Below are 288,358 nucleotides of genomic sequence, written 5' to 3' on the forward strand. Positions count from 1 at the left end.
CTCAAGTGACCTTGATACCTATCTATGTATTGTGACTGAAGGGTAGGCCAGGGAATGGGTCAGTGTTGTGGAGTACAGTCACACAGTACTCCTCGGATGATGTCCTTGTTCCGTTGACCAATCATTAATTCGTCCTCCTTGGGGTAAACTGTAGAATAGCAGGGAAGGTATTTATTTGCTGTGCCAAACCATAAATCATAGGTTCCACCCGTCCTTGGAATACCTCGGGGGGGGGGGTGCGGGGGAGGGATGTCCTTTCACTCTGCTCTAGATGGTCTTCAGAGTGCTACACACGCACACGCACGTGCACGCACGCAGGCACGCACGCACGCACGCACGTCTTAGTCACAGGGCAGCCAATCAGAGGCTCCGGAACTTCCGCCTTCCAGGATAGATTAATCTCTTAGATCCAAGTAGGGTGGATTGAGGATTGAGAAGGTGAAGTAAACACAGAAGTGACTCCACAGAAGAGCTCCACAGGGCTCTCCTCTAGTTCCACCCAGATGTGAAAAGCTAAGGGAGGGAGAGACTGGAGGGACACAGATTTGGCTTTTAAAAAAGTGAGGGTTTGCTGTGAGAGAAGAGGAGACATGCATGGATCAGGGTTACTTAGAATGGACCCTCCCTCCCTCCCTCCCTCCCTCCTTCCCTCTCTCTCTGCCTTCCTTTCTCTCTCTCTCTCTCTCTCTCTCTCTCTCTCAGACAGAATCTTTTAAAGACCAGGCTGGCCTCAATTTGCATATATGAAGGTGACCTTAAACTCCAATCTCCTTGCCTCTATTTCCCAAACACTGGGATTAGGGCCATGGGCCACAGTTCCTGGTTACGGGTCCCTGGGTATCAAACACACTAGGCAAGCCCTCCTGGACTGACTGTATCCTGAGCCCTAAGGTGGAGGCTCTCTGAGGGTAGAGCCAGTCATTAGGATGGTAGGTTTTATTTTTGAATTTTATTCCATGGGCTGGGAATGTATCTCAGTGGTAAGTGTTTGCCCGATGCATACAGTCATGGGTTCAATCCCTAGCACTAAGGGGTGAGGGTGGGTGGGTGGGGGGATCAAATTTTATTTCAACTTCTCTTTCCTATAGTTTCTTTGTTTCTTCTTTCCTTCCTTCCTTCCTTTCCTCCCCCCTCCTCTTTCTCTCTCTCTCTCTCTCTTTCTTTCTTTCTTTCTTTCTTTCTTTCTCTCTCTCTCTCCTTTTCTTTTTCCTCCATCTCTTCTCTCTCTCTCTCTCTCTCTCTCTCTCTCTCTCTCTCTCTCTCTCTCTCTCTCTCTCTTTAATCTTGAATGGATGTTAACTTTCTTGTTCAAAGGACTTACATTTTATGAATGAACAAACTGCCTCCTTGGAATTTTAAACCACCCTTTCAGGTTGCGTGGTAGCTCTGAGCAGATCCCTCTTTGTCTAACTCTTTATGTGCCCAGAGTGGGGGGCTTCAGGGCCGCCTGTGCTGCCGTGTCCAGCAAGTCCATTTTAATTTTAGACGTCAGTACTTTTTAAGCAGTAGAGAGCCACTCTGAGACTGCAGACTAGGTTATGGGAGCAGTTCACGGTGATCCACTTCCTCCTCATTCGTCATAAACCCTCCTAATGAGATTAAATCTGAGCATTGCAGTTGCCGTTTGCTGTGCTTCCTCGGTCTGTCCAGATAGATGGTGATGACGAACCTGAGCGGATTATTTTATCAGAATGAGGTCAGCTCATTGAGGGAGCGTGTGGCTGAGACCCAGAAAATGTCATAATTCACTCAAGATAAGGTCAGGGTCATGGACTGAATCACAAGCTCTATAGTTAGAACGATCCTCCCATATCCAGCGATGCCTATTCCCGGTGTGTTCTCAATCAGTTCTTCTGAACAATGCACTCTCTATGTGAAGGGCTTGCTGCTTTAATCTCAGACAATAATGGCCATTCACCTACCCAACCCAGCAGCTGCTCTCTCCTTGCTACTAAAACTCCTTAATTGGAATCACCTTGTCTTTGACCTGAACCATTCATTACAAGGACTCACAGACATGCCTCCCGAGAACCCTGGAATAGAGTGGCACCCGTTTTTCTCTCCTTTAAGATCCTTCTCCATTTCAGAGCGATGTCATGTCTCCTCTCTGTTACAATGAACAGATTCACATTTGGGATTAAAGCCCAGGACCCCTGGACCCCATGCCAAGCAAAACTCTTTATCCTTTATTGTTGGGAGTATGGTGGGAGAATCTAGCCATACTTTGTATCAGGAGCTCTGACCAAAATTACTAATGAATATTACAGAATTACCACCTGGTGTTAACTAGTAACATTAAGTAATCAGTATTTGAGATTATTTGTTCAAATGAGTCTATTCCTAAAAATTTATCTTAAAGAGTCATGGCTATGTCAAGTGATTTTATGACAAAGATGCTTCCTGGTTTTTAATGAAAAGCTGAAGCAATTTGTATGCATAATTGTAAAAATGTGGTTAAGTTACTTTGTACATTATGAATAAATTTTGGTGGCACACTCACAACCGGTTTAACGTGATAGAGGAAAAGAGTGATTTAAGTTTTCAGTCAGGGTTGGAAGCATAAAGACAAAGCAACAGCTTAGGCCAAACAGCAGCTGAGCTGTGATAAGGCCCTGGACCAAAGGGAGATGAAGTGGAGTGGAAGCACCAAATGTATAATAAGAGAATAGTCAAGCTGGATGGTGGCAGAGCACGATTTTAATCCTGACACTCAGGAGGCAGAAGAGGCAGAGGCAGAGGCAGAGGCAGAGGCAGAGGCAGAGGCAGAGGCAGAGGCAGAGGCAGAGGCAGAGGCAGAGGCAGAGGCAGAGGCAGAGAGGCAGAGAGGCAGAGAGGCAGAGAGAGAGGCAGAGAGGCAGAGAGGCAGAGGAGAGGCAGAGGAGAGGCAGAGGAGAGGCAGAGGCAGGGGGCAGGGGCAGAGGCAGAGGCAAATGGATCTCTGTGAGCATGAGGCCAGCCTGGTCTACAGAGCTAATTCTAGGACAGCAGAAGCTACACAGAGAAACCCTGTCTTCAGGAGAGACAAAGAGAGAGAGACAGAGACACAGAGAGAGACAGAGGTAGAAACAGACAGAGACAGATAGAAACAGAGACAGATAGAGACAGGGAGTCATGCAAAGACTTGGGACATGTGACCAACTGTCAATAAACAGTCAGTTGAGGGACTCAAGTACTTCACAGATCACAGTCCAGGGGAAATAAATGCTCATCCCTTCCCTTCATCTCTCAGTGCTGGTCTCTGAACTACCAACACCCCAAAAGGGGCACAGGCCCTATGAATGATATTCACCAGGTCAGAGGGCAGATAAGGAGAGAGCAGGTAAGTGGGTGGGAGCTTGGGCATAGGGCATGAGTATTCTGTGACTTCCACAACAACTTCCTACAAATACAGAGACTCAGAGCACAAGAATTTACTCTTCTCTAATTCCAAGGCCCAAAGTTATGGTATTGGCAGGTCTTACTCTATTTTATAACCCTCTCTTTGTTCCTGGTGTCTCCCAGCAAGCTGTTGCACTTCTTGGACTTGTATATATGTACATATGAACATATATGAACATATGTTCAACTATGTCTTCCTTGAAACATGTGTTGAAAGCAGTTCTTAACACAACAGCATTACAAGGTAATTAAAACAAAAAAGATATTGTACTGTATTATATTATTTATTTAATTACACGTATGTGGGTGGGTGAGGACAGGGGCCCTTGGAGGCCAGAGGCAACAGGTCAGCCAGAGCTGAAGTTGCAGGTATTGTGAGCTGCCTAATGTTGGAGGTAGGAATTGAACTTGGGTCATCTGCAAGAGCAATGAGCACTCTTAGCTGCTCAGGCATCCCTGCAGCCCCAGGAGTTGAAGCTTTGGGAAAGGAGATGGGACATGGCACTCTGTCCTCACAAACAGATTACTGAAGACTGTAAAAGAGCTTAGGGCTGGGCTTTGCATCTTAGAAGCTCTCTTGCCCTTACCTTTCCTTCCCACCACGGGATGACACAGCAAGAAGGCCCTCCTCACCCGACGTGCCCTCCGTCCTGACCTCTCACCTCTAAACCTTCAGCCAGGCAGGTGTCTGGCCATTGTAAGTTACGAAGTCTGTGGAGTTCTCAACATCAAGTGGACTAAAAAAAAAAAAAAAAAAAAGAAAAAGAAAAAAAAATCTGGTCTTCTTATCTGTCTGCAGTTGATCCTCTCTTTAGAAAACAAAATATTTATTTTATATGTTTGAGTGTTTTGCTTGTACATAGCTCTGTACACCACATGGGTGCCTGGTGCCTATGGAAGGCAGGCGTGGCGTTGGATCCTCTGGAACTGAAGTTATGGATGATTGTGAGCTGCTACACAGGGAATCGAACCCAGGTCCTCTGGAAGAACAAGCGCTCTTAACCACTGAGCCATCTCTCCAGCTGCTCCTCGTTTTCTCTTAATGCCACTGGGTTTGGGACCATGTCGGTAATCTAAGAGCGTTTCACTTTCCTTACATCTTCAAAGACCCTTCTTCCACGACAGCTTGCTTTCCCAGGGGCTGGATGGACAGCTTCATTTGGTGAGCATCATTAAATACGGGCAAGCAGCTGATGTCTGGCACAGTCATAAGATGTTCATGTAAACACAGATATATAAGGAGAACTGACCATAAACAGTGAGTGGGCCTCTTAGTGTTTCTCTTTCTTTAGGAAAACTATACATCCAGATATGTCCATAATGGTGCTCTCTGTGATAAGACAGTTTTGTGTGTGTGTTTGTTTTAATTTATGTGCACTTTTTACATTTAAAAGGGGTTGGATGTTTAAAACTATTGTGATGTAGCTGGGAGTGGAGGAGGCAAAGACAGGCACATCTCTGTGAGTTCAAGGCCAGCCTGGACTACAAAGAGAGTTCCAGGACAGCCAGGGCTGTTGCACAGAGAAACTCTGCTCTGAAAAACGAAACAAAACAAAAAATTGATAAAAAAAAAATTGGAAAGTAAAAAGCAAATAGGGTGTGACGACCTGAACCTTGTAACCTTGGAGGGAAGGCTGGATTAGGAGGATATAGAGTTCCTAAGCTTCATAGCAAGGTGCTAGGGAGATGGCTTAGTTAGTAAAATACTAGCCATGCAAGTGCAAGGTCCAGAGTTCACATCCCGAGCCCCCACATAAAAACCCCAGTGCACTGGCATTTGCCTATAATCCCAGCTCTGGGGAAGGTTGACAGGAAGATCCTGGGGCGTTGCTGGCCAACTAGTGGACCCCAGGTTCACTGAGAGACCCTGTCTCAAAAAATAAAGTGGCACAGAACCGAGGAGACTCTGGCTTCTATGTACTTGCAAGTGCATGGGCACCCACGCACACACGTGCACACACACAAACGTAGGCACATATACACCCCACAGGAATAAAAGAAAGAGAAGGGCAAATAACCAAAGAGAGAGAATGAAAATAAAAGTAAAAATAAGAACACATTTAAAAGCCTGATAATACCTAGGGCTATGATCTGTGTGAATGACTAAGAATTTGCCCACAGGCTTGAGAGATGTCTCAGCGGTTGAGAGCACTGACTGCTCTTCCAGAGGTCATGAGTTCAATTCCCAGCAACCACATGGTGGCTCACAACCATCTGTAGCGGGATCTGACACCCTCTTCTGGTGTGTCTGAAGACAGAGACTGTGTACTCAGATACATAAAAAATAAATAAATATTTTTTAAAAAAGAATTTGCCCATATATGTATACATTAAAAAGTGAACACATAATATAGTCGTCTCTGTGTGTGGTCAAATCATAAAATTATGTGCATTATAATTGGTGCCAGGCTTCCTTCCCCATGATGTGAAGAGAAGCAGACATTTATGCTTCGTTTGAAAACCCCGAGCAATTTGACTGTGTTCTGTGCAGCCACCAACCGCCTGCTATTGCTCCTTCCCAATAAAGAAGAAAGGCTTCATCCTCGCTTTGACAGAGCTGATTTAATTGTGTTTGTTGAGAGCTTGAGAATCCCACGCCTACAGGGGTCATGATGCTCTGGCAAACACTTGGACCTCAGCCACATGGGCAGGGCTGGCTTTCTCCACGCTACTGTGCGCACCCTGCAGAGTTGACTCTGATGCTGGGCAGACCCTGGGCTTGAGTGGAAGTCCTCAGGTGCTCCTGGCAGAGTTCAACCTCAGTAGATAGCCTGATCTTTAGACAGCTTCTGCATCCGATGAGATCTGCTTCGTGTGGTGTCATTTCAAAACCTGTCAGAATCTCATCAGGTGACCAGCTACTGTGCAGGGGCCCTAGACTTATTAAAAGTTTGTGTCTTTCCTTCCTCTCACCTTCCAGACTGGTGAGGGAATTATCCTTACTACAATCTGCGTGGAGATCAAGAGGCAGAGCTGGAACTGGAGAAACGGCTTAGTGTTTAAGAGCAGTGACTGTTCTTTCATGGGACCTGGGTTTGATTCCTAGCACCAACATGGTGGTTTCCCTGGTCTATAACCCCAGTCTCCAGAGATCCACTATCATCTTGTGACCTCCACGGGTGCGTGGATTGCACAAAGATACATGCAGACACAACTCCCATATACAGTAAGTAAATAAGGCAGAGCGCAGACCTGCATAGTTTTAGGACTAGAGAAGCCAGGCACTTTGCACAAAAAGAACACAGACATGAGGGGTTCTAAACTCTGGGCCTTCTTTGCACACAGGATAGGAAAGAGTTGAAGAGAGCAGAAGGCAGGAACTTGCAATCCCAGCTTTGATTCTTCCACATATCAGCCTGCAACGGTTCACATCCCATCAGAAGGGACTCTCTCCTTCCTAGGATTTTGTTTTTACACACAGTGTGGTCATGTCCAGCTTCATCCTAATGGGTGAAATGATTCTGTGTCCCATTAGAAGAAGGTATTTAAATTTTCTCAAGGTTAGGTCATTGTGGCAGAGAACGTCCCCGGCGTGTGCGCGGCCCTGGATTTGATACTTGACACTACACATACACAAAAGAGAAGTTATTCTTGTTTTTTAAATTCTTGCTTCCCCCTCCCCCACCAATGGCAGTGTATAAAACATTTGGAGTAGCTTTCTAAGCAGAAATGTCACCTGCTTCATCACAGTCACATACTGTATATTTACAGGGGACAGTAGGCTGAGGTATGTATTCAAGGATGGGTGCAGACCTGGGAGCCTCATGGATCTATTCACTCGACACAGTAGGAAGCACAGTCCTGGGGCTCTTTTTCTGTCCCTTTGGTGGGTGAGGCAGGTGACAGGTCCAGAGGAGGGACTTCCTGAAGTCACATCCTTAGTGAAGAGGTAAATTAATTAGAATTTGGGTTTTCTAATCCTTAGACTGTGGCTTTCCACCTGCTGTGTCCGCACCAGAGTTCCCCATCACACATACTGAGGTTTACTGACACTCCTGTCTACCTGATGTGGCAGTCACCTAGGGACTACCCTGTGGCTACCTTGCTCTGGCCAGTTAAGTTGTGCATCCGTCCAGGGTTATGTTGCTTGCTTCTGCATCTGCATATCCCACCCATCCTGGGCAGAGTGTAATATCACATCCACTGACCAAATAGGGGTATCATTAAAGAGCTATTTTGAAAGAAATTCATTTGATGGCTTAAGAGGAATTGCTTGTAATGACTTTCATATTAGGTGTTGATGAACCAATTAAAAAAAATCACAAATGTGGCTGGAGAAATGGCCCAGTGGTTAAAGCACTTGCTGTTCTTCCGTGGGACCCAAGTTCAGTTCCTGATATCCATGTTAGGGAGCTGACTGTAAAAATCCAATTCCATGGGACTCCATGCATTCTTGTAGCTTCTGTGGGCAGCCATACACATAAGCATGTATACACAAAGAGACTCACACAACACACACACACATAAATAAAAAGTAAAATTAATGTTTATTTTTAGGAGGAAGTGGTGGGAGACCAGGAAGAGAAATATATCTCTATCTCTCTATGGAAGAGAAATTATATATATATATATACATACATGTATTTGTTGTTGTTGTTGTTGTTGTTGTTTGCCACTTCCTATTCCGACCAGCAGAAAAGAGCAACAACACTACATTCTTCTCAAAGCAGTTTATTCAGGAACCTTTCAACATCATGCATGAATCTCTCTCCAGAAAATCAATCTCTCCAGGAAAAAACAACAACCTGCCCCCAATTGCAACCCCTTATATATCCTCTCAACCACGCCCCATCAGCCCAGTCCACATAACAGCAGTCCATTGGCCAGAATCATCACTCATCATATGGTCTGATCTTGCATCATGGTGCACCTGCGCAGTTCTCATGATGGATGTGGCTTATTTTCAGGTGTATGAGGAAGTTAGGTGCATGCCATAAGACTTGGCTGCAGTCCTGGGCACCATCTTGGGACTGCTGCCATACCCGCTCCTCACATCTCCCCCTTCTTTACTTATTGGCCGAGAGAATGCCTGTCTTAGGTTGCCCCCTGCGGCAATGCCCCTTACCCGTCCTTGGGAAACAAACAGCATTGGTTTGATCCCTGTCTTAGGTTGGTGACACGCCCAGGGAGTCTTACCTGTCATTGACTACTTCTCTAGCATGCCAAGCCACACTTGAGGAGATTGTCCTGTTTCCACTGCCGCAAAAGCCTGTATCATCAAGGCTTGGGCTCTGCACTGACAACTCTGCATGCGGCAGGTGCACCAGAAGGCCAGGATGCTGATTAATATCAGACACAGGGCAAGTCCATCAATTCTGGCCCACTCTTTCAAGTGGGAGACAGCTGTCAGCAATCCAAAGCTTCTGAAACACCCACGGATAAATTATTCACAGCCGCGGCAGTTTGAAAACAAAGTATCTTGAACAGGCAAAGGTACAAAGCAAGGCATCCTAGTCACAACAGCCAAATGATATTCAGATGCATTCCAGCACATACTATAATAACAAATATCACGACTACAACTAACAACATTATTCTCATAAACAATAAACACTAAAGGAGGCCACACACAAACAGGCGTAGCCTGAAACGGAACATTCCTTCCTCCAGCAAATTGAAATATAGAAGTTTCAAACACATCAGAACCATTCCAATAAAAATTTGCATTGCCCCAGGCCCCTCCTGCCACCATGCTTAAGGGGGAAAGACCAGTGCAACTACCATTCACCCCACATAACAACCATACATTAAAAGGATTAGTAGCTCCTACTTGAGCTGGATCTTGATATGTCCAATTATACCCTGAAAAGGAACTATTATGGATTGTACCTATATAAGGAGAAAAGGAAAAATAATTCTTCACTGTCCAAGCTACTTTTCTAGATTGACAGCCGGTCCAAGGTGGAAGGGAATCACAAACACCTCTACAAAAGGGGGCCCATCTAGGTTGGGAGGGTATAGTGCCATTGCACTGGCAGGCGAGACCCCTCGAATCCAGGTAGCAATAGCTTTAGTAGAACTCTTAAGTGGCATATCAAACCATGCTGCGGTCTGATTATACAGCTGAACACAATCACTCATCTGTGAAATATTTTGAATCATCTGAAAACACAACAATCCCTTTAGCTGAAGCTGCATAGATTCATGCATTGGAGCTATCTCTCCATCCCATGGTAAAAAAGGCAATTGTAGTGAAGCATTAAATGTAAAGAATTGAGGAAACACTGGCTCCGAATGCGTCAATGGCATGGGTTTTGGGAACACAGACATAATTCCTCAACGTAGCTCTTCAGTTCTCACTAGCGGGAGCATTCCCAGCCACAGGAACATCCACGCCCTCATCGTTCTGCTTGCCCTGAATTGCTCCGGTCAGCTGTTCTGGGACCCACAGCGGTTGTCTGTGATCCTGAGGAAACACACAAACAGACCCTCTCTCCCAAACCAACACTGGGTCAGGGCCCTTCCAACAACCAGTCAAGACATCCTTCCACATGACCATGCCTTTTGGAGAAATATCAGGATTAATGTGTCACTCAGCTGCAACACACCCTTGTTTATCTTCATTCAAAAAATTCAAAGTAAATAAGGCAATGGCTAATCTCTCTCTTGGTGTGGACCCAGCAGGGGCAATTCCCCCCTTTTGTTTAATTAAACATTCTTTTAAAGTACGATGGGCTCGTTCAATTATGCCTTGGCCCTGAGGGTTGTATGGCAACCCATGCGCCAGACAGACACCCATCATCTTGCAAAAGGAAACAAAAGAGGCTGAAGTATAGGCTGGTCCATTATCAGTCTTTAGTTCTTTAGGTTGTCCCCAGGCACCCCAAGCCTCAAAACAATGTGCAATGACCTGGCCTTCTCGCCTGTCTGTAAGGAGGCAAAATAATGCCAGAGGCTGTATCTATGGAAACATGAATATATTTTAACTTTCCAAACTCAAGAAAATGGGTAACATCCATTTGCCACAAATGTAGGGGGTGCAATCCCTGGGGGTTAACCCCCACACTGACTTGAGGTAATAAAGGGGCACAGGTTTTGCATGCCTTCACAATCTCTCTCGCCTCTGCTCAAGAAATTTTAAATCGTGATGGCAAAGTCTTTGAATTAACATGAAATTGTGCATGAAAATCATGTGCCAAATCAATAGATGAGGCCATTAAAAAGGCCATGCATTTTCTGGAAGCTTTATCAACTATATCATTCCCTTCTGCAAGGGGTCCTGGCAATCCAGTATGAGCATGAATATGCTGAATAAAAAAGGGTGAATGCCGATTCAAAATAATTCTTTGCAATTTAATAACTAATTCTCCAACAATAGATCTCAAATTTATTTTACCTACTATCTCCAAACACTGTAGCATATTTACAACATACTGGCTGTCAGAAATCAAATTAAAGGTACCTGGAATTAATTCAAATACTTTAAGCACAATATGCAATTTAATGACTTGTGAAGATGCAGGGGGAAACTGAATGGTAACTGGGGATGATCCTGTTATTAAATAGGCTACTTGTCCTGTTTTAGAACCATCTGTAAAAACAAGAGGAGCATCTGGCAATGGATCTCTAGCAGTAATAAGAGGAAAGATTATTGGATGTACTTTAACCAACTGTAATATTGGATCCTTGGGGTAATGATTATCTATAAGGCCTTGAAAACTACACCTCAAAATAGCCCAATTATCCTCCGTGGCTGTTAACACTTCAATTTGCTTAGCATTATCTGGTACTATTAGACTTTCAGGTGCAACTCCAAAAAACTGCATGCTTTGCTGTATACCAGTCAGAGCCAACTGAGCCACTGAGGCAGGATAATAAACAAGTGTCTTGGCTGGGGAGACTTTTGGGTGTATCCATAACAGGGGAACTCCCTGCCATAAAACCGCAGTGAGTTGCGACTCTGTTTGCAGTGTGCACAAGATAAACTGTTTGGACTCATCTCGGCGTTTCAAGACAGCACTCTGAATACTCTGTTCTACTAACAACAAAGCCTTCCTGGCAGCATCAGTAAGATATCTGGGAGAATTTAAATCTGTATTGCCTGGTAAGATATCATATAATGGCTGTAATTGTTTATTGGTCAAAGAGAGATAGGGTCAGACCCATTGAATATCTCCCAATAACTTTTGAAAATCATTCAGGCTGCATAATCCATCTGTGCGAAACTGAATCTTTTGAGGGGACGCATATTTTGCTGTAATTTTTGTTCCTAAATAATTCACGACAACATCCTTTTGCACCTTTTCTGGGGCCACTACTACTCCAGCAGCTCCATTATCCGCTTCACCTGCTCAAATGAGACTCTCTGGCCTGGAGGTGCTGGCTTTAATGACCTCTCTGCGCATCCTGAAATACAGGAAAGCACTGGGCTCGCAATTCCCTGCAGGTTTCTGAATACAAACTACGTCCGGGCGGCCCTGGCCCCAAAGGTTCTACCTTCATTTTCACTTTCTCTAGCCTGTCTGCTCTGCTCTCCAGATCGTCCTCAGACATATCCCCATTACTAGAACTTCCTCTGTCTCTGACTTTAGTCATCGCTCCTCTCTCACCTGATTCAGTGCCTCATTGCCCTTTTGGAGTTCCGCTCCACATCTTTCCTTATCCTCGATACAATTCCGTATTCGCTTCCACACTGGCAGCACCCCTTTAGCGAGAACTCCCTGTTCTTCTGCAAACTTCAAGTCCTTCCCTAACTTCTCCCAACTGGGCCCTGTAAGATGTCCTGATACGGGGAACCAAGGAGCGATCTGATCCACTGCTTTTAAAAAGTTCCCCAGGGTCTCCTTTTCCAGCCTGATTCCTTTCACTTTCAGCAAGTCCTGAAGGGCTTGGTGCACTGTTTGACCTGAGGTTGAATTCCCTATGGTGCTTGGTGCAACTTGTCCCAAAACCGGGAACCTTATCGTCTCAATCCGAGAACTTAAATTGTCCCACTTACCTGGGAACCTTACCAGCTAGCTGCCTTGACTTTGATGAGTTCTGAACGAATCCCCGTATGGGCCACCATTTGTCGCTTCCTATTCCAGCCAGCAGAAAAGAGTGACAACACTATGTTCTTCTCAAAGCAGTTTATTAAGGAGCCTTCCAACATCATGCATGAATCTCTCTCCAGAAAATCAATCTCTCCAGGAAAAAACAACAACAACCCGCCCCCAATCGCAATCCCTTATATATCCTCTCAACCACGCCCCATCAGCCCAGTCCACGTAACAGCAGTCCATTGGCCAGAATCATCACTCATCATATGGTCCGATCTTGCATCATGGTGCGCCTGCACAGTTCTCACGATAGATGCGGCTTATTTTCAGGTGTATGAGGAAGTCAGGTGCAAGTCATAAGACTTGGCTGCAGTCCCGGGCGCCATCTTGGGACTGCTGCCACACCCGCTCCTCACAGTTGTTTTGTTTGTTTTTCAAGACAGAGTTTCTCTGTATAGTCCTGGCTGTCCCAGAACTCACTCTGTAGACAAGGCTTGCCTTGAACTCAGATCTACCTGCCTCTGCCTCCTGAGTGATGGAATTATAGGCACGTGCCACCATCGCCTAGCATGAAGCAATATATTTTTTTACAGGTTGATATGCTCTGCTCCCTGGACTGTTGGAATGCCTTCCATCTGTCTTCCACCTTGAACTCAGGAGGGGAAGTGGTAGGAGCAAGGCTGATGTAAGGTTTTTGTATATAAGACAGAGCCATGCCTTACCCGGAGAACCCATCCTTCAAGTCAGCAGTTATCAACATGTGGCCTCAGCCCCCTGGGGAAAGGTGAAACCACCTTGTCACAGAGGTCACAGAAGACCATCTGGAAAACACAGATATTTAAAGTGGGATTCACAACAGTAGCAAAATTGCAGTTATAAAGTAGCAACAAAAACAATTTTAAGGTTGGGGGTTGCTAACACAAGAGGAACTGTATTAAAGGGCCGCAGTGTTAGGAAGGATGAGAACCACTGCTCTCAGCACAGGCCCCGCCGGTGTTGCAAGATTAGCGGGTGAGTGTGTATTTATATCTTTGAAGGAGAAACGGCATGATAAAGGTGAACATAGATCATGTTTCATCACTCCCTGAAGTAAGAAACTGTTTCCTCTAAATGACTAACTACCAGCCTGATCTTGTGTGATAAGAGGCAGCTGTTCTACAATGTAACTTATTCATCCCTGGTCTCCATCTTACACAGGGATATGCATAAATCAGCAATGGCTGTAAACTCCCATGTGCTCCCTCTAACTGTTCTAGTCCGCCCCAGGCCTTGGAGTCAAACACACATAGTTCCTGATGTTGACATCACAGACTTATACACTCACAAGGGCCAGGCAGGTAATATGGCTAAGAAAACTGAGACAGAGACATCCATCCATCCATCCATCCATCCATGCATGCATCCATCCATCCGTATCTTACCTCCATTTGTAGAATGGCTCTTAGAGCTTATAATTATAAATACACATTTTCCTGTTTTGTTTTGTTTCATTGGTAGAAAAATGTGTTCCCTTCTAGTTTATCTTTTTACCCCCTGCTTTGGCTGAAGACCCACGTACCAAGCAGAGACAGATTCAGTTTTATGGGCCCTGAAACAGGCATAATTCTAGAATTTAAGACAAGAAATGCAAGACTGAGACATCCTCGTGAGCAGTTCACCCACTCTGCTGTCTTTAGATTGCTCTGTTGTCCCTATCTGCACAGGCATGAAGTCAAAATGAATAGTCTTCCAATGAAACACAGTCCCCTGGTTTTCGGATAAATGTGTGCAGTCTTGCCTCTGAAAACCCTTGTGTCCTTGAGTTCTCTCTCTATGTCCCTACGATTTGGCAGGAGGTGCCATACTTCACCAGGGCAAGGGATGTGTTGCACACCCAAGACTTAGCATTCATAAAGCACCCATCTCCTTTCTGTTTGAAGCCTCACTGGTGCTTTGCAACTGATAAATTCCACTTCACATAAACGCCATGAAAAAAAGAGAGATGCTGTGTTCACAGCAGCATGTGTTGATTACAAGCGGTATTTCCAATAGGAGCGACCTGTGGTTTAGACAAGGTGGCCATGGGAACCGGATCCAGTGTTTACAGTCCTGTAGCTGTTCTGCTTTGGCTCTTTTCACGCCTGTTTTGCTTCAAGCTCTATTCCTGGCGCTGGTCCTCGGAGGTCGTTCATCTTGCAGTTGGCCCCTCATCTTCAAGGCCCTATTGCAGGGGAGGTGGTGGGTAATGGATCCCTAGGGTCTCAGATACCCACTGAGATTAGTCGCGTTTGATACAGGAAATAATTCAGAGTGTGATGGGGGAGTGGGGACAGAAAGAGCTACGTGAAGGTTAGCATGTAAACGAAGCCTGTCTGCAGAGGAAGACTGGACGCTCTTCCCGATCCTAGCGTCTAAGAGACAGAGCACATGCAGAACAAAGTCCGTGCAAAATAAACAGCGGGGAGGGTGAGCTAGAAAAAGACCATACACCGTATGGCCGGAACTTACCTGCCCATTGTCAGTCTTGAGAATGCTTTTCCTTGTATTCAAAAATCTATTTTATTCTAGGTGTATGGCCGTTTGGCTCTATGTATGTCCATGGACTCAAGCGGATACCTGCTACCCATGAAGGCCAGAAAAGGGTACCCCTGGGATTGGAGTTACAGATAGCTGTGAGCTGCCCTGTGGGCGCTAGGAATCGAACCAGTGTCCTCTGTTAGATCAGCAAAGTGGTCTTAACCACTGAGCCATCTCTCTAGCCCATCTCCCCCCCCCCCCCCGCCTTTTCTTAATAATCTAAAGGATATCCCTCAGCTTTGATTTGAATCCACTTCTAACCCCACAGACCATCAAAATAGGGTTTCTCTGTGTAACCCTGGTGTACTGGCTAGTTTTGTGTCAACTTGACACAGGCTGGAGTTATCACAGAGAAAGGAGCTTCAGTTTGGGAAATGCCTCCACGAGATCCAACTGTAAGGCATTTTCTCAATTAGTGATCAAGGGGGAAAGGCCCCTTGTGGGTGGTGCCATCTCTGGGCTGGTGGTCCTGGGTTCTATAAGAAAGCAAGCTGAGCAAGCCAGGGGAAGTGTCTTAGTCAGGGTTTCTATTCCTGCACAAACATCATAACCAAGAAGCAAGTTGGGGAGGAAAGGGTTTATTCAGCTTACACTTCCACATTGCTGTTCATCACCAAGGAAGTCAGGACTGGAATTCAAGCAGGTCAGGAGGCAGGAGCTGATGTAGAAACCATGGAGGGATGTTCATTACTGGTTTGTCTCCCCTGGCTTGCTCAGCCTGCTCTCTTATAGAACCCAAGACTACCAGCCCAGAGATGGTCCCACCCACAAGAGGCCTTTCCCCCTTGATCACTAATTGAGAAAATGCCTTACAGTTAGAACTCATGGAGGCATTTCCTCAACTGAAGCTCCTTTCTCTGTGATAACTCCAGCTGTGTCAAGTTGACACAAAACTAGCCAATACAGGAAGCAAGCCAGTAAGTAACACCCCTCCATCGCCCCTGCATCAGTGCCTGCTTCCTGACCTGCTTGACTTCCAGTCCTGACTTCCTTGATAATGAACAGCAATGTGGAAGTGTAAGCGGAATAAACCCTTTCCTCCCCAACTTGCTTCTTGGTCATGATGTTTGTGCAGGAATAGAAACCCTGACTAAGACACCTGGCTACCCTAGAACTCACTCTGGAGATCAGGCTGACTTCGAGCTCAGATCTGCCTGTTTCTGCCTCCCCAGTGCTGGGATTAAAGGTGCCTGCACCCCCAATTCCACATCTAAAGTTCTTATATCAATGGAACTAAGAACCTCAAAATGCAATCTCTGTTTTTTCCAGTAACTAAAACACACACACGCCTGTCAGCCTTAAACACAGGTGTACCCACTCAAGTTTTCTTCAGTCAAAACTACAAAGGGAGTTTATTGGTGACTTCTCTTCACCACTGTGGCAGAATCAACTCAAGAAGAAACTTGATTTCAGCCCCATTTCAAAGGCCATCAGTCCAGTACAGAAGGAAAATGCACAACAGCTGGTGTGTGGGAGCATGAGGCAGAGAATCCTCAAAGGAGGAGAAAGCTTCCACCAGCGACAGAGAGACAGAGACACACAGAGACACAAGAGATACAGAGAGAGAGAGACACAGGGAGAGAGAGAAGGAAGATGGGATAGATAGAAGGAGGGGATGGGGAGAGAGAAAGAAGGGGGAGAGATAAAGAAACAAACAAAGACACACACACACACACAGAGGGAGAGAGAGAGAGAATCTGTCACTGATTTATTCTGTCTGGTCCTTGGACAGATTGGATACCCCACCTACACTGTGAGGGTGAACTTTCTTAGTGTGCTTATTCAAATGTCAGCCTCTGGTGGAAATGCCTTCACACAATCCCTAGAAACAATGCTTCCCCTGCCACCAGTCACCCCTCCACCTAATGTGGTCAACATTTAATCATGACCATCACAAGGCTGGCGAAATATCTCAGTAAGCCAAGGTGTTTGCCGTCAAGACTGTCTGCCTAACTTCCATCCCGTGCCACATGGTGGAGGAGGGTTAGTTGTCCTCTGACCCCCCCCCACACACACACTGTGACAGATGCATACCCATACACATATGCACACACTCTACAACGCTGAATATAGATAGATAGATAGATAGATAGATAGATAGATAGATAGATGATAGATAATTATCAAGCATGTGAGTGGGCCAGTCTCCATCAGTGGGACCTGGTTTGCAAACTGCTGTGCCTACCATTCTACGACATGAAGTTATTTCCTGTTTACATGTGTGTGTGTGCACGCGTGCATGTGTGTGTGCGCGTATGTGTGTGGTATGTCTGTGTATGTGTGTATGCTTGTGTGTGTGGCATGTTTGTGTGTGTGGGTGTGTAGTATGTGTGTGTGTGTGCATGTATGTGTGTGTATGTATGCTTGTGTGTGTGGCATGTTTGTGTGTGTGCACATATGTTTATTTGTGTAGAATCTCAGCTCTCGGGTGGTACTCCTTGACTCGATTCTGGGGAGACAAGAATGCTATCTGAGCATCATGACCTTTCTCCAAAAAGGACAATGAGGAAAGTTTTAGTGTAAAGGGCATCCCTGAGATTAGCCAAGGATGGGCACATGTGTGGACAGAGGGGCACCTGAACTCTGCTCGATGATTTGAAATGAAAACTTTCTAAAATAAATAAATAAATAAATACAAAGCACATGCCTAATAAATGTAAGTTATGTAAGCAATTCTGTTTGGTTGGTTGTTTTTTTTGTTTTTTGTTTTTCACAGTGTACCATTAGCTGTCCTGGACCTACCTCACTCTGTAGATCTGGCTGGCCTGGAACTCACAGAGATCCACCTGCATCTGCCTCCTGAGTGCTGGGATTAAAGATGTGTGCTACCACCACCTGGCTGTAAGCAATTCTTAACAAATGTACGGTTTTTGTTTTGTTTTGTTTTGTTTTTTAGGATTTATTTGTATATGAATACACTGTTGCTGTCTTCAGACACACCAGAAGAGAGTATCAGATCCTATTACAATTCCCATGTGGTTGCTGGGAATTGAACTCAGGACCTCTGGAAGAGCAATCAATGCTCTCAACCTCTGAGCCATCTCTCCAGCCCCAACAAATATAAGTTATGTAAGCAATGACACTTTGAGGTGATGAACAAGTAGCCCCCTACCCTACCAGTTTCTCAAAATATCTAGGATCTGGAAATTGGTCTCCTTGTCTCTGCTTCTCAGCTTCTCTCTTAGTCCCTCCCAGAGGCCAGCCCTCATCAGGACCATCCTACTGATGTCCAGAGAGATTCAGAGGCACCTGGGTTAGAGAGCTGATGGCGGAGAATGGGAGGTAGCTGGCCTTATTCCTCATATATAAAACCAGTTGTGTAACCCTATAAGGTTGCAACATGAGCATGTATGTCAACCAGAGTGGAAAGGTGCTATTTGAGTGTAGTCAGATGTGGCTGGAGGCCTGGCCCATATCAGGATGTGGGAAGGAGAATTCAGTGAAGTAATGCTGCAGTGTTTGGTTTGTCTAAGGAGGGACACTTCTGTATTACCAGCCTCCCCCCAACCCCCCACTATACTCACAAATACTTACTTAGCTTGTGTTGGGTTCTAATAGCTTGGTAAGGTTCTATGGCAAGGTCCCCCTGGGCTGCAGCATTTCATGCTGAGACCAACACTAGAACAAGGAACAAGCAATAGTTACACTGTGGCCTGAAGCCCCCTGTGACCTACAGATCTCTCGCTAGGACCCATCTTCCAACAGCACCAATCTGGAGACCCAGTTCCCAATCTATGAAGCTTTAGGAAAACAAACCACATTAGTACCATTGCACAGGCCTAGTAGAGCTGTCCTTCCTCTCTCAAGACTGTAGAGGCAGATGGGATGGGGAAGGGCATAGAACAGAAGATGGCAGCTACGGAGGGAGGGGGAGGGGGAGGGGGAGGGGGAGGGGGAGAGGGAGAGGGAGAGAGAGAGGGAGAGAGAGAGGGAGAGAGAGAGAATATGAGAGTTGGGAGAAGAGGCGAAAGAAAGAAAGAAATTCTGAGACCCCTGAGTTGGGGTTTAGTCAGCTTTGTCTCCCCATAGCAGAAGACTTATGTGTGGATAGTATGGTCTCGGGCAGCAAGGAACGAATCTACACAGTGGTGCTAAGATCAGAAGAACAAGGAAAGACGGGCATGGTGGCTTGCCTTTAATCCCAGTATGAGACAGAGGCAGAAGCAAAGACAGGGGCAGGGGCAGAGGCAGAGGCTGGCAAACCTTTGAGTTTGAGGCCAGCCTGGTCTATATTACAGAGCTTCAGGGTCAGACCTTGTCACAGAACAAAACAAAACAAAACAAAACAAAACAAAACAAAACAAAACAAAAAACAAACAAACAAAAACCCTCCCCACCAAAACAACAACAACAAAAGTGAGTCCAGACAAGTTTTACAAGGCAGTTAAAGAGCAGATCCCTGTGCCTGGGAGAGGTCGAAGCTGGGGCAAGAAAGAACAAAAACCAGTGAGATAGGCAACACATAGAACTGACCAGAACATCTGTTGAGCCATGAATGGATGGATACCTATATAATATGATAGTTGCTGACAGGTGTACCTGCCCCAACAGGGACCAGTGTGAAAGCATAAACACACATTGTATGACCCTGTTATATGACTCCAGCGCAGGTAAATTCATGGAGACAGAGGGGTGCTCACAGAGACTGGGGGATTATGGGTGAATCTGGGAACATTGGCTAAAGGCTAGGGAGTTATTTTTCAGAGAGCTGCAGATTCTCTGAAGTTGACTAGACTTGGTGACTGATCAAATGAAATATGTAAATGCTTCTGTGTTTTACCCTTAAGTGGATGGACTATATTTGACACACACATAGCTCGGCAAACCTGGAATTGCGCTGAACAGCACTCTTTAGGTTGGTCTATTTTTTTAAACTATTTATTTTTTATATAAACAATGTTCTACCTGCATATATGGTTACAAGCCAGAAAAGGGCACCAAATCTCATTATAGATGGTTATAAACCACCATGTGGTTGGTGGGAATTGAACTCAGGGCCCTTTGAAAGAGTGGCCATCTTAACCTCTAAGCCATCTCTCCAGCCCCAAGTTTGTCTATTCTTGCCGGGTACTGCATACGACAGAGGGAGGCAAATTACCCCTTCTGTGTCACAGTGGCCTGCAGCTCAGAGAAAAGGGCCAAGCGTTTTCTGTCTGAGTGATGTATGTAAGGCAGGCATGTTATGTAAGGCAGACATCGTGAGACAATGTTCAGAAAATATCACTGTTAGCCGGGCATCGTCACACACTTTTGATCCCAGTACTCAAGAAGAGGAGGAAAGCAGATCTCTATGAGTTTGAGGCCAGCCTGGTCTACATAGTAGTTCTGGGAAAGCCAGAGCTACACAGTGAGACCCTTTCTCAAAACACACACACACATCCTCCTAAACAGAGAAATTGTTAATGCCTGGCTGCCAGCTCTAGCTATATATAGGTCTCCTCTGCTGTAAATCATTGTCTTGTAGGAGGCAGTTCTATGAGGGTCCTGGGGACGAAACTCAAGCCATTAAGCTTGGTGGCAAGTGACTTTACGTACTAGGTCATCTTGTCAGCCTTTGTGTGGCTTTTCTCCAGGAAGTAAAAGCGTTCTAGCAAGCTAATAACAGCAGGGTCCGACCGTGCTTGCTTCCTTAACAGTTCACCAGTAGCGAGCTTTATTTATTTAGCCTTTTAACGTTTGTTTTAGTTGACATTTCTATCAGTGCTGTGGTTTGAGATCTATCACAGGCTAGATCTTAGCCCAGGACCAGATGCTCACAGCAGGTCTCTATAGGGATCCCAGCAGGAAAGACTGTAGCAGGCCAGATTCAGAAAAGAATAAAAGGCTGCCTAAGAAGATTCGTCACCTACCTTCAGGCGGCGGCCTCTTTTTCACATAAGTCATGCGTGAGACATGCAGTTGGTACTCAATGAATGCAGGCTCCCTGAGTCCTGTCTCTGAGGGTAGACTTCAAGAGCTGTCTGTGTTCACCTGATCACACACCTTTCTGGAAGGAGGCTGGGAATAGCCTGCCATGCTCACTGCTTAGGGAAACCGGGCTTAGCACACACTTAGTTCCCTTGGCTTTGGCGGGGTTCTCTGAGAAACCGTGCAGGGGTGCGTGCTGTGCCTGCTTTGCTTCTCCACACCTGCAAAGTGAACCCCTTCACCTGGCATGCCTGGCTAGGCAAAGCACCTCCACAGTGGCGTCTTTGGCAAGTTCTTCCCATGAGAGAAGTCTATGAGCCACTTGGCAGTGAGGACCCCCCTCCCCCAGGTCTCCAATCCTTCATAAATCAGGTACCTGCCACGAAGACGTCAGGCTCAGTGCTCTTTACTCCAAATAGGTAAGCGCAGAAGCACCTGGCTTGGAATTTTCGAATTCTGGGATATTTGCTTATATGTATTGAGATATCATGAAAATGAGACCCAGATCTAAATCCCTGAGTCCTGTGGAATTAATTTGTTTTATTTATCCCTTATATGCCTAGCCTAAAGGTAGATTAGTATAATATCCTCATTGCACTCATGTCCAGGGTAAGACATATCGTATGAGGTCAAGTATGGAATTTTTCCACTGGTGGAGCCTCTTCGTTACTGTTCTAATGCTGTGAAGAGACACCACGACCAAGGCAACTTCTGAGGGAAAGCATTTGATTGTTTATTTACAGTTTCAGGGGAGTCGTTCATGGTCATCATGGCAGGAAGCATGGTGGTGGGCAAGTAGGCTGAAGGTTGCAGGCAGGAAGAGAGGGAGAGGAGAGGGGAGGGAGCTAGAGATGGAGGGGGAGGGGAGGGGGTGGATGAGGAGGGGGAGGGGATGAAGATGGAGAAAGGAAAAGAGATGGGGAAGGAGAGAGGGGGGAGAGAGGGAGGGGGAGAGAAAGAGAGAGAGAAACTGGGCTTGCCACGGCCTTGGTGATATACCTCCTCCAACAAGGTCATATCTACCCCAAAAAGGCCACAGATGGACAGACAGATGGATGGATACATAGATAGCTGAATGGAAGGATGGATAGATGAATGGAGAGATGAATGGATGGATAAATGGGTGGTGGACATATTGATGGATGGATGGATGGATGGATGGATGGATGGATGGATGGAGGAATAGATAGATGGGTAGATGGGCAGGTAGATGCGCAAGTGAACAAAAACATTCTGGAATAGGTATAAAGTATTTCATGTTGGTAATTGTTTTCATAAATCTGTCTCCCCTTAAGAATGAATATTTCCTTATATATATTGGATATTAGTCCCCTGTCCGATTTGGGATAGGTAAAGATCCTTTCCCAATCTGTTGGTGGTCTTTTTGTCTTATTGACGGTATCTTTTGCCTTGCAGAAGCTTTGCAATTTTATGAGGTCCCATTTATTGATTCTCGATCTTACAGCACAAGCCATTGCTGTTCTATTCAGGAATTTTTCCCCTGTACCCATATCTTCGAGGCTTTTCCCTACTTTCTCCTCTATAAGTTTCAGTGTCTCTGGTTTTATGTGGAGTTCCTTAATCCACTTAGATTTGACCAATATATATAAAGAACTCAAGAAGGTAGACTCCATAAAATCAAATAACCCCATTAAAAAATGGGGCTCAGAACTGAACAAAGATTTCTCACCCAAGGAATACCGAATGGCAGAGAAGCACCTGAAAAAATGTTCAACATCCTTAATCATCAGGGAAATGCAAATCAAAACAACCCTGAGATTCCACTTCACACCAGTCAGAATGGCTAAGATGAAAAATTCAGGTGACAGCAGATGCTGGCGAGGATGTGGAGAAAGAGGAACGCTCCTCCATTGTTGGTGGGATTGCAAGCTTGTACAACCACTCTGGAAATCAGTCTGGCGGTTCCTCAGAAAATTGGACATAGTACTACCGGAAGATCCAGCAATACCTCTTCTGGGCATATATCCAGAAGATGCCCCAACCGGTAAGAAGGACACATGCTCCACTATGTCCATAGCAGCCTTATTTATAATAGCCAGAAGCTGGAAAGAACCCAGATGCCCCTCAACAGAGGAATGGATACAGAAAATGTGGTACATTTACACAATGGAGTACTACTCAGCTATTAAAAAGAATGAATTTATGAAATTCCTAGCCAAATGGATGGACCTGGAGGGCATCATCCTGAGTGAGGTAACCCAATCACAAATGAACTCTCACAATATGTACTCACTGATAAATGGATATTAGCCCAGAAACTTAGGATACCCAAGATATAATATACAATTTGCTAAACACATTAAACTCAAGAGAACGAAGACCAAAGTGTGAACACTTTGCCCCTTCTTAGAATAGGAAACAAAACACCCATGGAAGGAGTTACAGAGACAAAATTTGGAAGTGTGACAAAAGGATGGACCATCTAGTGATTGCCATATCCAGAGATCCATCCCATGATCAGCTTCCAAACGCTGACACCATTGCATACACTAGCAAGATTTTGCTGAAAGGACCCAGATATAGCTGTCTCTTGTGAGACTATGTCAGGGCCTAGCAAACACAGAAGTGGATGCTCACAGTCAGCTATTGAATGGACCACAGGGCCCCCAATGGAGGAACTAGAGAAAGCACCCAAGGAACTAAAGGGAACTGCAACCCTATAGGTGGAACAACAATATGAACTAAGCAGTACCCCGGAGCTCTTGTCTCTAGCTGCATATGTATCAAAAGATGGCCTAGTCGGCCATCACTGCAAAGAAAGGCCCATTGGACTTGCAAACTTTATATGCCCCAGTACAGGGGAACGCCAGGGCCAAAAAGGGGGAGTGGGTGGGTAGGGGAGTGGGGGGGTGGGTATGGGGGACTTTTGGTATAGCATTGGAAATGTAAATGAGCTAAATACCTAATAAAAAATGGAAAAAAAAAAGAATGAATATTTCCTTCCAGAGTATGCTGACAGAAGCCTTCATGCTGACAATAGCCACAGCTCTTCTTCCACAAGAGCTGGGTAAAAGTGGCCCAAAGCCCCGCTTCTGCACGTTGCCTCTCTGCTTCAGCTGTGGCAGAGCAGATGGGCCAGTGACTGCAGGAACCATGCTCAGTGACCAGAGCCTGTTATCCTCTTACCTCAAGGCCAGTGGGTCAGCAATGCGTGGTAGGACATTGTGAGAGGGGAGCGTGGGAGACAGAGTTATTCAGTCATGTCTCTCTCGGGAGCAACAATGGGTTTCACAGGCCTGCTACGGAGCCGAGCTTGCCTGCCAAGCCCTTTCCATGACACTAACCCCCAAATTTTAGAAGAATCGAGTTGGGTACAGCATTGGACAAGGGAGCCTGGTTCAGGCCATGTACAGTAATAAAGAACCCAACCACGGAGGCATTGTTTCACATTCCCTGAAGGTGGGTTGGGAAAACAATCTCCAAGGTAAAAATAGCAACTCATTTATCAAGAGACCATTGTGTGTCATGGGATTCCACACATTGTCGCGAGTGTTCTCAGTCACCTTGTGGACACTTAGGTTTTATTATCTATTATAGACCAGGAAGCAGGACGTCAAGTTACCCAAGGTTGCTTAGTTGCAAGTTGCCAAGTTACACTTTGAAGCCAGGGTTTTCTGATTCTAGAGCCCAACTTCCTACGCTTCCCTTACATTAGTTCGTGTTATAGGAAGGGGCTTGGAGGGGCTACGTGGAAATCTTTGCAATGCTTTTGAATCATACCACTTTAAAGCCAAGTAATGTTTTGAATGTGAAATGTCTCGCCCAGCACATTCATGGATTTTAAACACTTGGTCTCCAGCTGGTGGCGCTGTTTTCTGAGCCCGGGATACTCTTTGCTTGTGGGGTCTGGCAGACAGGGCCATAGATGCAGGGCTTGTGAGTCACCTTGGTCAGGTTCCTGCTTAAACTCTCCACTTCCTGATCTACTGAGATGTCACTAAGCCCCTTCACTTACTGCCCCGCTGCCTCAACATCACCGTGCCTTCCCCAGCATGACCGGCTGTGTCCCTTCAAAATGCAAGCCAGAGTAATTAAATCTTCCTTCTTCTAACCTGCTTCATGTTAGGCATTTGATCACCATAGTGGGAAAGGAACATAGTCTAGATGGACCAGTGTCTCTTTTTGGCTCTGTGCCTGCTGGGTTTGAGCCCTAATGACTCCCTCCGGCCCCCATAGCTGGGGGAAGTCTTGTTCTGGAGTTTTCGAAGGAGAAGGCCATCAAAGAAAAAACCTCAGTGCCCGGTGTCTTTTGCAGTGAAATGGAAAAGGGAAATTCTCAGCCCTCGGCCCTCCGGAGTCCAGTTTTCCGGAGAAGATGTGGAGCGATCAGCGGGGAGAACAAAGAGCTCTGTGTCTGCAGACGCAGGTGTTCCTGCCGCCGCAAGTGAACCGCGATGGGGATGGGAGACCCATGTTCCCCTCCCACCCCTGACCCAGGTGGCCCTGCATTGCTTTGTGTGGAACTGCATAGCTGCCAGAGTCCTGCGCCAGCACTGGGGTGTGCTATTTCCAGGGACACCTCCCCTCCCCCAGAAAGGTCAGTAGGCATGCAATCTGAAGTCCTCTAGTATGATCCAGAATCTTTGAGGCTTGGTGAGTCAGGAAGCAACTGAAAGAGTACTTCCCTTCCTTGGCCTCCAAGCATGCCTGTCAGGATAGGGTGGCAGAGCTGAGGAGCCCAATTGGGTGCTGTTGTGATAAAATATTTTGACCAAAAGCAACTCAGAGGAGGAATGGATTTTATTTGGCCTATGGTTCTAGGCTATAGCCCATCACTGAGGAAAATCAGGACAGGGAATCAGGCTGAAATTTGAAGCAGCATCATGGAGGATGAGGATGGAAACTTGTCTCAGTAGTTAAGCGCACTAGTTGCTCTTCTAGAGGACCCAAGTTCAAGTCCTGGCGCTGCATGGTGGCTTCCATCCACCTGTAACTCTAATTCTAGAGACTCTGATGTTCTCTTCTGTCCCTCTGGATCCTGTATGCATGCAGAATACTTAAACTCACACAAGTGCACAAACATAAGTAAACAAACAAAAACTATGGAGGGATATTACGTGCTGTCTCCCTTGTAGGCTCCTGCTTGGGTAGTTTTCCTGTACATTCTAGGACCACCAGCCCAGGGGAGGGTGCCACCTGCAGTGGGCTGGACCCTGTTAACATCAGTTAGCAATCAAGACAATCCCCCAGTAGACATGCCCATAGGCCAATCGGATCTGGGGGATCCTTCAGTTGAATTCTCTTCTGAGGTGACTCTAGGCTGACTCATGCTGAGGGTTACAGTCAACTAGGACAGCTCATAGACACTCATTTAAATCCTTTTCTATAGATGGTTTCTTTCAGTGATTTTTTTTTTCTACCAAAACTGACCCTATTTTCATATGACACAAAACGGGTATGTGACAGATCTGTTTATCCCTCGTGGACCTAGAGCCTGCCCTGTGTCAGCTCAAGAAATGCTTGTGGAGGGGACTGGGGAGATGGCCCAGTCAGTAAAGTGTGTGCCAACCAAGCATGAGGACGTGAGTTCAGAGCCCTAGCACCAGTGTAAAAGCCTGCAATGGTGGTGGTGAGGATGAAGAGGCAGGGGCATCGCTGGCACTCCCTGGCCAGCCAGCCTGACCGAAAGGATAGAGGAGGTTCGGCAAAGGACCCCATCTCACGAAGTGAATGGAGAATGACTGGGCTTGGGCCTTCATGTGCATACGTGTTTACATGTATGTTCACACACATATGCACTCCCCCCCCCCAGCACATACATGCACAGAAACACTTGTTGGATGACTGACTGACTGACAGGTTTCCTACAGCAGGTCTTTTGGGTTAAAGTGGAAGAAATCAGAATGGATTTCTGTGGGGCCATCTTGCCCACCATCTATGGAGTAGGCCTTCCTGGGAGGCACATGATTCAGGACCCAATGCACCGGAAATGATGCAAATTCAGAATCCACCTTTAGCCTCCTGAAGCCCTTAGTGTTCAATTCTGGCTGGAGAGTCTCTGCTTCTCTAACGTCCCAAGGCTGACGCTGAAGCAGGCTAGAGCTGAAAGACATGTAGGTTCTCTGCAGTGGCTCCAGGAGGGGCCCATCATGGCCTCGACTTTTTGTGTCGTGCAGGACCAGGTGTCCCCTTTCCTCCGTCCCTCCACCCCCATTCCCTGGCATACTTTCCAACATGTGACAAGTGCTTGGCTGATGTTTGCATGGGATTTGGTCTCGGGGTAGGGTGGGGGGTGGGGTGGGGGGGGAGACAAATACTGTGATGGCCAGGGCTTAACTGGGGCTGTGAATTCCTGCTGAGCCCACACCTTGTGAGAGAGCCCAGGAATCTAAGTTCTGAGGCCACAACTCAGTCCTGACCCTGAACTTCAACCAGTTTTCCAGGCCTCGGCTTCTCAGAAGGGGAAACTGCTGTAATGTCTGGGGCCTCTGCTGCCTCTGGGATTCCCCGTGAGTCTCAAGACAACCCACCCCGATGAGAGATGTTGCTCCGGCCTGGTTTGTGACCATTTCCTCATCAGTTAACTGGAAATTAGCTTAGCCAGAGAACTCGATTAATATTTAGAAAGGATTTACGAGGTAAAGAACCCAGTTAATCCTGAGCGAGAGGTCTTTTCACTTCTGTTTGTGGAATGGGTGGAGACTGTCTCAGGTAGGGACAATTCTCATAATCCCCGATAAAGCCCTTTCTCCATTGTGGTTTCTAGCTTTACATCTACAAAGCCAGCAGATGGTTCTCGAAATGTCAGTGCCTGCTGCTGGAGGACACACTTGGAACTCTGATTCTGGTCCAAGGACTCGTCTTAGCCAATGAATGCCAGCAGGCAGCATTTAAAGACAATGCTTTAAGACAAATTGGAGAAGCTATTCTGACAAAGACCAATGGTGTAAAAGATTAAGGCAGGACACAAGCAGACCTGAACTTGTCTCTTTGTTATAATGTTCTCAAGCCAGGTAGTTGCCCTATTTAAATCTCCAATTCCTCATCTGGAGATGGTGACGGTGTTTCTATCATGGAATACATACAATAGCCTCCAATGTGCACTTACAGGCTCAAGCAGCCATGTCTGGTCTTTTATTTGGATGCTGGAGGTTTAAACTCAGGTCTTCATACTTTAACAGCAAGCCCTCTGACTCACTGAACCATCTTGTCGGCCCTGGGATTTTATTCTTTAAAGCCAAAAATATTTTATCATATATGCCCTATCTATCTATCTATCTATCTATCTATCTATCTATCTATCTATCTATCTATCTATCCATCTCACAGACTGGCTATAAAACTGAACTAATCAAAGCAAGTAGGAGGTAAATGACTTTAAATGTAGTATATGTGTGGTTTTCCTTTCTCCTAATCACTAACATTCTCAGTCTCCAAGTCAAGCTGGCCCATTTTGGAGGCCCAGAACAGGGAGGCCATGAGGAACCTCATCTGTTTCAGATAACCCTAGAGAGAACCAACACAAATCAGGTAGGATGTGTCACAGGCTGGGAGCTTCCAGAATTCTGCCAGTCAACCCTGCCTTTGCCCTGGCATTGACTGAGACCCACAAGCCAGGTCTGCCCTTGGCTTGACACTGAATCTAGCTTCAGTGCTGGCTGAGCTGGCTGATACATCCCAAGGATTCTGAGACCCCAGCTCCAGGCAGTGAGCCTAAGGGCCATGGTGCTCCAAGGCCAAGAATCATGCCCTGGTTTCCTGGTGGTACCGATCTGAGCACATGGGCCTGTTACAGGGATGTTTTGAGTCTGTCTTGGGATACTGGGAGAGATGGTTGTTGAACACCAGGCATCATTAAATACCAAGTTATATATAAACTTGTAGAAGTTACATTAAAAACAAAGATATTTATTAATTTTCAAAACTTATCACATCTTGGGCTTAGATGGGTTTAGCCAATAAAGTTCTTGCTGCATAAGCGTAAGACCTGAGTTTCAGCCCCAGAACCCATGTAAAAATGGTTATCCCAGTGCTGGGGATGTGCAGACAGGAGGATGCCGCGAACTCAACTGGCGAGCTGTGGCTAGCCCAACTAGTGGGCTCCAGGCTGAGCATGATGGCTGAGGATACCCTTCAGTTTAGGTTTACACACAGACAGACAGACAGACAGACAGACACACAGACAGACACACACACACACAGCCACCCCCTTATCACTTCTTAATTATTTTGCTTCATTTTATCATGCTGTATGATGCCTGGAAGTTATTTATACCCATGGTGTCTGGGTGACAAGATATTCTCAGGGTGCCTGCTGTGTTCCTAGCTCTCATCCCGAGATGGACCACAATGGGGATGCTCACACTATAGATGCTTGCAGAAACCATCTCCCAAGGTTCTCGCTGTCCTCCTCGCTATCTCCCATCACCCAGAGTTCTTATCCCACCAACTCTCAGAAGGTAGAACCCAAACCATACTAGAAATACGCTCCTTGGGTGGATTCCTTTGGAGGGACGATATTCAAACACAGATAAGGGACATCCCAGGTCACCTTTGGGATTCTGAGAATTCATTCTTATGCCCCAGAGGTCTGCAGATGCCTCTGAAGACATGTGGAAGAGACTCGGCCCTTCTATGCTTTAGCCTTATCTCCTATAAATTGAGGGACATAGCATGCCTGGGTTCAATTTCTAGCATCACAGACTTGGCTGCTTCTGTAATTCTCCCATTGCTTGACTGAAACAGTTACTGAGACAGCTGGGACTAGAGGCCTCTGTGCAGTATCTGGCACACAAAAGGGGCATTCCCAATTGCTACTTGTAAGGATGATTGGCAGAAGGGAGTTCAGCCCAAAAGATTTTCGGGATGGTTTTTATATGCTGGGCCCAAGGAGTGGCGCTATTAGAAGGTGTGGCCCTGTTGAAATAGCTGTGTCACCGAGGGTGTGGGCTATAAGACCCTCATTCTAGCTGCCTGGAAGCCAGGATTCTGCTAGCAGTCTACAGTTGAAGATGTAGAACTCTCAGCTCCTCCTATACTATGCCTACCTGGATGTTGCCATGTTCCTGCCTTGATGATACTAGACTGAACCTCTGAACCTGTAAGCCAGCCCCAATTAAATGTTGTCCTTTATAAGAGTTGCCTTGGTCATGGTGTCTGTTCACAGCAGTAAAACCCTAAGACAATTTTCTTCTCTTCTTTTCTTCTTCTTCTTCTTCTTCTTCTTCTTCTTCTTCTTCTTCTTCTTCTTCTTCTTCTTCTTCTTCTTCTTCTTCTTCTTCTTCTTCTTCTTCTTCTTCTTCTTCTTCTTCTTTCCTTCCTTTCCTTCCTTCCTTCCTTCCTTCCTTCCTTCCTCTTCCTCCTCCTCCTCCTCCTCCCCTTCCTCCTTCTCATTCTCTTTCTCCTTCTCTCCTCCTCCTCCTCTATTCCTCTTCTTCTTTCTTTTCCACTTTAAGAGACTCCTGTGTGTTCTTTGCAGAAAAGTCACCAGGCCCCTATGAACACTGTGGTGGTCCCACACTTTCTAGTCTTTTTCCTAGATCTCACGAATGCCCATGCCCAATATTGGAACAGGATGTTTTTGTTTGTAGCCCACCAGGCCTCAGCAGTTTTTCCCACCTCACTGCAGCTGATGTCACCAGATATGCAGGGACAGCTGGTATCATCATCAATATAAAAGGACACTGGCATTGGGCACAGCATCCACACTGTTGACATTTTGTTCTTTTTTTTTTAAGATTTATTTTTTAAAAGACTTATTTATTTATTTATTTATTTATTTTATGCATGTGAGGACACTGTAGCTGTACAGATGGTTGTGAGCCTTCATGTGGTTGCTGGGAATTGGGACCTCTGCTCACTCCAGTCAACCTCGCTCGCTCAGTCCCTGCTCACTCCAGCCCAAGACTTATTTATTATTACAAATAAGTACACTGTAGCTGTCTTCAGACACAACAGAAGAGGGTGTGAGATCTTATTAAGGGTGTTTGTGAGCCACCATGTGGGTTGCTGGGATTTGAACTCAGGACCTTCGAAAGAGCAGTCAGTGCTCATTTTGTTCTTATTCTAGAAGGATCCATTAAATCCATTCACAGTGCAGACATTTTGATAAGCACATATAAAACACAGGCATAGAGTTCCAGGAGCCTTGCCCTTAAGAGGGAGCTGAGAGTTAGTAGTTACTAGGATTAGAATGTATATTTAAAAACAAAATATAGGTTCTTTTTGTTTTTCTTTTCCTTTTTGGAGACAGGATGTTCCTGTCCGGCCCAGGCTGACCTGGAATGTCTGGGCTCAGGTGTTTCTCCTGCTTTAGTGTCTGGAACTTATGGAGTTGTGTTTGGCAGGAAGAGTCTCTTTGTCTTTTCTGACATGTCAAAGTGACAGGGAGAGAGGGCAGACCCTGCAGAGTGGCACCCAAGGTGATGGCAAAAAAGGCATAAAATGTCCTTTCCTGAATCTGGCTCCTCTGTGGGCATCCTTCCTGCCAGGTCTCCAACCATGACAGACCTTTATCTCGTGCCTAACAGTTGGCCTGTAACCTGGCCCAGAGCTGGAGCACACAGTGTGGAATGATCCGCCTGGATCTCTAGAGCTGAAGGAATTGTTTTTATTTAATTACTTTTTATTTTTATACCTGTCCATCTGCTTGCCTATCGTCTATCTATCTATCTATCTATCTATCTATCTATCTATCTATCTATCTACCTACCTACCTATCTATCATCTATTATCTATCACCTATCATTCATCTATCTATCATTCATCTGTATATCATCTATCAATCATCTATCACATATCTATCTGTATCAATTATATCTGTCTATCGTCTGTTATCCATCAATCATCTATCACATATCTATCTATATCAATCATATCTATCATCTATCTATTAATTATCTATTATCTATCTATCATCTATCTATCTATCTATCTATCATCTATCATGTGGGCATATGTGTGTGAGCATAACCACAGCATATGTGGAGACCAGAGGACAACTTGTAGGAGTCAATTTTCTCCTTCAACCACGTGGGTTCTGGGGACTGACCTAAGGTTGGCAAGGGCTCTTACCTGCTGAGACATCTCACAAACCATGGAGGGATTTTAAAAAAGGATTCTTCGACAACTGGAGGCTGCACCTTTCTTCTGACCTCAGGATCTATATAGCTCTCCAATGCCATCTTGTGCCCTTGTCTTGTGGTTCTGTGCTTTCTCTCTCCCTGAACCCTGTCCCTGCAGTGGAACCTCTGCTGTCAGCTGTGGCAATAGGAGTACAGAGTGGGCCCTGCCCAAGGCCTTCAGTCACTGTGACATCAGAGCCCCAGTCACTGTGACATCAGAGCCCCAGTCACTGTGAGCACCAGAGCCCCAGTCACTGTGACATCAGAGCCTCAGTCACTGTGAACATCAGAGGTAGGTGTGTTCAAGTTATTTTACTCTAAGGAAATATTGGCCACAAGTTTAGAGGGAAGGAACCACATTTGGGTGCAACATCCCATAATCCCAGTACCACTAAGGTGGAAGCAGGATTCTGAGTTTGAGGCCAGTCTGGGTCCACATAGTAAGTGCCTGTCAATAGAATAAAGAGGCAGGGGAGAGGATGGGGTTTTTTTTTTTTCTTTTTTTTTCTTTACTTACTTCTGATCTTTATTTATTTTTCCTTATAGTAAAATAACTTGAACACACCTACCTCTATCAGCCACAAGCAACACAGTCTTCCAACTTCTGAGATACTATGCAACCTTGGCTGACCTTGAACTCACCGAGATTAGCCCACATCTGCTCCACAAGCCTTGGGATTAAGGATGTGTATCACCACCCACAGCCTCTTTCAGCACCTTTGCCTCCCTTGCCTGTGACTACCACTGTTTCCCTTTGAATGTTTAAATATTTGGGGCTGTTCTCATCTGAAATGCAGCAAGCACTCCCGAATCTCTAGCAAGCTCACAGGTAGGAACCTGAGGCTCTTGGGTTGAAGAGTGAACCAGGAGGGGCAGGCCAGGTAGGTGTCTACAGGGAGCTGGCACAGGCTGTCACAGGCTGGAGTGCGTGGTAAACCTGCCAAGGTCTGCACAGCCAGTCAGTTTGATTACCACAAACCCAGTCGTGAGCTTTAAAGACAGAAAACCAAAGAGAGGCCATCTTCCCTACGCATGTGTCTCCAGAATGCAGATCTGGCCAACAGCTTGCAAACAGTTTCCTGGGATTCACTTTTGGTGATAGATTTATTTTCTAACAATGGCTGCAGGAGAGTACGCTGCTCTGGGAATGGGTCCTTAGCCCTCCCTCAGCCGAGCTGACACAGCTCTGAGCAGAATGGAATTGTGTCTTCAAGTGTCACTCAAATAGCAAATCACAGAGTACTCAGAGATGATTGGTTGTCTTAAGCAGCGATGTGCCGGGATGGTTTGTAACAGAGTGTTTATCTATTCTTACCCTGGACCAAGTGTTTTCTCCTGGCAGGTGACAGGTCCCGCTCAATTGGAACGGTTGTTCATGGTTCTTCTCCAGGGCATGCTGACCTTGTGAGTTCTGTTTCTCCGTCTGTGTGCCTATGTCTTTGTCTCTCCTATTGAGAAAGAATGAACACGTATAGAATAGTCATTGGGTGGAAATGTTCGCCCTCTGGCTGACTTTGCCCTTCCTCCATGCTCTAGAGGTGGGAGCCCTCCTGGTTCTGTATCTGGGATTCCCTTCCACTTGCTGACTCCTTCATGGGGTACAACTTTCTGCTTTGTGGTCTTTAAGGGTCTTTTTCCCAAGGCCCTTAAGCCCCAGCTCTCTCCCTCTCCCCCCCTCCCTTTCCCCCTCCCCCTCTCCCTCCCCCTCCTCCCTTTCCCCCTCCCCCTCCCTTTCCTCCCTCTCCCTCTCCCCCTCCCATCTCTCTCTCTCTCTCTCTCTCTCTCTCTCTCTCTCTGCCTGGAGAAATGGTTCAGTAGTTGCTCTTCTAGAGGACCCAGGTTCGATTCCCAGCACCCTCATGGTGGCCCACAACTACCAATAGCTCCAGTTCCAAGGGATCCAACATCCTCTTCTGTCCTCATACACATAGTACACAGACATACATGCAGGCAAAACACTCATATGTATAAAAATAAGAGAAAAATAAATATAAAGAAATTAAAAACTTTCTGTTTACATGGGTGTGGTATGGCTGCATATTTGTGGAGGTCAGGGCATAACTTCTACAGTTGTTTCTCTCCTTCTACTGTGTGGGACCTGGGGATTGAACTCAGGTCATCAGACTTGGCAGCGGGTGCCTTTACCCACTGGGCCATCCGGCCTGCCTCTCAGCTCAATTATCTCCAGCCCTCTGATTTAGTTGTTTGCCCACGCTCTTTCACACTCCAACAAGGACCCCGCAGGGCAGAGGCTGAGTCTACACCACTGCTCTTGGTCACATGTCTGAGACTAGCCCTATAGATCAGGCTGGTTCAAACTCAGCCATCTGCCCGTCTCTGCCTCCCGAGTGCTGGGAATAAAGGCTTGCACCCCCAGCTTAAAGAAGACTGTTTCAATGTGATGTCAGTGTTTTCCTCGTTAATGGTTGCTGCTGTTTGGCCCTTCATTGCCCTGCCAGCCTCTGTAAAGAAAGCTTGAGCCCCATCTTCTCTGTCTCATGGTGACAGGCCCCAGGCCCAGTGCCAACCCTTTCTGGACCATGTGTGTCTGTGTTGGTTCACTCCGCTGAAGACACCAGTCTAGCCTATGGGATTCTGATGGAAGGAAACTAGTTTCAGAAGAGCAGAAGAGTGGAGTGCTCGCCTAGTGTAGGCTTGGGTAGGGACGAGCCTAGCACTGAGGAAGGAAAAAGCATCCATGTGTTGGCAAACCTTATTTTGAAGTGCTGGGGATAGAACCCAGGGCCTTTTGCCCATTAGTCAAAGGCTCTACCATTGAGTTACAGCTATGGCTTTAGTCTGACAACCTTGAAAATATAAGCTGAAGGCAAAAACAAAACAAAACAAAACAAAACCGAACACCGCCCCTAAAACGACTCTAAGGCTCTCCGTGGACACACTGGGCTTTAGAGCTTGTACCAGTGTCTTGAATGATCTTCTCTGGTCCTGAACTGTCCCTGTCTTGTGTACCATGAAGCATGGTGGGTCTCCAGTGGGCTGCACTCATCCAGGGAAGGCGCTCCCCTGTAGGATCCCGCATGCTCTGTAGGTGTGGATGTTCAGAGACGGGGGCTGGGCCCCACCAGAGATGGAACGTGCTCTGGGAATCCAGAGCATGTGGCCTTTTGTCCTGGCCTGGGAGGGAGGCCCAGTGTTCTTTGAGGGGTCATGCTCGCCTGAGGTATGTTCTCAAGGTGTGGCCTGAGCCAAAACAACAAGATGAAGCCTCAAAGGTCAGCCCCAGCGTGGCTGTTACTCTCATACCAGACTTTCGTCTTGAACCTGAAAGGCGCCTTCATGCCCGCAGCTCCTCTGCCTTTTCAGATGAAGTGGTGTAGAAAGCTCTGCTCTGGGCAGTGAGCAGCTCCCAGAGACACATCAGCCTTTACCCGGTGTCTGTAATGAGGGGGGACTAAATACTGTTGGATTTTCCCACAATGCCCCTTTCCTCACGCAGTTTCTCTGAGTACCAACCGGGGTCCTTACATTTTAATTAGTGCAGTGAACTGCCAAGTCCCGAGGGAGTCCCCATGACACTCAGGAACACAGGGTGAGCTCGTGTGTAGGTTAAGGATGTCTGAGGAGAACAGAGATTATAGGGAAACAGTCTACCTTTCTTTACAAGGCCTTGTTTCGCATCCCTGAAATCTCAGATGCGGCTATTACAATGAGGTCCTGTTGTAGAAAGAGCTGGCCTTTTATCACCACTTAAAATCTAATTAATCCATATTGAAGCACAAAGATTTCTGTTGTACGTTAGGGTGAGGGGTCATAGAGACCTCTTTGTTCATCTTCAGACTTATACTCGTCAAGCACTGGGGATATAATTTTACCAAGCAAATTGGAAGGTAACAGATCAAATCCTTATCAGAGAGCCTAACTCATAGTTTTTTAACAGAGTCCTTCACCCTTTACATGAAACACTATATTCAAGAGGAACAAAAACGTATTTTAGAGTGCCAGAGAGTTAATGACCAAAGCTTATACCCTGGGCAGCACAGGCTCAAGATCATTACGCCACTGTCAACCACAAGGGACGGCAGATCCTATAGAGTGGCTAAGTTGTAGTCTCTATCCCGATGGCTTTCATCTTCAGAACGGCCATGCAATCAGTAGGGCTTTCTCTGTCATTGCTGGGATGGGTTCTAGCCATTATTACCACATATCTACCACACTGGAAGAACCTTAACTTGGAGCTGAACGAGATGGAGAACTGGACCATGGGGCTCTGGAAATCCTGCGTCATCCAGGAGGAAGTCGGGAGGCAATGCAAGGACTTTGACTCCTTCCTGGCCTTGCCAGCTGAACTGCAGGTCTCCAGGGTCTTGATGTCCCTGTGCAACGGGCTGGGGCTGCTGGGCTTGCTGGCCTCTGGCTGTGGCCTGGACTGCTTGAGGCTTGGAGAGACACAGGAGGGTCTGAAGAAGCGGCTGCTCACCCTGGGAGGGACCCTGCTCTGGACCTCGGGAGTCATGGTGCTAGTTCCTGTCTCCTGGGTGGCCCACAAGACGGTGCGGGAGTTCTGGGATGAGACCATGCCTGAGATTGTGCCCAGGTGGGAGTTTGGGGAGGCCCTGTTCCTGGGCTGGTTTGCTGGCTTCTGCCTGGTGCTAGGAGGGTGTGTGCTTCACTGTGCAGCCTGCTCGAGCCCAGCTCCTGCAGCCTCGAGTCACTATGCAGGGGCGGGACCTCGAGATCATGGTTCATACCTAGAAAATGGAACTGTACAGCCTAAAGTGTAAGCCACCAGCAGGGCCGAGTCGTGTCCTTAATCAGCTGATTACAAAAAAGGTCTCTGTTGTGTCCTTATGTAACTAAATCGTACTGCTCACATTTTCTTCATTCAATAGCTGTTTTTAACATTTTCTTTTTTCTGTACTAGAGGTTCACTTTTTCAAATCTGAACGAAAGGAAGTCTATAATGAATTTATTATGACACACATTGCATAGCTATGTGTGGAAAAAAAAGACTTGCCATTGATTTGATTATTTAAGCCTGTGTATGCTGGGGATTGTCCAATTTGTCTAGTGCTGTGATACGTTCACTTTGTGGGAAAGCTGTGTTGCTGTCTATGGCTGGAAAGGGTAATTACTTTCCACTTCCTAAAGAAAATAATGACAACCTGCACTCTTTTTCTTTTTCTCTCCAAGGCAGGGCTTCTCTGTGTAGCCCTGGCTGTCCTGGAACTCACTCTGTAGACCAGGCTAGTCTTGAACTCAGAAATCTGCCTGTCTCTGCCTCCCAAGTGCTGGGATTAAAGAGGCACGTGCCACTACTGCCGGGCGATAATCTGCACTCTTAAGTATTGTTAGAGTCCCAGGCTAAGCCAGTCCCCAAATGTCATCTCCATTGTGGGCCTGCTCTTTAAACAAAAGCATTCGTGTTGAGCTATTTCCAGGAACCTGGTGAACTGGAGGAGGCTTTTGGAGGCTGGATGATCCTGGATGATTCTTGGTGTTCTGGGTGATTCCAGATGGACCACCAGAACACCAGGGTCCTCTACTAAGTAGCTAATCTCTGTTCTCATTTCTTTCCTCAAAAGCTTCAAATTTAAAAAGAAAAAAAAAACCACAAAAAGCATTTAAAAATTTTTTTTTGCTATCTAGATTCTGTCTGTGTGTGTGTCAGAATGAAAGCGTCTGTGTCCAGTTAAAAAGGACAGATGTGAGGCTGTCTCTTGGAGTGGTGAGCAGTCTAGAAAGCATATTTCAGTAAAGATGCAAAAGGCAAAAACTGCCCCCCCCCCATACACAAATCAGGACAAGCGCTTCTGGCTTAAGCACGTGAGTGAGCTTAACACAGGCGTGGGGAGAGGGGAGCGTGTTTCACGTGCTCCATAGAAAATGCAGCCAGAGACTTTCCAAACAGGCCTGATTTCAAGTCTAGAGGGATTTCTGTTAAGATTGATTTATTTGGTTAAGAAATACTTCTCTCTGAACCTTTTCCCCAACCGCGGTAACGCCCAGTATTATCATAACACACACATACTGAAATGTGAGAGCTATTTAGCTGATGAATATCTGACAGGTGTAATTAGCACAGCACAACGCGGGAGGAGTTGAACCCAGACCTTCAATTAAACATTTTTTTTTTTTTTACATTCAGACTTAATTCTCTGACTTGTTAGGAACGCTGGGAACGTGAAAGGCAGGTAACCTTCACAAAGAAAGGATTAGCGCTGCCTGACCCAAGAGGCTCACTGATAAAGTGCTCTGCACAAAACTGAGCCCACAGGGCACAAACAAGGCCCCGGGGCCACTCCTTAGCATGGCTGGCTCTTAGCAGTGTTTCCCTGTCCGCTTCTGAAACCTTTCAATATGGACTCAAACAATAGATCTGGCAAACGTCCTCCTATACACACAATGCAAAACTATGTCTGAGCTCCTCAAGAGAGAAGTGTCACACTTTCTTACAGCTAAGCGTGGGGCAGGAGTCGGGCTGGCTCAGCCTCCCAGAACGTTCTAATGGGCTTAGTCTTCCGAACGGCAACGCAGGCGGCTGCACTTCTGCTCTCCCTGCTGGGATGGGTTTTATCCTGCCTTACAAACTACTTGCCGCACTGGAAGAACCTTAACTTGGAGCTGAACGAGATGGAGAACTGGACCATGGGGCTCTGGAAATCCTGCGTCATCCAGGAGGAAGTCGGGAGGCAATGCAAGGACTTTGACTCCTTCCTGGCCTTGCCAGCTGAACTGCAGGTCTCCAGGGTCTTGATGTCCCTGTGCAACGGGCTGGGGCTGCTGGGCTTGCTGGCCTCTGGCTGTGGCCTGGACTGCTTGAGGCTTGGAGAGACACAGGAGGGTCTGAAGAAGCGGCTGCTCACCCTGGGAGGGACCCTGCTCTGGACCTCGGGAGTCATGGTGCTAGTTCCTGTCTCCTGGGTGGCCCACAAGACGGTGCGGGAGTTCTGGGATGAGACCATGCCTGAGATTGTGCCCAGGTGGGAGTTTGGGGAGGCCCTGTTCCTGGGCTGGTTTGCTGGCTTCTGCCTGGTGCTAGGAGGGTGTGTGCTTCACTGTGCAGCCTGCTGGAGCCCGGCTCCTGCAGCCTCGAGTCACTATGCAGTGGCGGGACCTCGAGACCACCAGCAGCATCTGGAGCTGAAGCAAGCCAATCCAGAAATCTAAGCCCGGGCTCATTGGCGTCTCTAATCTCACTCAGTCGGACTTGGTAGGCTCCCACTTTAATCACCCCTACTGCCTGCTTCTGACTTTCTGAAATGCATACTTCCCTCCTGTGGCTGTTATCCGCCTCAGACACAAGTTCTTTCTACCACTGAGTAAAGCACTTTTGCTTTCTATATGGAGGCCAAGTGGGTGAGGACCTATTGATGGAATCTGTCTTTACTGTGCATAAACTAGGCTGCGACTGTGCACACACAGGGCACCTGTAAATAAAACGTCATCTGAGCACTTCTGTATTGAGAGCAATCATTTGGGAAACAGATCACATGCTTTTCGGTGTCTAAGATGACTTAGGAAGCTAAGGTCTCAGTGGATAGTGAGACAACTGTAACAACTGATGAGAGTTAAAAAGAAAATTCCTTACAGACTCATCAGTGAGAGAGGGGCACCTCTCTTTCAAAAAGAATCCTTTCTACATCAGACACACTCATCCATGCCTGGGGCTGAGCAGGGCAATCTCAGGGGAAGAATTCTGTCACATAAAAGCCCTTCTGTGTCTGTACCGTGTCACACAGTGGAATGTCCAGCCTGCCTTGGCTCGGTGGCAGGGGCAGGACTGGTGTCTGTGGGCAGTGCCTCCTGGGCTGGCTGTCTCCTCTTGAAGGAGACACTGTCAGCTCCGGTGGTTTAGCAGGGGACCACGTACCGCCAGTCCTTGTTTTCCTTGAGCAATGAAAACATCCTATCTCATTTAGGGATACAGTCTTAACAAGAATTATTCACAACAAATTTCTGGCTTGAGGAATTCTTTGTGGAATTGCTCGATACATGGTTCAAGTAGATTCTTGTATTTGTGCCAATCAGGGAAATTAACTGAATAAGCAACATTAAAATGCAGTATTAGGAAATATGTATTGTTTAAAAAAAAATCACTGAATTTTTTCATCCACAGACACGGGGCAAGTGCAGCAACAGGAGTTAATATGGGCGATGTATTTACACACCATTACAAACAGGACAAATGAAAACAGAAACATTTCCAGAATGTAACCTGATTAAATGTTTGAGTCCTGAGCTTCTCATATTTAATACAATATAAATACATAGCAAAAAGATTTTAAATGTATGTAATTTGTATGCTACAGAGACTCAGCTAAACTTTGTTATTTGGCAAGTTAATATCCTCCTTGTACCTGTAACACTTGAGTCTGATAGACAAAAATGTAATATACTGATAATCCAAACTTGAGAGCTAAAGATTAAACTCTTTTTACCCTATGCAGAATAAATTCTAAGTTTAAAAATATTTTTAATAATATTAAATTTTTTATTCATCCATATGGTTTTGTGATCAAGTTAGTAAAAAAAAAACTTTTTTTAAAAATCATTTGGGTCAATACAAATGTGACAGACAGACCTACAGAAAGCGGCCTGTATAAGCACAACATGACTGCTGACTTTCAGAGTGGAGAAAGGATTCTACCAGAATAGTTTCTCTCATGTTAGAAATGAGCATGTTTTATAAAATAAAACCGAAGTCCCTCAGTCACAGCTCTGAGCTACCAGCCTGAGACACACTTTATTCTTTAATACTCGTAGTCTGACACTTTTTGTATTACAAAAAGTTAGCGATAAATCTGATGAAGATCATATAGCTGTAAATACTTCAATATAGCCTCTTGTAAGCCCAACATTTAAGATGGCCAGAACCAAACTATATATTAAACAGAACATAAATAAGACCGTAAATAAATAAATGAAGAAGATAAAATCGTACGGTACAACTACACAAAATTCTATGAACATTTTCACTGGTCAAACTATGATGCTGAAGACGGCACCTTCATTTAGTCAACCTCTGCTGCTCAACTGGATCCTGGCCAGGAAGGGTGGACAGCATGGCCTTCCTCCAGTTACCTACAGGGCGCTGGGCAGCGTGGGAGGTCTGTGCTCAGCCCACCACCAGGCTTCTTGTAGTTCCAAGTAGTGTCCTATCCAGTTACACCTTGTGAGAAGCGGGGTACACGTTGTGGAATGTTTAGGGGGAAATGATTACATTTTAGGTGCAGTCACTTGATAATTAAAATTCTGGCTGAGTACGAACTTTGATTCTGATAAAAATGAACTTTCTAAAATATACATAGATTCAAGAAAATAAAAATCCTTACTAATGGGGATTCCAGCAGAATGTAACTTTTTTAAAACAGATTTTCCCCTTCGCCTTTCTTCTATTAATTCCTATAAAATTATTTTGCATTAAAAAAATAAAAATAATTTAGCTTGCTATATAAGATGGCTCACCAAAACACGGCTTCTTCCAGTATGACAGAGTACGTGAGTGTGGTTTAAATTACCTGAAAAAGTATTTATTTTAACATGTTTATGCTGGCTAGGCTAAACCGAGTCTTTTTTTTTTTTTTTTTAAGGAAGTGCCCGGGGTCTGGTAAGTTAAAACCCAGCTTGAAGAACACGGCTCTTTGACCAATTTCTAGGTCAAGCTTGCTTGTTCATCCAGAAGATAGATATAAAATGATCCAGTCCACACCCTTTGCTTCTGCATTCAACTACCTTTTATGCATCCCTGACAGAATCTCCCGGACAGAATCTCTAGGAAGATGACAGCTACAAAATACTTCCTAGTGAGTGTAGAAACCTGGTAACAAACTCTCTTCTGTTTGGCAAGTTTGATCTCATTATGATGCGCCCCGACCTCAGCTCTCCTCTAATGGATAGAGGCGTGCCCCCTCTGCACTGCCTGCAGCGTCATCAGAGGCCGGGGCCACCTTGCCCTGCAGATGCAGACTGTGATAGAAGCAGTGGCCAGGCAAGCATCTGCAGTCTTCTCAGGGGTTTTGAAAGCTGCCTCCCCTCCCCACAGTTTTCTTTCTGCCCCCGACCGCAGCTTTCTACAGCAGGAGTACACCTCTGCTTCTCTATTTCTGCCCTCGGCTTTCACACTCTTGTTTTCTCCAGACAAGTTTAAGAGGGCAGAAAGAAAGGGTTTTGCAGAGAAAAGGTGGTCAGACGTGGGTGATGGAAGGAACCGGGCAGGTGTTCCAGGTGGGCTCAGAGATGCTCACTTGGATGGAGAGTGTGGCTCTCTAGTTCAAAGGTATGCTGTGGCACCAGTCTCCCGGGCAGCTAGACAGCTGCCTGCTGCAGTCGGCTCAGCGGGCAGACACCGGGCACATGTTACCTGAGTCCAGCCTGCAGCGAAGCCCAGCGGTAACACATGCATACTGTACAACACTTGTGGACCAGATTTGGACCAGATTACCCCAGTTTTGTTATGTGATTTTTTTTTTCTTCTCAAAGCATGTAAGAGTTACATTCAAAGTACTTTACAAATAAACCTGATGAAACTGGTATGAAACGGAAGCTCTTCAAGAGTTGAGTTATATTACAGGAAACACAAGCCCCGCCCCCAAAATGAAACAAAAATGAAAACAACAAAAAAAGTAAATATTCAGTCTTTGCCCCTCCCTTGGCAAGTGAGCAGCTGAGAGGCGGTGCTAAGCCACAGGCAGGGTCACACGTCGTCAGCGGGCAGTGATGGGATGCTAATCTTCGCTCTTGTGAAGTAGGCAATCTTCTCCCTGAAGGGAGAGAGGGAGAAGACGGCTTATATATGATTCTGCGAATTCCGAGAGGCCTAAAGGCTGTCTTCACAACCCCAAACACTACACTTGAAATCACAAGAGCCTTTGGTTTTAATATTTTTTCTTTTTATAGCTGTTTTTTCTTTAACATATGTGTAGGAGGTGTTGGAGTGGACTCGGATCACCAGGTGTGGTAGCAAAGGTTCTTTCTCTCTGGACCGAGATCTCCCCAGGCTGAGGCTTCCTTGGTTTAAAGCACATTACAGCTCCTCTGGCTGTAAATCCTCTCCAGAAAAAGTCTAAGTTTCACTCAGAGGTTCCAACGGAAAAGTGTTTGTCATCTACTGGGGGTAGATCTTAGGCTATGGTTGGAATTTCTAAGTCAGGGTAGGAGAAGATTTAGAAGGGCCCAGATCCTGACCTGAAATTCCCAGAGACCCTGTGGAATCCATGTGAACAGGAGGCGTGTAACTCACATGAAGGCAAAGGCAGGCACCAAGGGCAGACGTGATGATGTCCATGTGTGATGGATGGGAAAGGTCATGTTCGTGTGATGGATGGGGAAAGGCACTGCCCCGCTTTCCTCAGTTGCTGATTTCTTTTCTAATTTGTTCATTAATTTGCATATGGTGTGTGTGCATGTGCGTGCACACCCCCTCAACACACAAGAATCAGTGCAGAGGGAGAAAACCAACAACTCGGGTGACTATTCTGAAGTGCAAGGAGAGAGAGGCCAAGTAGAAGCAGGACACCGCACAGAATCACTTTGTGACACTGCATCCTTTACGATTGGCGGTTGGCTCCGTTCCCTTAAGGATGAGCTAGGGTGTTAGAAACACCAGTGGCCAGTGTGGTCATGATGTCAGGGCGCCCACAAGCCCCGCTGACGCCTGCTAGGATTTAACCTCATGGCCAGCGGCAGCACCTGCCTTAGAGTCGCAGGGAATCCTTGTTGGTTGGCCTCACCTTAGCAACATGACACCCAGAGACACCAGAGGCTGTGTGGAGCTGTGCCTGGGCTCCACCTGGCTGTCATGGGTGTCATACTGCCCCCACGTGGTGTGCCTTATCTCACTCCACCAAGCTTGCTCATCACCTGCCTTGTGATACCAATGGCTTGGTTTCTTTCTCTGTCTTTTTCCTTTTTTATCCTGCTGGGGTAAGAGGCACTTGCCACCACGTCAGGATAGGTGGGTTTCTTACGGGGAACGGGAGTGCTTCTACATTCTTTCCATTTTAACAGGAAATTGTAAGGTTTTCCACAGCTGACAACACTGTCTCCTGTAGAAGCATCCTGAGCAGGAAGGGGCCCGCCCACCACTCCATGGATATATATATGGCCTTATAAAGGCTGTGTAGCTCAGTGGGCAGGGAAACCCAAGCCTTCACAACAGGCCTTTCCCGTGCCCGTACTGAAGCTTCGGTACTCATCCCATCTTCAGCACTGCCCCTGTGTCGTCCCCGCCCCCCCCCCCACATGAGTCCCCTCTTTCCTGCTTCCACATAGCCTTTCTTCTCATTTCTCTCCACAACCTAAAAGCTTTTTCTACATTTCCCTTTACATTTATTTGTATTTAGTTGTATGTGCACACACATGTGCATGTGGGGGAAGAGTGTGTGTGTTTATGTGTACAAGTGAACAGTGCGTGTGTGGAGATCAGAGCAGACACAGCCTATGGGAAGGACTTTTCTTTTCCCCTGTGTGGGTTCCAGGTTTTGCTTTCAGGTCATCAAGCTTGGTTGTGAGGACCTTTGTCACAGAACCATCTGCTGGGCTAAGCTTAGAAGCTCTCTAAGGACTTCTCTATAAAAACCTAAGCCAGAGGAAGGTGACCCTTTTCCTGAGATCACCCCTCCTACTCTTTGGCCATCATCTGACATGATCTCTGAGGCCTCTGTGTCACAATCTGGGAACATGTTAATTCTCTTTTCTGTTATGTTCCAGTGTCCAACAGTCTGTCCCTGCCGATCCTCAGCTCCAGGACCAACCACACCGCTGACTCTCTTGAGCAACCCTTGTTCCACGTGGGAACCGCCACACTGCATCTGCAGGCTCCTCTTTTTATCTCCATGATAACGTCCCACTTTAACCCTGCTTTATGGTTTGATTTCTGACTGTCCACTGGCGAGTTGCCGGTGCTGTCTCCCGGCATGGTTAACCCAGGTAGGATGTGTCTCCCCTCACACTGTGCCCTGAACGCCTGCTCCCACAGGCTCTCTACTTGGAGGCAGGGCTCCTTCAGGACCAGAGCCACCCCTGAAATCCTTCAGTGTGGGCTCTAAGTCCTGCTTTACCTGACAAGCTTGCCTGGGGCAGCTTCGGCTACACACAGCCCGGCTGGGTGGCTCACACCCACCTCAGCCTGGAGACCTCCAATGATGCCTTCCTTTGAGCTGACCTGGAGCCTGCACAGAGGCCCACACAGACTAGATTCTTCCTATATTATATGCTCTTGGAATTCCTGCCTTGCCCATAAAGGCTCCATATGGAGCTCCAGTGGCTGTGGAACTCTCAGATTGGAGGCCCTCTGTGGGAGCAGGAAGTGTGCGTTCTCTTGCTGTACTGTAGGGATCAGCACAGTGCAAGGTGGGAGACGAGAGAGAGAGAGAGAAGGATATTCAAGGAATGTCTAGGAAATGAGTGAATAAAGTCCCCAAAGATCTGTGATGCTTGTGTACATTTCTAAATCCAGGGACAAGGTTTCTCAATGAGATGTGCTCCTGGTGGACGGTAAGGGTGGAGGGTGGTGGTGGCTCTGAATCCTGAGGAGACAGACTGACTGACAGACGCTGTAATGCCTGGAGCCTCCCAGTGGGTGTTTACCTGAAGGACTGCACCTGCCGAGGCTCCTTCTGGCTCTGCTCCCGCAGTCGGCACACATCCTTGGAGACCTGCCTCATCAACCTCTCTGCGTTCAAGTCTTGCTTCTGCTCCTCTTTCGTCTGTTCAGCCTGGTAAAGGAAAAACAGATTGAAACCTGAAGGCACACCACAGGGCCAAGCTGGGCAGTCAAGGGTGTCCTCTGCTGGGCAGTAGGGGACAGAGCCCACGCACTCAGCTCATGCCAAAGGGAGGAGGCACGCCTGATCCAGGGTGAGTTCATTTTAATCACGTTTAAGATTTTTACATCTGGAAAGCCTAAGAACTCTCAAAACCAAAAAAACCAAACCAAAATAGCAATAACAAAACCTAAACAATGAACGAAACATAAACCTGAAAACTAGCGTTCTTTCCAAGAAAGTGAATGGGTAACGTTTTGGCAAATACACTGTCAACTCTTTCTACCTTCCTGGCCCCGAGTTCCTATGTAACATAGCCAATTAAAGACCTTCATTGGTGTACAACCAACCTACTAAGCAATAACACGCATGTAGACCTCAAGACCCTCACACAGGAACTTTCTCTGTATCCACCCTCCCCTTAGGGCCCTTAAAGAACCAAGTTCTCACTGCTGACTAAGACTTTACTAAAATTCATTCTCTAGGTTACTGCTGCTAACATGTAGATATTGTGTGTGTGTGTGTGTGTGTAATATATATATAATGGCCACTTCCACATCTCATTCATTTGGTTACCTAATCAGCAAATCCGTACCGATGGCCTTCAGTAAGAAGAGTCTGTCAGTGGTAAAGATGGCAGACTCTGGGGCAGAGCTGTCTGACTTCGAATTCCCTTTTGCTCACTTACTGGCTGGCAGCCTGGGCAAGGGGCCTGGCTAGCCCTGGGCCATAGTTTCTTTCTAAGTACTTCAGAGGTCTGTTTGGAGTTGAAATGAGCCAATCCACCTAAACCATTTGGCACCTGAGCCAACGCATCATTCAATCTCCTATCTCCTGTTTACTCTGTCCTGTTAACATTTCCTGCAGGCTACAGTCTAACAGAAGGCAGGGCAGAGCTGGGAACAAGACAGATGAAGTATAACAAACGAGAAAAAGAGGAGAAAAGGGTAGAGAATGAAATGTGTATAAAAATTTAAAATGCTCTTTTCACTCTAACGGACATTCTGGCTGTAGTGCGACTGCTTAGTCGGTTTCTGGACTCCCTGTCACACCCCCCTCCCCCCGGGAGTCTCCTCAAGGTCTTGGTCTGTTGTGTCCTTCCTCAACAGCCATTATGAAACCTGCATAGCTTCTGCTCCCCCCACAACGAGAGCACTGAGGACTTTAGAGAACAAGACAACAGTATTAATTAGAGAACAAGACAACAGCATTAATTATTCATATCTCTGGCATTTTTTCAGGGTAGTCCAACTCTCAAATATGTTAACATATGTATCACTTGAAGGTTTTTTCCTTTTCTTTTTAAACAAAACACCACCATCCTCTAGTACCCAGGCACTTTGGCATGTTGACAGAGACAACCTAGGAAGAAACAGAAATGTCTGCTTCTTAGGAAGAACGGGGTCCTCCCTCAGCCCACCTCTGCCTCTCCTCTGGCTCAGGACAACTGGCCACTCGCTCTGCTTCCTACTCCAGAAAGGACTATCAGCCCTCAGCCTCCATGATGGGAGCCTGGCCTACAGAAGGCCCAGCGACTCACAGGAGTGTTAAGGGGCCTGATAAAACTTGGAACACTACAGTCTCAACTTACAGTCCTTGGCATCTCCCTTCTTCCTAAGCGGGACGTGCAATGTGAGAACACCAACGCTTCGTTTACTATAAGCTATAGAGGCTCTCCGCGCCATCAGGAGGGGCATGGAGGACGGCCTGAGTGCTGATGGGGAGGGAGGCAGATCCGGGTCTGCCGCTGACTAAGCACTGCTTCTCTATGATGCACAGTTTTTATGGCCATCGGCAGGGTCATCGGTAGCACTTAATGAGGACCTGAGGAGAACGTCAAAGGTCCCCAGCACCACAGGGGAAAGGGCCGTGCGTGCAGGTTAAGCACGATGTCCAGGGGGTGTGAAGGAGAAGAGGGAGCAGAAGATACATCTGTGGCGAGGGCCCATTTCTGCAGCCATAATGAAAGGCCCACAGCTGAACAGTCTGGATCGTTAGAGCTGTTCATCTCAAATTTCAGATGTAGAGGAAAGAAGTATGGGATACATAGGGTTTATACAACCACAGAATTGGTAACAATAAACACAAAACCTCTCTGTGCTCAGGGACTCGAGCCATTTTTAAAGCAGCATAAATGGGCCCTGTTGAGTGAGCCCTGCATGGCTGCTTGCTGTAAAGCTGACTCAGGCAGAGGGTCCAGCGACAGAGTGTGTGGAGGGGTTGGCACCAGCTGTGACAGGCAGCCCTTCCTCCAAAACTCAGGTTGCAATTTAACTGTCCTTGTGACACCATTGTGGGTGGGACCACAGGACCTGCTCAGTTGGTACACATGCCTTAGGGCTTTGGTATCCATTTCCACTTCTATCAAAGAGGATGTCTTTATCTTGGGCTCCACCCCAGTCCCCAGAGCTTCCCCCTTCTTATCTCATTATCTTGGTGGCAAAGTGATTTTGAAACTGAACTTATAGGAGAGCAAGGGTCAGTATTCTGTTAGGATAATGGCCTTTCATCTATGTGCCAATGACTGTAGCCACCATCATGACTATAGAAACCAGGGGGCTAGCCATCTGCTAGCCATCATTAGTATGGGGACAACCACAGACTCGTGCTGAGACAAAGTATCATTTTCCTGGGGAGCATTCTCGGGTGTCAGTCTTTAAGGCAAGCTTACAAAGCTGGGATGGGAAGTCTGGTTAAGGGAGAAAGGGGATGTGGCCACTGGAGCTCTGACTTTCTCACCCCTACAGAATGGAATGGGGCCAGGGCCTTTCATGTGTCAGGCAAGTGCTCTACCCCCCCTCTCCACCCCCTACCCCAGCTACGATTCTTGTATGGACTCTTGGGAATTCCTGTTTTATTGAGACCAGGTTTCCTGTAGCCCAGGCTGGCCTTGAACTTGCTATGTAGCAGAGGGTAACCTTGGAACTTCTGGCCCTTCCACCTCCATCTCCTCAGTGCAGGGATTACAGCGTGCATCTTCATGGCCCATGTCGTGCAGTACTGGGGGTGGACACCCACAGCCTCTCCTTGAGCTTTTCAGTTTAAACTGGAACGGAATGATCTCCAGGGTTTCCAGGCAGTTCTGAGCTCTAGGGATCAGATTCTGCCTTATGTATGAGAAGACCACCTTGTGTGTTGCATGGGACCTGTTCTGTGAGTAACACACATGCAGCGCAGCGGTAACTAACTGCTGGCAAGGGAGCTGCCGCACTCGGCGATGCCCTGCTATGGGCTGTGTTGTGACTGTACCAAATCACAAGGCCCGTGATACTTGAGGAGAGCTATACAGTGACCAGTGCTGAGCACGCACTGGGGTGCATCTGTGAGGGTATGCCTAGTACCAGTGTTATAACGACACCTGTGACGCCAATAACAAAGTGCTAATAATTAGGAGGTATAAGTTGAATTGCCTCCTACATCATACAAACTGTTATGGCAGTGACAGTCTTCAAAGCGATCACTTACATAGAGTTATGTCAATTTCATATTGTGTTTGCAGGTCTGCCTGCAACCCTATTTCTAGGCCTTGCAAAATAGGCTAAGGTGCGATGCAGGAAAACCGAAACAAACAAAGGGTCTCGGGCGCTGGTACCCAGGAAGCTAAGCGGCCACTATGTCCTTCCTCTGCCATTTCTTTCCCCAGTATAACATCTTGAGAGATTGGCAACACAGCACCTGAAGGTCCCCATTTCAGAACAGTTCATGAGAACGGAGGGACAAGGACAGCACAGGCTTTACACGAGGATGTTAGGAACATTCACCGCTGATATTCCTGGAGCAGTTGCAGTCCCCGCGGGGCAGTTCCTCACCCGTCTGCTGCTCTCACCCTCTCTGCAGTAAATGGAGTTCACTCAACTCACTCCCTGAGTCTCAAGTGGGCGGGGCAACAGGACAGAAAATAGATTGCAAAGGGTACGTTCTGCAGATGACCACCAAGGAGAGGGGACTCATAGGGCCCTGTGACATGGAAAAAGCAAAGGAGCGAGGTCTGCATGAGGGAGGGCCCTGGAGTCTACACCTAGGCTGAGGGCACCAAGAGCGACCATTTGCATTACAAGACTCATATTTTACAGGAGCAGGTTCCAGGTTCTGAATGCAATGGCTGCTGGGTTTTGTATTTCCTCTGTTTTCCAAGCACTGGCCGGACTATGGACTATGGACTATGGACTATGGACTATGCACTATGCACTATGGACTATGGACTATGGACTATGCACTATGGACTATGGACTATGCACTATGGACTATGCACTATGCACTATGGACTATGGACTATGGACTATGGACTATGCACTATGGACTATGGACTATGCACTATGCACTATGCACTATGGACTATGGACTATGCACTATGCACTATGCACTATGGACTATGGACTATGGACTATGGACTATGGACTATGCACTATGCACTATGGACTATGCACTATGCACTATGGACTATGCACTATGGACTATGCACTATGGACTATGCACTATGCACTATGGACTATGCACTATGCACTATGGACTATGGACTATGCACTATGGACTATGGACTATGCACTATGCACTATGGACTATGCACTATGCACTATGCACTATGCACTATGCACTATGGACTATGGACTATGCACTATGGACTATGGACTATGGACTATGCACTATGCACTATGCACTATGGACTATGCACTATGCACTATGGACTATGGACTATGGACTATGCACTATGGACTATGGACTATGGACTATGCACTATGCACTATGGACTATGCACTATGGACTATGGACTATGCACTATGCACTATGGACTATGCACTATGCACTATGGACTATGGACTATGGACTATGGACTATGCACTATGGACTATGGACTATGCACTATGCACTATGGACTATGGACTATGGACTATGCACTATGGACTATGCACTATGGACTATGCACTATGGACTATGCACTATGGACTATGCACTATGCACTATGGACTATGCACTATGCACTATGGACTATGGACTATGGACTATGGACTATGCACTATGGACTATGCACTATGGACTATGCACTATGGACTATGCACTATGGACTATGCACTATGCACTATGGACTATGCACTATGCACTATGGACTATGGACTATGCACTATGGACTATGCACATGTCCAAGGGCATCACGAGAGTGGAAGGAGAAGACAAGCTGCCTTAATGCTCGCTACATTTCCAACAATCCAACAACAGGAGAGCCGCAGAGTAAAATACAACGTTTAAGCATCGGAAAACAGTACACTGTGACTCTTAAACATTCAAAAGGAGCCTTTATCCCATTCTGTAAGTGGCCAGAGATGCCAAAGCCCCTCTAACTGTCCTGTGGGTGGGATGGTGGCTGACCTTGGGCTTGGCAGGAGCCTCACCCACCAGGCAGGAGGTATGCACCATCAGGCCACACCGTCCTTTCACGTAGCACCTCTTTGAGAAGCCCACAGGGCTCCACTTCACTTGGGCCTTCAAGACTCTCAACAGTCACCCTACCCTGCCTTAGCTCCAGCGAGGTCGGGAGTAGAGCAGCCATGGGAGAGCCACAATCAACACATGAGGGGAAGCGGTCCTATTTCTTCTGGTAGTGTAGGTTCCAACTTTCCTTTTCTATGTTTAAGTCCATGCTCTATCTGGGGTTTATTTTTACACACTATCAAGAGATGCCATGACCAACACAACTACTATTAGATAAAGCGTGTAACGGGCTGGCTTACAGTTTCAGAGGCTTAGTCCATTACCATCATGACAAGAGGCATTGTGGCAGGCAGCACTGTGCTGGAGAAGCAGCTAAGAGCTACAGCTTAATCCACAGGCCAGGAGAGAGCCAGTGATAAGAACAAAAACACCTACAGAACTATCCACAAATGCATCTCACACCAAACCTCAAAGCCCATGCCCAGTGACACACCTCCTCCAGGAAGGCCACGCCTCCTAACCCCTCACAATAGTGCCCTGATGACAGTGTCACTCCAGTACTCGAGCCCATGGGAGACATTTTTATTCAAAGCAGCAAATGTAGAGCACAGGCATACTGCCTTTGAGCTCTGTGTGGCAAATCCATTTCCTAGCATGGGAATCGAACCCAGGTCCTCATGGACATCACAAAATGCTCTACCATTTAGCCACATCCCCAGTGCATCACACACGTGTGCCTGTTCTTGGGCTCTATTTAATCGAGCGATTCTCAACCTGTGGGTCGCGACCATTGGAAAACACAGTTATTTATGTTATGATTCCAAACAGTTATAACTTACAGTTATAAAGTAGCAACAAAACAGTTTTATGGCTGGGAGTCACAACATGAGGGAGACTGTCAAAGGGTCACAGCATTTGGAAGGTTGGGAATTACTGACTTAATATCCGTCTCTTGCTCCTTCCGAATTCCACACTGTCGAACTACTCATGACTATTTTAATAAATCCCAACTACTGAAGGGTGAATCCCCTCCCTTCTTTTTCTTCAACATCCATTAAAAAAGCACATAGGCATTTTGCCTGGAATAGACTGGATGGTCCATTTTAGAAAGACAACTGCTGTGTACTAGTAATTCTTCCATGTTAATGATCGGTAAACTATGGTCTGCCAGATATTTTTTAAGTGAAGTTTTGCTGGAATACGGCCATAGTCATGTATCTACAAATTTTTTATTATTTTAATTTTAAATTATGTATATGTATGTGTCTGTTGGTGGCTATGTAAGTGAAAGGATCTGCCCCACCCCCGGCTTAGTTAACAGGCAGTTGTAAGCAGCCTATGTGGGTGCTCGGACCTGAACTCTCCTCTTGAAGAGCAGGAAGCACTCCTAACCCCTGAGCCATCTCTTTAGGCCTCCCTTATGATTCTTTGTGGTTGCTTTTGGGGTAAAATGGCCTTGTAATGGTGACTTAGATGACATGATGGCCCCAAAGTTGAACATATTCACTTACTGGCCCTTTAGAGACCATCTTGAACCCTCTTTTAGTTGAGTGTGGTATAGTTCTGTAGGCACTGTAAAGTTTGTAATTTTTCCTACAATACATACCAAATTTACTACTTGATACTATTCATTGATAATGTTATAAATGTCAATACTTAAGCTCTGTAGTTGTTTCTGGCTGGTACATAAAACATTTTATTTTATTTTATTTCATTTTATTTTATTTTTTGAGACAGGGTTTCTCTGTATAGCCCTGGCTGTCCTGGAACTCACTCTGTAGAACAGGCTGGCTTCGAACCCAGAAATCCGCCCTCCTCTGCCTCCCAAGTGCTGGAATTAAAGGCGTGCACCACCACTGCCCATATAAAACATTAAAGGTTAAATACAAAGTTTCCACTGGGCTCATATGTTGAAATTTAGGGCTGTGCAGCCACATGGAGCAGTGAGCCCAAGCAGGGTACCTGAAAGGCCAGGCCTTGGCCCTGACCCCTATCTCTCTGCCATGAGCACAGCCTCCCCCAACCAACCCCTGCCTGCTCCTATAACCAGGATCCTCTGTTTATGTGCAAGGACCATGCGACCACTGCCTGAACCCTCTGAGGCTATGAGGTAAAAACCATGGCCTTCCTCCTTTAGGGTGTCCTCTGTTATGTCAGCCATGGCTACGCACCATAGCTCACGTGGAGAGAGGGACAACAGGTTCCACTCTGTGTTGCCCATCTTGCAAACTACCTGTAAGAACATGGCGACTTTTCTGACTCAGACTCTTTTTATTTTAATGTAGGCATCTGTGCTACCTGCCAATGATAACAGCTTTTTTTCTTTTCAGTCATTTTGCTCTTCTGAGGGTGCGGACTACAGCTGTTAATACAGTGTTGAAGGGTGCCGAGTGCCTGTGTGGTGGTGTGAGTGAGAATGGCTCCCACAGGCTCATATATTTGAATGCTTAGTCACCAGGGAGTGGATCTGTTTGAAAGGATTAGAAGGACTAGGAGGAGTGGCCTTGTTGGAGGAAGTTGTTGCTGGGGGTGGGCTTTGAGGTTTCAGAAGTCCATGTCAGGCAGGCCCAGCATCAGGATGTAGCTCTCAGCTTCTCTCCAGCGACCGCCTGTGTGCTGCCATGTTCCTTGTCATGATGTTAATGGACTGAGCCCCTGAAACGTCCCTTCACTGCAACTGAACAGCAACTAACACAATTTACTTTGGTTGTTATTCTGTTGATTTGTTTGATTTCTGAGACAGGGCCTCACCCTATAGCCCTGGCTGGCCTAGAGCTAATACATAGACCACGCTGGCCTCCACGTCACAGATCCATCTCCCTCTGCCTCTGCAGTGCTGGGATTCAAGGCATGGGCCACCACACTCAGCTGATTTTAAAGAAATGATTTTGTGTTTGTTTTGTTTAGGAGTACATCTTGTTTCTGTTATTTTTCATCAGGTTAAGGAGTGTCATGAGAATTGTAAATATTAATGACTACTGTCTTTTATAGTATTTGCGTATACCTATCAAGTTGCCTGATAGCTTCCCTTTGAAGTCGGTTAAGTGCGTATACAAATAAAAATTTTAATATTAAAAAAATCTTTCCACAGTTCAATATAGAAACAGAATGTAGAAATATATTGTTCCAATATAGAAAACAGAAACGTGTTTTAAAAGCATATGGCATTGGATTCTGTTTGCTGGGATTTTAGTTAGAGGAGCTCTGCATTTGCTATCACAGTCACACCAGCCTGTGCTGCTCCCTCTTGATTACAGCTCCTGTTGTTAAAATCAGGGATTGGCTGCACAGATGTGGCATGTTCTTTGAGTATAAGGAATTGAGACATTTTGTTCTTGAAAATTTTGCTGGAACTTATATATAGACTTGATGTTTCTTTATGGGTAATTTTAAGTTTCTGCTGTCATTTTGTTAAGAGATAGAGGACTTTTCTCCTTCTTTTGTTTTGTTTTGTTTTTGTTTTTCAAGACAGGGTTTCTCTGTGTAGCCCTGGCTTTCCTGGAACTCACTCTGTAGACCAGGCTGGCCTCAAACTCAGAAATCTGCCTGCCTCTGCCTTCCAAGTGCTGAGATTAAAGGCGTGCACCACCACTGCCCGGCGATAGAGGACCTTTCAACCTCCTTTCTTTAGTTCTATTTCCCTAGATGTTTGTTGAAATTGTGAGCATGTAGTGCTTACAATTCAATGAATCTTTAAATCTTAGATTTGTCAGGACTGTTCTGTCTTCATCAATATTGCAGCTGCCTTCTGTTGTTATAGCAAAACACCTGAGAGAACACCTTACAGAGGGAAAGGTTGGCTTTCTCCAGACCCGGAGCTCAGCTGCCTCTGAACCTACTCATGGAGGCAGGAGATAACTGTGGAGAGAGAGTGTGGTGGAGCTCAGAGGGTCATCTGGAAGGAAGGCCTCTCAAAGGCTCCCCCATGACTCCTCTCCTGTTAACCCCCCACCTTCCAACAGCTCCATCAGCTAGGAAATCTTTGCAGAAGACCTTAAAGTTATTTTTTTTTAAGATTTATTTATTTATTATGTGTAAGTACACTGTAGCTGTCTTCAGACACACAGAAGAGGGCATCAGATCTCATTACGGATGGTTGTGAGCCACCATGTGGTTGCTGGGATTTGAACTCAGGACCTCTGGAAGAGCAGTCAGTGCTCTTAACCGCTAAGCCATCTCTCTAGCCCCTGATCTTAAAGTTCTTGTGGCCCTGTCGCTTCTCAACACTGCACAGGTGGGACCAAGCGTTTCAGTTCAAAAGACAAATTTGTTATGGGGAAGATCCTTTCTATCAGAAACTTCAAGGAAGTATTGTCTGTACTCAGATTCCTATCCTAAGAATTATATTAAAGAAAATAGTGCTTAAGCACTTGTAACATACCAACTGCATGAAAAGCTCTACTTGAAGATTACATGCAGAAATGAATATAGATTGCTAAGCAAAAATGTAAATCCTAACCCTGGGAACGAATCAATATTATACTTAGGCAGATTCGGTAATATTTAGGTCACACATTAGAAACAATCCCTTTAAAATATTTGATTTTTGGAGGCTGGAGAGATGGCTCAGTGATTAAGAGCACTGACTGTTCTTCCAGAGGTCATGAGTTCAATTCCCAACAACCACATGGGGGCTCACAACCATCTGCAATGGGTCTGATGCCCTCTTCTGGTGTGTCTGAAGACAGCAATGGTGTACTCATACATAAAATAAATGAATAATCATTTTAAAAAATATTTGACTTTTGCTAGGCAGGATGGTACATAACTGTAATCCCAGCACTTGGGAGGCTGAGGCAGGGGGATTATATGATCTCTTTTCTGTTTTGAGACAGGGCCTCATTATATAGCGCTGGATGTCCTGGAAGTCATGTATACTAGGCTGGTGTTGAACTTACATATATTCTTCTGGCTCTGTATCCCAGGGGCTGAGATTGAAGGCATTCTTAAATAGCCCAAGCTATTCAGTGAGAAGCTTTCTCAGAAAAACAGAAACAACCCCCTGCCCCCAAGACAACAACATAAAGCTCCTAACAATCTAATCTGCGCACGATAGCACTTGCCTTTAATCCCAGCACTCTGGACACAGAGGCAGGTGAATTTCTTTGAGGACAGCTTGGTCTACATAGCAAGTTCTAGGCCAGCCAGGGCTACATACTGAGGTACCACAAACCAACCAACCAACCAACCAAAAAACTCCCCAAACCCAAACAGAACAACCCCCCAATTATTTGTTTATTCAGTGACTCAATCTTATTTTCTATACATGTTTTAGGGTGGAAGGCAAACATATACCATTAAGTGAAATATAATCTTTGAGGCAGGAAAGTGAAAATTAGAAACATTAAAATTAGCAATGTCTCTATAACTCCTGTGGCAAAGTGCTGAAATGTAAGCACAAGGCACTACTGGCCGAAACACAAGAAGTGCGGAGGGCTCCCTTCCTGCCAGAGACTGCAGCGCTGCCTGGGGATAGGGTGCTACTGTTTGTAGCTGGGGCACAGCCACTACCACAGCAGACACTACAGTGGTAGGGTGTAAAAGGACGGGAAGATGCCCAAGTTGGGAACCTCATCCAAGGTGCTACCCAGCCCCAAGGGCGCAGCTGCACTAGCCCCACCCAGTGGGTGGGGGACCTGCAGCCCTGTACCTGCTTCTCTGCTTGCTTCAGAAGCTTCTGGAATCTCTCGTCCTCCAGCACGCCTGGGGGAAGGTCAGTCTCTCCCTGAGCCTTCAGCTCCTCTAGCTTCTGCCGTAAGCCTCTCAGGGCCTGCAGCTCGTCATTGAGGCGACTCTGGCGGGTCAGCGAGGCCTGCAGGTCCAGCTCCAGGTCCAGAGAAGTGCGCACGGGGCATTCCTGAGCAGTCCTCCTGAGGGTGGGCTGGCAAACCGCCTGCAGAGGGAGACGACAGAGACCCCTGTTACTATCTCTGCCCTTCCTGCACATGATAGGAGGCAAAACTGGACACATGGCTTGCTTTGGCTAAAGCCAGGACCGTGGGAAAAGAATCACCTCTAAGCAGACACTTGTCAAAGAAGCCCTGAGATCTGTACATTTCTGCCTCCTGCTGGGGACACAGCAGAAAGCCAGAGGAGGAAGATCCCCCAGCCTGGGACTCTGTGAGAACAGCAGAGCTGCTCCGAGCCAGCCTGCCACAAACTAGTTGCTGCATAGAAAAAAAAGCTGCATCATTTCAAACTACAGAGATTGTAAAAAGTGGGTCGGTGAGATGGCTCGGCCTGACGGCCCGAGCTCAGAGGGCCCACACTGTGGGCAGAGAGAGTCAGCTCCTCAAAGTTGTTCACTGACCCCCATGCATGAAGTGCCCCCAAATAAATAAATAAATAAATAAATAAATAAATAAATAAATAAATAAAACAATTTTAAGTGGATACCATAGCCCACGGTGAATGAAAAACATCACAAAATGTATTACCCCCCGCCCCCCACTTCTCAGGACACAAAGTGTGGAAGTTCAGTCCTCCGCCCACTTATCAAGAAATAAGGTAGGCGGGAGTAAATAAATGTATGCGGCGGGCTTATTGCAGACGGAAGACTAGGAAGGATTCAGAACGAGGCTGTGTGCAGCAGTGAGCTGTGAACTTGTGGCGTACCCACCCTAAGAAGCTGGCGACAAACAGAGGACCCAGGAGGAGGCAGTCCCACTTGAGGAAGGACTTAAACAAAGACAACATGAGAAGGACTAGAACTGGGAGGAGAGGGTTTCTTACCTGGCTTCACAACAGGGGAATGGAAGCTATGGGATGCCTAAGCCTGGATACAGGTGCTCCACTTTGGAGATCTGAGGAACCATGGTGGTCGTAACAGGTGCAAATGAGGGTGCCTTTCTCTGACTCAGTTAGACTGAGACCTCGCCCAAACGGAAATACTTATTTTCCCTTTAATGGTTCTTTTAATGGTTTAATGGGAATCGAACTTGGGACCTTGTAAGTCTGAGCACCCTATCAGTGAGCTATCCCCCAGCCTTCTTTCTTTCTTTTTTTTTTTTTTTCTTTTTCTTTTGAGACAGGGTTTCTCTGTATAGCCCTGGCTGTCCTGGAACTCACTTTGTAGACCAGGCTGGCCTCGAACTTAGAAATCTGCCTGCCTCTGCCTCCCGAGTGCTGGGATTAAAGGTGTGCGCCACCACTGACCGGCCCCAGCCTTCTTTTTATTTCTAGGCAGATTTACCAAGTTCCCAGGCTGGCGTCAGACTCCCTTTGTATTCTGTCTTTGAACTTATGGCCTTCCTAGCCAGCTTCCCATGTACCTAAGAATCTTTATGGGCCCTGTTCTGAAGCAGATCTCTCCAAGATTAAAGAGTTGGACTGCGCAGATATTCACACTTGGTCTGTCGGTTCCCTGTCAGGGATGAGTAGACATGTCCTCACGTCTCCCCAGGAAGAATGCCACATCATGGGTGGGTACAATGGGCCCAGCCTGGAATAGCCTTGTCTTCTGTGCCCTCTTCTCTTTGTGCAAGGTAAATCTCACCAGTATCTGTTTACTTCTGTAACATTGTTATTAGGGTCCCTGATTCAATCCCAGGCAAGATCCCACAGCAAGACAAGAAGTATCTAGGCATGCAAATGCTTTGCATACATGACTCCCTTTCAGGGTCAGAAATCCAGGCTGGGGTGATGGCTCCCGAGTAAACATGCTAACCACACATGACAGATGAACCAAGTCTGAATGTGGTAGCATGTGTCTCATTCCTACCCTAAGTTGGGAGACACACACAGGAGAACTGGTTAGAAGCTTACAGGCCACCTAGGCTAGGATAAGCAGTGCAGCTGCAGAAACATGAGACCTTCCTCAGAAGGTGGAAGAGAGGAACCAACTCCCAAAAGTTGTCCTCTGACCTTCATATAGGCTGTGGTGTGCACATGCACGTTAGACACACAGACACACGCACACTTCAGCAAAAGTGCACGGAGCCTCTTAAGGACCTGTGCGCGGGGCTGTGTCAGCAACCGGCGCTCAACAGCGAGCTCTCAGTGGAAAGGGCAGCACTGACTACAGGCTCCTTGCTTTCTACCGCACGACTATTCCCTGTATCATTTTCAATGTAGCTGCATTGTCACTAGGTTGGGAAGAGCTGGGCACGGCTGGCTGGAGAGCTGGAGAGGAGGGCTCGGCACAGCACTGTCAAGCAGTCCTCTCTGACACCGTGACTCATTGTGACGCTGTGCAGGTAAACCTTTGCTGTGCCTTGCACTGAGACCTCTATAGAGCGTTCATGACAGGATTCCTAAATCAAAACACCACCCTCTCAGTTTACTGGAACTGTATCTGCCTTCCCTAAAACCAGCTAAAGCCCCCAGCTTAAGCAACATGTCAGGATTCACCTTTGTCTAGCTAAAGGAGTTCTGCTAAGTAAGCTTGCGAGTAACCTAGCCCCGCTCTGTCCCTCCTGTGTTAAAATGGCACAAAGCTGCCATCCCCTAAAAGTGAGAGCTGTTTCTGAAGACAGGGGAAGTAGAAAGAAGAAAAACCTGTCTTATCCACATTAACTTTTAATCCTAAAAATAATTGTTTATCCAAGTTATAAAATTTGTCATAAAAAGACACCCCCTTCTTCCCCAGAAACCCTACAAAGCACCCCGGGGCTACTCCTTTGTAGAGTGTCTGTTCCCTCAGGGAGGTGCCGGTTTTAAATTCTCCCACAATCACTCAAGAACTGGCCATGGTGGAGACGTGGAAGCCCCCACTAGAAATGTGTGTTTGGCTCACTGACGCTGGGGACAAACCTGCTTCCTTCCACCCTTAATCACCAGACTCCAAACCAGGGCTAAACACATGGCCCTGGCTCGGTAAGTGGCTCGGAGCGGCAGCTGCAGGGCCTTCAGTGACCAGCCCGAGAGCTGGCAATGCCCACCCACAACTATTCTGGAATTTATGGCCTTCAAGGCTGGCTTGGGGAACACTTACCCTTTTGACCCGCAAACTGCGCCGCTCAGTGGAGTTCCGCACAAACAAGGATTTTTTGGCCAAGGTTGAGCTGTCACTGTCACTGCGATTTAACTGGTGCCCAAAGACAAAAGGGAAAGACAATAATTACCAAATAACCAACAGAGCTGGTGGCAGTCACAACAGAGGCGCTCACGGGATAAGGCAGGGAGCGAGGCGCCATGTGAGCTACCTGCTTCTTTCCCCTTCTCTTTCGTGCCGCTCAAACCAGGGCCTCACACAGGCTAGGGGACTGATCAACCACTGAGCTACATCCTTTAGCCCATGAGCTGAATTTTAAAGAAATGGTTTCCAAAAATAATTTCTTCCCTACTCTTTGGCTTTCTGAACTTAATTTTCTTAAATAATTTGAAGAGCTGCCTTTGGACGCAGATAAGACTGCTATGTGAAGGTAACTGGTTTTGTTTTGTTTTGTTTTAGTGAAACGAGTTCTGTCCTTGTAGCTCACAGGTGGCTTGTTTCTCTAGGGGACAGCGCTAAGCCTGTGCTGCCCAGATGCGCACGGCCACTCCTCTCCTTCCATTTCCCACAGTGCACAGGAAACAGCATGGGTGCCACCACCCACAGCACCACCCGGCTTCTTCAGCGCTGTGGGCTGGCGCATTCACAAGAACAAAAGTTCTGCAAAACGGAAGGGGACAGAGTCTTTGTTTCTAGGAAAGTGTTCAATAAAAGTATTTTATTGCCTGAATAAGTTCAGAAATTTAAAAGTTTCTCTCTCTCTTATTGTATGTAATATTACATCCATTTACTGTGATTCATAAATAATTCATGAAATAGAACTTGGGAAACTGACGTAAATCTCATAATTTTCTTCACAGGACTGAGTCTGATTTGGGGACTGGAGGTCTTAGAACATGATTTTTGTTGTAAAATCCAATTCATATTTTCTCTTCAGCAAGATTAACATGGCTAGAAATCATACGAAATATGCAAAATACATTTCTTAAGATACTTTATGTTTCTAAACATAGGAGTTCAACAATTCTTAGCATCTAAATCCTTAAACAACTTCTTTGCCAAGTCAATTCCATTAGGGCCAGCAAGACCCTGAGTGTTTGGGGAAACAAGCCAACTTTAGGAACCCCCAGGGTATGACACTCTACTCAGTGAGCTCTGCAGGCCCTGGGCACAGTCTCTGCTCTCAGCGGGCCACTCACTGGCTAGGCCGCCATTGCTGGCGCCGCATCATCAGTGCTGTCCCTTACCCTGCAGATGTACTGACTTCGCTCGCCTGGGGAGAAGGTTTGTGAGCGCACTATCACGCTGTTTCTCACGAATGGATGCTGTCGAGAGCTGAGGCTGCTTCGGTCTTTAGGGCGAACTGCCATATTGCTGTCAACCACTTCATCTGTATTCGTCTCCTTATCGACCTGCAATGGAAGTAGCGATTCATCGGAAGGAGCCAGGGGCGTGTTCATATGGGTGCCATTCTTCTAGGGAGTGAGCATATATCTAAAGTTACGCAGAGACTCCTCTAGTGCTGTGGGCAAGGCTTGTCCTACAGAGAACCATGCTGTAGAAAGTAGAGAGGGGAAGTGGCTTTCTACTTTGAAGAATCCTACTTGGACATGCATTATCATTAAACTGATCTTTGTCAGAACAAGGTAAAATGATCAAAGGATTAAAAATTCAATATACCTTCTGGAGAGATGGCTCAGTAGTTAAGCGCACTGGCTGCTCTTGTAGGGCCCCAGGTTCAATTTCCAGTACCCACATGGCAGCTCACCTCTGTCTGCAACTCTAGTTTTGGGGGATCTGACTCCCTCTTTCTTGCCACTTTGGGCATTGCATGCACAGGGTGCACAGCCATGGGCGCAGGTGGTATGAGCAAGCACGCAGTATCCAATCAGGTAATGTGTGGTCAATAGGCTTCCATTATACAAGTGGTGTGTTCACATGCAATAAACCTGACACTGTTCCCTAAGCCCGACTCTCCGAGTGGTTTATCTCCCTGCCCTGTATGGATCCATGGGCACTGCAGTCTTGGCAGGGAAAACGCCCTGGCAATGATGGCACTGGATTTATTGCTCACCGCAGGGGTCAGGTTGCCTGTTTCACACTCATGGTCCCTAGGTGTGCTGGTCTGGATATGCTTGCCCATGGGAAGTGCTACTATTAGGAGGTGTGGCCTTATTACAGGAAGTGCATCACTGTGGGGGTGGGCTTTGAGGTCCTAGGCTCAAGTTTCTCCTGCGGAAGGCAGTCTCCTTCTGGCTACCTGTGGATCAAGCTGTAGAACTTCCAGCTCCTCTGCCTGCCTGCACAGTACTGGACTGAACCTCTGAACCTGTAAGCCAGCCCCAATTCAATGTTGTCCTTTATAAGAGTTGCCTTGGTCATGGTGTCTCTTCACAGCCATGGGAACCCCAAATAAGACACTGGACCTAACATCTTTCAAAACAGGTTTCTGCTAGAACTTTAGCCAGCCAAGGTGAACTCTGAATTCTTACTTCATGTTTAATACTGAAACAGGCTTTGCACTTTGATACCATTAAGTAGCCCCTGTCTGCCCCTGATTTCTCTATAATAGAAACAAGATTTAGTTGAGATAGAGTCTTGCCATGGAGCCCAGGCTGGCCTGACACTCATCATCCTCCTGAGGGTTGGGATTACAGGATTCACCACACATGGGTCAGAAAATATTTGTTTTAATTAAAAAAAAATTTTTTTTGGTTATTGGTTGATTGGTTGTTTTGGAGATAGGGCCTTGTATGTCAGACAGCCTATAAACTGAGGTCCTCTCACTGTATCTTCTAAGTGCCAGAAATACATCGGCGTGCCCACTGTGGCTATCTGTATGGTGCTGGGGACTGAACCTAGTGCTGTGAGTATTGCACCAGTTCAGCTACATCTCTAGTCCCAGACAATACTTTTAACAAGCATTCACAGAACATTTAGAGATATCAAGGAGCGAGTGCTGTTTTTGCCAAGTATAAAGGAAAGATTAATTTCCTGGCATTTGAAACTGTAAAGTACTTTTGACGCTGAGTAGTGATATTTCCACGAAAGCCTTCAGTCAGCTTTGGAGCCCCAATCCTGATGTAGGAGAGGAAACAAGTAACCCCTTGGGTGGCGTCTACAGGGGCTTTGTTTTAGCAGGCTGAAGCGAACGTTTACCAGGGTGGGAAGTCCAGATGGCAGCTGACCAGGGTCTTCAGCAGGCTCCTTCCTACACTGGCTTGTCTCAGGCCCCCTAGGGCATGGCTTCGGGTCCTCTGTGCAGCGGCTGCCCTCTGCCAAGGGAACCCCAGACTCTCTCAAAGCCGCAGGTTCGTCAGAGGCCTCTCTTAGCATCGTTAGGCTATGGTGAAACAGAAGAAAACAGTCACTGTCAGTGTGGCAGGCCTGCTCCATGCTGTGTGAGTAAGCTGGTGACCCATTTACCTGAGGGGAAACTGAGTCACACATGTGACTAAAGACACGCTGTGACAGCAGGAAGCTCTTTAACTAAGTAGATCAAGAAAAAAGATTGTTTCAGGAATCCAGAGCAAAATCACCACTACAAAAATATTAAGTTTATGAAACTTAGCCAAGTCTCCTGATATTCAACAGAAATGTCCAAGGACCACAGACAAGTTTTAACTTCAGCATGTAAAAACATGATAGTCACTATAAAGTAACTTGATATTATTCAGTTCACTGTAGAATTAGTCATAAAACAGTTGACTATTCTTAGCTAAGACATGAGGATTGCCTGTTACTAACTGTTCACTGTCAGGCAGGCACAGAGCTGTGTGAACTATCAGGTGACTGACGGCCTCACATGCTCGTGGCTTGAATGTGACACGTGATGAGGACGTGACCACATGGCCAGAGAGCCGGCTCACTCGGTGGTTAAGAGCACTGGCTGCTCTTCCAGAGGACCCAGGTTTAGCTCCCAGCTCCTGCAGCAGTTCACAGACCTCTGTAACTCCAGGTCTGGAGGATCAGACGCCCTCTTCTGGCCTCTTAGGGAACTGCATGCACGTGGTGCACATGTAGACAAAACACCCATACACATAAAATAAAAATAAATAAAAATATCAAAAAAATTTTTTTAAAGTATGTGATCAGGGGCTGGAGAGATGGTTCAGTGTTTAAGGGCACCAACTGCTCTTCCGAAGGTCCTGAGTTCAAATACCAGCAACCACACGGTGGCTCACAACCATCTGTAATGAGATCTAACATCCTCTTCTGGTGTGTCTGAAGAAAGCTACAGTGTACTTAGATATAATAATAAATAAATCTTTAAAAAAGTAAAAAATAAAATAAAATAAAACAAAAATCTGTGATCAGGTTATACAGAGTGACACTGCAGGACCACTGTGAAGGGTGGAACATGGCACACTTGGCTGACAGAGTGACACTGCAGGACCACTGTGAAGGTTGGAACATGGCACACTTGGCTGAGTTTCCTGTTCTAAAACTAGAAAGAATCCTTTTCACTGACTTAAGTGTCAAGCCTTAACCACAATGGGTGACATATTGGCAGACTGACAGACTGGTTATTAAGTGTCCAGCCATGAAGGGAACACAAGGGAGAACCAATAGTGACCACAGAGAACTGAAAGTCCCCCCTTTTAAACCCACGAAGTGCATTCCTTGAACTGGCAGAAAAGCTTGATGCTTAGGGACACTAGGACAAACCTTATGAACGTCTCTCCCATGCTGGCCTTATCTACGGTGTCCCTGTGCCTTTGGACATCATGCTGTAGCCCTTCCTTACAAATGTCCACGTCTAACATTTGTGACATTCCTCATCACTCTGAATTTCTAACATGTTTTATCTTTGCATGTGTACATACATACACACGAGTGCAGACCTTACATGCTAAGTCGTCCAACCGTTGCATAATAGTATAATGACTGTTCATAAAAATTAATCTGAATTCGTTTATACATGAAAGCTACTCAAAATGGAGGCACTGGCTAAAATGTCTTTTAAGAGAACATAGCAGACACCTAGGAGATGGCCTTTGCATGCAGACAGACACACAGACACATGACCTGACATCCTTAAAGGACGGGTTGCTGACACAGAGGAGGAAACCCAAGACCAATATTGCAGTGATGATAGCGACTTTGCCTAAGAACATCCTGAATGATACTTCTGGGAGACAGACAGAGACAGAGACAGACAGAGAGAGAGAGAGGGAGATAGAGACAGACAGACAGAGACAGAGAGAGACAGACAGAGACAGAGATGGGGCGAGAGAGAGAGAGAGAGAGAGAGAGAAGAAAGTTGCAACCCTTTAATACATCATGTTGTCATGATCCCTAATCATAAAAATTATTTTGCTGTTACTTCATAATTGTAATTTTGATACTGTTATGAATCAACATAAATATCTGTGCTTTCTGATGGTCTTAGGCAACCCCTGTGAAAGGGTTGTTCAGACCTCAGGGGTCCCTACCTGCAAGCTGAGAACCACTGCTCTGTAACATAAGACTTCATAGCTTTCTAAATGAAAGTGTAGACAAAAATCAAATGCACAGCACACAGCAGGCACTGCCGCAGGAGCAAGAGAAAGAGCCCAGCTAATGGGCTGACCCTGCCAGTTTCTCCCTTCCTTCCTCTAACTCTCCAATGACAGGGAGAGGCTCTAGCCAGCACACCCTGATGCTGCACTGTTTGCCACAGTTCCAAACTAAGATAGGAACCTATAAACCACCCCAAAGGTCCTGAGAGAAACTAAGTCTGGCCCAAGTTCCCCAGAGAAAGGCAGAGGCTGCTCACCAGTCTCTCCCTGGACCCCGCCGCTCTGGCCTTAGCTCCTCCTCCTCCTCCTCCTGGGCCAGTTCTTGTTCCACAGCCAAGAGCTCAGCTGAAGTTCTCGCAAGTAAGGCTGACACGGCGTCCTGCAGAACGGAAACCATACGGCACTTAACACCAGACACTCCAAATCTGATGCAGACTTACATTTCCAGCTGTGAAGAAACAGCTTGTACCAGACCTGCTGAGAACAGATATGAGAGCTGAGCAAAATGAAACCAAAAACAAACACAAACTCCCAGATGTTGCAAGGCAAGAGGACTGTCAGGGGGCTGTCAGGCTGGAGGGCTGAGGTCTCAGAGAAAGCGAAGACAGAAGAGAGGTGGCCATCACTGCCAGTGCTTCCTCTAACGGCATTTGTCAACCTAGCCATGAGGCCCGCAGGCTCAACAGATGGGCGCCTGGAATGGTGGCCCCGCAGCCCACAGCATGCAAACACCAGCATGGAGTGCAGAGCTACCAAGGCAGTCCACATAAAAGGGGTAGAGGAAATGAATGGTGAGGTGGGCCCCAAATTACACATTTTGCCTTCCAAAGCTACATCTGTACAAAGCCAGACACAGCGAAAGCCAAAACCAGTCACTAGCAACCTAAACAGCCAGCAGATATCTCATGCCTCACAGGGCTCTAAGAGAGAAAACTTGGAATTCAATCCCCCTAGGTGACACAGGCAACTTTCCCATGGTGTCATCTGCCTTCCAGAAGAGCACCAGCTCCTCTCCGCAGTATTTCAGCTGGCGCTTTTATAATACGGCCAGCATTCCACCAATAGCTAAGGGTAGAAAGCCACCCCCCCTCCCCCAAATAGACAACAGAGGCAGACTCACAAGTGATTCACACACTGCAGTTTATCAGAGATAGCAATTAAACTTTGGCAACTCGCATATTAAAGAAAAACTGATGAAATTACAGATTCTTCTACTAACATGAAGACAAAGAAAACCACAGCAATGCATAGGAAAACAGCTGCTGCATGGCAGGGAGGAGAGAACCTGGCGAGCAGTGGGAGGAGACAGGGCGGGGTCCACTCTACCAGTTTAGGTTGGGTCGGTGGCAAGATGACAGCTCACAAGGCCATGTCCATGGGAATGGATGTGAGAGAAGTCAGGACAAATAGCCACCAACAGAGAAGACAAACAGCTAAGACAGGTTAGTTGGTGCCCCAGTCACGGCAAGGGATGTATGTTCAAGGACTCTGGCCACTGATCATCCTAAGAACTGGGGGTAAGAGAAAACCAGGGGACAGGTTTGTACCGCTGAACACTGAAGCCACAGGCTGAGCCGAGGACACTGGGAGGAAGAGTGGAGCACGGTGCCTTACTGGTGTCTGAGAGAGACAGACAGTTTGGTAAAGGAGCCTGAAGCCGAGAGTCCTGACACCCCCCATGCTCTAATACCATGGCCACTGCCAGGACAAGCCATTAGAGGACCCTCTCTGATCAGGGACACAGGAAGTTGGTGGCAGAACTTGATGCAGCATGCCAGTAGAGGGGCTGGAGCAAAGGTGGACAGGCTCTGCACACCCTTGGAGCCCAAGGCACAGAGCCTTACACATCAACTGGGCTCCACAGCAACAGAGGCAGGACTGTAAGCTCAGCCCGGGAAGTCAGACTGGGGGAGCCTGGCAGAAAACAGCCCGACCACAAGACTTCTCTGGAGGCACAGTGGCCGGACTTGGCTGAGCTACTTGGACTAACAGCCCTTCTTACCACAACCTGTGGATGGAGTCTGACTAGAAAAACAAAGGGAAAACCCACAATACGAGGAGCAGGAGAGACCACGACTTCTCCAACCAGGACACACACTGGCAAAGAACAAAGTACTTTCTAGCTCATCTTATGGATGTTTATTTTTATATTTTTAAATATTAATCCTTTAGATCTCAAGGAATAGAAATGCTTAGAGCTGCAAACAGACATGGCCGGAGAGGGAACCTTCTTAAGCCAAGGGACCAATACAGGAAGGGGCTGGAGCGATGGCTCAGTCAGTGCAGTGGCTGCCTTGCTAGCAGGAGGCCTGGATTTGAGTCTCTGGACCCGTGTGAAAGGACCTGGGCACTGCGGCACACGTCTGTAAGCACACGTCCACCATACTGGTGCTGGGGAGGCCATATGGAGAGCAGGGCAAAGGCCAGGCCAGTGAGGTCCTGACTCAAAAACCAAAGTGACCCGGGTGTGGTGGCACACACATTTAATCCCAGTACTCGGGAGGCAGAGGCAGGCGGATTTCTGAGTTCGAGGCCAGCCTGGTCTACAGAGTGAGTGCCAGGACAGCCATGGCTACACAGAGAAACCCTGTCTCAAAAAACAAAAAACAAAACAAAAAAAAGAACCAAAGTGAGAAGCACCTGACGAGTGGGGGCTGGCGCTGTCCCCTGGCCTGCACATGGATGCTCACGTGGAGGGCCACTAGAAGCCATAAGGGAAAAGGCCAACCTGAATGCAAGGGTGGGAGCATCAGCCTTTTGGTGAGCAATGCACCACCAGGAAACCCCAGAATGATATAAACCCTGAAAGGAGGAACTGTCCACCGAGGCTACTATACCGTGCACAGTCCTCACTAAAAACTGGTGGAAACACACGCACGCATGCACGCATTCCTGACAACCTCACCACCATGGTGGGAACTCTGAGAGTTCCTTCCCAGCTCTCCTGTCTTCTTCCTCTGGGAAGGAATAAATCACATGATCAGAGCAAACAAACCCTTAACACGTGGACAAAATCCAATCAGACAGCTGCTGCCAACAGGACCTTAGGAAACAGCGCCCCCTCAATACTAACTCTAAGTGCAAATGACCTTAGCTTGCCAATCAATGCCGGCTAAGTGTGCTCCATTGAAAACCAAGCCTGACGTAGTGGTCATCTGCAGGAACCTGACATAAGTAGTAAAGATATCCCAACTTAGAGTCAGAGTCTGGAAAGCAACCCACAAGCCAGATGGACACAATCTCCGCTATCAGGCCACAGTCTTTGTGGGCGTCTTAGTTAGGGTTCTCACTACCATGAGCAGACACCATGACCAAGGCAACTCTTATAAAGACAACATTTAATGGGGCCTAGCTTACATTACATTACAGAGCATTATCATCATGGCGGGAAGCATGGCAGCATCCAGGCAGACACGGTGCTGGAGAAGAAGCCAGGAGCCCAGAGTTGTAGCTTTTAATGGCTGAACATCTCTATAACCTTTCAGATATGAACTCAATTATGAGAAAATACTAGAACAGTTCAATGTGAGCTGAATTAAGATGACCTTGTTGAAATGAGTATGTTCCTAAAAAGACATAGGTACCAAAACAAATTCAAGAACAAAATTCTGAGAGTCAGAACGAATAAAGACATTGAATTTTCACCAGACATTTAAGAAATTATTGTTGATGTTCTCTCAGATTTTTCCTAGATGGAGATGAGGAGGGACCGCTTCGGTGCTCATCATCAGACAGCAGAGGCACTGGCTCAGTCGGCAAGGCGACTGCGGTGCCCCAGAACTGAGTTTGATCCCCAGCACAACTTCTGGGAGTGGCGGTCAAACCCTTGTGATCCCAGCATGGAACGCACAGGAGCCGAGGACTGGCAAGCAAACAGAGGGACCTCTGCAGCGGAGCCCAGCCTTGTGCTGCAGCAGACTTCTTAGTGAGGAGGGAAGAAACCATCTACTAGTTTCTTCTACATATTTCTGGACAGAAAGATATTTAAGGGGCTGGAGAGATGGCTCAGTGGTTAAGAGCACCAGTTGCTCTTCTAGCAACCCCAATTGTGGTTGCAATTCTTGGCAACTACATGGTGGCTCATAACCATCTCTAATGGGATCTGATGCCCTCTTCTGGTGTGTCTGAAGACAGCTACAGTGTACTCACATAAAATAAACAAATAAATCTTTAAAAAAAACCCAGATATTTAAGAATATTGATACCTAAAGATGGAAAACTAACATGCCTCCAGACTGAAAACTGGTAATTTACAAAATGGAAGTGTTTCTATTGTGGCATCAACTACATGATCTCAATGAGCAAAACTATGAATTCAAGTCAAAGGTTCCTATGATCATTAAAACAACAAAGCCTCAAGGAACTATTTTATGGGAGATGAGTTCTACTTGAATCTAAGCTGGACTGGTCTCTCCTAGGCTGCTGGGAGCAAGTGGGGCTTGGGAAAGGAAGAGATACTCATGAAGGCCAGCAGACCCCTGCCCTCCGCAGGCTGTGCTCCATGGCACACCACTGCTATTCCCAGCTCCGACTCACCAGGTCTATAGGGTCGAGCATGGGCTGCTGAGACCGAGCTCCAGGCTCCTCATTTCCGTCTTCATTCTTCTTGCAAGGCATTTGCTTGGAAGGAAGCAAATTATACCACAGCATGAAGATCTCATTGGAAAATGGTAAATCCGCCAGGCTGATCTGCGTCCCAGCCTATGGGAAGTGGAAGAAATGAAGGGAGAGAGAGAGAAAAATGCGAGTATTTAGTATTTTAAATTAGTATTTGTTCTCTCTGGTAAGACAAAGGCGAATGGGTGAGAATTGTCTTAAAGCAGAAGCAACACCCTATTGGTGACATACGGGGCTGCCTGTGTGTGTATGTATATGCACGTGCCTGTGTTTGTGTGCTGGTGTGTTCTTGAGTGTTTGTGCAGTGGTCAGAGGACGACTTTGAGACATTTTCCTCAGTTTCTTCTTCACTGTTTGTTTGTTTAGGAATGACAGATAGGGTCTCTCACTGAACCTCTAGCCCCAGCACTGGGGTTAAGGCACACGTGTGCCGTGGTCTACACCTAGGCGCTCACACATTCCCAGCAGAGCCTAACCCATGGGGCCACTCCCCTCCTCAGCGCTGGCGGTTTTAAAATCTGGACAGATTTATATCTTCAGTAACCTTTAATCCGAGCACTCGGGAGGCAGAGGCAGGCAGATTTCTGAGTTCCAGGCCAGCCTGGTCTACAAAGTGAATTCCAGGACAGCCAGGTCTATACAGAGAAACCATGTCTTAAAAAAAAAAAAAAAAGAAAGAAAGAAAGAAAGAAAGAAAGAAAGAAAGAAAGAAAGAAAGAAAAGAAAAGAAATAATGCCCAATAGAAATTCCCATCTTGGGATTATTTTGTAATGTTAAATATCCCAACTAATTTCTCCAATGACTAAGCACACAGATTTTTCTGAACATGGAATTAAATTTAGAAGAAAAAAAAAGGATAAATGCCTAAGTTGAAACCACAGTACTCCTCTTAATATGTCAGGAGAATAACTTGATTATTATAAAACACCATTATAAAGAAGCTTAAAGACTGAGACGCTGGTTTTGCTCTTGAATGATAATTCAGCAAGTTTTCTTTGAATCTGTGGGTCACTAGAGTGTCAAAAAAAGAAGAAAGGAAAAGAAAATCCACTTGAGATCCCACCAACTCACAGTCAGAGTCTAACCCCAAGTGCACTGCTTCTCCGAGGCTACTGCTTAACATACTTATTAATTTTACTGGAGCCTTTGACACATATTACACATGCTATCTACTGTACTGATAATGTCTAATGGCCAAACAGAATCATCTTGTTTTCTTTCTAATTTTATCATGATAGTATATTTTTTTCAAATAAAGAAAAACAAACAAACAAACAAACCAACCACACACACACACACACACACACACACACACAGAGGAAAACTATTGTCCTTTTTCCTGTGATCACCATTAAATGTGCTCCTCTTGTACTGGACCACACAAACCCAGCTGTTTTGACTGTTTGGATGCCTGCATTTGCGCCAGGCACATAGAGGGAGATGACAAACTAACTGTGCACAGCAGTGTCCTAAATACAGTCTTACTGAATTGAATCGCAGAGCTCCAAGCAGTAACACTTCTGTCTAGATACTCTAATATAACTGAAGGGCACATGGGCTGAATAAAGGAACCACACACTTAGCGTCTTGCTTGCTTTCAATTATTTTGTTTTGTTTTTGGTTTTTTTTTGGGGTTGTTTGTGGTTTGTTTGTTTGTTTGTTTTTGAGACAGAGGGTTTCTCTTTGCAGCCCTGGGTGTCCTGGAACTAGCTCTGTAGACCAGGGTGGCCTCAAACTCACAGAGAACTCCCTGCCTCTGCCTCTCCAGTGCTGGGATTAAAGGTGTATACCGCCACTACCACCTGGCCACTTTATTTCTGTTTGAATCCATGAATCATGGATGGACAGTTTTGATATTCAGCTCCAGCATCTAGGAGCATAATCCACTTTGGACAGTTGTTTATTGGGAAATGGAGGTAACTGAATTTTCCATCATCAAACTTCCATGACATCGCTGCAGGCTTAAAGGAGCTTAACACAGTGAACACTGCACACAAGCCCAGCACTGGAAACTGCACATGCGCTCCACGATGATGGCCTCAGTAGAGGCCAGAGTTCTTCCACACTTAAAAGACAGGAGTGAAAAGGCAAGCTCCACAGAACATTATAGCTTATAAGCAGAACTTAGAAAATCTGGAATAACAGGAAAAACATTTTAGAAAAAGAAGAAAACCAGGGCTGGTGAGATGGCTCAGTGGGCAAAGGTGCTTACCACCAAGCCGGAAGACTTGTGTGCTATCCTCAGACCCTACGTGGTGAAAGAGAGAATGAATTTCTTTCACCATCACATCCGTGCCTTGGCACATGTGCATACCATCGCATGCTCCCAAATAAGAAAGAAATAAAAACAAAACAACAAAAAAAAAGCTGTAGCTGTTTTTGGCGAAGTGGTAAATAGAGATGGCCCTGCAGGACAGGAACCGGTGTGGTTTGAGACTAGGATGATTATGGCGACAGTGCCTACCAGGCATTCCTCCCTGCGGTGTTTACTGGCGGAGCAGAGATCCACTCTCAACGTCTTCTGTTGAAGGGCTGCCTGGGAAACGGCCACCCTGAACACATCGTTGTACAGCACAGATTCGGTGGGGGGATGGACTTTTGTTCGAAACAGACAGCTGACATCCGCAGAGGAGGGAAGCAGAGCGACCCTAAAATACCTGCCGAGAATAAGCACGGAATGAATCTCATGGGTACATCAATTACAGCGGACTTGCAGCTATCGCTTGCAGTTAGCTACAAAGGAGAGAAAATGAGGCGGCACGGAGGGCGTTATCAGATGAAAGAGCCGTGGTGAATTCCAGCTCAGCTGCATGCACTCTGCTCTTAAACCCACCTGAGCCCACCAGGCCCGTGAACACAAAACCCCCAGTCTGCCATCACCATGAGGCTGCAGGAAAGGCACTATGGGAAAGCAAGGAGGACGAGTCCACAGGACGGACCTCCCTACATCCATCAACTCAACAGTAAACTGCTTCCGAGCTGGAGAAGGTGGAGACACACGAAGGTGGATACTCGTGATGTTCTCTCAACCCTCATTCTGAGCACCAAACTGAGACTGTTGATGGCAACCATAGGAATGGCATATATTACCCCACAGAGAAAAAGAAAGGCTAAGGAGCATACTGTTAACAAGACGGAAAACAGATGAAGTGGTGGTTCAAAAATATCATTGTTTAGCATCTCTGAAGTCGCAGATGTGACAGACTCTCAGAGGATCGCATTCTGTGCAGATGCAGAGCAAAGTGTGCGATGGCGGTGATTCCATTGCTCCTCACGGAGCCAATCCGACACTCCACCAACACGCACAGTTCCGGGAAGCAGCCTGAGGGATTCTGCTCCTAATTCTAGTAAGAGAAATGCGCAAAATCTCCCCATTTCAATTCACACTCTTGTCTAACTTACATTCTAAAATATGTCAGTTTTTTCTTTCTAGTTAGGAAAAAAAAATCTGTGAATTCAATCCCATAGTTGAAAATTCCATGTTATTTTTAATTCTGTATCAACATTAATTACCAAGACCCAGCACTAGACATCCTCTGGCAGCTGATGAAAGGCTCAGCACCCCCAGAGGGCTGCAGGCTCTGGGGGTCGGGGGTGGGGGTGGGTCTTCATGGAAAAGCAACCAGTCAGAGTCAAACAGAAGGAAAGGATGCCTGTCCCTTCAGCCTGCAGCAGGTTCCAGCTGCTCTTTACCTGATCCCTCTGGCTCATCTCAAATGTTTCCACATCAGACAGGACTGAGTCAGTGACCTTCAGAAAGTGAAGGCAGGCCTGGGGAGACAGCTGAGTGGTTCGAGCACTGGCTGCTTTTCCAGGACCCTGGTTCAGTTCCTAGCACCTACACGGCAGTTCACTATCAGCTGTCACTCGAGTTCTGGGAGAGCCAATGCCCTCTTTTGGTACACATGTGGTACATAGACATACACGCAGGCAAAGGACCCGGACATTGAAATAAATACATTAATCTTCCTCTTCCTCATCATTATCCTTCACCAGGCTGCAGTGTCGCACACCTTTAATCCTAGCACAGTGCCTGGGAGGCAGAGGCAGGTGGATCTGTGAGTTCGAGGCCAGCCTGATCTACAGAGTGAGTTACAGGACAGCCAGGGCTACACAGAGAAACCCTGTCTCGAAAAAACATCCCCTCGTACATCCCCAAAAAAGTAGGTCATGGGGACTGTAGGCGAGGGCACTGTGCGGTCCATTCTGCTAGACAAGACCTCTCCAGAGCCAGTCCTGAAATAATGCGGCTGTTACCAACCAGCTGAACACTATCATTTGCCATAATCAGTAGTAAATCAAGTTTTAGAGCCAGGCATGGTGGCCCATCGCCTCAATCCCAGCACTTGGGAGGCTCAGGTGTTTGAGGCTAGCTTGGAATACATGAGATCTTGTCTCAAAAACTAAAACCAATTTTCTGTAGAGATGAACAGTTTATTTATATATATATATATATATATATATATACATACACACACACACACACACACACACACATATATATGTGTGTGTGTGTATGTATGCATGTATATGTATATATGTGTATGTATATGTGTGTGTGTGTATAGCCAAAAACTTTTTTTTGAGATTTATTTAATGTATATGAGCATCCTGTCGCTGACACATCAGAAGAGGGCATCAGATCCAATTACAGATGGTTGTGAGCCACCATGTGGTTGCTGGGAATTGAACTCAGAACTTCTCCAAGACAGTGTTCTTAACCACTGAGCCATCTCTCCAGCCCCCCAAATTTTTTTATTATCCATCCATGTGCTCATGAAATTCGGCTCTAGAAAAATAAAGTCACAACATTTTCAGGAAAATGGATGGACTTAGAATACATAATGTTAAGTCACACACTATCAGGAAAAGCCCCGGACATGTTTTCAGTCGCATGCAGAATCTCCCTAACAATATATGTATATATGAAACACATATGCGTATGGGTACAGTCTAGTAGGTCCAAAGGTGAACAAGAAAGGCTAGGTATGAATGGAAGAGGAAGGACCAATGACTATGACTCATGGAAGAGGACACAGAAGTCCTAACTTGGTGTGGTGCTTTCATTTTTGGTGATGGCTAAGTGAATAAGAACATATCTGATACAGAAAATACCAAACCCAGGGTGAAGCCCCCCAACTTCTGCTGCGCTACACAGTCTCCGGGTTGCCTGAATTTTGGCTGATGATGTTTTTTATTTGTAACTTTTAAATAATGAAGTTTAAATTAGAAAAAAAGAAAGGAAGGAAAAGAGGAAGAAAGAAAAAAGGAAGGAAGGAAGGAAGGAAGGAAGGAAGAAAGGAAGGAAGGAAGGAAGGAAGGAAAGAAGGAAAATAAAGTCAAACAAAGACCTCGCCAAGTCTCAGAGGCAGAGAACCTGCAAAGTGCTGTGTATGGTTGGTACTTCAGGCAGCGTCAGCATCCAGGCTTAGGCATGAACTTAAGGAAATGTTCCTGCATCTCAGGCAAGTCCAGAGCAATTAGACAAGCAACTTCGACTACTTGCTGCCATGACAGAAGCCTGTGCTACACACCAGCTGGCTGAGAGCCACCAGTGCTCCCGAGTGACCCTCGGGGCTTCCGGAGGTTGGTGAGGATGACTGTCCCTCCCGGGTGTAGCTGAGGGAGAGCACTTGTCAGAGGGGAGTCTGGAGAGATTGCCCCACAGATAAGAGCACTTACTGCTCTTGCGGAGGACCCCTGCTTGCTTTCCAGCACTCACACAGTGGCTTCTTAGACACCAGGAACACACATGGTGCACAGACATACATACATGCAGGCAAACACTTATGCACATAAAATAACTAAAAAAGAAAGGAAGGGGGCTGAAGAGATGGCTCAGTGGTTAAGAGCACCGACTGCTCTTCCAGAGGTCATGAGTTCAATTCCCAGCAACCACATGGTGGCTCATAACTATCTGTAATGGGATCCAGCGCCCTCTTCTGGTATGTCTGAAGACAACAATGGTGTACTAACATACATAAAATAAATAAATCTTAAAAAAAAAAAGGAAAAGGAAGGGAGAGAGAGAGAGAGAGGGGGGGAGGGAGAGAGGCAGGCAGGCAGGCAATGGGGTGTGACATGCTCAGTGCTCAGTCCCCACAGTCCTGCCACTCTGACCCGGTTCACTAAGGAGCCACTGACAACTCCGGTACCAGACTACGGATGAGAAGTCTCAAATGGTGGATGGCCTGAAGTCTGTCTTCCCCCAATACTGCCCACTGTGTTGATGCTTGCTAAGCTTGTTAATGAAGCGGTCGGTCCCCATGCTTTCTTCAGGCAGTCCCCTGTGCCTACTCTCCTCCTGGATCCTAATGCCAGCTTTGATGGTTGTCAGTGGACACTCAACCACTCAGTCTAGTTCTCTGTAGCTCTGCCTCTGCACACCCCACCCCGCTCCCTAGGATGATGGAGATACGATTGGGAGAACACCCAGGACTCTTACACTCTATTTAAAGTTCTGGCCTTGGGCTGGAGAGATGGCTCAGTGGTTAAGAGCACTGACTGTTCTTCCGAAGGTCCCGAGTTCAAATCCCAGCAACCACATGGCAGCTCACAACCATCCATAATGAGATCTGACACCCTCTTCTGGAGTGTCTGAAGACAGCAACAGTGTACTTATTATAATAAATAAATAAATCTTTTTAAAAAATTGTTAAACAATTGTTAAAGCCCTGGCCTCTGAAAAGACATGGCCATTAAGAAAACAGCCCCCTGGCTAGGCTCCACCCCTGCACTGCCATGTTCTGAGAGGAGGTTTAAATGCGGGGCAGACATGCATAGTCTCTGGGACGCTAGCTCTAGAGGGGACTGGTGGTTAAGAACTCTAGAAATCAGCCGTCCTAGGAAAGAGCCCCGAGCCAAGGGTCAGTGGAGAACTCCCTTAGCACGTGGTTGGGATACAACTGCATGGAGGAACAACTGCTCACTGGAAGCAGGCGTGGAGGCTAAAAGCGCACGCGCTCACATAACATAAAACGTCTCTGTGACGATGCTTAACTTAATCACTGCATAGTCATAGATGACACCAGAAAAAATGTCTCCAAACCAATAGTAGTAACTGCTACACAATAACAAAAATTTAAATCAGATTCCCAGCAATTAGGCCCCCACACGTTGAAGAAGGGACGGCCACGTGTTGGCTGCGAGCCTTAGTAGCAGTGCTCTGAGTGGGACCTGGCCCTGGTTGCTTTCCCCACTTGAGCTGCTTCCTCTCAGCTGCTGTTGGGTCACGTTTCCCCAATCATCTAGTTGCTTCTCCTCATATCTTCACTTTTTAAAAAAGACCTGTTTCATTTTTACTTATGTGAATCTGCGTATCCATGTACAGCTATCTGCAGAGGCAGGTGTTAGAGCCCTGGAGCCTTAGATGCAGGTGTTTACCAGGTACCAGGGAAGAAAATGTGGGACCGACCCCTGGAAGACCGGCCAGAACTCCTACCTTACTATCCATCTCTTCAGCTGCCCCCCCACACTCCCACACCTCCCTGTTCCCGTATCTTCATTTTGATGAGCTTTTGATCACAAGCAGGACCGTTATAGGAAATTTTAAGTCCTCAGTTTGTTTCCTGTACTGGCTTTACTTACACTTTTGAAGAATGAGGTATCGAGAAGGCATGAAGATTTCGGAGTTGTGCTATAATCACCATGAAACTTGAACTCTTTGTATCGTATCTGCCGAAAGAGACAAAGAATCAAACAGAGGAGTCACTGAGGAACCATAGAGGAACCACTGAGGAACCTCGGCCAGGACCCTCCCCTCCCTCCCCTCCCCCTCCTGCGTTACCTGAGTCCTATCTGCACCTGGGCAGTCTCCACAATGGTGACATCCTCTTCACTGTAGGGAACATCTTCCATTTCACCAGGCCTAGGAACCAGGAGCAGGTGGACAGTCGGTTAGCAGGGATACTTATGGCTACTCTGCCTTCCATTCGCGTGGAACTGACTCCTATGGAGCTACTGATGTAGGCAAGAATGTCTGACTCCAACTTCAAGTGTCTGGAATTCCTAAGCGTGAGAGAATATCCTACTACCTCAGGGGCTTGCAGACTCTCAAGGTACTTCAATGTGCCAACAGGCATTGGCCATCACCAGGTCAGCTGCCAACCCGGACACCCGTCTGCTTCCATGGCTGGTGGGGTGTTTCTGGCAGGGGACCGCTTCACCTCACAGTATGCATCAGTCTGCTGACAGGTGTGCAGGGACTCAGTGTGCCCCCCACCCCCCACTGGATCCTTACTGCTTCATGGAGGCTTCGTAGACCCCACTGTCTCCAGCCACCGACTCGTCAGAGGCAGCAGCGGACACCCGAGTGGTCTTGTCTCCTCGAAGATGGAGTCCTCTTCTTTTGGGTAACGACTTTTCCACATCTAAGGTTGAGAAAATGATAACATCATTAGTTTTTTGTTAGGAAAAGTGTAAAATACATACACAAGAAGTACAGTTTGCTTCTTAAAGATGAGAATATTACTTCCCATAGTCACAGATGGGGTGAGAGGAATGCTGGGATTTGGTTACTTGGGGAGAAAAACTGGTTTTGTTTCTGTCTAAAGAATGATTTAAAAAATATTTATTTTACGTGCTTTGCCGGCATTTATAGAAATACACCATGTGCATGCAGTACCCATGGTGGCAGTGGGTGGATAGTCGGGAGTTACTGGCGGTTGTGGCCACCATGTGGATTCTGGGAACTGAATTCCAGTTCTCTGCGAGAGCATCGACTGCTCTTAACCACTGAGGCAGCAGCTCTCCAGGCCCACCACTATTAGATACCAATAGAAGGCATGTTTATGTAAGCAAGTGTGCGCATGCGTGTGTATGATGCACTCGTGGAGGTCAGAGGAGAACTCCTGCCATCATGTGGGCCCTGGGGATGAAATTCAGACTGTCCGTCAGTCTGGGGTGCAGCTGCCTTAACCCCCTGACCATCTCACGGGTCTTTGCCCTACATTACTTTAAGGCAAGGGATATAGAATTCCCACTCTCCCAGCTTCTCTGCTTGGGCTTTCATCAGCCACTCCAACACTGGAAAGTGAGCGTGGCTCCCACCAAGCACTGGTGCTACTCTTTCTTCAACTACTGCAGCTATGAAAGAGTTTGCTCTCTACACTGACTGCTCCATCCGCGTTACTCTTCTATCAGAAACGAAAGAGAAAACATCTTTGACTTAGAGGAATTCTCACCAGCTAGCAATATCACTAAAAAACAAAACAACTTTTCTTTTCTTTTTTTTTTCTTGGTGCTACTGAATCTTTAGCAGCAGCTACCACTTAGAGCTTTTATCTCTAAACTCATATTCATACACCAGCATCCTGCAGGGTGCAAGGAGCACGCATTTAAAGCCCGCTCTATACTGTAATAAGCTGCAAGCCCGAGGAGTGACTTTCATCCTCCAGTGAGTGAGCCTAGGGGCCAGTGGCGTGCGTCCCGGCCCCCCTCTGAGTCGTGACTTTACATCCGTTAAGATGTTTAAGTTTTAAGGTTTCAGATTGCAGGATTGACTGCTGCATTCTCTCTCGTTTCTGCGGTGGGGATGCTTTTTCCTTGATGATGAAGTGCCTTCCCTTTGCCACCCCCTTGTGTGAGGGCTGAGGTGGCGGCATGATTTATTGATTCCCCGCAGGAATAACGGAGGCAGACTGAAAACTGACTCTGACAATGACAGAGACTGACTGTGGGAAGACTTCATGGTTATGCCACCTTGGTTTCTGTCATTCAGCAGGGATTGGTGCAGAGAAGCAAACAGGGACTCAGCTTCATGGCATAGGTCCTCAGAAAAAGGGTCCTTCCAAGCGCACCCTCCCTTTAAGAGGTGGGACGCTGCTCCTCGAATAGGCCATGCACTGGTGCTCTGATGTTAGCCTGGATGCTTGGACAGCATGCCTTCTGCTGTTTTCAGACAGGGAATGGGAAGCAAACCTCAAACAAAGCCCTCATGTGCACTTCTTCAAGTCTTGGGGTACAAGATGGAACCCAGGGCGACAGGTGTTGCAGGCAAGCACTCTGCCACTCAACTGGGGACTCAGGATCACTGTGAGGGACCTTGGGCTGAAGTTCTCGGGACTCTCCCCAAGTCTCAGCATCTCCCCTCAGGTACTGGGTTCTCCATGGTGACAGGATATTGAGAAATGTTGACTAGAGAATATTCCAAATATAAAAAGTGCAAAAATCAGTTGAAGATACTCAGAGAGTGTCAGGGCCTGAAAGGCAAAAAAGGCAAGAAGGACGGCATATCCACAGAGCGCTGGGCTTTTTCTTTTGTGCCCAACCTGCAGCGCTGTATGGGCAGTGCCGTGCACCTGTGTGCATGATTTCCACGCACTGAGTGTGTGTGTGTGCCAGGCAGGCTCCCTTGGCGTTAACCCCTTGAATTCTGTGAGGGTGACTGCAGAGGAGGAACGGGTCTTGAAGACAGGGGAGCATGCTCGCCAAAACAGCCCTGAGTATAGTGAAGAGTGTAGGCACAGGCACAGTGAGGCGTCCACTGCACGTCTTACACAGGCCCCCGGGAGGCCCCACAGTGGTTCTCTGATGTGAGAGCCGCTATGGACACCTCTCCCATGTGTTTACATGCAAGTGTGTGTGTGTGTGTGTGGTCTTTTACTTTATATAGGCATTTAAACTGTAGTGTTGGCACCTCTCTGAAAGAGGGCATGCAAATTATAAAAAGGTTTCCTCCATCCCAGGACACTAATGAGAACACAGAACTCCAGCAGTCAGTGTCAGAAAGCCCTACGCCAAGCTGTATGCATCTTTAAAGATGACAACCGGCCAATCAATTAATACATAGGATTCCAACACTTGTGCATACAAAGGAAAAAAAAATCTTCTTAAACCAGCAAGGACCAGGTTCTACAGAGGCCAAAGCACACTGACTGCACAGGACTGCCTGCAGGAGCAGAGAGTTCGCTTGCCTCAAGACCAACAGAGCGGACCATCAACAGAACACAGCATACAGTGAGGAAGGCCCTGCTCTGCCCATCTCCTCCAGAGCTGCAGTGGTGAGAGCCGCCAGCAGGTGGCAGAGCAACGCTGGACACTGAGTTGCAGCTGCTAAGGAACTTGGGCAGAAGAGGAGGCTGGCACACACCAAAACCTGTGTTTATATAGAATTCCCCGAGCAAGCTACACACTGAACCTTCGTGTTAATTAGCAAATATGCTAAATGACTTTGTTTTCATCTGTTTCGGGTCGATTTGAAAGAGAACGCCCTCGCCTCTTTGCTGTTTCTGAACCAGGATCCAGGTGGAAGGGTGGCCTGCTGACAAAACCCATCGTAGGCATCTCCCTCCCACAGAGCAGCCCTGGACCACAGAGCAGCGGAGTCTAGTAAAGAGGAAGGCAGTATGTTTTGAGTATGTACACGGATGTGTCTGTATGCACAGTCTGTAAACATGTGTGCTTGTATGTCTAGGTTGGCAGTTGACACCGGGTGTCTTCAGTAACTCTCCACCTTACTTTTGGGGAGTCTCATCGAGTGTGTGGGAGCTCTGCAGATCTGTCTGGCTTGGCCAGGAAGGCCTGGGGTGCCCCCACAACACACACACCTCTGCCTCCCTACCTGGGAAGACAGGAGTGAGTTGTTGCAGTTGCTTTTCTGTTGCTGATGAGGATCTGAACTGATCTTCATAGTTCATAGACTGCACCACCTCCTCGTGGTAGACAGGATGCCTAGCATGTGCAAGGCCCTGGGTTTGACACCCCAGTACCACTGAGCTAAATATATCCCCCTATCTGGAAAAGCAATTTATATTTGACAAAGGAAAAAAAGTCCAAGTATAGAATAAATACTCCTTAAAGGACACCGGGGAGAAAGAGGACCGTATACTTTCTTTATATGAAGAAGAGCAGTGCAATCCTTCCTAAAATGGCTTGGGGGTGGTGGCAAAGCGAGGGTCTGCACTTACCTGTTGCGCCCTCACACAGCAGCTCCCCAGGGCAATCGCTCAGGCCTTTATCCTCAAGGAGAGGTTGGGATGCTCCTCCCGAGTCTGAATCCAGCAAGGCCTGGTTTTCACCAAGGCCAACGTCAGCAAAGCGGCGACTCAGCTCGCAGTCCTCAAAGTCGGTAGGGAACTGGTGTGGAGAGGTGTCATGGGAGGACCCTGGAAATACGCTGTCCAGGACAAGAGGAGAGCCGGGAGGCGACAAGGAGGAGAGAGAGGACCTGGAGGACAGGGATGCCACTGACTTGGAGGCCTCCGTCAGTGGGGTTGTGTGGCTGCTGGCTGTCACTCCCACCCCACAGAGCCCACTCTGGCCGGGCTGGCTGGGGGACTTGACCACCTCATTTTCGTGGATGGTGGTGATGGGTCCGGAAGGAATGTAGCCACCCTTCTCTTGAAGAAGGAAGTCCAGTTTATACTGATAGTCTGTGTCCATCTGGTCGCCCTGGCTGCTGTAATAGAGTTCACTGGAACTGAGGGAGTTGAGTGACCCCCTGCTGGAGGTGTTCAGAGAGCCCCGACTGGAGGCCAGGGACCCTAGACTGCTCCCAGATGACATGGACAGTGTGCTGGAGGAGAGGCTGGAAACAGGAGAACAACACACTGTAAACTCTGCGTTCCACAACAAACACAGCTACAGGCCCCGGTGGCTCCCACAGCCCAGGCAGAGGACGTCTCTACTGGAACACAGACTTCCCTACCCACTCACTACTGTCACCAACCTGGCTCTCCACATACACCTCATCAATCACAGCTACCAGGAGTGGTGGCGCACGCCTTTAATCCTAGAACTTCAGAGGCAGACAGATATCTGAGTTCAAGGATAGCCTAGTCCACATAGCCAGCTCTAGGATAGCTACACAGAGAGTCTCTGTCTCAAAAATACATACATACATTAACTAGTCTTTTAAAAATTTAATGATCCAAGCGGGTAAAGCGGTGTACACCTTTAATCCCAACACTCAGGATTCAGAACCAGGTGGACCTCTGAGGTCAAGTTCAGCCTGGTCTACATATCCAGTTCAGGCCGAGCCAAGGCTTCACAGTAAGATTATCGTTCCCACTACCAATGATGCACCTTTTGCAAAATTTAAATTTAAAAAAAAAATCAAATGCCTTGCAGAGTCATCCACAGCCACTTCATACTTCATACAGGGCAGCTTCTGTCGCTAAGGAGAAAGGCTTCCTATGAAGGCCACCGAGCCCCAGCTCACCAGGAATGCCAGGGTGACATGCTAAGCCGTGCCAGAAAGTCACATCAGCGATTTCACAGGGACCTTCCAGCTCGTCGGTAACAGGTGGGATAACGGCTGTGATAAGGTATTTTCTCAAGTCTTGAGTGACAGATAAAGTCAACCCTCTTTCTGTGGGGTATTTCAAAATGCATCCTAAATATAAACAAGGATTTTGGAGGGGAAAATGTACTTCTGCATTTGGTACTTCAGACATTAATTGAGTGAGGGTAACTGACTTGTTCACTTTTAAGCAGCTAAAAACCAACTAAAGAGGACCAGGCCGTGCCTGGACGCTGTGGGAAACAGTTCCCTTGAAGAACATAGCTAGCTTACCTTTGAAGTTGCGAGTACAAGGAAGTAGTTAACTTAGTAGTTTCTTCAAGTTTCTGTAGCAGCTCTTTTCTTTTCTCTTCCAATTTCAATCTAGGGGAAAAAAAGAGAAACAACAGAAGACATTAATTTTCAAATGAAAGTGTAAAAACCCAAATTAACAACAGAAAACCTGATTATCCCAGAATCACGTGTAAGAAGGGAGCACTGGCTGGTTTTGTGTGTCACTTGACACAGCTGGAGTTATCACAGAGAAAGGAGCTTCAGCTGGGGAAATGCCCCATTGAGATCCAGCTGTAAGGCATTTTCTCAATTAGTGATCAAGGGGGAAAGGCCCCTTGTGGGTGGTGCCATCTTTGGGCTGGTAGTCTTGGGTTCTATAAGAGAGCAGGCTGAGCAAGCCAGGGGAGGCAAGCCAGTAAAGAACATCTCCCCATGGCCTCTGCATCAGCTCCTGCTTCCTGACCTGCTTGAGTTCCAGTCCTAACTTCCTTGGTGATGAACAGCAGTATGGAAGTGTAAGCCGAATAAACCCTTTCCTCCCCAACTTGCTTCTTGGTCATGATGCTTTGTCCAGGAATATAAATTCTGACTAAGACAAAGGGGATGTCTGTTTGACCTTGGTAAAGAGAAAACAGAATAACCAAGAGAGAAGGAACCAAACAAGGTTACAGCCATGATAAATAAACTAACTGGGGGTTACGTCCAGTCCCAGAGCTTGGAAAACTCAGTCTTGGAGAAATGGCAAAGGGGTTACAGCAGCGGCACCAAGCCCAGCAAAAGCCCAGCAAAGACTGCAGGATCTTACGGGACTGCAGGCTGACTTGTCACCTAGAAACCATTGGGCAGCAATTTGGAAATGCAAAAGGCCACCTTAGGTACTGAATTCATTGAGTGCTGCTATAAAATAGCGCCTACAGTGCTCAGTTCCTGGGACTTTTAGCTGACAGAGGCCGTTCCACAGGGCGCTCTGGGCCCAATCCTGTCTTATCTCTTGGAGCACATTACCGTACAGGTAGAGCACTGTACAATTTTATCTCGAAACAAACTCATTTCAAAAGAGGTCAGGCATCGAAAGAAAATGCACAAGTTGAATCAGCGGGGACTTGAGACTTCATCCAAGGAAGGCAGTGCCTTGATCCTGCTCTGGGATACCCAGCTTGTGAGCCCAGGACCCTCTGGCAAGCTGCTGGCTAGAGGGGCTCGCCTTCCCTCCTGCGTGTACCTGACAAAAGGTAAAGGGATCAAAGGGACTAAGGCATGGGACAGTGCTCTACAGGCCACAGAACAATCACACTAGCTCACAGCCCTGCAAGGTCGGGCTATACACAATTAGGTTTGGAGAAAAAAAATAAAACCTACCCAATTTCATCTTATTTATAGGTACCTATTCCTTTGATTGTCTACAACACAACTTCTATTATATCTTACAATTAAAAAGTAATTCTTAACCCTGTCTCGAAAAAAACAAAAAAAAAGTAATTTTTGCCATTTTCTGTAACACTGTTGTGATCAATTCTTTCACAATTGCATTTTAAAGAACAGCTACTTTTTGAAATCTCTTAGACAAATCTATTCAATCAGGAAGAAAAATTAATGCAAAGAAGAACTGAGTCAGAAGACATGATGGTCTGGAGGAAGCCCCAAACACTGCCAATATATATATATATATATATATATATCCTACATATCAGATTTCTTAATGCACAGGGCTTTTCTCCCGTTCTCCAGGCCGTGATCTTGCTCAGCAGCTCCTGTGTCAGCTCCTGTAGGCTGCTCTCAGCTACCAGGCTGGGCTTTGGGCTCATGTGAGTGAGTGAGGGGGGGGGGGGGTGAGTGTCTGTGTGTGTGGTATGTAGGCCAGAGGTTGATGTTGATGTCTGGTATCCTTGGAGATCATTTTCTACCGTATTCATTTTCACTGTTTTATGTGGATGGCTGTTTTGTCTCTGTGTAGGTTTGTGTACCACATGCATGCATAGCCTGCAGAGGACAGAAGAGGGTCCTCTTCCTCTACATAAACTTCTTGCTGGAGTCACTAGAGGGACGATAGAGGAACCCTAAAAAGCCACAGAAACTTAGTAGGGCAGCAGTTTCTGCCCTTCATGTCGTCATCAAGCTTCTCCGCCGAGGGCACCTGGGCTGCAGGTCTTCTTCAGACTCTGAAGTGTCCTTCCTCCCAGGGGACTATGACTGCAGTCCTCTTTCTGCACTCGGCTGTCTGAGCTCCTTACCAGCCCTGTCCTTCTGGTGTCTTCATCCAGAAAGGGACTTTTCACTCCTGCCCCTAAAAGAGCCTCCCCTACACACCCTGTTTCTCTTCCTTGCCCTGGGCGGCCTATCAGGCCATCACCTCTTCCTGCCTCTACTTTAGCACCAGAGGGAGATGGGCACTGCCTCCCGTGAACTCACAACTCTGCACCTGGGAAAGCATCCGAGCCAACGACCCAGTAAGACTAGTCTCTTTTCCATTCAAAAATTAAATTAAATAAATGGCACTCACACACATCCCTGCCCACTTGTTTTAAATAATCTTCAGATGCCTTAGCAACATTTAAGTAATCCAGGCACATCGGACGATTCTAGGTAAGCACCTGGAATTTGTGGGAAGCAGCAAAAATCTGTCAGCAGCAGGAAACCACAGCTTAAGGAATGCTGTGGGCGAGCTTACATACAGGAAACTGAAAGGGAGAACAGTTCTCCCTTGCCCCATGCGCTCCCACAATGAATCTGGCTTGTGCAGATGCTCTTAATCGCCACTAGAGGGCGATCTCAGCCACAGCCGCCGGGTGTACACTGCAGGTGTTACACTGGCCACAGAAATCAGGATCAGGATACACAGGATGGCTGAGAACTGAGTTTAGTGTCTTGAGAGCTCAGTTTGAACCACCCCTACTCCTGAAATAATGAAGAAGCCACAACAGAATGGAAAACAGGAAAGCTTAAGGCAAGGCAGCAAGGAGCGTTCTTTGGTGGCCACATGGGCAGCAGGAAGAAACGGAGGGTCTGGTGTTGCCGATGTACTTGATGATGACGCTATGTGAACTCTCCTTTCAGGGTGTTCCTGGACACCACCTGCCCGCTCCGACACTGAGGAGGTGTAGCTCAGAGACGAGGTCTCTGAATCAGGTTCAAGGACAGGTTGGGGACAAGCAGCAATAGAGTAAGTGTGTAGAGTGGTACAGAGCAATGACACCAGGGCACAGAGTGTGAGCTCAGCCAGAGTAGCAACAGCAGCATTAGCAGCTAGAGCCAAGCCCTGTGGTGCTGCATCTGCCTGGGAGTGAAGGGCCTGCCTGCTCCAGTGCTTGCTGTAGCAGGAGGCTCTGATCTTTAGGATACGAGGGGAGGAGCCATGAGAAAAACCAAACAAGCAAAATCAGAGATCCACTCTGTGGCACAGAGATGGGGATCTGTCCTTGACCACAGGTACTGAAAGGACATTTGTATGTACTTATTTACTTAGTGTGGAAGTGGCTTGCCATCCAAAGGACCCAAAGTCTGCACAGTACACAAATGATAAACACATCTCTTTCGGGCACTGTTCAGTCTACAGCAGACACACTGTGCAGCTAACTACGCTGCCTATTGCCCACATGGCACAAACCCCATGGCTGCTTCTCACTAAATATTATCATTATTTTATGTAAGGGCTATGTAGCGTCTGCTTCTGAGGAGTCCCAACCTGACACTAGAGATGTGACAGTCACTATGTAGAAGCCACTGAGGAGCAAACCATCCCCAGTACAAGCGTCAAGCATGCTGCCACGCCTGTAAAGGCTGCTAAGATGAGCTCTCCCCGCACACAGCCAAGGAGGAGCAGAGGGCTTTCCGGGCTCACCTGCTACAGAGGACAGCAGAGAGACAGCCTTGCATGGAAGATGTGCACGGCTACTCTAGAGTCTCCACGGCCTTAGCTCTATAACCAAAGACTCAACAAGCCCGGATCAAGGTGCTCAGGGAAGACCCTGGGTTTGTGCTGATCACGTGACCTTTAGCATCACAGAACGGCAGCGTTTCTTGAGCACGTGCACTGTGTTGGGAATCCTATGCAATCTAGAAAGTAGTCATGCTTCTGAGAGGACACATGCACCTTTTGTTAACACTACACAGTCTATTCGGAGCAGTTATGACTGTGTATCAGGGAGGGTCCTGGAACCAGCCCTTGGGACATCAAGGGGACAAGGCATGGCATTGAGTAAGTGTTGAGCAGTGTAAATGCACCAGCCTCTTACACAGCGAGCTCACCAACGCTGCCCGCTTCCTTCCACCCACTGATGAATCTCCAAACGAAAACCAGAGTGTTCTTCCTTTTGTGCCTGTTGGTGCTTGCTACCCCGACCATCCTCACACCTTAAGCTAAAACTCTGATCAGCACTAGGCAGAGAAAGCAGAGGAGGGGGGCGGGGACAACAGTGAGAACTCAGCTGAACAGGTGCAGTTGTCAGAGGATTTGCTCTGGGGACCTGCTTGTGCTCCCTAAAACCAGGATGCTGCAGCCAAACCGTGTCTCCATCAACATGACTCCCCAAATGGCGAAACTCAAATTGTTCACCCAATCAGTTATGGCAGCTTTTTGCTCCCCACCCCACTGTCAAAATGTTTTGACGTTTAAATCTAGGTATTTATTGAGAAATGGAAATTAAAAGTAAAGAGGCCAAGAATTCAGAAAGGTTCTGGGTGGATGTTTGAACGTATCTCCAGGTCTCTTGAGACACATGTGGGTTTGCTCTGGGGCAGACACTGCTCCTCCCGAGCCATCTGTGACGAGCACTGATCTGAAGGGCCAGTTTGTCACCAAACAGGCACCCTGGCATAGCGGCAGCAGTGTGGGCTCAGGGCTCTGCCACAGGTATAAGGGACTCCAGAGTCCTGCCCATCTGCCGGCGGGACTGGATAGTTTAGAATAAGTAACTCTTACACCTTCCCTCAGAAAGATAAAAAAAACTGCTCATAATGATTACCTCTGCCTCAGAAGCAGGCTTCAACTGACAAGCCACGTGCAAGAGACATCTTGTGACTGATTAAGATATCAAAGAGAGCACGCAGTCTTTTCCTTTCCTTGTGAAATTAAAAGCAATAAACATTTGACTTCTTGTGAGTGTAGAAAGAGATCAGGAAGGCTCACTTCTGCAACAGTCTAGGTCGACATCATCAGAAAGCAGCAGTTTATGGCTATTGTTATCAGACTCGCTCAATGGTGCACCGCATTCCTGATTTTATGTCAACATTCCTTAGGTATTCGACATCTGTCACGAGCTTTTCACATTCCAAACAGACACAGAGGAACCAATACTTGGGGCATAGGAGGGTGTGCTTCACTGCTCTAAAGACATTTCTCTTGCGTGAGTCTACTAACAACAAAAGCTATTTAGAGTCCCAAACCTGGGGGTCTGTCACCAGTAAGGCACAACCACAGGTCTAAGTCACCCTGTTCCCAGAAGAAAACAAACCTCTCGGTTAGAGCCCTGCTGGGTGAGCCCCGGGCGGCCATCAGCTCTTCCTCCAGGTGCTGGCGCTCGGCTTCCAGGCGCTCCAGCTCCTCCTGCGAGCGCTTCTGCGGGGTGATAAACTGCAACTCCTTCAGAAGTTCTTCTTTCTCATTAATCAGCATCAACTTCTCCTTCTCGATGTCCAGGGCCCCAGGCCAGGCCTCACCATCCAACTTTGACAGTTCAATTTTCAAGTTAGCCATGCTAAAGGACAGAGAAGACACAAGCATTCAGGAATCCCACGAAGGGAGACGCCAAGCCTAGGCTTGTCTGGATGCAACGGCAATCTATGGATTCCCCCGAGATGCGGTGTGTGTAACAGGCACACACTCCACATCAGATGAACAGACACATCTAAAGCAGAGGGCACCAGGTGGGCATTCCTGGTGTGTGGAGTGATGGGAGGGTACCCACAAGCTCCCACAGAGAAGTACACTGAATGCTAGGGTGCCCCAAAAATGCTACTGAAAATCAGTTTTCTTCCCGAGAAACCGCACTTCCCAGAGAAGTGGGTGGACACTGGAGTATTAGGAGATCACAGAAGGAAGACATGATAGGGTGGAGCCTCGGTCAACTCATATTAAAGCAAAATCAGTTCATTAAGGATCCACATCCCCAAGGCTAATGGTGTCTCCCAGCCTCCCTTTCCTCAGGCCTCACCCTGGGAAATCTCCCTCCACGGGGCCCGGTAATCACTAACTACAGAATAATCTCTCCCGTCTCGGGGTCTATGGCTTCTGACCTATGCTCCCCTGTACTGGTTGTTTGGCTTCATGGACCTTAACCAGTGACTCAAAGGTGGCTGGTGTGGCAGCCACAGAGTGGAGAGGAATGGACGGAGGAAGACGAGGGAAAGTGCCACAGCAGAGCGTCCGGTGCCACAGTTCTGCCGGCTCCCAGCTTCCCTGTGTCTAGAATACAGTCGTGGACGGCCAAGGTTATGGAACTCCCAGCTCAGCACAAGCTCTGGAATGGACGGCTCACCCTGCAGCAATGTGAAGCCATCAGGACTTCCCACAAGATGGAAGCTGGAGGCTCCTTGGCCAGAAGGGGCAAGATCCAGATGGCCTATGGCCACGGCTGGTACCGACACTGACATCAGAGTCCTACATAAACCACAGATGGTTGCTTGGGCTACTGGGCAGCATATATCACATATGAAAAAGAGAAAGGGGATTTGTTCTTCCTATTTTGAAGAAACTATACAGAAAAGGAAGAACTATTATGGAAAACACCTGGAGACAAGGCTGTGTGGTAGGGCCGCACCGTGTGCCATCGGTCAGTCTCTTCCTGTGGGTTTTAAAGACAACAAAGCTGTCCTAGATGGTACATGGCAAGTGTGTGCGTCTCTCCCCCTACTGTCTGCTTACGACAGATATAGTAGCATCAGCTATTCTTCAGCCTTAACCACGAAACCATAAACAACTGTCTCAACGCACTGGAAAATTAATCATCAAATTGCTAAATGAGCATGATATTATTAGCTTCATTGAGCATCTAAAACAAAAGCTGCAGGAGAACTCGGGCTCAGGGAAGAGCAGCTCAGAGCCTCCCTTGTTAACAACCTAGGAGGGAATGCGTTCTCAACACAGCAAAAATCCCTTGTGGGTTCCCTTCTGCTCAGCATCACCAGTAACCCTTAAACCAATTCCAAATAACACCAGTGCAGCCAAGTGGCAGAGAAGTAATGACCTAAGGTTAGATGTAATCAAAGCAGCCATTTGAGCTGGGAGTGACAGCACAGCAGAGGGAGAAAGGTGTCACTTACTCAAGGGCATACGAGTAGGCAGACATTGGACTATAATTTGAAAAGAGTGCACAGATCTGATGGGGAGAGTGTGCAGGGACTTCCAGGACCTAGGAAGGGAAATGTTACCTAAGTTCTGGAGGTAAGGGACTGTGACAGCCAGTTACTCTAGAGATCACTCAAGGTGTCCCAAAGACTTGACCTTGTTGTCTTTGGGACACCTTCAGTTATGGCCATTAGCCTTCAGAAAACCAGGCATAAAGCTTGGGCTTTGTCCATGGCACAACCAAAGATTTCTGGCCACTAGAGGGTTGGACTGCTCACAGCGTGAGCACCTTTGAACATGCCACCCAGGAACAGGAAGAGCAGTCAGGTCACTGGGCCTCCACACCAAACTTCAGCCCTCATAACCTACTGAAGACAGACCCCCCCCCTCCCACACCCCCAACACCAGTTCCATTCCTGGAAAGGAGATAGCCTAATATAAAAACCTTTCCTACCCTCAAGACATTTAAAATCTGTCAGGGGAAGTTTAAAGAGACATTAAAGTTCGCTGAGCTAAATGCTACTCAGAATGACCAAGGGACTTGTTCAAGGCCATGCGGTTAATCATGTGTGGAATGAAGCCTGGGTTTCTGTTCAGTACATTGAAGACCCAAGTACTGTCTGAAACTCTGGCTGACACAGAGGCAAATACCGTAGTAATATTCATCTCACTTTTCGAGAGCCAGATAACCTCTAAGACCTATGGTCAATTGCTTTAAAAGTCCATCGTCTCTAGTGACAAGGGACACGTCTGAACAGGTGATGGTACTTATGGCAGAAGACACAGCACTCCGAGAGGAGAAATGGATTGAGGCCTCACTCTCCTGTGTGTGTGATGATGTAGTAGTTCCTAACGCCTCCCAAGATGAATCCATGTTTAGGCTCTTAGAAGAAGAATAAAATCAATTATATCAGAATGGCCTCCACCTCAGAAACAAGTGGGGTGTGCTATAGTCTGTAATACTCTGAGTATCCACCTGCTTATATTAGGGTCCTGTGGTACCCTAGCAGAGTCAAGGAATTAACCAGACAGGAGCACGAGGGTTAGTAAGAGCTGATGAGGGTCAGTAGAGATTCCCTCCTCTTTCCCTGGCCTGTCAGAGGGGACAGACACACAATGCAGTGCCCTCCAGGAGGCAGCAGGAAGCCTTCAGAGCAAAGCTTCTGAGAGCTAAGTCCCCAGGAGAGGCACGGGGCAGGCCACTGCACAGGGTTTCAGTCTGACGAACCAACCATCCCCCTTCCAATTGGAAATATTGTACAATCTAAAAACTTTTCTCCCAGAAGGAAGAGGAAACATTTATCCCCACATTTCTCCTTAAATTCTCCTGATTTGGGCATAGTGGTGCACACCTTTAATCCCAGTGCTTGGCAGAGGCAGAGGCAGAGGCGGCTCTGAGTTCGAAGCCAGCCTGGTCTAAAGAGCAAGTTCCAGGGTGATCGGGGTACACAGAGAAACCCTGTCTTAAAAACACAATAAATAGATATTAAAAATTAAAAATAAAATAAAATTCTCCTTATTCTTCAACTCTGCAGGAAGGGAAGAGGAAGCTGGAAGCAACCTTTACAGGTTAAAGCACCAAGGGCACGAGAGTTGGTGAGCATGGAAGGCAGTGACCACACATCTGTCACATGTCACCACAGTGGCCACACATCTGTCACATGTCACCACAGTGGCCACACATCTGTCACATGTCACCACAGTGGCAGAACTTAATCCTGGAAAAGCCTCAGAGTTCTCAACCGCAGGAGACAGCTGATCCCTCACCTTCTTTTGGCTTCTTCATACTGGAGACTCAGTCTGACCTTTTCAGCTAAATTTGATCTGCTTCGAACCCCAATCTAGTAAAAACAGAAGGAGAGAAAGTCAATTAACTCCGCTAAGGAATGAAGTAAACTGCTTTTGTTTCTAAGAGGCACAAGTAATTGAAAAGTTTGAGAAAATGGCTGTGGAGTGGGGCCACCCCAGTTAGAAAGCAGTTCCTCAGGGGGCGAGAGGCTCGTCTGCTCCGTGAAGACTTCAGCACCACCTTCCTTCCCCACAGTGTAAATGCAAGACAGAAATATCAGGGAAATGTGTCTGGTATCTGAGAGTTTATGAAGGGTATACAGGTCAATGAAACTGACGAAACAGAACAGATTTCTTTACCAAAATTTCCATTATTTAACTCATAACTACACAAAATGTAAACTAAAGAACTCGAGGGGCTAATGTTCACACGAAGAGTCCTGCAGCCACCTGCTTCATGTCTCACACACACGCATCTAAAAGGCAGAAGTACTTGGAAATAAATTTTCACGAAGGCGGGGGAGGGGGGATGATACCCAGATCACAGTAAATATTTCTCAAACATCAGAGATAATTCTCGAATACTTAATCAACACCAAATTTATAAAAACAACTTCTTAAGGCAAACCCACCATGCATAGGGTTGTGTGTGCCCTGTGTGTGCCGTGTGTGTGTGTGCCGTGTGTGTGTGTGTGTGTGTGTGTGTGTGTGTATTAGATTCCTGGGGCTGGAGTCGGAGGTGGTGGTGGTGAGCTGTCTGACATGGGTGCTGGGACCTGCAGGCAGAACAAACACCTCTTACAGGCTGCACCGCTCTCCAGCCCCTCCTGGCTAGCTTTAACCTTTTCTGCTTCTTATTTCCCTAGTGTTCATGTGAAGTGACTCCAGTTAAATGTGGTTTTAGTTCTAGCTTTTCAGTAGCATCTACCTGTAAATGCAGCCAGAGAAAGCTCCAACTACATGCCCTTGGAACTTTCACAGGAAAAGACGAAGCTGTGACTTTTAACATGCATCTGCAGAGTGGAGCATGCTCTAGCTCCTGCTCCAGCCATGAGCCCCACCCCCGTCACTATCAACCCCCACCACCTACCCTACACCACCTCACCCCCCACCCCATCACTACCAACGCCCGACCCACCTGCCCACACCGCCTAACCCATCCCCCACTCCCACCCTTCCACCCCCTCCACCCCGTCCTCCCTTGGGGCATCAGGGACAGCACTGGGGCAGCCGATGCCCTCTGACTACTTACATCTCCAGAAATGCTTGTCTGTGACCCAGCGTCAAGGGTCTGTCTGGACAGAGAGAGATGAGAATTCACAGGACTAGATCTCAGATCTGGCTCGGAACTGCCCATGTTTTGATCCAAATGAAATCGCTCCTGCAGCTTAGCAAGACTCTGTCAAAAAGCACACAGCACCTTCTAAGTATAAAGGCAGCGGGCAGCCCGTTTCCAGTGTCACTGAATGGCAGCAGCCGTCCTGATGACAGCAGTGACTTTATAAGTTTTGCACAAGCACATGATTTTGGCAGTATATGAGAGCTGATTCAGGAGATGGCCTCCCTTCTCCTGTGGATGCTAGACTCTAGCTTTGTTTTTATTTACTGTATGTGCATTTTTGTGCACGTGTGCACGAGCCACATATATGCAAGTGCCTATGGAGGCCACAAGAAGATGTCTGATCTGAAAGTGGACGGACCTCTGCAAGAGCAGCCAGAACTCAACCGCCCAACTCTCTCTAGTCTTTGGCCTTGAATGTAATGCAGTATGTTCGATTCTTATTTTTCAACACTTCCTTAAGTGACCCTTATTCACTAGGGATCTCTATAGTTTGCATATGGTCCATATGTATTCCCTGCACTCTCAATGTGATGACTGATGCTCAGAGGTGGCAGCACCTGGGAGAGAAGGGGTCAGTACAATATGAGAACAGCTCTGAAAAGACCACGATTCATTCCCAACTGAGCACAGCGGCACTTAGAGCACAGGTTGGTCTCTAAACTGCTCTGGCTTCCTGTCTTGCCACCAATCTCTTCAAGGCACAATCCTGTCACTGTGACATGAGCCACTTGAGGATTTTACAAAAGGACTGAAAAGGAAGTAGGGCCAGGCATTCTTGAACTTTCAGTCTCCGAATCTGTAGGTTAAACAAGCCTTTTTTCTTTATAAAGTAGCTAGCTAGCTTCAGGTGTTTTGCTACAACAGAGAACAGACTAATACAGAACTACTCAACATTATAGAAATCATGGAGTCATTCAATGCTTATAATGTAGTCTCTCATTTTAGATCTACAGTAAGACATTCTCATTTGGAAAGGGCTACAGTTATACATACTACTTTATATCTAGACAAGACCCAAGAGATGACTCCGTTTACATTAATATTACAGAATAGGAAATGGAGCCCAGTTGTGAATGAGTAGCCTAGCCTCATCTGAGTCCATCTATATGCCGACTGCACGCCCCTGTCTGTGGAGATGACTGACAGCTGATAGCAAGGTGAGTAACAAACAAGTGTATGTGTGCCTTTGGTGGCTGCCAGGCCACACACGGGGTTAATTTTAGAGGGAGGGCATGCACAAATCACGCACTAGAAAGAAAATCTAATCCAAGTTGCTTTTTAAAGCCCTAAAGTAGCACTAAGTTTAAGAACAAAAACTAAAAACCCATAACTGTTAACAAGGCGCTATTTAACCTGATGGTTAGGATTTCCACCCTAGGAGCACAGATGTCAGAGGCCCGACATGCACATTTGCAGTCTCAGGCATGCCAAGGAGAGTAGGCTTGGCTTCAGAAGGACATAAGACTGAAAGAGGGAAGGAAGGAAGGAAGGAAGAGGGGTTGGGGAGGGAGGAAAGGAGGAAAATACCTGAGATCCAATATTTAATTTTCTCCTTTCACAAGAACAAACACACTACATATACACACATACACTCATGTGATAAAACTGGAAGAGACACATCACATTACACAGACCAGAAAAGAACAAAGAAACATTTTGGTGAATGTGGGCAAGTCTTTTCTGTTTCTCTTTAAATGGAAATGATCAGTAATTGTTTTGTCTTAGCTGTGATGATGACACAGTTAATCCATTTGGTAGCTTGTGACTAATATGTTTCAAAGAAATAGAAGATAGTGGAAAATAAACTTGGAGCATATTGCCAGTATGAAGAGAAGGAATATTACTGTGGAATTGGTTTTGAGTGGCTGTGTGTTTATCTTTAGCTGTACATAATTGTGTTAGTGGATTTGTATGTAAAATATTTGCCATTGTGCTCAAATAGGTTTTGAAGTCAGCCAACACCTGATCTCTCTTCTAGCTCTACTGCTGATCTCTGCAACTGCTAATTACTCTATGTACTTTAGTAGCCAAAAGAATTCAACCTGACCTGGAGACAAGACCAAAGCACTCAGGAGAAACAAGAGCAGCCCTAACTCAATCTACTACAGGCTTCCGTATGACTGTGCCCAGGTTCAGGGACACAACTACCCTGTGCATTTCAGAAATGACCAATTTAGTCAGCAGGACACTTGTGGACAACAATGAGATCTGAGTAACGTCTGCATGCGCTACAGATGTGTGTAAGGCTGTCATCTACCTGTTTATAAACCACCACACACCGAGGCTTCCTGGGCTCATACCTCCATGTCACTGCATCCGGGCTCTGTGGTTTGAGAAACTCACTAGGTTTCCTACGCTGTGGTCCGTGGACTATAGCCAGGGCCGTGCTGCCTCGATGTCCCTCAGTGTTAGTAAGGATTAAGGGCCCTGCATGAGGGAGGCACTCGGCAAGGACCTGGTTAGCCACACTCCCAAGGATCTGTCCTGGACACCACTGTCTTTTCCATCAGATCACTTCTTGCAGGTTATTGTGAAACTCCAAAACTGAAAAGTCACATGGATATAAGAGTATTTTTCTTATGCAGCAAACAACTGGAAAGCAACACGCAGAAGTTGAATGCCACATTTAAATGGAGAGGTTGTGTTACGAACACAAGAATCATTGCTGGCTCAACCACTACTCAAAGATGCAGACTACAGCTGACCACATGAAGATGAGCTCCCAACTTCTTCATGTTTTTCACAATAATAGGGAATTGGAAAGGGAGAGAAAGGTCAGTAAGACACGGACAGCAGTGGCTCTGCCAGGCACAGGCCCTGGAGCGCTCACCACCCGCAGCTGCTCTGTCTTGTCTGCACAGAGGATGATCTGAGGGGTAAGACCTGCAGGCTGGAAACTGCAGCAAGGGCGGGGGATCAACTAGCACCGCTCCTGGAGGTGACTGTGGTTGTCCCGTGGCTGGGTCAATATCCCCCACCCCAGGAGACATAGCTATCACCTACTGGTGATGACAATACACTTCCATGTACCCTGGGTGGGGTCACTGTGAAGGGCACCCAAGTCTAGATCACACCAGAAGTTTCTAATGCACTTAGGAGGAGCAGGGCTCTTCCTCCAGGCTCCAGGCTCCCTGCACTCTACTTAGTCTGAAAGGACACCTGAGCCTTCACAAAGGACAGCAGAAGCTGGGAACCAACTCATTCTCCATGGATTCCTCAGCACCTGTAACTGTCCAGCAGGCATGATCGGCGGCATGAGTGGGGAACTCCAGACATGACAGACACAGATGCCCCATGCCATACCTGCATCAGGTCTTGCTTTTCTTTTTCTCCTGAACTGATGGCCTTTCTGATAGACTTCAGTTCTGTCAGGATGGCTTTGGCTTCATTAAGTTCATACCCACTCTGGCCTCCGGACATCTTCTCATCAATTCTATGAAGAGAGGAAGAGAGAGGGAAAAGAAATCAACAAGACAGGTGCAGAGGAGCCGCTGGTTCGGGGTGCCCTCCTGAGAAGACGACTTTACATTATTGCTCTCACACACCACCACACAGATTGAGCGCTCTCCCTTGCCCTTGGGTTCATCTTCTCCGTCCACTACATCCTACCTTCGTCCCTTCCTGACCACTTTCAAGCACAAACACATTTTGGGCTGCTCCTGATGCTAGCAGAATGAAGTCGTTACCACACTCAGCCTTATCTCTATACCAAGAAAGAAAGCTGGCAGGGACAACACTGTAGCAACAGAAGCCCCACACTGCTGGCGAGCAGGGCAGGGCAGAGCGGAGTGCAGGCAGCACCGTGAGCCTCCAGTAAGCACTCGACAAATGCTTATTTGGACTAGTGAATCTCTTACAATATTTGGATTATGTGGTCTCTTATTTCTGTCAAATACATGAAAATTATCTATTAAAGCCATAAACTGAGGTAGAATGTCTTGCCTGGCTGAGTTTGAATTTAGGAAAGACAGACGGACAGGACTGATGCGCTTCTTTGCCAGTGTGCACTGTGTACACGGCTCTTCAGTGAGTTAATCTGTCCCAGGTCCCCATAGATGTCCCTATTTTACATCATTGTGATTGCTGGCTGGAGGATTGAAGAATCGCTTTTGAAGAGCTCAACCCCACTTGCTACATCTTTTAAAGAATGTGTTGGGTGCTCTGTATCCATTTCTCTAGGGTTAGGATCCTGCCCAGGGTTCCTCACAGACAACGCCTCTGCCCCACCGTCAGCCTTCAGCTCGGCACAGCCTCTTCAGACCTGCTTTAGGGCTGAGAAACAGAGCCTCCAGAGAAATGGCAGCCACTGAATGGGAAGAAATGGACTCTGAACCCATCTGGTTTAGGCCACTTAATAATTAATATGCACTTTCAACGTGAAAGGAGCAATCTGAATAAAACCCAATGCCATATTAATCACTTTGCCAAACAAAGTTAACTCAAACAAGTACAGTTGAGAGATAATGCATTTCCCCGAGTATGAATTCAGTAAATATTGTTTGCTACTGAACAAGCAATGAAGCCTCTAAAAGCCCAACAAAATCAACTTGATTATCAGGTCATCTGATAATAAAGTACAGACAAAAAAGTCACAGAATTAAGCACACACACACAGAGTACGAACAGGGCCTTGGTGACCCCATTGTCACTTTTCCCGAATGAAGAACTGAAGTCAGAAAGCTTCTGCAAACGTGACTCTTCAGCCACACACCGGCTAGTCGCGTGGCTGCTTGAAACTCCTGGACCCTGGCTGAGGAATGCTATGAACACAAGTCTAGAATATTCACTTATCTGTGAAGGGATTTATCAAAGTAATCTTTGGACCCTCCAGGAATTTTATACCAACTTAGTCCAAGGCAAAGGCTCACTAAGCAAAAGAAATGCCATTTGCAAGTAAGTGTTGTCTTGGCATTTACAGGCAGGGCACTTTATAAGCTACAAGCAAGCAAACAAAGACTGGAGACAAACTGGGATTTTCTGAAACCATGAGCATATAACAGAAAGCACGCCCAAAGCCAGAGCGATTCCTTCCTACCTGTGAATCCTCAGAGTGTGAAGGCAAAGCATCCTCGCCTCAACTCAGAAACATAATCCATCATTTGAATACAGAGCGCACTTAGAGCTCACTGCTAGTTTACATTTCTGAGTTTTGCTTGTTGAAGGTGATTTCTCTGCTGTCTCGCTCTGCAATCGGAGCATTTCCTCCACCCCCTCCTCTGCTCACCTCCGATGCTCATTTCCATCTCTACTGGCTTTCTTTTCCTTTCTCCCTGGGTCTTACTCCCCGCTTTCCTCCCTCTCTTGACCTCACTATAAAAACAGGACCGTGGTTGGATGGCTCACTCGTGTTTTGCTGGCTCTTGTTATAGAGCGACAGGCTGAGCTAGCTTCTGCCTTTAAAATGAAGTACCATGACTTCACTTTTTTGTGTTTGAATGAAAAGGAGCTTTTTTTTAAAAAAAACTTTAAACCGTTTATATCTGAAAGAGATTTTCACTTGTGTGCTTAGTCTGGAAAATGGGGACCACGTGTGTGCTTTTGATTGGCTAAGTGTTGCCATCATTTCCACTTAAGGAGGTGGCACAGGGTGTCCTGGTGTCCACCTAGGCACAAGCCACACTACTGTTTAGGCCACAGTCAGATCTGAGGGCATAAACGGAAAAAACAGAGGCAGAAAGATATTTGGTTCATCCAACATAAAACTGTTGTACCAAGTACAATGAAATCTCAAGGATAAATCACATAATTCCAGATGAAACAAACAAACAAATCCCACTCTAAGTTGAAGTGAAATGTTACAGAAACCTGCAGTGGGATTCTACTCAACATTCACTTTCACAGCCACTTAAGGAAAAAAATAGGTAGGAAGAGAGGTAGACAAACAAACAGAAAGATAGACAGATTCTTCCATAGAATTAGCAGTGAGGTTTTTTTTTAAGTCTGCCCTCTGGTCCTACCAGCTTTCCCAGCGTTTTAGAGGTGTGGTGATAACAGAAGAAGAGAAAAAGCTTTCTTTTCCTTAGATATTGTATCTTTCTGTTCTTGGTTCATTCTAAAAAAGCCCAGATTTCTACACAAATGTCTATTTTTTTCCCATGGAATGTTTCTAACCAAGTCTTAAAGTCCCATCAGGAAGGATGGGAACCTGGCAGAGGACAGACGAAGAAATCAGCTGAGTGTCTTAAAGGACACCTTCCGTGCTCTCTGCGGTCATACGGCTATGAAAACCATAGGCTTCTCTCTTCCAGGAGATATCTGTAGACACGTGACTGGGAGAGAAAACAGGGGTTTCCATAGGCTGGGAATGGCATGGGCTCTTCCAGAACTGGCCACCTTTTCTTACATCTGCCTCCCTTTAACCTGACCCATCTTAACGCTACCCCAGCGGCCTACTATCATTTAGAATTGGATAGCAAAAAAACCAAGAACGTGGCAAATGAGAGCAGCAGGCTTCTTTGCAGAGTCTCACCTGCCCTGACTCCCCTGTGACAGATCAGGCTGGATCCCGCATAGTCTCTGGGACTGACGGAAAGGTGGACAGAATCCCAGGGAGAGCTCAGAGCCTTTTTAGTCTAGGCCATTCAGGCAGTCCTACAGCACAATCTTGAGAAGGCGGGCAGTGGTCCAGGACACAAAGTTAAATTTCTCACTCTGGTTTTCTTTGGCTCATCTTCAATGATTAAGAAAAAGTTCAGACCTTTTCAAAGTGTATAGATTTTTTTTCCAAGTATTTTTGTAAGTTGGATTCCTGGCACAGAGCTTTAAGCCTTTTATTTCTATGTTTCTTTGAGAAATGCCTTATGTAATTGGTATATCTCTTTTTTTTTTTTATTACAGAGCTTAGAATTGCTGTAAAGTCAATTTTAGCATTTAATACTCACTGTTGCAGCGTTTCAAAGCCTTGCTGCTTATAGAGAAGTTCTTGCTTCATGTGGGAGAGTTCTCTTTTCAGCTTTTTAACCTTGCAAGAGAAATCAGGGCAGCCATTAATGTTCGTGAAGTAGTAACAGCACATTATTTCAGAAGATAAGAAGGAAGCAAGCTGATAAACCTTTTACCACATCTCAGTTACAAACATTCCAAGGGACCATGAGTTATCAGTGTCGGATAACTCCGTAGCTACCTCTGCTCTCTGTCACTTACTCAGCAGCACTGTGATGAGCTGGACAGCATCGGGTCTTTGCTTTGTGTTAAGCAGCCAGTCAGAGTCGAGTGAGGACCTGGAGCCATGGATATCTAACTCTATACCCAACTTCTCCCCTTCTGTTACTGGGCTCTGGGTGACCAGCCATGCCCTGGCTCCTCACACATGCCCACTGGCACATGCCTCAGGGACCACACACACACACACACACACACACACACACACACACACACACACACGATCATACTTTGCCTGAGGCTCTGCCCAGCCTCCCAAGGGTGACTCCTTCCACTCGCCTCTGAGTTAGTTCATGTGTCACCTTCTCATTAGCACTTCTCAGGTCACTTTACCCCAGACTATTCTTCAATAGCTGCATGGGTGCTCTGTCTGCCATGGGACACCAGGCTACATGGGTGCTCCGTCTTCCATGGGGACACCAGGCTGCATGAGTGCTCTGTCACCCATAGGGACAGTAGGCTGCATGGGTGCTTGTCTGCCATGGGGACACTAGGCTGCCTGGAACCACAGATATCCCAAACATCTGCAAGGGTTCTAAGCAAACCAAGCGATTAATAAATCTGTGTCATCACACTGATAGAAACACTTCTCCTGCTATCTGTTATGGTCTTTGGCAATAATGATGTGACAGCTTGACAGCTTACCAAAGCTGTACCTGCCTGGTGTTTAGTCATAATCTAATGAAGGCCTTCACATGAGCGGCAGGAACTTCCTTCCACATATCAAGTGATAGCTTTAAAAAGTAAACTCTATTGTACCTTATTTTAGTGTTTCTGAACTTTTATTTTTTGTTTTCTATTTATTTTACTCCTTCTGAAGTATTTATTGACTCTATCCTGTGGCCAGGTCTGGGTCGGAGGCATGGACAGACACGGCCTCTCACCCATCCTACCCGCAGGGTCCTTACAGAAGAGCCAGGTTCTGTAGACAAAGTCCCCAGTGAAAGGACGCTTTCCAAACATTGAGGAAACGTTCAGCACATGATGAGATAGACACACAAGGCTCTGGGGCTCAGGTCGGTGTAAGGCCGTCTGAGGAAACGGCCTAGGTGGGGTAAGAGTGAGTGAGTGTGCTCTCACTCGGTAGGAAGGGAAGGTGCTCAGCGTGGGACAAATGCCCAGATCATAAAGCCACGTGATTCTCAGGATTAAAGAATGCTCCTGTTGCTGGGTCACACGGAAGAGGAAGCCTGGGCTACAAAACGTCAGGGATGGAGTCTTGAAGCCATGTTGAAGATTAATATCTCATGGTAAGAGCAACGAGAACTGTCCTGCGCATACACACACGCGTATGTGTGTGTGTGTGTGTGAGTGTGTGTGTGAACTTGACACAACCTTTCTGGAAGAACCTTAATTGAGAAAATGTCTCCATTAGATTGCCTATTGGCATTTTCTATTGGCATTAATCGAGCATTTTCTTGACTGTGATGGGCAGTGCCCCCCACCCTGGAAGGTGGACCTGAGCAGGCCAGCATGAGGGCTGCGAGCGGGCCACTCTAAGGCTTCTGCTTCCTCGAGTTCCTGCCTGACTTCCCTCTGGGACGGACTGTGCCACAGAAGTGTAAGGCAAATAAATCCTGCCTTCCCCACGTTGGTTTGTTTATGGTGTTTCATCACTGCACGGGAAAGCACACTAACACAGGAATCAGGGAGGGATTTTATAGCAAGCTCTGCTCTGTGATGTTGAAGGATCACAGTGATGACTGCCCTGGTGGACCAGAGGGGCCTGTGGTGCCTGCTTCCTGTGCGCCAGGATAAGGGCAACTGCTTCAGAGAGCAGAGCACAGACGAGGCAGAAATCCACAGGACCTGGAGTGCTGGGGAGGGGAAAAAGTAGCAGAGACCCCTTCTGAGTCCTGGCTTGGTACCCCAGCTCCCCCTCCCCCGAGGAGGAAACTACCTTCCCAAAGAGCAGAGCTGTATCTGAAGAGACACTGTAGGCGAGTGCAACATGTGGATTTGATTTTCAAAAAGTGTCTAGATTACAGAAAGAAAGCTGACTCAGAGATGTGTGAAGATACGAATATGAGATCAACAGTAAAAGCCTCAAATGCCTTCATCATCCAGAAACCCCAAAGAGACAAAATAAATGGAGAGAGTGGAGGGCGGGGGCATCCTGAGTGTGAGAGGTCAGAAGGAAAGGCAGGCGCTGTGTGAGTCATGTCTCTGTGTAGACAAGCACAGCACTTTGATTAAAGTACATTAAAATTCAGTATTTTATGCCTTAAGCTCAATCTGTCATTTCACTTTGTGCCCATTTATACTGTATCATGGAAAATACATGCAATATATTTCTAGAAGTATGGCCAATGTTATCAGAATGCAGAGAAGAAAGATGGGTGGGGGTACCTGGTGGAGACAGATGGACACTCTGGGACAGAAGCTGCGGTGTCAGCAAAGACTGACAGAGCATTCACAGAGCATGGGAGAGACATTAGCCATTCGCACGTCAAAGGAGCCACAAGTAATCCACAGGTCACTGCCTGGGTACTTGTGGATCTGACAGCATATTCATCCTTTTTGTTAAAAAGACAATAACCTTCTATTTAAAACAAAATTAAAAAGTGTATCAAGAAGTCAATAGCAACTGAAGAGATAGGCTGAAACCTGCCTTTACTTCTGAAAGGAGAGTTGGGAGAAACTTATCGCGACCGTGTAGAGCTGCTGAGTTACGCCAATCAGTGCCGCACACTGACAAAAGGTGGTGTCCTCAGAGTCACTGGGGATAGAATGACAGGCCAATTTAAATGTTTCAGATAGTCCCTGTCTCAGAGATACTAGCACACTTCACATTCGCCACAGTGACGACCAAGAGGTGAAGACAAACGCGCAGAGGAAATACGCTGTGAGCCTCCAATGAAACAGCAGTTAGGTTCACCAAAAAAATCAGACGATGCTGCGGGATGTGTCAGCACAGATGGGCCCTGAGGACACCACATTAGACACACGAAGCCACTCACAGAAGAATAGAGAGCACATGGTTCTACTTACAAGGACCACGTAAGCAGACTCAGACTCACAGGGGGAGAACAGCGTCCGGGGACTGGGGGAGGGGCACTGGGAGCTGCTGTTCTGTGGGCAGTAAGCCTTCATTTATACAGGGTACCATATGCCACTGTGGGCACAGGGCACCTACAGTCAGCGATTCAGCACCGCACACTCAACGTGTGTTAGAGCTCATGGTAAATGCCTATCACTCATAATAAAAACTAACATTCAAAAAATCTAAAGCTGAATTCTGACCACCCTGACCTCTGGATTGTATTGTGTATGGAGTAGGACGTAGGAGGTAACCTGAGCTGCCTTGGCTTCACGTTATCTACCTAACACTGGCTGCAAGCACAACCTTCCTAGCTTAGGGAGTCTGGCACGTTACCGGAATGGTTCTTACTTCCCAAGTATTGATTTTAAAATCAAATGGATTTTGTTTTTTAGCTGTGAAACAATTCACTCCCATTATATTGACTAATGAGAATAGATCTTGGCTTCCAGGCAGACGTTTTTTCTAACTGTTCTCTGGTTTGTGCGGATGGCCTTCCACTCACCTTCCTCACTAGCTACGAGAAGAGCATGGGGCTGTGTTTGTGCTCCACTCCAAAGGACCCAGCAGGAGGATCAGGCCAGTGCGACCAGGGCTGATTGGTCTGCATGCCGAGTGCACGCAGTATAGCACACGCTGTAGCCCTCGCTCTGCACGGAGGCAGTCACGGGCAGTTCTACTACACCCGCATTATCCCAACCACTCCACCTTCAATTCTCACAATTATGTGTGATAGCAACATAATTCGAATGCTTATAATGTATGTGAGGAGTATGGGACCCGAGGAGAAAACAGTGGGGAATCCAACAGAGCTGTGTGGAACCCAGGACCCAGGTGATGTTTTATAGCTCCAGTTAGAGTTACAGCAAACTGGGCTACGAGAAACCTGTGGCCCTTCCTTTCAACTTAGAAGTGTCCATATTCCTTGGTCCGGCCCAGACCTGACGACAAGCAGGGGCCCACACGTGGATTCGGCAGAGTCGGCGCCTCCCCTCATGCCTGAATTCCCACAGCAGTAACCACCATCTAATTTTATATGCAGGCTTCCTTGGAATCAAACCTGCAACCCAGAGTGCAGAGTCAGAAGCAAGAGAGACACTCAGGACCATTGCACACTCCCTGCTTTCTCTACTGACTGAGCCAAAGTAGCTGACACTTTAAACTGACTTCAAAGTCATTTCTGAAAACTAGGAAGACACCGAGATGGAGTATGTATGGCTGGAAACCACAGCTACTCTGCCCACTTGGCACAGTCCTGGAGCACTGTTGTGTTTCAAAAGCAGGAGGCTGAGGCTGAGGAGGAGCAGGGGGAGGAGCATCGGGAGACAGGCAGGTTTCCCAGGCTTGCCCCTGAGGTGAGCCCAGCAGCATTAAAGCTCTAACGAGCAAGGTGGTATTTTACTAATGAGTAGCGTCCCCTTTCGCGGTCACTCCACTGTCGCGCAGGCAGCTCCTCTATAAGACGAGAAAGGGCAACTGTCACCCTGCTCCCTCTGGAAATCTTTCCACGACTCCCACCCTGCTCCCAATCTGCACCACATCTCATCAACTCCGGATAACAAGAGGGCCAAGAACACCGTTTTTAAACTTTAAAAACACAGAGGAAATCAGAACCCCAGACGCTGCTAGAACCATTTCTGACGACTAATTAAAGGGTTTCTGCCCTAAGAGAAAAGATGTCAAAAAAAAAAATTAATACTTCAATAAAAAAATGTTTATAAAACCTTTGTGAAAAAACCCTAAGAACATCTAGGAATTTACTATCTGAAAATAAAAATAATACAGAACTATGTAAGCATTCTCTATAAACACACACACACAAAATCGACCAGCAAGTTATCACATAGCTCAACAATTCCACTCCAAGCAAATATCCAGAGAAATGGAAGTGTATCTTCTCCAATATGTATGCATGCGTACACACAGAACACACGTGTCTACAGAATGCATGTGTGTCCACAGAATGCATGTGTGTCCACAGAGTACATGCGTGTCCACAGACTCACAGACACGGTCACCTATGAATCAGATCATCACTGTCTGATGGAAGGATACAGACAGTCTGCTCCTTGATGCTAGAAAGGACTGTTGCTTTGATACATGCTACCAGACAGAAGGGACCTTTGAAACATCACTGAAACAAAGAAGCCAACTAAAGAAGGCATATTCTTAGAGCTGACTGTCTCAGTCAGTGCTCTATTGCTGTGAGGAAACACCATGACCACTGGCGCTCTTACGAAAGAAACCTTTTAAATCAGAGCTTGCTAAGCCCAAATTTCAGAGGTTTCTCTGTTGCAATCATGGCAGGAAGCATGGTGGCACAAAGGCAGGCATGGCTTTGGATGGAGCTTAGAGCTAAATCCTGATCTGTAGGCAGCAGAGGAAGAATTGGGCCTGGCACGGGCTTTTGAAACCTCAAAGACCACCTCCCTCCATGACACACCTTGTCCAACAAGGCCACACCTCCTAATCCTTCTCAAACAATGCCACGCCCTGATGACTTGTCTACATATGAGCCTCTGAGGAGCCATTCTTATTTAAGCCACCACACTGACATTTGTGTGAAATAGCCACAACACACAAATCTAGGGATGCAAGACAAAATGCTGGCTACAGCCTGCAGCTTGAATGGCTGAAGAAGAGGTGTGTAGAGTGATTAGTCACTGTTAATGGGGACAGGTTCAAGTGTTCTACATTTAGATTATGATAATGAGGGGTCTACCTAGTCTGAAACCCACCAACCTGTCCATTTGGTGGCTTCCCATTAAAATTTTAATGTGTGTTATTTTAAAAGGATGAAATATTACTTAAGAAAGTTGTTAAATTAAAAAGTACAATAAGAAAAATTAAAAAGATGGAATATAGAAATAATTACATTACAAACTGATTAAAGTAGCCAAAAATAAATTCAAGTGGTAACTGGACAATCTCTTATTTTAAATTAAACCCCAAGATCTTCACAGTGTTCTGTGGGGCTTGTGTGCCATCTTTACTTCTCCACTGGCCCATAAGCCAGCTCTTCTCTGCGCTTACTCCCAGCGATACATGCATGGGCGACCTTTGACATCGTGCTGTACCCAGAACACCCTGCGCTTTTCCACACCATAACCTTACCCTAGCTCCTCTCATCAAACTGGCTTCTTCACCACCCCTGCCAATTTTTGGTAAATGTCACCTTCTTAATGGCGCATACCCTGAACACCTGGCCCGACCCTGAGACGGAGTCTCCTGTGTTGCTCATACTATATGCAGTAGTGCTCACTGCCTCTTGGCTTAAAGACCTAAGGCCGAGTGAAGCCAGGCTGTGCAGAGGGAAAGGGCTTGCTGTGCACGCCTAACAACTCCTGCAACCACACACAAGCTACAGAATTGACTACACAAGGTGCCCTCTGACTTCCACATGCACACAGGGCACAAGTGTACACACACACACACACACACACACACAAAATTTTAAAGACATGAGTAGCAGCTCAGACTTATCTATCGGAAAGGTTCTTCCCCTTTACTGTGTTACTATTTTAAGTAAATCATATTTACATGCTAAGCTGTGTTTTCCTAGGAAGAAGCCCAAGCTGGTCATAATGTATTATTTTTAAATGTTGCTGTAATTACTTTAGGATTTTGGCATCTAGGCTAATATGCCTGACATATATATTTTTAAAAGTCTCACCTAATCCACATATATAATTCGCTGTTAAACATATTTGTTTAATCTTGTTTCTCTGAAATGTCAACATTTGTACAATGCAGGTTCGTTCGTTTTGTTTTGTTTCGAGCTGGCTTTTTGCTTTATTTTGCTTTGATGACTGAGTCTCACCATGTACCCCTGGCTGGCCTGCAGCTTGTTATATACACAAGGCTGGCTTCAAACTCAGAGAGACTCACCTGCCTCTGCTTCCCAAGAGCTGGGACTAAAGGCATGTGCTACCCTGCCTAGCTTGAGTCAATTTTGATCAGTAATTTAATTTTTTTTCTCATTTCATCTCAAATTTTAAATGTAATAAGTATAAGTTTCTTATGATATTTGCTATTTTGGAAGTGATAGTTTTATGTTTTGTGTTTTTTAAAGAATGTTTGCCCTCCCCCCCCCTTTTTTTTTACCTCTTTTTGATTCTTACTTTAGAGTCAATCCTGACAGGCAGCTGTCAATTCACAAGTGTGCTCAACAGCAAGAAGACGGAAGGAGCCTGGACATCCATCCCCAGAGGCCCAATAGAAACGCAGCACACGCACACAACGGGCTGCGCTCAGCTACAAGGAGAAACGAGATGTGGGAGAACTGATGGATCTGGAACTGGTACACTGAGGGAACCCACACTCACAGACAGATAGATACTACACGTTCTCTCCTACACAGAACCTGGCATGTGTGCAGGTCTTGTATGTCATGAAACTACAGAGGGCACCATCAGAGCAAAGAGGTATAAGACCAGACAGAGACTACCTGGGACCAAAAGATATGTAATCTTTTCTATTAAAACAAAAACAAAAACAAAAACAAACTTATTTTGATCTCTGTGCGATGATACGTGCCTTTAATCCTAGGACTGGATGGCAGAAGCAGGTGGATCTCTACAAAGTCAAGGCCAGCTTGGTCTGTATAGTGAGCTCTAAGCCAGCAAGTGTTATGCTTGTTTTATCCTTTTATAATTTCAGATAAGCGTACAATGTATTTCAAGCACATTCACTCTCTAGGTCCAATAACGTGTCTTAATCTAAAATAATTCCCTTCAGTCTACTTTAAATTATTTTCCTGTTCTGCCTGGCTGTTTGTCCGGCTGATCATTTACAAGTGGATGTCTCCATCTGCCAATGCTGTCTGTTCAGACTACGTTCTTTCCTAGAGAAGTCCACTGTATTTAATTTTGCAAACTGCTGCAAGCACGGTAAAGCTAAGGGTGCTGAGAGTCGGAGCGAGAGGCTCATGACTCACACGAGTGAGAAGAATAAGAAGCCCTCAGCAGCAGTGTCAATGAGAGCGTCCATCCGTACGTGTTATTCAGCCTGCAGTACAGTGAGCGCCCTTACAAAGTAGACAAAGTACTAGAGAAAAAGAAATAAAATATCATTAAGTCCATGCTATAACTGTTATATCTTTCAAGGCCTGGCACTGATTTTTTGAGAGAAGGGGGGCGCAAGCGAGTTATGAAGTGACTTTGAAGTTATTAGCAGGGCACAGGATACTGCTTATGTGGGACGGTCTTCTCTCAGTTTCTCTGCTTCCTCTTTTTCTTAGTCATATAATTTTCAATTTCATTCCAAATCACTATGAAAGTTGTGCTGTATTCTTCAGCCAGACATCAACTATCAATAAGCAAATTGCTCTAAACATCCTAAGAATGAACCATCTAACACAAACGCTGGGGTGACAAGTTAGCACATGCTATGTGTGACTATCCCTTCACCTCAAAATCAGATCAGCCACATCTGGAACTCAGAATGCAGACAAAGCCTGTGCGTGTGCGTGTTTATATGATGGTCTTAGTGGATTTTCCAGCCTGAATGTAGAGCCTACTCAGGCTGACATCTGCAATCCTTGCAATCCTCCTGCATCAGCGTTCAACATGCTGGGATCCTAGGCATGTACCACCACCCTTACTTTAAGCTAAAGTTTATACAAAATACAAATACAAAGACCTTTCATGTGTGCCAAAAGTCAATCTGTATTTGTAGTGATTTATATCAAGTATGTTACTATGATTTTATTACATCATTTAGAACACTTGAAGTGAAATATTTCATATTATTCATTTCAACTCTATTCATGGTTATAAATCAAACCTTAAATTTAAGTGTGGGGGACTCCAGGATGTAGCTGGCATGAGCCTTCACTCATGTGGAGCTGGGGTCTTTGGTGATACATGTATGTAAGAGTCATCCATTTTGGCAAGTAATCTCTTGCCCATGTTCCTACGAAGTGACCCTCCCAGATCACCAGGATGGACCAAGTAAGGGTTGTTTCTTGGCCTTCCTCCTTCGTTAGTTCCCACCTCCGACATCAGTTTATGAAAGGAGCGTTGTGTACAGGGATGCTGCTGGCTAGGCTAGGCCAGCCCAGACAAGCCAGGGTGTCCCAACCGCAGAGACTCTACAGCGAAACCCATCCCCTCCCCAAGTGCTGCCCACCCCAGACTTGAGGAGTTAGCAGAGCCAGGCAAAGTGCTCATCTGGCTCTAGCTCCGGCCTCGCGGCGGCGGCGGCGGCGGTGGCGGCGGCAGCAGCAGCAGCATAATCGGGGTCTGACTACTTCAAAGCCATTTCACCTGCCCATCTGCACCAGTGACAGAGGTGAGGGCGGGGCGGGTGACCCCCTCACATCCTCCTGTCACAGAAGCACCTCTCTCTGACTCACCTGGTAGCAGCAAGGCAACAAACAGATGTGCTACATACCTAATCAAGACCAGAAATCCTGGCACAACGTAAGCCTTGCCAAAGACGCAGTGAGAAACAGATCTGGAGCCGTGACCACTTGGCGGTCTCCTGAGACCCCTGGCTGACAGCCCTTATGACTATTTGTATGAGGGGCCTTAACACGCTTTTGTTTTTAACCACTCCTCCCAAAGTTTGAACAGTTCTTTCCTTAAATGCACAGACTCCAGTAGCCTACTGTGGCTATGACTTGCGTTATAAAAGATAAGTATGGAAACTGGTTAATATTTCCAAGGACAGTAATAACTCCCTAAAAAGTCACAATCAAGTAGTGGTAGATGAGTGAGTCTTAGCAAAAATGCCTTCATTTCTGTGTTCTAAAATTAAGTTATCAAGCTGAAATGAATCACAGTAACATACAGACACAATGGCAAGGTATTTGAGGCATGGCATGGTGGTCTTAAAAACTGAAGAGAGAACTGCAGACAAACTGACAGGCAAGAGGGCCAACATTTACTACAGGATCACACACATCCCCTCTCCACATGGTTTTCTAAGTTAAATGAAGACGACCCAGACTTCCAGTCTATGGAACCCGGATCTGCACTTTGGGGTCTCGTTTCTGTTTTGTCCTGGAGCCTGAAAGTAGGGCTGCTGCTAAGTCAGACCCTCAGGCCACACATGAACCCACATGTAGAGTTTTCTTGTGCCTTCTTAAAAAAAAAAAAAAGAACAACTGCACACATTGTAAGGAAACTAAACCAAACGGTCTAACTGAAGCCCTGACCACATTGGATCGCTGTCTTTTTTGAGGACCCTGCAGAGAAGGTGGGTAAAGACAGCGACTGAGGCCTGGGAAACAATGGGTAGGTACTCAGGCCTACAGGGCTCAGCCAGAGGTGACAACTTCAGTCTCATGGAAGCTGATGGAGTTTGCAGGGGACATTCCATGGGCTCATGGGCAACTTTGAGAGCTCTGCCTGAGAGCCAGGGTAAACTGGAGCCAGACCCACCCTTAGAGATTGGGGACTGAATTACAGTCATTTGCAACTCTGACTGGATTTAAATCATCTGCCCCAAATGCCTATAAGAAGCAATGCTAAATGCTCTGAAAAATGCAAGACGGCCCAAAGCTTCAAATTGTCTTTGCCTTTATACACATGCGCTGTATGGCTTAAATGTAAGCATCTGTAAGGACCAAGAACTGACCGGAAGCCAACAGAAAAGCAGCCTACACCCAAGGGCCCCAGGACAGGAGGTCCAGGAACCGGGTTAATTGAGGCATGGAAATATAAAGTGACTATAATGTATATTAATGTGTAGAATGTGGGCAAAGACTAGAAACCAAACTAAACAAATAAAACCATTTAAAAACAAACACATAAGTAGAATTCAGCTGAAATAAGTAACAATGATTTAAAAAAATCTCCAGGTGTTTGAAAATGAAGCAACATACTATATTTGGAAGCACACGATAGTAAAAATTCAAAATCTATGGGATGTAAGCAAAAGTCGTATGTATTAAGTGATTTAGAGCCTTAGTACAAATATTTGGGAGCAAGATGGTTGAAACCCTGGCAATATCCATCAAAAGACAGGAGGTGGGTCAGCCTGCTTGTCTCTGTTTTGAGGTACAGGCTGGCTAAGCTAGTCCTACTAAAAGATGTGCTCATTCTGACAAACCAATTCCACTCTTCTATCAAAATGGTATACATGGAGCTGGGCAGTGGTGGCGCACACACCTTTGATCCTAGCACTCGGGAGACAGAAGCAGGGGCAGGTAGTCTCTGTGAGCTCAAGGCCAGCCTAGCCTACAATGTGAATCCGAAGACAGCCAGGGTACAGAGAACCCCTGTTTCCAAAAACAAACAAAAGAAAGTGTACATGTCTGCACCAAAAAAAACATGTAAGATGTGTACATATGGGCCTCGTTATTAGTGGTCAGGAGCTGGAATAAGGACGTACATCATTGTACAACAGACATCTCTGCCTACCAAAGCTTTAAACATGACTGTGGACGTAGATGTGGAAGAATCCAATCCTGAAATAATGTCCTGGGAGCACTCGGGCTTTACAAGTGCCAAGGAAGGCATGAGGCTCCATGCTAGCAAGGCACACGGGGCTTCCAGGGAGAATGGCTGTAGGGCACAATGTGAGAGGACGCAGCAGCGTTTGCAGTTATGATGGGAATGTACCTCACAGCCGTGGTATTTATTAAATATGAGGTAGTTTGTTCATGCACGGCCCATTTGATCCCCCAATCAAGGATAAACCAGATTGGTATTCACAGCCATATCAAAATAACTAGAGCAATGGTCAGGAGATAATCCTTCCTGAGGAGGAAGGACAGACAGACAAGGTAGTGCATACACTAACTGCTAATGAGAAAAGCCAACATCAGCAACAAAGGTAATCCCAGTCTATGGCCATACTACTCGAGGGTACCAGATCTCATTTGATCTCTGAAGCTAAGCAGAGTCAGGCCTGGTTAGAACTCGGATGGGAGACCAAAGTAATCCAAACCTCAAACGAAGGCAGAAACTACCCAGCAGGGCAGAGTGAAGAAGTTCCTACAGAGTCAAAGCTGGGAGCTGACCACCCATGTGCTCCCTTCAAGACTCGAAGCTCCCACGTACTTGCTCAATCGGGAACTACAGTAAAAGCAATCTTACCCTTAATTGTGTGGTGGAGATCTCAGCTTTTAAAATATCAGGATCATATTTGGTGCTAGATGAAGACCCTGAGAAGACTTTAAGAGAGAGAAAAAAATATTACTTATAAATTGCAGCAATTGTAAGCTTAAAATTTACTCATTTGACAAGTAAGGCTCATGGGATGGACATGGCATCCCAGCCAGGCCTGGGACCCCAGTTAGATGGGAGGCTGGGGCAGAATCACATCTGCCTGGGCTAAAGGGAAGGCTCAAGGGCAGCTTAGACAACGTAGTGAGATCCTGGCTTAGAATAAAGCTTGAGTGGTCCAGCAGGTGCCCAGCACACACACACACACACACACACACACACACACACACACACACACACAGAGCTAAGATTTGTGCTCTTTTATGGATCTGGTTTTCTTTTTTCTTTTAGAAGATAGGTTCTCATGCTTACTTCAAACCTATTTTCTTTTTTAAAACAGGATCTTACTATGTAGCCCAGGCTAGACTCAAAGCTGCAGGGATCCTCCTGCCTCAGCCTTCCAAATGCAAGGATTACTGGCAGCATGAGCTACCAGGTCTGGCTCTTCAAGCCTTTGTCACACCAAAACACAAAGAAAAACAGCAACAACAAAAAGGTCAGTCAGTCAGTAAGTAACTACTGGGTCCTTAATACCCCATGCTTCGTAGCTCCTCATAACTTCTGAGTCCATCAGAGCTGCTGCTTTAAATAAGGCCCGCTCCAGATGACTGACACATGAATGAAGAGACTGAAGGGTAAGTTCCAACAGTCCCAGACCCTCCCTGTAACAACAGTGATTGAGCGTCCCCTTTAAATGACTCAAATTTGGGCTGCAAAGGGTGTTTGTGCTCACAAAGGTTTCTGAGTTCAGTTCTGAGCACCCAAACTGGGCAGTTCAGAACCATCGAGACTCGGGCTCTAGGGGATCAGATACCTCTGGCCTCCTTTGCTTGTTCTGACAGACATTTACTCATAAACAAAAGGCAGCCAGGCAGAAGTATCAGGAAAAAAGAAGGTTTGTCCAAGCCCAAATGGGGAGCTTGCACCTCGAGTGGGGTGGGGCACTTCCCAGGTGCCCCGCCCCTCATCTCCATAGCATGGAGGAGCTCTTGCCTAGGAGGGAAAGGGCTCAAAATCTAACCACAGGAGTGTGAGTGACTGTCACCTCTCCATCCCAGCTTCAGCTGTGGAGTATGAACCGTACTCACGGCTGGTATGAGAGCTTGATTTTTCTTTGTAGGCATCATTTAACCGCACATATTCATCGAGGGCCAGCGCCAGCCTCTGTTCCTTCACGTGGTACAGCTCCTTCTGCGTCCTGAGTGCGTCCTGGGCCACGGAGAGATAGTCCTTGAGCATCTTCTCCTGCTCGCCCCGCCACTGTTTCCTCGGATCCTCAATCTGTGTGGTTTCTGAAAAGACAGCAGTGGATTTGTGTTGGGGTTTCATTATGTCCGTGGGGTCACTCAGCGAGGGACTGGCCAGCTGGGATCCTTGTGTCCTCTAAAGCACCTGCTGGAAACGCCTAAGAAGTGACTGGTCTAAAACTTGGGTGTGGCTCTTTTCTTTATTCACTCCGAAGCCATCCCTTGCCCCTTCGTCTACAGTCCTTGACAACAGTGTACGGCAACTCTAAGCCCGTCACACAGGCGTCACCCTTTTTCGAATTCTCTGACTCCCCAGTACTCCCAAAAACAAGATCCAAATTATCATCAGCATCCAGGGCCGGGGATACTCTGAGCCAAGTGGCCCTCTGAAGGCCACACTCGCACTGATCTAACACAGGAGTCTCACTCATCCTTGTACCCTCTACCTGAGCACTACTCCTAGCCTAGGCCACAGACCATCTCTGGTCCACAAATTCACAGCAATAAACAAACAGCAAAAAACCTTAAGAATGTTTAACTCTTCACAGCAGTTTTACTCAGTTACTACATATCTGTTCAATCTATAAATATTGGGACTTACGTTTCTTTCTGGGTATGCAATTTTTCTATAAATCTATTTTTTATTATATTTTACCAAAAATATCAGTAACCCTGCGGTAGATTAGAAATTTTAATACCGACGCCACCTTGCTCTTGCTCTGAGGAGAAAGTCCTTTAGTGACTGTAAAATTCTCCAACCCAATAATAACCCCTGCCAACGAAACATGGGCCTTGGGAGGGGTCGCCCCAGCCCTTTTATTTTACAATAAATGTATTTGCGAATACGGGGCAAGGAGCTGCCACGTGCTGGTGTCAGACTGTGGAGTAAACATGGCTGACAGGGCAAACTGTGGCATCTTTGCAGCCTCAAGGAGGCTAGCGCAGGTTGGCTAAGAGCCCTCCTCAAAATGTCCGCACTGACAAGTCACAAAGATTGAACACTTTTGGCTGGAGAGGAGGTGAAGAGGCTCCTACCACTGGTGAAGTGCATATTAAACTATGGAGCAACTGCATCAGACACTGCAAGTGACCACAATCTGTGGGGCAGGAGAGATGGCTCAATGGTTAGAGCACTGGCTGCTCTTCCAGGAGACCTGGGTTCAATTCCCACCACCCACACAGTGACTCACAATCATTTTTCAGTTCCAGCTACAGACTCTCTTCTGGCCTCCACGGGCCCTGCACTCACATGGCAGACACATGCAGGCAAAACAATAATAAGAATGAATTCTTACAAGATCAAAATTTAAAACTGCCAGCACCAAGGTGCTAGAGGGAGTGTGATCTCATTCATCATGGCTCCAAATGTCCAAGGCAGCAACTGTTTCATAAAGCATTCAGCTTATTGTCATACAGCCCAGTATTCAGCAACTCATCTACTCAGGAACCACGAGAATGTGTATTAATAGAAATACCCGAATAAACATCTTTATTAACAGCTTTATTCACAGCAGACAAAGGCTACCCATTGTAGTATTTAATTTTTGGTATATCCATACAGTAAGCACTACACAGCAATAAGAAGAAAAAGATACAAACAATAAGCATAGCAGGGTGTGGTGGCACACGACTTTAATCCCAGCACTCAGGAGGCAGAGGCAGGTGGATTTCTGAGTTTGAGGCCAGCCTGGTCTACAAAGTGAGTTCCAGGACAGCCAGGGCTATACAGAGAAACCCTGTCTCAAAAAACAAACAAACAAAAAAAAAAAACAAAAAAAAACAAAAAACAAAAAACAAAAACAAAAACAAACAAAAAAAAAACCACCAATAAGCATGACTTTCAGACCCCAAACAGGGCTCAATATATAACCATTTATACGAAATCAAGACCAAAGACAGAAACTGACCCATGGCTACATGGAAAGCCATGCTACTCACTATAGTGAAGGGCAAACGTCCTTTTTGAGGGGACAGAAACATTCCATCTCGTGGTTATTAAAAGGTTATGTAATATATACCTGTTAGAACTCAAGAGCTGTATAATGAAAACAGGTGTCACTCACTGTTAGCTACACCTTAATAAAGTGGACTGAAGGGCTAGGAATGTGGTCACTGCAAGTGCTTGCTTGCCTAACAAGTTCTCTCTCCATCTCCCTCTCCCTCTCCCTCCCTCCCTGGAATGCAGAAAGAAAAGTTACTTTTAATAAATAAGGTTTAAAGTTGATTACATATACTTTTAAAGACTTGGATGAAGGGCATAAAGACCCACATTAAGGTCACGTGAGACCAGTGATAGAAAACACTGTTGCACTTGCGGAGGACCTAGGTTCAATTCCCAGCACCTGGTACATGGTAGCTCACAACCATCCGTAATGATAAACAAATAAAAAACCTATGGGCCGGAGCAAGCGGGGCCCAAGCGAGCGGGACCGGAGCAAGAGGGATAAGGGAAGGGGGGAAGAAGGGGGGAGGGAGGGGGGAGGGAGAGGGAGAGGGAGAGGGAGAGGGAGAGGGAGAGGGAGAGAGAGAGAGAGAGAGAGAGAGAGAGAGAGAGAGAGAGAGAGAGAGAGAGAGAGAGAGAGAGAGAGAGAGAGAGAGAGAGAGAGACCTGAGGAGGTGTTCATTGGCCCACAGGACTTCAGGGCCAGACTCTCCTGGGAATGTGTGACTTGGCCTCCAGATAGAAGGTATGGCATCAAACTGAAGCAGTTCGGACAGGGAAGGCTCTTAGAGCTCAGAGAGGCCCTGGGTGATCACAAAGGTCGAGCTCAGTAGGACATGCAGCTACTGTCTCGGACTTACAGCTCCTGCTTCATATTCACTGGCTAATACAAGCGGAGCTTTCTCTAAAGCACAAATTTGAATACTTATTTTAAAAATAAAAGGATTTAAGTATACAAAAGATACACATCCATGAAACTGCTAGGGGTTAATACATGCTACAGCCACTGTCCCAAGAGGACATGTCCCGAAAGGGCAGATCCTCCAGACAGAATCTTCAAGGAGGAAAACCTGCAGAGCAGCCATCTTGAGACTAAGGAAGGGAGGCAGAGATCACCCGACGAGGGCCTAACATGCTCCACTGTATAAGTATACATACATTCACTGAGACATGGGTCTTAACTATTCTAACAGTTAGTACTTAGTTCCTATGATAGGACTTTGGCTCAAAGCACAAAACCCATCGCAAAACAAATAGAAATTTCCGGTCCTAAAGTCATCTTGGGCTGCAGAGGGGACTGCACTTCTGGACCTGGCTGCACTGGGTTCCTTTTCTGTCTCTTCCCCCATCCCGACTACCACAGGAAGCCAGTTGCCGAGGCACGATGTTCCCAGTGGAGACGCTCACCCTGAAAGGTGTGAGGGGAACTCCGGCCAGCAGCAGCAAGGAATATTGCCAAGAACCACAGCCTGAACTTAGAGTCTTCTCCAGCAGGGCCCAGGGATGGCTGCAGCCTGGCACCCTGGTTATAGGGTTGTGAGAACTGCAGCCAGGACAGCTAAGCTTGACCTGATTCATGGCCCATAGGAACTGGAAGATAACAGGTATTAGTAATTTGTCATCGTGAGATAGGTAACTATTAAACCAATCAAGTGAAGAGATGCAAAGATGTGCATGTTTAAGTTAGAATAGTAAGCAGGCATCTCGAGGTTCAACGAGTCATATTTGTCCCCATGTTTGTCAACAGTGGAAAGGTCATGAAATACTGCTACAATGCAGACACTCAAATGAATGAATTCAAACTAGAGCACATGACAACAAGCTATTAGTATTTTGTGCACTAATAATGTGTTTCGGATGAGTCTGGAAAACACTCGAGCAAACTGGCTTGAATTTGTTACAAGAGGCAGGAAACATTTATATTTCTGAAATATCACACAATTCAAATATGAACTACAAAAGAGGACTCCCAAAGGCATCTTCGAAGGTTTCATAAAGCAAGGCGAGGCTTCATCTCCATCTGTTATATTTGCTGAACAGATTTGAAAAGAATATTTATTAAATACAAACATGCAAGGAGACCGTGCTTTACAAATGTGGGTTTTTGGTTTTTTTTTATTAAGACCTACTGGCCTTCGGAGATCACTATATCATAATGCAATGTAATTTGCATGTTGTCTACTATATTAAAGAAGTAATATACTACATGCTTTAAAACATCACATATCTCAAGAGAATTCACATCCCATCAGTTTCCTAGACGTGGGACTTTACAGATAGGAAACACAAAACCTTATCATGAAGACAATATTACACTTCAGAGAATGGTGTTTCTGTCTATAATGCACTTCTATTCTTCCTGCTGCGTGCAAAAGAATGGATGAAATAAATATGAACAACTTTTCTATCTTTCATTTTATAAAGCATCTGCAAAATGTACCTGCTATTCATTGTTCCATATGCAATTATTAAGCACCTACTAGATGATTAAGTAAGAGACTGGAGGAAATCATTATATACACAGTAAACACACACAAAAAATCCCACCAAGCTTTGGAGAAGGATGGGTAATGAATTATACAGCAATTTAGAGAGCACAGGGTCTCATCTGACTGAAAAACTGTGATCCAGTGAATCCACCCCGGCAGGAATCGAACCCGACACCAAAACTCCCAGACAGGCGGACCTCGCCGCTTGCACTTCTCCAGCTATGACTCACACAGGCCAGACACTCAGCATCCTTTATTCTTTTACCTACCGAGCCCCATGTTCTGCAGCTGGCTGCAGCCTTTGGCTCTGGCTATGGTCTTCCTCTCCTGTTCCCTAAACTCTGACCCAGGATCCCTCTCTCTTCTGTTAATTTAGCCAACCTCTGAGGGTCAGCTAGCACTTTCTGTAGGCAGCACATTTCAGAAGAGGAGCTCCCACCTGTCTGTCCCCTCACCCCTGCCCTATCCATGCAATGGCAATCCTTCTCACCTCAAGTGGGAAACTCACTTTGTAAGCAACAGTATGTCACAGCAAAACCTATGCAAACGCATGCAAGGATCTTAACCTGCAATTTTAAAAGATCACCTGACAGAAATGTGAGCTGAAGAAAGCAAAGGTGCAAAAGGAAAGCATCATGAAGAGGCGATGAGGTAATTCTGAATTGTTTCCCATTTAGTATCAGTAGTGACCAAAACATGTGCGAGATAAGTATAGAAAGGTACACGATTGGGTCTTACGGCTCTGAAGACTGATTAAAGTTTCTCATAGGTAAAGTTTAGTTACAATGAAGACAATCAGGTGTAAACATCTGATAGTACTTACAAAGAGACACCATGACAAAGAGACACACACTGAGGGACAGGGAGAGTGCACAACTTCGGGAATGACAAAGTTTAAGGACCTTCGAATGGAATTTAAGTCTAACAATGAAGAGAGAAAAAAATTTAAAAACTGAAGAGAAATCTGGAAGGTCAGAAAGAGGAAGACCTATGTCAAATTTATATCTAGGTGGAAGAAAAACGAGAAGTTCCCAAACTTGGCAAGTATGTGGAATATATGAATGATCGCATTTTCTACTTGGCGCCTCCCACCACGCTGACCAGCAGCCGTTGGCTCCGTCTGCTACGCAGGACACTAGTGGGGACTGAGTGAGGACATCTTCAAGTGCTGGATGGCCTGGGTCAGCGTATTCCAGACCTGAGGGCTTGTGGTGGTTTGAATGAAATGTCCCCCCCAAAAAAATCTTTGTTGAGGTTTTTGTCTGGTTGGTTGGTTGGTTTTTCTAGACAGGGTTTCTCTGTGTAGCCCTGGCTGTCCTGGAACTCACTCTGTAGACCAGGCTGGCCTCGAACTCAGAAATCCGCCTGCCTCTGCCTCCCAAGTGCTGGGATTAAAGGCATGCGCCACCACTGCTCGGTTGTTGAGGTGATTTATCACAGCAACATAAAATAACAAATACAGGGGTGCAATGGCCGAAGCTGAAGCTGACTGCATCTCTGCCCTGAGAGCTGGGGACTATCACTCCAGGCTTCAGGAACAGAGACTAAAGGCTCTCTGTACTGAGTAAGAGGCTCAGCGCTCTGGGCCAGAACCACCAATACTCCTGCATTTAGATGCTGTACCCAGCGGCAGTGCCCAGTAGCAGGCTACCCCTGCTGGACCGGCCCACACTGGACATTAGCCATGAATGAGTAAGAAGCCCTGGATCCCAGAGAATTCAAGGCCTGGGGCCTGGGGCTGTTTGAATGATTCAGCCCCCACAGTGGCTAGCATTACATCTTGGGGTACTATGGTATTGATGCCCTCGAGCTTTCAGTCTTTACAGTTCCCAGTTCCCTGGAACTTTCCCGGTGACCAGAGCCTAAACACAGTTGTCTGTCTTCAGTAACCGCCTCTGACAGTTCTTCCCTTTATCTCCCATCTGGCTGCTGACCTGCCACTGTTGCTGCGGCTGTCACAGCCACCCCTGCCTTGCAGCCTTCACTCCCAGGCTTCCAGCTGCAGGACTAGTCACTTTACTAATGAGCAAACGCAGCGGAAAAGACCACTCGGTTATGAAGGGGATCATACTCTCTGGTTGGATCGAGGGCCTCTAGTACACGTACCATGCTGGTACTGTAACCTGGTACTGTAAATGTGACCAAGAACCCAAGACTGGGATGCTCATGGGCCCCAGCACAAACCTACTGCTACCACTCACTGCTCTGCGTAGGTTGGTGTAACTCTCGGACCTCCCAGGAGAGCCTCACCGCACAGTGCACAGCGGATAATGCACTGCTCATCACAAGCGCAGGCGTCTGTGGAGGAATCAGCCATAAACGAGCATTTATATCACCCCTCTCCTCAAAACCCTGGGACAATCGGAGAAGAGGAAGCAAAACTGTAAGAGCCAGAGGTCAGAGAGAACCCAGGCAAGACTGTCTTCTGGGCATTTTTGGTTCTCAATTAGTGGACTGTTTATAAAGGATTAGGAGGTGTGGCCTTGTTGGAGGGGGTGTATAATTATGGGTGGGCTTTGGTTTCAAACGCCCATCCTAGGCCCAGTTTGGCTCCTTCTCTGCCTCCATCTTGCTGACAGGATGTAATCTTTCAGTTGCTGCTCCAGTGTCAAGCCTGCCTGCCTGCCGTGTCTCCTGTCAGGATGATCGGGGACTAACTCTGAAACAACAAGCAAGCCACCAACTAACTGTTTTCCCTTTTATAGGTTGCCCTGACCAAGAGAGCTGGAATAGTAACTAATATGAACACCGACGTATTTTAAGCAAAGGTAACCACTCACTTAGGTGGGAAAAGCATACCCACACGGGAAATAGTTATAGAGAGGCTGGGACAATGGCCCAGTGTGTGAATAAGAGACTGGGTTCAGATCCCCAGTGCCAACCCTGAAAGTCAGGATAGGAAGGATGCTTCTACAACCTCAGTTATAGAGGGCAAGGCAGATGCCAAGGACTCACTGTGCAAGCCAGATCCGTGAGCTCTAGGTTCAGCAAGTCGGATTTTAAAATAACATGAACAGCAACAAAAGAAGACACATGATATCAACCTCTGGCCTCTAACATGCATGCATAGGTGAACACACATACACACAGATGCATGCAACCAAACAAACACACTATAGAAAGAAAAGAAATAGTCTGGGATGAACAGACCTCAATTTTACTTCACACCAAACTCAGACAATAATTTGGCGTGGAGGAGCAATTTAAATTGTAAGAGTGTCATGAAATCTCTGCAATAAAAAGCAGACCACTTTACACCTTCTCAAAGGAAAACATGACTTCTTAGAACTCAAAAGATAGGGGACATTTTTAAAAGTTAATTGGGCTTTCAAAATCTTCAGCTCTTCAAATCTGCTGTAAGGACCCTGAGAAGAGAAGTCACGGAACAGAAGAAAAGGCTCCAAGGAGTTTAGCGCAGTAAGCATAGAGTTCCCTAGCAACTCGTCAACCGGACAGATGACTAAAACCTGGGTAAAATGTATGAACGAAGTCTTCACAGATAGAGAAATTCGTGCACACAGATTCACACAGCAATGGTGGGGAATGCTGTGACATCATTAGCCTGCAGGAAGACGCACATGAAATCCGCCCCAGGGTTTACTTCACATACACCTGCACCAGCTGGCGTTTCGGATGAGAACACGGGACAGACAGCAGCTGGGACTCTCCGAGCTGAGGACGGCACCGAAAGGCACTTCGCAGGGCCAATCAGATACTCCATCTAAAAGGCACCCTGAGTTCACCATGGCTCACAGGCCTTGGGTCTTTACACTATACATGGTGGCGGCGTCTGGCCACAAAAGGCAGCTCGCAGGAGGCAGACATCCACCCCAGACACAACCACACAGCCAACACTACTTGGACACAGGAAGAGCCACACAGCACCTATCCTCACTGTGTGAACGGTGAGTGGAGTCTAAATGTCATTCCTAAAGAGTGTTAGGAAAAAAGGACAAATTAATCTGTAGTGACAAAGATTCCCACGGTGTTGGAGAAAGGCTAACTGCCAATGGCAAAGATCAAATTCCCCTATGACTAAAAATGTCTTTGTAGTGACTATGGTGGCAGCATACTTAAAATATATACATTGTGTATGTAAATAATGAACAGAAGTGCTGTTTCCTTTGTACTACTACTGTAACTGTATCCAGAAACTAAAACCTTCTACATGAATTCAATGGAAATAACAACAAACAAAAACCTCCATTCTGAAACCCCCTAGAAACTAACACTTTAACTAAATGGCAGGTTATACCATGTTCATGGTATCATCACAGTCAAAAACCTCCATTCTGAAACCCCCTAGAAAGTAACACTTTAACTAAATGGCAGGTTATACCATGTTCATGGTATCATCACAGTAATCCCTCCTCCCAGTTTGCCTAGAGGCAGTTATCAAACGTCCAGCACGCTCTTCTGGAAGAAGCTAGCAAACTACCTCTGAAGAAAATATGCACATGATCTAAAGTCGCCACTAGACACTGGAAATTGATCAAGAGTCGGAGGCCTCTTACCGTGACTCGTGAATCACTCACAGTATGTGGGGCATTCTAGCTGGAGCACAGAGAAACCTAGCTAAATGGACTGAAGCAGAGTCACACGGCGTACGAAACCCGCCAGAGTGTGTCTCTCCGGCCCCCTTAGGATGGTCACATTGGGTATGCCAGGCGGTTAATGTCTGATCAAGAGGATGCTGGGAACAGGACTCTGAGCACTGTTGGCCATTGGGTATGAAAAGCAGTTGAAATTCCTCAGTTAGAACCAGAGCTGTGAGCCAGGCATTCTACTTCTGGGTGTTTATCTAAGACAACCGAAAACAGGATCTCAAAGAAAACTTTCACACCCATGTACCTGGCAACATTATTCACAATAACTAAAAGCTGGAAGCATCCCTTGGTAAGTGAGCAACAGAAAGGCAGTGTGAGACCATTAGCAAGCTTACAGGAGAAGGGCATCCTGCCCTGGGCTACAGATGACACAGGGGAGTTTTTTTTTTTTTTTCATTTTTTATTAGGTATTTAGCTCATTTACATTTCCAATGCTATACCAAAAGTCCCCCATACCCACCCACCCCCACTCCCCTACCCACCCACTCCCCCTTTTTGGCCCTGGCATTCCCCTGTACTGGGGCATATAAAGTTTGCATGTCCAATGGGCCTCTCTTGCCAGTGATGGCCGACTAGGCCATCTTTTGATACATATGCAGCTAGAGTCAAGAGCTCCGGGGTACTGGTTAGTTCATAATGTTGTTCCACCTATAGGGTTGCAGATCCCTTTAGCTCCTTGGGTACTTTCTCTAGCTCCTCCATTGGGAGCCCAGTGATCCACCCATGTGTGAGCATCCACTTCTGTGTTTGCTAGGCCCCAGCATAGTCTCCCATGAGACAGCTATATCTGGGTCCTTTCAGCAAAATCTTGCTAGTGTATGCAATGGTGTCATCGTTTGGAAGCTGATTATGGGGTGGATCCCTGGATATGGCAGTCTCTACATGGTCCATTCTTTCATCTCAGCTCCAAACTTTGTCTCTGTAACTCCTTCCAAGGATGTTTTGTTCCCACTTCTAAGGGGGGGCATAGTGTCCACACTTCAGTCTTCATTTTTCTTGAGTTTCATGTGTTTAGGAAATTGTATCTTATATCTTGGGTATCCTAGGTTTTGGGCTAATATCCACTTATCAGTGAGTATATATTGTGTGAGTTCCTTTGTGAATGTGTTACCTCACTCAGGATGATGCCCTCCAGGTCCATCCATTTGGCTAGGAATTTCATAAATTCATTCTTTTTAATAGCTGAGTAGTACTCCATTGTGTAGATGTACCACATTTTCTGTATCCATTCCTCTGTTGAGGGGCATCTGGGTTCTTTCCAGCTTCTGGCTATTATAAATAAGGCTGCTATGAACATAGTGGAGCATGTGTCCTTCTTACCAGTTGGGGCTTCTTCTGGATATATGCCCAGGAGAGGTATTGCTGGATCCTCCGGTAGTACTATGTCCAATTTTCTGAGGAACCGCCAGACTGATTTCCAGAGTGGTTGTACAAGCCTGCAATCCCACCAACAATGGAGGAGTGTTCCTCTTTCTCCACATCCACGCCAGCATCTGCTGTCACCTGAATTTTTGATCTTAGCCATTCTGACTGGTGTGAGGTGGAATCTCAGGGTTGTTTTGATTTGCATTTCCCTGATGATTAAGGATGTTGAACATTTTTTCAGGTGCTCTCTGCCATTCGGTATTCCTCAGGTGAGAATTCTTTGTTCAGTTCTGAGCCCCATTTTTTAATGGGGTTATTTGATTTTCTGAAGTCCACCTTCTTGAGTTCTTTATATATGTTGGATATTAGTCCCCTATCTGATTTAGGATAGGTGAAGATCCTTTCCCAATCTGTTGGTGTTCTTTTTGTCTTATTGACGGTGTCTTTTGCCTTGCAGAAACTTTGGAGTTTCATTAGGTCCCATTTGTCAATTCTCGATCTTACAGCACAAGCCATTGCTGTTCTGTTCAGGAATTTTTCCCCTGTGCCCATGTCTTCAAGGCTTTTCCCCACTTTTTCCTCTATAAGTTTGTGTCTCTGGTTTTATGTGAAGTTCCTTGATCCACTTAGATTTGACCTTAGTACAAGGAGATAAGTATGGATCGATTTGCATTCTTCTACATGATAACAACCAGTTGTGCCAGCACCAATTGTTGAAAATGCTGTCTTTCTTCCACTGGATGGTTTTAGCTCCCTTGTCAAAGATCAAGTGACCATAGGTGTGTGGGTTCATTTCTGGGTCTTCAATTCTATTCCATTGGTCCACTTGTCTATCTCTATACCAGTACCATGCAGTTTTTATCACAATTGCTCTGTAGTAGAGCTTTAGGTCAGGCATGGTGATTCCACCAGAGGTTCTTTTATCCTTGAGAAGAGTTTTTGCTATCCTCGGTTTTTTGTTATTCCAGATGAATTTGCAAATTGCTCCTTCTAATTCGTTGAAGAATTGAGTTGGAATTTTGATGGGGATTGCATTGAATCTGTAGATTGCTTTTGGCAAGATAGCCATTTTGACAATGTTGATCCTGCCAATCCATGAGCATGGGAGATCTTTCCATCTTCTGAGATCTTCTTTAATTTCTTTCTTCAGAGACTTGAAGTTTTTATCATACAGATCTTTCACTTCCTTCGTTAGAGTCACGCCGAGATATTTTATATTATTTGTGACTATTGAGAAGGGTGTTCTTTCCCTAATTTCTTTCTCAGCCTGTTTATTCTTTGTGTAGAGAAAGGCCATTGACTTGTTTGAGTTAATTTTATATCCAGCTACTTCACCGAAGCTGTTTATCAGGTTTAGGAGTTCTCTGGTGGAATTTTTAGGGTCACTTATATATACTATCATATCATCTGCAAAAAGTGATATTTTGACTTCCTCTTTTCCAATTTGTATCCCCTTGATCTCCTTTTGTTGTCGTATTGCTCTGGCTAATACTTCAAGTACTATGTTGAAAAGGTAGGGAGAAAGTGGGCAGCCTTGTCTAGTCCCTGATTTTAGTGGGATTGCTTCCAGCTTCTCTCCATTTACTTTGATGTTGGCTACTGGTTTGCTGTAGATTGCTTTTATCATGTTTAGGTATTGGCCTTGAATTCCTGATCTTTCCAGAACTTTTATCATGAATGGGTGTTGGATCTTGTCAAATGCTTTTTCTGCATCTAACGAGATGATCATGTGGTTTTTGTCTTTGAGTTTGTTTATATAATGGATTACATTGATGGATTTTCGTATATTAAACCATCCCTGCATCCCTGGAATAAAACCTACTTGGTCAGGATGGATGATTGCTTTAATGTGTTCTTGGATTCGGTTAGCGAGGATTTTATTAAGGATTTTTGCATCGATGTTCATAAGAGAAATTGGTCTGAAGTTCTCTATCTTTGTTGGATCTTTCTGTGGTTTAGGTATCAGAGTAATAGTGGCTTCATAAAATGAGTTGGGTAGAGTACCTTCTACTTCTATCTTGTGAAAAAGTTTGTGCAGAACTGGAATTAGATCTTCTTTGAAGGTCTGATAGAACTCTGCACTAAACCCGTCTGGTCCTGGGCTTTTTTTGGCTGGGAAACTATTAATAACTGCTTCTATTTCTTTAAGGGATATGGGGCTGTTTAGGAGGTCAACTTGATCCTGATTCAACTTTGGTACCTGGTATCTGTCCAGAAATTTGTCCATTTCGTCCAGGTTTTCCAGTTTTGTTGAGTATAGCCTTTTGTAGAAGGATCTGATAGTGTTTTGGATTTCTTCAGGATCTGTTGTTATGTCTCCCTTTTCATTTCTGATTTTGTTAATTAGGATTTTGTCCGACACAGGGGAGTTTTAATCACACATTTTTTACTTCAAAAAAAAAAAAAATTGATGCGGCATCTAACAGAGTGAAACTCTTACCTAACCCAGCAAGAATGGTGACTGCCGTGAGCAACAATGGGGACACAAACACTATTGGGCCATAGTTTCGCCTTCGAGAGATCTGATGCGCGCACAGCAATGTACAGAGCTAACACTCTGCACTCAGACTGTGTTCACGGGCTGGGCTGCAGCTCAGGGGCAGTGCTCTGCCTGGCTGCACAAGGCATGGGGTCAATGCACAGCATGCCCTTGCACTGGCTCACACACACGGGCTACGATAGAAAGGTTAACTTTTATTTCTGTTGTTCCAGTTTAAAACCAAAACAAACCTCCTACAGCAATGCTCACAACAGCCTTTTTCATAATAGCACCAACTGGGAACAATTTCAATGCCAGAACAGATTTTTAATGAATACTAATAATCGATAAAAAGGAATGTAATATATTGACATCATAGATGAATATAAGGGAGGCCACTGTTGTGCCCATGAAATGCCTGTTGTTTATTTTGAAATTAGATTTTCTCATTAACATTGACTTTTAGGAAACTGCTCATACGCTTTGAATAGGAGTTCCCTATTAAGTATACTTATAAAGTGTAGAATATGCTTTGCTTTGTTCAGTTCATCAGTACCGTTTACTTTTAGATATTGATTTGATTTGACTTAGTGTGCATGAGACTATGCATGTGCGTCACATGCACGCAGGAGGCCCGAGGACGATGCTGGATTTCCTGGAACTGGAGTTGCAAGTGGTTGTGAGCACCTCTGTGCCTACTGGGAACGGAACCCAATTCCCTAAAAGAGCAGCAAGTACTCTTATCTGTTGATCCATCCTTCCAGCCCAGCCCTGATTAGTACACCTTCGTGGTTGGTTGGTTGGGTGTGTGTGTGTGTGTGTGTGTGTGTGTGTGTGTGTTTTAAGTTATGGATCCTTTGTGAATTTCACACCATGCACCCCAATCTCATCTATCTCCCAGTCCCGCCGTATCCCCACTTTGCCCCTGCAACATCTCCCCAAAAGAAAACAAAAAATAAAAACAACAAAAACAAGACATCTCGCTGTGGAGGCTGTATGTATCACCATGTGTCACCATGTGTCACACAGAGCACCTTTTTGCCCAAACATCTTTACTAGGAAACGTTCATTGCAATGAGCCCTTGGTCTGGTCGAGGTCTCTGGCTCTTACTACACCATCAATACAGGATTCTCACTGGGATTGCTCTCAGATAGCCTGCTGGTACCCTGTGTCATGGAGGTCCTGCAGCTTTAGATCTGCAGGACCAGTTAGGTCCTTCACACATTCCAGTAGGGAGATGTTGGGTGGACCAACTCAAAGGCCTGGATCTGGGCCTGGGTGGTAGCTGAGTTACTCAGCCCATCAGCTCTCCTGCTCTTGTGCCATCAGAGTGAGCTCCCCAGCACTACCCCAGTGAGGGGCGGGGGCTGCCCTCCTACTCTCACACCCTTGGGGCTAGCTCTACCCAGGTGAGGTTCAGGGCCACTATCCCAAGTGCAGCAGCCAGGGAGGGGTAGAGCCAGCTCTCCCGCCTGCCACAGGTGCCGAGGGGTGAATGTGTGGAGGCATCTCCCCCATGCTTATACCCTCTGGGCCAGCTCACCCGTGCCCTACCCCCAAGGCCAGCTCTACTATGCCGCCTAGGCAAGGTGTGGGGACGGCTCTCAGTGTCACAGCCAGTAAGGGGACCTCACCATGGCGTCAGGTGGCAGTACAGACTACTCACATCAGGCGGTCCTCCGTTTCTCTCCCATCTCCACAACATGCTTGCTCGTTGTGGTCATGCTAGCTTGTGGCAGGGGGTGGCCCTCTATTTTTTTTTTTTAAATATGTCAAGTAAAAGAATCTGCTTCAGTGAGGCAAGGTGGCGCAAGGAAGAGAAGGAAGGAGGAGGAACTCTGAGAGAGGACAGCCTGGTCTACACGGCAAATTCCAGTCAGGACTACATAGTCAGACACTGTCCTTTTTGTCTTTTTCCAAACAAAACAAAGACCACACCCAACAGCATCCTGTTGCTGAGACTTCTAGAATAGACAAAGCTAAGCTACAGTGAGGGAAGTCTGGGCAATGTTTGCAGCAGTGAAGAAGGGCTGACTGGAGGACAGCAGAGTCCTGGGTCTTGTTTGTGGTGAGAATTGCAAAGGAACACATGTTGGTCAAAGTTCACTGAAAACACACGCAACACCTGTGCCTCTGTGTGTGCATTGCCAGCACTTCAACTACTAAAGGAATAAAGTCATGGTAGTACTGAGCTATCACAGGCTTTTTCCTTCTGGAGCTGAAGAGAAGGTCTGGGGATTAGTGATGACTCACTGCACTTCCAGAGGACCTGGGTTTGACTCCCAGAAGCCACATGATGGCTCAAACCTCCAGTAACTCCAGTTCCTGTACCTTCATCTTGACTTCCCTGGCACCTCCACATCCACGGTGCACAGAAACTCATGTGGGTTACACAAATACATGCAAATAAGTTAACCTTTTAAGAGTCATGTCCTTCTGGTTGTAGTAAAAATATCAAAACTTTACAAACTATACAACTTTCTAGGTAGACACAAACACCCTGTCCTTACAGCCTATGTGCCACACATACCCACCAAGAAGGCGAAATGCAAATGTGAGACGTGGCCCAAAGACACCTCATTGTCAAGGTCAAAGCCTTTACTGCTGAGATTTAAGACTGTTTTGCAGCAATATTATTTAGCAACCAAACATTTCTTGTCTCATTTTTTATCTAAATAAAGAGAAAATAATGCTGAAACTATACAATGTCAAAACACAACATATGTGTGGGCCAGCTGTTATGAAGAAATAATACCATTTGCTCCTGCTGGACTACTTTGCAGGAATGTCTTGAAGATTAATGAGATAACAGGCAACTCCTTCTCAGTAAGGAAACAACTTGCTTCGAGTAACTCAGGTCTCTCGGGGAATAGTATATTCATTGGGCTACTAGGTAACAATTATATAATAAAGCAAAGTGGCAGGCTTAAAAATTAATGTTCTAATAATCAAGGTTTTATATATTCAGAATGTTTCTTTCTGAAGTATAACATATGCTTGAAATGCACTTTAAATCCTTTAAATTAGAAAAAAAAATCAGCTTTTATTCTATGACATAACACAGCTCTCTCTTCATGAGTTCAGATGAGGCATCCAAGGATAAAAACGTAAGATGAGGCCACATAAGATGCAACCATGTAAGATGCGGTCACTGCCTCCAAGAGGCTAACAAGCTGGTGAAGATTTGTGATGTGCAAACAAATACAAGTGCAAGATGACAGTGCTTTAAAATCCCCTGTGTGCTAGTATTATGGAAATGTGGGGCGCAGGGAAGAGGGAGGGAAGGGGTACATTCAGTGGAGAGTGCAGCAGGAAGCCTCCCGAGAGCAGAGGCATCTCAACAGCCCAGCTCTAGGTGGCTAAGGCTGGAGTTAGACCAATAATACAGAGACCAGAAGTCAACCAAGGAGACACGGGACACTAGCACAGCCTTCCCTGGCGCGTTAGCACAGGCCAGGGGGTGAAAATAGACAGGCAAATGGGCAAAATGGAAACGCCATGCTCTAGAAAGAAAGCAGTATTACGTCAGGATTCTGAAAGGCTTGAGGGACAAAGGTAGCAGTCAGCGGTCAACAGAAGAAACGGAAGTTATCACCCACGAAGAGCCACAGAATGAAAGGAGCAGAAACATCTTTCATAAATCCTCCAGGAAGGCATTGGTGAAGAAGGTCAGGTCAGAGACATGCGGGGAGAAAGCAAGCAGGTGCTGAAAAGTGTGTCAGGAGAAAGATCCCACACAGTCCTGCAGCCAGGAGGACGGTATGATCTACAGTGACAAAGCAAAGAACTCAAGATCACAGTGGGACCAGAGCTGTCACCATCTTGTGGTGTACCGGTGACCTCAGCAAGCATAGACATGGAGAACACGGGTCATGGTAGAGGAGATGGAAGCCCACGAAGGCCATGGCTGTCAGGGACACATCTGGTGAGGGAGGCATGCATGCCAAATCTTTGACATCCTAAGACACAACAGGAGGATCTACAAGATTTGCATTCAAGAAACATACAAAATGAGTCACCCATGTGTGAGCCCGAGAGCACACACACACACACACACACACACACACACACCAGTGTCTAAGTAAGGAACGATTTGGCGCTGGCCTCATTCAGTTATCCCGGAGAGTGTGTGGGCAGGCAGACAGGACGCACTGGAAGGAGTGTTGCGGGCAAAGAGGAATTTGTTACTTACTTCCTCTTTTGTGGTTTTGGTTTAAGAGTCATTTTGAGTTGGCAGTGCTTAAATAGTAAGACAGAAAAACATAAAATAAACACTAACATACTGGGTGTGGTAGCCAATACTTTTCATTTTCATCCCAGCACTGGGGATAAAGTGGTAGGCATATGTCTGCAACTTGAGGCCAGCATGGTCTACATAGCAAGTTCCAGGCTACATACAACTGTCTCAAACCTGGACAACTGCTTGGCTTTTAGTTTCCCAGATATTACTTTGATGGAAAGAAAGCTAATTTTATCCATCTAAAGTAAGTATTACAAAGTGAAATAGCTATTTTAGATATTCTAGTGAATTGTGTGTTTGCAATTATATAAGGACAAAATATACTGTTTAAAATTACCTTAATTTTTACCAAAATTAGTCTCTGCCACTTTACAAGAGTATTGCTTGATGGTTAATCAGTGATAAACCATAACTGTATATTAAATGGACAGATGGGTAATACATATAGTAGTATATAATACTACTGCTCTAGCAAGAAAATCTTATTTAAAAAATACAAAGTTGGACTGGAGAGACAACTCGGTGATTTAAAAAAAAAATATGTATGTATGTATGTATGTCACGTCACACTGTCTCTATCTTCAGACACACCAGAAGAGGGCATCAGATCCCATCATAGATGGTTGAAAGCCACCATGTGGTTGCTGAGAATTGAACTCAGGACCTCTGGAAGAGCAGTCAGTGCTCTTAACCACTGAGCCATCTCTCCACCCAACGCGGTGGTTTTGAGCACTGACTGCTTGCTATTCCAAAGGACCCAGGTTTGAGTTCTAGCACCCACGGGGAGGTCACAACCATCTTTAACTCCAGTGCCAGAGGCTTTAATACCCTTCTCTGGACTCTCTGGGCACCAGGCACTCAGACAGAACACTTTAAAACCCCATAAAGTTAAAGCTAACTTTAACAACGCACAATGGTTTAGCATGCACAAGGTGCTGGGATCTAAGTAATCAAATGTGCGCACACATGCATGTGCACACACAAACGGTGTGCTGCTGCTCACATGCTCTTTACAACAGGCTTGGTACCTTAGAGTATCTGTTCCTTCCTTCTGCTCCTGAATCTCACCTCACTGTACGAATCTCAACTACCTGTTAATTCAGTTATCTGGGGCCTCTCAAAAGATGTACTATGTCGGGGCTGAAGCAATGGCTTAGCAGTTAAGAGCACTTGCAAAAGACCCAAGCTTGGGATCCGGGACCCACGTGGTGATTCTCAACCATCCAAAGCTTCCGTTCCAGAGAAGTGGGTGCCTTCCTCTGACCACTGTGGCCATCTATACACATGCGATGCACATGCATACATGCAGCAAAGCATTCATATACATACCATAAGATAAATTAAATATTTTAAAGAATGTCTCACACACCTACCTAGGGCACTACAAACTATCACTGGAGTATTGCTATAATTCCTAAAGATATATACAGTACTATCTGCATATCTTTTGATGGCTATCAATTAATTATGGGCTCCCTCAAATCTGTGAAACAATTTTAAATGAGATAAAGTGAACTGTTCTGATTTCTGTGTACTACAATTAGAATAACCCTTTAAAGGGCTTAATAAAGAAGTAAATACTCAGGTAACAAGAAGTCACATATGCACGATGAATAAAAAATACTACCAGCATTTTTTGTTTGGTTGGTTTTTCCAAGACAGGGTTTCTCTGTGTAGCCCTGGAGCTCACTCTGTGCTGGCTTTTTTTTTTTTTTTTTTAATGTATCGCCAGGTGGCGGCGGTGCAGGCTTAGTCTTTACTCCCAGCACTCAGGAAAGCAGAGGCAGGCGAATCTCTGAGTTTGAGGCCAGCCTGGTTACACAGCAGGTTCTAGGACACCAGGGATACAAAGAGAAACCCTGTCTCAAAAAAAAAAAAAAAAAAAAAAAAAAAGAAAGAAAAGAAAAGAAAAGAAACAGAGAAGAGAAGAGAAGAGAAGGGAAGGTTCAGTGCTATTGGGAGCTCCATGCTGGTGCAGAGGACCAGAGCTTGGTTCCCAGCATCCCAGAAGGCTCCTGACTGCCCACAACTCCAGCTCCAGGGGGTCTTAGGGGATCTGACGCCCTCTTCTGAACCTCACAAGTGATGCACTCACACGCATGTGTCCACACACAAGCATTATTTTAAAGTCTTTATATATGAAGTTCATGGCCGTGGCCGGTCTCCTCCTTATCCATCCTCAGGCAGACCTAAACCCTTGAAAGCAAGAGCTCCCCTGCAAACCAGAAGCCACTGAGCACACAGAAGGGAAGAAGGAAAAGAGTTGGTCACTTCCAGACAGCTCTGCTGACTCCAGAGCCAGTGATGGATGCGCCTGTCCCTGCACCCAGGCCGCCTCAGCTCTGACCATGTCATGTTTTCGAGACAAGCACGAGAGAACTGCAATCAGGAGGCTCAGGGTCATAGAGAGAAGCACCAGGGGCCATAGACACAGCCCCACTGACCTATACATGAGTCTAGACCCATCGCCTGCCCAGCAGACAGCCCAGACACCCTCTTTCTTCTCGCTCCACACACACTCCAAGTACTTAAGTTGAGGACCCTGGAGTTGAGTGCTAGACATTAAGAAAACAGGAGTTTAAAATAAGGCACAGTACTTTGTAGAACATTCATCCTTTTGTAGGACTGCCTGCAGATCTTTAGAGACAACTTACTGTTGATGTGGTCGATGTAGTAGGCACCAATCTGAGGGTCAAACCCCGCTTCCCATCCCCAGGGCAGCTCATCCCCGACACAGTCAGCGAAGGACAGGGGCTTCGTTAACCTACAACAAACCAGAAGAAACACACTGTGATTCGCCCATCAAACCAGAAGTGTCAAAAGTCAGTACCCTGGGGCTAGAGAGATGGCTCAGTGATTAAGAGTACTATCTGTTCTTCCAGAGTTCCTGAGTTCAATTCTCAGCAACTACAGGGTGGCTCACAACCATCTATACTGGAATCTGGTGCCCTCTTCTGGCATGCAGGTGTACATGCAGAGAGAGCACTCATACACTTAAAAAAAAAAAGTCAGTCTCCTAACTGCAAGTTAAACATCTAAGTTGCCTTTTGTTCTTGGTTGTCCCTAGAATTTGCATTACAATAGCCCCTCAGGACACAAACCCAGACACCTCTTCACTTACCTTCCCTGGGGCATGAAATCTAGACATGAGTTTGAGAGTTCTGGCCTTTGAATCACAGTCATTCCTGAGGGCAAGCAGCTCTAACACAGCCAAGCAGTGAACCCTCCTAACTGGGTCTCAGTCTCTCCCTCTGTGTGTGTGTGTGTGTGTGTGTGTGTGTGTGTGTGTGTGTCTGTCTGTCTCTCTCTCTCTCTCTCTCTCTCTGTCTCTCTCTCTCTCTCTGTCTGTCTCTCTCTCCCTCTCTCTCTCCCCCTCTCTCTGTCTCTCTCCTCTCTCTCTGTCTGTCTCTCTCTCCCTTTCCCCCTCTCTCTGTTTCTCTCCTCTCTCTCTGTCTCTCTGTCTCTCTCTCTCCCTCTCTCTCTCCCTCTTTCTCTCTCTGTCTCTCTCCCTCTCTCTGTCTCTCTCTCTCTCCCTCTCCCCCTCTCTCTCTGTCTCTCTCTGTCTCTCTCTCTCTGTCTCTCTCTGTCTCTCTCTGTCTCTCTGTCTGTCTCTCTCTGTCTCTCTCTCTCTCTGTCTCTCTCTCTGTCTCTCTCTCTCTCTCTGTGGTAATCCCCCTAATCCACATGCCCTTCCAGCAACTTAACTACCCACCTGTCCTCGGATTCACGTGAAAACAGAAAGGGATTACAGAAGAACACTCTCTAGCCACTGTAAGTGGTTATTGATACAACCTGGTGTGAATCCTTCCATTTACTCCCAAGTGGCACGGGAGTCCCATTCCAAATCCCCATGCTATTCAACTGTGCCCCCAGGACTGGCTGTATAAACACAAACACGTCTCGCCTCTAAGGTGATCTACAAACTCTGGGTCCGAGCAACAAATGTGCTCCAGGTAGTTCTGGAGCCTCTCACCTAGAAGTTTAAAAACTTAGCATACGCAGCAAGGAGATCTGGGTTCAAATCTTTGTCCTGCCACATGCTATACAAGAGTCCCAGTAGCTGATACAGTTATAGTTTTTTGGTTTTCACCAAAAGGGATGGGGGGAGAGGGCTAAATTTTAACTGTGCTGGTTAGTTCTTGGTAACTTGGCACAGCTGAAGTCATTTGGGAAAAGGAAGCCGTGATTAAGAAAACGACCCTACAGACTGGTTTGTGGGCAAGCCTGTGGTGCATTTTCTTGACTGACTGATGGCTGATGTGGGCCAACCCAGCCCACCCCTGGACTAGTGGCCCTGGGCTCTGCAAGAAAACACACTGAGCGGCCTCTGTCTGCTCCTGCCCCCAGGCTCCTGCCTTGTTTGAGTTCCTGTCCTGACTTCCTTCAGTGATGGGCTGAGATCAGGACCAGGAAGCTGAAATTAACCCTTTCGCCTCAACTTGTTTTGGTCCTGGTGTTTTAATTCCCACAACAGAACCCTAACTGCAACAGCTTGACAGCACGGGGCCTGGTGAACAGTGAACTGCTAAATCTGTTGATTGAGTTAAATCAATCGCAGAGATATTAAATGCTACCATTTGCCAAGTTTACTGTGAAATCATGGAGTAAGTCCGTACACAACTTGAGGTTTTTTTGTTGTTGTTTTTTTGTTGTTGTTTTTTTGTTGTTGTTGTGTTTTTATTAAATCCTGGTTTTAGAATTGTACTCAAAATGTACCTCATGCCAATGAGCTGCCCAGAAAAAAAACATTTTTCTTTTGATAAAGGAATTACATGCAATATCAAAGGATCTAATACCCAAGAAAGTGACCTTGAGGACACCCACCACCGCCTGCCTGCCCAGCAGCAGCTGTGCTGTTGTCCAACTCGAGGACTCCCGTTTCCCTGACTTCAGACGCAGGCTGTCACATGAAATGGGGGGTGGAGGAGATGGAAAGAAAGGCAAGCTTGAATGACAAGAGACAGATCTTATTCCTGGTACTAAATCGACAAGTGTAGGCCTGAGTAGGACACACGAGGGAAAAAAACCTCTCAAGGCTTCAGGCAGTGTACTAGGATCATCACAAGCTGTGGTGACGTCGTCGTCAGTTTGCAGATGCTTGTGGTTTCCCCTCGGACCTGGTCAGTGAGAACTCACTTAACTGCCGCTGTTGTAAGTGCAGAACGACATCTTAGGTATAAATCTGTTATAAACTCAGAGAACCAGTTCTTCAGAAGCTCTAGTCATGAAAAAGTTAACGCAAAATCTTCTTTACAGTCCAGCTTCAAAAGGAGATTTTATGCTTTACTCGCTGCGTCTGTATAGCATAACTTTTGCTGTACTCTCTCCATACGTAAAACCACCAAGTGTATGTTTATAGATGTCAAAGTTTAAAGACTAAACCATCAGATTAGAATACTATATCCGGGCACAAATAATCTAAATCAAGTAGACAGCTATGGTGGCATTCTGATGATGGGGAGTTACTGTGACAGGCTAGTTAACCTTTGCCCTTTGGCCTAGAAACACACTCAATCCCCCATCATAGCAGGGTCTCTCCCCAAACCTGGCGCTTGTATTTCAGACAGTCACTTCCTAACCACTGCTCACTCTGACCAGTCTCCCTTCTGCACCTAATGCCTACCTAGCAGTCCCTCACCAACACCCTCTCCTCTGCAAAAGCTTGCTTGCAAGTGGCAGGCCTTTGAAACAGCGCCTCACTTATGCTGTTGTTTGGGGGACCAGATACTACTGACAAACGCTTCAGTACCTACAATGGTATATGTTTTTAAAAAGGGGGTAAGTTTTTGCATATCATAATTAAACCTATAGTTAATTTTAAAAGAAAACTGAAAGAAAAGCACAAAAAGTAGCATTGCATGATTCCATCACATAAAATTAACACCCAAGCCATAAGTCCATAAGAGCAGAACACAGGCAAATGGCTGGTTCCAGAAGACAGAGATGGTGGGACAGACAGACTCCTTAAAGCTCCGTGAGGAAACAGGAATTTTTCTCAGTGAATACAGTCTAGGGTTGTACAGCGAGCGCCCTGGCTGTAGTAAATGCCAATGTGCTGCTCACAGAATAATTGTTAATCCACGTTACATAAATGTTGCCTCAATAAGTTGGTCTGGAAGGCAGGAACAAGCATACAAGAAAGCCAAGACTCCAAGTGAATAAAGTCCTTTTATAAGAGACAATAAATAATTAAAAACGAGGAAACGTTCAACATCCCCAATAATAAAGAGAACGGCCAAGCTCAACAATGCTGAGGCTGCGTTTCAAGCCTATTAACCTATGGAGGCTTCACTTGGGTTTCCCTGTCTCAGCGAGGTAACGCAGTTCCGGTGCTAATATGGAAAAATCGGTTACTTTCACTCACATGCAATGCTTTTATAAAACAACTTGGCAGTATTAAAAATAATAAATAGTAAGTAAAAGAGTTGGGCCACCGAGGTGGTTTAGCAGGTCCACAGCTGCTGACTTACTTCAGTTCCTGAAGCCCAGGTTGGCAGGAGTAGTTCACCCAGCCATCCAGGAATCCTGTGCTAGCAGCCATCACCACAGCATGCTCTGTGCTCCAAGCCTCGCTCAGCCCTGCTTTTGCACACAGAGCCTGCCTCAGCATAGTCAGGACATGAGAAATGATGATTACATAAATGACAGAGGGCTGAGGGATTACATGTTATTCTTTTCCAAAAGTTCCATGTCTAGCTGGGAATGGTAGCATGTACCTTAATCCCAACACTGGGAAGGAAGCAGGCAGAGGCAGGCGGAGGCAGGCGGGTCTCTGGGAGTCTGAGGCCAGCCTGATGTGCATAGCAAGTTGCAGGCCAGCCAGGGCTACATAATGAGACAGGGGGTCCATCTTTATACATTAGTAGTAAGTGCATTTGAGCACGCCAGTATGAAGACTGGCGTTAGGGTGACACTCGATAGACTGCCTGGCAACGGGGACAGAAGGAAATCTAGTACTGCATCAAAGTAGTGATTTTTTTTTTTAATTGATTTACTATAGTTGCGTTACGAGTCAGACTGCATCTTGGAGGTAAGTTTCTCTCCTCTTTCTTTAGTGCTCTCACTCCACTGAGGAAAGCAAGCCAGTCCAGCAAACACTTTTCCCTGAACTCTTCTCCCCGCTGAGAGGCAAGAAATATTTGCTTGTCAGATTACTGGGTTTTGAGAATGTAAGTGGCCACGCCAGCCAAGAAGGTAGGAATGTCTGTAAGAGGAAGAGGGGTTTTTAAAGGACTGCTATCCAAACAGTAGTCCACCAAGGGGCTGCATCCCAGCCTGTAGCTAAAGAACACTACGGATCCCGCCAAGCCAAGGACAGGACCACACAAGCCTCCTGTCTTGCTGGAGACAGCCCTGTTATGGGACTTTTGTCAAAACTGCAGAGCTAGGAGAAGTTTTAAAAATCCCTTTAGGGGGCTGGTGAGATGGCTCAGTGGGTGGGAGCGCCTGACTGCTCTTCCGAAGGTCCAGAGTTCAAATCCCAGCAACCACATGGTGGCTCACAACCATCCGTAACGAGATCTGACTCCCTCTTCTGGTGTGTCTGAAGACAGCTACAGTGTACTTACATATAATAAATAAATAAATCTTAAAAAAAAAAAAAAAATCCCTTTAGCCTTACTATCGTTGAGTAATCTCAGTTAACAGCAGGATGCTTCCTCAGGGGCTGTGCTCAGTAAATAATTAGATACATAGGTACAATAATAAAAATACCTACATTTTACCAAGTTCAGGTCATACTAAATAAGCTATATATACACTGTAGTTTTGAATCTTGATTTTAAAAATGCATCCTTTAAGGCTAGAAAGATAGCTACGTGTTTAACTCAGGTAGACTTTCCAAAGGACCCAGGTTCAATCCCCAACGCCTACATAGTGACTCACAACTGTCTGTAATGCCAGTTCCAGGGGACTAGACAATGTCTTCTTCTAGCATCTGAGGGCACCAGGCACACCCAAGGATCACAGATCACAGGCAGGCAAAGCACCCATATGCTCAACAAATGAATGTATGTGTCCTTTACACTCTGTCTAAGTTAGGGTTTCATCACTGTGAGCAGACACCATGACCACGGCAACTCTTATAAAGGACAATGCTTAACTGGGGCCGGCTGACAGTTCAGAGGTTTAGTGCCCTGACTTCAGGGTGGGAAGCATGGTGGCACTCATAACAGGACTGTCCCCAGAGACGGGAGGTTTGTGCGCTCCTGTTGTCGCCTTGGTGGAGTCCATGATGCTGCTGAGCTGCAGTTTCAGGGAGGCAGCCTCTGGGACTGGGGGGGTAGCTGAGAGTTCTACAGCCAGATTCAAAGCAGCAGGAAGACAGTGTCACACTGTGCCTGGCTTGAGAATCTGAGACCTTAAAGCCTACCCCCACAGTGATACACCTCCTCCAACAAAACCACCCCACCTAATAGCACCACTCGCTATAAGTGTATGGGGGCCATTTTTATTCAAACCATCACACACCCTCACTAGAAACCCTACATAAACCAACAGTGTACACTCTTACTAAAGCCCCTCCATTTCCCATCTTGAGCTATTCTAATAGTTCATACTGTAACCGTGCATACCTTTCCTGGTAAATTCCTAGTAGCCGAACAAAGAATATGCACATTTTTACAGTTTAAAAAAAAAAGTCAATTTTTTTTTAAAGTTGTAAAACCTCAATGTGTGTTAGACATGCTTTTAAAGATATATTGGTACTGCCAGGCGGTGGTGGCGCACGCCTTTAATCCCAGCACTTGGAAGGCAGAGGCAGGTGGATTTCTGAGTTCGAGACCAGTCTGGTCTACAGAGTGAGTTCCAGGACAGCCAGGGCTACACAGAGAAACCCTGTCTCAAAAAAAAAAAAAAAAAAAAAAAAAGATATATTGGTGCCAAGACATTGTAGTCCTTGGGCTGAGGGGACAGCTTAGAAGGCAAAATACTTGTAAGCCTGAGGACCTGGGTTCAAGCCCCAGAACCTACTTTAAGCTGAGAATGGCTGGTGCTTTGCACTTAGAATCCCAGTGCTGGAGGGTTAGAGAAAGGAGGCTCTGGGCTCACTCAGCCGGTCTAGCCTATTTGGTAGGCTCCAGGCCAACAAATGACTCCTCTTAAAGGAACTGGACGGCATTCTTGAGGATGACACCTGAGATTAGCCCCTGGACTACCCGTGCATGCACACACAAGCACGTGTGCACCTGCACACGCACACGGGAATGAATGCTCACACACATTAAAGAAGGAAATAAAAATGTAATTCTCACAGATGTCCTGCATGTGGGCTCTCCTCTGCCACGGTTTCCCACAGCACAGAAGAGAATGTGTGTGTACCCACATCCCACCAGCCTGGAGACTGGCTAGGCTTGGGGTGATCTCACTACAACTCACAGAGGATGCCAGTAAAACCAGATCTGCTTCAGGTTTTATTTATTTATTTTTAATATTGCAAGTTCATGAGCTATTCTGGAAATGGGACCCAAACCTAAACATAAAATTCATATAAGCTTCATACAGCCTGAAGATAATTTAAACAATAATTTTAATACTTCTGTACATGAAATGATATTTTACAGTGTGGAAGTTCTCACTTGTGGTGCTGTCCGAGGCTCACAAGGGTTTGGACTCGGCAGCATTTTGGGGTTCAGATCTGAGCTGTGTGTGTACCCCGTAGTGAGGGGGGCAGCTCCTTCAGTTTGATCAGCTTCATCTTACAGTTGTATCATTTGGCCTTACTGATCTACAGCGGAATTTTACACATTTTGAATATGAATCTCTTGAAGTTGTAAGTATTTCATGAAGATACTACTTATGTCCTATGAACAAAGGCATGGTTATTTTTTAAATGGTAGCAAGGTTGGCTGGCCAGTTATTGAGAACAAAAAGCTAAATCCTAGCTCTTTACACCAGAATTAATTCCCGATAAGTCTAGTTACACATGACGAATGCAACTGACTAGAGGAAAAGGTGGCACGTATGGGGACCCACCATGGGGAGTCTGTACAAGACCTTGAAGCACTCCGGGCTCTGTTCCTTAGCTGGGTCTCCACTGGTGTTCTTTACCAGCACAGCCACTGAGAGTAAATACGAGGAAAAGGAAATGGATCTATAGACCCATCAGGGCCCTGCTCATGGCACTGCTGCTTGCTCCTGCCTACGGGGTCACTGATAAGCATTAGAAAGGGATTAAAGATTTGTGAGGTGAACTCTTTTCTCCTTGGCTTATCAGAAAAGGATGTAAGAAAAGAAATATGGAGAAAATGTATGATCATGAGTTACTTTCTATTGCAACCTCAGTTCTCTGTACCCACACTGGTGACCATGGGCTTAGAGCAGCACTAGACAGGGGACATGGCTCAGATGATAAAGGCTATTTAGGTCACCACACCCAGAACCCACATGGGAGGAGGACAGAATTGACTACAAGTTGTCCTCTGACCTCCACAGGTGCAGTCCCACCACACACACACACATACACACACACACACATACAAATCATACACACACAATCACAAACATTTGTCCACACATCACACACACACATACACACATATCATACACAATCACAAACATTTGCTCACACATCACACACACATACACAGCCCACAAACACAGTCACAGTCAACAGATACATATAACTTTAAGACATCCTCCAAAACAAAACAAAACAAAATTTACAGATGGTTGTGAGGTTAAATAAAACTCACAATTTACTTTGCCTGCAAACATTTAATTATCTTCTTTTGTTCTTTGCCCTTTGTTTATTTTGGTTTTTGCTTTTAAGGACCATAGCAGGGAACAGCAGAAGCTGTCAGGCAGTCTTTACCAGAGGAAGCTGAGTATAACTGCCCTGGCCAGAGGCCGATCCTGCTGCCACTTTTTGGCAATGCACAAATACCCAGTTCCTCTACAGAAACCCAGAGTGCCGGCTCCCCCATTAGCAACTCCGGGGTCCTTCTGCAGCGATGCTCGATGCGGGGAGAGAGCTACTCCATTAAAGATGATGAAAGCAAGTTTCCTCTGCCAGGACACCAAGGTGTAGGATGCAGGCCTCTGCCCTGTGACGGTTGTCCTGCACACAGGCGGCCTCTGGCGGACACCGTCCACAGTGGATGGTGTTTTCACAGCGGCACCCGCATGCACATTTTAGAAACAAGTTATGTTTTGTTGCATCTCCTTATGACACCATAAGAAAATTATTCAAGTAATGAGGTAGCTATGAGGAGAGGAAGGGGGGGGGGTAATTTAGTTAACACAAAGCAATCCTTACTGTTAAGTCACACCACAGTGTTAGAATTCTAAACAAATCAACATTTGTCTTCTCTACATTTTCCGACTGCCATCAAGGTAGCCCTGGGCATGCACCAAGGTATTCCTGCATTGCTGCCATCCGAAACCCAAGTCTCAGCTAGCCATGCACCGAAACTCTACAGGAAGTACTCTACAAATCTGTCCTCCTTTGAGAAAAGAACAGTATTTTCAGACTAAATCAGTGATTTCTCTTTTACCTATCTGAAGACTCCCTATTTGTTAAAAGGGAAGTTGTCTTCAAAAGTAAGGAAATCTACTGGCCTGGGTCCACACCGATAGGCACCTTCCATACACAAAGCCCACCCAACGATCCTGCCTACAAGAAAGGTTCCTGGGCTGGGCCATTATCCATCATGCTACAATTTAATAATTCTAAGGTTGCTTTTAATATGGTTGGCAAAAATTACTGACACAGTGTTCTACAAATACCAACATCAGGGAAGAAAGAAAACCCGCTAGTTCCAACAAGGTATTTAACTTTCATTAACAGCAGGAAAGAACGAGAAAAGGTGACAAAGAATGAGAGTGTCCCACGATTCCACAGCGTAGGAGCAAGACACCCACAGTGTGGAGCCCGGACACCAACCACTGAACAGCCACAGAGTCCACGAAAGCCCAGTCCACTCTCCTAACGGAGGCGCCAGCGCCAGCATCCTCTCTCCTTCCAATGCCCATCTTCTGCCCGGTTCTCCTTTTCAGCGTGTTTGTCCTTTAAGATTTCATCTTTAAAATTAACTTAAGTGCCTTCCTCGTCTCTGGGATGACACCAATTAGAGACATTTTATAAGCTTGGAAAATCTTTTTCCCATTCAAATATTTTCACTGTGTTTGCATTTCTCGGTTTGTTCAGTCCACAGACGTTCTACTGGTTTTTCATCTTTGTATGCCAGGCACCTAGCAAGATGTGAGGTGCTTGACAGACAGACCTGAAGGGAAAACAACAAGTGGACACGTGATTTCCAGCCAGCTGTTTCCACCTGACAGTGCTACAGGACCACCTACGACCACAGCAAACCTAACTCACACAGACTGCAACCCGTGATGCCCCCTCCAAAGTTCCATCCCTCACCTCCATCTGTCCCCACACACAATCTGATCTTAGAAAACGGCAGCAGCAGCAGGAACTCAGACACTCAGGCCGGGATGCTTCCTCCTCCAACAGCCAGTTACTGAGTCCATCAAAGCCCTATAGGCTGACTCTCTGGAATCAAAGCCACTGGCGTGTCTGCTCCGGAACTGCGACCAAGGTTTAGTCCCTCTGTGCTCCCTTCTCCACACAGCAGCTGTGGTCTCTTGAACACAGTTTTTTAGATCTTGTTCTGCAAAATGTCAACAGGAACCAGGGACGGTGTCCCACGCCTTGACTCCCAGCACTCGGGAGGCAGAAGCAGGCAGAGCTCCGGGAGTTTGAGGCTAGCATGGTTTACAGAGTGAGTTCCAGAACAGCCAGGACTACATAGTCAACAAAACAAACAAACAAACAAACAAACAAACAAACCAAAATACTGCAATGTTACCAGGAAATTACAAGACTGCACCTTCTTTGTTAAACACTGCATCATTGTAGCAGATACTCAGTTCCCACGCTCTTCTCTTCAGAAGTACCTTCTACAACAAGTAGCTGTCTCTCTAGACCTTCCCTGGAGCCTGTGTTGTACATCAGCAACACACTGGGGTTGACCTTTCACTTGTCATATTACTTCCTTCACCGTGAGATCACAGACTGGACTTTGCAGTACAGCCTGGTGCTGATGGGAATTTTAATCATCCTCAAACAACGCCGTATCAAGTAGCCTTGGATAAGCTCTAGGTTAGATACGGACTGGTATGTTGTCCGATGTAGGTTTATAAAGGTGAACTCAGAAGGGTGGCACCTGTCACACAGCTACACACACGCATAAACTGTGTGGGTGAGTGATGGGAACAAGGTGCTGGACCGGAGAAAGTTTTGGGTTGCCATGGCCGTGAAGCTTTTCAGGAAGGAGTGCTGAGATATATCAGATATCTAGCTAGTTAGTGAAGCATGATCATTCACTGACAGGACGTCACCTAACTGGTCCCCATGGAACTGCAGTCAGTGCTCTTCCTGCATCCCGCAGATACCTCTCATTTCATATAGGCACCCAGCACTGAAGGCCACGAAGGCATCACAGCAGATTCCCAGACAATTAAGTCCAGTCTGACTCTTCCAAAGGAAGCTTTGAGAAGGTAAACGAGTCCGGCAGCTTCTACACACCTGCAGCTGCTCACGCTGGAGGGAAAGCACAGCCAGAAGCAGGCGTGCTGTGTGTGCAGGCTTGCTGTGTGTGCAGGCATACTGCCTGTACAGGCGTACTGTGTGTGCAGGCGTATTGTGCCAGGGTGTGGGCACGTAGGGAAGGGACATCTGCATCCATAAACATTGCTGGGTTTCTTAGGAACACTGGCTAAAGGCTTTTTAATTTAGATATAATTCAATTACAGCCAGATTCTACAGAATGTCTACACAGATATTTTATATAAGATGAGGGAACTTTCTTATTTACTTTCCCTAAATCCTGATGAATGCCAGAAAAAAAGGGCAAAAAAAAAAAAATTCAGACTTTTATTTAAATTTCTGATTGAAATATTTTTAAAATCTGCATTTAAGTTATCGACATTAGAATCCAATTTGATGTCTTTGTAGTATATGTAATATTTGGCCAAGGCAGACTGGAGGTTCCGCAACACGTTTTAGTGACAGACTGGCCATGTGATGGTTTGCATGAGTGCTTCTGGACTTGCATCTTCAGTTGACTTGCTATATAAGCAAGGGGTCACTAGAGTTTACCAGCTGTTTATTTCCTTAGCAGTGTGGACCAATGCGAGTGTGCTGTCTGTCACAGACCCCTCCGTGCTTGACTCGCTGATGCCATTTTCCCTCTGCACAGTCCCTTCTCCCGCAGGGTTGGGAAGACAAACAAAAGGTGGCGCTCCTCCTTCAGCACTCAGTGTGTCTGACTCTGTGGACCACATCTGTACTGATGACGCCCATCCGTCACACAGAGTCACTCCCACAATACCACTAGCCTTTGCTATTGTACTACAGCACCGAGCGCTGGCCCTGAGAACAACATGCACACAGATGGAAAGAATCACGGGTTTTTCTAAAGCTCCTAGATTGGAATTTCAAGACTCAAATATCAGAAAAGTGAGCAATGCTGCTAAGCAGCCTAAGGAATGGCATTGACATGCTACAAATCCATTCCATACTGCACGCGTGCTTTGCTAGGTAAACATATGGCTGGATTTCTCCACTGTGGTGTTTCCTCCTCCTCGCTAGCCTGTGTTTTCTTCTGGCATAGCACCAGATCCGCCAAGCACTAAAAGTTAGACATATGGAATGTGAGGAATGTCTGATAACTTCAGAGATCAGCCCTTAGTCATAAACAAAAATGCATGCCCTTTGAGCTTAGCCTCAGACTCCATTTGAGGCAAACAAAAGCCATGAGGCTGAGTGCAGGCACAGGGGACAAGGTGACACGCAAGGTGACATGGGCTGGGCTGGGCCAGGCGAGCTCTAGATAGAGCTGCTCACAGAAACACCGTCCCTTTATTCTAAAAGCTGATGAGCCACGCAGACCAGAGCCTCGCTGAGGCTTAGAGCAGTAAGTAGCACAGGAGTTAGGAAAGACCACTATCATCAGTGAACAATAAAAGATGTTCTGTCCCTGCCGGCTTTCACCAACCCCTCCTTATCAGGGACATATCTTTAGTAATTTAGCCGATTCTATAGGAACAAGTATGTTCAAAATTAGATAGAACCAAAACTCAAAACAACATAAAATAAATGACTTAAGGATTTGCTCTATTCCGATGAATTAGGAATGTCAAACTGAGTATTTATCTCAACTGAATTATTTTCCCTTGAGACAGGGTTTCTCTGTATAGTAGCTTTGGAACAGCTGTTCTAGAACTCACTCTATAGACCAGTTCGAAGCTCCTCGAACTCACAGAGATCTGCCTGGCTCTGCCTCCCAAGTGCTGGAACTAAAGGTATTCGCCACTACACCTGGCTCAATTGAACTATGAAGGGAAATAAACTTCTGAAAGGAAACAAACATGGTGGCTCACAACTGTCACTAACTCTAGTCCCAGGGGACCAGGTGACCTCTTCTAGCCTGAGGGCACTGCATACACAAGGTACACTGATGTAAAGTTAGGCAAACAATCACACACAAAAAATAAAAATAAACAAAAACTTAAAAAAAAACCATAAATGCAAAGGAATAAAGGAGGGGTCATAGACAAGAGCACCTTAATTAGGGGTAACAGAGAAATGGTAGAGAGGTGACTTAGCAAACCAGAAAAATGGGGAAACCAAGTCACCAAAGAAAAAGCCCAGAAGCAGATCAAATCGCACTGCAAGAGCCTGAAATGGGCTTCCAGCTTCCAAGACTTCACTGTAGCCTGCGCCTGGGAAGCCAGTTAGGAAACAGCGCACCAGAGCTGGCAGGGAGGGAAGAATCAATTCTCTGCAGAGGCTCAACCAGAGGCGCTGGAGACTTGCAGGCCAGCATCTGGTGCAGCTTACAGAAAAGGTGCCTTGTCAGAAACAAAAAAAATGGAGGCAATGTGAACTCACTGAGAGCAAGCTTCCCCAGTTCCCTTGCAGGTCGTTTCGGAGAAGCCCAGGCACTGGGCTGACATTTGTCGGGCTGGGGACGGATTGAGTTGTACCATGGAATGCTAACTAAGGGCCAAGAGGAAAGGCGGGCTGCTGAGGGTGCCCCAGTGATACACAGGCTGTGCCTGAGTACTGCTGCACACTCCCTAGTGCACAGCTTGCACACAGTCCTTTGTGTCTCCTCCTTTAATATCACTAAAAGCTGTGTGTGTCATGAAGGCCAGGCCCTGCTGCAGCAAAACCCTCCACATCTCATATCCTCCTCCCTCAAGCCAAGCCCAGCATTGTCGAAGCTGCCTCTCCAGACAGTGAGCCTCCGCGTGGCTCAGCATCCCTGACTGCACCTTAGATGTCCACACCTCCAACCGGAACAAGCATCAGAAACGGGAGGGACGGGGACACGCATACCATTTCTGCTCTTAATCACTAGCCAAAGTAAATTACTGGGAAGAAAGGTCATTAGTCCCTGGATCTGACTAGAAAAAAAGAGCAGAATGGCTGAGATTAGCTACCCCATTTTCAGACTACACAATTATATACGAAGCCCCCAAAGCCCCCACCAAAAGGCGCTTGGAACTAATACACAAATTTAGCAAAGCAGCCATATTAAAAATATGTAGTTTTTATTCAGGCCATGATGGACTTCCTGAGAATGGAATTAAGAACATTTCATCACAGCCTCAACAACTACCACCATCTAGGAATAAGTCTAACCAACAAGCTGAAAGACACCACCAATAACAAATTACCAGATACAAAACCCTGACGAAAGGAAGTGAGGGAACTAGAAAATGGAAAGGCGTGTCATGCTCATGGATTGGCAGAATTGATAGATACTGTGAAATGGAAATGTTACTGAAAGTAATCTATAGATTCAATGCAATCCCCATCAAAATACCAATGACATTCCTCACAGAAATAGGAAAACAATCACCCTAAAATTCATATAAAAACACGAAAGACTCAAGTCCAAGCAATCCTGCTGAAAAAAATTCTATAAATAGCAAAAAAGGAAATCTCCAATGTCTGACCTCCACACAGCTATGCATCCCCCACCCCCCCACCCCACCCCCACACACAGGAAAAAAAATGTTTTGTTTTTTTTCTTAAATCCTAACACTGGGAAATCAATCCCTGAATGTAATTTGAAAACACAGATAAACACTAAGAGACCATCCGCTGTCGTGTGGTTCACCCTGTGGAGAGGAATCTGAGGAGGAACGGTAGGGGAACCTTGGGTGGAACCCACTGTGCACTCGCTCATTCAACATGTACAACTGACTAGCAGGAAGTTGTAAAATCTTTCTTTAAAAATAATTCCCCAACTTTAATTTTGAAAGCCATAAAACTTCCTGTTGTCTCTATTTACTGATCACAAACTCATCCCTAGAGCAAGCTCAGATGAAGTTTTAAAGTTAAAATTTTCCTAGATATAAATATATGCAAAGTAATATGCAAAACTGTGAACCATAAGGATATTAACACAGTTAGTATAAAGCACACTCCAGCAAGCTTCAGGTCGATAGTGGCATAAATGGCACACCTTGCTCTCCTATGCTTTTGCGTGTTTCCATCTTTGTGTGTGTGTGTGTGTGTGTAGTGTGTGCAAATGTGGGGAGAGATGGCATGAGAAAGAACACAGGTCTCACTCACCGACTTACTATTTGGCTTTACCCAGTCACTCTCTGCCTCATTTTCTTGACACAGAGTCTCTCACTGAGCCTGGAGCTTGGGGTTTCCCCACTGTGTGTGGCCAGTGACCCGCCTCTCTGGGATGACAGGTGTGCGTGGCCACAGCCATCTTTACACAAGTGCTGGGGCTGAAACAGAGATCCCAAAGCACTCAGATCCACTGGGCCATCCCCCGGGCCTGGCTTGGTCTGGTTTGGTTTGGCTTGGCTTGGTTTTACAACAGGGTCTCACTGCGTGCCCAGCCTCCAACAGGCAAGCACCACTGCCCCTGTTCAGCCTTTTTCTAGATGCTTTCTGCATTCAGCATCCTATTAAGAGAGCCATGACCTCCACACTCAGGTACAGCCCATGAAGATGAAGCAGAAACATGTCCAAACTGCTTCTGACACAGGCAGTTGTTGGTACTAAGAACCTTGAAGGCAGCAGAGAAGAAACGATTGGTGGCTGGTGGGGAAAATGTCCATGTCACTGCATTTGAAATGGCTGACCCAGTAAACTCTCAGCAGGCACTTTCCCTTATTTTAGCAGATGACTCCTTCAGAATGCCATTCTACAGTAGTCTGTGATGAACAGGTCTCTGTCTCGTTACCCACTGGGCTGTCAGTACACAGCAGAAGCAGCCATGAAATAGCAAGAACGTCCCTGTCTAGTGCAGCCACAGGCCTCACCCTTAGCACCCTCCCTCCATCAGCCCTGACAACAGTCCACAGATGCCCAAGGCTGGTCTCCTCTCCAGCCCTGCCCACCACAGGATGTAGGCTGCTGAGTGCTCTCTGCACTCTGAGCCTCCTGGAGGCTGGGCTGGCCTGGAAGGTGGTCCCCCGTTGAGTCGTGGAGTCGGTAGGTACAGATCTTCATCCTCGAGCTGTTTTACAGCCAGATGACAGACAGATTGGGGGTGTTTTCTAGAAGGAACCTGACCAGGGCACAGCAACCATTCATCGAATGCCTTTGCAGTTTTAGGCTAATGAGCATTTGGAACGTTCGTCCTCTTGGCATTATTTCAGCTTCAGCTTTATGTTCAATTGGCCCAACAACCCTACTATTCTCTAAATCATTGGAGACTGTTTTCCAAAGAAAACAACCATCCTTTAATTACCCTGCTCTGAAGTGCACGTTAGTGTCCAGGAGAAAGCGTTGGCTTTATAGGAACTTGACAAGTTAGGCAAATGTCTCCAGTCTGTCACATTAAGTAATGTGGGATTGGGCTTTTAAAAGTGCTGCTGAGACAGGACAAAATTTAACTTTTTTTTTTTTTTTGGATAATGTAGTCGTTAAAGAGGTAGCTGGCTGCTTTAGGAGGGGAAGGTTTGACACTTTGTCTGATGCTGCTTCACGTGGTCTCGGGTCCCTAACGCTCCCTGCTTTTTTTTTTTTAGCATGAACACCGTATCATGTGAACAGGTTAAGGATGTAAAAGTCCTGATTCCATCACTGGGATCCATGGTCCATCTAAGCTGTGTCTCTCCAATGGCCACCTAAGAAATAATGGTAATATCCTGTCCATAAAAGCATAAAAACACCTAGATTATACTTGTGGAGTCTTCCTCAACCCTTAGAACTATTATAGAAACATATTTAAGGAAGTGTAGCCATGGTAAAATGAACCCCTCACTTGCTAATTTATCTGCTTGTACACAATTGCTCATTTTGCTACATTCATTATTTCCATTTGTAACATAGAGAATCTCTCCTTCAGGTCACAGACTGATTTCATACCTAAAGGTGGTTTTTTATCTTGAAAACGTTTAGCACATGCCAAGGTGTAAAAGCGTTTACCGTGTGTGAGAGTGACATCTTCCGCCTCTGCTCTCCAGTTTTCTACTTAATGACTTCTACCTCCCAGCATGCACTGGGGCACTTAGGGCACACAGTAGGAATCTTACCCAACAAGCTCCCTTCGTGCCTGCTGTCCTCTGAATCTATCTGCATCATCCTTTAAGTAGAACAGGTAACTTCATGGCAGCAAAGCCAAGACACAGAGACACTAACTGGACCAGGTACAAAGTGAATACCAGAGTCCCCAAGATACAACTCTGCAGAAGTCAAAGGAGGGTCCAACCCCATCTCTGAAGCTCCCCGAGTTCTGCCACTTAACGATGTCGACTATCAGCCTTGTTAAGTCTGTGAAACAATAGAATTAGATTCAAATGCCCAAGGTTAATTCATGCTCGAAAACTTAATGATTTCTCAGGTTCGCTTCAGGTTGTAATAATTTATGTTGTATTTTCTCACTGACTTAAATGGAACTCTAAATGACTCTTAATTAGCAGTAGGCTCTAACAATTTTGTTTTAAACCTCAGTGCCCCAAAAGAGCCCTTTAGAATTATCTGACGAGAAATACATGGGTCTTTTAAAAATCACTTTAAACCATATATATCACTCATGGCCAACTAGATAAACTGTGAGATGTCTCATGTGACATTCAGGACTCTCACACTCCGACTTCAACTCACCTTCCAATTTCCATCCTGAGTGACTCCTTTACTGTCCCCACGGCCACACGTGCTACTGAAAGCATCTTCCCTGAGCCCCAGAGCTGCCTGTTGCCCACGTGTTTAATTTACAGTACTTACCATCAGCTGGACTGCTGAGTTCATACATTCAAGACCTACTAACTCTAGACTACATAATTTATCATCCAAACTAGGTCAATTCTGACCCTGAGAGGGAATGTCTATGGGATGAGATACCAGGAATAAAACATGGCTGCCCAAGAGTGGGAATGTAATGGCTCTATAGAAAACCCATCAAATCCTGATGTCGGAGAAACAAACCTTCCATTTGACTTTCTACTACATTTTATTATTTCTGCCACATACTTCCACCATGTCTTTACTGCCTAACCCAGTCTGAGTCCCGCCTTGACTCCCATTCCGTTGAGTCTCAATGCTTTGGTGTATAGACAGGATGATTCTCTAGTGGACCTAACTTCTGACAATCGGCATAACTTACAGACAGGACCCAAGAGGCTGAAGAAACGGTTCAGTGGTTAAAGACCTTACTGCAGAAGAACAAAGACTAGAGATCGGACCCCCAAAACCACACTATTGTGAGGTGAGCTGGGTGGCCCACTTGTAATTACAGATCAGAAAGTAAAGACACAAGATTCCCAGTGCAAGCTGGTTGTCTAATCCTAAGAGCTAGTTCTGAGTTTGACTGAGAGATCGGCCTCAATAAATAAGTTGTAAGAGGAACTGAGGAAGGCTTGCAGCCTCCATGGGTTCCTGCATACATGCACCCACACATGTGCACATGTATGTACACACACATGCACACATACCATACACAAATGGATACAGGAAAAGAAAAAAAAGAAGGAATTATATTCCTTGGTCAATTCAAAGACCCATCTCCTTTGGCGAGGTCCTGTGTTTGCTATGCAGGTTTGACCACAGCAAATTTACATATGATGTTAAGACACAGCCATATCACCCAATCCCTTGGAGCCATGATGCCAGTACATTTACGTACAAGATAAACTGAACTCTGGGCTTCCACGAGGTATGTATGTTGCTCTATCTAGGAGAGCTACAGAGAAGAGCAGCTCTAGGGACAGATGGCTGGGGATTACTATTCTCCGACACAGTTTTGACCCCCACAGTTTTGACCCCCCTGGATCCCAAGGTTCTTAAACTGTGTTCTTTATAAGCTACTGACCACCTTGTGTTAGGTCCTCGAGACAACCCTTGGGGATTCAGATTCGACCGCATTTGATCTTTGTATCCTCCAGAGCACACAGAGTAACACATACCAGAAATGTTTGATAAACAGTCACAGAATTAATTTTGGAAGCTGTACGTAAACGATGTGAGCTTGGACCTTGACTGAACCGAGAATTCCTCTGGTCATCCTGAGGCATGCCACAGACAGAGCCTTGCTCAGCCCTGTTTCAGTCATTGATTTCAACTCCCCAGTGTGCAAAAGTCTATGAGGTAGAGATAATGAGTTTATAAAACACTACAGTCCACAGAAAGGAAGAGACTGTCCAGAGTGAGCGTCTAAGGGGCAGATGGTGCTGGAACCCAGACATTCTGCCCACAGTTCCCCACAGTCTTTAGCCACCCAGGAAGATAGCTGTGAACTGAACAGAGCGGCATTTATACAAAGAAAATATTTACACTGGGTAGTGGCAGAGCACACCATTTGATCCCACTACTTGGGAGGCGGAGGCAGAGGCAGGGGAATCTCTGTGAAACCCTGTCTCAAACAAAATAAAACAAAGAAAATATTTACAACAAATGTTCCAAATTCCATTACTTTGTTGCAAATGAGGGAGGTTTGAGATAAAGCTTTCAAAGGGTCCTTTTCCAGGCTCTGGACGGGAAAGCTGAGGAAGTCAGAGAGGAAGGCACTCGCTGGGGAGGGAGAACGTGGCACACCAGGAAGTTAGAAGCAGAAAGCTTTAGTTCTTAAGTTCCCATTTCTAACACAAAATCCAACTTACTAGACTAAATGCTGATTCTAAAAGCTGTCTGGTCCCTGTGACTCCGCCTCATAAGCACCCATGAAAGTGCTGCTACACTGCAATCAAGGAGTTCTGGAGGCACTGTAGACAAGGCATGCTATTGGCTGGAGTGGGGCCAATCAATATGGCTTTGACTAGAAGTTGTAAGCTAAACAAAAGCAATTTTTAAAAATCAAATATTTATTTTGGGGCCAAGTGTATTTCACTATACTATATTCAAATACAAAGATGTCGGGTTTGGGAGAAAGGTGAGAGGTTCCTTTCCTACCTGTAAGCTTCTACACTCTTTGTAACAGCGATTAATCTGAAGCCTCCATGGTCCGCTCCCATCTGCTAGGAGTCTGAAGGCATGAGAAGTATGTCTCATTTATACAACAGGAAATATCTAAAAGCATTCTGCAGAGATTTCCTTCCCCCACACCCATTGCTTAAACAGCTTTCAAAAGGCCTGTTGTGTTCTTTAAAGAGCTAAGCTTTGGTTACTAATAAAAACTAGTGCACCTATCCCTCGGCTTGTTTAGACAACACATCACCACCACCGGTCCCTTGATGACGTAGGCAGCTTCTCGGGCCCAGCACCTGACCCTTGATGCTCCCACAGTTTAGTGCCATGCAAGTCAGATCTGCTTCTTTGCTGTTATCAGGGAAGAGTTTAGGAGGAAGAGAAGGAAGCTTACCAACTCAGCTTTCTGTTCTCCACATAGCAAGCCCTGCTCAAGAGGTCCTTCTAACATCTGACCTGACTGTGGTGAACACTCAAGTCAGAAGAGGCCCTTTCACCCCTTTCCTCCACCACCCCAGCCCCTACCCCTGACGACCTACCCTCAAATCAGCTTTGCTCAGTCAGGGTTTGAATGCCCACAGGCATTTACCCCACCGATGTAAGGCTGAAATGCACAGAAGGTGGAGTGCACAGGCCCAGGGATGCCTGAAGCTGAGGTGAGGACAGGTGCAGAGGCAACGAGCCACGCGTCTCTTGATTATTTCTCTCTGTGAGCCAGCACCAGGGGCAGCTGTGAGAGGCTGCCTTTATGAAATGTCCAAACACGCCTTTTCTATGGCTTTAACAGACTACTGTGGTGGTCGTGCTACGGAGGAGGTCAAACTATGGGCACACCACACTGCAGGCTGGCACACAGAACTGGCACACAGCCAGCTGAAGTTGGCCTCTCCACTTGAAGTCATGTACCCATGCCCCCAGAGGCCAAGCCATGTCCAGGAACCTCTTGGTTCCATCAAAGAGTATTTTCAATAAGAGTGAGCCAAGCTGGCCTAAGCGGGAACCACTCTGGGACCCTCACCACAAGAGGGCTCTGCTGGTTCTGAAGACAAGCACAGGACAACGTTTCCTTCCCTGTGTAGGCCTAGCTTAAAGATTTCCCTAGGGGAGGGGAGGGGAGGGGAGGGGAGGGGAGGGGAGGGGAGGGGAGGGGAGGGGAGGGGAGGGGAGGGGAGGGGAGGGGGAGAGATCACTGACTTTGTTCTAGCTTTCTGTCTTTTGAGATTTCTAACTGTGACGAACACTTAAAAAAAAAAAAAAAAAAAAAAGGTGCACAATCCTGTAACCCAGAATTCCCTGACTTGCACAAAGCCATATATTCTCCAAATAAAGTAAGAGGAAGCTTAAAAACCATGCAATCTGACAAAACGACATTAGAGCACACAAGACTCTTCTATGGACCTTCTTAATTGGTACTCACAGAAATTATTTTGCCCACACTGTGAAAGAATTTTAATTTCAGTTCCATTTTCTCATTAGTTGCAAAAACTCTAAAAGTACCGTTGTGTTAAATTGAGTCAATCCCAACTGAATAGAGTAATTCAGAAACCTGGTTCAATTGTCCACTGGAATACTAATTTCATTTTATCTAAAATTAATACACCCTAGAACATTAAAGCAAGCCACTCCCACCTGCCACCTTATTTGATGATTCAATTCTATTTATAATTAAGTTATAAAATTATAAGGCACCCAAAAGTGAGATCACAAATTACTTTCGAGTTATGACCTAGAAATACCATCTCTTCATAAAATGGAAAGTATCTAAATTGACTTTTAATAACCGAGTACCATCCACACTGAATAACATAAGACACTGAATAACATAAGACAACAGGTGCTTTCAGAGTAACGAGCCACTGTCCCTCACCTTGGTCACATCAAGCAATCCAGGGCTGGAGAGATGGCTCAGTGGTTAAGAGCTCTGACTGCTCTTCCAGAGCACCTGCGTTCAATTCCCAGCAAACACATGGTGGCTCATAACCATCTGTAATGGGATCCGATGCCCTCTTCTAGTGTGTCTGAAGACAGCTATAGTGTACTTATATAAATAAATCTTTAAAGTAAAATAAAAATAAAAGAGGCAAGGAGGCCACAAGTGTTTTAAACAAAAACAAAAGTCAAGCAATCAAAATGGAAAACCACGAGGAAAAGCAGACAGAGTAGACATGCCGTAAGTGGTGTGCACGAGGCCCGGCTCAGGATGCTCACTTACCAAAGAGTAGAGGCCTGTGTGGAGTCAAGCATGGGGAGGGACGCTGGTTAGATTGTGTGGTACCTGTGCACTCTGATAACTTAAAGTCCTATAAATTCAGCCAGCTGTCAGGTCTGCAACTTGGAACCACGTCTGGGGAAAACGAGGCAGTGCCAGACAAGGGACACCTGGGAAGGTGCTGTATCTTAGCGTTCAGGGGTGGCAGACAACTGTGAGCAGAGGCTGTTAGGAGTCCAGGAGGAGGAGTTGGGGAAACAGCCCAGACTGCACTTGCACAGGACACAAGGCCTCAGGTGAGTCCCCGGCTCTCAAAGTCCAGGAATAGAGACACAAAGAGACACCAGACCAGCAGACAGTGGCTACAGAACACAGTTAGCAATGGCAACCTTGCCTCACACGGTAGCACTGCTCAAATAAATGTGCAAGCCAAGCTGTACAGTCACCTTAATAATTCATGAGAAAATACCACTGACCCTTGGGAATCTTCAACAAAGCGTTCAAACCTCTCTATGAATGTATTAAGAAAGTGAAAAAACTGGCAAGGTATCAACATGGCACACGGCAGTTTAAACTTAGAATCAGCAAGAGGTAGTGTTTATTTCTTTTTTAAAAAGTTTGAGGTACAAGTGGGGTGAGGAAGGTGGCTTCCTTCCTGTTGTAAGCCTGAGGGTGAGAGCGCCCCCTATCGACCCGCCCTCAACCCTAACCGCCTGGCAAGTTCCAACACTCCCTTTAGGTCTGGACAGCTTCATCCTGGAGCTGCCCTTTGGAGTGGTCACGGCACCGCCGCTGGATGGTGGAAAGGTTGCCTTCATTAAGTTCCTGTGACTGGAGCAGTCAGGCGTGTCTTCTGTCAGATCAAACCTGGGAATGTAACCTGAACAGCATGGTCACCGTCTTTGCCACACTGCCCATACACTCCCCACCTTGCCACACTGCCCATACACTCCCCACCAGGATGCTTGACTATTCCTCCAGGGAGATGCACGTTCTCTGTCCTGTCTGAAAGGCCACGGGAGACAGGAAGCTTTAAAAGATGAAATACCTTCTTGGGTTACTGGCTGGATTAATGAAAATGGTTTTGTCAGTTTGGGATTTCAAGAATAACAAATGACAGAGTTGCACACTCACAAATAATATCACACCATTTTAAATCTGAACTCAGATAGCAGTAACAAACATAAAGAACTGGGGTCCACAGTCATAGGTGGAAACCTTGTCATTTCTATCACTTTGCCAGCCAGCTCAAGAAAAGGCGATTTCAGCCCACCCTCGGAAGACACGCTTGTGTCAATGACTGGAAGCTGGCTCTCAGCACCCATGAGAATCACTGAGTGGAGGGGTGACATTACAGAACACTTCAAAGTCCATCTTATTACTTGCAAGTGCCCACTTCTGACAGAGGAAAAGCATACTGTAATAACTCTTAAACACAGTTTCATCTCAATAACTGCACTTCACACAGACATTATCATCACCCGTGGGTCACACTATTACTGTTCAAGCGGGTCTATCTCCCTCCAACCAGTCGGTCTCCCTTGCAATCTTTCTTCCATCCCTTCATGAAAACCATTTTTAAAGTGTTTGTAACATTAAGAATTAGGATCAGACATCTTCCTTCAATATCCAAGATCCTCTACCAGTTCTCAAATCTCATTGCTGCTAAAACCAGCTGTTGTGTTTATGTTGACCCCTGGTTCTGCCCTAATGATACCAAAGCCCACTGATTCTTGAAACCTGTTCTCACTACAAAGGTATCTCTTCCTCCATGGTGGTTAGAAGATGAGAGAGACAGATGGATGAATGGATGGGTGGGTGGATGGATGATGGATGAGCAAAGTCCTAATTTTTCCCCCTTTATGAGTATCTGTTAATTACTGTGCCATTAACATATAACATAACACATATGATTTGCCTTCTGGTCATTCGCTCTCCTCTGTCCTTGAATTCTTACTCCTCCTGCCCCGCAGGTGTCCATGCGCCTTTAACACAGTACAACGGATGTAGCAGCTGTGAGGGGAAAGACGCCAAAGGAAAGTCTGGGGAAAGTTATAAAAGCAAGGCCAGCCCTTGGAAGCCTGGGGTCTGTGGTCTGTATGAGAGGCCGGGGCGCCAGAGCAATCCTGAACCCACTGAGCACTGCAGGGCTGAAGAATACACTGCTGCTGGCAGCATCTTCACTGTCTCCCCTGATTCTACAAGCAGAAGAGGTGGCTTGGGAAAGACAGGTGATGAGCAAATTGTGCCACCATAGACAACAGACAAAGCGAGCTCCATGCTAATCCAGTAGCAATCATTTAAAATGGCCACTGGACTGATCCAAAGTAAGGAAGACTCTCGGGACGATGCAGCCACTGTACAGTGAGGACATAGACCATGACCAGCAAACCCCATGTGAGAAACCTGCAACCTCACTACGTAGCTCAGGCTACCCTGGTACTCACTGTGTAAGCCAAGTTAGCCTCAGATGGTGCCTCAGCCTCCTGAGTGGTGGGATTTCAGGTCTTCACTGCCATGCTAGCTTGGCTGGGGTTCAAATTGGAACCAGAAGTTATTCATGAACACTTTAACAGCTAAGGGCTAAGTGAAGGTGTTTATAAAGAAGTGAATGTATCCATCTTCTGAACACCAGAATCGATTTAAGAAAGGAAGAAAACCAAGTTGGGTACAGCAGCACACACCTGTCATTCCAGTACAGTCCAGGGGCAGAGGCTATGATTGAGACAGCCTGGGCTACATACAGTACAAGAACCTATGTCAGAAGGAGGGGAGGGGAGGGGAGGGGAGGGAGAGGAAATAGAAGAAAAACTGCCTTAGGTGTATGCAAAAACACACAATACAGAGTTCAGGGAACATTAAGACAGCTTAACCAAGAGTATCTGGGTCTCAAAGCTCGATTTACAAACCTATAATATTAAATGGGATGATATGCAAGCCAAACCATCCTTTGCTATGCCTAAGATCTGGTCTAACTTAAATACATTAAACACACCTCTTACTCTGATTACAATTCAGGATCCATTGGAGTGATATGAAACGAATACCACCAGACTATTCCTTGGATACCTCCCCCCCCCCAATAGCTTTTGAACAATCTTCTTCATTAGTATTTTATCTTCCCAAAAGTCACTGTAAAAGTATCAAAACGGGTATTTTAAAATGAAGTTGGAATGTGCACCCCTAAAGCTGGTGGGAGAGCCAGTCACACAGTATGTCCACTTTTGCCCTTGGGGAGGCAAATCAGAGTTTAAAGGTGGCTTCTGTAATAAAAGATAAGTGTCACAGAGTTCTGACGTCTCTCACAGCCTACATTAGTGTGTTAGCTACTCACAACAGGAGTTGTTTGGCACAATCACCATGCACTGTAAAAGCCGACCCCGTTCACACTGAACAATGAGGGCGACACATGTAACCATGTGCAAATGTGTATCTCCCCAGAGGCCCACCTGTCTCATGTGCTCTCCCACTAGCCTGGAGATGCTTCCGTGGTGTCTTTACGTCTGAAAATGCTCAAAATCTCTCACGACAAAATTTAAACAGGAACATGCCAGAAACTTCTGTCCCATATTCCATTATCCCAAGCATATTCAAGTTCATTAGTTTCCAGCATCGTTTTTAAAATATTTTCAGCAACTGTAAGTCAGCCTCTGACGTCGCCATGCTCCTGGGTCTATAGTAACACTGGGTGATGAAACAGTAAGGTGGTCTTGATGTGAGCAGTGTGCCGGCCCCGCCACCACCAAAAGCTCCACCCTGCTATGCAATGGCTGCTAGAGAAATAAAGCAAGAATCACAGCATGGATTTCCCATTACCTCGAAAAAGCAAACACAGCCAGCTGCGATAGCCTTGATGTTCAGTTGGGCAAACTGGCCAATGTGAGCATTCCCTCGGGGCTAGCCTCAGACACTCCTCCCCTGTGTCTATTTATGTTAAAATAACATGGGTAGGAATTGAGTCTGGTACGGTGTTACCCCCAAGCAGTGAGTCCACGGAAGTCAGACAGCTGTGACAGCCCCAGGAAACCATTAGCCAATTTCCAAAAATTTCCTAACAACCTACAGTGTTGGGGAGCACTGATCTAGGAAAGGGGACAGGTTGACGCTGCTTCTCAGTCACCTCCCATTCTCCAGCTTGATGCTATTCTTTTCTTCTACCAAGTGTCTACCAAGTTGGGTCAACTTCCTAAGGGGTGGGACCAAAAAAAGAGTCCTTTCCAACACTGAACCCCTCCTGGCCAGATCCTCTGCCTATAACACAGATTGCCTTACACTGTGAGGAATCCCAGCGTTCACACTGGTCAGATGTGTGTAGCATCCAACTCTTTCAGAGAGCCTGCCCACCCTTCTCCCACACGGCTGTGGCTGAGACCCCTCTACCCAGCGCACTGCCCACCCTGCATTGGGCCAGGATTAACAAGTCAGGTTCAGCTGCCCCCAGTGAATGCTACCTATGCTATCATTCCAACTATATAAAGCATGCATGTGTATAAACTAGGATCAGAAGGTATACACAAATGTTGTTTTAAATATTTAATATAATTACTTCTAAACTTCGATATTGCTGATCTTGTTGCTTTCAATAACAAATTAAAAAAAAAAGTATTCTGAGACCTGCAGAATGGCAACGCAGGTGAAGTCTAGTGGCCTAAGTTTGACCCCAGGATCAATGTGAAAGGCCGGATGTTTCTGCCTGCGTTTATCAAGACATTAGAATTGCCTAAAATATTCCAAATAATTAACAAGAATATTATGGGGTGGGGGAAAGAACTGCCTAAGAACTTACCAGCCGGGCAGCCTGGAACACACACACACCAGCAGAAACAGGACAGGAAGAAGAAAAGGACAGGAAGAAGAAAAGAAAGTTGCTCTCTGGTCTCCGTCCTTACACTACAACACCTATACTCACACATATCACACACACCCACACACTTTACTGGGGAAGGGGGGCTGTTTGATTCATTTCCAAATAGCTCGAAAATCAGTATTGACAAGAATTTTTTAAAGCCACTTATAATCTCTCATTGTGAGGCAGCTGTGATTTCAAGTGTTTTATAACTAGCATACAACTGAGGAAGAAAGAGGCAAGCACCTTGCTGCAGGACTGCATGGCGCTAAACAGTGCCAAGATTAAGACTCTTCTCTAAACCACTGCACATCATACTCAACTGCACCACACGTCAGAATTAGCTGACCCCCCTCTCTACCTGTGGGGCCCTAAACCACTGACAGTTCGCAGGACGAAGCATCTCACCCGCTGCCATACACTCTTGGCTTTGACTCTTGGCAGACCTTGTCACTTAAGCGAAAGTGCATCTTAGCCTGTACTGTAAAAGAAAGGGGAAGTGCAGAGGGTTTAAAAACCGACATCAGTGAGACAACTCTCATTGCCGACTGCCGAAGATAATCGTGTTTGTTTGGGAGTTATTTTCTAATTACAATTAATAATGGTCCATGTACAATGAGCTTCATTAAACAAATCTTGTCCTGCTACAAACAATTAGTAGGAAAACAACAGAAACCAGAACCCTTATTAGTAAGACAGATCAGGAATAAGTAACGACATCTGGGAGCACGCATCCTTTCTCTCTCTAATTAGTCCTGGCAGTCATGGGCTTAATTATTGCTTTCAGATATTAATCTTAACCTGCATATGAATGACTGAACAATGCTCCAAGATTAGAAATAAATGGCACGCAGTCTTCCTGACCCCACCACATGCATCGCATCTTACGGTCTGTCAATCTTCTTCATGATGCCCTGTGTTTTGTAGCTTTTTTTTTTCAACTGGCGACTGAAATTCTAGAACAGAATACTACACACAATAGCGCGGTTTCCTGGTAAGCACTCACCACTGAGTCCACTCAAATAGTCACATTTCCCCACACTTCTACCTCACATCCTCTCTATAGCCACTTCCTTCCTGTGTCTACATAAACTGCACAGGAAACTGATTCAGACTAATGGAACACTAATAAACCAACTCGCCTACTATTTAAAAGGAATTTATCTTTGTTCCTTTTCAGATATGAGGTCACTCAAACGGGGGAGAAAGTCCTGATGTTGGTTCCAAGGATGTGCAGTGCCTATCAGCTGTCCCCACACCTGAAGGTGTAGGAAAACCTTCTAGCTTCCCTCTTTGCACCCTGAACACCAGTCTTGCCTGCATATTCCCTAGTGCTCAGTATTGCTACTGTGAAATAGCTTAAGCCAGGACCACCAAATGATGTAAAAATCATCACTTAACCCAAAATATATTTTCAATTTCAGTAAAAACTTAAAATGTATTCCGTTTACTAACCTAGAAATAAAATAGCATTAATATTTGCCTAGAAATGCTTGTGTATTATTAAAAATATATAAACCTCCAAGAATGATAGCACCCACTACCCCATAAACAGTTCCCAATTATCCAAATGAAGTTCATCTCTGCTCAGCAGGATGAAGTTACTAAGTGTGATTCATCTCCGGGCAACTCTAATCAATTAGTAATGACTCCCAGAGAACTATCTGTTAGGCAGGATTCTGGGGCAGAGGACAAATAGACCAGAATGCAAGTAGAGAGTGTGGAGCACAGGCTACATGTCTATGCCACCCACGACAGTGTAGTCTGATAGACGTGGTGGCGATGGCTCTCTTCTGACCCCAGATGTCATGCCCAAGTCACCCACTCACTATTAATGAAGTCTTAATTCAACTCAGAGGCTACCAAGTTGGTGTTAATATTAGCTCAATAAGACAGTGTACAGCCAAAATCAGCCTGCTGAAGAATCCCAAAGCAACGACTGTCACCATACTTTACAACTGGCTTTTCTCCTGATGATGACAGTAGGAAGCTCACTGCTCATTCTGGCCTGAATGCTGAATTCTCACGTGCTTTTCTTTATATTGCTCATTCTGGAAGAAAATAACATTTTCTTGGTTTTGACTTTTGGTTTTTGTTGTTGTTTTGTTTGTTTGTTTTTTGTTTGGTTGGTTTTTTGGGGTTTTTTTCGAGACAGGGTTTCTCTGTGTAGCCCTGGCTGTCCTGGAACTCACTCTGTAGACCAGGCTGCCCTCGAACTCAGAAATCCACCTGCCTCTGCCTCCCAAGTGCTGGGATTAAAGGCGTGCGCCACCATGCCTGGCCCTCTTGGTTTTGACTTTATATATAATTTATGGAAGGCAGCTGAACATTTCTGTGTTTTGCCTTCCAGGATACTGAATAGTAAAACCACCCCGCCCACACCCTAGGCCCCTTGGGTAACATTAGCCTGCTGCTGAGTGTTGAGCCAGAACACACACCACAGGGCTCCTCACTGATGCAGGCCAGGAGTGTGCCCAGGGCAAAGGACCCATCCACAGACACGCAGTGCAAACTCCTCAAGTCACCACTTACACACCATTTCAATACTAAAATAAGCACACACGTTTCTTAAAGGGAGACAAAACTGGACGAATCTTTCTTTAGAAGAGTAGGAAGGCGGAGTTTAAAAGAAGCTTGTTCTTAATCTAAAAAAGCCTGTGCACGTGTGTACGCGTACACACATACACACACACCCTTGGGGGCTCTCTATTCTCTGCATTAAGATACTTGGGTGAAAAGGCAGTGCCAGACAACATTGATCCATTCACAGGCACACACACAGGAAGACAAGTCTGCAGGAGGGATGTCCAACAACAAAAAGTGTATTTGGGGCAGCAATTTTTGTTTACTCTAACTACTCAGCTACTCGTGCAGCTGTCAAACAGCAATAGCAAACATTTATTGAGCACTCAGGCACAGGCTTGCGGAGAACATCCTAATAGGGGCCCCATCTGTCCCGTGTCCCTCCCCGATAGATACCCATACCTTCTGCCCACTTGTTTAAATCAGCACCCTTCAACCTACAGGGCCTACCCCAGGCATACGGCCTTTCTGTATCCCCTTCCTGGCATGCCTTGTGCTGTGCCTCAGCCTGCCTGTTGAGAAGGCATCCCCTACTATCATCCACATTGAAGCCAGGCCTCGCTCTAATGAACTGCATACATGTCGTCTCTGAGCCCACCAGCAGTGCTTGTCATGTGGATGAATAATACTTGCTATTTATTTAGAAAGATCTAACATAAAGGCATCACGTATAATTAATAAAGATATCAAAACTGTACCCCCACACGATAAACCCATCACCGTCCACAGAAAGGTGGACTCACAGGTGTCCACAGCACACTGGCATGTGTACAAGTATCAAGGAAAGACCTTGAACAAGATCAACACAAATGCGAACCCAAGGCTTAGTGAAAAATTACATATAAAAACATTGAGCTGCTGAGGCAACTCAGCTGGTAACAGTGCTTGCTGCCAAGCCTGCCAAATCTAGTTGTCAATCCCCAGGGCCCAAAAGGTAGGAGAGAGTCCCTTGGGTGGGCCTGCGACCGCCACATGTCTGATGTAGCACACACGGACACACATATACACAGATAAATGTTTGGAAATTGAAAATGGCCCCTCCCTGAGAGGCACCAAGGAGTTCCTTCCTCCACCATGCACTGTCGCTACGCCATCCCACGAGGCAGCAGGATGTCAGGGCCTGAATTGCACATCCCCTCCTGAACTCTCAAGGTGACTCTGATTACAAACAGGCTCTTTAAGTAGAAATCCAGGCTAAACTAGGGCCTGTGAGGAGTCCCTGGCCAAGCAGAACAAGGTCCTTATAAAAAAGAAACAGCCGAGAACCACTGCCCTTCACACAGAGGGCAGTACTGTCACAGTGGTGGAAACAGACTATCACAATACTTACCACTTCTGTGTGAGTCTAAATCTTCCTTCAAATAACGATGAAAGCTCTTCCTGCCTTTCTTGGCCTGCACCCCTTAGCTACAGTCTCCCACAAAGTGGCCTTCTCCAGTTCTTAAAGAATGAGCCAGGAAGAGAACAAACCCTGCAGGAACGACCTGAAAAGATCCCAGTCCTACATTAGCAATCCTGACTCTGTGGGTCTTCGGCAAGGCACAGAGCATCCACTCTTAGCAACCTAGATGAGTCTAAGGCAGGGTGGACCCTCAGCTGTGTACCCCTGAGCAACTCTGCCCCCTACAGGTCACTCTTGGATTGAGCATCTATGTGCACTGGGGGTGCAGGACACACAAATGTGTGAATGTCTCTCTGTGTGTACTCTTGGCATAACAAACTCTCCCAGCAGGAGAGGCAGGGTCGGGGTCATTCCAGGCTCAGAAGCAAATTTAACAGTCTCAGTGGCTAAAAATGGCAATGTTCCCATCTTCGTCCCCACAGTGGCCCCTCCGCCTGTACACGGGACTGGTTCTGTCATCATTCAGGAGCTTCAGCTGATGGAGACAGGAAATAAGCAAGTAGAAATGAGTCTGGCCTATCGGTAAGCAGTTGGTATTTACTAAGAGGAAAGGTACACAGCTGACAGCAGGAGAGAGCTCGGGAGCTCAGCCTTGTCCACCGTAGGGATGGAACTTAACTAAAGGAAGGGAGCAAAACCATCACAACTCAGCCCCTAAAACCAAGAGTCCCTGCGTGGCCCTCGTACACCTCCTCCAGCTGACTCCATCAGACCCCCACACAACTGAGGTGAACCCCAAATACAGTAATCAGCTGTGCTCCCCACCCCATGTCAGCTCTTAGAATACACGGAACACAAGGTACCAGAGTCAACTCATGCCACCAGTCACTACTGTAGTGCCTGAAACGGCCCACAGTAGAAATGCATACACAGAGACCATCCCCAACTGCAGGAAAACCTTTGTGAGCTTGCAAGAAAAAAGATTTGGATCAGGAGCTCAGAGCAGAGACAGTAGAAAAGACAGGCAGGGCTTAAAGGAAGGTTTTCACCTAGACAGGGTGTCAGTAAATTAGAGAGTTACAAGTCAACACATTTCCCACACAGGTCCCTTCAGCTTTCCCTGCTGAGGGCTGTGGCACTACCTTGTGCTGCAGCTGAAGAGAAGTCACAGGTAATACTTAAACAATAGGAACTCCTGTGCTCCATTCAAATGTCACTCAAAAAATAAAGGCCTGGGCTGGAGAGATGGCTCAGCGGTTAAGAGCACTGATTGCTCTTCTGAAGGTCCTGAGTTCAAATCCCAGAAACCACATGATCGCTCACAACCATCCGTAATGAGATCTGACGCCCTCTTCTGGTGTGTCTGAAGACATCTACAGTGTACTTACATAAAATAAATAAATAAATAAATAAATCTCTAAAAAAAAAAAAAAAAAAAAAAAGGCGGCCCTGGGTCAGATCTGGTTTACAGACCAGTCTGCTAAGCCCTGAACTAAGCATGAGTTTTCCTAATGAGTCTAGGACTCCACTCAGAGCGTGAGCAAGGTGAGAAGCCTAAAAGCAATCCCTACCACCATATCTGGATGCTGAAGACCAGGCTCTCATTTAAGAACAAACTGGTAGAAAACCTCCCTAGGCTTAGGGGCCAGGCAGGGAAAAGACCATCCCAAACTTAAGCCCCAATAATTAGTACAAATTTTTAATTAGGTCTTATACCTTGATTTTATTTTCAATAGTAAAAAACAAAAACAAAAAACAAACAATAACAACAATAAATAACAAAAACAAAACCCACAACTACAGAATTTGATTCCAAAAATCCTTTCTGAAAGAACAAAAGATGGTCAGACCTGAAAGAATTAAAACAAAATCCCACTGAAAACAAAGAACACAGCAGACACAGTGAGACAAACTTCTAACTCAAAACACAAGGATGGGGCAAGAGGAGCAGAGGTGGTAAAGTGATTGCTGCCTTGCAAGCCTGAGGGCCTGAGTTCAAATCCCAGAGTACATGCGAACAGCCAGGCATAGTGGATGTCCCTGTAATCCCAGAACTGAAGTGCTGGAGACAGGCGGACCCCCGGGGACACTCACCATTCTGCCTAGCCTAGTTAGTGTGTCCCTGGTCCCAGTGACACTTGGTCAAGGGGGAGAGGGGTTCCTGAAGAATGACTCCCAAGGTTGACTTCTCACCGCCACACACAGCGTGCATACCCATATACAGACAGACAGACAGACAGACAGACACACACACACACACACACACACCAAACCCTGACAAGAAGCAAATGTTAAGTACAAAACAATAAAACTCCTGAGTGACAGCTCTGAAACCAGAATCCATCTCAATAATCAATGGCACCTTATAATTAGCCACTTTAATATGAGTGTGTGTGAGTGTGTGTGTGTGTGTGTGTGTGTGTGTGTGTGCATAACCCTTACATCAATGGCTTTTTCTTTTTTGGTTTTTCAAGACAGGGATTCTCTGTGTAGCCCTGGCTGTCCTGGAACTCACTCTGTAGACCAGGCTGGCCTTGAACTCAGAAATCCGCCTGCCTCTGCCTCCCGAGTACTGGGATTAAAGGTGTGCGCCAACACTGCCCAACCATCAATGACATTTTAAATGTGGAAAAATAAGGCACTAGTGAGCTGAAACCTAACAAATACAACAAAAAAATAATAATTCAAGACCAATTCAAGTTCTTCCAAAGAACACAAGGTCAACTAACACTGGAATATGAATTGATATGTTTATTATTACTCAGGCCTCTCTCTTTCTCTTTATACACTCTCTCTCTCTCTCTCTCTCTCTCTCTCTCTCTCTCTCTCTCTCTCTCTCTCTCATGAGTATATCAAAAAGAAGAAAACCTCATGATAAAATTCAGCAACCATTTGTTTTATTTTATTTTACTTTAAACTGTCTCGTGGTGTCCATCAGTGGCAGTCGTGACAGTTTGTTTGATTCTGGAGCAGGGGCCCCTTCCTAGACCAGGGAAGGCTTGGGACGGACACATGTACTGGTGACAGATCAGCTGAATCAACCCTGCCAATAAAGCGGGTGGCAGATGTCGGGGTGGATCAGCATCATCACATCCACAAGATGACTTCCTGGACCTGGTAGTGATGCCCACAAATACCTGTGTAGGCTGACAGCACGCCCTGTGGGATTTGGACCAAACAAAGGCGCTCATTATTTCTAGCTCAGTCCAACCCTGTATTCCAGCTCTGAGCTAGAACTGTACGGCAATGAAAAGAAGTAAAAGAACTAAAGGAAAGCAAGAAAGAACAGAGAATCATTATTCATAAATGGTATTAATGTCCTCACAAAAATAATCCAGGGGCTCTCTCTACCCAATGTCAAGATTTCTAATAAAGCTGAAATACTAAAGAAAACGTGACATTGGTAAAAGACTGAATTAAACAGACTAAAGGAAATGTAACAACAACAACAAAGGCAGATACACACGCACACACACACCCACACACAGATGAACATGTGTAGAAACGGTGTTGAAGCCCATCACTCCTCCCAGTGACAAGGCTAGGCATTCCAGTACGTGGCACTGAAACCAGAGCCACAGAACAGGAAAAGAAACTCACCAGAATGCAACACCCCAAAACTAAGTCCTGAAGAGTTACTGACCCAAATGTGAAAGATCAATCCTCAAATCTGTGCAAAGAGAATACAAAACACAAGATTCTTGAGCAAGAAAAAAGAAAGAGACCAATCATGAATTAGAGGTTGGATAAGTCTGACTGCACTTAAGACCAAAACACCAGCACCTCAGGGCTGGCAGGGTGGCTCAGTAGTTTAAAGGGCTCTCTGCTCACTGAGGAGGGCCTTAGTTCAAGTCCCAGCACCCACATGGTGGACCAAAACCTTCCACAGCTCTAAGTCTAAGGGACCCAACACCCCCCTCTGACCTCTGGTCACCAGGCGCACACATAGTAAACAGATATACCTGTATGCAGGTAAAACACACATAAATAATAAAATCTTAAAATTAAAAAAATAATTCTAAAAACCAAAATGTAACTCCATAAAGATGGGAAACAAAGAAGAGGGAGGGAGGGAGGGAGGGAGGGAGGGAGGGAGGGAGGGAGGGAAGGAGGGAGGGAAGAAGGGAGGGAAGAAGGGAGGGAAGAAGGGAGGATAGAAAGGCCAGAAACACTGGGCAGTGGTGGCACATGGGCAGTGGTGGCACACACTTTTAATCCCAGCACTTAGGTGGCAGAGGCTGGCGGATTTCTGAGTTCGAGGCCAACCTGGTCTACAAAGTGAGTTCCAGGACAGCCAGGGATACACAGAGAAACCCTGTCTTGAAAAAAAAACAAAAACCAAAACAAAAACAAAACAAAGAACAAAAACAAAACAAACAAACAAACAAAAAGCCCAGAAACTAGAAGATACTTGGAGCATAAAGAATTTACATGGGAAATTTCTAAAGTGTATAAGGAACTTTTAAGAATCAGTAAAAGTCTGGCAATAATGGAATAAGCAAACAAAACCCCACCCAGGAACTGCAAGGGAAAGGACCAAATGGCTACAAACAAGATCAGGCTCAGCCCCATTCTCAGAAGAATCTCTGCCTCTAAGTAGTTAAGTTTGCTGAAATGGAAGGTTTTAAGTGAATCAGGCATTGGTGGCATATCTGAGCACTCTTTTTACAATGTGAGGCCATAAATACTTTCTCTCCATTTTTTATAATTCTGTGTTTTGAGCTTGTCGTCACCTTGTCTTAATTTCTGTACATGTTGTCAACGTGTCTTTCTTCAACTGTCCCCACAGTTCAGCTCTCAGTCTGCCCACGCCACACTCCGCAGTTGTGTGGTCCAAACTCATAAGCATCCATGAGCGTCTTCTGTTTGTATGGACACATGGCTTCCTGGAGACTCCTGACTGCTACAGCTTCTCAAACAAACACCGAGTCATGGCTGGAGAGTCCGACCCGCAGCCTTCACCCTTCCTTCAGAAAACTGGTTTCTCTGTCCCAGCTCATTGACGCTTGCTTCGCACAAACATTTTAGAGTCAGCGTGTCCCTATGTACAAGAACTCCTGCAGCTGTCGGGAGGTTTGTTTGGGGATGTTTGAAGTACGGGAGCAAACCCAGGCCTCTCACAAGCTAGAAAAGTGTCCCCCTCTGGGCTGCGCCCACAGCCCTGTGCTGGCATTTTCACTGGAGTTGAAGCAAATGGCTTTTGGGGAAAAAATGACCTTTTTGGAAGGTGTTACCTTTTCCCTATTAAGATGTACAAGGACTAGCATGATGCCTTTCACGAGGTTGAGAATCCATTCAAGAAAAGTTGCTCGATCCAGCTTAATGAACTCCATGGCCTTTGCGTGCCTGAGGAGGCACCGCCCCACACGTTCAGCCCATACTCTGGAGGAGATTGGGGCAGTTTCAAAGTGCAAACCCTAGCCCAATTTTGAGGGTAGTTCCAGTGGATCTCTTGGTTACCCATCTTGCCTTCAGACAGCCAATGAGGGACAAGGTAATGAGTGACATTTTAAGGAGCTTATTATTCCAGCTCACAATGATAGTGTCCTGTCTGTCTGTCTGTCTGTCTGTACATATGAGGCAAAGGCTCCAGTATCCCACTATGGCCTCAAACTTGTGATATAGGTGAGGATAGGATGACCTCCGGCCTCTACCTTCCTTCCGAGTGGTAGGACAGCCCACTGCGCTCCCTTGCCTGGTTTGCACAGTGCTGGGAATGGTTTGTGCATGCAGGGCGAGCAGTCCACTGACTGGGCTGTACCCCTAGCACCAGCCTCCACCTCACATTCGCTCAGAATTTCCTCCATTTATTTCTTAATAGCATTGTGACATCGTCGGAGCATGGCCCTTACGCATATTTAAATTCATTGCTTGGGATTTCACCTTTTGAAGCTCTTACAATGTCCACTTTCCATTGCCTACTGTTTTAATTCAGTGCCCGTGCTCCACCCGCAGGGAAGAAGAGTCCTTGAGCACACACAGGCGGCTTTCTTCCAGGGACCCATTGGGGATGCTGGCAAACACTACCCTCACCCAATGCCAGTCAGTACTAACTGTGCTCGGGATGGCAGGTGTCAAATCAGGGAGCCATAATGTGCCATTAGTCCAGCTTAAGGTTCCACATACACGGGAGACTGTTCCATTTGTATTCCCTTCGTGTCTAGAAAATTGCTCGGTAGTCACTAACACCCCTCGCCCCCAGCATACTGTATATATCACGACTGGGAACTGACTAGATGCCTGCCCCGTTGTTAGCAGTCAGCCTATTAAGGGGTAGATTTTAAGGGGTAGGAGCTCACTTGTTACTGCTGCATCAGAAACATAACATTTAAGTCCAGACTCAGATGCCACACAGTGACTACACAAAAGTACTTTTAAAGGGGAAGGGAACGCCACTTCTTCACATCGCTGACTTTTTCAAATACCTGAGACAGCAGCTGTAGAAGCAGAACCTGTATTTCTACCACTTGCTTCTCCACTCAAGATCACATGCTAGTGAGAGCCTGCAGTCAGCCTTAGCCACAAGGACACAATTCCGGTGTACAAAAGTTCTTTTCCACTGCCAAGTCAAGGATGACACACTAGCAAGTCCTCCTGAGAAACTGAGGCAACCTCCCAGTGCTCTTGCTCCTCCTACAGACTCAGTCCCAAGCTGGCGTCAGCCAATCCCAGGGGAGAATCAGGACTTCCCATCTTGACTGACGTAGACTCTCTTGTTCTGGGGAGGTGCCATCAGGACCCCTGAACTTCCGGAACGATCCCCATCCACACTACTTCATGGCTCTTGGGTTTCCTACCCTGCTCAAAGACAATGTTAAGGCTTTACTAGTTGATATATGATATATGCAGACTCTATGTTATCACATTCTAATGTGCCAACATTTAAATTAGCAGAGTTTGAGACAGGGTTTCTCTGTGTAGCCCTGAATGTCCTGGAATTCAGTCTGTAAATCAGGCTGGCCTCAAACTCACAGGGATCCTGCAGCTGCTGCCTCTAGATGGTTAGAGGCAAATGCTACTACCATCTAGCCATCTTGGAGCTTTTCAAGACTGCCATATATACTGAATTGTACCCTATGGAGTCAGAGTGTGGTCCTCCACTTAGGCCGGGCATCCTAAATAGGGGAAGGAGAGCTGGTGACAAAAGTTGCAAAAGCCTGAGTGAAATACTGCATCAGCATGTGTCCTCCAAAAGACCACTGCACATAAAGAGTAATGTAGCTACAGTGTTAAATTCTTATGGAGAGGAACAGGCAATTGGGGACGGCATATCTGAAAGGACTCAGGGCTCAGGAATACAGCAGAATGCAGAGAGATTCATCCCCTTACTGCATACATTAGTAATTTGTTCCTATTTCCTATTGAGCAGTGTTTTGTGGTGGGAATGCCCGCTTGTTTGAAAGGGGTACGTTGCAGTTCTCTCAAAGCCTGCAGCGGAATGCTGGCCTGAACAGTAAAGGTGTATTACATCCCTGCTGACAGAGCTGTCACTCTGTTGGGGCTTCCGGTTTCTCCCTATCTAGGGAGCATACTACATCATCAGGACTTCGTTTTGTTCATTTTCAGTGGGACAGTGGTTCCCCAAAGCTTAAGTTACAGTTGTCCAATGACTATGGTGGATGCTGAACACCTACCATGCATACATTTACTCTATATATCGTCTTGGGTCAAGAATCAACCCAAATCATGAGCCTGATTTTTATAAATATTTTTTAGATTGAATTGTGGGAAAGAATTGTTTTAATGAAGTTTAAATGAAGTACTTTCTTAAATTAGAAGTCTGAATGGAAGGACTCCATCTATGAAGCTTTGTGTCCACCACACAGCTTTTCTATATGCTGACCATGATGCCCTGCGAGCACCTGGAGTTCCTGGTGGTGCCTGTGAGGGTTTTGCTAGCTGTTTCCCTCTTTCCTCAGTAAGTACGCGTCAGGGCAGGGGCACACGCCTTAAAGAGTTAAATGCCTCTTGCCCACCTACCCTTACCACATCTCCTCCTTTGTGCTATATAAAAAAAAAAAAATCAGGACTAACAGAAAAGTGCAGCTGTATTTTAAAAGTCCATGAGGAAGATGTGTGTGTGTGTGTGTGTGTGTGTGTGTGTGTATGTATGTATGTGTGTGTGTGTGTGTGTACATATATACATACACCACTCATATGCAAACCACAAATATGTAGATATGTGTGTATATGTATATGTAAATATATTTTAATTAATAAACACAGACTTTTCTTCCTTTTCTTTCTCTTTCTCTCTTCCTCTCTTTTCCTTCCTTTCTTTCCTTTCCCTTTCTTTTTTTCTTTTTTCTTTGTTTCTTTGTGTTTCTTTATTTCTTCCCAGAGACTCCTTATGTAGCCCTGGCTTGCCTGGAACTCAACTATATAGACCAGGTTAGCCTCAAATTCACTGAGATCACCTGTCTCTGCCTCCTGAATGCTGGGATTAAAGGAGTAAGTTACCACACCATGAAGTTCCTCATATTTTAACCACAATTCATTACTGGGTCTAAAGTTTAGTTCTTGGAAAAAATAGGGATTAAAAACACTTTTATAAGTAAATGAGTGTGTGTATATATATCTGTGTGTGTGACAGCACTAAGTTAGTTAGTAAAGTAGTCTAGAACTAAATTGCAGATAACAACAAGTTTCTGAAATTAATGATTTGTATGCAAGACAAGCACTGTAGATAAAGGCTGCTCCAAACGCAAACCTCCTCTCCTACAGCACGGCCCTAGAGAAGTGGACAGTGTTGCCTCAACGCAGGACAGAGGGAAAACTGCAGAACTCACAATCCGCTGTGTGTGCATGCAACAAAGACGCTGTGCTAAGCTGTGTAGCCAACATCTTGGCAGAATACTGAACAAATGAATATGCTAACTCTTGTTATAAAGAACAGCCTCTACAAACTGATCCAGTAGAATTTCATAACTATTCTATATTATGCATAATTTTCACAAAGATTAAAAACAAGTGAGAGCATGATTCTTGATACACTCCACCACATCCCCAGCTGAGCCGAAATTTCGATTACTGCTATAACTGTATATTATCTATGCCATAATGTCTCTCAGATTTGTATCCTGTCTCCTGAGCTCTGAACTTCATGTCAAATGACTCCTCTATATCTCCATCCAAATATCTCACAATACCCTAAACTCAACATGTCTAAAAATATTGCCAAGTGACATCAACATCTCCCCCAAACACTAAGACCAGGAAGCCCATGCATTCTCCACTTCCACTCCTAATGGCCCAGCAGTCTGCAGCTCCCTTTAGGTCTGAATGCTAAATCTCTTTATAGAAAGCCACTTCCCGCCGGGCGTGGTGGCGCACGCCTTTAATCCCAGCACTCGGGAGGCAGAAGCAGGCTTGTCTACAAAGTGAGTTCCAGGACAGCCAGGGCTATACAGAGAAACCCTGTCTTGGAAAAGAAAAAAAAAAAAAAAAAAAAAAAAGCCACTTCCCACCCACCTCCATTACTGCTCTCTGAGCTACTGATTACTGATGTAGCATATTACTTAGCTCCCACTAGGATCTAGTGACTAGACTACTTCTCTCATCAACTCATTTCCACTTCACATAAATTGATTACATAAATTAAACAATAAACCGGTCATACCTATGTGTGACCTCAGTGTACGAAAGCACTACAGAAGGCCACATAAGAAATGGAAGTATAGCTACCTTAAGGCAAAGAAACAGAGGTAGGAAGTCTGTAAACTGCTGGACACATGAGTCGCTTCTGAATATCAAGTTATGTAACTGCTCTACCTAGTGTCCTGGTTAGTCTTACTTGTCAGCTTGACACATCCCACAGTCATCTGAGCAGAAAAGCATCGATTGAGGGATTGCTTAAAGCAGAGGGGTCTGTGGGCAGCAACTCCCACAGACATTTGGCCCGGGGTCCTATAAGACAGCTGGCTGTGCACATGCGCATGAAAGAAACAGCAAGCAACATTCTGCCCTGGTTTCTGCTGGAGTTCCTGCCCTGGCTTACCTCAATGATGAATGATGACCTAGAACTGTAAGCTCAAATAAACCCTTTCCTCCCTCAAGTTGCTTTTGGATAGTGTTTTATCACAGCAACAGAGTGAAGCTAGAATACTTAGTCAAATATAATCAAATCAAAAGCAAGGAAAGATATGTCTTGCTGCAGGGATAAACCATCAAGATCTTGATCTAACGTTGCCAATAGCACATCCAATCGGATAGCACGCCCACCCCTTTCTTAAGGGTGGGACGGTTTCCCCCTGACCCTGCCCAGGCCACTTTCGAGCTCCCTCTGGCCATCCTCATGTTTCCATGTGAATGGTTCTTCTTTAGTTCTTAGGATCTAATATCTGCTTGTAAAGTAAGTGTGTGTGTGTGTGTGTGTGTGTGTGTGTGTGTGTGTGTGTATATGCGCGCGCGCACGCGCGCGTGTGTGAGCGTGTGTAGCCCAAGGAGGCCAGAAGATGATGTCAGATCTTCTGAAACTGGAACTGTAGGTGGTTGTGAGCCACCTGAAGTCGGTGCTGGGACCAAAACTCGGGCCTTTTACTAGAACAGGATACTTTTAACCACTGAGCAATCTCTCCAGACCCCATCAATGGTCCTTGCTGAACCCCAACAGGGCCTCCCTGACTCCAAGAGGAACTCAGGGGCCACCTATCACATTGCCATTACTTTGCCTTTAGACACTCATGAAGCTCCCAGCAGAACTCCTAGACTGTGCCTTCCTGTCCAGCTAGAGTCCCAACTCCACCGGGGTAGTAGCTGACTCTAACTTGATGCCACGGAGGAACAGAACTGCCGATGGTGACTAGAGTGTGCATTTGTGGGGGAAGGCGAGGGTAACATCTTCTGATCTGGAGAAGCAGACAGGAACGGGCACAATGTCTGGCAGGCTGCCAGCATGCAGCCATGGGCTGACTGAGTGCATACAGAGCCTTGGGCTGGGAGCCAGCTTAGACACCTACTGACTGGGTCACCTCAGACACATCACTTAACCTTTTTACACCTCCTCATTAAGTAGAAATAGTCACACCTGCGTCTTGGAGTGCTCCCAAGAATTAAACAAAGTAGCAAAGAATAAAACAGATCACTGGTAGAAGCCAAGGAAAGGCCATGCCACAGCAAGGAACAGACACACCCAAAGTTTACATCCCTTTCAGTTTAAAAGCTTGTTCTGTCATTAAGCAAAGCATCTTTTTGTTTAGCAGGAAAAGTGGTAAGAAAAGGTACCACAGAATGATATAGAAGACTGAGGGCAGCTGTTACCAAGCCATACTATTGCAGAGGAAGGCACAGGACCTGTACTTAAGTCTCCAGACAAGAACAGGGCACGGAGGTGGTGAAAGGGTTAAAAAAAAAAAGACAAACAGTGCACTCTACTGACTGAGGAGGAAGGGCTTATGCATAATACAGACTGGGCAGATGCTGCAGCTGGTACAAGAGATCAGATGACTGCAGAGATAGGCCTTTCATAAAAGCCATCAGAGAAGTGAATCCTAGCCTTCCGTAGTACAAGACTTGGAAGACACAAAAAGCTGAGCTACGCTTAACAAAAACACAGGCGTCCATGTTAACACTTGGGAGAGCATAAGTGCACAAGAAGAATGGACTGGGGCACAAGCTCACCTGACCTGCACGGCACCAGGCCCTAGGAAGAAGTCATGCAAAGCCTTGCACCCACAGCAATAAAGAGCACCTCAGCAGTAAGGAAGACACCCCCAGCCCCACTTTCCAACAAGCGAAGCCTGCTCTTCTGAGTCCTCTGCTCCTGGCTCTCCCACAGATGAAGTCTAGTTAGTATTCTGTTCCCGTGACAGACTTCCAAATATTTGAGGAATATTTAAATAGGTGACCATGTGCTCCCATTTTTCTAGGCTAATCCTGGTCTGTACCTATCACCTTAACATGTCTTTTTCCCATCCTTGGAGAGTCTTAGTCCAGACAGTAAAATACATGATCATCTACTTACAAGATGCCCGACATTCCCAGGGAAACCCTCACCAGCAACCTCCTCCAGCTTCTCCAGCCTCATCACCAACCGTCTTCATCCTCACTCCAAACAAGCTCCAGGCAACCCGTGTCCCCAACCTGAAAGTGATCTTCCAGGCACAGGCTCATAGGAAAAAGCAGAGCGTATTCCTCTGGTCATAGAAGGTCAGCTTAGCAGAAACCATGGCCCGTCCTTTACCCTAGTGGAGTCCAACTTTCACATCTTTTCCCTTGCACCTCCACAAGGTAATCACGTAGTACTTAGACAAGTAGATCAATCACTAATAAATATGCCTGGTAAAAATGCTTATGATGGTCAAACTCTGTGAGCCACGAACACTGGGTGAGAGGATTTTAAAGCATGCTGTCTGAAGAAGAAGGCATCTCTATGTCAGTACAGAGTACACCAATTTATTCACTAATTCAGTCAATAAACACAACGAATCAAATGTACCCTAGTACTGGGTTAGTATTTTTCTATCTTCTAGCTTGTGAGTGTGAGTGTGTGTGTGTGTGTGTGTGTGAGCACGCACTGCTGTGGCACACACAACTTTGGGTGGGGAGTCAGTTCTCTCCTCCTGCCTTGCTGAGATGGGGTCTCTCGTTTCTCCCATAGAAGTGCTGGGATTGCAGATCCGTGCCACCTGCCTTTTTACTTGGACCCCAGGGATAGAACTCAGCCTTGCACCACAAACACTTCTAACCACTGAGCTATCCTGGCAACCCCCAAAACCAGGAATTTGGTTATAAGCTTCCAAAACAGTCACTGCAGAGTGTAAAATAAGGCAATCAAAAGATACATCGTCCAGAAGAGGGCAGAGGACATGGGATGCCTCTCCATGTGACATGCTAGGATATAATTTACTGTATGTAGTGTGTGGTGAGATGGATGGCCAAAAACCAAATCAGAAGGTGTCAAGAGACAAGCTCACACTGAGGAACATACTAATGCATACAGGTCAGAACTGTGAGCAGGCATCACGAGAGACAGACAGAGGCGTGCCATCTCAAGGGAGACAAAGCTGACTTGAGTAAGAGAAAGGTGGTGAAGATAACACTTTGTCTTAAAGGCACAGAAGGGGAACAGATTCAGAACAGAAGGCCTGAAAGCAAGGAGGGTTCTTGTTTCCCCAGTCACTGTAGATGCCACACTCACTACACAAGCCTGGGATATTCATTCTCAAGAAAGACCAACGTGGCAGGGATGCTGCCAATGAGAACCTAGAGACGCCACAACGTAAACAGACGCTCCACATACCCATGTCCATGCAATCGTGTACCTATCACAGAATGCCAATGCGGGCTGAGGAGACAGCTCAGATAATAAAGTACCGAAGCCCCTGAGTTCAGTCTCTGTAAACCTCTTAAAGACTGGGCAGCGAGAGGCATGTGCTCTGGGAAGACAGGAACAGGTAGGCATCTAGAGGTCACTGGCCAGCCACCATAGCTTAATTTGGAAACCCCAGGTCCCAGAAGGAGACCTCTTCTCAAAAAACAAGGTGTGTGGCTTCTGAGGAACAACTTCTGAGGTTCCCAGGTCAGAACCCCGATTCTAAGAGTGAGGCAGTGCTCAGCGCTGCGGCAGTGGTCTCACTTGGGACAAGCGGGGAAGGCCAACAACTCTGTCTCACTGGGGAGCAGCGAACACTCACAGCAGAGTCAGCCCATGTGTGCTGTGCACTTAGGAAGAGCGGATGGATGTCCCTACTCCTTTCTGATCTGGATAGGAGAGCATAAAGCAAGAGTGAGTTCTTCTGGACGTGGAGATAAATAAACTCCCACAAAGACTGCATGGCTTTCTGTTTTGAAATTCAAACAGTTGCTACAATGGCACACTTAGTTGAGCGCCGAACACTTCACGGGTTTGACGCTGTGTAAAGGCAGGGAGGGAGCAGTGTGAACCAGACGGACAAGAGTTCACACCAGCCGGGCGTGGCGGTGCACGCCTTTAATCCCAGCACTCGGGAGGCAGAGGCAGGTGGATTTCTGAGTTCAAGACCAGCCTGGTCTACAGAGTGAGTTCCAGGACAGCCAGGGCTACACAGAGAAACCCTGTCTCGAAAAAAAAACAAAACAAAAACAAACAAAAAAAACCAAACAAACAAAAAGAGTTCACACCAATACTAACAATGTAATAGCCAACTGCAGATCTTTGATTTCAGATACACACAACTGAAAAGAAAACAAGTCTTTAAAGATACAATAAAAGGGCTGGAGGGAGGGATGGCTCATCAGTTAAGAGCACTGGCGGCCTCCTTCCTGAGGACTGGGTTTGATTCTTAGACCTACGAGGCATCTGAAACTAGTTCCAGAAAATCCACAACTGTCTCTGGCCCTGTCAGCACCAAACATACATGTGTTGTACAGACATACGTGCAGGCAAAGCACCCATATATATAAAATAATAAATAAAGCCTTTTTGAAGTACAATAAACTAATTTTTCATATTAAACTAGTAAATCACCCTTAAAATTAAAATACAAATGAATAAAGTGTAATAATGGAAACAAAAATCTCGAATTATCATTAATTACATTTTCAAAAACTGGAAGTCAAAGTGGAAAGCCAGGTGCGGGAGTGGAACAAGCCTTTAATCCCAGCTCTTGGGAGGCAGAGACGGGTCTGAAGCCAGCCTGGTCTACAGTGACTTCCAGGACAGCGGCCTCAAAAAAATTTAAAATATAAAAATGAAAATCAATGCAGAATGAAAGAACAAAGGCAAAGGTGAAAAAAATCATTAACTCGGGGGGAAAACACAGCTGTTACAGGAGATGGTGGCCACTTTAAGAAAAGAAAACCCAGTAACTGGATGATTCCGCCTAGAGAAGGAAAGAGGGAAAGGCCAAGGCAGAGAAGTACCGAGTTAAGTGAGAACAGAGGAGCTGCCCACACAGTAAAAGAATAATCACCCACATACCCCCCAAACCAGTCCAAGATCAAACACACTCAGGACCCCAACTCCACCCAACTGCAAGGAACACCTAACTCTAAGGCAGTGGACTGCTCCAGATAGAGTTAAGATGGAAGAACCCAAATTGTCAAGTTCCAACCCAGATGTGGAGGACAAAGGCCCAGGAGTGGTGGGTGGGATTCGAGCACTCTCAGAAGCACTGTTGCAAATGTTCTCAGTAAGATCCTACCAGTTGGTGCTTGGAACTTAGCCCGGGGTAAAGACCCTACAACTGGTCTTGGCACGGGGTGGGGGTGTCATTAAATATTAACACTACAATCAAAAGATTCTAGCGTATACATTTCTAAAGAACCAAACAGCTTCAGATACAAATTCAAAGTTAGGAAATCTGTTATTACTGAAACTTACCGTATTGATGGCTAAAGCACAACCTATCTCTCTGTAGGGAGAAACATACAGAAATACTTAAAATACATGCTTAATGTTAATTTAAAAACAAAGACAAATGAAAATCTGTGTCTATATTACTAATACAGTAATAAGGTAATGCAATTAATTCTGGCATTTACCTGTAGATCTGGAAACATGACGAATTATAGTTATCGTTTTGGACAAAGCACTTTATGCCTGTCCCTTCCCAATCAATCAAAAGATAAAGCTGTCTAAAGATAGCTGCAACTGAAAACCTTCACAATGCAACATTTTTTTTGTGGCTTTATTGCTACTTGGGGGGAGGCTAACACCTCCTGGACCCTTTCAGGTTTGACTGGTACTTTGGTACAGTTTAAAGAGGTTTCCCTGGGTGAAGCCTTTGCCTAGACTCTCTCTAGAACTCGGAAAGGCAGCTCCACTGTGCAGAAGGCACTTTGCATTAGGCTGAAAAGCTACCTTCCCAAGGCAGAAAGGAATTAGACTGCTGCTTGCAAGAGCCCTGCAATTACTTGGAGTCCCTCACAGACGGCTGTTACGGCAGCAACAAAAGTAATTACAAATCATGCACATCACAACATGCCTTTAAAGACACTTGACACACACTGCCCACAGTCCCTCAAGTGTCGCTGCCCACAGTCCCTCAAGTGTCGCTACCCACAGTCCCTCAAGTGTCGTTCTTGATCAAATGTGTTCAGCCTCCGCAGAGCTAGGCTGGTCAGCAAGGCAGGAGGGATGGAGGGCAGAGAGGGAAGAGAGAGATCTTCTGGTTAAAGAGCAACTCAGTTCCGAGTCAGTTTCCGGCAGTCCGGTCAGACAGAGGAGAAGCAAGGACGGCCCAGCATCCTCCTGAATGCCGCTCCTCGGCATTCTGCGCCTATCTTCCAATGCAGCAGTCATCTTTAGCAGACTGGGGGTCTCTGCCCCCTTCCTCTGATTAGTCTTCTTTGGTGACCCTCTTCTCCAGCTGCTCTCAGATGGTCCTGACTGCCAGCTTTTCTCATCCTTCCCATGGGTCCCAAGTCTCCTCCAGTAACCATAACTACCCGTTTCCTGGAACTCATCCCACATGTTCTGGATCCAGGTTTTCAACGACCTTTAATACCTCTCACTGGCAGCCGGGGCTTTTCCCACTCGCTCCAGTTTTCCAGGGCAGGGGCAAGACACCCCTGAACCCAGTCCAGCTTTAGGCAGAGCTTCAGGGAGTCCATCAGCCTCGGCCTGTTCTGGCTGCCTTTCTCCGCAGGTTCATGATGGAGGTGTCCCATCCACCCTTCTGCTGCAGACGCTGGGTGTTACACTACCAGCTGAATGGTAGTGATCCCTCCCCGGGAGCCCACAAAGCTGCTTCTTGGCCTCAAGTTTCTGCCTCCTCTGTTTCTTAATAAATGACTTTTTTTTTAATTAGGTATTTTCTTCATTTACATTTCCAATGCTATCCCAAAAGTCCCCCATACCCTCCCCCCCACTCCCCTACCCATTCACTCCCACTTCTTGGCCCTGGCATTCCCCTGTACTGAGGCATATAAAGTTTGCAAGACCAAGGGCCTCTCTTTCAATAAATGACTTTTAACAAGCAGGGAGAAAGTTCAACCTCACTCTTTTTTTTTCACAAAAGATAAAAATAATATTTCACTGTACTATCAATTTGTATTTCTCAAGCCCATTCCAAACATCAAACCTTTCCAAACACGATGTTGGGTGGAATATGGAAACAAGCCCTCCTTCACGGGTCATGGGGATTATAAATTGATACAAATGCCATGTAAAGCAACTGCGAGCAAGTCATGTATCAAAATTAAAATGCATTTATCTTCTGAAAGCCTTTCCAAGTCTAGGATCTGCAGTTCAGAGATACACGGTAGTGTTAACAAAGCTCTGTTTAGGACTGGAGAAGTACAAAGTGGCCGGCCGGAGTCACAGTCATGGGTAGCAGCTGTGCAGGTGACTCCACCGTGTGCTGCTCTGACGTGGGGCTGCATTCAGTGTCCCTAGGACTCGTTACTGTGGCCTTGGTCTCCAGTGAGGCTGCCTTTTGGGGTAGCTAGTGGGGCTGTTCAGAGTTTCGTGTCTTGGGAGGTCCCTAGGTCGGGCACATGCTGCCTAGCATGGCTAAGGCCCTGAGTTCAATCCCTGGAATGAATGAATGGAAAAAGGCACGTATTCATAAATGAGAAAGTGCTTTTAAAAATTCAGTACACTCACAAAATAAGGATATGAAAAGGCAAGTGTATATACAAATGGATCATACAATCTCTCAGGCCAAACAAGTCAGTGTAAAGTGACGCTACAGTCGTATGAAATGGGTTTCTTTTACAGCTAACTTGCATGTTCCCTTTGGGAAGAGAAATGGGTTCTAAGAGCAATGGAAGATTTCTTCTCACTGAATGCGTTAGTGAGGGTTTTACTGCTGTGACCAGGCACCATGACCAAGGCAACTCTTACAAGGACAACATTTAATTGGGGCTGCCTTACAGGTTCAGAGGTTCAGTGCATTATCATCAAGGCAGGAACATGGCAGCATCCAGGCAGGCATGGTGCTGGAGGAGCTGAGAGTTCTACATCTTCATCTGGAGGCTGCTAGCAGAATACTGACTTCCAGGCAGCTAGGATGAGGGTCTTAAAGCCCACACCCACAGTGACACAATTCCTCCAACAGGGCCACACCTCCTAATAGTGTCCAAATGGGCCAAGTATATACAAACCATCACAGTGAATACATCTATCTGTACAATTCTTGTTACTTTAGTAAACTCTCTGAGTCTGGGAAACTTCGTAGAGACGAGTGGTTTAGACACCTCAGTGTTCTGGGAGTTCACATTAGCATCAGCTGGGCTCTGACGAGGACCCCCAGGGACAGAATCACAATGGCAGGAGCCTGTGCAAGAGGAAGGGCCAGACAGGAAGCCACAGGAGGACAGGGCTCGAGCTCCAGTGTTGGTAGCCATCAGTCTGGCAAGAAGGACTAGGTCCCAAGAGAACAGCCTCATCCCCTTCAGATGCAGCAACCCTGACTGAGGACCTCTCGAGACCCCACTACCAATGCAGCCCCACTAGAGACCAAGGCCACAGTAAGGAACCTGGGGACGCTCAGAACCCAGTCCCACCTCACAGCATCGTAACTTTATTCGTCTGATTTGTGTCACCTCTATAGCTATCACCGGTCCAAAAATAACAAACTTAAAACTCAAAGAAAGAGAAGAGCGCGGCTGGAAAGGCCTGTCCTCACTAGAACAACGGAGGATCTTCCTTGCGAGTGGGTGGGAAAAGCAGTATTACGCTGTGCCATGGTAAGAAGAGGGCTTCAGTGTCAGGAGAGGCCGCAGAATAACTAAGCAGCAGATTTTATTTTAAATGACCACAACAGCAAATTAAATTAGGACTCTAACACTAGAGCAGTTGAACATACCCACCCCCAGATGCTGTTGTAAGAGTTAAGTGAGATGAGGCAGGGAAGATGGCTGTCACTACGGTGCGTGCAACACGAGCATGAAGACTTGAGTTCGCATCCCAGGACCCACATACAAATCGGCTGCAGGAAATGCAGTAAATCGCCTGTGGGTCCAGCACTGCGGAGCCAGGAGGACCTGAGGGGCTTGCTGGCCAGGAGGCCCCACCCCATCACTGAGCTCCTGGTTCAGTGAGGGACCCTGCCTCCAAGGCTAAGCCCGAGAGCAAATGAGGGGGAAGACCTTGAAGACAACCCGTGCAACACGCACACACAGACTAAGCAGACATATTAACTAAAAAGACGTGGAGAGCCTTAAGAGGTAGATGCATGGCTCATAGCAAACAGTGCAGAAAGTTAGGATAAAGTACTGGCATCTCTGTCAATTGTAAGTTGCTGGAAATGTTGGATGATGCACGCTACTCTCATAACGTTCACTAACATAATCACCTCTTAAGTGACAGCATTAGAAACAGGTCACAGAGGTTACAACTTACCAACACACACAGAAAAAACACACAGAAAAAAAACACACACACTGCCCTCAGCATCCCCAACAAACCTGTTTTCCCATCACAGGGATAAGGCTAGTCAGAGAGCTTGTTAGTGCATGAAGCCAGACATACTGACCAATGGGGCAGAAAACTCAAGTGCCCAGAATAGAAAGCAAATGATTGACTTGGTCCATGGCCCCATGGCCGCACGACAGAATGCACTGCTTAGAGGTGGGCAGGACTCTAGGAGGAGCAGGTTCTCAAAAATGTCTCCCTGAGATAGTTTGCCCCTGAAATGTCCTCCACAAGCTTGTGTCTGAACAGTCACAGCTGGGGTGACGTGTGAGGCTTCTCTGCGGTACAAGCTACTGAGGTAGATCTTTCGGGTTAGAGACCAGCTCTGGTCCCCTCTGGCTCACTCTGCTTCCTAACTGGGAGCGGTGTGAGAACACACACACACACACACACACACACACACACACACACACACAGAGCCATGAACTCTGCCATGCTTTCCCCATCACAATGAGCTATAACCTTGCAAACTATAGGCCAAAATAAATCCTTCCTTCTTTAGGCTACTCCCATAAACTTCCTTTAAAAGACCCTGAGGACTCACAGTGGGAAGACAGGCAGTCCGGAAATGAATGGACAGGCTCTGTCTCAGTTAAACTTTACTTATGGACACTAAAATGTGAACTCTTCAGAACTGTCATGTCACTGGGGAAAGAAGGAGCAAAGTGTTTTCAGTTTAGATGATCTTGAACGACACACTACTTTTTAACTTGGACTAATGTTTAACTAAATCAGGTAACCAAGTGGTGCTATTTTAACCCAGCAAAACTAAAAGACATGGGTATTAAAATTAAAAGACATGGGTATCTCTCCACACACAGTCTTCACCCACAGACAACTTTGTATAACTTTCTATAACTGGGGCAACAATCACCACAAGGGATTCACCCACCAACAACTGCATCATATTCTCCTACACCGTGGAACTGTGGGCAGCTCAAGGCACGGCTTGCTCGCCGCATGTGGCCCAGGCTCAATGTCCAATGCTGTGAAAAACGAATGTTAGTGTATTTTATATATTCAAGTCTACTTTACACCAGAACACATCAAGACAATTCCTATGCAGATAAAGGCATGGTAAAGTTAAATAATATTAAATATGTTTGCACTCAGTTACACACTGAGTGTGAACATTTTATTCTTGTCAAGGCAGAGTTCTATTAATTTATGACTTTTTAGACAATACAGTTATGTACAGAATCATTTCACGGGGCCTCCAGAACTATTACACAAACTTCAACTTCCCCCAATTGGCATTCTGTTTCCTCCCAGAAGAGCCATTAATAAAAATTCCTTGTTCAAAATGACTAGTTTACAGATGTCAGAGTGGATGGCTTTATGCATTACTTTTAACTTAAATGAAACCAATGTCCAGGAGAGCTTTGTATCTCAGAAGTAAATATCTTTTTTTAGTTATCAATTCATAATAAGCCATTCTGTATGCCATCATTTCTTGAACACAAGTACTGGACATTTTTTTTCAGTAAAATGTACAAATAAACACCCTTCCAGGTAGCTGAGCCTAGAACTCTTAAGATAACCAATTTTCCAACTGATTCCTCATTGTCCTAAAGCCGGGAAAGGAAAACCAATTTCCTGGGTTTTTTAATCTCCAAATGACTGGTTAACTTGCAGTGATTCTGTCGTGGAGCAGCAAACTCCCTTCTACACAGCATAGACGCTGCTTCTCCACAGCTGCAGGGCCATTTCTGGCACTGGGGTGAAATCAGGTTTCCATTTCCATGGTGGTCTTCTTCCTTAAAAATACACCAACCAGCAGCGTCAATGGATGAACTGCTTAACTGTCAATGAAGCTTATTAGAACTGATACCCAAGATTATCCTTGTATGTGTGTGTGTGTGTGTGTGTGTGTATATATATATATATACATATATATATATAATCTTATTAAGATATGCAAAATGTAATTTAAGTAGTTGACATGTAAAAATGACTGTTTTATATTGCCATTTGGAATACACACGGGCAGAGCTGACATCCACAGAGCAGCAGGTGTGAGAGAGGACACTGAGCTGGTCCTCAGAGTCCCTCACAAGCTATGCCTGACAATCTGCTAGGGTTTGCTCTCAACAGTTAGGGCAGAGGAGAGGCACAGAAGAGGACACGGGCTCCTCTCCCATGTGCACTCTTGTCCTAGAAGGGAGAAATGATTAGTCCCTGTGAATCCCTACATCAGAGCATCCCCGCTCTATGCCTTCCTTTGTCCAGCCCACTTCCACACCTAGCCCACTTCCTCGTGGCTTCTGGAGAGAGAACTCACGACTACCTCTCGGTGTTCAAAGGCTCTAGACCAGCGGTTTTTAACCTGTGGGTTGTTACATATCAGATATCCTACATATAAGATACTTAAAATGTGATTCATAACAGTAGCAACATTACAGTTGTGGAACTGTATCAAAGAGTTGCAGCATTAGGAAGGTTGAGAACTACTATTCTAGACTTTTATTCAAATGGGCCAATCTTTGTTCTTCACTAATGCCACTAATTTAGATAAGTAAACAGTTAATTTAAAAAGCAAAAAGAAGGCTGGTGAGATGGCTCAGTGGGTAAGAGCACCCGACTGCTCTTCCGAAGGTCCGAAGTTCAAATCCCAGCAACCACATGGTGGCTCACAACCATCCGTAACGAGATCTGACGCCCTCTTCTGGAGTGTCTGAAGACAGCTACAGTGTACTTACATATAATAAATAAATTAAAAAAAAAAAAAGCACAAAGAGCCGGGCATGGTGGCATGCTCACACCTTTAATCCCAGCACTCGGGAAGCAGAGGCAGGTGGATTTCTGAGTTCGAGGCCAGCCTGGTCTACAGAGTGAGTTCCAGGACAGCCAGGGCTATACAGAGAAACCCTGTCTCGAAAAACAAACAAACAAACAAACAAACAAGCACAAAGAAGGACTGGAGAGATGGCTCAGAGGTTAAGAGCACTGACTGTTCTTTTGGAGGTCATGATTTCAAATCCCAGCAACCACATGGTGGCTCACAACCACCCATAATGAGAAACAAATAAAAAAACCTTTGGGCTGGAGCAAGCAGGCCTGGAGCAAGAGGGAGAAGGGAAGGGGAAAAAAATTATAAAAATACAAGTAAGGGCTAGAGAGATTGCTCAGAAATTAAGAGCACTGACTGCCCTTCCAGAGGTCCTGAGTTCAGTTCCCAGCAACCACATGGTGACTCACAACCACTTGTAACAGGATCCGATGCCCTCTTCTGGTGGGTTTGAAGACAGTGACAATGTACACACATAAATGAGAGAAATCTTTAAAACACATACACAAAACACACACAAATAAAATAAAGTTGTTGTTTTTTTAAAAAGGCACAAAGAAATGTAGTTAATAAATAAACCATACAAGAGAACCACCCAACTCCTGAGTAGTTGTCTGGAGTCGGACAATTTAGAGCAGCAGTAGAGACAGTGAAAGCCGCAATGTGGGAAAGAGAGAAGAAGACAGTTTGCCTGGGAAAGGAAAAAAACTAATAAGTAGGAAAATTCCAGGTAAGTCCTGGCCTGTCCAGCAAACCACTGAGCAGCAGTTTTTAGACACAACAACAAAGCCAGACAGACAAGCAGCTAAAGACTCACTTCTTGGCTACCCCGCCAGAGCCCAGCAAGGTCTTGCCTCATTTGAATAGCATTTAAGGAATGTTCTGTCAATCTGTCTCGTGATTATTCACATCTACTGCATTCTGACTCGCCACAATTATGGTCACACTGCTTAGCAGTTTGTTATAGGTGCAACACTCAACACTTCACGAGTCTTCTAAAATCTGTTAACATCCTCGTATTTGTCCACAACTCCTATTGAAAGGGAAGGTTAGCTTTTCCAACTGTTGCTCATAGCAACACCGGAACAAAAGATTTTTGCATGCATAATCTAAGCGCTTAATTAGAGTTCACAAACTAGGTTTTCTGAGGAAGTAAACAGTGGAAGTGTTAGGACTACTCGGTATGTTGCTCTATTACCACAAATACCAAAAGAAGTACTGAGATATGGCTCAGATTAACTGACATCACCCGCCCGCCCAACCCAAGACTTAGGGCTAGTTACGGAAGTCAAGGTTGAAAGGAATTCCAATCATGGTCTGTAGTTCAGGAATCTGTAGTAGAACCCAGGCTCGCTCACACAGCAGAGCAGAGCAGGTTTGAAACTGATTTAAAGGAGAACCTGGAAGCAGCTCTCCCTTATCGGAAAGGATCTGCTCCTTCAAGCACCGCTGGCTGGACCTCTAACGAGGGCGGGGCCTGGAGGGCGAACGCAGGAGAGGACGGAGGTTACGGAGCAGAGGTGGGAGGAGCTACAGCCCAAGGGCAAAGGGGTTTTAGAGCCAGATGACAGGGATAAAGAGGATTTACAGCATGTCAGATCTCAGCCTCAGAAAGAAGGTAGAACACTGGTATAAGGCACAAGTGACAGAATCAAATTAGCTGTGTGTGTGCAACTACCGCCAGGCTGTCCTGAGCAGGGGCATAAATAAGTAATGCCGTGCACGATCTGACTAACCGGTACCTACCCGCTCGACCTGGAGGATTAGAGAACACACTGAGAAAGCAGTTCAGTCAGAGGTGGCAAACACTGAACACCACAGAAGTACAACAACTAAGGTCCTACAAGGTAATAGGCAGCCAAGGTTGAGCGAAGTGTCAAAGTGAAGCCCCAGACAAGAGGGCAAAGGATGACCAGGGAGCACTTGTAGATGGCATGTGGCTAAAGCAAAGCCTTGAAGTCAAACTCACAAGCCTCAGATCCATCACTCCACCCCAAAGCGTCACCTTGTAAGCCTCCAGTGTATTAACTCAGCTCTTTCTTATAATACCAAAATATTCGAAACTGGCTAACTTTATTAAGAAAGGTCTTGCCCGGTGTGGTGGCGCACGCCTTTAATCCCAGCACTTGGGAGGCAGAGGCAGGCAGATTTCAGAGTTCGAGGCCGCCTGGTCTACAAAGTGAGTTCCAGGACAGCCAGGGTTATACAGAGAAACCCTGTCTCTAAAAACAAAAACAACCAAAAAAACAAACAAAAAAAGAAGGTCTTGAAGCTCAAGGTCACGTGATGCCCCTTCTGCTCAGCTTTGGTGAAGACCCCGTGGGAGATGGCATCCCAGTGCAGGAAGCCACCCAGGCAGGAGAGTGGTCAAGCTAGTTCTCTTAGAACTTTAATTCCCTGGCAGACAAGCCCCCCCCCACCTCCCACCCCCACCCCCCGCCCCCGCAAGACACCTCCTGAGACTGTGGAGGACAAATCCAAACTTCCTTCAAGCCACAGCAGAGGGTGATAACCGAGCTATCAAAGGCTTCATTTGTCTGATGAAATGCTTGTGCATGGGTGGGCACTAAAATGTAACAGTAAACAAGACACGGTGCCTGCCCTTATAGACCTTGAGATAACTCGTGAAGGGCTCAATACATGGCGTTTATTAACATCCACCATCATCTTTAGCACAGCAGTGTTCAGTAAGTATAAGATGTATGTTCCTAGCGAAAAAAATTTAAGGCATCTTGGCTAGAACAGTTTCAAAATACACGAACACATTGGCACATGGCTCAGGCCCAACAGCCTTCAATGCTATGCATCTCCAGTTCTGAGCCATCTCCTAAACTTCAGAACCTATGTCCAGGGGTACACTAGATGTCATTTTTGATTACCCCAGGTCTACACATCTGAAAAAATTATGGATTTCCAGTGCAATCGGGTACCAGCTAAGCATCCTCCTCCAGGTCTCTCCCATCAGAAAGTCACAAAAGGGGGCTGGTGAGATGGCTCAGTAGGTAAGAGCACCCGACTGCTCTTCCGAAGGTCCGAAGTTCAAATCCCAGCAACCACATGGTGGCTCACAACCACCCGTAATGAGATCTGATGCCCTCTTCTGGTGCGTCTGAAGACAGCTACAGTGTACTTACATATAATAAATAAATAAATAAATAAATCTTTAAAAAAAAAAAGTCACAAAAGCCCGTCTCTCCTCCTCGGGCTTCCAGCACCTAAACTGGTAGCACGTTCTTTTTCTTTTCTTTTTTAAACCTAAAACCAGAGAAATCCATTCACTGTTTCCCATTGTGAAAACCATCATTTTAATCCAAGCTCCAACAGTTTCTCACCAACAGTATCCCTTTCCCTCCTTTAACCATTTGTTTCACCTGTGCACGCGCACAAGAATGCACACAGTGATGCACTTGTGCAGGTTGGAGGGCAGCTTTCAGGAGTTGGTTCCCATCTTCCACTTCCGGCCAGTGATGTACCTCTTGCTTGTGCTCTGGTCTCTGGCTCCCACATCACAGTAGGAGGCAGGATTACAAATGAGGTTACATGGCTGCTGGGTCATTAGGCTTGTGCCTTTACCTCCTGAGCCATTCTTATGAATAGAACACAGAGCATTAAAAGTGCGATGTTCCACAAGGCAGAAAAGGCCAGACCTCTCCTCTCCAGTCTCTGTCCCACAGTCCCACGAAGCCTTTCCATCAGTCTGAGAGAAGGCAGCCCAACAGAGCCTTCTGCACTGAAGGCAAAGTTCTTTATATGCACATAGGGCTACTGCACACTTAAAACATGGCTAGTGAGACTCCACCACCAAATATTTGCCTTGACCTAGTTCATACGGAAAAGGCCACACACTCCTAGAAGCTATCATGTCCTGGTCTGGGACTTCCTCGTGGCCCTTTCTTAGGCCTGTGCCCACAAGATCTTCAAGTGGATGAAAGATCTTAATTAAATGTAGATCCTTAAAAAGGAAGGGCCTCCCAACTCAAAGCAGCTTCTAATGTCGCCTCCATCTTTGCCAAGGCTATCGTAACTTCCTTACCCTCCCCAATTAGAACATAAAAATCTATGAAAGACCTTACTTATTTTATTCAGCACTGTTTCCTCATGATATTCATAATGGCTTCAATGCATGTTTGACGAATGACTATGGGGTCATGTCAGGCAAACTAAACCAGGGGCAAACGCCTGCATCTTAGAAAGATCTTGGAAAGGGTCCTTGGAACGCTTCTATGTTGTTTTTATGAATACTGAGCTCTGCAGAGCCGTGCCCCGTGGGGACAGGAGATCGAAAGAGGAGCCAAGGGGACATACACATCAGAAACAGGACTCCATCTCAATGGACACAGATACATTCTGAGACATCACTGGTGATGCAGACTGGCACGTGGCAGCTGCTCCTCACTTATGAGACGTGAGGATGGCTCGGCAGGTAAGAGCACTGACTGCTCTTCTGAAGGTCCTGAGTTCAATTCCTAGCAACCACATGGTGGCTCACAACCATCCGTAATGAGATCTGATGCCCTCTTCTGGTGAGTCTGAAGACAGCTACAGTATACTTACATATAATAAATAAACCTTTTAAAAATTAAAATAACATAAAATGAGAGGTGAGGAGCCCGTCACATCTCCACATTTCCTACTGCCATGCCGGAGTCGAGCACGGGGCTGAGTCACACCCACATCGGTTCTGGGTACCTACGCCGAACCAAGGACATGAACATTCTTCCAGTCAGAAACCTGCTCACACTTCTACTGTCCTAAGTGTCCCGCCTCACGCCACTCAGCAGAAATGACGGGCAGCAAAGAGAAGATAAATACAACATCTGTTTCAACCAAATTCAAATACCTGGATAGTCAGCAAATAGAAAAGAAAACGATGCGGTGTGGGACAAAATTCCTGGCCAGCTCAAAGCTCTCCTTAGCCAGTGCAGCCTGATGACCACCGGCCCCGTGGACACCACAGCCTCCACACAGCCACTCTCTTCAGTTTCAAGGGAGAAAGAGAAACAAAAACCAAACCTGACCTCTAATCTCTACTGACCACCACATGCAAAGGAAACGGAGAGGTCAAAGCTTTACACTAAATGAAACTGTGTCCTTCAAATCTGCAGTAAACGTTGCCTCCATGCTTTAAACTTTATCGAGGACCACTGCCACTTAATAGACGGCTTCTGATAGGAAGGAGAAACACCAGTACAGAGCCTAACACACCCCATGGTCTGTTAGGTAGCAGAGCTTCTGGCGGGAATTTACAGCATAAACTCTGTAGCTCAGCATTTACTACCGATCACACTCAGAACCGTCAGCACCAGGACACTGTCGCAATCATAGAAGACTGTATTGAGAAGGCTCCTCCTGAGCTACGGGGTGAAGAGCCAGTGCCCAACGCCCAACTGTGCTAACCTATAACTTCACAGGCAGTTCTAAACATTCTCACTTGGTTTTGTTGTTGTTGTTGTTTTGTGTGTGTGTGTTCTTAAATGTGTAGGAGAGCTTTGCCTGCAGTCTGTGCACGCATGCATGCAGTACCCTCAGCGGCCAGAAGAGGGCATCAGATTCCCCAGGACGAGAGTTACAATTAGGAGCTGCCATGCGGGTGTTAGGACTTGAACCCAGGTCCTTCTGAAAGATTAGCCAGTGATTTACCCAGAGCCATCTCTTCAAAGTCTCACTATTACACTTTAGAACTATGAATCATTTATTAAAAGCAGGGCTAGCAATACACACACACACACACACACACACACACAAAACAAATCATTCAAAGAACAAAAATAAACATGGTATATCTGGGAAACAGGCCCCCTGACTCTTAACAAGTTCCATCCTTCTGTATAGCAAGGTTATTATTACGTGGGATTACTTTCTGTTTGAGCAGCAGCTTGTGGCCTTATAGATAATACCAATTTGCCATGGGAAAGTTCTAACTGCTTCTAGAGCAAAGAGAACTGGCTCAGTCACTGAATCACCTGCCTCGAAAGCAAGAAAGAGCTCCTGAGTTCAGTGCCAGAACCCGTGTGTCTCAGTGTCACTACTGCTGGGATCAAACACCACGACCAACGCTACACGGGAAGGAAAGGGCTTATTCAGCTTCTGCTTCCACACCGCTGTTCATCACTGAAGGCAGCCAGGACAGGAACTCACACAGGCAGGAACCTGGAGGCAGGAGCTGATGCAGAGGCCGTGGAGGGGGCTCTGCTTACTGGCTTGCTCCACATGGCTTGCTCAGCTTGCTTTCTTATAGAACCCAGGACGGTGAGCCCAGGGGTGGCCTCACCCACAAAGGGCTGGGTCCTCCCCCTCAATCACTTAGAGAATGCCCTAAGGGCTTGCCTGCAGGCTTAGATTTTTTTTTTTTCAAAACCTACTTTATTTAGGGTTCTAACCCATGACCAGAGGTGGGGGAAAGGGTGTTGTGGGCCTGTTTAGAAGTAGTTGCTTGAGGGTAATTCCACTCTTCATTGTCAGGATACCAGCAGTCCAGTTCCACAGCCAGCAGAATCGATGGAATACCAGTAGAAGTTCTTTGGTGTGCTTTTCTCCACGAAGTGAAGACCAACAAGGACCAGTGGAAATATTGCCCGGCATGGCAATGCAAGAGCGCCCTCTCACTGTTTGTGGGGCCCCATTTATATTCTTTCTAAACATCACACCCCCCTCTCAAGGGTCAGCTTTCAGGAAAATGTCACATGCCCTCTCACAAGACAGCTTCCAGAAAAACATCACGTGACACAACTGTGTTGTTAAAGAGACCAGAAATTTCTACTTCACGCGTCTGAGGGAGACATTTTCTTACTGGAGGTTCCCGTCTCTCTGGTGACTTTAGTTCATGTCAAGCTGACAGTACACACTTGTAACCTCAATCCGGGGAGGCAGTCAGAAGGGTCCCTGGAGCTCAAAGGCCAGCCAACCTAGGGTAACTGGGGAGCTTCAGGACAACTGAAAAGAGGGCACAGCCAAAGCTGCTCTTCAGCATCGTCACCCATGCACACCAGTGTTCATGCAGGTACACACACACACTCATGTATCCCTCACACACACATACTTTAAAAACTAGCATTTCCATATACTAAGACATAATGCTATATTTGTACCTCCTACACTGAACTGCTATGGTGCCTTTGGAATTTGCTATTTTGTTGGATGGCTTTTCTATATCCTTATGTTCGATTCTTTTTTCAGTCTTCCTGAGGCCAGGTGAGGCTGTGCACACCTACACTCCCAGCACAAGGGAAGTGAAGCCACAGAACGAAGAGTTAAAGCAGCCTGGAACTACAGAGAGAGGGTCTGTCTCACCAATTAAAGTCAGTGAGTAGAGGAGACCCAAGCCTCGTGCTGCAAGTCCACCCACGGTGTTAGAAGAGAACGACTCACAAGGGCTGACCTCTGACCTCCATGTCAGGGCCACGGTACTTGAGACTGTGTGTGTGTGTGTGTGTGTGTGTGAGCCATTTCTCTTAGCTCTAGAAGCAGTTAGAACTTTTCTATGGCAAATTTAAATGTTAAATTTTTGAGATTAATAGAAAGGGCTTGGGAGATGGCTCGGCAGGTAATAAGCTCTTGCCGTGCAGATGTGAGGACCAGAGGCTGGCTCCAGAACCCACAGGAGGGCAGGTGGACATGGAGGACCGCCCAGCATCCTAGACCTCAGGAAGCAGAAACGGTGTGGGGGCTAGTCTTGGTTGTCAACCGCTCACATAGTTAATCTGGAGCTAAAAGCCAAGGCAGGTAGCCTCACCAGTGAAGGCTTCATCGAATCACTTGAGATGGGAAGACCTACCCTAAACTCAGACCTCCTCAGTGGGAAGTTCCCTTGAGTCTGGGACACGCCTTCTGACGTGAGGAAGGAAGCACCTGCTCTTTGCCTGCCTGCCCTGGCTCTTCCTGGCACGGCCATTCCTTCATTGGCATTAGAGCCTACTTGTTCAGGACCCAGGAGTTAGCTGGCTAGCCAGACTACCTAGAAATGCTGAATTCTGGGTTCAGAGAGAGACCCTGCCTCAACATGTAAGGTGAAAAGCAAATAAATATTCAGCATCAACTTTAGTCCCTCACACATACACAAGTGCACTCACACAACTAAAAACACATATACAAATGCACACCATACCCACACACATCGTCTTCTTCATCTTCATGGTCGTCGTCGTCATCATCATCAACCCAGGACTGGGAAGTGAAAGCAGGAGAAACAAAGCTTCAAGGTCCTCCTCAACTACAGAGAAAGTCAGCTGCCAATCTAGGCTACAGACTGTCCCCAAAACAAATACGATGATGATGATGATGATGATGATGACGACGACGACGACGGTAAATCTGATAGAAGTCTAGTATTTGGTAAGCGTCGGTTAATTTATCTGTATACCATACAAACTGTCTCTACTTCAGGCCTGTACTGCAAAACCAGGCTCCCAGGATAGCCCACGGTTTCAAGGCAACCTATGATGAGGTGATTTACAGTATCAGCAAGCAGCAGTATCCATGAGCTCTACAAGGCAAACTTGGCTACCATGTTCCCAGACACCCCCAGAAGAAATGGATTATGGGACGGGCATGGTGGCACACGCCTTTAATCCCAGCACTAGGGAGGCGGAGGCAGGTGAATTTCTGAGTTTGAGGCCAGCCTGGTCTACAGAGTGAGTTCCAGGACAAAAAAAAAGAAGTTATGGAAAACTTTAAGTGATGCGCTTCCTTTCACGACAGCCCTTCACACTCAGCTCTGGGCTGGGCTGGACTCATTTTCATGCTGTACAGCATCTAACAATCATGTGTATAATAAATGATCAAGGAAAAAGCCCAGTGGTCATAAATGGCTAATATTTATTTTAAATATTTATATAAAATATGTTTAAGGCTTGGGTTGGGCGTAGTGGTATGCATCTTGAATCCCAGCACTCTTGAGGCAAAAGGTAGTCCTTTCGAAGTGAGTTCAAGGCCACCCTGGGCTACATAGTGAGTCCTAAGCCAGCCAAGACTACAAAGTCAAACCCTATCTCAAAAAAATAAGTAATAATAATAATAAATGTAAGACTCCTATCATTCTCCTTTATGGAGCAGGCCTGGGCCTTTGGGAACTATTTTTGAGCCACAGTACATTCTCGGCTCCTGCTTATTCTCAATAACGCTGAGAGGCTGCAACGCTGCAAGGCTGGCTGAGGCTGTACAGAAAGAAGCCTACAGGGTAGGACTCAGCTCTGGGCCATAGCTTGCTTACCACTACTTTTCACATAAACTATGAAAATAAATAAATAAATAAATAAGCAGACAGACAGACAGACAGCCGCTTAAAGAAATTATAATAATACTTCAGCAAACTATTCCCAAAGGTGTCTCTGGTTCACAGGGAGACACAGAGTTGACACAGAATGGCAGCAGGCCCCCACACGCTGCTCCTCCTAGAAGCTCAGCGCACTTCCTGAAGCCAGTGCACCTCTGCGCATTGGTGCCAAACGTACTCACATACCTCCCTGAGTACTCACGTACCTCCCTGCGTGCCTAAGGTGCCTATGTGTCTACTTTACATGGCCAAGACCTCACATTTCCTTAGTTTTTCCCTTTTCTGTGCTGAGATGCTGTGTCCCCTCAGGTCCCTCTGAGCAGTGACAGTTTCTCAAGAGGCCCGTCTTCTTACTTAAGGGGTGTCCTCGTGGCTGGGGCTGGGCTGTAACGGGGATGAAGTGGAACAGCTCGCAAGGCTTTTGAGGTGACCTCTGTCATCTGGGTGTGCTGTAACGTTTGCAGGTCTCTTGTAACATTTTAAATTATAACAAGGCAGGTTTAATTAATAAACGGCTCTGTAGAGTAAATAGCTCTTAACTCATTTAGAATAAACTCATAAATACACACGCCGTGGTTTGGTTCGTGATATGGTTCATACACATACTTCCCTAACGAGCACATCTGACATGAAGATAAAATTTCATGTGTACTTTGAATCTATATTCTACATTTAATTCCTCTCCAGCGTGTCTTCCGTGTGTCTGGAGTAGTATTCACTAGGCTGAACTAAAAGAATACGGAGGAAATATCAGGGCCAGTCTTCAAACTTCCTTTCACTAGTTAGCTGCGCCAACTAGATTATAAGCAGGCTGAGCCAGAGCCAACTCTTACTCACCTCGCTCTCCTACTGTCTGGGACACCAAGCTGGTTGATGCACTGGTTATATCTACAATATCAGAGATCAAATGATTCAGTCAGGGACGGCAGCACACACCTTTAATCCCAGCAGAGAGGTATGTAGATCTCTGTGACGTGGAAGGCAGCCCAGTCTACACAGCAAGTTTCAGGCTAGCCAGGGCTACACAGCGAGACCCTTTCTCAAATAAAAATAAATAAATAAGTAAAGCATTCTGTCAGATGAAGGAGGAAAAGAAAGAGAAACTCAAAACCAAGAAGAACTTGAAATGTCTCTGGTATAGTTGTTCCTAGTCAAGAAACAGTGTTTCTCACCCACCCACAGTCTCATATATTACCCACACAACAGCACACAATCACTCTTTCACACACACAGGTCTCATACACCACACACACACACACACACACACACACACACACGCACATGCACGTGCGCATAAATAATGTTTTGTTTTGTTTTTGTTTTCTAAGACAGGGTTTCTCTGTAGCCCTGGCTGTCCTGGAACTCTCTATAGACTGCCTACCTCTGCCTCCCGAGTGCTGGAATTAGAGGTATACACCATCACCACAATTCATTTTTTTAAAAGAACTTCTATGTTAAAATATTAAACACTGCAATATGAAAAACAACTTAGCCAGGCATTCGTGGTGCACGCCGTTAATTCCAGCACTTGGGAAGCAGAGACAAGTTGATTTCTTAGTTCGAGGCCAGCCTGGTAGACAGAGTGAGTTCCAGGACAGCCAGGGCTATACAGAGAAACCATCTCAGAAAGAGAGATAGAGATAGAGAGAGAGAGAGAGAGAGAGAGAGAGAGAGAGAGAGAGAGAGAACTTAACTGTATTTACATTAAAATGACAAATCTGATATTGTAGCCTGCTAAAATAAAAATAATAAAGCCAGACATGGTGGCGCACGCCTTTAATCCCAGCACTCAGGAGGCAGAGGCAGGCGGATTTCTGAGTTCGAGGCCAGCCTGGTCTACAAGGTGAGTTCCAGGACAGCCAGAGCTATACAGACAAACCCTGTCTCAAAAAAACCAAATAAATAAATAAATAATAAAGAAAAGGATTAAGTATAGAATTGTTGTGTAGGCCCTAAAAGAAATGAAGAGCCTGCTACAGCCAACAGGAGGAGGTGCCTTGGGAACATGGCTAAGTGGAAGAGGCCAGTGGCAGAGGGAGGAATGTTACTCTGTCTATACCAAACGTCCACAGGGAAAACCAGACACAGGATGTAGATCAATGACTTCCAAAGCGCCAGCCGGGTAGAATGGGAAGTGAGTCTGTAATAGGTGTGTGTGTGGGGGGGGGGGGGGGGGGGATTCTGAAGTCCAGGAATACTGTAGCAGTTACGCTTGCCTAACAGTGTTAATATACTTAAAAAAAAAAAAACAAGTCACTGAATTGTAAACTTTGACTAAAATTGTAAATTTTGCATGGTTTGTTTTATCCCAATAAAAACAACTAAGAAGAAAACAGTCAAGATGGTAAAAAACACTTTGCATTTACGGTTCCATCAGTTTTCAGTTTTTCCACCTACACCCTGTGCCTTTACATTGTTCTTTCTTGTCCCACATATTGAGGGATGTGGTAATTTTTTCTATTTCAAAAGCGGATAAAGAATTAAGTCCAAATCTAATGAAAGTCAGTCAACCAACCTCAATCATGTGTACAGTACCAGCACACAGATGTAAAGTCTTTGTGAGGTAACCCACACATCAGGGCAGTAGCTGTTTCCTGCCATGTCCCCAACTCCCACTGGAGCAAGATGAAGCTGGTCACACCCCTACACAGAGAATGCCTCCTTTTCTATAGGATTTCACCCAGAAAAGGAAGCAAGTGCCATTTACAGGGCTGAGCAGGGCCTGCAGGCAGCTTCCACACTTTGCAATGCACCAGGCTTCCTCTCATTAAATTTAAATACAGCTTGCTTGGGAGACCACATGTCACAATGGCTGACTGGAGCTGACAACTTAGCAATTTGCAGCTCAAAACAAATAGCCTGTTTATAAATAACAGTCTTTCTTGAAAAACCAACCATTGTCCTGAATCTTGTAGCAAAATTAAACTGCAGACTACAGACCCTTAAAGTCATAGAAGAAACCTTAGTCATTCAAGTGTACCAAGCAAGCAGCTATTAGTGCCCTGCCCGCTCCAGCGAGCACAGTGGTGCTCAGAACAACAATATTTCTAGGGTTATTCTTGGGAGACATCATAGTTAGGTTTAAGTTAAACACTTCCCCGAGTCATTAAAAACCAGACACAGGCTCCGACGCCACTCCCACTCAGCGGCTGCCCCGTGTCACCTGGCAGCAGATGGTGACCCTCTGGAAGGAACCACCCCCAGCAGCCATGACCGTGGTGGTATCATTCTGGAGATCAGAGCTGAGTGGCATGGCGGTGGGGTTCTTGTTTCTGTTTGTTTTGGTTCTGCTGTTCTAAGTAATTCACGTATTTATATTATTCTTCAAAATGTAGCAGCTTGCTTCTCTCATTATTTCTAGTTCAACTGGAAAATTGATTATCTCCGGTTGTTGGTAGCTCAGGGTATAATTTTTTTTTTTTTTGAAATCCCAATAAAACTAAAATAGGAGAGTAGCTCAACTTACGCTCTCTTGTTGAGTTTAGCCTTTGACTGACCTAACCAACACTCGGTTCGCATCCACCACACACAAAGGACCCATTAAGACAGTGATGCAATTTGGATTTTCAAAATTTACACATTAGCAGTGGGTTGGTCCATTTACTTTTCAAATTTGAAAGGAAAGAAGATTCGGGGTTCCCGAATCAGTTGCCAGCAACTGAGTGTGGAAAGACACGAGTCTGTCAAAGATGCGCTTACTGGGCGCTCCTTCCTCCTTCCTTCCTTCACCCACCACCATACAAGTCTCTTTTCAACTCCAAGCCGCAGGCTGCTCTGTATCCCACCCTAGTCATAAGCTGCAGAGGAGGGTCCATCAGTCTTAACCCAGAATTCCTTTATGTGGCAACCTGTAAGCTTCAGTGGACAAAAAAAGTGGCATCTCTGGCTAGCATCCAGCGCACAGATGAGAAGGATGCAGAAGAGCCTTGCCTGTTCACTTCGCCCTCTACTCCAAGCCCCAACCCTTCCTGCCCTTTCTCCTTTCTCCTGTGTTGAATCAAATATTTCCAAACCCCAGCACATTTGGCCACCGTAACACCGTAAACACCAAGTGGTGTGGTCAATGAGTCTTCACAGCGAGCAAGTAGGAGGGGAGGGCACCAGGCACACGGTCCAGAGCCACAGCTCTCAACCTACGGGTGAAGACCTCTTTGGGGGTCACACAATCCTTTCCCAGGGGCCACAAGGACCAGCAGCCACATGGCAGCTCTCAGTCATCTGCAACTCCAACCCCAGGGCAACCCAATGCCCTCCTCTGGCCTCTGAGGACTATACAGGCATGGAGCAGGCAGGCCCCATACACACATTTTTTTTTTTTTTTTTGTAAATTAAATGAAAATTTAAAAAAATTGTTACCAAAGCAAATAGTACTATTTGGGTCCTAATTTCAAGTTAAAAACATTGTATGAGGGAGTGGTACCACCCACATTTTAGAGTTGATTCAGAAACCCAGCTGAGCACTGTGATACACCCAGGCAAAGTCTGCACCATGTGACCTGACTCCAACAGCCTAACATGTCTGAAAACGCGGCTGATCCCCTGCTCTAATTAGTACCACTACTCCTTTAATGCAATTATGATAGCACCACAGAATCCTCCAGCCTCCTCCCATTCACTCAACATAACTCTCTGTCCAACCAGAAATACTAGCTGACTCCTGATGAACTATCAGAAGCAAAACACTCACTCTTCATGGAAGAAAGGGAACAACAGCGAATGGGTGAATCTTTCTGACCATTTTAACCAAGTGGCTTTAAAGATCCACCACCGCCACTGCCGCAGACCCAGAGCATCCTGGGGTCATTTTCCCTTATGCTTTCAGGATTTGCAATCTGATCACGCAGATTGCACCCATGCCCTACAGGCCTGGGGAAATCTCTCTTTCCATATGTTGGCTGTGTAGCAAAATTAACAGGAGTTAGTAGTTACTCCAAATACCTTCTCCAATCAGTTCTAACGCTGTGTAGGAAGACTTACTGTCGCTTAGCTGCACTGAGAGAAAACATAATTTAAACTGACATATCACAGTGGCTGACGTCACAGGATAGCTTCTAAAGTTCTCATACAGAAGCTCAGAAATCTTTCTAATAATTCATACGTTTATCAAGTACTGAAAGGCCTACAAGGAAAATTCGAAGAAGAAGAAGAATTCATCTTAGTCAAAACTGTTGGTCCCCAACACAGGACTTGGTAAACCAGCATTCATAGTACCTGCCAGTCCATTCCAGTTTGAAACAAACGGCACATCTGGCTTGTATAAAAAGGCAGTGATACAGATAAGCCAAGTCCTGTAACTTCTGTTTGCCTCACCCAGCCTTTGCATAGTCTTATAACCCTCTCTGGTAGACAAACGGGATGACATATCGAAGCCCATGAGCAGAGGCAGGAGAGGCTGTAAAATGCTTAGAAAGCGTAAGCTTTTACACCGCCGTGAACCTGAGACTCCAAGTATCCGCAGAACTGCAGCACAACTGTAAAAGTCAAATATTTATACAGGTGCCCTACAAACCACTGTTCCTTGCACACCGTCCACACCGACGTTTACTATCCGTTAAGTAGTTTCAAAGTGCAACCGTATAAGTAACAGGCTTGGAGCATGATGAAGTTTATGACAGCCAATCTGCCTGGGGAGACTATGGAGGTGTGACTCCTGTCAGAACCTTCATCCAGCCAGCAATGGCCCGCCCGGGCGGTGTGCGGAGGTGGGGCCCGGGCACAGGTGCCTTTCCTCATCTCGAGGGAAACCTAAACCCTATCTTCATGGATAATTTAACAAGGATTGCTCCATAAATTTATGTCGTTCAGGACTTTCTTATAACTGCTTTTTAATAGCTTTCAACTACAATAGTTGTAGGAAATGAGTGATTGGGAATATCAAATAGAAGAGTGTGTTTCAAGCTGGGGGGGGGGGACTTAGCAGGAAAAGCTCCAGAAAAGACTACAGCCCCTCAGATCACATTGCATAAAAAGCCTATAGAACTTTCTAGAAATGCTAAAACTGCAAATGGCAGGGGCATCCCTGAAGAGATGCTACTTGAATTTACACAGAGGCCCTAATCCCTACTCCTCATCCGGTGTGGTGGCTGGCACCTGTAATTCCTGCACGGAGGAGAGGCTGAGGCAGGGGGATTGCTGTGAGTTTGGGAGCAGCCAGTGTTACATAATGAGTTCCAAGCCAGCTAGCCTGAGCTACAATACAGTATGAGGCAGTCTAGAAAAATATAAAAAAACAAAAATACCTCCTTAATGGACAGATTTCAAATTTTACAAAAAAAAAAAAAAATGCACCCTACATTCCTTTTTTTTTTTTTTTTTTTCTTTTTGAGACAGGATTTCGAATAACCCAAACTAGCCTTGAACTCCTGATTCTCCTTCCACCTCACAAGTGCTGAGTTTGGACAGATGTGTGAGACCGTCCACACCCTCTAACAACTTTAATTCTAAGTGTTCCTTCTAAAAGCAAAGAGAGAGTTGAGTGAGAAACAGAAAGAACATTGGTGAGCAGTCCACCAATGTTCAGCTCCTGAACTTCTTAGATCTCTTGTTTGCTTCATTCAGCTCTCCAGGTAAGAACAAAATGCTTATATCGCTGTGCAAAAACTAGGCTAAGCTTCAAGTCTGGGCTACCCACAGCTGTGGTCAAGGTTCCCTTCCAGTCTCCGTGCCACTTCACAAGGAAAATCTGACCAGGTTTCCAGGTGAGGAACCACGGTTAGAAGCAAAACTCCAAAACAGTGGTTTGTTTTTTTAATCTTAGGGGCAAAGCTACGAAGGTCGAGCCAGGAGTGGGACCCTCTCTCCACGTTCAGACCCTAGGACATGGTTCGGGGTGCGCCCTAGGAAAAGCTTGCAGTCAGTGCCCAGGAGCTAGGTATGTAAGGCAGGAGAGATGCCACAGGTGGCCCAGATGACTAGTAATTCACCATCACTTAGGCCTCCGGGAGGCCCCGAGCTCAGCGTGCCTCAGAGGTCGAAAGGTGCCCTCTCCCTCCATCTGACCAACTTTAAACAGCACACAGGAGGTCTAGAGAGGGGTCAAGTACCCACACACACACACCCTGAGCCGGCTAACTGGACTCAGGGTGCCAACCCAGGGCACCAATCCGGCCCTTCCCTTGGGACAGGGAGTGTCTACAAGTCCCCGAGGGGTGTGGGGAAGGCAGTGGGCAATGGGGCCCAAGAAGGGGCGCCTGGCGGGCAGATACAGCCGCGCCTAGGCCGACCGTCCCGCGCCTACCCCGGAGCCCCTCGGGGGGTGCAGGGCCGGCGACGCCCCACGCCCCCGGCGCCCTCCAGGTCTCCCAGACAACAGCCACCGCAGCACTTCCCGAGGCGGGTCCCCGCACCCGGCCGGGGCCCGGCCACCCACCTGTCCCGGGGGTCGATCCAGCTGGTCCTCCTGGTGTTGTGGTCGATGTAGAAAACCTTGCCGTCGTAGTCCCTGGCCTCCTCCCAGCCCCGGGGTAGCGGCAGCTGCCCGCTCCCGGCCCTCCTAGGCATGGTCGGCGGCCTCGCCGGCGAGCGGCGCCTCCATAGGGACCGGGCGCGGGGCGCGGCGGGAACGCGGGTGCCGGCGAGGGGCGTGCGGGGCGAGGGGCACGGCGAGCTACGCGCGGGGAAGCCTCGGGGATCCCTGCTCTCAGCCCTGCCGGAGATCAGTCCACCATGTCTGCGTCGGAACAGACGAGCGAGCCCTCCTCCTCCTCCTTGCCGCCGCTGCCTCCGCCTCTTCCTCCTCCTCCCCGTCCCCCTGTGGCCGCCGAGGGTCGCGGCGCCCAGGCTGCCCCGGCCGACGCCGTCTGGGCTCGGATCCGGGAAGCTCCGCGGAGCAACGGCCCGGCGGCGACTGGCCTGCTCATTTGCATGCGATTAGCATGCGCTCCGCCCCCGGCCCGCCCCGCGCCCGCCTCATCTGCATGCACATTCCTCGCCGCCACATTCCTGAGCTTAACCCTGCAGCTGCCGGGGCGGCCGCGGCGGGACGCGGGGCTGAGCCCGGGCGGGGGAGGGGAGCGACGAGGCCAGGTGGGAGGCGGTAGGGCGGAGGAATGCACAGCTCGCTCCCTCCTCTGCAGCCCGAGATGTCCCCTCTCCGCCAGACCCTTTGGGGATTTAGAGGGCTTTCTGGATGGAAAAAGAAGCCAAAGAAAAAAAAGTCTGCAACCTTCTCAACCTCTTTCCGTCTTCTAGGGAAACCACAAGACTTTCGAGAGGAAAGGGTGGGGAATGCTGTCCTGGGAAGAAGTCCCAACAAACAGTAAGGGCACAGAACGCCCCCACCCCCCCCACCCCCCCCCCCCCACGCCGCGCCCCGTGCCTTGGCTGTTCCCGGCGGTGGGGAAGTGTGCAAAAAGCGCTGGGAGTGTGTCCGGGGCGTGTCCGGGGCCGCGGCGCCCCCGAGCCTTCTGCTCAGTCTGGCCCTCGGTGACCTCACCAGGGCCTCGCGGGCCTAAGGGAGCAAAGTAAAGGCGGGTCCCTATCCATGAGAGCTGCGACATGTCCGCCCCAGTGGCCCACGGGGCAACTCCGGCCTGATCCTTAGAAGCGACAGGGCCACCCCGCCACTGTCGCCGCCAGTCAGCCCCGCGCGGGCCCTAGGGGTCCGAATCACCGGTGCTGCCCCGCCGGGTCAGGGGGCTGCACTGGCGGGGTCAGGGCCCTGTGCATCTGGCGTCCCCTTCTGGGTTTAAATCCAAGGGACATGGCTGCGTCCACTATCCAGTCCCTTCCTTCCAACTCTCTGTCCCGGGAAGTTCTCCACCCCAGTCCCGGACCGGGGGTGGGGGGTGGGGTGGCAGAAGGGGTTAATAATCACTCGGAAGGGGGCCAAGGCGGGAGTCAGTGGCCACACTTTGCTTGATCAAGGGTCCATCTGGTATGAGGTGTAGATCTCTCACAAACATTTATTTATTTAGCTATTAAGTGCTGATCGGCCCTGGGTAGGAGCCGGATGTCAGACTCCTAAGACGACAAAGCCTTGGCAGAGTCAAGACACTAAGCTTGCAGTGTCCCTTGTCCTCAGTCTGAGAAATAGCCTTTCGTCCTCAACCTTTACAGCCTGCTGTGCATTGCCAACCTTGTCAATATTCTCCCAGGCCTCTAAGCAGATGCTTTTGAAATGGCAGATTTTAGGAAGAAAGGCCCCAGAGCTCAATCCTTCACCTCTTGGTCTGAATTCCCTTAACCAGACCTGCCAATGTAATAACTTCAGGACCTAGCATTGGGCAGGACATTTTCTGTGCCTGGGCATTTGCTGAAGTTGTGAATAGAACTAGACAGTAAGAACCAAGCTCTGAATCAAGCTTCCAGAAGGGGACTCCACGTGCCTTGAAGGGGGTTTTAAAAAAAGGAAAGGGGTTTATTCTCAATGAAACAGTTTATGCAGCTGCAGACACTTGAAATCCCCAGGAACTGGAAAACCAGGTGTACCTGGGACGGACAACCAGAGAGAGGCAGAGGTTCTCAAGAGAAACCTCTCATTTTCTAGGTCTTTCCCATAATGCCAAGGCCCGTGGAAGCTGGTTTTTGTGCTTTGTTGAGGGAAGTTTCTGCTTCCTAACCTGTATTCTGCCTCAGCCTATTAGCAGTAAGATAATCAGCCAGGGTCCTAGCTCTCAGTGGGTGGAGGGATCCTGTCTAAAGTTACACTGCCGAATGTGTAATTCTCTATGTTGGCCCATTCACATGGCCAAGATGTAGCCAGTGACTAACCCAAACTATCCTAATTTGTGGCTTCCTTAGTGAGTTTCTCCCTTCCCCTAAAGAATTTGAAGATATTTATTGTGCTAGCATGTCGACACCTTACATCTCAACCGTAAGAGTGAAGCACATAGCTGTTGCAGTAGGTCAGCTTGCTTCCGTGGAATGAATACTCACTCCATGGGCGTCCTCTGTATAACGAAGTCAGGTAAGCTTTCAACTAAATATTATTCAGGAATGCAAAGTGGCTCACGTTTATTGTCCCATGAATCCCCAGACTTCAAAAAGAAATGCCAAAATGACACAGGCTCGTTTCTGCTGATCGGCACAGGAAACGTTAGCCAAAAGCAGTCCAAGTGACAGAAAGGGTTGCAGTTCTCAGAACCCTTTTTACTAGGATCCAATTCTGAGTTCCTACAATCCCTTTGAAGACTCCCTAAGGGTTAATCAATGAGACTTTATTTATATTCATATCTGTGAAATGTACAGATGATGCCCTTTTAGAGATGGGCGCACTTCCGGTTTGCTTATGGCTGCCTGTGATCATTGGCCAGGAAAGGTGTATAGGCTGCTTGTGGGTGCCAGCCAGCCAGTTACCACAAACTAACCAGCAACGAGTCTATTCACTGGCTCGGAGACTCGCCTTTTCTCCTGGTTCTATATTCACCAGTGTTAATCTTCTGTTGGGATGTGGAGCAATAAACAACTAGAAGGTGATGGACAACTGTCATCTCACACCTAGGAGGTGGGCACAGGAAGACCAAGAGTTGAAAAACAGCTTTGTCTACATAGTAAATTCGAGACTATCTTAGACTACATGAGAGTCTGTCTCCAAAAAAAGAAAAAAAAAAAAGAAGAAGAGAAAAGAAACAAAAACAACAACAACAAAGCCCATAAACACAAAGGGATAAAGGAATATAGCCCAGGTGGTAAATGCTAAACTAGCAAGCCCTAGTTCCGTCTGTAACAGCATAAAATCAGACGGTATAGCACATGTCTCAAAAGATGACTGGGGAGGTGGGTGGTTCAGTGGGCAAAAGTGCTTTCCACACAAATGTAAAGACCTGAGATTCTTGTTAAAAGCCAAGTTTGGGCGTTGGTGGTGCACACCTTTAGCCCCAGCACTTGGGAGACAGAGGCCGGCTGATCTCTGAGTGAGGCCAGCCTGGTCTGCAGAGTGAGTTCTAGGACAGCCAGGGCTACACAGAGAAACCCTGTGTCCAAAAAACAAAATAAAGCTAATTACATAGCTAGCCTGAGGGTTCCCAGCACTCTATGGAGGAAAGGAGGGGGAGGCAATTGGGCCAGCTAGCCTGGTCTACAAAGTAGCAAAATAACACGGAGATTGTCTCAAGTGAGGGGAAAGCCACAAACCGGTACCTGAGGTTGCCCTAGGCTCTCCCTATGCGTGCCCACTTTCACACACATACAATAAGGGAGCACATGAATAAATATTAAAATACTTTTAAAATTTTATTAGTATATCTGAATCTGAAATATGCATAATTTGAATCCAGCAATCCCAGTTCTTTGGTGATAACTACCTATCACTGGCTAAGTTCCCAAAGCTGTTTACAAACTACCTGTATCGGAACTTATTTCATACACACACACACACACACACACACACACCAAACACCAAACTAAAAAAAATATACCAGGGCCAGGCGTGGTGGTACACACCTTTAATCCCAGCACTTGGGAGGCAGAGGCAGGCAGATTTCTAAATTCGAGGCCAGCCTGGTCTACAGAGTGAGTTCCAGGACAGCCAGGGCTGCACAGAGAAACCCTGTCTCGAAAAACCTAAATAAATAAATAAATAAATAATACATATATGTGTGTGGTATACAAGCACACACACACACACACACACACACACACACACACATATATATATATATAAAAAACAGAAAAGCCCACTGGGAGGCTATCAGTAAGGGCTGAATGTTTAACTATATATACAGCAAGAATTTCAAAGCATCAGGTAAGCACGACACAGGTTCTTATCTAAAAGGAGAAGGGTATTAAGCGGAGGAAAAACCAAGAAGCACAAAGACACTCAATAGATAACGTCAGTGGCATTATTAAGCAGGAGGACAGGGGACAGAAAACATAAAGACCGACCTAGTCTCCTAAACACCAGCTCCATGTCAAAGAAAAGCCCACCAAAGAATTCGACAGGAGGCAAATGAGACTCCTTAGAGAACAGATGAGATACCAGAATGTACAGGCTGGGCGGGGCATGTGTGTAGAAAAGACGTGGGCAAGCCCAAGTTCAAAAATGCATCTGGCATGAGGAGACCCAAGACTGACTGGAGCCATCCAGTTATGGAGGCCGCAGTGATAGTGTACACAGGAGATAGGCAAGAGCTAGGGTTAGACACGCGGCTCTGGGGGAAGAAAAGGAACGACCTGGCAGGAATTTGCAACTGATTAGATTAGAAGGGGAGAGGCAGACTAGAAGGAGGAATCTGGGATCCGTCCAAGTTTTTAGGCAGTTGAAAGCAACTCGGAGAACTGGGGGGTGAGAGGGGATGAGGAAGTCCACAGGGGAATCTGATATAGGATTTGAGTTCAGAAATTAGAGATACTTGGCAAAGAGGGGCAGCTCGCTGAAAAGGTCAGGACTTCGAATGCCCGCCGGAAGTTTGGAGCCGCCCGAAGCTCCAGGCTGGAGTCTCGAGGCGGAAGTAGGCAGGTGGAACGGAATTAAGCAGCTCGTCTCTAATCCTACTCTTGGCCTGCACTTCTTCGGTAATGTGATACGATTTTGTTTATTTCTTTATGACCTTCACTTCCACGAGGTGTGTGAGAATTAGTCGCTAGCACGGAGACCGACTTTGCAGGAACCGTTGTCTGTGTTATGCTGGTGAATCAACTCTGTGTAAGGCAAGACGAACTGGTTTCAATATTTTAATATCCCTTGTTTTCTCAAGGGGATCAAGGATTATATAAACGGAAATTCTAAATGAAGAGAACACACTCTCTCCCCACCCCCATCCCCATCAAACGGGGTTGGGGGGTTGGCTCTTGTGCAACCAAACGAGTTAAATAATGTATTTAGTTATTATAAATAGGTAACCTAATCCACACTTCCTAAGCTTTATCATCTAAAAGGTCTTTCTGAAGCTTAGTATGCTGATCTTTAAAAACTCCCAGTGCAGGGCCAAACTGGAATCTCTCATTACCATAACTACTTCTCTTCCAGTTAGTTAATCATTGTACCAACACCTTAGGCCAAAACAGTCATTTTGACTCAGTAATGAGCATCAGCAAGATGACTGGGCTTTACCTGAATAGGAGACCCCACTGAGCAGACTCTGATCACCAAGAGTATAGCGAGCGCCTCGGTGAACCCCTGTCTCCCGGTGAAGAAGGTGGTCCATTGGAAAATACTTGCCTAACACACAGAAGACCCAAGGTTTGAGCCCTCACCCCCATCGAAAGCCAAAGCAGCTAATCGTACAAAGAAAAGATGCTCAGACATCCTGATCTCCTGTAAGGCTGTCTGTGCATCCATTGGCGTTCTCTGGGGGTATACATAATACCACATTCAATTTCCATCTTACCACGTTTGATCTGCAGCTCCCCACCCACACCCCCGCCCCCATGCCAACTTTATACTCTGTGGAAAAGCAGCTCCTTTAAAAAAAAAAAAAACGAGATTCTGGAAGCTAGGGAGATGGCTCAGTGGGTAAGACACATGTCATGCATTCATAAGGACCTGAATTTGAATCCCCAGAGCCTGCGTAAAGCCAGGCACTGTAGCACACCGCTATACTCACAGTGTTCCTAGCAAAGCAGGTGGGAGGCAGAGACAAAGGACTGCCATGAAGGTCATAGGTCAGCCAGCCTGACCTGTGCAGCAGTGAACAACAAAGAGGCTCTCGCTGGTGTTTTCTGTCACCATTTTTGAGAAAAGGTCTCTCTGTGGAGTCCTGGAACTCCCTATGCACACCAGGCTGGCCTTGAACTCAGAGTTCCTCCTGCCTCTGCCTTCTGAGTGCTAGGACTAAAGGAATGTGCCACCACACCCAACCAGGGACAAGATGGAAGGCAGGAATCCACATCAGAGTTTGTCTACTGGCCTTCTTGTGTGTGTGCACTGTGACACACACAAACACACACACACACACACACACACACACACACACACACACACGTACGTACGTTTGTCCTCATCTCGGTCTTTTCAAACTATTTTGCCCTTTCTTCCCCGTCTCTCTGAATTAATTTCTCATTAAATTTTTTTTTATCTTGGTGCCTGTGAGACAATAATGTGTAAAACTCCCAACACAGAACTAAAGAAATGCAATAATAAATGTTTTACTCTGTTTAAATCTGCTTGAACTGGTACACAACTGAACTACAGCTAAACACAAAACCCTTTGAGTGTCTCTTGACAAAGGCAATGCTGGACACTGGGAAATAGAGGAGCCAACTTCGTCCTCTCCCTAGGTGTTTGTTTCACTGCTGCTGACATAATGGTGTGAGCCTATCTTCAAACAAGCATAGCTTGAGGCTGTAAACCCAGCAGGGGAGCCATGGGAGGGGGTGGGAAAGACTAGGAGATGTCTCAAAAACCAATGCCACACCACAGCCACACATACACCCCACACACAAACACACAAAGCACACCTGTGACCCCCAGCAAGTGAGAGATAAAGGCAGTTGTCAGAAATTCAAGGTTATCCTCATCTACAAGCTCAAGGCCAGTCTGGGCTACAAACAAACAAACAAACAAACCCAAAAAACTTGTCACCACACACACACAAATTCAAAAAACAAAACAAAACAAACAAAACAAAACATAACACAAAAGCACTAATAAAACAAACATATAATATAACTTCCCAATTTTATTTTGAGAGATAGTCAAATTTAAAAAGGAGGAAAATATGGAAGGGAAGAGATTGGGGTGTAGCGAATAAATAAATTATTTTTTTTTGTTTGTTTTTGTTTTTGTTTTTTGAGACAGGGTTTCTCTGTGTAGCCCTGGCTATCCTGGAACTCACTTTGTAGACCAGGCTGGCCTCGAACTCAGAAATCCACCTGCCTCTGCCTCTGGAGTGCTGGGATTAAAAGTGTGTGCCACCACGCCCGGCTTAAATAAATCAATTAATGAGGAAAATTTTTTAAAGATTTATTTATTTATTTTATGTATGTGAGTAGACTGTAGCTGTACAGATGGTTGTGAGTGTTCATGTGGTTGTTGGGAATTGAATTTTTTTTTTTTTTTGGTTTTTTTCGAGACAGGGTTTCTCTGTATATCCCTGGCTGTCCTGGAACTCACTTTGTAGACCAGGCTAGCCTCAAACTCAGAAATCCACCTGCCTCTGCCTCCCGAGTGATGGGATAAAAGGCGTGTACCACCACTGCCCGGGGAATTGAATTTTTTAGGACCTCTGCTTGCTCTGGTCAACCTTGCTCACTCAGTCCCTGCTCCCTCCGGCCCAAAGATTTATTAATTATTATAAATAAGTACACTGTAGCTGACTTCAGACACACCAGAAGAGGGTGTCAGATCTCATTTCAGGTGGTTGTGAGCCACCATGTGGTTGCTGGGATTTGAACTCATGATCTTTAGGAAGAACAGTCAGTGCTCTTACCTGCTGAGCCATCTTGCCAGCTCATGAGGAAGATATTTTTGCCAATTAGCATAGAATGGTGGTTCTCCTAGTTATCATTAATTGTCAAATTGAGCCTAGTGCCACCTGAGAGGAAAGCTTCCACTAAAACTTACCTAGATCAGCTTGTCCTGTGGACATACTTGCGGGGATTTTCCTGACTGGTATTTGATGCCAGAGGGCCCGGGCCACCGTGGGTGACACCATCCCTATGTAAGATGGAACAACACTGGGCTGGAGAAGTAGCTCAGTGGTTAAGTGGGCTGGCTGCTATTCCAGAGGTCCTGAGTTCAATTCCCAGTATCCACATGGTGACTCACAACCATCTCTAGTGGAATCTGATGCCCTTTTCTGGTGTGTAGCTGTACATGGAGAGAGAGCACTCATATCCATAAAGTAAATAGATGAATCTTTTTAAAAAGATGGGCCTGGCCAGGCGTAGCGGCACATGCCTTTAATCCCAGCACTCGGAAGGCAGAGGCAGGTGAATTTCTGAGTTTGAGGTCAGCCTGGTCTGTATGGTCCAGGACAGCCAGGACTATACAGAGAAACCCTGTCTCAAAAAAACAAAAGTAAAAACAAAACAAAACAAACAAAACAAAAAAGATGGGCCTGGGCTATATAAAGATACTAGCTAAACAGGAGCCTGTTCGGGAACCAGAGAACGAACAATGTTCCTACACAATTCCTGATTGCAGACTCCTGCCCTACAGCCACTGCCACCCCACCCCCACCCCCCACCCCCACACACACAATGCTACAGAATTATATTAAAGTGTGAAGATTGCTCAACACCTATTCCTGCACTGGGGATCATGCGCTCATGAGTAGAAATGTGCTTACCCTTAACACACTTAGTGTAGAGGCAAATGCCTCGCTTTGTTAAAGATTATTCTCCTAGAAATAGTCTTATAGCTCTCTTGATCGTTGATGAGCGTGTGTAGACACATAAGATTCACTTATGGTAATTCTACAAAACAAAGCTCTATCTTTTCAAACTGTTACTCCTGTACCGGAGCCATAGGGCCTCACTCTGTAAGCCCAGGTTATCCTAGAACTTACTGTGTCACTTAGTTTGGCCTTGAACTCATAGCAATCCCTCTGCCTCAGCTTCCTAAGTCTTGAGGTTACCATGAACAAAGAAACAAATAGATTCAGCTACTTTCTAAGTAACCTTAATTTACAAATGGCCTTAATACTGTCCCGTAGGCATCCTGAGGTGGTGGCAACTTCTTCACAAACATACAGACCTGCTGTTCAATTCCTAGCAATCAGGTAAAGAAGTCAGGTGTGGTCTCCTGCCTGCCTTTAACACCAGCCCTGAGCAACACTGAGGGAAGCAGAGACCTCAGAGGCTGACAGAGGAGAATGCCTGACACCCTCCCCCTGCTTGCAAGAATCCACAGGACACATGCATGCATGCAACAGACAAACAGACAGAGACGTGTACACACACACACACACACACACACACACACAATGTCCTTGGAAGCTCTTTGTTGCTTCCTAAAAACAGAACCCTGGCAAGAGTATCACATACTTTGGGGTTATCAGGCTTTCAATCTCTTTCCATTTGAATATAAAAAATAAAAACCGATGCCTGTCGCTGATTCTGTTGCCTGTCTTTGAATCCCATTCCCCACGCCGGGCTGCCTTGTGTAGCCTCAGTGGAAGAGGATGCACTTAGTCCTGATGAGACTTGATGTGTCAGGGCTGGTCTGTACCCATGGGGTGATGAGGGGAGGGGTTTGTGAGAGTGGGACTAGGAAGAGAGGAGGGAGGGAGCCTGAGGTCAGGATGTGAAGTGAATAAATAAATGAATGAATGAAAAACATGTATGCCAGAGTGTTCTAAATGAACAGAATTAATTATATATTATATATTACATATCATACACACACACACACATATCACACTATGATGGCTATTTGGCTATTCTTGGTTGTCAACCTAACTACATCTAGAATTAACTAAAGCCCAAATGGCAAATGGCTGGGAACACCTGTGAGAGATTTTTTTTTCTTACTTAAATCTTTTCAGGTGGGAAGACCTATTTCTTCTATTTCTTTTCTTTTTCTTTTTCTTTTTCTTTTTCTTTCTTTTTTTTTTTCTTTTCTTTTCTTTTTTTTTTTTTTTTTTTTTTTCCGTTTTTCTAGACAGGGTTTCTCTGTGTAGCCCTGGCTGTCCTGGAACTCACTTTGAAGACCATGCTGGCCTCGGACTCAGAAATCCACCTGCCTCTGCCTCCCAAGTACTGGGATTAAAGGCGTGCGCCACCATCGCCTGGCAGGAAGACCCATTCCAATCTTTTGCTTCAAATCCAGTCTTCAGGATAAGATCAGTTTGGTCTCCTTTCCATGTTTGGAGTGCCCTTCTCCAACAGTAGGAAATCTGACCCTCCTCACCCCAATATGCATAAGTATTTCATCAGCGCCTCTGAGTAGACCCACCCCCTGGAACTGTCAATTTCCCTTTACTTGCTAGTTGTCCCTCTTACTCAGGTCTCTATGCCTCATGACTGATCAACTCCCTGATCAAAACCTTCCTTACAGGGGTTCCCTTCACCCCTCAAGCTCAAACTCCCCACACCAGGGCACTCTGCCCCATCACGTGGATGATCTATCTATCTTGTTGGGCTCTGACATTCTACCCAAAGCTCTTCTCCAAAGAATCCATCTTTACTCTGTTGATCTCAGCCCCGGTACAAGAGGACGTTTTTTGTTAAACCTGAACTCCGACGTAAACCTCAGGGTGCCCCCTCTGTGTTGCCTTCTGCTGATCTTTTAAGGCTCAGCTCTCTTGTTATAACAGTGTTTTCTAATCTAATGAACACAAGAGTATCATGGTGGACGTCTGCTAATGCAGGCTACTGAGCCCCATATCAGGGAAAGTCCAATCCAATTGGTTTGAAATAGGGCCTTGAGGTCTGCTTTGTCCACTGCAACTCTGGGTGCTTCTGATGCAAATGCTCAATGTGACAATAGAAGAAATCCTTTGTGTTTGTGTGTGTGTGTGTGTGTGTGTGTGTGTGTATGTGGGCCAGCCAGATGGCCCGGCGGGTATAGGCACTTGGTGCCATGCTTGGTGAGTTAGGTTTCATGGCAGAAGGAGAAAATCAACACCCTTGAGTTGGTCTCTGGCCTCCGAAGGCACGGCTCTCGGATTTTGTAGGCTCACCCACACAAACAAACAACAAATAAATGTTTAAAAGCCTTAGTGGTTTTTGGTTTGTTTTTTTGTTTTGTTTTGGTTTGGTTTTGGTTTTTCGAGACAGGGTTTCTCTGTGTAGCCCTGGCTGTCCTGGAACTCACTTTGTAGACCAGGTCGGCCTCGAACTCAGAAATCCGCCTGCCTCTGCCTCCTGAGTGCTGGGATTAAAGGCGAGCGCCACCATGCCCGGCGGGATATTGGGGGAGGGGGGAGAGGCAGGGTTTCTTTGTGAATTTACTCTTTGTGAATTTCACATCACCCCAATCCCACTCATCCCCCAGTCTCTCTCTATCTACCCTCCTGCCTTGCAACCTCCCCGCCAAAGAAAATTAAAAATTAGCCAGGTGATAGTGGCACACCCCCTTTAATCCCAGCACTTGGGAGGCAGAGGTCAGTTTAGTCTACAGAGCAAGTTCCAGGACAGCCAAGGGTACACAGAGAACCCTCTTGAAAAACAAACAAACAAACAAACAAAAAAAAACAACAAAAAAACCCTAAATAAATAAATCTATCTCACCATGGAAGCTGCCGTGTGTCACAATATACCTTTTTGCCCAAATAGTTCTACTTGCAAACATTCATTGCAAGGAGTCATTTGTCTGGTTCAAGGCCTCTGGCTTCTGCTACACTATCAACAGTGGATCCTTATCAGGACTCCTCTGGATATCCTATTGTTGCTCTGTGTCAAGCAGACTCTGCAGCCTTGGTCCTGCAGGACTGGCTCTTCGTGGGCTCCAGCAGTTCAGATGGGGTAGATGATGGAGTGAGCCAAGTCAAAGCCCCGGATGTGATAGCTGAGTTTGCCAGCCCTACAGCTTTTCTAGGACTGAGCCACTAGGGACAGTTCTCCCAGCTTTGCCCAGGAGAGAGGTGGGGGACAGCTCTCCGGCCTACGCTAGGCAGTGAGGAGTGGGTTTTGTTGGTGGTGGTGGTTTTGTTTGTTTGTTTGCTTGTTTGTTTTAAAAAATACCTGTGTGGGGAAAAATACCTTTCCATACTAAGTTGCTGAATCAAATAGTAAGCATATTTAATATTATGACTTGTATTAACCAACTATGTGCCAGAATGGCTGTGCCAATTCATAATCCCACCAGGAACGCGCACGGTGCATCGTCTCCATTTTTCTGATCGTTTCTGTTGTGCTTTCATTGTGCGCAGGGTGGGTAGGTGCCTGATGATATTTCATAATGGGCATCATCTTCTCCTTGGGCCTTAGTTTCTGCATATAGAATTAGGTCTTAGGTTATATCAGTTTCCCCAAATTTGCCCTGTAATGGAGCTCTAGGAATCATTGGTTAAAAAGCCTGGTCATAGGCTTTGCATTAGGCCATTCAGGGAAAGATAGCCAGAACACGTATATTCGATTGTGACCTTTAGCTTTTCTTGACTAAGGTAGATCCACGAGCTGGCTGGTTGATTGGTCAGCTTAACACAGGATGAAGTCATCTTGGAGGAGGGACCCTTAAACGAGAAAATGCCTCCAATAAGACAGCGCATTAGGAGGGAGAGCTGTGCGCCTACTTGATGTGGGAGGACCAGGGCCCACTGTGGGCGGAGCCATCCCTGAGCAAGTGGTGCTGGGTAGTTTAGGAAACGAGGCTGAGTGAGCCATCAGGAGCAAGCCAGTGAGCAGTGTTCCCCAATTTAACTGTGGACCACTAGCCATACATTTCTAAGGAAACAGCAAAGGCTGCCTGCACACAACACTTGCATAGTGTCCCGATGAGATAAGCATAAAAGATGGATTCAGAGCATAGCATTTGTATCTTTGTCAAGCCTAAATAGTTCAGATATTTTTTCCATTTTTAAAGGAATACTGTCACTTCAAAGATTTAAAATATTCCTAAAATGCCAAAGCCACATACCAATACTGCCCCACTGCTTTCTCCCTGAAAATATTAAAATGATGGAATGCTACATAGTAAAATAAAACCTTCACACCCAAAGGAAGATCGGGCTTGAAGTAAAATAATTAATAATAAGGTTTCCAACATAACAACAACAACAATAAAAGTGTTTTCAATATAACAAAAACATGTGCAGCTAAAACCAATAATAATGGTAAGAAAGAGTAAAATGGGTTCTTACCATGCTATACCTAAAGGGTGGGGGAAGAGGAAGCAAGCTGTGGCTAAAGGTTTGCCACAGAGGAACACGGATGCTCAGAGAATAAGTATTAAATGAATAAATGGGTTTTTTTTATACATTGTTCTTTCTTTTCTTTTTAAAGGATTTATTTACTTATTTTATATATGTAAGTGCCGTCATCAGACACACCAGAAGAAGGTATTGGATCTCATTACAGATGGTTGTGAGCCACCATGTGGTTGCTGGGAATTGAACTCAGGACCTTTGGAAGAGCAGTCAGTGCTCTTAACCACTGAGCCATCTCTCCAGCCCCAGGATGATTTTTCTTTATGCAGTATAATTATTTTTTGAATATTTTTTAAACAAATACTTTTAAAACTTAGTCATCAGGCTTCTGTTAACTATTGACAATTTTTACCAAATAAATCTGATTTAGACCTTTTAAAAAATTCAATTATTTAGCACTATACTATGACCAGTGCTAGGCTTTTTGTTTTTGTTTTTTTTGTTTTTTGAAACAAGAACAATATTTCATTGTCTGGCCCAGGCTATCCTGAAACCCACTCTATGTATGGTGCAGTCCTGTATCTGTGGCTATCCACCTGCCTCAGTCTCCTGAGTACAACAGTTTTGAAAAGCAAAGAAACTGAAGCTTCAGTAATTAAACGTGTGCAGCCAAGAGCATGCAGCTAGTAATGAAGCCAGGACTGAAGCAGAGGGAGCAGCCCCCATGACTGTGTTCTTAGCTGCAGAGAGCCAGGCAGGCAAGGAAGGCACATGGCAGGGCTTCCAGGCAACTGAGTTAAAGATGATAGAAGCAGGCTGTATCCAGACATGAAAATGTTGCAATGAAATTCACCAGTGTGTGTGTGTGTGTGTGTGTGTGTGTGTGTGTGTGTGTGTGGTGTCCACGTGTATGTACTTGGGTGTACATGTGTGTAGGACAGAGATGATACTGAGTACCTTCATTTATCACTTGTTGATTGATTTATTGATTGATTGATGATTGATTGATTGAGACAAGGTCTCTTGTTGAACCTGGAGCTCTCCACTTTTGCCACACTGGCCAGCGAGCTCTAGAGACCTGATTGCTTCCACCCCCAGTATTGGGTTTGCAGACGTACACCACTGTACCTGGCTTTTACACAAGTTCTAGGGCTCCCCAGTTCACGTCATGCTCATACATCAAGCACTTTATCCACTAAAGCCACCTCAGGGCTCTTGGAATAGCTTAGGCAATGAGATAAGGGATACAGAATTGGATTATAATCCGAGTCAGGTGTGATGGCTTGAGTCTGAGCCCTTGGCAGGTGGAGACAGAAGAAGCAAGGTTATAAGGGCATCCTAGATTACACAGGGAGCTCAAGGCTATCTCAGGCTATGACAGAAAACCCCCAAAAATAAAATTATACATGAGTTGAAATATAAAATATTGACAAAAAAAATGCCGGTGTGGTGGCACACGCCTTTAATCCCAGCACTTGGGAGGCAGAGGCAAGCAGATTTCTGAGTTCAAGGCCAGCCTGGTCTACAAAGTGAGTTCCAGGACAGCCAGGGCTATATATACAGAGAAACCCTGTCTCAAAAAAAAAAAAAGCAAAAATAAATAAATAAATAAATAAATAAAATATTGAGGTTGATTGCCTGAATAAGTGAATAGATGAGTGAATGAATGAATGAATGAATGAATAAATGAATGAGTAACAGAGGGAGAATCCTAACCCTTTGGCCCTTGAGTATGGCCTGGCGGTAGTGTCACTGTTGTTTAAAAGGAGTAACTTCACAGTAAAGAAGCTTGGCAAGGGGTTAGAGAGATGGCTCAGTGGTTCAAAGCACTAACTGCTCTTCCAGAGGTCCTGAGTTCAAATCCCAGAAACCACATAGTAGCTCACAACCATCTGTAATGGGATTTAATAACCTCTTCTAGTGTATCTGAAGACAGCGACAGTGTACTCATATACATAACATAAATAAACCTTAATAAAAGAGCTTCACAAACACTAAGCTACACAATCGAGCTTAGCGTTACTAGTGATAAGTCATAGTCCCCTGGTCCCACTGCAAGCTTTTCCCCAGCCCCTAACTCCAGTCTAATCATGGGAAAGCTTCAGCTAAGCCAGGACCGAGGCACAGGAACAGTCTACAAGTTAGGACAGGACAGACGACACCAAGGAGCCGACAAGACTGGGGTAATCTCAGTGGTATAATAACTAAGTGTCCCCCAGACTGGAATTTAGTGGAAGGCAATGCATTACACTTCTTACCAATGCACTAAATTTCTTACTGGGACAAATGGGTTTGAGAGCTTTTAGCATTTTGGGAGATGGCGTGAAGCTTGTACGTGAACATTCCACACCATAAACCACATATGCACGAGCATTCCAAACAAAGGCTTCACTAAGGGAAAATAACGTGGAGGGGGTGGGGAATCAAGGCAACCTCTGCAGAAGACTAAACGTCCCAGCAGCCTAAGAATGATATGATAGGACATCTCAGAAGATATCTTTAAATGTGTGAAGATAGTCCTTTCAGGAGATGGGTTAGCTTTCTACCTGCGATGATGTTGTCATTTATTGCTTGAGGTTTCTTCAAGGCCCTGGGTTCCTCTTTGATAGCTATTCAGTTTAACTCAGTCTGTACAGCACCGGTAGTCTCTTTAGTTCTATGGCTGTAAAGAAACACCATGACAAAGGCATCTTACAACAGAAAGCATTTAATAGGGACCTTGCTTACAGTTCCAAAGGATGAGTCTGTGACCTACATGGCACTGGACCAGTAGCCGACAGCTTAGAGCTTATCCATGAGCAGTAGGCAGAGAGGTCTGGGCTGGACCTGGTGTGTGATTTGAAACATCAAAGCCCATCCCCAGGGACACGCCTCCTCCAACAAGGCCACACCTCCTAATCCTTCCTCTATAGTTCACTAGCTAGGAACCAAACATTCAAATATGTGAGCCTTTGAGGGTCATTCTCAAACCACCGCAGGAAGTAATCTATGAACGCCAAGAAACAGAGGTCACACATACTATTTTGAAACATCATTTATTTAGTATATGGCAATAATCTGTATTGTATTGTATTGCATTGTATTATATTATATACAGACCCCATCAATTTTTTTTTGGTAAAATAATTATTACTAGCATTTCTTTTCTTGTTGGTTGTTTGTTTGTTTTTTGTTTTTCCAGACAGGGTTTCTCAGTGTAGCCCTGGCTGTCCTGGAACTCACTTTGTAGACCAGGCTGGCCTCGAACTCAGAAATCCTCCTGCCTCCCGAATGCTGGGATTAAAGGCGTGCACCACCACGCCCGGCTATTACTAGCATTTCAGAATATACACATGGACAGTGTTTTTTCTTCTCAGGGCCATGTTAGCTTAATGCTCTGACACTGAAGTACATCCCAAGTCTAGAAAAAAAAATTCTAATAGTACTAATTCTAAATAATTTTGTTGGCTTTTACAGTTTGTATGAGCTGACCATATCTTTTTAAAATCCACTATTCTTAAATGACTCTTTTGTGTAGGAATATACAATATATTAATTGAAATGGGAACAATCATGGGTTAATTGATCTAAAAATATAGTTCTAGGCCAAATTCCACCAGCTATTTCAGATATAAAGCCAAGGCGCATATAAATGCCTGTTTAAATTTGTCATTCAGCACATCTGTGCACCATCCTTAGATAAAACTTTTTGGTCTTAAAAGTTAAGCATTATGCAGAGGAAATAAAGTCCAACTGTTCAGACCGCTAAATACAGAGGAAACAGATGGTCTCTGACCCTCCATAGAGGCCAGAAAATTCTCCTGCCTATTTTGGCTCTTATATTGTAACTAATAAAAAGTCAATTCTTCAGCTATTTGTGGTTGTAAGCTGTATAACCTTATACATTAGATTACAGATTAGGTAGATAGATAAAAATATGATGCAACATTTGCGTACGCACACACACGTGCACACACACACACACACACACACACACACACAGAGTTTTGTTTGAGGCCGAGTAGAATGGCCTGAAATTCACTCTATAACTAAAGATGACCTTGAAGTCCTCTTCTTTCTGCCTCAGCCTCCTGTATACAAAGACCACAGACACATGCCACCATGCTGGTCCATTCTTATATTTTGATCTACCAAAATATCACAGACAATAGAGTAGGAATTTATAAAGCATTCAATAAGACAATGAAAGAGATTGAGCACCACAGAATTGATTTGGGCTCAGTGCCCAGAGAAACCTCAGACTGGGATGTCTGTGACTTAAATAGGTGCACTAGAGCCACTATAAGCGGTTCATCTTGGTGGGTTTTCAGTTAACTGAATAAAGGCAGACAGATATGTCATGGTACTGGTACTAATTTGCACTTGATTGTAGAAAGATTACCCACAACAAAGCCATTTTGCACACCAGTTTATATAAGGCAATGCAGTTAAAAACTATAGTTATCTAGGAGAGGATTCAGTCAGCTCTCAGGAATGACACCTGGGATTGTCCTCTGTCCTCCAAATGCATGCACACATGTGTTCTTGGATGCCCATGAGCATGCTTGTGCAGTGATAGTCATCCAATCACTTTCAGTTTCTTAGCAACCTGACTGTTCTTGGAGGAAGATTACTGCAAAATTTTATTGCTGTGTTCTGCTTTGGTTGCTCAGAGGAAAACAACAACAACAAAGACTTGACAAGAGATACCATAGATTCTCGGCCTCTTTTGAGAAGTCCAAGCTGCAAGCTAGTGACTCTCACCACTGAGGGAAGAGATGGTTTCTTCCCTGTTCAGTCCAGTCTTTTACCCTATTGTTCTTGAGTGGTGAAGACCTTTGCCACTCTGGCTTCACACCTGACCTGAGTCCCTGGAAGTGTGCAGATCCGCGGCCACCCACATGCAGGTACGCTGCCGAGAGCTGTGTAGAGCCGACATCCCTTGGCTACAGGGAGAACCTGAGCAACCAAAACCTGCCATATTGCTTCCTTTTCTCTTTTTCTTTTAGTGACACGGAGGTAATACCTGCGCACACATACATTTGGACTATGTAGAAACGTGGCTGTGTATTCTCCTTTTTCATTCTTTTTCTGGTTGTTTTTATTTTTGTGCACACGTGCCTGACAACTTTTCTTAGGAACTATTGATTACCACCTTATAGCTGAGGAATTTTTATACAACCCTTGGTCTATAGACATACACATCAAATAATGATAACTCATTTATTTTTAAACAATTTGTTGGCATACATATCATCTTACCATTTGTTCACGATTAAAGGGAATTTGTATGTTAACGAGACGTTCATTTAGCTTTAAATCAAGAACGACGTTTTAGCTGAGTATTTAATTCTGCAGGGCACAGAGCATCGTCAACATTTTTCATAGTTGATAGTTTGATGTTAGAGCTGGCAAAGCCGAGTGTGCCACTTTGCATAAATCCATAGCACAAAAATCCCAAGAGTGTGTTTAGAACCACTCAGAAATTGTCGGAAATTCTGTCCTAGTCTCAAGAGAAACTTTATTTAATAATTTAAAAAATGAACCTCAAATCAGCAACTCCAAGACCTTTTAAAATAAAGCCTTTTAACGCAATACAATCACAGAAATCCGCGCGCTAATCTTTTACCTGCTAAGAGGTGGCGTAGGCAGGAGAGACTTTGTGTACTGTAATTAAAATCATTTATGTTCCTCCTAAGAGCAGAAAAATTTCTAAGCCCAATAAAATACCGCAACCAGGAACATTCAACACACAACCAGGACTGTCCAACACTCTAGTCTGGTCTGAACTGTTTAAGGCAGCAGCGGTGAGGCTAGGGGGCGACGCATGCGCAATGTGCTTCCCCGTGTGACGTCACAATCAAGGCTGCAGAGAAGCTGTACTGAGTAACAAGAGCAAACACTGCTAGAAAACATCTTAGCATTGTTACACAATTAGCTTTGTTGCTGTTGTGTATTCAGAAACTTTTTACTGTTGCCAAATTTTCCACTGTGCCTACCCATCATCCCTTAGCTTCAATTATGTGACATAGTGTCATGGTCTACGTGGGCTGGGGCTTAGGGAGAATCCCAGAGTCTAGGGTCGCGAAGATCTTTGTTGGGTTCCTGGTTGTATTGGATTAGCTGGGCAACCCTACAGCCATCTTCCTGTCCGGTTTTCCATTTCTCAGCTACCCTATTTGTTGTGTAGATATTGGGATCTGGTAATTGAGTGTGTCTGACACAAGGCATCATTTAGAATTGGTTCGTCTTCCTCTGCCCTTATCTCCCATCCGCTGATGGCCTTGTCTTTCTTTGCCATCCCTCTTTTTATCTTTACTGCAACCAAAACCCGCAATTGTTTGAGGAAAAAAAAATAACGTTTGTAAGTCTTATTACTGTCATTGTGTGTGCGCGATGTGTGCGGGAGTGAGCATCCCACCACGCGTATGTGTGGCGGTGAGAGATAGCCGGCAACTACACGGAGTCCGTTTTCTCCTTCCGTTTTTACCTGGGTTCTGGGGATTAATTCGGGGGTCGCTAAGCTTTCCTAGCAAGCATCTTCACCTACTGAACCATCTCACTGGCAATATATTTTAAAATAGTTGACCCTAAACTAATTAATTGTTTTGTTTTTCGAGATAGGATTTCTTTGTGTAATTGGCTTGGCCTTCCTGGAACTCGATTTGTAGATCAAGCTGACCTCGAACTCATAAAGATCTACCTGCCTCTGCCTCCAGAGTGTGGGGTTTAAAGGCAAGCGTCAGTATGCCCAGCTGATTAATTTTCTAATTCAGATACCTCATGACATTGAACCTTTCACTATTTCTTGCAGTAAATGTTGAAAATTATAACGGACTTCTTCTTCTTCTTCTTCTTCTTCTTCTTCTTCTTCTTCTTCTTCTTCTTCTTCTTCTTCTTTTTAACTCCTCCCAATACTAAACTGTTTTCCTAATTCCTAAATTTGGGGATAGGAACCTTGGCGTCTTGAAGGAAGGGTGGACGCCTCCAGCTGGAGAAAACAGAGAAGAAATTCAGCGGGGAGAGACGTGAATTTAGTTAAATATATATATATATTTAACTAAATTCTATATATATATATATATATATATATATATATATAGAGAGAGAGAGAGAGAGAGAGAGAGAGAGACAGAGACAGACAGAGAGACAGAGACAGACAGACACAGAGAGACAGAGACAGACAGAGACAGAGAGACTGAACGGGATTCAGCCAATCAGCTCTCTCCATGGGTGATGAATTGCAGAAAGGAGGAAGGCCACCTTGGTGCACCCTGGGCATTCACCTCTGCCCTTCAGTCAAGCTCAGCGAGGTAAAATGCCTTTCATTCTCTAGGAAAAAGGAGCTGAGATGTGAGGCGTGTCTCAAACCTTTCTTAGAACCATTTCCCAAGGCCTGTGTTAGTCTCTTAAGAATTTTTCTGTCGCCGGGTGTGGTGGCACACACCTTTAATCCCAGTACTCGGGAGGCAGAGGCAGGCGGATTTCTGAGTTCGAGGCCAGCCTGGTCTACAAAGTGAGTTCCAGGTTTCTCTTTTTTCTCTTTATCTGAATAAAGAGAAACCCTGTCTCGAAAAACCAAAAAAAAAAAAAAAAAAGAATTTTTCTGTCTTTGATAAAAGTAACAAGTACTCTTCTGGGGGAGTAAAAGGCTCCAGGCTTCTCTCTGGAGCTCTTGATACCCAGCGTTTATTTCATCTTTTAAATTTTACTTATTGGGCTGGAGAGGAGATGGCTCAGTGGTTAGGAGCACCGACTGCTCTTCCGAAGGTCCGGAGTTCAAATCTCAGCAACCACATGGTGGCTCACAACCATCCGTAATGAGATCTGACGCCCTCTTCTGGTGTAACTGAGGACTGCCCAGCAGCATGGGTTTTCCTTGTCACTTTACTTCTGCGCATGCGCGTCGAGGTTCCTGTGCGAATGCCTCTCTCTGTTGTGTACCTGTCTGAGGATAACCTGCTTTCTGCTCAGGTCTGTGCTTAACCCGATCCAAAGTCAGAAGAGTTCACAAAGTCAAAAGAAAACCTTTCAGCATTAAAAATGTGGTGCTGACAGCGGGGCGTGGTGGCGCACGCCTTTAATCCCAGCACTCCGGAGGGAGAGACAGGCAGATTTCTGAGTTCGAGGCCAGCTTGGTCTACAAAGTGAGTTCCAGGACAGCCAGGGCTACACAGAGAAACCCTGTCTCGAAAAACAAAACAAACAAACAAACAAAAATGTGACGCTGAATGCTTTCTTTGGTTTTGCAGCATCTTTGGGGGACTTCAGCTCCAAAGGTTAGAATCATATGCATATATTTGAAATTATAAATCATTTTTCAACCAGGACATCAGGAGCATCTAATAGTTATTTATTTATTTTTTTACCTTCTCCCCAGGCTGCAATATTATCTAAAACCTGTGAGCGTGAATAGTCATTGTCTTTGGGGCACATTCGGGAACTGAAGTGAGCACACAGATTCTGACACTTACTGTCTGGGTGACGTGACATCAGCGGGGTGGTTACTCAGTGTCTCTGGGTCTCTGTGCCCTCCTCTGCGTGAAGATATGCTAAACAGTGCCTACCCCATGAAGCTGAGTGCTGTAGTGGTCAGCTTCCAGTCCTGGAGACAAAACACTTGAGGCTAGTCACCTTAAATGAAGAAAAGTTCATTTCAGACTCACAACGAGTTTCAGCCCGTTGTCCGGTGTCCTGGATGCCTTTATGTCAGCGGGAAGTCGGCAGCTGACGGAGAACATCTTACTTCCTGTGTGGGGAAGCCAAGAGAGCCTGCTCACATGGATAACAGAGCCTGCCTCTGAATGCCGTTCTGAAAGCTATGAATCTGTAACTGGAGGGATTCACTCTCAAGACTAGAACTCTGATGATCCAATCACTGCCCGGGTCGTCTATCTGGCCTTTGGGATTCATGAACCCTTGATTACTATGCATGCCATAGCAACTCTTATGTGAACTAACGTATGCAAAGAACTCATGACTTGGCCCAACATACAGACTCCACAGGAAAGGCTAGCTGTTGCTATTCTACCCCATATGCTTGTAACAGAGAGGATCTCTCAGATATTATAACTTGTCGAGGATTGAATGTGTCCCCTGCTGAGTTCACACGTTGAATTCCAAACCACGGGTACATCACAATGTGACCACTTGGGATCTTTGAAGGGGTGGGTCTCGACCCCCTTGGGACTTGAATATCAGTTATCCTTCATATCAGATGTTTACATATGATTCATAACAATAACAAAATTACAGTTATGAAGTAGCAACAAAATATGTTTGGGGGGTCACCAAACATGAGGGACTGTACTAAAGGGCTGAAAAACACCGCAAAAGTCCTATCCAATATGACTGGTCTCCTAGGAGGAGGAGCTAAGTACGGATGTTACTACAAGGAAAACCCCAGTAGAGAAGACGTCAACTATGGGCTAAGGAGAGAGGCCTTGAGGGGAAACCACGCTAGGTCTGTAAGCTGCCCCAGTAAGTAAACGTACTTGCCGCCAAGCCTAAGGACTTGAGTTCGATCCCCGAAGACGCACATTGGTGGAAGGAAAGAACTGACTTCCAAAAGTTGGTTCTGACCTCTGTCCCCCACATATATGCAGTAGTAGGCACACACTAGTGCACATACACAGATTAAAAAAACAAAACAAAACATTATTTAATTAAGAGAAAGAAAGAAAGGAAGAAAGAAAGAAAGAAAGAAAGAAAGAAAGAAAGAAAGAAAGAAAGAAGACAACCTTGATGGTGATTTCTATCTCTAGAATGCTGAGACAGAAAACTTCTGTTTATTAACTCGTGTTTTGGTGTTTCGTTATGGCGACTTGGCCGAACTCACACCTTGCAAGCGTGAAATTCATCCTTGGATACTTTTAATTTTTTTTTTTCCTGTCTCTGTTCTTTTCTCAGACTGTCTCTCTGATCCTTTTGCCACTTTCTGAGCCAGAATCCAAGTGTTTTTATAGGCTCTTCTGTCTAAATACTAACTAGGAGCTGCTGGGTTGAACACAGAAGTCAGATGAGATTAGGTGGAGTCGGGGGTGGGCGGGGCCTCGGGGCCCCTAGGCTCTTTCTCCGCCCTCCCTTCTTTTTTTCTTTCTGTATGGACTATTTCCCATTGCCACTTCTGTGCCAAAGAATCCCAAACCTGTAGCTCTGGTTTCACTCTTCTTGAAATCTGCATGTAGACTTTGCATCAACTTGTTAGACTCTTTTTTTTTTTTTTAAATCACTTCAACATAGCTCCCATTAACGCGCATGCGTGAAGGCCTGAGTCCAACCCCAGGGTTGGCACACAACAGCCAACTCAGAGTCCAATCCGTCATATTTCTAATGTGTTTTTTCCCCCTACTCTTTTAACGGTTATTATTTTCTTAGTGACCAGAGTTATGAAATTCAATAATCATTCATGCCCCTCCCCCATCTCCTCTTATCCCCAAATACTATACCTCATTTTTAAATTTTGTCTTTTAGTTCTCAATTTCTACCTTTCCCCATTTTCAGATACCGTGTGGATCCAGAACTCAGCACGGCGTGCCCTATATTCTACAGTTATGACCTACTTTCTCTTTGGTTTTCAATCTCCACCATTAAGGACAGTTTCGTTAAAGCACAAGTTGTAATATTTTCTTCTCTGAACTTCTGTGTCACTCCTTGGCTAATTTAACAATCGCAGACTGGAATTGTTTCCAGTACGAATGCTTCAAGGCTCCTCTGATCTGTTACACGCCACTCCTTTTCAGTTTTGCGGGGTATTTAGAACAAAAGAGTCAAACAACGGACATATGGCTCAGCAGTTAGGAGCGTTTGCTGCTCTTGCAGAGGACTGGGGTTCAGTTCCCAGGACGCACATGGTGGCTCACAACCAATTGTAGGGGATCTGATGCTCTCTAGCAGTCTCCCAGAGCACCATACATGCACGCAGGCAAAACACTCATTCAAGTAAAACATACACATGGACACATATATCCACACTCACGCATGGACACACACACACACACACAAAACCAACTCTTTATGTTGTTTCCATGAAGGACAATTTCAAAAACCATTGGCGTGGTTGACACTGCCAATAGTAATCGTTTATTCTGCAAAGGTCCTTGTCTTTTGTAAGTGACAAGATGCCCTTCCAAATTGTATCCACATGGGAAATAAAATGAAGGCAATTCTGAGTTTCTGCACAAATGCTATTGTGGTGCGTTCGAATGAAAATGACTCATAAGGAATGGCGTGATTGGAAAGGATTAGGGTGAATGGCCTTGCTGGAGTAGGCGTGGCCTTGCTGGAGTGGGCATGGCCTTGCTGGAGTAGGTGTGTTGTCACTGGGGGTGAGCTTTGAAGTTTCAGAAGTTCACTGTCTTTTCCTGCTGCCTGCCCATCCAGATGCAGAACTCCCAGCTACCTCGCCAGCCAGCACCATGTCTGCCTGTGTGCTGACATGCCCCCCTGCCATGAAGATAACCATGACGGAACCTCTGAACTGTAAGCCAGCCCCAGTGAAATGTTTCCTTATAAAAGTTGCTGGGGTCATGGTGTCTCTTTACAGCAATAAAACCCAAACTAAGTCAGCTATTTTTCCACAGTTTTGTTTTGAGGCTGGGTCTCACTTGGTAGCCCTGGCTAGCCTGGAACTCACGATAGAGACCAGGCTGGTTTTGAGCTCACAAAGATCTGCCTGCTTCTGCGCGCTGAGTGCAGGCATTAAAAGCATTTGTCACCATGTCCTGCCCAGAGACAGATCTTACCTCCATGCATTCTTAGTCCCTGTTACACAATGACTGTGGAGTTAGCTCAGTCATTTGGATGTCTTCAACCCTTATACACCTTGGCTTAGAACTTCGAGGCTGCCATACCCTCTCCAGCGGTTTCTAATGGTTCATGTCAAGGATCACTCTGGAAACCAGCAGAAGTGTAAGACTTCATCCACTGCAATCAAATGCAAGTTCTGTACGGCCAATGACCTGGGCCTGAATGTCAATATTCTGTCTTAAAAAAAAAAAAAAAAAGCCACACACGCAGGGCTCAGGTGTTGGAGCCTAGTCCTGTGTGAGGCCATGTGTTTGATCCCCCAGACTACAACAGAGAAAACCACAGTCTATTTCCCAGGTTTCTTGTCTTTCTCATGGCTTCTGTCAGTCTCCATTAACAAGTCTTAAGAACGCACGCCTTTAATCCTAGCACTCAGGAGGCAGAGGCAGGAGAATTTCTGAGTTCGAGGTCAGCCTGGTCTACAAAGTGAGTTCCAGGACAGCCAGGGCTACACAGAGAAACCCTGTCTCAAAAGAAAAAGAAAAAGAAAAAAAAAAAACCTATTTGTTTTACCAGGCAGCAGTGGTGCGTGCCTTTAATCCCAGCACTTAGGAGGCAGAGGCAGGCAGATTTCTGAGTTCGAGGCCAGCCTGGTCTACAGAGTGAGTTCCAGGATACACAGAGAAACCCTGTCTTGAAAAACCGAAAAAAAAAAAAAAAAAAAAAAAAAAGAGGAGAAGAACAATTTGTTTTACTTTCTGATTATTTACTTTCAACTTTCAAGCTATTTTGGTGCCATCTCTCAGCATGGACTAGGAGGAAGGTTTTTGAGAAAGGGCTCCTTTGGGAGCTGTAAATATAGTTTTTAATCATTTTTACATGATTTAAAAAAAAATTTATACCCAGAGGCATATCCATATATGACTAAGCCTGAAAAAATGAAACATCTAATAATTGTATTTGGGGAAATAGGTCAATTCAAGGCTACAATTAAAAAGGTGTCATGGTGTAGCCATAGTTGTTCCTGAACGTCGACCATCAAAACTGTTGACAGATTACCCATTGCATGTTTTTTTGTTTGTTTGTTTGTTTTTTGTTTTTGGCTTTTTGAGACAGGGTTTCTCTGTGTAGCCCTGACTGTCCTGGAACTCACTTTGTAGACCAGGCTGGCCTCGAACTCAGAAATCTGCCTGCCTCTGCCTCCTGAGTGCTGGGATTAAAGGCGTGCGCGACCACTGCCCGGCACATGTGTTTTTTTTTTTTTAATAAAAAATTTGTACATATGTATTTGTGTGTTCACGGGTGTGCGTGTGTGTACATGTGTACACACACAGCGTTTGTGGAGGTCAGAGGACAGCTTTCAGAAGTTGGGTCTGTCCGCCATGGAGGCCTGGGAGATCAAATAGAGGTTATCAGGTTAGTTAAGGAGCTGATCGACCCGATTCCATGTGTGCTTAGCTTCATTGTAGAAATGTGTTTGGGGGGCAATATGCAGAGACTACATTGGAAACAGAATTCTGTTAACGAGATTGCTTCAGCCGTACTTCACCTGATTAGAGAAAAGCCATATGAATCTTTATGTTCTGAGCTACATGTAGCTACTTCCGCATGCCCAGGTTTTTGTTGGGACAACCAAGGGGCCATGAGTTGCTGCTGCCACCTGGTGGTCAAAATGGGTAACTAACATCTGCCCCCCAAACACGCTGGAGCATCCTACCTAGAGTTCGGCTGGGTTCTACTCTGGGTAGTGAACTCTTATTGAATTTCTAGGAAGGCCAGGGGGATGTGACAATCACTCTGGGGGACAGGTATGGATCCCTTCGACCTTTCTTTGTTTTACTGTTCGAAATTAAGTCTGTTTAATTCCACACAGTTGCGTTCTTGGAACCCGTAAGATCTTCTGAGCTTTCTCTCTCCATCCTTGGGCTCCTCCCCAGTTCAGCTTCTTCTTTCGGAGATTCCTTTCTTGAACCATCGGTGACACTAACCACGACTTTAAAGCACGAGTGTTATGTTGTCCAGCATTCCTTCAGATAAATTTAAAAAAAATTTTCTTTTGCGAACTTCTAAAGTCCTCAGAAGGCTCCAGATAGCGTTCTCCCCAAATCTCCTTCTTTGTCTTTGTACCTAGCTCTTTGTGTGTCTCCCACTCATTTTTTTTTTTAATGAGGCGCAGACATAGAGGAAAAAGGACCGACCCGTCTCCTCCATTTTCAATTTTCTAGAAATAATAAATGTTGCTTCTTACTACTTTTATCATAAATATTCAAATCACTTCAACTCACTGTGGATTGAATCAGCCTTCTTAGGGGTGTTTGCAAATATAATCATTACTAATAAAACTGTTTTTAGGAAGAATTTATTTTGAATTTGAACAAATAGCTTAAAAGCTTTGGAACTGTGGGCTACTTCACCATGGCCATTTTCTGCAGCTGAAAAGCAGATAAATCGAAGGCTGTTTTGTTTCTAATCAAAAAGTATTTGCTACTCCACAGAGTAATTTATCATGCACTTTAAATAACATGATTTTTTTTCTTCAATGCGCTTAAAATGGGATGCGAGTGCAGAACATTGCCAGGCAATGGTGGTTATAAAACTCCAAAGAGGCCACAAGCACAACCACAGAAACCAAGAGGGACTTCACAGATTCAGAATTCCGTTTGCAGGGCTGGAGAGATGGCTCAATGGTTAAGAGCACTGACTGCTCTTCCAGAGGACATAGGTTCAATTCCCAGCACCCACATGGAGGCTCACAGCCTTCTGTACCTCCAGTTCTAGGGGATCCAACACCCCTTCCCAGCTTCCCTGGGTACCAGGCATTCTCGTGCAATAAACATGTAAGCAAAACACTTATACACATAAAATTAAAATGTAAATAAGTAGAAGAGGAAACCGGAGTTCTGTTTGCTTCAAGGGCAAAATGTTTTTACTTGCAAGCAAAATGAACAACCGTCAGGACTAATCATGCCGTGGATCGTGTTACCTTCCCAGAAATCTCCAGAGTTTTTGGCGGGTGGCTCAGACAAAGGGTGTGTGCAATTGTGCAATTATGATTTTGATATAGACATGCCAGCGTCAACTTGTCTTCTATAGAAACTACGGTGGGTGTCTTGGTTAGTGTTTTACTGCTGTGAACAGACACCATGACCAAGGCAGCACTTATAAAGGACACTATTTAACTGGGGCTGGCTTACAGGTTCAGAGGTTCAGCCCATTATCATCAAGGCAGGAAGGAGCATGGCAGCATCCAGGCAGGCATGGTGCAAGAGGAGCTGAGAGTTCTACATCTTCATCTGAAGGCTGCTAGTGGAATACTGGCTTCCAAGCAGCTAGGATGTAGGTCTTAAAGCCCATACACACAGTGACACACCTACTCCAACAGGGCCACACCTTCTAATAGTGCCACGCCCTGGGCCAAGCATATACAAACCAGCACTCACTGTGGTCATTTTCCTTTCTTCCTTTCTCCCTCCTTCTTTCCTCCTTTTTTTTTTTTTTTTTTTTTTTTTTTTCCTTTAGGGCAGAGTCTCTCTACATAGTTCAATTGTCCTGGAATTCTTTCTAGACCAGGCTGGCCTGGAACTCACAGAGATCCACCTGCCTCTGCCTCCCCAGTGCTGGAACTAAGTGTGTGTACCATCGGTACACCATTGGTAATTGGTATACCAATTACCAATCACATTTCTACACTTTAGCTTTTAACAGCCAAAGATACCATCACCAAGAAAATCACTTCTCCCTGGAGAAGAAAACTATACTCACTCGGAAAGACCAAGTTACAAACAAAACAAAACAAAACAAAACAAACCAACAACAGCAACAACAAAAAGTAAAGAAGAGTGTTTGAATTAAATGTGAAGAGGACCGTCCATAATGATGGTAATGATGATGATAGTGGTGGTGATGGTGATGATGGTAAGGAGGACATACATTATGATGGCTTTAAAATATATTCTTACATCCTGGCCATATCTGGGAATGGGGTCAGGATGTTTACTGACTTTCTGTTGTAGGTCACAGACACATCGTGACCATTTAAGGGTAGCTCCTAAATGAATGAAAGTAAACCTACAACTTTAAAGTAAGTGGAAAATAGAAGGGAGGGATGCCACCCCCCCAGACGCCATCCCCCCACGTCCCCACTGCCTCGATGATTTAGCAGGAGAACTGGAAGGAGAATTAGGAGCAAAGAAACCCACAGGCGTCTAACAAACGCACTATACTCAAAGTGAACCCAGTGTCTTAGTCGTTCAAACAAGCACAAGCGAAGGACCTCGGGGTGAAAGCACGTGCCACAACTGCCTGAACTTGGACCCCCAGCACCTGAGTAAAAAGCTGCATGCAGGAGATGGAAAGGACCTGGAACTTTGCAAGCAAGCTAGGCTGGTATAGCAGTAAAACCAAGAGATTTGCTTGCCTCAAAGATAAAATGGAAGGCAAGAGTGGACCTCCTGGACGTCATTATCTGACCTTCATAGTTGTGTTTGCGTTCTCACATGTGTCACAAATACACATACACACACATACACTTACACACATACACACACATGCACACATATATGTACATACATGCACATACATGCACACACATGCACACATGCATACACATATACACATACATGCACACACATACACCTATACACATGCACACACATGCATGCACACACACACAAATGCACTCACACATACACATTCACAAATGCACACACATACACATACACACATGGATACACATACACATATACACATACACACATACACACACACATGCATACACACATACACACATGCATACACACATATATAATGCTGTTTTAAAATATATGTTATTTGCATGTTTGTGGTTCTTGGGTGTGTGTGCATGCGCACGGGTGGTACCCTCAGAGGCCAGAAGAGGAAGTTAGTTCTCAGCTCCCTGCAGACTGGAGTTACAGATGTTTGTGTGTAGCCCTGTGACTGTGTGACTGTAGAGAACTGAACCCAGGGCCTCTGGAAGAGCAGCCAGTGCTCTTAACTATTGAGCCATCCCTCCAGCCCCACACAGAAAATTTTAAAAATTAAAATAAAATATCTAAAATATAAGTGAATATGTTTTCAGTTAAGAATTGTATGTTTAAAAGAGTTCTTGCTGTGTTCTTATAGCATGTAGTAATCAAACAAACAAACAAACAAAAATCTTAAAAATAAAGATGGAAACAACAACCAAAAGAGAAACTATGAACAAACAAAACTTGTGGGCCACGCCACTACTGAAAAACCTAAGAGTCAAAGGCAAAAATTATTATCAGGGATAAGAAAATCAGGGGGTGGGCTGGAGAGATGGCTCAGCAGTTAAGGGTACTGACTGACTGCTCTTCCAGAGGTCCTGAGTTCAATCCCCAGCAACCACATGGTGGCTCACAACCATCTGTAATGGGATCCGATGCCTTTTTCTGGTGTGTCTGAAGAGAGCAATGGTGTATTAGGATACATAAGATAAATAAATAAATCTTTAAGGAAAAAAAAAAGAAAGTCAGTGATAAACAAGGAACAATACTCATGAAAATATAGTCTTGTAGCAGCATGCAGGCAAGAGCACAGCCACAAAATACTAACTGCAGCCACGGACAGAAAGTGTGAGAAAGGAAAGAATTTTTCACAAGAAAGCACCATTGTTGCTGGTTTTTATATGGGTGCTCAGGTTTGGATTACGGTCTTCATGTTTGCAAAGCCAGTACTTTCTCTACTGATCCATCTCTCTGCTCCTTTCTTCTTTCTGGAGACAGCATCTCATTATGAGGTGTGGGTGTCCTTAAACTTAAGATCTTTGTGTCCCAGCCTCCCCAGAAGTTGGAATAACAGGTGTGATCACCACGCCCACCTTAAGAGAAGATTTTTTTTTTTTTTTTAAGATTAAAAAAAAAAACAAAAACCTGTCATTTCTGCCGGGTGTGGTGGGCTCACTCCTTTAATCCCAGCACTTGGGAGGCAGAGGCAGGCAGATTTCTGAGTTCGAGGCCAGCCTGGTCTACAGAGTGAGTTCCAGGACAGCCAGAGCTATACAGAGAGACCCTGTCTCGAAAAAACCAAAACCAACCAACCAAACAAACAAACAAAAAACAAAACAAAAAAAAAAAAACAAATCCCAAAACCAAACCAAACAAAAAACCAAAAAACAAAGAACCTGTCATTTCTTGTAACTGACCAAAAAAAAGTTTACTATATGTGATGGCTATTTTTGGTTGTCAACATCTGGACCACATCTGAAATGAACTAAAACCCAAGCAGCTCAGTACACCGGTGAGCGACTTTTCTTGATTAAATAATTTGAAGTGGGAAAACCCACTTCCATGCAGAGCTTTTGCGGTGAGATGATCCACCGCTCTGGGCCACACCTGCCTGCCATTGACGTGGAAGAAGGAAGGAAGATTTTGAGGTTTTGCCTGTTGCTTCTGAACCTCACTGGCAAGTGCATTCCTTCCCTGGCATTAGAGCCCACTTCAGCGTATACTGAAGTCCAGCTGAGACACCCAGCCTCATGGACTGAACAACTACTGAACTGCTGGACCTTCTGTTGGTAAACAGCCAGTGTCAAACTAGCTGGATGATAGACTAGTAAGTTCCCTGCCCCCTCTCTCAAGTCTATTAGTTCTATCCCTCTAGAATCTTGTTTATTTGTTTTTCAGGACAGAGCTTCTCTGTGTAGCCCTGGCTGTCCTGGAACTCACTCTGTAGACCAGGCTGGCCTCGAACTCAGGGATCCAACTGCTGAGGTTAAAGGTGTGCACCACCACACTCAACTAGAATTCTGATACAGGATAGACAGTTAAGATTTTATTAACTGTAGTGTTTTGAGTGAGAATAGCCCGCATAAACTCACAGGGAGTGGTACGATTATAAGGTGTGGCCTTGTCGGAGGAAATGTGTTGATGTGGGCTTTGAGGTTTCAGAGGCCCAAGCCAGAGCTAGTGGCTCATGCTGTCTTTCTGCTGCTTACTGACCCATATACAGAACTCTCAGCTATTTCTCCAGCTCCACGGCTGCCTGTGTGTTGCCATGACAATAATGGACCAAACCTCTGACTGTAAGCCAGCCCCAGTTCAATGCTGTCCTTTATAAGAGTTGCCTTGGTCATGGTGTCTCTTCACAGCAATGAAACCCTAATTAAGACAGTGACTTAACAAATATGACATAATGGAAGAAAGAAAGCTTAGAGATGACACATAATTTTTAGGCGTATATGTAACATGTCAGAGTCACGAGGAAAATACCAACAGATTTTATTGTTATACCTCTTATTGTTAAATTACTAAATTGATTATTGTTAAATTAGTCATTTTTTAAAGACTTGTTTTAAATGGCATGTGTTTGTCTGTGTGTCTGTGTCTGTGAGGGTTTGTGCATATGCCCAAGGAGGTCAGACAAGAGCATCACGTCCTTGGGATATGGAGTTACAGGTGGTTGTGAGCCACCTGACCCAGATGCTAAGTAAGAACTCAGGTCTCTGAAAGAGCAGTATGTGCTCTGAACTACCAAGCCATCTTTCCAGCCTTTATTGAGTTGTTTTAATAGAAAAGTCATAATTGTATTACATTTATGGAGTACACTGACATGAATACATATGTGTGTGTACACACACAATGTGGAATGGTTAAAGTGATTTATACCTAAATTGACAAATCTATTTAACATTTTATTAACAAAATTATTTAACATTTCTGTGATGATAGATTTAAATTTTATTCTATCCTATTATTTTGAAACAGACAATGCATCATTGCTTGTTATATTAATTTTATGTACAACAATGGTTCTCAGAACTCAATTGTTTTGTCTGGTTGAAATCTGGTACTTTTGAACACCCACTGATCAACACTATTCTCCCTACTTCTACCCAATTTCTGATTTTTTCTTCACATTTTCCATTTTTAAAAGATTTGTTGATTCATGTGTATGAGTGCTCTACTTGCATGTATGCCTGCATGGCAGAAGAGGGCATCAAATTCCAGTATAGAAGGTTGTGAATCACCACATGCTTGCTGGGAATTGAACTCAGGACCTCAAGAACAGCAGCCAGTGCTCCTAAACTGCTGAGCCATCTTTCCAGCCCCCCCCCCCCCCAATTTCTATTTAAATTCCACATAGGAATTAGATTTGGCAGTCTTAATCTTTCCATGCCTGGATTATTTCACTTAGCACAATAATGTCTCAGATTCATCCATGTTGTCCCAGATAATAGAATTTGATTCCTTTTTAGTAATGTCTTAGTTGCTTTTCCCAGGGCTGTGACAAGATTCCCGACACAGGCAATTTAAAAGGAAGGAAGGTAAATTTTAGCTGATGGTCTCAGTAAGCAGGAAGGAGCAGTAGGGGGCGCTGGAGGCAGCCGGTCACAGAGCGTCTGCAGTGAGGAAGCAGAGAAAGACAAATGCCTTTTCTCGGCTCCCTTTCATTCAGTTGGAGAGCCAGGTCCACGGGATAGTCCTGCCCACATGTAAGGTAGTAGGGCGTATATTCCCTTCACAGTCAAAGTTCTGCAGAAACTTTCTCAAAAACACACCCCAAAGCGGGTCTCCTAGGTGACTCTAAATCCAGTCGCGCTGACAATGAAAATTAACCATCACAAATAGCATTTCACCATGTGAGTACACCGCGTGTCCTTTACCCATTCGGCAGGGAATTTGACTCGATATCTAGGCTATTGTGACTAAGGTTTACACCACTAAAGGGAAGGCAGCTCATGCTCCCGCCACTGACTTCAGTTGCTATGGATACGGATCCAGGCGTGTGTGTGTGTGTGTGTGTGTGTGTGTGTGTGTGTGTGTGTGTGTCTGCACCATGTAGTATAATTCAAGTTCTACTTTTTTGAGGACCATTCACCATAATCGCCATACTCACCAACATTCCTACCTACAGGGCAGGAGTGTGTTGTGTTTCCTTCTGTCGTTGCTGGCAGGTCTTTCTTTTTCACCCTGGCAGGTGTGGTGTCTCATCACGGTTAAAGCTGCATTTTCTTGATGCTTGGTGATTTCAGCATCTTCTCCTGAGCTTCTTGGCCATCTATACCCTTCTTTTGAGGAGTGTTTGTTAAGACTTGGGCCTATTTTGAAACTGGGTTGTTTCTGTGATATTGGGTTGTTTGGAGATTGATAGACTTTGTGCATTAATGCCCTATTAAATGCTTGGGACTCCCTTTTCCCAGTCTCTGGGTTGTCTCTTCGTTTGGGTAATTATTTGTCTTGACTTGTAGTTTGAAGCAATTCTCGTCCGTCCACCCCCCCCCCCCTGCCCCCTCTGCCTCCCCCCTCGCTTTTATTTCCCGAAGGTTTTCTCAGACCAGATGTCAGAAGCTTTCTCCCACTATGTTTTCTTCCAGTAGCTTTGAGTTTCAGAAGTCTCAAAGTCAGGCTGAGTGGATTTTCATCTGCAGTCGGAGATACTTTCATTATCTCCTTTACCAAAAGAGTCGGAAGCAAAGTTGAGGTGATGTGGAGGGAAGCTTCAGGGACAGGAGTTTGTAGTGCCAGTTTCTGAACTGAGCTGTTTGTCTAGATGCTAACTGAAAGTATAAATGAAATGTCTAGTGCAATACTATACGTTTATAGTATAATGCTCAGTGAAAGTATAATTGAAATAATACAGGAAGTCTTAATGATGCTTCATAAGATGCGACACTGGAGAAAACAGGAAACAATTTTTTTAAAAGATTTATTTATTTTATGTATGTAAGTACACAGTTCTCTCTTCAGACACACCAGAAGAGGGCATCGGATTCCATTACAGATGGTTGTGAGCCACCATGTGGTTACTGGGAATTGAACTTAGGACCTCTGGAAGAATAGTCAGTGCTCTTAACTGCTGAGCCATCTCTCCAGCCTGGGACAAATATTTTAAAAAATTAAGAAAAAGGTGATAGCAGGCCTTTTAATTTCAAGGAAACGACTTATTAATAAAAACAAGCAAACAAACCCAGGATCTCTGTGTAGTTCTGGCTAGCCTGGAACTCACTAAATAGATCAGGCTGGCCTTGAACTCACAGAGATCCTCTGGCCTCTGTTTCCTAAGGGCTTGGATTAAAGGTGTGTATCACCACACCTCACCAGAAATTTAATAAGTATATAAAAACCGAAAAGTATTTTAGAAAATAATGTAAATATATTTCTCAAATAATGGAGTGTTACTTCAAATTTTCTTTTACATTTACTTATTCATTATGACTATGTATGCATGTGTGCGTGCATTCCTGTGTGTGTCCGTCCATATACTACAGTGCTCAGACAGTTCACTCTCTTCAGTGGGCCCCAGGGATTGAACTCTGACAACCAGGCTTGGCAGAAAGCACCTTTATCTGCTGAATAGTCTTGGTAGCCCCAGCAATGGAATTTTAAGGAAAATGAAAATAATTTACCATTCACCTTAGTGCATTTGGGTTCCCCCATTCTCTTTGATACTTAAATTGGTCAGTGTTTCAGAAATCGAACTTTTAAGACTTGATTTGACTAGAGTGAGGCCATCACCAATAGATATCAATACACCAAATGAAAATCTTTATTTAAATTTGTGATAGAGTAACTCTGAAATTAACTTCATTTTTAAAAAAGATTTATTTATTTATGTGTATTCGTACCACTGTAGCTGTACAGATGGTTGTGAGCCATCATGTGGTTGTTGGAAATTGGACTCCTGCTCGCTTCAGCCCAAAGATTTATTTATTATATATAAGTACACTGTAGCTGTCTTCAGGCACACCAGAAGAGGGCATTAGATCTCATTATGGATGGTTATGAGCCATCATGTGATTGCTGGGATTTGAACTCAGGACCTTAGGGTGAGCAGTCAGTGAGGAGAGCAGTCAGTTAAGATGACTCTTAACTGCTGAGCCATCTCTCCAGCCCTAGCCTCATTTTTCTTTTTCTTTTTCTCCCCCCCCCCCCCCAAAAGGGTTTCTCTGTGTAGCCCTGGCTGTCCCGGAACTCACTCTGTAGACCAGGCTGTTCTCGAACTCAGAAATCCACCTGCCTCTGCCTCCTCTGCCTCCCGAGTGCTGGGATTAAAGGCGTGCGTCACCATGCCCAGCAAACCTCATTTTTCTAATTCCTTGTGCAGAGCCTATAGAAATGTATCAAGTTCACCACCAGCAGAGACAGCGCTGATTACAAAATTACCTTATTCCCTATTCTACACCCCTGAGCCTATGAGTGGGTCAGGAAGCCACTACCAGGAGATGCCTGTTGCCCACACGATTGTGGCTGGCTTGCCAATGAATTTGTAAAAAGTTCAAAGGTTTAGGAAATAGAGAACACGAAAGCTTCTAGGGAAGAAGAAATGGGGTGAGAAGAAAAGACGATAATGTAAGATAAAGATAGAAACATGGCAGTTTGAGTCCAGTCGGACAGATGCACAGGGAAGGAAAGCTAAGTGCACTTTAGCTCAGATTAAATTTTGGTTTGCAGTATTCAAACGAGGAAGGTGCGTTAAAATCAACACAATACTTCTGATTGCGTGATTATTGGAGTAAAATATCACCTGAAAGCGGCCTCAGCTTGTTACAGCTTATTTCCCTCACACAGGCCTTCTTCATTAAATGGCTGAAGGTTTGGGAATAAGTATCGGTCCTATTTTTTAAGATGCAAATGACAGATAATTAATGAACTGCACTGATAATTACAGGATTTTAATATTCGTGGACATCTGTCACTTTACATTTTAGGATCGTCTAACCATGTGTGCTGCTCCCTTTTAATAGCAGTAATTAAAGTTTATGAACATATACCGAGTTGTCAGTCTGATGATCAGGAGCTGTCCTTGTTAGTAAGTTTTCTATTTTTCTTCTATTTAATTCGTTGAATGGAGTTTATGTTAATTCCTCTTCGACTGTGTAATAAAACACCATGGCCAAAGCAACTCATAGAAGAAAGAATTTATTTGGGTTAAAGGTTCCAGAGGTTAGAGTCTGTTTTGGCAGGAAGTGTGACAGCAGGCAGGGTCGCTGGAGCGGGAGCTGTGGCTCACATCTTGAACAGCAAGCGAGAGGCAGAAAGAATGAACTCGAAACGGTGTGAATCCTAAACCTGCCTCCAGTGTCGTACTTCCTCCAATAAGCCCACCTCTCCCGAGACGCCTTAAATATTGCCATCATCTGGGGACCTTCCTTTCAAATGCCCAACCCTGCGGAGAACATCTCAGTCAAACCAAAACAGAATCTCACCACTGGCCTAGGCTGGGCTCAGACTCTCGACTTAGATTACAGGTGTGTGCTTGTAAGCCTGATAAAGGTTATAGATTATCCCAGAATCTTACTCTTTGTTAAGTTTGCTCTGTACTTTTCAAGTCTCTTAAAGTCTGCCTTAGCACTGACAGACTCCAGCATTGACCATATGGCTCTACTTCTATTATCAACTATTAATAACAACTATTAAAACTAAGATTAAAAGGCATAGAATGATATCTATAAATGCTATTGCCTACGTCACTATTTCATATTTAACGTTACTTAGCATGTGAGTGAAATGTATCTCTGCTTTCCCAATGATTAATTTCCTTATCGTCACTAAGGTTTCTAGTTTCTGTGAAGTAACTGTGCCGGGTGCACCTCACAAGTTGAGACATGCCTTTCTGCTCTGGGCTGTCTTCTATCACCAGGTGCAGCCTCCAAATTGATGATTGTATGGTTGTTTGCCTCGTTTTGAAACCTGTCTTAAATGTCATCACAGATTGGATATGATTTTTCCAAATCCAGATTGGATTTGAATCATCCCTCAAGCAATAAAAATACTAGGCACATGAAAAAAAAAGTTTTAGCAAGAATGACAACTCCCCAACTTCTTCAGAGAAGTCTGTTCCTTGATATAAGCTGGGGGAAAAGGATATTTAATCAAGAGACTGTAAGAGTCAAATCATATGCAAAATAGAACCTTAACTGTAGCCTTAGCTCAGAAAGCCAGTTGGCCATTACATAAATTGACGGAGAGTCAACTGGTATACTTGCTGCAATCCAGGAAGCCAAACACCAGCCTCACCAACTAGTGGCCCAAATGGCCAAGATTTGATTAATAATTATAGTGTCCTTAATTTTAATCTCTGCTTCCAATCTAGCACCAACTAAATAGTCAAGTATGCATCCATAGGCAAACTCATGAGACCCCATTTTCCTTAAGCTGTTTGCAGCTTCCCATTCTAAGAGCCCCCAAGCAAGGCATATCCGAGGCTTTCTCCTTTTCCAGTATAACACTTCCAGTTTTATTTTCTGGCTTGGAGTCTCTGCTAAGATGCGAGCCAACATGGGTGACTCCTGCCTATAGCAACCTTGGAACAAATGGCCTTTGTTCTCAGGTCACTCTTTAATTTCTACTTGATCAATATCTTAATGACATATTGAGTGTCTTCTATAGATGCCCATTTTTTTTTTCAGGAAAAGATAGGAATCTATGGGTCCCACCATCTAGTTGGAAAGTTAACACACGGACACAAACTGTTCTTCAAGTATTGTATACAACAACCAGGCTGATTATTACAAAGTAAGTTGTATGGCACCAGGGTCTGCTTTCGAATCAACACCAAAAAAGAATATTGGCTTATTTAAACAGAGGTGGGAGTCTGCTGTCTCATTCAGGCGGGATGTCCAGTTGGAGCATGGCTTCCTACTGGCCTGAGAGAAATCATAGCAGCAGCATTCGATTCTCCCAGTGCTTCCCTTGGTGTTGACACCCTCCTCAGCACCCCAGTGCCTAGACACCCTGAGTTTCTCGTACTGATCACAAAATGCTACAGAGGAAGGAGAGTAAAACCTTCTCATTGTTTGGAGTCTCCAAGACAATAGGATGCAAACCTCTCTTTCCCACGAGCCTCAGTAAGTGTCTTCATTGCTTTTGCTGTCAACTCAGTTAAATCCTTAGTCTTGAGATCTTGATTAATTACAGGACAAGCGAGATAGAAAATGGTATTTAACTTGAGAGAATTAACTCATTCTCGTAAACACTTAGGCTCAGTTCCGCATAAGCCTTGCAATAGGCTGGAGCAAAAGTGATTTCTTTTTAATATATATATATATATATATATATATATATATATATATGAGAACACTGTAGCTGTCTTCAGACACACCAGAAGAGGGCATCAGATCCCTTTATGAATGGATGTGAGACACCATGTGGTTGCTGGGAATTGAACTCAGGATCTCTGGAAGAGCAGTCAGTGATCTTAACCACCGAACCATCTCTCCAGCCCCTACAAAAGTGATTTCTAATGGACATTGGGAATAATCTTTTCAAAACCACACATGGAGCCTGGAAAACAAAACAAACCAACCAACCAAACAAACAAACAAACACAAGCCTTCAAGCTGCTGGTATGACAACTTACATTCATTTGTGCAATCAGATATTCTCAGCTGTCCCTCCTTAGCCACTGTGCTATGCTTTGGGGATCCAGACATAAAAGAAGACACTGCACTCCAATGAAAGCCCATATTCTTAAAGCCAAGGAAGGAAAATAAGTGGTCAAATACGATAGAAGCGTTCAGAGGTTTCTATGGGAACCTCGTATATGGTAACTTCCTTCTAGAGAAAGTGAGTGAAAGAGAAAGAAAGATGGTAGGGGGAAACGCGGACAAAGGAAAAATTGGCAAAGGTTGTACATACGTGAGCTGAGCCACATGTGAGGGCAATGGCAGCCATGTTGGGGTGGAAGGATCATCTTCAGAAACAGATACCGGAGAATCCTTTGCCTGCTTGGTGAACTCTAGGAGGTCATGTGACTATAGTTTGGCAGAGGGGAAATGTTTTAGAAGCTGAAAAGAAAAAAAAAGTAAGGTTTTGATCATGAAAGGTTCTTGTCTGCCCAGTATAGAAGGCTGGGTTTAGGGCTGGGGTGGCGGTTTAGTGGTTAAGAGCACTGGCTACTCTTCCAGCACCCATATGGGAGCACTCAACCATCTGTAACTCTAGTCGCAAGGTATCCAACCCACCACTCTCAGCTCTTATAAGCACTAGTCATGTATGTGGTGCACAGACATATGTGTAGATAAAAGATCCATACCCACAAAATAAGTAAGTAAAATATTTTTTAAAATGATTTTTAAAATGACAAGCATTCACTTGTAAGGAGGAATCACACTGCTGAGTTACCGCTGCCCGAAGATGACCGAGGAGATAGAAGAAAGACCAGCTCACCAACATTCATTCCTAACTTAGGGTGAACTGCCACGGGGCAGCCTCAGACCTATGACATGTGCAGATATCCGAACCATTTGCTTGATCTCTATCCTCTATTGTTTTGCAGCCCTTGACACTATAGTATGAAGAATCACTTTGGTCCTCACCTGGACACTTAGTGCTTTTTATAGAACCGGGAGCCAACAACCAGAGTCCTGGAAGGTAGAAAGACAGACTGCTAACTTGGTTTCTAGAAGCTTTGCATTTAAAGTCCTTTGTATGTGTCCATCCACCTATTTTACAAAGACGCCTGTCTTCATTTTGCGTGGTAGTGTATTTTTGGTAAGGCTTGGTGGTACTGAGGTTTAATTTCATTTAATAATAATGCTTGCCGTATCCCTCATGACCCAGGCCCACTGGAACCCAACTTGTATCCATCGAACGCCATTTGCTTTCACAGTCCTGAGACTCCTTTGCGTGTAATTGAGTTCTTTTCAAACACCAATGTAAAGGTCCATTTGCCTTCTGACCCCAAGTTCCCAGAATAATGACTGAGACTCAAAATAGATTTACAAATACCTAGGCCATATAGCTAGGCTTGTTCCCTGACTAGCTATAATTTAAAATAACCCATTTATGTTAATCTACATTCTGACATGTGGCTGGCTATCTCTGCTCAGGCACCACGTGTCTGGCCTTCCTCTATGACTCTTCATCTGGCTCTATCCCAGAATCCTTTCTGCCCACTGGATGTCCCACCACCACCTTCTTCTTCTTCTTCTTTTTCTTCTTCTTCTTCTTCTTCTTCTTCTTCTTCTTCTTCTTCTTCTTCTTCTTCTTCTTCTTCTTCTTCTTCTTCTTCCTCTTCTTCTTTCTCCTTCTCCTCCTTCTCCTTCTTCTCTTTCTTCTCCTTCTCCTCCTTCTCCTTCTTTTCTCCTTCTTCTCCTTCTTTTCTCCTCCTCCTCCTTCTTTTTCTCCTTTTCTTCCTCCTCCTTCTCCTTCTTCTCTTCTTCTTCTTAAGCATCCATTCTCCTTCTAATCTGAGTTGGTATACTTCCTGTTTTTTGTATCAAGTTGGCACAAGCTAGTCATCAGAGAGGAAGGAGGTGGTGTTCTTATCATTGAGCTATACCTCACCCCAATATTTATGCCTTAATATTTATGTCATCTCTGTTTGCCAGTGTATATTGAAGTCTCATGAAAGTAGTCATATTGATATCTCAGCATTAAGAGCAATGGTCTTTGTAGTGGCTATTCCTGGTTGTCAACTTGACTATATCTGGAATAAACTACAATCCAGAATTGGAAGGCTCACCAGTGACCCTAACCTGGAGGCTGGGAGTTAGAAGTTTCTGACCTGGATCTTGGTATGGAGATCTTGAGGCATAGTGGCTATGAATTCCAGAAGATTAAGACAGGGAGATCTCTGAGTTCAAGGTCATCTGGGATTAAAGGTGTGATGGCACACACCTTTAATCTGGGCTACACCTTCTGCTGGAGACCTATATAAGGACATTGTAAGAAGGAAGACTCTCCTTTGCCTGTTTGCTGTTTGGGACTGAACAACTGCTAGATCCTTGGACTTCCATTCACAGCTACTACTGAACCATTGTTGGAAATTGGACTGCAGACTATAAGCCATCAATAAATTCCTTTACTATATAGAGACTGCCCATAAGTTCTGTGACTCTAGAGAGCCCTGACTAGTACAGTCTTTATAAGTGATTCTTTTTATGATATGAAGGAGAAAGAACAAGAAGAGTTGATGTGGTCAGATGATGAACTCAGGACTTTGATAAGAAAAGATCAGGGCCTTGTGTCTTGGGTGTGGGTTCAGGTGAATAGTTTTTAACTACAGTATTGAAGGCTCTGGAGCTATAGAAGTGGTGGCCCTCATGACCTTGTGAGAATATAGTAGCTTCCTATCTTCTGAGGAGTTTGGAGTAAGACAGGACCTTACAGGAAAGTGTTTGTCCCTCTTGGGAATCTGTCAGCATGTCTACTGGTTACAAAACCCATAAGTGGGGTCAAATGTCAGTGCAACCCGACTAAAGGAGGAAGGGCTGGCACCAAGCAGGTCAGGCTGGGGCTAACACACTCCAGCTGGAACCGGTGAGTATGTTTGATTGATAATCATGCCAGTGTTGGAATGTCAGAATGGAAGGAGACTGTCTTAGCTCCCTAGTAGGAGTCCCAGGAAGCAGGTATAGCACACTGCTTATATAACTCTGCAATTTAGAAAAATGTAGTGGATTGAATGAAGTGAAGTCAAGATAGAGGTTTCAAGGCCTCTGAGAAAAGAATGAAATGTTGAGAGAGACAGAGAAGCCAGCATAGGTCCCTCAGCGAGAGCAGCTGACTCTGTGTCTTGAGAAGATGCTTCATTTATAGAGGAGACAAGGACACCCTGGTAAGTGTCCCAGTGCCAACAGGAAACTCATTGGTCTTAGGTCAAATCTAACATTTGACAATGCCATAGAACAGGTCTATTTAACAGCACTGAGGTTAAGAGAATCATAAAACATCAGAGACCAGAAAACTGGAGAGACAGCTCAAGGATGAAGAACACTGGCCACTCTTCCAAAGGGCTGGGGTTTGATTTCCAGCTCCCACATTGGGTGGCTCGTGATTGCTGGTAACTCCACCTCCAGGGGATCTGACACCCTCTTCTGGCCTCCATAAGGCACTTCTACACATGTGTACACATATACTCTGTCTGTCTGTCTGTCTGTCTGTGTTTCTCTCTGTCTCTGTCTCTCTGTCTCTGTCTCTGTCTCTGTCTCTGTCTCTCTCTCCCTCTCTCTCTCACACACACACACACACACACACACACAGTCCTTGATAACATCTTACATTGAGCCCTTGGATCCTGTCAATTCCAGAAACATTCTGATCCCGGCCCCTCCAGCCCCAAGTGTCATTGCCTTGGTTCTAGGATGCATAATACATAAATTGATCACATCAGTTGGCTGATAGAGTCTCACCATCGGCTTTGTGAACAAGAATGTCTTGACTCCTAGAATAACACTTCTCATGTAGGAAAAGCCACAGGGGCCAGCAAGATGCCTAGCAAGTAAAGGCGCTGTCAGCGTCTCATTCGTGACTTGAGATCATTCACTGGGACTCAACATGGCGAAAGGAAAGAAACAACTTTGGGACGTTGTCCTCTGGCCTCCACATTTGGGTGGTGGTTTACACACATGTACACATGTGAGCCACACACATATACATACACACATACGCACGCACACAGGCATGCATGAACACACATGCAAGAAAAAAGAAATTAAACAAGTAGCTAAAAAAAAAAAAGAGCCCCGTGGATGCTCCTAACACAATCCTCTTTTGACTGAGATAGCTGGGATTAGTGACGTCCTTCCGACTTCATGGAGTTCAAAGATGGGCCATCTCATCTGATTTACCACTCTAGCTCCTATAAAATGAACAAATGGATATGAATGAAACATGGCCCATGACAGTGAACAGTTACAAACGCAATCACATCATACCCAATTTTAGCTGCTGCTCTAGCTCTCAGGTACTTATCAGAATACGTTAACCGCAGACCAGGCACGTGGTAGGTTGTTACTGATCCAGAAGATACCCAATCAGGAAGGGGAGTCTGTTAGGGAGTGACCTGTAGTGCACTTTTACTGGCTTACCCTATTACTGAGCCCTCACATGCTAACGTGCCGTTATTATGTCTCATGCTCCCAGGACGTCAGGAAGAATTTTAAGGCTTGTCAGGCTGTTCAGCGTGCTGTGGGATATAGTCCTTGAAAGCGTGATGAGTACTTTGGCTAAAGTCTGTGCTCGCCTCTCTGTCGGATGCTAAGCCAACACTCATGTCAAGTCAAAGCTGCAACTAGGAGAGCTTGGACGTGAGATCTAGCTAATGCATTCCCATTAAACTATTGGCAATAAGTCCCTGCCAATCACAGAAGGGTCTTTATGGGTGGCAGCGACTTCGTCAAAGTTGTCTAAAGATTGAAATTTTGTGTGCCCATCTTTTCTTTTTTTTCCCTAAGTTCTCAGAATTCCTCAGCTTAGAAAAGCAGGTTCTATGCACTGTCCCTAAATTCGCACAGAGAATAGTGTGTAGTTTGTGTCAGCTCAGTTGTGTGACATAGTTACATATTTCATTTTCATTCAACTCTCACTGAGAACCAAACGTGTCTCGGTTTACCTGTCTGTCCCATGACAAAGACAGTGGATGCATTAGCTTTAAGATACATCTTTCCTTTTTTAATCTCTTAGCAAGGTTAGGGGTCAAATCCAAGGCCTCAACAGCCAGCCAGCCAATCAGGCATTCTACCACTAAGCCCCAGCCCCAGCCCCAGCCCCAGCCCCAGCCTGTCCCAGGCATGTCCCCTTAGAATCATAGCATAGCTCTCCTCTGGTTGATTCCCGTCTGGTATATCAGCGTTGGTGCCTGTGGCCATAAAGAGCATTCAGCTTCCCAGATAATCTGTAACGAAACAAGAAAATGTCTGCTTTACCTAACATGGCTTTTAGGAGATAAATAAAATTTAAAAACCACAGGGTCTTTTTCCTGGGATGCCTCCCACATGTGTGAGGAGAGGATCTGTGCTTTGTGCCTCCAGCTTTCCTGTCCCACGGAGAAGAGAGAGATCTGCCAGCAGGAGAACTTGGGATTCGTTACTCTCACTTTGCCACTTATCCAGTGTAATGTTTGCCCAGGGGCTTCTAATACAGATGTTTTGCCCAAAATTTCCCTTTTTGATTCCAGCATATAATGTCAGCCATGAACTTTGGGGCTGACTTTATGCTTCTTTTAAAATTGTATTTACTGTTGTTGTGGTTGTGGTTGTATGTATCATGTTCATATATGGACTCCTGGGTCTCAGTGCTTACGTGCAGTCAGAGAGCGATGTGGACTCAGCTCTCTTCTATCTTTATGTAGGTTCAGTTTAAGAGATCTCACCCAGCTGCCAGGCTAGTGCACTAAGTGACTTTACCCACTATACCATCTCACACACCCTGGTTTTATGTTTTGTTTTGTTGGTTTGGTTGCTGTTTAAGTAATATTCTTATAAACTCAATAGATTTATTCATTTAAAAAAATCGGTATGAGTGTTTGTCCTGCATGTATGTATGCATCCTGAGTGAGTGTCTGGTGCCCTCAGAGGCCAGAAGAGGGTGCCTGATCCCCTGGAACTGGGGTTCCAGGCCTTCTTGAGCCTCTCCCAAGAGTACTGGAGATCCGACTTGGCTCCCTTGGAAGAGCAAGTGGTTTTTTGTTTTTTTGTTTTTTCTGAGACAGGGTTTCTCTGTGTAGCCCTGTCTGTCCTGGAACTCACTTTATAGACCAGGCTGGCCTCGAACTCAGAAATCCGCCTGCCTCTGCCTCCCGAGTGCTGGGATTAAAGGCGTGCACCACCACGCCCTGCTGAGCAAGTGCTTTTAATCACAGAGCTCTGTCTCCAGCCCTAATTTTAACGGCCACAACCCTGCCCCTGACTCTCTCTCTTTCTTACTTTCCACGAGATAATCGATTAGGTTCCTACCTGAAAAATAACACTTTTGTTTTTACCCTCGAAAACTTCCTGTGGGTATGAGAAAGGTCACCTCGTTTGTGCAGAAATGATGCAAACCCTTGGATGGCTTTGTACCCTTATGTGACAAAATTTCCATCCAGATGTTACACTGGAACAAAAATGTGACAGGGACACTTGCTGGAGGGAATCTAATTTTCAGAATGTCCTCTCCTACATCCAATCCGCACGTTCCTTCTCGGGGCTGAGAGAAGTCATCACCAGCACACAGTCACTTGTCCCGGCATGCAAGAATTCACATTCTGCATGCCCAGTCCCTGTTGATTAGCTACATGGAGAGCGCTATTCTGAACTACAATACAGATGGTATGTTTTCATTATTGTTTTTATGCCCCAAGAGACTATTCTGGGCCACCAACCCACTTCTGTGGGATGAAGGTAAAATGTAACACAAGAAGAAAAATTAAAAAGCATATGTAATAATATTCTATACATTAGTGGGAATCACATAAGCAAGTAGAGAGCATTGACTGGGTGTTAACAGCTATCTAAGCGATTAACATAGCTTGTAGGTACACGCAGCCTTGAAACCTAATCAATACCAAGCATTTCTGGGAAAATCATGGGTTTTCTTTTATTTTTAAGTGTATGTCTTGTAGCTAGGCAAGCTGGCTTGTAGCTATTTGCTGAATCTGCCTACAGCCTGGTAGGATTTTAGAAGTGACTTATGGTCTGAACTACAGACTGTCCTGTGGTTTCTGTCACCTCTAGAAGTTATAAAGGCTGAGCAGCTTTAATCCAAAAATTCAAAATTGGACATGATCCACAAACCCTTCCTTCCTATATTCAATGGTTTAAAATGCTGTATAGAATTATCCTCAGGGGCTGGAGAGATGGCTCAGTGGTTAAGAGCACCGACTGCTCTTCTGAAGGTCCTGAGTTCAAATCCCAGCAACCACATGGTGGCTCACAACCGCCCGTAATGAGATCTGACGCCCTCTTCTGGTGCATCTGAAGACAGCTACAGTGTTCTTACATATAATAATAATAAATAAATCTAAAAAAAAAAGAATTATCCTCAGGAGATGTTCAAAAGGTGAATGTGAAACATAAATTAATTTGGGCCTTATACTTTTTCATTCTCCAAATATCTCATAATATATGCCAGTCTTCCAAAATCCAAAAAAAAATATTCAAAATCTAAACTTCAATTACCAAGTATTTTAGTTAAAGGATATTCAGAGTGTATAAATATTTGTCTAGAATTTTTAGAAGTTTCATTTTTCAGGTTTTTAAAAAATGACTAAGTTCTCTGGGTTTTATTAAAATCTACTATTCAAAGATATCACTTCTCCCTGAAAATGAATATAATCAACATTTTTTAAAAAATACTTTTTTCTTCATTTAATAAAAACGCCAGCTTTATCACACACACTGTCTTCTGTGTCTACGGCGTATTTTCAGAGAATCCATTTAGATCAACGACTGAGTCAGGTCAACTCTGTTTCCTGTCTTTTGCCTCCATTTTCAGAGCTTCATTGGCCGTTTTCTCCAAGGTTTGTATACATTCGTGAGGGAGACACTAGCTTCGACACTTAAAGCTTTAGAATAAATGAGAAGCACTTCTCAAATATGGATATTTCTTCTTCTGGTAGCTGTATTCTTATTCCTATTAATAGCTGTAGATTCCTCCCCTTCCCCCTCTCCCTCCCCCCACTCCCCTCTCCCTCTCCTGTCTCCCTCTCCCCTCTCCCCCTCCCCTCTCCCTTCTCCTCTCCCCTCCCTCTCCCCCTCCTCTCTCCCCCTCCCCTCTCCCTTCTCCCCTCTCCTCACTCCTCCTCCTCTCTCCCCTCCCCTCTCCCTTCTCCCCTCCCCTTCCCTCTCTCCTCCCTCTCCCCCTCTCCCTCCCCTCTCCCTCTCCCTTCCCCTCTCCCTTCTCCCCTCCCCTTTCCCTTCTCCCCTCCACTCTCCCTTCTTCCCCTCTCCCTTCTCCCCTCCCCTCTTCCCTCTTCCCTCTTCCCTCTCCCTCTCCCTCTCCCTCTCCCTCTCCCTCTCCCTCTCCCTCTCCCTCTCCCTCTCCCTCTCCCTCTCCCTCTCTCTTTCTCTTAGCATTGAATTCAGACCTGGGTCCTTATGCACAGGAAGCAAGGGCTCTCTACCTGTGACCCATAGAGCACCAGACGCAGACAGTTATAACTAAGTAGAAAACCTTTTCTCATTGTTGATGCCCGAGGCCTTAGTGGTATTGTTAGTAGGAAACTATGTAAGAACTTAACTGTGACCAAGTCTCCCTAGTCATGATGCAGCAATGAGGAGATTGTCATCAATTAACGCAACAGGCCACCATTTTCCTCTAAATGGAGCGTGGGGATACCGCCATTATCTAAAGACCAAAGCCAATGTAATTTGAATTATACCTTTAGGTTGTTGGTTGAAATGTGAAATTTGACTTGGCCCTTCAGTTTCTTTATTTCTATTATTCTAACCCAAAGTGTTTCTCCTATGCCATCTTTCTTTTTTGAGTTAACTAAGCCAGCAGGATCAACTTAGATACCCAGAGGGCAGAACTTTCAAGTAGCCTCTTAGTTAACACAACACAATAAAGCATGCTCCCAACCTCCTGTGGGCCTTGCTAAGAGTTTGTATACTCCACACATAGACCTTCAGAGCAAACATCCTTGGACCCAGATGGCTCACAAAGCATCTTGTGATTAAGTGATCTGAAGCAAGGGGCCTGTCTGTAGCCTGGTGTTGTTAGTAGTTAAATATGGACGGCTTCCAGAATCAGGATTCACTGGATGAAAACAGAGTGGGTACCACGGTCTGTGCTCGAGCCAACTCAGGTTCTTCTCTGGACGCCAAGTGATTTTTAAAAATGTTTCATTATATCTATAATTAGCCCCGGTAAAGAAAGACCCCTTTAGCTTCTCCGGTGATGCATTGATGCTTTTGTTATGAATAGACACCCATGACCCCTAGTGCCTAACTATAAACAAGGGTAGTTACTAGCCTCATTAGGCAACTAGCAGATGGCTGATAAAGTCCTCATTGGCGTTTCAACCCATGTGTGGCTTACAAATGTTTATCCTTAAATGGTTTAAAAATATGTTAGAGGGGTCTAAGTGCTGTTTACATGAGTGTTAATGCACTCTGATTTTAACAAGGAAGATGTCTGTGATAAGCTTTTGTTTGCTGATTCTACTTGAACTGATTTTTGGGCTGTTCTCTGACTCCCTGCCAACGGAGACGCTGTCGTCCCTTCTCTCACCTTCTGCCCATTCTGCATACATTTATTCGAATGCCTAAGATGAGCCAGTTGAAGCCACCACGATGGATACACCCTAACAAATGCTCAATAGAGTTTTGCTGAAAGACGAGAACCAGAACTAAAGCAGAGTTTTATTTTATACAACACTGCTGTCCAGTTAAGCAGTTTTTACTGAGGCCCATTAATAAGGCAAAGAACCATATAAGTGTCTCCCTGGAAAACAAAAAACACTTCTGGGAAAGTGTTCTGCATCAGTTAGACTTTTCACAATCAAGTCTAAATAAGCCTGATAGAATAACAGTGAATGTAATTGATAATTTCCTTTAAAAATACATGATGATGTCGACGACGACGATGATGATATTATAATTATATGTATATGTGTGCATGTCTATATGAGACTATGTGTATTAGGGAAGGCATCTCTGGAGGCCAAACAGGGCATCAGATCCCGTAGGACTGTAGTTACACACGGTTGTGCGTCCCCTGATGTGGGTGCTAGGAACCAAACTCAGGTTCTCCGCAAGGATCTTCAGCGCAAGACCATCTCCCTGGCCTCAGCTGAGCATTTCTATGTAGAAGATCTTATCACCTCATTTAGTTGTGTGAAGTCTGAATATCGAAGGGGAAGTTTTCAATTTCCTGAGAAACATAAAAGGACTGAGTCCAGACACCTTACTACTTGGAATCGTGTGAGTTTGAATGGTGGGTTCAAGGTGACCCACTTTAATCTCTCTCCACTTTGCTTTGCTTTGCTTTGTTAAGTAAACTTCTACTGCAACTGACTTTGTCTCTCGGCTGAATTCTTTCCTTGGAGAAGAAAAAGCCAATGCAGGAACCTTGAGAGGGTACTATTGTGAACTTCAGCCTTTCCTCATGGGGTGTTGTGGTGGCTTAAATTTACTTGGCCCAGGGAGTGACACTATTTGGAGGTGTGGCCTTGCTGGAGTAGGTGTGGCCTGGTTGGAAGAAGTGTGTCACTGTGGGCATGGGCTTTAAGACCCTCATCCTAGCTGCCTGGAAGCCAGACTTCTCCTAGTGGTATTCAATCAAAGAAGTAAAAATCTCAACTCCTCCTGCACCATGCCTGCCTGGATGCTGCTATGTTCCCGCCTGGATGATAATGGATTAAACCTCTGAGCTTGTAAACCAGATCTAATTAAATGTTGTCCTTATAAGAGTTGCCTTGGGGCCGGGTGTGGTGGTGCACGCCTTTAATCCCAGCACTCGGGAGGCAGAGGCAGGCGGATTTCTGAGTTCGAGACCAGCCTGGTCTACAGAGTGAGTTCCAGGACAGCCAGGGCTACACAGAGAAACCCTGTCTTGAAAAACCAAAAAAAAAAAAAAAAAAAAAAAAAGTTGCCTTGGGGCTGGTGAGATGGTTCATCGGTTAAGAGCACCTACTGCTCTTCCAAAGGTCCTGAGTTCAAATCGCAGCAACCACATGGTGGCTCACAACCATCCGTAACAAAAATCTGATGCCCTCTTCTGGAGTATCTGAAGACAGCTACAGTGTACATACATACATATAATAAATAAATTAAATAAATAAATAAATCTTTAAAAAAAAAAAAGAGTTGCCTTGGTCATGGTGTCTGTTCACAGCAGTAAAACCCTAACTAAGGCAGTGGTTGAGTGGGAATTAAATATGCAAAGCATTGTGGGGGGTTGGGAGGAGGATTGGGAGGAGAAGGGGGTACTGTGGTTAGGATGCCACATAGAATTTTAAGAAATTATGCAAAGCATTTGCTGAGGGCCGTAATTATATAATTGACTATTACTACCTGTTCTTACCCAAACTACTGAAGAGTCAGTTATTCATGTGTGTTCACTGTAGTGTACAGGAATTCATGTTGGATGTTACACACAGCTCATGCTGACTGGCAACTCTTCTTACCTCGGCTTCCCAAGCACTGCGATGTGCGCACTACTGTGCCTGAGTTTTTAAATGAGAAAATGGGAAGCTAGAATTTTTTAAATATTCAAGGTCTCACAATTTGTTAATGTCACCACCTCATGGAAACGTTTGAAACTGCTGAGTTTCTGAGGTCCGAGTTTAGCATACCACAGTCTGTTTTGTCTGAGGAACCACAGGGGAAAAATAGACCAGAGAATGCGGCAGAGACGCCAGTGGGGCCAAGCCACTCGGAGCAGCTCTCTGTCCTCACGGCAGACTCCATCAATGGCGTCATTTTGTAAGTTTACCCTGGTCTGACTAGTGTGGGTCCATCTGCTGTGTGGCTAGCTGGCTCCGTATCTCTCACAACTTCTCGTACACAGGATCCATTTGGTTTGATTACTTTTAACAAAACAACAAAAAACATTGACTAATGGAGGCAAATTGTAAGATTTCCATTTGCAGAAACCAAGGTCCTTAAATTATCCACAGTTATCACTCCAAATGTATAAACCAGTGCTCTACATGCCCTGGGAAATTTAAATGAATGTATATGTATATATGTATGTATATGTGTATATATATGTATATGCATTCCTATAAAGCTTCTACCAGTGTCTGGAAGCTGTCATAATATGCTGTCATCTTGTAAGATAAGGCTGGGTACTTACCAGACTTTAGCAACTACTGAAGTTTGGATATGAGCCTGGGAGATCAGCACTGAGTCCTTTCCAGTCCCACTGATCTCAGTCACAGCTCAAGTCAGGCTGGCCTGGGCTCCTGTCCTCTGCGCTGTACTCATGCTGGTCCAGCCACCGGGGATACAGCCCAGACAATGAAACGATGTTTAAGTAAAAGAATCTGAAGTGTCCCACAAACTTGTGCGTCTGTGGCTTGTTCTCGGCAGTTGGTGCTGCTGGGGAAGGCTGGGGAACTTTGGAAGGTTTGGTTTACCTGAAGGAGGTAGGTCACTGATGGGGTAGGTCCTTGAGGGTGCGTTATCTCTGCCCAGTTCCTGTCTGGGATCTCTAGGGGTTTCTTGTTTGTTTTTGTTTTTGTTTTGTTTTGTTTTGTTCTTTAGCTTTTTATTGTTTCTTTGTGAATTTCACATCATGTACCCCAATCTCATTTCCCTCCCTCCCCTCATGCCCACCCTCCACCCATGCAACCTCCTCTACAATAGAGAAAAAAAAGCCTTCTTGTGGAAGCTGTAGTGTGTCACAGTGTGCCCCACAGCACACCCACAGTCCGCCTCACTTCTTGGCTTGCAGATGTTCACTGCAAATGAGTCATTGATCTGGGAGCAGAGGCCTCTGGCTTCTGCTACTCTATCAATACTGGAACCTCACTGGGATTAGTCCTCTCTCTCTCTCTCTCTCTCTCTCTCTCTCACACACACACACACACACACACACACACACACTTCTATCACCAGGAACCCGAGATGCTCAGAAGGGAGGAGTCAAAATCTGCAGGCAGAATGCTTGAGAGAACGCCCTCTACACTCCCGGGAGGTGTTCCTTGCCTGCTTGGGAAGCCACCAGTTATGTGCATGCTAGGGTCACTTGTCCTCTGAACACCTGACAAGAGGACCCTGCACTATTCTTTCCCTCCATCCTCCCTGCTCCAGTCTGAACTTCCTTGTGTTCACCCCTTCACACACACACACACACACACACACACACACACACACACACCACCCAGCGTGTTGCTCAGCCCGAGGCTCCGACGGTCCTCCCTGCTCCAGTCTGAACTTCCTTGTGTTCACCCCTTCACACACACACACACACACACACACACACACACACACACACACACCACCCAGCGTGTTGCTCAGCCCGAGGCTCCGACGGTCCTCCCTGCTCCAGTCTGAACTTCCTTGTGTTCACCCCTTCACACACACACACACACACACACACACACACACACACACACACACCACCCAGCGTGTTGCTCAGCCCGAGGCTCCGACGGTCACTTTCAGGAGAGAGACATCCCTGCAAGCAGGTTCCATTTGCTGGCTGTCCGTTTGCTGTTAATTCACTTCGGGTGTGAGTTAACCAGGTACAGTTCAAGCCTGAGCTCAGCTGGTGAGGAGAAGCTCACCAAATGTACTGCGGCCAAAATGTCAAGCAATTATGTCATACCAAAGGGGAAAAGGCTGAGTGCGTTAGTCACAGTCCGAACAAATGTGTACTTCCTGTGCCGAAGAACAAGTGGATTATTTTAGACCAAGTTACTTCTTAAAAAGCTGTGCTCTGCTCACTGGGAACTGGAAGACCACCTAGTCCTTCAAGGTCTAGCACCTCGGCTTGCCAGCAGACTTCTGTGAGCCGGCAAGGGTGGGGGTTGGGCATGCTGGGGGACTAATGACGAGCTGGAGAGAACGTAAGACAAGTCTCTGTACAGCCTGGTGGGAGCTGTACATAATTGATGATATTCCTACACAACAGTAGGATTACTGAGATCTGCTAATATTGATGAATGCTTTTTCATTTTTATTGCGCTTTCCAAGTATGCCAAAAACATTAAAAGTTCATAAAAGAAAATAACTTGGCTCCATCGTACCTGATCGCGTCCCTGAAAATGAGTCCGCGGTACCACAAGCTTACCAACCATCTGTGCTTATGGGGACAGTCTCATTTGTCACTATCTGTGGTCCCAGGTGTCTGGACGTTCCAGATAAACTTGGGTTTGGATATTAGCCTTTAACAGAAGCAACAACAGTTCTGGGAGACGAAATCCTATTTGATTCCAGAAGTACTCTGAAAGAAAAAAGAAAAAAAAGAAGAAGAAGTAGTCATCAAGCAATATGGATTGGCCTCTTAAGCTTAAAATTTATCCCTTAAATGGAAGCTAGCTTAGAGCCATCTGCCAAGGCCGAGGCTTTGCTAAACCCATAGCTCCTACTGCTGTAGCCATCAGTGCAGAGTTTTCTCCTCAACAGCAGATAGGACGCAAATCCTTTTATATCTATACACTTAAGAGAAAAATAGGCTCTAGACCAGAGAGGTTCTCAACCTGTGGGTCTCGACCTCCTCGTGGGTCACATGTCCGGTATCCTGCCTATCAGATGCTTACATTATGATTCATAACAAAAAAATTACAGTTATGAAGCAGCAACAAAAGTAACTTTATGATGGGGAGGTTACCACAACATGAGGAAGTGTATTGAAGGGTAACAGCGTTAGGAAGGCTGAAAGCCCTTACTAAAAGGTTGTAGTTAGCCCCTCCCCGGGCTGTGAGGAAGAACTCACCTCTGGACACTGCTGGAAGCCCAGACTCCCTTGCACACTCAGCAGCCCGCCCCCCACCCACCTTGGGCAGTGGCTGGTTCTAGCGGAGGGCAGAAGGTGAGTATCAATTCTAAACTGAAGTTGTGGAGGAGGGCGGCAGGTTACATCAGTGGTTATGGCAACCTTCTTTAATGACATAAAAGTTGCATAGTCACTGGGTCCATATGGATGTGCGTGAACTGGACATGAACGGTATGGTATCAAACCACGGAGAGTTCAGGGTTTGTCATCCGCTAGTGTCAACTATTGTGTTCATACATTGCATACTCTGAAGACTGTTTATCTCTGTCTAGGGCAAGAACAAAACCACACATCGATATACACCATGGCCTTAGTATGCACAAGGAATCACAGTCTTGTACCCTTTCTCCCAGGGTGGCATGCTCTCCATGAGGGGCTCTGAGTCACCGCTCACTGTTCCCAGTGAAAACACACAAGTCTGAAGGCTGGTGACAGCCTTACTTAAGAACATCTGTCGTTTACCATCTACGCTTGTGGAGAAACGAGTCCTTATGCCAGAAGCTCGACTTAGCTTTTGATATTTAATGTCATCAAATCTTGTCTATTTACTTATTTAAAGTGACCTTCTTAATTCTTAATAATTTATTTATTTTATACGAGTACACCGTTGCTTTCTTCGGACACACCAGAAGAGGGCGTCAGATCTCACTACAGGTGGTTGTGAGCCACCATGTGGTTGCTGGGATTTGAACTCAGGACCTCTGGAAGAGCAGTCGGTGCTCTTAACCACTGAGCCACCTCTCCAGCCCCTGATCTTCTTAATTTTAAGCATGCGTGAAAGTACATTCTGTGCTTCCCGGGAGATGCGTGTCTTGAAACACAATGCTTCGAAGTTATTCTATACTTTTTTACAAACCTAGATAAAGTCACCTTCAAGGCCTCCTCTTCTCAGCCTAGACATTCCCCAAATCCCCATGCTTTATATTATCACCCACAATGGGCTAAATTTAAAAAAAAAAAAAAACAATCCCGACTTTGAGGTGGAATAGATGGGTAAACCAGAGAAAGCCGGTCATCTTTGAAATTTCACCAAAGAGGCTAAGTTGTTTTAAATGTCTTTTGAGCCTGATGCAGCCTTCCTTCCAATAAAAACCAATTTCTATCTCATTGACATCCTAACCGTGGAGCTGTAAATAAAGGATAATAAAAGTTGATCAGAGAAGGCAAGTGCAGAGGAGAGGGTGACTAATGTCCCCGGATTCTCTCAAGTGCAAAGGCATTGCAGAGGGTTGTAAAGTTTGAGCGTGCGTGGATCTTTTTGATTTCACCCCGATGCATGATTGTGTTTGCTAGCTTATGCTATGTAACATTTCACACCACTACATTCATTTGTAAATTAGATTTAAATCCATTGTGTTCCTAGGAAAGGGAATAAATGGTGTTAAGAATGTGAAGCAAATCTCCTAAGACAGAATATTGTGTTTTCTCCCTCCCTCCCCGCTCCTTTTTCTTCTTCCTCTTCCCCCTCCTTCTAGAGGCAGAGTCACAGATACAAGCCTGGCTTTGGACTTGCTATGTAGTTGGAGATGACCTTGACCATCGAATCCTCCTGCCTCCAGCTCTCCAGAGCTGGATCATAGGTATATATCATCATATGTTCTATGTGATGTAGGGATCAAACCCCAGGCTTCATGCGCACTAGTGGGCACTCTACCAACTACATTCCTAGCCTCAGAATATTATATTTCAGATGGAAGCTAAAGAGAGAGACAAATACCAATTAAGGGCTTGCTAAGCACACATTATGACAAGTGCTGTAACACGTACCATCCCAGCCCTGAAGAAGAGGACAGTTCGCATTCTCTAGCTGACTCTCGAGGAAGTATGGACAGTTTCTAAGTTTAGCCAGCTGGTCTTGCTAGGGAACAGCAGAACTTGTATGTAGATCTGGCATCTTCCAGCTCAGAGTCTGTGTGACTTCCCATTGTGCCAGGGCTGCCAGAGGTAGATGCCATATCACAGGATATGCTAGTCCCATCTACTCTACACACTTTCAGCAGGGACGACATGGTCCACAGTGGGGTAAAAGTGATTCTTGGAAAGATGCAGACATTTTATCATCGTGTGCAGTCCTAATACAGAGATATCCAGGATGCTGGAAGCACTGAAATTTTAGGGGAATGTGGGAGTCTCTTGGGGAAAATGACTAAGAGCCTTCCTTCTGGTTTGGAGAGTAACTTTTATTACTTAATTATTATTTATAATTTATTTATCTAGGCTGAGCATTGTTGGACAAAGGGGAAAAGAAAATCCTCACTCACCCTGGGGTGGCTGTTCAGTGAATTGGTCAACCCACTGTTGGTCCAATATTAGGAGGCCAACATGACGCCCCGGCATCACCTTCTCTTTCTGAATGTGGAAGTCCAGCGAAGGCACAATAAGCAGAACCTATTGCTATTCTCTAATTACTCAGGATTCCCTGGTGGGTTTGTCTCCCAGACAAGCAGGACAAAAAAAACCCTTCAAGAAAATAAACAGCGATTTCTTCCCTCCCCCTGCTTGAAAGGGGCATGATCCGGAACAAGGACCGGAAGACTCTATCTCGCCAGTTCATGGAGCCTGTTGGATTAGGTCGCGTGTAGAACACTCTAGCTGCTTGGGCCTCATGGGCACCAGCGCAGGCTAGTGTGTCATTCTTTCAGAAAAGAAAATGAATTCTTCCATTAGTGTGAGGTTCAAGGCCTTACACATCGGAACTCAGGAGTTCTATCCCATGATTCCTACAGGCGACACAGATAGGAACAGTGGCTGCAACAACTGAATTAGTTATTTTTTCTTTACTATTTTATTTATTTATTTATTTATTTATTTATTTATTTATTTATTTATTTATTTATTTATTCGTTCACCACTTCCCTGCCCTCGACAGAACGCAAACAAGACAGAAATCTTACGGTCTTGCTTAGCCATCACTGAAAAGCAGCAGCTAAAGTCCAAGGTGCAATTAAATAAGAAGTAAAAGAGACAAAATCTAAGGGAAAGAGATTCTGAGCCTTCCCTGCCTTGTAGAGAGACCCAAAATTATTTTCATAAACTCGTGTCTTTTCCTTGAGGGAGGAAAAAAGGGATTGTTAAGATTGTAAATGCAGGATAAAGGAAGAAGGCTGTTAATCTCAAGAAGAAAACTGTACATTTAGGTCATTCACCAACAAGCTTGAAAAAAAAAGAAAGAAAGAAAGAAAGAAAGAAAGAAAGAAAGAAAGAAAGAAAGAAATGAAAAAGAAAAAAAAAGGTTTCCGTGACCATAAATAATTGGATTTCTTACAGGGGGCTCACAATGCTTCAGATAACTCCTTTTCTCTTTATCTGGGGTTTTGATACGTGGTAGGAGGGGGTTGGGGAGAGACACTTCACAGGGGACAGAGGTAGATAAAAGGGAAAGATCTGAGAGTCACCATTATTACCAGGCTGTATCATTTACCTCAGTTAGGAGTTGCTAGCATGCCAGGTCACCCCTGGGGTCGAGGGCAAGAGAAGTTTACACAGCCATGGAGGGTATCTTGCTGGCTGGGGACGTACATCAAAGTGCGGCAGCAAACAGGAGAAGAGAATTTTTTCGAGTACAGAGATCAAGATGACTGACTTCCTTGCAATGTCCTACCACGCTGTTAAGTGTGTTTTACATGCCAACATCAATTCCTTCCTTGCTTTTAGGAAGGAGCGACATAATTTAGAGATAGATCTGTCTCTTTAGAAGGAAGCGCTTCTTTAGAGCCTTTCATGCCTTCTACATACCAACTTTAGATTCTATAGCTCTCTATCTCTCTCGCTCGATCTCTCTTTCTCTCTCTCTTTTTAATTTTGCCCACAATGGTAAATATACATAGCATAAAACCCACCACTCTAATGGTATTTAAGTATATTGTCTGATGATTAAGTATGTTTACTTAGAAGTCAGGCTTTGGGGTGAGAGGCTAATAAGAATTGCTGTGAGTTTAAGGCCAGCCTAGGTAGCAAACAGAGAAAGTATACACACTTGGTTGTGGTGCCATCTCATTCATTTCCAGAACATTTATCATCCCTACCAGAAGTATTAGCTCCTAACCCCCCGACCCCCACCCCACCCACCCCATCCTTCCTTCCCTGAGAGCCACTGTTCTAGTTACATCTCATGAAGTTCACTATTCCCAAATGCCTTCGGAGAATGAGGTTGTCTTTTTTCTCTTGTGTCTGGCTTAATTCAGTTGCCATAATATCTTCAATGTTCATGTTGTAGCATGTGTTGGGATTTTTTTCTAGCCCTTTCTGTTATTTTATTGTGTTAAAATAGACATACCGTCTTAACCATTTTAAGAGATATTATATATGTGTATAAATATATATAATACATAATGGTATATTTATATACCATTGCTACCACCCATTTCTGCCTTGTAAAACTCAAACTCTCCAGGCCTCAAACACCCTTTCTTGTGACATGCCTATTGACATAGGGTCTAACTAAGTTGCCCAGGCTGGCCTTGAACTCACTATGTAGTTCAGACATACCTTGCATTTGTGATTCTGTTGCCTCAACTGGGGTTCTAGCTCTGTGACTCTAGGCACGACTCCTCTTTTTACTTAATGGGTGTGAAGTGCTCATTACAGTGCTCATTACTCTCTCAATGGTTAATAATCTTTAGTACTTTTTTTTGTGCATCTTGTTTGTGGGTTGGGTTACCTTTTTTTTTTTTTTTTAACTCAGTTGCTACTGTTTTTTGATGCAGAAAATTTTATGTTCAATTGGTCCGTTCTTTCTTTTGGTGGTCTGTGTTTTAGTGTTATATATAAGACATCATTGCTCAAATCAATGCCCTGAATACTTTAACATATTTTTATAAACATCTATCTATCAATAATCTATCTATCTATCTATCTATCTATCTATCTATGCACCACACATGTGCCTGGTGGCCAGAGAGGCTGGAAGAGGACAACAGATCCCTTAGAGCTAGAGATATGCATGGCTATAAACTACCAGGTAGGTGTTGGGAACTGAACCAGAGTCCTTTGGAATAGCATCCAGTGCTCTTAATGGCTGACCTATCACTCCAGCTTCTGTTTTGTTTTGTTATGTTTTGCTTTGTGTGTGTGTTCCCTCACTAGAGTGTTATAGTAAGTTAGGTCTGTGATTCATTTCAGGTTAAATTTTGTGCAAGCTCTCTGGCAAGCATTCAACCTCACTCTTCTGAACGCGCACATCTTCTTTTCCCGGTACCTTCCTTGGCAACTGCCTTTCCCTACACCCTTGCACAGGAGTCATCTGAAAATACCTGTAAGCACACACTTCTGGGCTGTCTATTCGATTCCATTGGTCAGTCATTCTGTCTGTTTGTCAGAACCAACTTTTGTTGTTGCTTTTTTGGACTTCCTTTGTAGCCAAAGCTTGAACTCCTGATCCTCATGATTCCACGCATGAGATCTGGGATCACAACTGTGCATCACCATGTCAGATTTATGCAATGCTGGGCATTGAACTTGGGGCTTCGTGAATGCTATGAAACCAATCCACTCTCCTGGTGGCATCCGTCAATCTCTATCCACCAGAACCACACTTTTGACCACTTTATCTTTGGATTAAGCCTTAAAGTTAGACAAAGGCAGGTACTCCAACTTTGTTTTTCTTTTCTGACATTGTTTCAGTGACTTGTCATCCTTTGGTGCTCCATGTGAAAAAGGTGGACTTTTCTATTTCTGAAAAAAGAAGTGGAATTTTGATAGGGCTTGCATTGACTTTTCAGATTATTTTCACACATTTGACATATTAATAATATTCAGGCTTCCAATCAATATGCCTTTATTTTTGTCTATTTTAATGTCTTTAGCAATATTTTTATAGTTTTCATTTTACAAGTCCTTCTTCTCCTTGGTTAATTCCCGAGTGTTTCATTTTGGTCGATGACACTGTTTTGTTTTTTGTTTTTTTGATTTTCGAGTCAGGGTTTCTCTGTGTATCCCTGGCTGTCCTGGAACTCACTCTGTAGACCAGGCTGGCCTCGAACTCAGAAATCTGCCTGCCTCTGCCTCCCAAGTGCTGGGATTTAAGGCGTGGACCACCACTGCCCGGCTAGCATTTCTTTTAGACAGGAATAATTTTGAAAGTTTTGAAGGTGGGTTGGTGTTCCCATTCCTTGCTTTTTAAAACAGAGTCCTCCCTAGCCTGGAATTCAACAGGTAGACTGGGTTGGTTGACCAGTAAGCCTCAAACATCTGCTGGTCCCCACCACCTCCAATCGCTGTATTGGCTTTTTTAGTTTGTATTTTATTTTTTGGTAACATAGGTTCTGGGGATTAAACTCTCCAGTCTCATTTATTTTTTTCTTGAATAACTATTTTTTAAAAGATTTATTTATCCATCTATTTGTTTGTTTGTTTGTTTATTTAATGTATATAATAAGTACACTGTAGCTGTCTTCAGACACACCAGAAGAAGGCGTCAGATCCCATTACAGATGGCTACGAGCCACCATGTGGAATTGAACTCGGAGCCTCTGGAAGAACAGTAGGAGCTCTTAACCGCTGAGCCATCTCTCCAGCCTCTTGAATAACTATTCTACTTAGAGTTTTTCGTGTTATCCTGAATAGACCTGTGAAAGGAGAGATTACTCCTGATTGTTGAGTTGGCATTTTTGAGTTTCTCACTATTGATGCCATTGTGGGTTTTCATACTCACCTACTGTTACACTGAGGTTCTTTCCTTCTTCTTGGACTTGTCTATCATAGGAAGTGCTCTATTATGTGAAAACCTTCCCTGCCTGACAGTATTTCATGGCAATTCCTACCCCATGGCTCTTGAATTCTTTCTATCTCCTCTTCCAAAAGGTTCCCTGAGCCCTGGTAGCAGTAGCGTTAATATAGCTGTCCTGTTTAGGGATAAGCATGCGTCATTACAATCTCTTATCCTCAGTTCTCTGACCAGTTATGCATCCATGTAGTGACTGCTGCCTACCGCCAAAAAAAATCTTCTCTGACCAAGGCTGAGAGCAGTGAAGGTCCATGGTCATAACCATGAACAGTTGAAAAGAGATTTGACAGTATGATCCCTTAGCAAAATAAAAATAGCAGGTTCTATCTCTTCTAGGGCCTTGGACTTCGTCAGCCAAGGACCTAATGGCCAGGGCTATTGTAGTATTGAGCATGGGATTTCCTCTTGTGGAGAATAGCTATCCCATAATGGTCATGCCATGATTACACCAGGAGGTACATCTTGCCTGCCTGGTTAGTATTGCAGCACTCGGGTCCCATAGCTGAGTAAGACCACTGATGTCCTTTCTCCCTTAGCAGCCGACAGAACACCTCCCGGCTCTGTGGAGACAAGTCAGCATAGAGGAGTTTTCCCATCCCAGGCACTTTGAGATTGACTTTCAAAATCTTGCAATGAAAGCTTGTGTGTCTTTAATCATTGGGTCTTACCTAATCAGGTTTTTAAAGGGACAGTTGACACCCTCTCCCCAGGCCAGAGAATGGAACATACTTTTTTTTTTTTAATTTGCTTTGTGATTCTATTTTTAACTGAAAGATGTGTTTTTGAACCTATCAATACGGTGATCTTGAAAAAAATGTATCTAACTCTATGTGCATGTGTGTGTCCTGTGAACATATGTAAGCACAGATATGTGCAGGAGCTCATGAACATCAGAAGAAGGCATCAGATCGCCGAAACTGGAGGTACACACAGTTGTGAACTGCCATGTGGGTCCTGGGAATTGATCCCAGGCCCTCTGGAAGAGCAGTCAGTACTTTCAACTGCGGAGTCATCTCCCCACTCCATGTGATTTTAAAAATCATAGTCTCACCTTCCAGATTTCGCTTTTTAAAAAATGATTTGTATTTTGTTTTTGTTTTTTTAAAACAAGACAGGCTCTTACTATGTAGCTATGTCTGGAACTTGCTATTTAGAACAAGGTGGCCTCAAACAGCTACCCACCTGCCTCTGCTCTGAGTGTCTAAACACTTGTGCCACTATGCCCAGAAGGATTTGCATTTGTTGTTATTATTTTTATTATGGTCCCTCTCTGTGACAAAGATTGACCTAATGTGTGCCTTTACCTGGGCATGCGTGGTCACTTTGTATTTTCCCCATAAGTCAGTTGCTTTTGAATGTACTAATGTTGTTAATACCAGGACTCAGATGAAGGAAAGTGAGAAGGGATGGAGGCCAAGGGCGAAGGTGGAGGCGTCTTCCATTCCCTGGAAGTCACTAGGGCCAGAGGGGGAGGGGCTTGCAGCACAGCGGTGCAGAAAGGCAATGGCCACAATCTTTCCATTTGCACCCTCACCATCACAGTGAGCAGCCAGCAGTCACAGCAGAGATTCTGCAGATTTGGAGAGCTGGATCTATTGAGTCCCTTGGTTTCTATGCATTGTGCAGCTGCCAGGCTCCGGCCTGGAGGTGGAAGACAGGTGGATGCTAAGATGTAAGAGATGCTGGCCAAGATTAGTTACAGTTAGCCAACCGCTCAAACTTTACCCTGAAAATTGCAGGCCTACAACAGACTCTTGAGTTCCAAACTGGTTATGTTAGCAACTGTGGCCATGCTGTTGTTGTCTAGGAGGGAGATACATTCCTAGAGACTTCGTACTTTACCATCTTTTCTTCTGCTGCTTTTAAAAAAGGGAGTAACACTCCAGTTTAGTGTGTGTGTGTGTGTTACCAGTTCATTTCACATCGTTTTCACCTTTTACACCAGTTCATCTTTTGATGACCACATTATTTTCACCTTTTGAATAAAATTGCTGTGCTCAGTTGTTTATAAATATCTGCAGAAATCCCAGGTATCAGTCCTTTGTGGCTTAGGTTCAGAAATATTATAAAAGTGCAATCGTTGAATTGTATGTTAATGTTATGTTTCATTTTAACGGTGTGTTATATTGTTATATTGTTCTCTCCACTCGTCCGTGTGTATGTGTGTGCTCACGCACGAACATGCACACAAGTGTGCACACCTTTTCCTCCTTTTGTCCATTCAGTTTTTGAGATAGGATCTCTCTTTGTAGCCCAGGCTGACCTGTCACTCATAACGTAGCTTGGGCTGGCTACCAGGCTCCTGGCAATCCTCCTGTCTCAGGCTCATTAGTGGTGGAATTGTAGGGGTGTGCTGCTGTCTTGTTAGGGATTATGTGACATTTTCCCCTTTGATTCTAGGCGGTGAGCCCTGAGACTCGTGCACGCAAAGCAAGCGTCTGAGCTTGGTCTTTACCCCTGAAAACATGTCTGCAAGGTAGACGTTTCTATTGACAGATATTATAAAATTGATGATACTCTATAACAGCCTTGACTGCTGGGTCTTAACTCCCAACAGCAGGTATCTACACAGTCAGCAGGCGAGATATACCCAGTGGACACCGTCAGATACTGTTTCAGTGAGAAAATGTACGTAGCTTTCAATATTAAACCACAGACAGTTGGAGAGTAAATGTCACTAACCTGAGTAGTCACTAAACAGCAGACAGTTGGGATTTGCATACACATGATGGACTAAGACCATCCGATTTCATCCAATGTCCTGTTTCCAGAACAGGGAGACTAAGGAGATATTAGAGACTCGGTTCTAACCAGGCCTTTATCCAAGGCTTACTGGATGACCTTGAGCCTCCAAGAGCCAGGGCTCCCTAAGGATATTTGAGTTAAATCTTTTCTAGGCTACCTTTGACCTTTACGGTCCTGTGACTTAACAGCTACTTTAAGGCTGTGCAGTTGTCACACATCCATAACTCCCAATTCTGGCTCCAATCACCCTTAAGAAGTCTGCAATGATCCCTCACTGGTTTTTGTTAGATTTTTTTTTTTCCTTCGCCTCTAGTCAATGGAAACTTCTCAGTTAATGATAGATTTTCTATTACGGCAACACGGGCTTTCGTTAGCTCTGTCTGCCTGACCAGCGACTGGATGTTTTTCTTGTGGTATTTCCGATCTAACCGTTATGGTGTCTAAAAAGCGTCAACAGGAAGAGGATCTACCAACTTCAGGGAACTCCTAAAGATCAGGTGAATGAAGAATGCTTTTACAATAGCCTCTGGGTAGGTACCAGTTTTCCTGCAGTTAAAATTAAATTAAGGGTGGAAAATAAGATTTCTGTGTGCGTGCATTTCATTTGCATAGAGTCATAGGTTACTGTCCCTTCAAAAGCTACTGTGACATAAATATGATTTTTCCAAGTTGTTATAAAGAAGTAATTTGAATATTGGTCCTGGAACTCCAAGTTCAAACTAGTTGCTTATTATAATTCCTGTTATAATAGTGCTTGAAGGTTGGCCAGAGTGTTTGAGGGCTACTGGGGAGGCCTGCTGACGAGAGCTGTTGATTTGCAAGAAGGAAAAACAAACAACTCTAAGGTTGAAGTGCACTTTCTAATTGGTTAAAATCATGGCCAGGCGTGTAGAGGAGAGGGCTGATCCTGCGAAGCCGTCAGGTTTTTAAGAAAACCAGCAGATCTGTGTGTGCCCCGCCGTAGGGAAGCAGTAGTGTGGCTAGATAAGAAAAGAAAGCTAGCCCTGTTAAGGGGAGCTCTAATTTCATCATACTAAAATGTGACACAGTGTATGCAACAGACATGGGCCAGGAAGATGGCTCAGCAGCTAACGGTACTTTCTCCCAAATCTGATCACCTGAGTTCGATTCCCCAGGACCCACATGGTGGATGGAGAGAGCTGAACCCTGCAGGGGGTCCTCTGACCTCCATGTGCATGCTGAAGGAAATACAACTAGTTAAAAACACTGCTGTGTCTGTCTGGTTTAAAGATAAATGTCTCCATGTATCTGTTACCCAAATGATCGAGAGAACCCATGGGCTTGTGTGCTGACTTCTGCACTTTTGAGTAGAGTTGCCTGTTACTATAGTACACATAGGAAAGATACTGATGTCACTTGTTTCAGGGAGGTGTTGGCAGGAGGACAGACTCAGGAGTGAAGAATTGGGAGGGGAGTGAGGGAGAGAGCAAGTTGAAGCAAATAACTTAGTTCACAGTTTTCAGCCTGGAAGAACTAGAAGTTGACGAATGAACGTTAGGGAACACTTTTCAGAGTCACACACATCCTGGGTAATAGCCTAAGGGAGCTGGAGGTGCAGGGATGGAGGAGGTAGGAGGGTCACAAGCTGAATGTTTGCCCTACCAACAAGGTGAGTTCAAGACCAGTCTGGGAAATTAGTGAGGCCCTGTCTCAAGAAAACAAACAATAACAATAACAACAACAACACTGCTAGGAATGTATCTCAGTCTTAGAGTTCTTGTCCAGCAAGAATAAAAACTTAGATCCGATGATTACAACCATACACATGCAAAAAGAAGTGTCCTAAGCTCTCATCTCAAAGTGAGGAGATGGCACTCCTTTTAAAAACGATAACATTTATCTTGAGAATTTCATACATGAGAACTGTATTTCCACCATTTCCGTTCTCCCCTGGGCCCCTCCACTTCCTCCCGTGCATCCCCAGTTCCCACTCCAGTTGATGGCCTCTTCTTCAATCACTATGTTACACATATCTCAATGTATGTGCATATGTATATAAAAAATATAATCTGCTCAGTCCACTTGGTGCCGCTCATCTGTATAGGTGCTCATTCTTAGCCAAAATTTTTAAGCCTTGTTAAATCTCCAGTTCTAGAACAGGTCTGGTACACTGTTATACAAAGCTAAGGCGGTCGTGCTGGGCACATAGTGTTTACGATGGAAGAACTTGTGATCAACTTCAATTAGAACATTCTTCAGGAGGCTGAAGAGGTGGCTCGTTAATTCAAAGTGCTTGCTGCTCTTGGTGAGCACCAGGGCAGTTCCCAGCATCCACATGGTGGCTGGCAACATCTATAACTCCAGTTCAAGGGGCGCCAACGCCTCTTCTGTCCTCCGTGAGCATCAGGTGTGTATGTAGTACATACATGTATGAAAAGAAAACATGCATATACATAAAATAAAATAAAATAAATCAATATTAAAAACTTGACAGTGTTAGCATGTCTTATTTGGGTCTGTAAGAGCTGTGTTTATTTATTTTTATAGTTTTACCTTTTCAGAGTTAATCATTCATTTAATTGTGGATTTTTGGCGTTGTTGATTGCTGTAACGCACTGTAATTTGTGCATTTTTTAGGGACCTGCTTTCCACCACAGGTCAGATCCAGGCTTTCAAAGGACAATTTTAACTTTGATAAACCTTACAAAATTATCTCTTGCCAGATATAGTGGCACACAGCTGTAATCTCAACATTCAGCAGGCTAAGGCAGTGGGGCGGCATGGTTGAAGTCAGTCTGGACTGTGTAAGAGGATCCCATCTACAAACAAACGAACGAACAAACAAACAAACACATATTCAAACAAATGATCTGTTACACAAATTTTCTTTTTAGCTTCGAAAGTAAAAACTAAACAACCATTAAGGTGCTCAACTTTATCCATTCACTTATTGTGGAAATTGGATTGCACCTGGTGATTAGCCAAGGTGTAAAATATGTCTGGGAAGAGATACAGGGTTACTTATTTTTATTGCACCTATGTGTCTTAGTTAGAGGGGGAAAAAACTGGATTTATTGAATGGTTCCACAGAAGAGAATATTATTCAATTATTCCTTGTCAGGCTTCTTCATTCATAGCTTTCCTGAAGAAAATTGTCAATTCCAAATTTCCTTTATAGGTCTCAGAGGCTAGTAACTTATTGGATACAGAAAATGTCTTGTTTTCAACTTATATGCGTGTGAAAAATCACCTCTTAAAAAGCCTCAAGTGTGATATAATGCACAGCTTATGCAATAGTTACTGGTAGATAGAAGTGTATTTATAGAGAGGCACGGATATATATTCTTGAGCTTCTCCACACGTCTCCAGGAATCTTTCTTCTGAGCCCCATTCCCAGGACATTTTGTTTAGACTAAAGGAAAGATGACTATTTGGCCTTCAGTGACACACCTCATTATTTATGAGGTGCAGTTCAAAACTTAGTCTAGAAATCAAGACGTACCTCTTCATTTGAGCATTCGGAAAGACTCCAAGGCCCTGAATATTTATGACTTTTTGGGTATTTGGGAACTGGATTTGTAGATTATTGCCCGAAATGGGTAAACTGAGAATTTGGGTTTAGATTTCCTTCATAACTTTGACATTGTTGGTGCTCTGGATGGCTGATGGAATTCTACTGTCTACAGTAATGAAATCATGATTCAAGGTTACTGTTTGTTTAGGGCACACAGGAAGAGAGGCAAGGGATCCGGCGCTGCGTTGGTGATTTGCAACTAGGAAGCTCTGCTGCGAAACTACAGGATCAGGCATTCATTTATGTAAAATCGTGCATCGGAGGGAGCTAATCCTTCTCTAATGTCACCTTATTTCACAGAATATTAATGCCAGAAAATGCAGTCGCATATGGCTTTACGTTTGATTCCAACTAGATAAGCCTTTTTTGGTCCATAAACAAATAACAAGGATTTCAAGGTGGTAATGTAATTTCAGCGATCCTGGAGACTTTTGAGGCATGAGAATACATATTCAAAAGCACCCTCCCTTCTACTGGTACCTTAAAAAAATACCCCTCCATGGGAATACCTGATGGTTTCAAAAAGTGCTTCTGGATACTTGCCAAATCCTAGCGAGGATGCTGCAGTTTCATCCATTTTTATTTGTTTATGATAGAAAAGGTACCATTAGATTTTCTTGGTGATAGAAACTTGCCAAGTATTCTGGAACTTTTGGAATTACTTCAGTAAGCCTTGAACCCACAGACAAAATCTGCAAATGGGTATACTAATTAATAAGTAAACAATAGGTAAATAATATTAACCAGTAACTGTAGCCTGGAGACTAGGCTCATTACAGTGTGAGTTTTCTCCATCTAAAGAACCTGGAAGAAATTTAAAGTTTGTATTTTTCCTCCCTCCCTTCCTTTCTTCTTCTTCTTCTTTTGAATCTCACATAAACGCCATAATAATTGGTAATGGGAAGCAAGCCTAAACACAAAGTTAATTGATATTTTGTAAATAATTTATACAGGGGTCCTGGAGGTAATTTTATATATTAAGAAAATAATTTTGTACATGAGACAAAGTTTGTACATGCTGAGCCATCAGAAAGGGAAGATGTCCTAGCACCCGGGAAACAGTCTGGGGTGGTTTCCCACAATCATTGTGTTCTCAACGTGTGCGTGCGTGCGTGCGTGCGCGCGCGTGTGTGTGTGTGTGTGTGTGTGTGTGTGTGTGTGTGTGTGACATACATATGTTCATGGATGCCAGAGGTTGACATCAAAGCATCTTCCTTGACCAACCACTCTCCTTCCTATGTTTGAGACAGGGACACTCACTGAGCCTGGAACTCAATTTTCGAGGTTATCCCGGAATGCATCTGTTTCCGGCCCATGCCTCTTCTATTCTGTGGTTAACAAATGCGTGCCATGGCATGTGATTTCAATATGGATGCTGGGGATGTAAAGTCAGGTCCTCATGTTTACATGACATCACCTGTATTGATTTTGTTTCCTGTTGCTGTGATAAAAACACCTTAAGAAGAGCAACCCTGGGGGCAAATACTTACTAAGGAAGTTGCTTTTGTGGATGAGGGAACCCTTTTCTTCCGAAGAGGAACCTCCCGTGGTAAAGGTTTGCCCCAGGGCACCTTCCCTACCATCCCAGTATAGCAAGGACCGTTCAGTTTGGTGACTTTTATTTCTTCAGCAATTTTATCTGCTTTCTCAATACCAACCTGAATGCTCCCCTAGTTTGAGATTTTTCTGTCAAACAAATGAGTCCATTACCTCTAAATCCATCTTCACTAAGGTTCTCAGGACAAAGGCAGAATGAAGCCATATTCTTCACCAAAGTACCAGCAGCATTGTCCGAAGCCTGGTTCCTCGTAGAGTCCTTGTTCACCTCTGAAGTCTCCTAACCTCAGCCTCCCATTGTCTGTGTTTCTTCCCATACACTTGTTTTCTTCTGCCACAGAACAGTTTCAATGGCCTCTGGAAATACCTACAGAGCAGTGGTTCTCAACCTCTGTGATGAACACAGGTTCATCACAGCCATGGCCCCACCTCCTGGTTCTGCTTTCTGTCTTAGCTTCTTTTCCCGTTGCTGTGATAAAAATAATAATAACAACCCAAGAGATAAAGGTTTATTTGTTCATAGTTCAAAGTATAGTTCATCATGGTGGAGAAATCAAGGCAGCTGGAGCTTGAAGTGGCTGGCCCCATCACACAAAGTCAGGAGACAGAGAGGGAGCAACACAAGCTACTGTCCTGTTCACACTGTCCAGGATTTCTTGCCCGCAACTAACACAGCTCTTCCCACATCAATTGACACAATTAACTCTATTATCTATATCAGCAGTTCACAACTGTGGGTCATGACTCCTCTGGGGGTCAAACAATCCTCTCATATGGGTCATATATTAGATATTCTGCATATCAGATATTTACATTATAATTCATAAAAGTAACAAAATTACAGTTATGAAGTAGTAATGAGAATGATTTTATGGTGGGGGGGGGTGTCACTGCGACATGAGGAACTGTATTAAAGGGGCCCAACATTAGGAAGGTTGAGAATCACTGCTCTATAACTATGTCCAGAGGCCTCTCTCAGGTGCTTCTAGATTGTGTCATAGTGATAATAAACATTCATTACATCACCCACAGTCGAATGATGTGTGGGTGATTCTGGGAATGTGCAGAAAAGATATATTGCAATCAAAGGGGTCTGAGAAGGGCCTTTCCTTCTTGAAGGTGTTGAATAAACCTTGCCTCTAGTCACAAACACTTGAATATTACTTCTTGTTCTTGTTTGAATAAGAATGGCCACCATAGACACATGTGTGTGAATGTTTGGCCCATAGGGAGTGGCACTGTTTGAGGATGGCCTTGTTGGAGGAAGTGAATCACTGTGGAAGCAGGCTTTGAAGTCTCATATGCTCAAGCTAGGTCTACTGTGGCACACAGTCTTCTGCTGCCTGCATATCAACATGTAGATCTCTCAGCTCCTTCTCCAGCACCATGTCTGTCTGCACACCCACCTTGCTTCTTGCCATGATATGAATGAGCTAAACTTCTGAAACTGTAAGCTAGCCCAATGAGATATTTTCCTTTATAAGAGCCATGGTGCTTCTTCACAACAGAAACCCTAACTAAGACACTTTACTCATGAGGTTAAGCAATACTATTTCTCACTAGTGTTGTTGAGCAAACATCGCAATTTTTTTTTTTTTACCAAGGAATTTTTTCCTAAGTTGAGGGTATTCAGTCTGTATTTATTTAGAATAGATTAAAAAATAACTTCAGCCTTTTTGTCTTATTGAGAAGACTCTTGCTAGCTGTTGGTCTGAGGGAGAACGACTCACAGGGTGATACTAAGGTGAACTGTTCCTTGGTGGGTTATGTGATGTCTGAGAAGACTGGTATGTCGAGCCTGGCTAAGTGCCCACCAGATGGGTTTTCTCTTGCCAAATTGCTGCTTCAAATCTCCATGGCTTCATAGGTGAACTCTCCTAGAGATCAGTGGGCACTGGGAACTGTAGTCAGAGGAAGGGTTTATCATCTTGAATCACAGGATGGAGAAGCCAACTAACAGAAAAGAGCAGCTTTGCTCCGGAGCTCTAAGTTCTGTGACTCAGAGAAGGTAACAGTTTGCTTTCCATCCATGTCTCAGTGCGGGGCACGTGTTCTGTCTCTGCAGCCATACTTGCTCACACGCCATTAGAATGCATTAGGATGGCTCGAACCTTCGATTCACAGCTTCCTAGCCAGCAGCATTACTCTCTTGGCTGACAAGAATGGCAGAAAGGCAATTCCAGGGTCGGAGATGCTCTCTCTGTGAAGAGGACATTGTAGCCTTCTCATCTTTGATCACTTCCTTGGCAAAAGCTGAGATACTTGCACACCAAGTCTCTTGCCAGGGAGGTGGGCGGTGAGGGATGCAGTGGCCATTTCTGACTATCACAGATACACACACACACACACACACACACACACACACACACACACAGATAGACAGACAGATAGACGTACAGATTGAGAGAGAGACAAAGAGAGATTGATGAAGAGAGAGAGACTGAGAGAGACAGACACACAGATAAAATTATACACTTCTGGAACCCTGGGCAATAGTTTTTAAGAAATACATTGCAAAGTGTTTAGAAGTAAAAATGTCATGATATCTACAATACATTTTTATAACAGTTCGTGAATAAAAGGAACTCATTTAAGTTACACGATGAGGAGAAACTTCCATTTATTCAGGATTACAACCATGAAGATGGCCAATTTTTTTAAAAGTTTGTGTGTGTGTGTATACACTATGCATGTATGCCAAAACTCACAATTCATGGTCAGAGGGCAACTTTCAAGAGCTGGCTCTCTCCTTCTGTGCGTTGGTTCTTAGGTTTTCAGGTTACCCAGTGTGCCATCTTTCTGACTTGAAAATTTTAGGGAAATCTTTACTGGCCTCTGCTATAGCTTGAATCTTTAACGTCCTCCAAAGGCTCATGTGGCCACGGCTTTGTTGCCAGCATGACAGTATTGGGAGGAAATGGATCTTTTAGGAAGTAGAGCTTGGTAGGAGGTCTTTAGATGACTAGGGATGGGACCTTAGGAGCCTTGTGGGATTCTGGGTTCTTCTCTTTGCCTCTTTGGCTTCCTAGTCAAGATGTGAACAGCCTTGCTTTTCAATGTGCGCTTGCCACATAAGCTACCAACAGGCCCAAAGCATAGGGCCAACCCATTGAGGGCTGTGTGTGTGTGTGTGTGTGTGTGTGTGTGTGTGTGAATCTCTAAAACTCTGAGCTTTTCCTTCAGAAATTCGCCTCTCGGATATTTGTTAGAGTGGTTTGAACGAGAAATGTCCTTCCTTGACTCATGTATGTGAACACTCTGTCCTCAGTTGCTGTTCTCCAGAGGTTATGGAATCCTTAGGAAGTGTAGGTTTGCAGGAGGAAGTACGTCACTAGGGGCAGGCTTTGCGAGTTTATAGCTCCGCCCCACTTCCTGTTCTTTCCGTGTGCTTCCTGTATGCAGATAAAATGTGATCCTGTTCCTGCTGCCAGTACAATAGCCCTCTGGAACTGTAAGCTACCATAATCTCTGTTTTCCTTAAGTTGCTTTGGTCATAGTCTTTTAGGATAGCAACAGAAAAGCAACCAATAGAACAATGGAAAGCAGACTAATGTACTCACAAAGAAAGCCTGCCTTTATCTATCACCTTCCCATCCTTTGGCCTCTCTAGTCCTAGATAACCATGAATACAAATAATTTCTGGGTCTATAGACCTCTCTGGTTGAAATTTCTGTAGTGCTGCAGACTGAGCTGAGGATCTCAGCGCATATTAAACAAGCACTGTGCCATACCGCTGTCTAGTATATACCAAGGTCATTCATGGTATAGTGTGTATTAATATACCATCTCTTCTTATTGATAAGTAATATCTCATTGCATGCATGTACTGCATATTTTTTCACCCGCTGATTGATGGACATTTGAATTGCTCTCCCATGTTTACTATTATGATTAAAACTGATCGACACTATTGTTCCAGTTTATGAATGGATCTTCTTACCTCTTCCAGGGGTAGGCTTGCAGTTGACTGGCTCCGTCATCCAGGGAGCTGGATGACGTCAAATGTTTTCATGAGACAATGGTGTCTGGGATCACTTGACTTCAGCCTTCCTGTCTGATGAGGGGCCAGCAACAAATTGCAACCTTTTTGCTTATCAAGGATGACTTCACTTTCATTGTTGAAAGCTTGGATTGATTCAGGATTATCAAACAAGTGATGCAGTCCCTTTTCTGACCTCCTCCGGTCTCTACACACTTATGGCACATACATACGATACTCACACAGACAAAAATTAAAACAAATATTTTCTTTTTTATAAAAATAACATCTATCGTTTATTTATTTCTTTTTTTGTGTGTGTGTGTGTGTGCATCGGTGTTTTTTGCCTGCCTGTATGTTTGTGTGAGGGCGTCAGAGCTTGAAGTTACAGATGGTTGTGAGCTGCTATGTGGGTGCTGGGACTTGAACCCCCCCACCCCCAGGTCCTCCAGTAGAGTAGCCAGTGCTATTAACTCTCAGCCATCTCTCTAGCATCTTCTAAAGAATGTTAAATTTGGAGGTTGGAAAGATGGCTAAGCAGTTATCCACTCTTCTGACTTCCTAAGACACACACACACACACACACACACACACACACACACACACACACACAGACGATATGCACAGACAGACACACATTAATAAGTAAGTAAGTAAATATAAACTTAAAAAAAGTAAAATCTGTATATCATAGTAGGTCTTTACTGATGCTCTAACATCCAGATGCAATTGGAGAAAGACCTGAGGCTAAGATTTTTATTTTCCTTACTTGTTTTTGAACTCTGGGTTGCTTTTCAAATTTGCAAATTACGGCTAAGCACATACTAACATTAAGTACATTAACATTCCTCAGCACAAATGTCACAGCGAACACAAAGCCTGTCCTCTTACCTAGAGCATATGGTTTTAACAACAACAGTGATAATTTTTCATGTACCAGAGATGAACAGTTTGGCTTGTACTTTTTTTTTTTTTAATGAATTCAATCTGTTCTTGGTCCCAAGCTTGTAGTGTGATTCTTTCTGTCTGAATGGCTCTCAAAAATGAAATGACAATCTGTAGATGTGTCTCTTTATCAACAAGGGTATTGAAATTTTGGAAGACACGGGAACAGATGAAAGTACTTGGTTCTGGGAATGAAAATTACATATGGACAGAATCCCAGTACAATGAGCTGATCTGCTGTTCTCTATTGAACAATTAGTCCTTGCCTGACTGCAAGGGCTTCTCACCATGTGCCGAAAGAGACAAGGAAATGTGGGTTTTTAGGCTTTCCAGAAAACAAATATTTTTGCGTTTCCAGTTTCCTAGAGTGTGTTCCCTTGCCAAAGAGAATAATTTTGCTCCTCTAAGGCCAAGTCTCTGTGCACCTGAGTTGTGAGTGCGTTTATGTCTCTGTGCATACAATGTGATCCTGTAACTACAGTATAAATGTGAATACGAATAAAAATGAACTAGGAGTGCTTAGTATCTTGATTACTTTCATTTATAAAAGGTTTAAAAATCTAATTCATAGGCTGGAAAGATGGCTCAGTGGTTAAGAGCACTGACTGCTCTTCCGAAGGTCCTGAGTTCAAATCCCAGCAACCACATGGTGGCTCACAACCATCCGTAATGAGATCTGACGCCCCCTTCTGGTCTGGTGTGTGTCTGAAGGCAGCTATAGTGTACTTACATATAATAAATAAATAAATCTTTTTAAAAAATCTAATTCATTTCATTTAACCTTTTTGAATATTTTATTTATTGATTGATTGATTGATTTAGTATTGTATGTGTGCATTTAGTCTGTCCGTCTGTCTGATGTGTGCACATTGCTGTACACTGATGTGCATGAGGGTGTGTGCATGCAGATACCAGAAGAGGGCATTAGACGTCCTCCTCTCTGACTCTGACCATTCCTTTGAGGCAGCATCTGTCTAGGCTGCAAGCCAGAAAGTCCCAGCAGTCCTCCTGTGTCTGCCCAGCTTGGAGCTGGGGCTAGCGGCATCATGTCTGTTCGTTATGTGATCGCTAGGATCCAGACTTTGGTCCTCATGATTTCAGAGCAAGAGCTCTTCTTAACCACTGAGCCATCTTGCCAGCCACTTGTCTTATCTGATTTTTTAATATCATGGAAGCTTCCATGGCATAAGATTGCTTGGCAAAATATTATAAGTAGCACTGTAAGCATAAATCTGTAAATATATTACACATGCACAATAAAAATCACCAGGTGTCCCTTATTTTGGAAAGTGTCACAGAAAAAGCTAAGCACACATGCAAGTAAAAAAAAAAATTGAGGGAGAGACTTGTTTGTTTTATAACACAGGCCAAAATATTGATGGCACACGTTCTTTTTGCGGATGCTCTCAGACCCTTCAAAATGCAGCATATTGAAATGTCACGGTTATTCTGTATATACCTCCATCAATAATGATTCTTCCAGTGGCTGCATCAAGTCTCTACCCACCTAAGTGCAAGCAATCATCTCAGGATGGGAACTGAATTGCCTTCTCAAGCAAAAATAATTTCCTGGACTCTGCTGGCCCCCTGCTTGAGCTAATGATCAACCAAGCCACCAAGACTGTTTGATTATGCATCTTTCTTAACCCTGCATGGTTTTGTCCTTCCCTACTTAGACCTGGTACTGTTGATACTGACGACGAGGGTGGGGGAGGGGGGCTTTGAACAGCATGCCCCTGTTTTTAATCAGTATGGTCACACTGAGTCAATTCTGTTTTCCCACTCCACCAAGACTTGTTGATCTCTCTTCTTGAGGTAGCGATGGCCCAGTCTAGTTTGTTGGAACCTGGAGAATCAGGTCCATGGCCTAGGACTCTGGAAACAGTGTAAGTGGATATACAGTGCCTCTGGAGGAGAGGAAGTATATATTACAGCTATTAGGTTCCTCGAATCCAAGCACTCCAGGAAAGGTCAGGTGAGATTTTAACACAGGGCTCAGAAGGGCATGAGACTTAAAATGAGAATCACTCATTTCTGAGTTTTCTGTATAATCTTTTCAGATTGCAGTTGAAGGGTCCTCGGGGGCAGCATAGAACACATCCAGACACCAAGTACTCAGCACACAAATGAGATTTCCTTATTCCAGACGGATGAGGGAGGGTTGGGGGGGCTTCCTCTGGATTGGGCAAAGACAGTAGCAGGTGTCTCTGTTAGGAATTTTAGGAGAAAAAGGGGAAGTCTGTGCTAGGATGAGTTGGTTGATCCTGGTTGGACAGGTTAGTCAGTATAGCCAAATAATGAATCTTGATTGGTGGATCTTGGTGGTCAGCATCAGGTATGAGTTAGGTGTAAGGAAGTGGCCAAAGAAGGGAATAGAATTTTGTGACTAGCTTTAGGACCATGGGGGTGCCTAAATAAGAAAATCTAGCAGATTTAACAAGGGAGAGGGAAGCAGGGGAGGGCGAGACCTGCTGGAGACATGTTTGCAGTGATCGGGCTTGTTAGAGAGTTGTAGGTGAGTGAAATCGGAGAAAGAAAAATTTGACATGAGAGGAAGGAATCTTGCAGTCATAAGCTTAATGAGAATCCCTTCAGGGTGGCCAGAGAAGAGGCATCCGGCCCTTCTAAGTTCTCCTCTTCATGTTGCCTTCTGAGACTTCGCTGGTCCATCGTTGATGATAGTTATCTATGTCCCATAAACTGCTGGCATCCACTGTTGACACCATGACTCCTAGACTTTTCTATTCTCTTGCTGGCTCGGGCTAGCTAGCCAACCTTGTTCTGTCTCAGCTCCATTTCAGCTGTCCCATTGCTAATATAACGAGGTCTTTATAACAATCCTTATAAAATTAGCACTTGAGAGAAAAAAAAAAAAAGAGGAAGGCTAGACCTTTCCCATTTCCACATCTTCTGAGGCCAGCTACAGCTAGCCCGTGCTACTGGCTCAGCCAGAGGTGTTCCAGAGGATCTGAGAATACCATAGGGCTCATTAGAAATCTAAAATACTCCATCTCCGTGTTGGGAACAGAAGACCACAATGATGCAGGTATGGATATCCGATATGAATCAGCTAAAACATGGTTGATGATGTTGGACATCTGGGGACAACGGGTCAGCACAAAATGGCTGACACTGGCTGTCCAAGGAACCCCAAAGTTAACATGGATGCAATCTGCTGTGGAATTTTCTATAAATATGCTCTTGAGGTCAGGAGCCTGGACCCTAACCAACCTGCCCATGTGTTGAACTCCATGTGACCCGTGTGTGTGTGTGTGTGTGTGTGTGTGTGTGTCTATGCCTGTGCCCCCCCTGCATGCCTGGCTACCTGCTGGAGGCTGCATGCTAAGCAGCCTGCAAGCCTGTGAATAAAGTATATTGATTGACCCATGGTTTCTGAGATCTCTTCAACCTCTAGGTCTCCCAGAACCCTCAGTTCTTGGCATCAGCACATGGACCTCACACACTGGATGGAGTGTTAATATGCCAATGAGACATATGACACATGGAAAGGATACAACATGTATGGCATAGCCTGTACTATGCCAATATGCTTTTGTTAAGGCAGCATAAAAACCCAACCTGTACAACAGGGCCACAGTCCCTGCTCCAGCCCACTCCCTCTCCTGGGACCGTGATCTTTCTTAGTAATTTCTCTTCCTTTGCTTGCTATCTATCATCTCTGTAATTTTTTTTTTGTTTGTTTGCGGGACACAAGAATCCAGGACCCTCTTCAGAGCTATCCCTTGAGTCCGGTTCTCAGTCAGGGGTAAGCATTGTGTCTTTGGTTTCCTCTTTGGGAAGAAAGAGGAGGTATAATTTTCATTCTGTTTTGGAATTTAACTGGGATTCCCTGAGACAAGAAAAAAAAAGATTAACAAAGGAAAAACAAATAGAAGTTTATTAACATGTAGACAGCGTGTACACACGAGAGAAAAATACAAAGAAATGAATAAATCTCAAGTGTAGATTGCAAAGAAAGGGTTTAAGCTTCAGGCTTAAATAGCAGCATCCTTGTCAAAAAAACAAAGGATGACTGGTGTGTGGGAAGGTCCCAGTATTTTTTTTTAAATGGCTAAGAAATAGGCAGGAAGGTACATGAAACAAAGGTAAGGTTTGCTACATGTAGTTCAGTCAAGTTCTCGTTGAGTCCCTGGAGACCTTGTTATCATTTTCTTGCTGCTACAGAGAGAGAGATCGCCCTACAAATGGAAATTTCCTTTATAGATGTAAATTTTTCCCACAAAAGAATACTTTTTTTTTCTTTCAGAGCTACAGCCTGTGTCAGAAGCGTCTCCAGAGCTACAGCCTGTGTCAGAAGCGTCTCCAGACAACCAGCTCAAAATACTGTACCAAAGAGGCACATTGTGCTGTCTCTCATGTCTGTAGCGGTGTGATGCGGTGGTGCACGCCCAGCCCCTTTCCTCCACCCATCTCCATCCTTCTCGTTCTTCCGTTGTCCCTTCTCCCATTTCGCTTTGGTATGATCGAGCATTTTGTTGCTATGACAAAATACCTGAGGCAAACAAGCTGTATAACTGGAGCAAATAATTTAAGGAAATGAAAGACTTGACTTTGATCATTTGGTCTTAGTGTTTCTGAGGCTATGGTTAGGCAGAATAGCGTGGGATGGGACAAAGAAAGCTGCTTACTTCGCTGTTGTATATGGGGTGTGTGTGTGTGTGTGTGTGTGTGTGTGTGTGTGTGTGTGTGTGTTTGGAGAGGGTGGGGAGGGAGGGAGCAGGGGCTGGGGTGTGGGTAGGAGAGGGAGACAGAAAGGTAGAGGGAGACTAGGGACACATCCCCAACAATGACCTGCTTGCTCTAACTAGACCCCACTACTGAAAGTTTCTATCACTTCCCATATAGCCCTTTAAACTACTAATTTATCAAAGGATGAATCCTTTTATGGGACCAGAACCCTCAGAATCCAGTTGCTTTCTAAAGTCCCTACCTTTGTACGCTGCTGTCTTGGAGACCAAGCCTTTAACACATCAGGCTTTAGAGCACATTGAAGATCCAAACCACAGCACCCACGTTCACTCTTCCTCCCTGTTCAGGAATACCTCCTGAGTACCTACTATGTGCAAGGCATTATATCAGACACGTGGTGCTTATGAATAATATTAAGACTCCCATTACATTTTAGTGAAGGGGGTTAGACAATAATAAATGTAAGAAATAAAGCAGTTTAAGTGAGATTGGGAGTGGCCAGTTTGGGGAGTGCATAACGGGTCATAGTATTAAAAAGAAACAGCTGGGCTAGGCAGGATAGCAAGGTTTTAGGGAGACCAAAGCTGATACAATGTGGGGGTTATTCTAAGCATCCTTGGACTGAGCCCTCCTAAACTATAAGCAGAGTATGTCTCTTCCCCTTTTAACTTGTTTGCGTCAGTGTTTCAGACCCAGCTGTGTAAATGCAACCCCACCAGGAGCTGAACAAGAGAGGGTGTCCATTCGGGCACTTCCGGCTTCCCAAGTAGGCCAGTTCTGTATTTGGTTACAGCCACAGAGAACAGAAGTAACACAAGGCAACCTGTAAGGACAACATTTCATTGGGGTTGGCTTACAGGTTCAGAGGTTCAGTGCATTATCATCAAGGCGGGAACATGACAGCATCCAGGCAGGCATGGTGCAGGAGGAGCTGAGAGCTCTACATCTTCATCTGAAGGTTGCTAGAAGACTGGCTTTCAGGCAGCTAGGATGAGTGTCTTAAAGCCCATGCTCACAGTGACACACCCACTCTAGCAAGCCACACCCACTCCAGCAAGGCCACACCTCCAAATAGTGCCACTCCCTGGGCTAGGGATACTCAAACCACTACACCATCTTTTTTTTTTTAATAAAAAAATTGTATTTACTTAGAAGCATTCAGAATGTCAACAAAACAGCCACAATTTTTTTTTTGCAATTACAGAGTGGTATTCAGTTAACAGAAAAACAATTATCTTCATATAAGCTGCATCAGAGACAACTGAAGATGAAAAAAATAAAACCCAAAAATAAAACCAAAAGAAAAAAAAAACCAAACTACTGTCCCCATATATAACTAATTTGTGCTGTGCACCAAGAAGAACCTGCTTTAAATTTCCATGCCAATTTACAACCCCCAGACTGTACCAGGCAAGGTTAGTGGCTATTGAAAATACCACCAGGACAGGGCTATCTACAGACACATTCAGTAGTGTGTTAACTATACAAAAAAGACACTGTACAGTTTAAAAACAAATCTTACACAGCCTTACATTTAAATTTGTTTCTTTAAAAGGAGTGAGTTGTGTACAGGGGGTGTTAAATGCTTTATAGACAAGAAAAAAAAAACTGCGCTAGAACCAACTTATTCATCATCTTCTTCTTCATCTTCATCTTCCTCCTCTTCCTCATCCTCTTCCTCATCCTCCTCATCTTCCTCTTCCTTCTTTTTCTTGCTCTTTTCAGCCCTGACCAGCCCCCTTTTTCGCTGCATCAGGTTTTCCTTTAGCTCTGTAGGCAGTGATATCCTTCTCGTACTTCTCCTTCAGCTTGGCAGCCTTCTTCTCATAGGGCTGCTTGTCATCTGCTGCAGTGTTGTTCCACATCTCTCCGAGATTCTTTGCAACATCACCAAAGGATAAGCCAGGATGCTCACCTTTGATTTTGGGGCGGTACTCAGAACAGAACAAGAAGAAGGAGGCCTCTTGGGTGCATTGGGGTCCTTGAACTTCTTTTTGGTCTCCCCTTTGGGGCGGATGTAGGTTTTCATTTCTCTTTCATAACGAGCCTTGTCAACCTTTGCCATATCTTCAAATATCCCCTTTTCTTTAGCAGGCACGGTCTCCCACCTCTCTGAGCACTTCTTGGAGAACTCTGAGAAGTTGACAGAAGCATCCGGGTGCTTCTTCTTGTGCTCCTCCTGGCAGGTTTGCACAAAGAATGCATATGAGGACATTTTGTCTCTCAGCTTCTTAGGATCTCCTTTGCCCATGTTTAGTTGATTTTCCTCCGCGAGGCACAGAGTCGCCCAGTGCCTGTCCGGCTCGCTCTTGCCCTGGCGCTGTCTCTATGGAGCTCAATGTACTGCAATGGCTGTCACCACTACACCATCTTAATCTCCTTTCTAGTTTATTAGACTTTTACCCAGGTCTACACCTGTTCACATACATGTATTGTATTGTTTATATACCCTTCCCAGTTGCTCTGTTGGTTCACAAATTACAGAAGTGTGTGCATGCTGCAGGATTCTGAGTGTGGTCACCCTGATTGTGAGTCCTGCTGCCTAGAAAATGTCTAGATTAGCTTTTCTGAGGTAGAAAAGATGGAAGGAAGAACTCTGATTTTGTTGTTGTTGGTTTTCCTCAGTGTAACTCCACATGGCCTTTTCTTTAACTAGGTGTCATGATGGCATTCTGTAGCCTTCGCTTCTTGATTCCTGTTGATCGACTATTCCGAGCAAACCCTTACTCACTTCAGGCTCCTAGGAATGGTGCTGTCGACGAAGCATCTGCTTGGACCCCTCGGCATTAGATCTTCCTGGCTGCCATTCCAATCTTGCAGGAATTAATTCTAATTATACCTACTGGCCTTCGCTATTAGGTTCTGCCACACGGCCACCGTTAGTGACGTGCTGGCATTTCCCTCGACACTGTGGAGCGCTGCTTCCCATGATCATATCCTGTCAGCTCCAGCCTCTAGAAGGACACCACTGTCCAGCTTCTGATACAGTGTGGATATTGAATGTCCCCTGAAGGCCTGGTGGCCATCCTGTGGTGCTCTTCAGAGGTTGTGGAACCCCAGGAGGCAGGGCCTAGTGAAAGGAGACCATATCATCGGACAGGTACTCTTGATGGAAACAGTGGACCTCCAGCCTCTTCTTCCTCTCTTTCACTTTTTGGCTACCATGACCACACAATGCCACGTCATGTGATCTTGCTATTGACCCAAAGACAACAGGGCCATATGACTGTAAACCAAACCTCTACAGCCATGAGCCTTTCCTCACAGGTTGTCTGCCTCAAGTATTTCATACAATGACAGAATTCTTTCTAGAAAATTCCTTATCATCTCAGTAAACCAAGTCCTCTGTGTGTACATAAGGATAGAATCAGCCAATGATGTCACACAGCCTTTTTTTTTTTTTTTGTCTTTCATTCCTTCTTTGGTACCCTGTTGGGGTGTTTTTGTAGTCTCACTTAATTACCAAGGGCAATTATCTGCCCCCCACCACCACCACCGAAAAAAAGCTGTTTTTAGCAACATGTCAGAATTAGGTGTAGATGCCCTCATCAAGAAATCCCAACCTGAGCCCCAGGAAGTGCTCCTCCGTAAAGAGTTCTCTTACAGCCCTGGGTTTCTGTCTCTCCCATCACGAATGGAGGGCCATTCAGAGTCTTGCCCCGGCCTCCCAACTGATATTCCTAACTTTAATATCGACGCCTTCCAAGCTAGCCTTGATGTTGCTGTTAGATTATCTTTTAAAACATTTTTTTTCTGTGGTGGTTTGAATAACAATAGTCTTCATAGGCTCATTTATTTGAATGCTTAGTCACCAGGGAGTGACATTATTTGAAAGGATTAAAAAAATAGAATAAAATCTGGCCACGTGGAGCGGCAGACCGCTCTTCCACAGTCCACGGTACTGAACCAGCACTATGCTGGAATGTAACTGCCATCTAATCCTTGAGTAATGGAGACTCTTGCCTAACTTTCCCCATAATTATGGAACAAAAGGAAGAGAGACCGAGCATTGTGTCCTGTCCTTAAATGCTATTCTTCACAGCTATGCTAAGCAGTCCTGTCCTCTACACGGAAGGTGCAAGCCTCTTTTCTATGAAAAGCCGACTGACCGACTGACCATACAAAGGAGTAGAGGATTTCATCAAGTCTTCTTTTCTAAAAGTAATTTCATTTGGCTGTTGAAAAAAAAAAAAAAAACCCAGACAGGGAAATGTTTTTTTGAAAAGATTCTAATCCTCATGTTTTCATAATTTGATAACTTTATAACCAAGGATGATTGAAAACCAGAGGAGGGATTTCTGTCAGATATTGTAAGACAATGGACTTGCGAGCCTTGGGAACATAATGCTAGCAGGGCCGCAGATCCTTCCTTCTGTGGCTGTTGGCTGTGAGATAGGAGAGTGTACAGTTCTGCCTGGAGGAAGATGTGGATCGTCAGTAAAACACCAGCTGATGTTGTCACAAATCATTGATTCCGACGACTCCCATAAAGATGATCGAACCTGCAGTACTTGTTCCATAAATGATAAAAGAGTTTGTTCCCTTTAAATCTCCAGGTAGCTACATTTCAGATGAACGCAACTTGGAGAGCCAGAGTGATGTCAGTCCTGTTGAAAAGTGGTTAAGTTTTTCAGACAAGAAAATATGTTGAGATCTTAAAGCAGAATCTACTATTGACAGTTGTACTGTAAAAGCCATTAGAAAACTTAAGCCAGTGTAGCAACTTTATTGTAGACCATATTTTTGTTTTAATTGAAACAATTATTTTTACTTTTTTAATCAACGGGTAAATTTGTGTATAGTTATGTTACATAACACAATATTTTGATATATGTGTATGTTATGGAATGGCCAAATCTAAATATTTACTATACATTGTCTCACATGCTTGCCATGTTTGTGTGTGTGTGTGTGTGTACACATACAATGTATTCTCAGTATATTTTATGTATGTAATTGTGGTGGTTTGCATATGTTTGACCCATGGGAAGTGGCACTATTAGGAGGTGTGGCCTTGTTGGAATAGGTGTGGCTGTGTCAGGGGAAGGGTGTCATTATGTAGGTGGGCTTTGAGGGTCTCTTGGGCTCAAGTTCCACCCAGAAGAAAGGCTCCTCCTGGCTAGAATACAGCATTCTCTTGGCTTCCTTTGGATCAAGATGTAGAAATCTCAGCTCCTTCTCCAGCACCGTGTCTGCCTGCACGCTGCCATGCTTCCCACCATGATGATAATGAGCTGAACCTCTGAACTGTAAGCCAGGCCAATTAGATGTTTTCTTTTATGAGTTGCCTTGGTCATGGTGTCTCTTCATAGCAGTGAAAACCTAACTAAGACAATAATATAAAGATATTAACTTAAAATTATTAGATGTGTTTGTGTTCGTGTGTGTGTGTGTGTGTGTGTGTGTGTGTGTGTGTGTAGAGCCATGTGTGCACAAATGTGTGGAGGCCAGTGTCACCTAGGGTATATTCTTCTTTTTCTTTTAATATAAGATTATGGCCTATCTTTGGTTACTTTGTGAGTTCTTTCTTCCATTCCTCTCCAATCCTTTTCTTCCACTCTTTCTATCACTAGATAGGAGAGAATGAAGGATAGAAGGGAAAGGGGAAGACACTATCATTAGACTACTTCCTGCTGATCAGAGGTATTGAGTTCCTTGGGGCAAGTTTGATCTTCACTGTTAGGATATCTAATTTCCTCTTCTTCTTCCTTCACTTTTGCACATGACTACTTAACAAACCATAACTAACAGCAGCCAACAGCAACCAACCAACCACCCAATCTGGCCTCTTGAGGCCCTAGCATTTACAGACCCTCAAAAAAAAATCCCCAGAATTCCAGACTTCACACAATTGCAGAAACTATCTGCTCTTGGTAAAATCACGCCCCTGCTTATAGCATGAGGCAAGTCCTAGTCAGCTGCTGTGGACAGTCTGAAGCAGCACCATATGCCACACCTGGTATTAAAACAAAACATATGTGCATATTATTTCTGTTTTCTAAAGAAGCCAAAACTTTATAACTGTTACTACATAGGGTCTCTTTTTGGCTTGGAACTCACTGTGTCACATAGAATAGCTGGTCAGTAAACCACAGAGTTGTAACTCTTTATACCTTCCCAGTGCTGGCTTATGAACCACCA

At 45.4% G+C, this 288,358-nt stretch overlaps 3 protein-coding genes and 4 long non-coding RNA genes across 8 annotated transcripts; 2 read left to right on the forward strand and 5 right to left on the reverse strand.

The window, feature by feature from the left end:
• Positions 1-25,563: 25,563 nt before the first annotated feature.
• Positions 25,564-32,057, reverse strand: 1700061N14Rik (RIKEN cDNA 1700061N14 gene). Its single transcript, NR_151456.1, has 2 exons — positions 31,854-32,057; positions 25,564-25,818 (listed from the first exon to the last, which is right to left on the reverse strand). It is a non-coding gene; the product is annotated as an RIKEN cDNA 1700061N14 gene (long non-coding RNA).
• A 3,925-nt stretch (positions 32,058-35,982) lies between these two features.
• On the forward strand, positions 35,983-36,645 carry Cldn24 (claudin 24). Its single transcript, NM_001111318.1, has one exon. The coding sequence runs from the start codon at positions 35,983-35,985 to the stop codon at positions 36,643-36,645; it is 663 nt and encodes a 220-aa protein (NP_001104788.1).
• Positions 36,646-38,321: 1,676 nt separating this feature from the next.
• Positions 38,322-39,315, forward strand: Cldn22 (claudin 22). Its single transcript, NM_029383.1, has one exon. The coding sequence runs from the start codon at positions 38,369-38,371 to the stop codon at positions 39,029-39,031; it is 663 nt and encodes a 220-aa protein (NP_083659.1). The 5' UTR covers positions 38,322-38,368; the 3' UTR covers positions 39,032-39,315.
• Positions 39,316-39,921: 606 nt separating this feature from the next.
• Positions 39,922-204,384, reverse strand: Wwc2 (WW, C2 and coiled-coil domain containing 2). Its single transcript, NM_133791.5, has 23 exons — positions 203,906-204,384; positions 134,429-134,538; positions 114,493-114,696; positions 113,276-113,352; positions 100,912-100,991; positions 97,334-97,463; positions 93,941-94,087; positions 92,668-92,741; positions 89,069-89,311; positions 83,619-83,708; positions 82,012-82,631; positions 78,345-78,474; positions 77,892-77,972; positions 77,693-77,779; positions 72,570-72,762; positions 70,024-70,188; positions 65,745-65,866; positions 63,146-63,329; positions 61,234-61,398; positions 59,987-60,079; positions 56,705-56,947; positions 45,452-45,579; positions 39,922-42,624 (listed from the first exon to the last, which is right to left on the reverse strand). The coding sequence occupies exons 1-23, from the start codon at positions 204,034-204,036 to the stop codon at positions 42,558-42,560; spliced, it is 3,564 nt and encodes a 1,187-aa protein (NP_598552.2). The 5' UTR covers positions 204,037-204,384; the 3' UTR covers positions 39,922-42,557.
• Gm39173 lies at positions 156,936-163,451 on the reverse strand. 2 transcript variants are annotated; one of them, XR_870421.3, is made up of 3 exons: positions 159,817-163,451; positions 159,052-159,122; positions 156,936-158,896 (listed from the first exon to the last, which is right to left on the reverse strand). It is a non-coding gene; the product is annotated as a predicted gene, 39173 (long non-coding RNA). The 2 variants fall into 2 exon arrangements; XR_870420.3 differs by having other exon boundaries at positions 156,936-159,122.
• On the reverse strand, positions 182,628-189,421 carry Gm31984. Its single transcript, XR_378953.3, has 2 exons — positions 188,549-189,421; positions 182,628-186,234 (listed from the first exon to the last, which is right to left on the reverse strand). It is a non-coding gene; the product is annotated as a predicted gene, 31984 (long non-coding RNA).
• Positions 204,385-216,078: 11,694 nt separating the features above from the next.
• Gm32052 lies at positions 216,079-223,392 on the reverse strand. The gene is made up of 3 exons (XR_378954.3): positions 222,775-223,392; positions 219,713-219,828; positions 216,079-216,533 (listed from the first exon to the last, which is right to left on the reverse strand). It is a non-coding gene; the product is annotated as a predicted gene, 32052 (long non-coding RNA).
• Between the last annotated feature and the right edge of the window lie 64,966 nt (positions 223,393-288,358).

Source organism: Mus musculus, chromosome 8 (genome assembly GCF_000001635.26).
Source record: "Mus musculus strain C57BL/6J chromosome 8, GRCm38.p6 C57BL/6J".
Classification (NCBI taxonomy): Eukaryota; Metazoa; Chordata; class Mammalia; order Rodentia; family Muridae; genus Mus; species Mus musculus.

Excerpts from the sequence above, each read along its gene's own strand:
- Cldn24 (NM_001111318.1), top strand. The coding sequence starts at position 35,983 with ATGGCTTTCATCTTCAGAACGGCCATGCAATCAGTAGGGCTTTCTCTG.
- Cldn22 (NM_029383.1), top strand. The coding sequence starts at position 38,369 with ATGGGCTTAGTCTTCCGAACGGCAACGCAGGCGGCTGCACTTCTGCTC.
- Wwc2 (NM_133791.5), bottom strand. The coding sequence starts at position 204,036 with ATGCCTAGGAGGGCCGGGAGCGGGCAGCTGCCGCTACCCCGGGGCTGG. Across the intron at positions 77,780-77,891 it reads CAGGTGCAGATAGGACTCAG|ATACGATACAAAGAGTTCAA; the intron begins GTAACGCAGGAG and ends CTCTTTCGGCAG. Across the intron at positions 72,763-77,692 it reads ATACCTCATTCTTCAAAAGT|GTATTTTAGGGTCGCTCTGC; the intron begins GTAAGTAAAGCC and ends TATTCTCGGCAG.